The sequence below is a fragment of the Notamacropus eugenii genome, chromosome 1, assembly GCF_028372415.1.
Source record: "Notamacropus eugenii isolate mMacEug1 chromosome 1, mMacEug1.pri_v2, whole genome shotgun sequence".
Lineage (NCBI taxonomy): Eukaryota > Metazoa > Chordata > Mammalia > Diprotodontia > Macropodidae > Notamacropus > Notamacropus eugenii.
This window is the reverse complement of record NC_092872.1, coordinates 188,366,353-188,626,913: the sequence shown is the minus strand read 5'-3', so window position 1 is coordinate 188,626,913 and position 260,561 is coordinate 188,366,353. Positions and strand designations below refer to the sequence as shown.

Sequence of the window (260,561 nt, the reverse complement as noted above, 5' to 3'; positions counted from 1 at the left end):
GCATGCATTGTGTACACAATGTGAGGCTGAAGTAGGTACAGTAAAAAGGGATGGAAGAAAGAAAACTTAACCTTCAGAATCTTAATTGTTCCATGCTTGCCCTGAGGTTCTTTGGTGCTTGAAGCCTATCTGAGTTGATGTTGTGAATGTCCATCAAAACAGCAACAGCACTTCTGAGTTTCAATTATGCGCAAGACCCAGTGAAGGGGAAAGAAATAGAAAACTACCTTGTCCCTGCCTTCACAGAGCTAAGAGCATAACTTGCTTCTCTAGATCCAGGGTCATATCTAAGCTCTGTCTTTATAGTGTCTCATATTAAAAGCCCCCTTTTAAAATGTATTTAGAATGGTGAATTGAAAAACATCCTAGGCTTCCTACCCTGATGGCTTCTTTGGTCGGGAGATGAGAAGTACAATCTCAGGATCTCAGGTTAGAGTCCTAGGTGAGGATAAGAGACGTTACTGTTCAAAGCCAGATTCCCTAAAAGAGCTGCCATGTTCAGGGGAGGTTAACTCTTCAGGAATGAACTGAACAGGTAGGTGCATGTCTCTTACTCCTTCTCTCTCCCCTTCCCTAGGAAGCTTTCTGAAATACTGTGTGCTTTCAAAGAGGTGCCTATCTGATGGCTTGTACAATGTTTATTTACAACTAGCCTGGGTGGGGAGAGAAGTGAAGGGAAGGGGAAAGTGCGTTTTGGTTTCCTTCAACTGAGATTTGTTATCTCATTGTGGGTTGTTTTGTGAGTGTTAGTTAATATTTATACAGGGCTTTAGAGGTGAAGGATATCACAGGACTATGAAGTCCAGGACTTATCTGCTCTCATTTAAAGCAGCACCACTCTGTCTTGGGTGAAAAAGTCTCTGGTTAGAAAAGACAAGAATTCCTGGAACCTCTTATATTGGGTTGGGTTCCTCCCAACATGGGTTCCTCCACCCATGTACATCTCAACCCGCTCCCATGCCTTTGTATCCCATGCAATTTTAAAGAATATTTTTACATAAATCTTCCATAGAGGATATACTCTTGACACTGAAAGGCTTCTTCTAGCTGTCATATATACATGTGTATATGTGTGTACATAGATTTATACATATACACATATACATACATACGCACACACACACACATATGTATAGGTGTATATATGTATACACCTATACATATATATATATACATATATATATACACACACACCCATACATTCACACATGTATGGCACGTATGCCTTTTGGATTGTCTGTCCACTTATCATTTCTCATCCGTTCTACCTGACTAATCCAGCTCTTTTCCTCAGATGCATGTCCTTGAAAATGTCATGTATGCCAGTTCTGCACTGAAAGTTAGAACATACTGCTGACTATTTTCACTGACCATGCATCTTTTCCTTGCCGTTTGAGTTACATATAATTCTAATTCTTCCTCAAATTGAGGTATTATACAATTTTCACTTATTCCAATTATCACTGGGATAATAATTTTATTAAAAGAGATGGACTTTTGTGGCAGCAAACAGTTTGGGATAATTGAAAACTGCAAAATTTCCCAAATTTCAATGATTTTAATTTCTTCCTGATACTTAATTATTAGCCCAGTTCAATCTAGTTCTGTAGCACCTGTCTAGGATAAATACATAATGGTAGACTGATTCAATAAGTATGTCACAATCTGAGCAATATGTTTGTTATCCACTTTATTTTTCCAGTATAGATTATTAGACCAGTTCTTTTTTTTTCATACTATTGTGGATTTCACAGAAGAGTCAGTGTATTATTTTGGGGTTCAATACAATTAGTACCTCATCTTGTAAACAGAAGAAATTAGAGAAACTCTTAACAGAGAATTCTTTCTCTGCTTTAATTCAGCCCAAGCTTTTTACCACAATACTAGAAAAAACCTTAGTTTTGCACTTCATTTGTTGTCAATAATCAACGGATCACTGAATAAAGCTATTTCCATAAGGATATCAGTCATAGATTTTGGGATTATTTTAACTTGTTCATAGGTGACAGCATGTTGGAAGTGGTAAAATTGAGGCCTCTTCTTCTAGAAACCATTTTCACACTCTTGGATGATCTTATGACCATTCTTCATCCCAAAGGGCTGGTATGACTCAAAACTCAATTCAAACCTGACCAAACATTCTGAAGCACCCACTGTGTGCAGAGCATTGGGTAGGTGCTGGTAAAGATACAAAACTCTATACAGTCACTGTCCTTTCTTCTTTCTCCCCTCCTAGAATGTTTGCTGATGGTCTCAGCTCAAAGCTCCCATTTGATTTGTTGCCTATGTACACACTTCCTTGTTATCATATCTTACCTAGAAATAGACTGTATTGGTTAGGTTCTCTGAAGAGGGGACACATAGGAAATAAACCTATGTGACTGAAACTTTGGAAATGATGAGATTCAGGATAGATGACTTTCTGGGAGAGGATTAGAGGACACAAGATTTGGGCTGCAAAGAAAGACTGAATTTAACTCTCCTGAAAGTAAGATATATGTGTGCATGTATATATGTTATATACACACATGTGTATATATAGGTATATATGTACACACACACATATATATATCCCCATTATAATTAAAATCTCTGTACAATAAAAAAGCTTCTCATCTCTAGCCAATGATTCAGTCACTCCAAGCCAATATTTGCTATAAGACAGTTCCAACATAACCAAAGATCCCATTGTAATGGCACATGACCTGTAACAGCTTAGATGTTGTTCTGGTTGAAAGCATAGACCAAGCTAGACAAATTCTAAGGCTTTTGCCAACCACATGATTATTGTGTCATTTACTAACTATGGAAGCTTGTTCCGCTAAAGAGCCGTCATTCAAGGAAGTAAAATATTTTCTCTTCATACCCAAGGTCATTGGCTCTTTTCATGCATAAAGTAACTGAAGTATGTGTCACGGGGTTGACCTGAATTATCTTTTATTGAACTCCTAGAGAGTTGAAACTTAGGGAACGTCAGAAAATTCTGAGTCACCATGAATTCTAAATAAGCAAACACACAAAAACTCCCAAACACATCACCTTTCCCTTGGTCCAGAGCAAGTTCACCAGCAGTCTTGCCTAAGAGAATGTGGGTAAATCCCTGAAAAGTACTGTTGACTGTATTAACAATAGGAATGACAGCTGTTCATTATGGTGCCCCAGTCCTGGCTTCTAAAACATCCCAAAGAGTATCTGGGAGTGGCTAAATCATGGGCTAAACCAAGTTGAGGATAACTGACAGGATTCAGACCCAGTGAGGTAGAGGAATATCTACCACAGCCATGTGAAAACTTCCCCTTAGCAGAATGGGCAAATGGAAACAATTTATTCCAACAGCCATTGTTGAATTCTTAAAGCCTGGCCGGACATCAGCCATCGCCAATCATACTGACTTCTGTATGACTTTTTGCAACTTTGTTACACTTAAATCCACCTGGTGATGTCATTGGTCTTTTTTGACTAACAACAAAACTAAAGGTTCAAACATTTTATTTTCGATCTTCCTGCATCTGATGATTTTGTTTGACATGTTGTGGAAGACAAACACCCAATACTTTATCACAGAGCTCAGGAATAGCTTGATGTAGAAAGAGCTGAAAATAAGGATACTTTGTAGCAAAGGGAATATATTCTGCCATTCAAAGTGGATAAGCTTTTGAATTTTTGGTTCTCTGGGCATTTGCCAAGATTCCTGAAGCCCTCGAATCTAATGGAAGGTACTAAGAGACCTTATGGAATCCAGGATGGCTCAGGTCCGGGAGTGGGAGGAGAAGGCTTTCATCTTTAAGAAAGGAGATATTCTAGAATAAGCTTATTGCAGTGATACAAAATGCAAGAATGATTTGGAATGAAGTCTGGATGAATTCTGGGGGTAGATGATTTGACTGCTTGACATTCTGCTTCTGACCAAGGGATATTTGATTTTCCATGAAAGTAGCCTGCTACAGGCAAACTGGTACAATCCATCAGTCAACAAGCATTTATTGAATGCTCACTGTCTGCCAAACATTGTGCTAGACGTTGGGGATACAAATGCAAAAATGAAAGTCCCTAACCTCAAGGAACTTTTACATTCTTCTTAGGCAGATACAACATATTCACAAAGGTGTAAGTACAGGATATATGTATATAGTACATGTGTGTATGCATGCATGTGTATTACTGTTGTTATTTTCAGTTGTTTAGTCTTGTCCAACTCTTTGTGGACCGTACTGTCCTTGGGGTTTTCTTGGCAAAGATACTGGAGTGATTTGCCATTTCCTCCTCTAGTGGATTAAGGCAAACAGAGGTTAATTGATTTGTCCAGGGTAACAGCTAATAAGTTTCTGAGGCAGGATTTGAAATGAAGTCTTCCTGCTTGCCTATTAGATCCAGGGCTCTATCCACTGAGTCATCTAGCTGTCAATGTGTGTATGTATATATGTGTGTGTGTGTGTGTGTATGCGTATAATATATATCAATATTATACACAATACATATACACATCTGCACACATATTCATACACGAATATGTATATATGTATATACATACGTATATATACATGCACATAATTAATTCAGTAATTTAGGCAGATGGTACCAGCATTGTGAAATAATAGCAGGCAGTCTTTAACGCTTTAAGATTTGCAAAGCACTTTATATATATTATGTCATTTGGTCCTCACAACAATCTCTGAGATACATGTGGTTATTATCTGCATTTTATAGATGAAGAACTGAATTTGAGAATGGTTAAGTGATTCATCCAGGATCACACAGCTAGTAAGTATCTGAGACATGGAGTGAAATCAGGTCTTCTGGATTCCAGGTCCAGCACTCTCGTCACTGTGCCATATGAAAAGCCTTTTGAAGGAAGTAGCTTGAACTGGAGTCTTAGGCATCTAGGGGTTCCAAGAAATGAAAATAAAGAGAGAGAATATTTTGAGCACAAGGGACAGCCAGTGCAAAGTCCTATATTGGAAATCAGAACCCCTGAAAGTCCCAATTCTTGCACCCAAGCCAGTTATCCTCTTTGTGCCTACTCGTTCATCACAATTCACAGACAGGAAGGACTTCCTTTGGCTTTCCGTAAGGGCTTCCTGGGAGTCTACCAAAGAGAATGTGTAGAATCGCCCTGTGTTCCTCTCAAGAAGAGAGCTTTACAAACAATTGTCTCTGCTGAGATCATATATATGTATATAGTATTGTAGGTGGCTTAACAAGTAAAAATTACCCAGGTCTAGCTCTTATCCTCTGCCTTAATAAGAAGAAAGCTGCATCTGTGGACTTTGTCCCTCTCACACCTTCCAACTCTCCATTTCTCACTTCTTCAAGGAATAGGAAAAAGAGACTTGTAAAATCATCAAAAGTCAAGAATTAACAGATTTTGAAAGAATGAACACAAATAATTAATAATTTCTTCAAAAGTTGTTCAAACCCTCTATGATCAAAGACTTTCATATTGTAAAACTTTTAAGCCACATTATGGCCACGAAATAACCAAAGAAAGCTGAATTGATCAAATTCAGGGCTGGCAAGTTTGAGGAGAAATATTATATTGTTTGGTAAAACTCTAAATGAATACATGCTTTTTGAAGAATGATAATGCAATGTACAGTAGGAATTACAAAATAACCATATACTTTGACCCACATATCTGCTGAGATGAGACAGTGAAAATGATGATGATAATGATGACCACTAGCAAGGATGAAAATGAAAAAAAAAAGCCCAGCTGTAAAAAATGTTTTATAACTGCCTTTGATGCTATAGTGAAAAAAAATGGAAACTATCTACATGTCAAAGACTGGGCAATGGCTGAATAAATTGTGGTATATTGGTATAATTGAATACTATTGTACCACAAAAAAAAGGCAAATATAAGGACACAAAGAAAGATAGGAAGACATATGAAATAATGTATAGCAAAGGTGGCAGAATGAAAGGAATCTAGTCTGAAATGATGATTGTCCTTGAAGAAGGGGATTATCATTTTTTTCCTTTGTATTCCCAATTCCTAGTATAGTGCCAGTGTAGAAGTGGGCAATTAAGAAATGCTTGTTGATTGATTAGTTAAAGTATTGGCCTCTGAATCAGGAAGATCTGAGTTCAAGTTCTGCCTCTGGCATATGCCAGCTGGGTCACCCCAAGCAAATCATTTAACCTTTCAGTGGCCCAGGAAACTCTTCAAGGCTTTAAATCACAAATCCATATTGTTTTGAGGCATTTCATTCACTAGTGAAATTGCACATCTAAATTTTGAAGAAAAAAATCCTTGAAAAAGGGATTACAGATTATTTGTTAAAGTTTTTATTGTTTTTTTTCCCCTTTTTATCACCATCTAGTTTAGGTCTTTATTTGGATTTTGATTCCATATGCTGTTTATTTGTAGCTATTGTGTTATTTAGTTTAATTTAGATGAATTTAAAGAAAAGAAAGTAGAGAATCATAAATAAAATTATCTCTAGGATAGGAGTTCATATCTAGTATTTCTTGCTTCTAATGCTGTTCATCCATTCATTCCCTCAACAAGCTTTTCCTTTATAAGTACATACAAGACACTAGGCTTGGTAGTGGAGATACAGAGACAAAAAGAAAAACACTCCTTGTCTTAAAGAATAGGGAGATGCAATGGAAACAAGGATCTTCAAGTGTATATGATCCTGTGATAAGTATGTCCTTGAGTATACTAATGGGGGTGGGGTGGGGAGGAGGAGAGAGAAGAAGATGTAAGGAAAGGTTTCTCAAAGTTAGCACATGAGCTTAGTCTTAAAAGAAGCTGGATAGGTAGAAGGGAGAAAGATATGTATCCTAGGTGTGGCAAGAGTTGTGCAAAGGCACGGAGGAGAAAGATAAAATATTATGTTTGTGAAATGCCAAGGAAGACAGTGGCAAGACTGTAGATTGTGTGGAGGGCATGATACAAGGTAAAGAATGCTAGATTTGGAAAGAATCTGAGTTTGAATTCCAGTTCTGTCACGTGCTGTCACTTAAACTTTCTGGACTTCAGTTCCTCTTCTGTAAAATGAGAGGCCAGAACTCAATAGTCTTTAAGGTTTCTTTTAGCTCTAAATTCATGATCCCAAGAATAATGTAAAATAAGTCCAGATAAGATAGCATAGAGCCAGATAAAGGGCTTTGAATACCAAACTAAAGAGATTATTCTTTATCTTGGACACAACAGGGATCCACTGAAGATTCTTGAGCAAGTAGGGATGGCAATATGGTCTGATTTATGCTTGAGGAAGATAATTTGAGTTGAATGGTAGATTGTAGAAAGAGCAGAGGTTGGGAATCAGGGGTCCAGTTAGGGGACTATTGCAACTGTCAAGGCACATGGGAGATGATGAGGGACTAGAGTGATGGCTATGTGACTAGAAGGAAAGGGGTGACCATAAGAGATACTGTGGAGGCAAAATGACAAGACCTGGCAATAATTGGAAACAAAGGAGAGTGAAGAGTCAAAGATACTACAAGGCTATGAGAATGAGTGACTAGGAAGATGGTAGTACCTTTAATAGAAACAAGGAAGTTTGAAGAAAGGAACAAGTTGGGGAGAAAATAATGAATTCTGTTTTGATATGTTGAATGTGAGGTTCCTTTGGTCAGTCCGTTTGGAGCCATACCATAGGTAGCTGGTGATGAAAGCCTGGGGGTTAGGACAGGATACAGCTGCAAAGAGATGATCATTGATACCATGTGAAGCACTGAGAGCATTAAGAGCAAATGTGTAGAGAGAGAAAAGACGAGGACCCAGGGAGAACCTTAAGTGGCACCTATGGTTCAGAAGTGAGGCATGGGAGATGAGCCAAGAAAGGAAACTGAGAAGGAATGTCAGACAGGTGGGGGCAAAACCAGTGTAAAAAAGTGTCATAAAAAATAGCTTTACAAAACCACAAGGAAGGGCAGGGTGGTCAACACTGTCAAATGCTGTAGAGAGGCTAAGAAACATGATGCCTGAGCAAAGGCCAAGGGTTCAGGGTTGAGAAGGAAATAGGATGAGGTGAAGAAGAGACAAAGGGACCCCAGTTTTTCCTAAGAGTTTGACTGTGGAAGGGAAAGCATGGTAGGGTCAATAAAAAGTATTTTAAAGGGAGGGCGCTGGACATGATTTTAGGCAGTAGAGAAGGAGGCAACAAATACAGAGGATGTAGAGATAGAGAGAAGAAAAGATGGGGAAAGGGGAGGAGAGAGAAAGAGAGACAGAGAGAACAGAGGAAAGACAGAGACAGAGAGAAGAGAGATAGAGACAGAGGAAAGAGAGATAGAGAGGAAAGACAGAGAGAGGAGAGAGAGACAGAGAGGAGAGAGAGACAGAGAGGAGAGAGAGACAGAGAGGAGAGAGAGACAGAGAGGAAAGAGAGACAGAGAGAGGAGAAAGAGACAGAGAGAGGAGAAACAGAGAGAGGAGAAAGAGACAGAAAGGCAAAAATAGAGAGGGGACAGAGAGAGACAGAAAGAGGAGATAGAGAGACAGAGAAGTCCAGGTTAATTTGAAGATAATTAATAAGTAGGAGATTCAGAGCTGAGGCAGGGTGAATGAGGTGAATCATAAACAAAGATTTAGCTCTTGCCATATCTATAATCTTCCAGACTCTAGACCCATCCATCTAGACCTCGGGTATCTGTGTGACGCTTTCTGCTTTAGCTGTATTCCCTGGATTTGACTTCTTGCAAATCTGAAACCTTAGTATCTGTCTAATTCATCCCATCCCTGTTTGTTGGAACTCTTTGAGTTCCTGTTGGAACTCAAGTTTCTGCCGATTGGACTGGAGGCAACTGTCAGCCCTCTTGATGCTGGGCTCAACTCCCAGGCTTGTAATCCCTCCTGAGCAGTTCTGCCCTTCTGGTTCCCATGACCCAACATAACACAATAAACAGCTAATCCATTTAAAACTCCCAAACTATTAAGAACCAGCTTTCAATAGGCCATTCTGGCCACACATGTTACTGAAGTTGATCTGAGACTCCAGTGAGACTATATCAAAGCTCTTCACTGCAGCATGAGAGAAAATATGCCCTTGTGGATTTAGAGCCAACTTTGACCTCAGTTAGGAAGTCCAAGTTTGAAGTCCCAACTCTGCCATATATTAGCTATGTGACCCAGGACTCATCAATTAACCTCTTAGTAGAAGTACTCTTACTCAGGCTCTAAACCGTGAGTTGCTTTTTCATTTGTATTGATAGGAGTTTCATCACTGGTAATCTCCCTGCCCCAGTAAAATCATAGGTCTAGACAAAAAAACAAAGCAACACTACTGCATAGTGTCATGTTATTGTTCTTTGCCAGGCCTAGAGGCCTGAGGGCTACCCGAGTCTTCCCTTACCTCTATCGGAGGTCTTCGGTTGGCCAAACCAGATGCTCGTATGAGAGAAAGGACGTTCCAGAGTCGAACAAGGGTTGAGCTTTATTTCAGGGTCTAGTTACAAGTGCAGGAGAATTCTTCCTTAGGAGGGAGCGAAGAATCTCCCAAGGAGGCAAAGATCTTACAATAAGAGATTGAAAGTAGAAGTGTAAGTGGGGAGAGAGGGGGAGGGGAGAGAGGAGAGAGGAAAAGCGGAGCCTTGTTGTCCTCACCGCTCCGCGCCCCTCCGCCCAAGAGAGCTTTCAGGCTTTCCTGATCCTACTTAAACTCTCCAGCAGCATAGTTTGCATCTGAATACTGTGCTGTTAGATAACAATAGTGTGCCCAGATCCGGGACAATCTCGAGGGCGGGGAGAGCTCTCTCCCATCACGTTTCTCACGGGAAGAGGCGGAAATACACGAGATAGCTCGGTTCGCCTCGATTCCCAGTCGTTTCCTGGGGGGGCCTCATGAGAACTCTAAGATTTAGAAGTTCCCACCTTTACCCGCCCGAGACTGTCCACCTGGAATTGAGCTTCCAACCCTAGCAGTTCTTCATCCTTCATTTTCTAAATGGTCCAGTGACATCAACAGCGTGATGTCTTGACTTGTGCATAAATTAGATTTAATTGAGGCAGAATTCTACAATGTCATCTGCCTCACTCTCTCAGAATCATGGAAGTACAGTGGCAAGAAAAAAGTCAGGATGACTGCTAATGGCCTAGGATGCAGTGAATGACCTTGGTGTCTTTGATGTCTGCCCAAGCTCTAAATGCTCCACAGTGCCTGCTTAGGCTGCCTTCATGGATATTGGAACAAATTGTTCTCATGTGCTCATTCTGCCAGGGGAAGTCTTCACACGCTTGGGGTAGACATCCCTGCTAGTTCACCAGGCTTGAGGCCTGTCTGTTGCCTGGTTCAGCCTGTCTACCAAGACAGTTTTACAGGGGTGCAGCTGCTCTGCATGCTACAGCTTCTTGGAGTCACGAGGGAGAGCTGTGTGCCAGGTAGATACCAAAAATGATGAGTAGCCCTGAAAAAGACTCACCAAGCCCTCACAATGGAGGTGCTGGTCCTTCCAGAATACTCCATACACTCTCTATACCTATGTAATATAAGGCTTTACAGTAAAGCAGATTATCCACTAGTGAATAATGAAGAACACCACTCCATTCCCGACATCCATGGATTTGCACAGGAATTCATTCCAAATGAATGTCAGTCTTGCAGAATCCTTATCTTTTTTCCAGGCTAAGCTCAGTACCACCATTTCAGGAAAAACCTTTCTGATCTCCCCTATTATCAATGCTATCTGCCTTCCCCTTTTGGCTTGCATTTACTTTTCTGCTTACTCACTGTATCCTGTAAATACAAGGTAAGCTCCTTGAGGGCAAGAACTGGTATTTTTTTCTTTTGTCTTTATCCTACCCCCTCCCAATACCAACCCCCCCATCCCGCACCTAGTACAATGCCTTGCATATAGAAATGCTTAATAAATCTTTCTTCAATTGAGTTTTTGACTGCTGTATATCCATTCTTGCTCACCTCTGTCTCACAATAAAAACCATTTACTTTTAGACTTTCTACATTCCCAAGACTCTTTCACTCATCTGCTTCTCCCCTTTCCAAAGAAGGAAATGCAAACTTGTGGTTTATTAGCATCCTGAGAAGCATGTATGTGAGGATTCAGTTATTTCCCAACATGACCAGAATAGCATGGAGTTATTGGAGTCATGTGTTCTTCCTTTTTCCAATACCAGTGTTCGCTATTTGCCAATCACTTGATAACCGACAGTGAAGGAATTGTTTGTGGTTTGTCTTTCATTTCAAACCGCAAGAGAAAAGAGGCCCGAGAGAATCAGTATGAATAGGAAAGAGTCGTGCTATTCTTAGACAGAGCACAGGAAATGCCGACCTGGGCCTAGAGTAGAAGACAGCGGTAAAGTGATAGGACCATAGAATTTGAGTGCTGGAAAAAAACAAAAACAAAAACCTTCAGAGATAAGTCTAGCCCCTAACCCCTTCTTTTAGATGAGTAAACTGACACGCAATGATCAGAAGTATCTTATCCAAGACCACACAAATGGTAAAATGGGAAAACTGGGATTTAAATTCAGGTCTTCTGCCTCAAAAATCCAATTCTCTTCCCATTTTACTACAATGCCTCTGTTTTAAACCAGAGACAAGGACTACAGAAATATGTGAGGTGTAGACTCCCCAGACTTCTGAGAAAGGGCAACTATTAAATATAATACATAGGATTGATGGCCACAACTGAACAAATCTCAAACTATCCCACATCCCATCTCTCTCACTGTCCCCACCAAATATCTCTAAATCCCTACCATCTAATTCAATATCTACTATCTCAATGTCAGTATGCACACTATTCACTTAAAGTGAAATCCCTATACTTTCTGTCCTCAAAAGACACCTCTCTGCTTGACTTTCCAAGTGCTTCTTATACCTGACCCTTGCCATCCATTAAACATCCTATGCAGATAGTACAGTGCCTTATACATTGATGGTGTTTCCATTTGTCCTTTGTTCTAGAAGAAAACCAGTGACATCAGGAGAGTGATATCATGACTTGTAAATGAATTGGATTTAAGTGAGGCAGGGCTGTGCAGAGTCATCAACCTCACTCTCTCCTCCAAAGTCATTTGAATCCGGTGGCAAGACATAGGTCAGCATGACTGGGGAATGCTAGCATCTTGGTCTTTTTAAGGATATGGTTTTTTCCCAGGCCTCAGTTTGTCTGAGGCAATGCCCATTGAGTAATAAAAGGCTAGGTAAAAATTGAGGCAAAAGATGGTCTAGTATGCCCACTCCAAAAAAAAAAAAAAAATTAAAAACGGAGAGGGGAAGACCCTCAGGGTTTCTGACCAGAATCATCTTATACATGGTAGGTGTTTAAAGAATGTTCATTGAATTGAATTGAATACTGTTATTTTTCCTTCCAGACACCCCTTCCCCTGCTCATTCTATTTTCTCCTGTGCCTGATTTGAAATGTCTGACTTGAGCTAAGAGTTGTCTTGTTATTTTGCAGTATTTTCTAACCCTAGAATTGACATTTAGCCAAAATGAAAAGGTCCTGAGCTGATAGCTCACACTGTGACCTCGGTAAGTCATCTTACTTTTTAGAGCCTCCTTTTATTCCTCTGCACAATAGAGGAAGGAGGGGTTGGACTAGTTGAGCTGTAAGTGTCCTCCTGACCCTAATATTCAAGGATTCTTTGCCCCTGTCCCACTGGGCAGGGCCAGAGCATAATATCCTGCCCCTAGCAGGCACTTAGCAAGGTCTGTTGAGGTGAGTTGAGTTGAATCAGAGAAACTGTACAATGGAACATCTTGATAGTCACCTGTCTAAGCATCCTTGGCCAGAAGCACTTTAGAAAGAAAAGAAAGAAAGAAAGAAAGAAAGAAAGAAAGAAAGAAAGAAAGAAAGAAAGAAAGAAAGGAAGGAAGGAAGGAAGGAAGGAAGGAAGGAAGGAAGGAAGGAAGGAAGAAAGAAAGAAAGAAAGAAAGAAAGAAAGAAAGAAAGAAAGAAAGAAAGAGAGGAAGGAAGAAAAAAAGAAAGAAAGAGAGGAAGGAAGGAAGGAAGAAAGGGAGGGAGAAAGGGAGGGAGGAAAGAAAGAAAATGAAAGTTCCTGATGTCCATATCACATTCTGAAGAGAAAAAAATTCTTGTCAAACTCTATTAAGAGGGATATTGTACAGTGATAGCTTACTTATAAGGTCACCATGTTTACTAAATAGGCTGGCTGCAAAGCAGAAATTTTGGAAAGTATCTGTTATATGAGGTTGATTGTTAACCAGAATTTGTTGTACTCATGTCATGAAGGCAGCATCATAGTTGGCATGGGCTGTCAGCCAAGGTATGGAAATAACTCCCTTATACCAAGCCAAGTATTGTGGGGGATATTTCATAGAATCATAGAATGTTAGATTTGGAAGGCATGTCAGAAATTATCTAGTCAAGAAGTGATGTTTTAGAAAGAGCATACCAACTGAGACTTGGAGTCACAAGAGTGATGGATAAATGCAGACTCTGCCATTTACCAGCTTTGGGGCAGAGAGAAAATGATGCTAGCTCTTTGAGCCTCAATTTCCTCATCTGTAAAATGAAGATAATAATATTCCTATTCCCTACCTAACATGATTATTGTTAGAGAAATATCCTGTAAACTCCAAAAAGTTCTATATAAATTGGAGTTAATTAGTCTAACCTCTTCATTTTACAGATGAGGAAACAAGATCCTGGAAACAGAGGGGAAATGACCACACTAAGGTCACATAGCTAGTTAGTATAAGATCCAAAACTAGATCTTCTGACCCCTAGGCCAGACCCCTAGTCTTTCAAGTACATCTCATTGTCTCATGTATGTAAAAATGGAATTTCCTTCCTTCCTTCCTTCCTTCCTTCCTTCCTTCCTTCCTTCCTTCCTTCCTTCCTTCCTTCCTTCCTTTCCTTTCCTTTCTTTCTTTCCCAATACTAAGTATCCCTTTCTCACATGGACTGGAAATGCCAGAACCACTCATGGGCTAAATCCCATTGCTTATCTGCACACTTCGTTTTCAGCATGGGTCTGTTCATTTCATTCTTAGGCAGCCTGGTGGCTCCCTTCTCCCAGGGGCCCACCATATTAGTGCCAGACTTAGTGTGAATACTTGATTGATTTTAACCCTATTTTGACCATCTCTAGGGTGGGACAGGGGGAAAGGGAGGAAAAAAAAAAAGAAATTTACATGATTTTGTTGTATATTTGAAAGGAATAAAAAGTTCTTCATTGTAGATTTGCAGTTTCATGTACAGTCAACTTATTGTATTGTGTTATGGAAATGCTTGTTTTATTCCTCCTCAGCAGCTGAGATTACAAACATGAGCCACCACACCTGGTATTTCATTTGCTAAAAAGACATTCTGCATGTATATATTCATTCAGATACTTTTCCGTGTTTTACACACTTGATATCAGAAGAGAAAGGACTTCAAAAGGACAGAGATCTTATTTATATTTACAAGTCTTCCAGTGACAAGCAAAGAGCCTCATAAATAATATATACTTAAGGTTTGTTAAATGAATACTATTTACAAAGTATCTGCTATCAGCCTATGACTATACTAGACACTGAGGGGAATAAATAATAAGTGCAGAGAATGATCCCTGCCCTCAGGGAGCTCACTGTTTAGTCAAGGAGTTAAGGCATAGACATACAAAACAACTAACTGATCATAGCAGGCATTGTAAAAGTGACACATTGTGGTGCAGAGAATAAATGGTATCATTTCAAAGGAAGGAGAGAGCACTGTGGGTTATAATGGTGAGACAAGACTTCAGGAAAAAGGAAAAACTGAAGCCAGGGGCCTCAAAGGATAAGAAAGAAAGCTAAGTGGAAGGTAGAAAAAGACGATAGTATAGAGTTGTAGAGGTGGATATCAGTAGGCTGTGTTGTGGAAACAGTGAGAGACACAGATGGTCACAGGAGGCTCTGAAATCAGAAACTAGGGCTTACCAGATTTACCACTTACCCATCATCCCTTAGGCTATTGGACTTAGTTTAGAATCCCAAAATCATTCTCAAAGCCAGTGCTAGGACTAACTTTAAGCTTAAGTCCTTGGTGGGAGCCTGGTAGGATAGGTGACTAAAAGGTGAGAAAGCCCATCAGACCCAGGATACTGAGGAAAGATGGAGAAATAGGAGGAAAAAAGAGAAAAGCAACCATGTCCCCAATGGCCCAGAGTGGCCAACCAACTCTGTAGGAAAGGTATTCTCCCACCACCAAGCCCTGTGGTGGTGCTGCCTTTTGACTAAAGGGAGAGGGGCCTTATAGGAAATCCTGAAACACAGAAGGCACATTGGTACTCAATCATTTGGGAACCTAACTGAACCATTCTAGTCTTTCCCTATATTAAATGCTGCTCTGATTTCAACAAGAAATATTTTAAGAATGCTTCCTGCGTGCAAGGTCCTGAGTGTGAAAGTGTTGGGGTGGATATAAACAGATATGATCAGTGGTTCCTTTTCCTCCAGGATCTTGGAATCTAGCTAAAGAGACCCTTGGGTGCTCTGTATACAACCACTTGACCATTAGAGTTTAAAAAACAAACACACTGGACTCATGTGCTAGTTATTACCAAGTGGTCTTAGGTAAGTAAACTGTAGACAAGTCATACCACCTCTCTGGGCCTCAGTTTCCTCATCTAAATCAACGAATCATTTCAAAAATAAACAGAAGCCAGCAAAAGGAAGTTCATATGGGAATAGAGATAAGCAAAACAGTTTGGAAATCTCAGGTTAAGGTTGAAGAATACTCAAAACAAAACAAAACAAAAATCCCAAGCTATGCATATGGAAAGTCACAGTTTCCAATCCATTGCTCTTTTTCTCTCCTTCTTTGTATAGGGAAACGTTCCTGTTTGTCAATTTTGTCATAATAACAAGGGACTTTTTACAACATAAATAAAGCTGAATCAGAAGCAGCTCCTGGCTGCTCTTAGTCCCTGTGCAGGGCTCATGAGGCTGGAAATGCTGTTAGCTTGGCTCACTAACCGTACAGAATATTTACTATACCTACATCACAGGAGACAAGAGAAGCAAGTAAGGATACATATAGACATGTTTTCTAACATCCAAATGCCACATAAGTGTAAGCTATTATTATTAAAAGGAAAGGACAAACAGGAATAGTTAATACCCAGCTGCCCTTGAATGGGCTATGGCATTAGGCAGTGAGGCGGTTTCCAGTAGAGGCTGGGTGGCCACTGGTAGGAGTGTTGTAAACAGGATCCATGGGCTGGTAGACTGGGTCACCTCTGAGACCCCTTCCAGCTCTAAGTCTGCAGAACAACAATACATGAGCATTACTGCAGGGGATAGGGAATAGGGGTTAAGAAGGGGCATGGACACTGGGTCTTGGAATAGCCAGAAAAGCTTCATACAAGAAGAGGGGGCCCAAGCTGGACCGGTAGGACTTGTGGAGGTACATGGGCGTTCCTTTCTTCTAGGACTGTGCCTCTGGCACTCCGGGTTAACATTGCAGCTAACTCCTCCCTTTTCCTCTGCTGGACTGGCTCCAGGTCTGGGCATTGAAGACCTAGGGGCATGGCAGGCTTAATTATTAATGGCCCAGCCAGCAATATCAATTTGTATTACGGTTTCATTTCTGGAGGTGAAATTCCCTCATACACAAACAAGCCTCTTTGACCCTCCAAAACCCTAGGGGAGTAGGAACCCCTCAAAAAAGTGAAGAGATTCTCCACACACCCCCAGCCCCTGCTGTGACATCATTCAAAGAGGTGTGGTTTCCATGGGTACAGAGTGAACTGAAATGGTAAATCCAGTGTTGACACAACTACCATAAAACCAGCTCTATTCCCAGAGCCCAGTGCTTCCCCACCCAGTTGCTCTGTCCTAATACTGGCAATTTGAAGCTTGGGCAGGTTTGGCAGGGCAGGGAAGGGAAAGTACTGGGACACATCCTGGAGAAGGCACTGAGGGAGCCTAGGGGAGGAGGAATGAGCCCCCATACTGGAAGGTCAGGGTCTGTGGCAAGACAGAAGCTGGCTACTAGAATCACTCTAAGATAGGGAGTTCTCACCCCTTTTTGTATCATGGACACCTCTGGCAAGTTAGGTGAAACCTATAAACCCTCCTCAGAGTGATGTTTTTAAATGCATACAATAAAATACCTAAGATTGCAGAGGAAATCATTTATAGTAAAATTCAGTTGTCAAAATGTTTTTTTTTAAAAAACCAAGTCTGTGGATCCCAGGTTAAGAACCCCTGCTCTAGAATCATTGGTGGGGGGAGGGGATTAGTTAATGGGACAAAGTGTTACCTCTTCCTGTTGCTTCTCTGAGGGTAGCAACAGAGCAGAAAAAAATATAGAAAGTGATGATCCCCTAACTTCCAGCTTACTGGACAAACCCCTATAGTGCCAAACAAGAAAAGTACAGGGCTCAGAACGTTATCTCTGTCACTTCATAAAGATGTACTAACTGTACAAGGTATTTATCCCTGCCCCCTCAACCCACCTCCTCCTTTCAAAATATCCTGGACATGAGCTCTTTTGTTCTGAGGAAAAATCTCCTTCCACTCACCAGAGCCCAGAAACGTCACTTCAGAGCTTTCCACTACCCAGCTCTTGGCCCTGATAATCACTAGACAATCAGTCAATCAATCAACATTTTATTAAGTACCTATTGTGGGCCAGGCCCTAGGCTAAAGACTATCCCTACCCTCCAGAAGTTTCTAATCTAATGGGGGAGACCACATGCAAACAAATATATACAAAACAAGCTCTATCTATATAGGATAATGAGGAAATAATGAAAGGAGGGAAAACAGTGGAATTAAGAGAGATTAGGGAAGGCTTCCAGTAGAATGTGGGATTTTAGTTGGAATTTAGGGAAGCCATCAGTAGTTGGAGTGGAGGAGGGAGAGCCTTTGGGGCATGGGGGACAGCCAGAGATAATGCCCAAGAGAGAGATGGAGAATCTTATTTGTAGTAAAGCAAAGAGGTCAGTGTCATTAGATCAAAACAAACTACAACCAGCCTGGCTGGTACCTTTCTTATCCCAGAGAAACAGGCAACTAATGGTGATGAAGATGATGACCATGATGAAGATGATGATGATTTAAAAATAGTTACTATTTACGTTGCACTTTACAGTTTGTAAAATACTTTACCTATTTGTATTCTCTCATTTGATCCTTCCCACAACGTTGTGGAATAGATATTAGCCTCACTTTTAGAAACAAAATAACCGAAGACCAGTGGCTTGCCCAGGGTCCCACTGGTAGACCGAGACAGTATTTGAACTGTATTCTTCCTCTCTCCAAGTCTAGCATTCCTTCCACCAAGCATTCCAGCATTCTATGCCACCAAGTTGCTTCTAAGGCAGAATTAAACGTGGCGTGTGTGGTGTGGTACCCTCAGTTGAGGGGAAAAGCAGAAAAAAGTGGGATGTTTTAGTGTAGAGGGGGCAGCTGAGGAGAGCCATCACTTATTTTCCAGGGCAACCCTTGATCAGCATATCAGAGTAAATCAAATCCCCTTATTTGTGAAGACGGGTAAGGGGAGAACTACTTGAAGCAAGGAAAGTGTGCCGGTAACTCCCAAATCCATCCATATTCCAAGGCTTTCTGGTTCAGCAGGACCTGTAAGAATTTACAGTCAGCCTTAAGGAACTAAAGTCACCTCCATATCACTGAGACATTGGAATAAGGCTTCAGGAAAGGAAATTTACTATTCATATGTATTTTCTTATGTGTAATGTATTCCATTCGCCATGACATATAAATGGTAACCTCTGTGAAGGCAGAGTTCATACCTAAACAATTGCATTTAGTACTGTGCTTTTGCTGATGCAGATAATGGTGGTACCTGGTGTAGTAGGAGTAGACCTTCCGTGAGGCTGAGCATGTAGCCTGGTCCATTGTGGTGGGCATGATCCAACAGTTCCTCCTTGGTCACTTGGTTCTCCAATCCACCTCCACTGCTCTTATATTTGAATATGGTAACTTAATTTCTTGACTTAGGTTATTGTCACAAAAATCCTATGAAATTGGTAGACATATACACCCCCCCACCTCCATTTTATCCATGACCAAAAATAGTTTCCATTTAAGATTTACAAAGCATTTCCCTTGCAACAATGTTCCCTAATCTATCATCCAAAATAACCTTCCTTTATTCACATTGACTTATTTTACTTTCAATTTATGGAATAAAACCAGTATTTCCATAACATAATGAAAAAGGTGATTGCATATGAAACTGCAAATCTATCATGTACAATTTCCTATTCCTCTTAAATATGTAATCAAGTTATATAATTTTTTTTCCTTTTATTTCCTCCTAAAACTCAGCTCTAAACATGCCATTCTCCTGCTCAAAGATCTTCACAGATTCCCTATTGCTTCTGGCGTAAAATACTCTTCTCAGCTTGATATTTCAAGTCCTTCCCCATCTAGCCTCAATCTACTAACTTTTCCCCTCATTGTGCCTCTTCCTGTGCTCTGTGTTCCAATTAAACTGGCCCCTCTACTATATCCTGAGCTCAACTTTCTCTCTCTGGCCTCTGTGGCTCTGTGCAGGCTTTCTCCCTGCCATGCTTGGAAATATATGCTTGTCTCCTTTCTGCTTCTTATAACCCTTATTTTCCTTGAAGGTTCCTCACAGGTGCCCCCTCCTTTGGAAGTTTATCCTGATACTCTCCCCCTTGTCAAATTGCATCATATTGACTTATCTATCTTACATATTGCGTCCTAAGTAGAGTATAAGCTTGTTGAGGACAGGCACTCCATATTGAGTTGTTTTTTTTTACTTTGCATCTCTAACCCTTAATACAGAGCCTAGCATACTAGACACTTCAAGAACTATTTATTGAATTGCCTAGAACCCTATGAGGTAGGTAATAAAAATATTAGTCCCTTATTTCAAATAAGGAAACTGAGATCTCAAGTAGTTAAAGGACTTAACCAAGATCACACATTGAGTTAATGATGAAGGGGGTGCTAGATCAACCTACTGAATGTTAACACAATGTCTCTCCACTTAGCTGAGATAGTCCATTCCTCTTTGTTTTACAGAGCCCAGGAATCTGAAGTGGTGGGGGCACTGAGTGCTCCCCAGGAACTCTCCAATATTACTGCTTTATTGGATTCAACCCTGTCCCAACCTGCTGAGTTCCCCCAGCAGGCTGATCCTTGTACTTTTCCCTCAGTGGAGCCAGGTTTTTCCTCACCAGACAGGTTTGGGAGGCAACATCAGTCAAGCCTAAAGGGATCTGAATTTCCTAGTCAGACTGCTTTTCAGGATGGGTGTTGGGGAAGAGGCCATTATTCTCTAGGGGAAAATGAAATGAAAACTCCAACCATTTTTCTGGTTGCAGCCCCTACCCTATTGTGGGTGGAAAGATTATCTTCTCTTAGCAAAGTCTCCTTTTTGAGGGTTGGTATCATAAAGGGGTAAAAACACTGGGCTTGTCCTCCTTTTGCTCCTTGTCAACCGTGGCCAGATAAGTGAATATCAGGAAGAAAAAAAATAGAAAGATAAAAAAACCCACAAAACTCAGCACAAACACACTTAGAGTATACTAGCCAAACAAAATAAAACACCTCATATGGGCTGTGCAGGTGTTAACAAGGACGTGGACTTTGTTCATCCTTGAGACAAAAGTAGATAAACAAACTGTGGACAGACCATAGACACAATCGTGAAGGGCAGCCGGTCAAGTGCATGAAGACAGATGGACAGGTAAATAGAAAACATTCTGAGGACCTGGGGATATTTCCATGTGCCTTGATGGTCAATAATCCCCAGTGTTTCCAGGGGTAGCCTTCCCCTTAACTCTCTCCCGTCTGGGAGCTGATGGAACTTGAATAGATGATTGGAATAGCTGATGGAACTTGAACATGCCCTGTAATACAGGCCTTCTTCCCTCTGCCCCCAAGAGAAACTCAATAAAAAGTTAAAAGATGGTGAAAATTGAGCTAATTTAAAGTCCTCGAGGACCTCCTGTTGTAATTTCTACAGGTGTCCCTTGGAAAGGGATTCCTTTGGACCTACTAGTGCATGGGGTGGAGGTTTTCTGGGTCCTGGCATCAATATAGATCACAGGAGCTGAGAATCACAGTGAAATCAGACAGACAGATACCCACACCCACCCACTCTGGGCTGGGCTGGTTCTGGGTATTGCTGGGAAATGTGGAAGAATCTCTTAAGTGAGTTTAGAATAGTTGAGCTCAACAGTCATGGATTACAAATCTCAGTGTCCAGCTGCCTCTGTGTTCCTGGCTGGCCCTTCCTGATTGTACCGTGGTCTATGTGCAGTCTGACTATTTTTGTCTAGGGTATACGGTTCATGGCTTTGCAAGCACCTTGTTGTAATGTTATGTTGGTGTTTTTGCTTTTTACAACACCATCACTTCCAAATAAACCACTTTCCCCTGACTTCAGAATCCCTCTCTTATAACAAGGGTAAAAACAGTTAAGTAAAACAGACACATTGACCACGTCTGGCAGCATATGCAGGATTCTCTACTTATAGTATAGTATATATATGTATAGATAAGTGAGTATCAAGAAGAAAAAAAATGGAAACATTGAAACAAAAAACCTCAGCACAAGCACACTTACAGTATGCTAGACAAAGAAATATGTAGTATATTAGTATAGTATAGCATACAGTATATGCCAGGAAACTGAATGACTTCTTTTTGAATTTTCATAGTAAGATTCTGAAGATCATCCGCCAGGATAAGATTAACAGACACTGAGCTCATTTCTCGAACTAAACTGCCAAGCATTCAAACTCTACTTCAGAGAGTACAACTCTGATGGGCTGTCCATGTTGTTCAAATGCTTGCCTAAAAGACTATTTTATGGAGTACTCACACAGGGCAAAGTGTTCACATGTTCTTCTGGTCAGAAGAAGCAATACAAGGACATTTTCAAGGTCTCTCAAGAATTTTGGAATTGATTATGTGACATGGGAGACACTGGCACAGGACTGCTCAGCATGGCATGCCCATCTCAGAGAAGGTGCTGTGCTCTATGAGCAAAGCAAAATTGAAATAGCTCTATACAAAATGCAAGATACACAAATTTAGAGAATCCACCCCAAATGTTCACCCCAAATGTGCCTGACCTGTGGTCGAACATTCAGAGCTTGTATTGTTTTGATCAGCCACAGTCAGACGCACTGAAAGTGGACTCTAGCATATGATGTCAAACTAACCAACCTGTAGTAAACCACCTCCCCACTAATAGATGGGAAGCCTCTTTCATAATTAGGACCCAAGAATCAAATTGTTCATCATATTCATCTGAATTCTTTGAATATTTTTTCTTTTACATTATTTTGTTGTATATATATCACTCTCTTGGTTCTGATTTCTTCACTCAGTATCATTAACCCATATAAGTCTTCCCATGTTTCTCTGAATTCCTCATATTCTCGGTTTCTTGAGTACAACAATATTTTATCACATTCCTATTGTGCCATTCTGCCATTTTTCAGCAATGGGCACTCACTTTTTTCCAATTTTTTTGGTACCATAAACATTTCTGCTATGAATATTTGGGGATCTATTACAGCCGTTTTCTTTCAATCAGCCCCCACACAATTTGATTATGAAGACCCTCATCATTCTGGTTATCTTACTCTACATGTTTTCTAGATTAACATTATTGCTCCTCAAATGTGGTGCTCAGGACCGAATACAAGAAAGTAGGCCTATCGCTTCCATTATTTTGGATGCCATTCCCTTAACGCAGCTTAAGATTACATACGTTCTTTATGGCTGCTTTAACATCACTGACACATGTTAAACTTTTAATCTAGTAAAAATCCTAAATATTTTTCACAGTTATTCAGCCATCCTTACCCTATCTTGTACTGGTAGAGCTGATTTTTATAATCTAAATGTAAATTCGCACTCATCCCTATTAAATTTCACCTCATTGTATTCACTTCAAAGTTTACTTACTGAGGTCTTTCATCTGTCACTTCCAGTTTTGTGTCTTGTTTAGATCAGACAAATGAACCACCTATGCCTTTGTTTAAGTCACTGAGGTAAAAAAGGCTAAGCAGCAAAAGCCAAGAACAGATCTCTGGGATACTCACTGCCCTAGAGAGTTTGTTCTGTGTCGACATGGGCCCATCAACAAATCTTGATTAAATTAGTGCTTTCTTCTTGATCCCTTGACACTGTAGTAGGTTCTGAATGAAGGACTCTTAAGACCTTAACAGAGGGAAAGTGATAACAGGCGCAGTGACATGCCCTGGGAAATGCCCCAGGTACAACAGTTAATCTGATGATTCCCATATCCCAGCTCCCCAGAGCTGCTATCAGATTTAATTATAGGCGGTCTCCCTGGTCCCATACAACTTAAAGGGAAATGTCAACAAGAGGACTGGGGCTCCCGAAGCAGAGACTTTTATTAAGTGAAGTTTGGATTCAGTCAGAGGGCTGCACTTGAGGACCTAGAGAGTCACATGTGACCTCGAGGTCACAGGTTCTCCACCCCTGTAAGGGCTGGGCATTAGAAAAGAGGTTAAAAGGCCTGCCATGATGCTGCCAAGAAAGGAGAAGATTAAAGGAGTACTTAGAACAACCTTGGAGTGTATGAACAGGTTAGTACCCAGAGAATAGAGTGATCCTCTCATAACAATGGAGGACAGAACAAGAGTTCATCAAATATTGAAAAGAAGAATTGAAACCTGATACCAGAAAAAATTACAAATGTTAAGCAAGGTTAAAGATTCCAGTAATGTGCTCCCTTTAGAATTACAAAGAGTTTGTGGATCTTTAAGAAAAAAATAGATACCTACTTGTCCAGGATTGAGTAGGTATTGCACCTCTTGAAAGCAGGGGAATGTGTAAAAATACCTTTCACATGTATGATTCAATAAATGTTTGCTAAGTGAATAAATTCTTTACTTTTCAGTCAGCAGAATAATTGACCCAAAACCCTCCTTTCTATAAGCAGAAAGAAGTCACCTAAGATTTCTCAAACTTTCCAGTTATAAGAAGGCTCCCAATCATGGTCTCTTTACTGACCATGACCCAGTGAGCTAGAAATTGGTACCTGTGAACATACATCAACACCATTACTCACTCAAAGGCTTTCAAATTACCTTTATTAAAATCTTTTTTTTCTTTTCATTTTTTTATGAAACACCTCAAAACACTTTGCGGTCAGTTACACAGATCAGTAAAAGCAGTGACAACTCATAAGACACTCAACAAAGTTCAACAAATTCCAACCATTTACAAGCCAAAGCTTAAATTAACAAGATTTTTATAACCTCAATAAATATGTTCTGGTCCAGTTCAAGTATAATTCAACAGATCACAGCCTCAGATATTTGACAAGTAGAAAACCCTGATGATACCGGCCCAATGCTATGACTACACTAAGCTAGTGTTCAAGCCAACAGTTTATTTACTGAATTTTCCGGGGGGGGGGGGGGGGCAGTGACTGAATATTGCTTTCTTTTGGGGGGCAGGATGGAGATTTTTAAAAAGCAGATCTTTTTAATATTAAAGCCTGAATTTGATCCAGGGAACAATGTGTCTATTGCTAAAAATGGTCAATGCTTTTGAACTCCCTTTTTGGGAGACACTTGGAAGTGCTCAACAAACACTGCAGAAAAATGCCTTTTAAACAGAATAAGAACTTGCCTGGGCTGCTTTTAACACTGTACTGGGTTCAATACATATAGAAATAAAAAGTGCAAATTATGAAGATTGCTGAAGAGTCATGCCAATGGTATTGTATAAAAATATATATTATATATGTATATATGTACACATGTATATCCTGAAATCTTTTGTAAATAGAGGATCCTGATGGAGTAAAAGAGAAAAAAGCCTTAAGAAACATGGTTAGTGAACAACTGTCTACCCCCTACCATGGACATATTCAGTTTATCAGCAAGGAAGAACTAAAAGTTCCTCAAGGGAGAAGCCAATCCAAATTTCCATGGAAACCCTGCCATATGGAACAAGTGATGGCAGGGCATTGTACCCCTTTTGGGGGACAGTAGGCTGTCACCCTCTGTGGCAAGGTGATCCTCTGCAACAGCTTTCTGATGGTAAGGGTGTAAGGTTTATCCCAATCTGGTTTAGTGGGTGGCACAACGCTAGGAATGCTGGGAAATGCATCCCCTCCCCTCTCTGTGATGGCAAGATAGAGACATATGAGGTCAGGATATTTCCCAGAAAGGAAGGAACAGCTAGTGCTGAGGACATAGTACAAGCATTCCTTGTTCACAGGCTACCTTTGGCAATTGAATTCATGATGTGTGGGGATGGGGGAGCAGGTCTGGATTGAGCCCCAGTCTTCCAACCCTTTCATTTCTCTTAAAAACCAACCTTACTGAGACTCTAAAATGTCCTAATGACAAATTCGTCTTTTCAGCTTTGGTAAAGCCCTGACCTAGACATGTCCAAACTGGTTTATTTGCCTTTAGTGCCTTCCAGAAACTCTCTCTTATACACACGTGGGTTTCCAATATCTGTATTTCCTCTCTAGTTGCATTTGCTCAAAGTTTATATTCCATAGTCTTATCATAGTTATGGGTGTTTGTCTGATATTAGTGGTTCAGACCCGGACCTTATGACTGAAATGTCCACCAAGTTCTAATCTACCATAGGAAATTAATAATTCTCTCATGCTACGTCTGCCAGGCGTGATAAGACCAAATGCTAGGAATCTTTAAAGATTTCTTTAATTGCCTACATTTTAAAGGCCCAAGAAGGTTAGATCATCACTGCAGAAGTATTTTGACTTGTAGGGGCAGAATTGGGCTCCAGTTCATACTGTTCTGAGGTTTCCCCCACAGGACTGGGAACTTCACAAAAAGTATCCGAGAACAAAATACCACACATGGAATAACTGACTCACTGACCAGAGACAATGTAACAACTGAGCAAGTTTCTGGCCTAGAGAGGTAAAATCTGTCTAATATAGGAATGATCTCTCTGATCACCTCAGATCTGCAACAACTTTGAGTACAAATTAGTAAAAGCCTCATGGCAAGAAACTTCATCCCCATCTAACTACAGTCTCCCCTAATCCAGGTGTAACGGGCTCCTAATACAAAGCCTAGGTCAAAGGAACCTCAAGGACTAGACTTAGGTTCAGCAACCTCTTTCTTCCTCGGCTCATTCCAAAGCTCAAGGGGCATCTGGAGATCATTGGGTTAGGAGGTTTTTGAGAAGAATGCAACCTACATACCCCAGCATGCAAGCACCTTCGGGTGAGTCAAGGACAGGATCTTGGCTTAAGGCAGTCATTTGTCCCGGACACACACCAACTACTATTTTAGCTGGAGGCAGAGGAAGTGTATGCTTCATTTTAATCCAACTGAATCCATACCAAATCCACTGTCCAAAATAAAACAAGCCCTCATTTCTCCTCAAATTGGGGTGGGGGATGGAAGGTGTAGAAAGAAGGGAGGGATTAATTTGGAGGGAAAGTAAGCTTTCAGAAGGAAGGTTTTATTGGGTGTCATTCAAAGTCTGCTTCATTTTAATTTAAGACATAAAGCTGATGAACTTTCAGAAATAACTGAATGAAAGATCTTTAAAAACAGGTTACTAAAAATGGTGGCTTGGCCATACATATGGAGAATGAAGGAGATTTAATCGGCTCCTTAAGAATATACTCCTTGTCTTTCTTGGTGACGTTTGTTCTAAGTCTTAAGGGTTCAGGGGCCCTCTAACTGGGCTATCCCAAGCAGCCAATAGCAAGCTGAAAGATGAATACTATTCCATTCAAGTATCTCTTTACATAGACGTTTCTCTTTTGAGGCCCTGCCCCTGGATAACCCACCCTTCTTTTGGCCTGATGTGTTATATGCCATCAAGAATTTAAACCTTGCTAAAAATCCCTGAGGAGTCAGATTTGATGCAAAGGAAAAGGATGTGGGTACAGAACGCAAGGAGAGTCAGAGGAGAGTTTGAAAAAGGGTTCGAGAGAGAAAGAAACACACGCACACAGACAGAGAGGACATGCAATTCCGCCTGGTAGCCGTGCCAGGGCTGCTTTGTTGTGGGAACGATTTGGGGAGCATTTTTCCTGGTTCTCTGGGTGCGGACCCAAACAACATGTCCTCTGCTTTGCTTTCCTTCCTCGTCTTGAAGGAGAAGATGGAGCAGTCTTGCCTTGGAGATCAGCAAGGTACCACTGGTTAATCCCTCATTTCTACTTGGCTTGTTTCTGCTGGGTCAGAGCTTTTTCCTCTCAAAGTGGGGTACAATTCCGATGCTACAGTCATCTGGCTTCGGGCTGCCACCCTGTTCGTTGCCCTTTAGGCCTTCCTCTGCCAGCTGGGACAAATACTTCTGGGAGAGGAAAGAAAAGCAAATTTAATTCCAAGAGAAAGACTGAACAAATACCTGCTTTGTGCTAGATATTGGATAATAATAGATTAAAAATGCCCAATGCTTGACAGTTACGAAGTATATTTTTATCACAGTTGAAACTTATTTTAACTCTGGGGGATTGGCAGGACAGACCTTATTACCCCATTTACAGATCTGAAAATTGAGGCAAAGAGCTGTGTACATACATGCCTAAAAAGTCACGTGGCTGACGAGTGAAAGATCCAGGACTCCTAACTTCCAGTCTAGTGCTAGGAAGTATTGTAGCATCATGGACAGAGAGCTTAACTTGGAATTAGGAAGATCTGAGTTTAAATCCTACTTCTAATTGTGTGACCACGATCAAGTAAATTAGTTTATCCAAGCCTCAGTCTTCCCATATAAGAAATGGGAATGACAACACCTCACAAGTTTGTTACGCTCAAATGAGATAATAAACTACGTAAAGTGCTTTGAACATTTTAAGGTGCTATGTAAATGTTGGTTCTTTACTTTTTATTATTAACAAAGAGGCCACAAAGAGAGATGTCACGTAGCCACACAATCTACAGAGAATTTATCTGCAAAGTATTCAAATGCCAGGGGGAACTGGAGGGGTCAGAAGGAACAAGAAAGTCCTTCCCCTCCAAATTTCCTGGCAACGCAGTGATCACCGAGAACTCATGATTTTACCAAAAGACCAATACACCGTGTCACATGTTTCCTTCATTTCAGCAGAATTGGAGAAATGTACTTCTAGGGGATTATAATGTTGCATGCATAGTCAAACACAGTCACTGAATAAATTTTGTTTTATATTTCTTTGTTACAAGGGTGGGCTCCATTCTGTCTGAGACAGGGGACAGGTACCCAATGGAGAAACAAAAAATAACAATAATAGAAGTTAATAAAACTTTATTTTTAACGAAAAAGTGTTTCAAGGACACCATATTCTGCAGAAGGCCCAGAGATCAGCAGCAGCTAGATTTCTAACTACCTAGAGAACATCTTCAGCTTGATGTTCTACTGACACTTTAAAATTGTATGTCTAAGACGGACTTTATCTTTTCCCCTAAAATTGCTCCTATTTCGGACTTCATTCTTTTTGTCAGTGGCATGACTGCCCTGACTCTTAAACTTTGTGGTTATTTTTGACTTACTTCCTAAATCCAATCACCTGCCAAGTCCTGTTAATTCAACCTCTTACTTGTCTTTTCTTCTTTCCCCTCCCAGCCCTGTTCCTGGATTCCAGACTTCAGCCTCTGCTGCTGGCTCATCCCTCACTCTAGAAACATCCAATAATCCCTAAAGTCTTCTCACCCCAGAATACCCCCTGTGAGGTCCACCTCCTGCTCCCATTGGTGGAAAGGCCCAGGTTGGCCTTCTTCACTGTCCCAGATCTTCTCCAAGCTGTACTCCTGACTCTGGACATCCTCTACTATGCCACAGAAACCTCTTTACTCTGGAAGTTCACTTCAGCCCTGGACTTCTCACACTTGAAGTACCCTGTGCCCCCATGGCCTCTTCCTCTGATTGTCTAGCTTCTCCTAGAACTTTCATTTTAAGGAGGATGTGCAGGCCAATCATTTGCTCTCCTTACTTTCTCCACCATGCTCCTGTGTGAGTACTCATTCCCCTCTCCACCACCACCCCTCCCCTTGACAACTTCCATCTTTACATTGCATCAGAATATAAGATCCTTGAGGGAAGGAACTGTATTTCTTTCTTCTTTTATCTGTATTTCTAGTGACCAGCAAAAGGATGAAGCAACATCCGCCCCTCCTCACTCCCCAGAGATTCTGCTCTCCAGGGTATGGCTCTCCCCATTTTCCTTTCCTCCTCTATCAGTCCCAGCATTGTACTGCACACACACTCCCTGCTGCACAGGGAGGAGGCCAGGGCTAATCACAACCTGTCTTGTTCTAAGCAAGAAGAGAATCGACACCTGTTCCTCTGCCTTCCATGACTCACATATGCAATCTGGTGGGTTGAAAGGGTGGCAAGACGCAACAGAAAATAGCCTGAAAATGGCAGCAAAAGAAAACTCTCTCGGGAGACTGAGGAGGATGCTCAGGTGGATTTGAAAGAGGAATCTAAACTGTAGTGAATCAGAGCTGAAAATTTTAGTAAACTCCAGAGGTACATGTACCCCTCCTCACCCTCACCCCATGTATCTGCTTAAAAATCTTCCCATGGGTCCAGTATCATAAGAATTTCTCTGGATTGCTGTGGAAAGATGGCTATACTACCTGGGTAAACAGTCCTATGGTCAGAGTCAGATTGCCACATCTTTTGGAGTTAGAGAATTGAGGCATAGATGGGGGACAGATGTATTTTGAGATTACTAACATGAACTATTCAGTTCAACAGGCTATAACCATAAACTGTCCCAGCCCATAAGGGAGGCTTGGGCTGGGCAGCAGGACTTTGGTACCATTCTTTCATTTACTCATGTGTAAAAAACAAAACAAAACAAAACAAAAAACTCTTATTGGTTAATTGCTGCGTGGAAAGCACTGTGCTCAGTTACTTAGGGATATTCAGATTTTAGAGAACACATAATTCCTGCCCTCATGAAGCTTATAGCTCATTAGAACCCTGGAGATCCCTTACATTGAATGCAGCTGTTTTCAGGGATGAAATTAAGATAAATTACTTCAGGTTTCTGGACAGGGATCAAATAGCCGTTCACAAACTATGACGCTGATGGTCACTTGGCCAAAACTCAGGAAGCTCTTAACGTTCTCCTTGGTATTTGGCCTGCAATTAGGGTAAGCTGCCTCCAGGTCAGCAATGATGCCTTAGGTGAGATCACATAGCCCAAGTATTCTGGAGTAGAAAAAGCTACAGGTATCCTGCGACTTGAGAGCTTTCTGGCCTCTGACGCAGACTGCTTTCAGTTAAAGATGTGTAACAAGGGACTGCTCCAGTCAACATCAAAGGTCAACTCTTTGAAACAGAGAACACAACATGATTGTTAAGCAGAAATATACAGTTAGGCTAGATGGGCCTTTAAAGTCTCATTCGACAACCTAAGATTCTGGTGAGAAAGGAATTGTTAATATTTTAGTGGAATTGTTTTGTGGAAACTGAACAATGAATAATATTAATTTTTAAGAATGGTAACAGTTGCTGATAATATATATAGACCTAATTTAGAGTTTACAAAACACTTTACATATATCGTCTCATTTGATCCTCAAAACCATTGGTTTTCAAACTTTTTGTTCTCAGGACTCCTTTATACTCTTAAAAACATCAAAGACCCTCTCCCAAAAAGCTTTGGTTTATGTGTGTTACATCTAACAATGTTTACCACATTGGAAATTAAACATCTGAGTATTATTATAAAAATAATTTCAACCTTGTAGGCCCCATAAAAGGGTCTTGGGAACTTTCAAGTGATCTTGGATCACACTGAGAATTGTTGCTCAAAACAGTGATGTGGCTATTATTCTCATCATGCCTATTTTACTGATTAGAAAATTAAGGCTTAGAAAGATTAAGTGACTTGCCTATGGCCATAGGACAGCATAAACAGCATTCAAATCCATGTTTCTCTCTCTCTCTCTCTCTCTCTCTCTCTCTCTCTCTCTCTCTCTCTCTCTCTCACCTCAAGAGCTCAAATTGTTTTCATCTCCCTTCCTCTTGCCCTGTCAGAAAGTAGGTGCTCTGACTGTTAAGATGATCAAATATGTCATACCCCCTTCTAAATTGTGAAAAAAGGCCTGTGTTTTAATTGTGGTTGTTTTCTAACCTATAAATACTTTCTATATTTGTTGGAAAAGGAATAAGGGAACTTGCTATGAGTCTTATAGCTAGCAGTTAATTTAGAATTGAAAAAGTGAATTGACTTGCCCTTTGAGGGTCTGAAGAATTCTGTAGGAATTGTTAGCAATAGAGTTTAGTGTCATAATCCCTTGTCCAACCTGGAAAAACTTGCTCTTTAGTGTAGTGTAGAAAGCACTAAATTTGGAATCCAAAGGCTTGGGTCTGAATCTCACCTCTGTTCCTTACTACCTGTGTGGCCTTGGGAAAATCTTCTCTGGGTCTCAGCTTCCTCATCTGTAAAATGAGGGGCTTGGACAGTATGACCTTTAGGTCCCTTTCAGCTCAGTTCAACAAACTATTTTTCTTCTAATTAAAATGTTATGATACTACTGATTTCCCACTGAGTAAATCTGGGATTTAATTTGGGGGTGGGGTAGGAATGCAGAGAAGATGGCAGAGATGACCTTATAAACCATCTTCAGCATCAAGAGTATCTTTGTGATAATAAGGAACCAGTTCAGTGTGTTTGGGGTGACTTGGGCAGACTGGGGCAAACACACATTCGCTTTCCTTAGTAAATCTGAGTTCCCTGGGGCTTTGACGAGGGAGGGAGAAATGGAATGGGAGAAGGCATGATGCCCTACCACACCTGGGAAGAGCCCCCCTGATCCCTGCACAGACTGTCTCAGTGCCTCTCAGGTCAACAGAGCCTCTTTCTTACCTGCAGATTTCTGTAGTGAATAGAGCTGCGGCAGTGGCTTGTCTTTGCCGTCTCCTCATTAGTGTAGAAAAGACCACACAACTTGCAATAAAACCCCGTCCTGGGCACCACAAACTCTACTCCTGTCCAAGAACAGGGAAGAAAATATGTTAGAAATATGACAGACTCTCTTGTCCCCAGTGTCTGGTTAGCCTTTGAGGACAAAGACTGGCTTGGGCCTGGCCAGGGTCCTGGCAAATTTTGGTATATCCTTAGGGAAAAAAGGATAATTAATTTTAGTGTACTGCTTTTGAGTCTGCAAACTGCTTACTTTTACATTCATTATTTTACTTAATCTTTACCTGTGAGGTAGACAGTATAGGGCAGGAGTAGGGCACTTGTGGCCTCGAGGCCACTTGTGGCCTTCTAGGTCCTCAAGGGAAGCCCTTTGACTGAATCCAAACTTCACAGAACAAATGCCCTTAATAAAAGCATTTGTTCTGTAAAACTTGGATTCAGCCAAAAGGCCACACCTGAGGATGGAGAAGGCCGCATGTGGCCTTGAGGTCACAGGTTCCCCACTCCTGGCATAGCAGTTACTATCTCCATTTTACAGATGAAAAAATGAGACCTCAACAAACTGTGATTTATCCCAGGTCATCTCCTTTAAGAAGCTTTCCCTCACTCCCCTGACTTCATAGGATCTCTCCCACTGCCTAATTCCAATAGTATTTTGTAACTCTCCTAGGGTCTTATCATACCCTTTCTGGTATTATAGGTACTTTCCCTTATCTTTCTTTACTAATTTATAGGCTCACTGAGGGAAGATTGAGTCACATTTATTCCCTGTAACACCTAAGGATTTTGCACATAGTAGGTGCTCAGTGAATGTGAAATTGTAAAAGCAGCAGGGGGGAGAATGAACACTAGACTATGTCAAAAATTTGCCTGATAATAATAGTGAGCATTTATAGGGAACTTTAAAGGTTGGAAAAATATATTAGAAATATATATATATATTTATAATATTATGCATTTTCACTTACAATGTACACATATTATACATTTATCCTCACACCAATCCTGGGAGGTAAGTGCTATTATGATCCCCACTTTGCCCAAGGTCTCACAGCTAGTAAGTGTCCATGACAGGATATAAACTTGGGTACTCCTTATTCCAGGTCCAGTGCTCTATCTACCTGAGTCTGAGAAAATTTAAGTGAGTTTTCTAAGGTCACACAACCAGTAAATTAAACACTCTATACATACTGCCATAATAAACACTATTACTAGGAGGTAGTAGAACAGTAGCTCAGAGTCAAGAGAATTGGGTTCTAGTACATATATGAGAGGGACTCAAAAATTATAAAGTATAAATATAAGGGTTGCTAAACTTCCTAGAACTCCCTTTCAGGAAAGAAAACCCTCCAGCCATCAGAGGACACCTGTTTTTCATCTCTATTATCTCCAACATTTTCATCTTCAGGACCTGAGAGACACATCATTCCCCATGACTATATATGGCAGAAAATGAGTATGAGTGGCATACAGGACATAGCTTCTGGAGTCTCTTGGCACCAGGTAGGAAGAATTATCCAAAACTAAAATGGCTCTAAGCCAGCTGCTAAACAGCTGTGCGTGATGCGCAAGCCATGGAGGACTTCAAATGACTGTTCTCCTGTTCACCCAAGGAGGAGGGATTGTCAGTATATCTCAGTGCCCCCAGAAATAGATAAGAATTCCAAGCTTGCAATTAGCAAGTTAATTTTCTTCCACTTCAAAAACAACATTTACCCCCTTGGAGTCAGACAGGAGATGGAAAGCACTACAGAGTAAAATATATGTCTTTGTCCTTCACGATTCTCCCATAGCAGTGAGGGAGCATGGTGGACACAGTGTTGTGCTTGGAGTAATGAAAACCTTGCTTCAGACACTTAATACCTGTGTGATTGTGGGCAGATCACTTAACTTCAGCCCCACTTATTTGTAAAATGGGGCAAGGGTACCACCTACCTCACCAGATTGTTGTAAAGATCAGATAAAACATGTAAAAGTTACTTGCAAATCCTGAAGGCTATACAAATGTTAGATAGTATTGCTATCTATGCCCACTCCTCTCTAGCTTTTTCCTGGGTGCTTTTTATCCTCCTGACTGCTTAAAGTGAGGTCTTCCTTAAGATCCTATCTTCACCTTCTCTGCTGGCTCTGCACTTTTCTTCCTTGGTCATCTCAGCTATACCCATGACTTAATGGATAGGAATCTAAACCTCTATCCCCAGCATCAAGCCATCCCTGAATTTATATCCGGACATCGGGGACATTCCAAAATCAGTTATGTCAAAAAAGACTTTATTATCTTCTCTAAATAATGTCCTTCTCCCACTCCCCTGTTTCTGACAGTATCACTAACAGTCACCAGGTGCCTGTGTACAAATCCTTGGTGTTATCTTTGACCCCATTTTGGGTTAGTGGTTGATTCCTAACTCATGTTTTGGAGCTGGGGTCAGCTGCAGTGATTCTCCCTGACATTTCCTGCTATTGCTATGGCCTCTACACACACAGCTGGAAGCAGCACTGATAGCACTCTTCTAAGGGGGGAAATGCTTTTCTCTCATCGCCTTCTCAGGTAAGTCAGCTGAGAAAACACCCACCTGAGCACTGTCATCCAAAAAAGACTGATTTTTTTCTCTTGCTCTTTGTCCCTCTGTTTCCATCTCTCTGTGTTTGTCTCTCATCTTTCTCCCACAGCCCTCGCCACCCCCAATTACATAACCCACAGGAAATGGAAGGGTTTAAGAAGCGGTGATACACAGGTTTGTGCAGCCGCAGTTTCAGCTTTACCCCCCTAGGCTGGTAGGTGGCAGGTGACATTTGTAAATTTGAGATATTTCTTCATTATTCTCTGCAAGGTTGTGCTGAGCTCTTCCTCCAAAATGTGGTTGGGACAGATGGTGCATGTAGGAAAGGAGTGGGAGATCTTTAAAAGCACATTCTATTGGAAAGACCTGAAGCTTCATTAGTGGCACCACCCAGTTGGGTGCCAGAGGGAAGGGGGAACAGAGAGATAAGATGTGATGAACCTATCATCACATACCAATCACATCTCATCTAAACAAAAGGAGGGCTAGCACAAATTCAGCAAACAATCTGAAGTCATTGCTATTAGGCAATGCATGCAGGCAGACATACACCCAGTTCGATGCACCAAGCATTGATTTTCTTGTTATTTATTATTTTCTTATTTATTATCATCCTCTAAGAGATGGAAGAGCCATGCATTCAGAAGCACACCCTCAGACATTCATCCCTTTCTCTCCCATCCCTCTCACCCCTGGGACACAGCTGGGTGGCACCCCAAATGAAGCCTCAGGTCTTTCTGATAAAATGGGCATTTGAAGATTTTCTTCTCCTTTCCTACCTATACAATCTGCTCCAACTAGACTTGGCTTCTCATGGCCACACCTCCATATCAGGGAGGGACATTCTACTATTGTTCTAAAAGATCTGGGTCTCTTCTCTCCCTAATCTATCATCCCTATAGCTTCCAAAATGGCATCCCTAAAGCAAAAGGCCTCACAATGCCTCTCACCTGATGCATAAACTTCACTTTCTCCCTATGACCTCTAAGATTAAATCCAGACTTGAGAATCCCTTGTTTCTTTCAAACTCAACTTAAACACCATCTCCTACATGTGGCCAGCTGCTAGTGTGTCTACCCAACAAAATTACCTTGCATTTATTACATACATACTTAAATGTGCAAATATTCTTGCTTCCCATCAAATGAGAGCTCTTTTCATTTACTTATTTGTGCTCCCCTGTGCTTGGTCCAGGGCCTGGCATAGTAGATATTTAATAAATGCTTGTTGATGAATTATTGACTAGAGTCCTACCTCCATCATTTGCTTGTCATGACTTTGGGCAAGTCACAATAACTACTTTCACTTGATGGTTTTCCTCACAACAATCCCATGAGATACTGGGTGCAAAAATTATTATTTCTGTTTTGCAAATGATTTTGAATGCTCTAAAGCAGGGGTGGGGAACCTGTGACCTCAAGGTCATATGCAGCCCTTTCACTGAATCCGTTAGGTCCTCAAGTTCAGCCCTTTGACTGAATGCACTTGAGGACCTAATGGATTTAGTCAGAAGGTTGCATGCACTTCTTGAGAGCCTAGAGGGCCACATGTGGCCTCAAGGCAGCAGGTTCCCTACCCCTGCTCTAAAGGGTGAAGTTACCTATCCAAGGTCACACAGAGGACACAACACCAAACCCTGTAGTTCTCTATTACTTTCCATTTACATCTGAAAACTCATTCTAAATACACCTGCTCTGCCTCCTTTCAGGGGTTGTGAAGGTCAAATGAGATAATGTAAGTAAAGTGATATGGAGCTCTAAAGCACTATATAGTTTTGTAATCTATTATTATTATAATATTCACTCCATGCTGTCCTAGTCTACACTAAAACCATTTCCCCTGTGCCAGTGCTCCCTCTCCTCCTCTGGACTTATCTGAGTCCTTTGCTAAGGCTCAGCTCCAACTTTCATGCTCCAACAAGCCTTCCTGGCCAACTGAACACACCTGGAGCTCTCCCATCAGAATTCCTACAGCACTTACTGCTCACAGAGCACTTAGCATATTGACTGCTATTGTTAGTTAAATCTCCTGTGCCTCCCAGGAAGACTTCTAGGTCCTGTCCCCAGGTCACATCATCCGGATTGTTTATAGCTCATCAGGTCTACCTGACCCCAGTTACCTAACCAGGCTTTACTGTCATCCTCCTATTATGCCACAACACATGAATACTCATCCCCTTTTCTACCTGAGAACAGTCATCAAAACAGCATTGGCATTATTTCTAGAAAGGGCATGCCCTTCTGGCTCCACTAACCATCCTTGTGATGTCCTTAAACAAAATTCTCTTCCTTGGCCACCACTCCCCAATATGTATTGGCTCCCCATTGAAACCCATGTTACATGAATGGAAGGACTCTCTAATATATTTGTATTCCTAGCACTGAGCTCAATGCTTGGCACAAATTGTAGTATATGCTTAAGAGTTTTCTTTCTTCCTTCCTCCCTCCCTCCTTCTCTCCTTCCCTCTCTCTCTTTCTCTCTCTCTCTCTCCCTTCCTCTATTTTTCCTCTTTCCTTCCTTCCTTCCTTCCTTCCTTCCTTCCTTCCTTCCTTCCTTCCTTCCTTCCTTCCTTCCTTCCTTCCTTCTTTCCTTCCTTCCTTCCTTCCTTCCTTCCTTCCTTCCTTCCTTCCTTCCTTCCTTCCTTCCTTCCTTCCTCTCTCTCTCTCTTTCTTTCTTTCCTTCTTTCTTCCTTCTTATCTGCCCAGGATTAGGTGCTATGTCTTATTTGTTATTTTATGTCTCCCACAGTCCCCATGACTGGGTCTTTCCAAAAGATAGAACTCAGAAAACATTTGTTGATTTGTAGTACCCAAGTAGTAAAGTAAATTTTTGAGGTTATTATGGAGATAATTCACACATAATTTCAGTCTATGCAGCTCCCCCCACCAATACTGACAGGAATCAATCTTACTAACTTTAACTTGTCTCCTTCTACACCTACTCTTTCACCAGAGCCAAGGTGCCTAATGGTGTAATGTGAGTTGGATAGCTTCTTGCCCTGGCCCTGCCTACCTGTGCCAGCCCTACTGAGCAGTGAGATGGCCCTGAGGAGGAAGCTGAGGGAGAGAAAAGAAGCATGGGGTGTGGAGAATAGTAGCACTATATGTAATTCACCTTTGCATAATTGAGAGTTGACTGTAGGCATTATAGATGTAAACATGATTGCTTTGTGACGCATTGGACATGTCTATAAAGAAGCTAAGTTAGCAGTATACAAGGGCATTATCATAATAAGAGCCAGTTATATAAGGTATGGAGAAGCATAGATGGGGTTATTCTTGCTTCCATTTTCAGTTTCTATTAACTACAATAATTAAAACTGCATTTGCTGTCCAACAACAGCTCCTGAATGAAAGTAATTATATGTTAGTCATAATAGTAAACCTGCCACTCAACTGAGAGTATAAGATTTGGGGATTGAGCTTCTGCCAGTTAGGAAGTGCCAGACTGTGACAGTTCTTGCTGGCATGCCTCAACCAGAACAGGGCTGACAAGCAAATGGTGGAGCCTTCCTTGTTGTTGGACCCTTTCACCAATCTGCAATGTGTCTGCTTTCCTCTATTTTATTGGGGACCCAAGCCAGACCACAGGTTGCTCTTGTATTTCCCTGACCCTACTGATCCCCAAATAACACATGACTTTTCATTCTACCTCCCAGAAGACTCTTATTCTTCTCTCTGCCTGTGAAGAAATAAAGGAGGCAGGGTGGTAGAATTAAGTGAAAAGAACAGTGTATTAACTTTTAGGAATCTTCATTTGTCATGTGATCCTGGTTAAGTCATTTCACTTTTTCTGAGCCTGAATTTCTTCAGCTGTCAAGGTAAGTAACTGTCAGATAATGAACATGAAAGTGCTTTCAAAAGTACAAGATATACACTGGTAAACCAGTGGTATTACTTCTTAATTTTTCATGCATGTATGTTTTTTTCCTAACTAGACTTCCCAAGCTCCATCAAAGACCACGTGATATACTTTGTGATGATATTTCCACCCCTTCTGCCCCTACTGCTTGCAGTATTATGTTCAACAGATACTGTTGAATGAATCTCTGAACCCTTTCCACCCCCTCGCATAATCTGACATCCATAGCCAGAAGCTCCACTGTTCAGAACTAGGGGCAGAAGCTACCACGTTTTAAGGTATTCTCTTTTTGTTTGTTTTGCCTTATAGATCACGGGATTTATGACTGGAAGGGATTTTAGAGATTATCTATTCCAGGGGTGGGGAATTTGTGGCCTCAAGGCCATATGTGGCCTTCTAGGTCCTTGGGTGTGGCCTTTTGACTGAGTCCAAATTTTACAGAATGAATTCTTTTATTAGTTATTATTTGTTCTGTGAAGTTTGGATTCAGTCAAAGAGCCCCACTTGAGGACCTAGAGAGCCATATGTGGCCTTGATGCTGCAGGTTCTCCACCCCAGCCCAACCTTCTTGTTTTACATATGAGGAAACTAAGGTCTAGAGAACACAAATGATTGACAAAGTACAAATATAGGCTTCAAAATGAAGTCCTTTCATGCCAAATCCAGCACCCTTTCCATTGACTGGTAGCAAAATAGTCTCTTCTAAATGAATAAGAAACAGAAGATGATTCTTTTACTGAACCCAACACAATCAGAATGGTATGACTAACGGAAGACAAGAAAAAAAAAACAAGAGCAAAGCATTTTTAAAATCAATGAAAAGTAGGAATCCTGCCATGTTAGCCCATGGTCCCCATCTTGACCAGGCTGTCACCATTCTGCATTCATTGTATTTATTGCCGTTGACTTTTAACAAATGCTTTTTGTGATATTTTTTCTTATTTCTGCCTGAAATAATGCCAGCAATATTATTCATGTATTACCAGATTTTAGGTCTTGAAAGGACACTAGGGTCAATCTATTCCAGCCTCCTTGTTTTACAGGTGAAGACACTGAGGCAGAGAAGGATGTGACTTGCCAAAGTGTTAGTAGAAAGGAGTAGTAGGAGACAGGGTTAGGACCGAGGTCTGCTGACTCATATGGAATCCAAATTCCTCCCTCCCACCATACCTTGTGATTTCCAGGGGAGAGATTGTTTCCGCACGCTTCTCTATGTGCATATGCAAAATATCTGTCAGAATTCTGTGTCCGGTTTTCTTTATGGAAGCCACTTATCTCTCTCCAGCCAGTATGAGATCTAAATTCCTTACCTTGAATGTAAGCACTGACATCTTAAGTAAGAGACCTCTTAGCCCTGGCTTATTGGAGTTCTTAGGTTCTAACAACCTGTTCCCATGAAGCATCTTTTTCCATCATCAGGAAAAATGCAAGCAATGCTAAATGTCACTTTATAAATCCAGGTTGTTGCCAAAGAAGCAAAGAATTGCTCAAGATTCCCTTAGATGCTAACCTGGAACTTCAAGCTTGCACTGTCACCTTCTAAGCAGGAACCCTGTATGCAACCTACCGAGAGGAATGCTAAGTTCACTGAACACATCCTCTGGTTCCCAGGAAGGCAATGGATGAGGCTGCTTTGTCTCCATCTCACTATAGGCCAATGAGCTCATCTCCAGGGACTGGATTTCTGTGAATCTGGAGTTTTCTGGAAAATATAAGAGAATATAGGTAATTCACAAAACATATGATGCTATGAAAGATCCCTGCAATTCATCCACATCCTATACACTGGGTGAATGACCAATAGTTACCTCGGTTGCTTAATAACATGGAACTTGACAAATGATTTAAATTTGGAAGCAAAGCACCTTAATTAAGATCTTTTTTCCCCCATGTCAAGACAACAGCATGCACATTGCAATGTTGGCATATCTTTTCATTCTGTTTATCAAGGAGAGAAGGCTGTTTAAATCTCTGGCTGGAGCAGTCTACTGGCATCAAATGGGAAAGTCAACATACCCATAGCATAATTCAGCATGATCTGCTTCTTTTCAAGGAATGGAGAGGGTAATAGATTGTTCTCATGTCCCCACATTTAACCCTGGACAGAAGGGCAATGACATTCTTGCCCTAAACCTGTCAAGCATTATTTCTAAAGATGAATTCTAAATGCTGTGTAAGATAATGAGTCAACCATGCCAAAGACAAGTTCAGGCCTATACTGACAGAGTAAAAGATGGCCCAGGCAAAGGAAGGTGTTTCAGAAAGCCTTCCCCTCCTCTATTCAAGCCATGTCACAGGTTTTCTGAGGTAACAGGAAGGCTGCTCAGTAGTGGTCTCCACGGAGATTCAAAAGAACAGGCAGAAACTGCCCAGTTCACCCTGAGAATGACTGGAGTAACCTTCCAAATGCCTGGAATGCCATACTCTGACCTGGCTCTCCTATTCCATCAGGCAGAATGGAACCAGTGAGTGATGGATTGGAAGGATTTTACCTGGTTCTAGTCTGACTAAAAGCCTCAGATGAGTCTTTGAGATGCTAACTGACTGCTTTACAATGCACCTTTAGCTAGAATCACTATGAAATTTTTAAAGATTATTCTCCCTCCCCTTGTTGGCTTCTGGTTTTCATTTAATCTATCCTGATGCTTACAGCTTAGCATTGCAGGTAAGATGAGGCTCAATCTATTTTTAAACAAACTTTATGACATTACAGGGCCCAGCACCATCATACTGCATCCATCATCTCATAGACCATGAATCACTGATCTTGAGTTGGAGCAATAATAATGGATAACTAACATTTTGTTGCCAGGCACTGTGCTAAGCGTTTCACTAATGTCATCTCATTTGATCCTTACAACAATCCTGCTATGTGGGTGCTATTATTATCTCTATTTTAATGATGAGGAAATTGAAGCAAATAGAGATGTAAGTGAGTTGCCCAGGGTCTCACAGCTAGTAAGTGTTTGAGGCTGGATTTGAACTTGGAAGGGACCTCAGAAGCGATCTAGCCCAACCCTGCCATTTGACAGGTATGGAAACTGAAGCCTTGAAAGCTTCAATGATTTACTAGGTGACAGAACTGGAAGGGTAAGTGATTTATCCCATCGCAAAGGTAAGAAGTGGCAGTACCAGGATTCGTACTCAGAGCCCATGGACTCCAAGTCACTGCATCGCCCTGTCTCACTCTACCAGATCAAAGAATCAGAGTATCAGAGGTTGTAGGGAAGGACTAGTGAGATCAGCTAATCCGTCTCACTCATTTTAGAGATGAGGAAACTGAAAGCTAGACAACTTAAGTGATTTATTAGATGGCAGATATGGGACTCAAACCCAGGTCTGCCTACTCTAAATGCTCTCTCCACCAGGCCATACTGGATAGGTGTGGGAGATCACAGAACAAGGCCTGACACACTCCCAACTCCAGATGGGCTATCAAACCAAAAAGTACTTAGCAATGAGCACTATACTATTCTTCCACCCCTCCTTCCTTAAGTCCCTTGCACAGTTCAGAAATAGCTGCTCCAGGATTGCCCATGTGGACTTGTGCCATGCAGACACAAGAGAGGCCAGCCTGTTAGCTGATCTGCAGGAACTGTTGCTGTTTTCGCTGATAATCTAAACTAATTTTAGCAAGAGTTCATCCGGGCTCATGTGAACTCAAAGGAGACCATCCTGTCTGATTATGCCTCCCAGAAAACTCATTGCCTGCTATCCTATTTCCTTTACACCATTTGTCTAAAAGCCTTTAACAGTTTTACTTGGCTTATGTAAGCTTTCTTCTATTACTGAATTACTTATAAGGCAGTCAAAGCTATTAGCAATATTATTAGCAATGTTAATAGCAGCCTGCAAAACTCCAGTGTTATAGCCCTCTAGTTAGAAAGTCCATGAGTTAGCCCAGCACATGAGAAAAAGTTAGTAGTTACCCTCAGTCAACATTTCTTGGCAAGCTTGGCTTTGGTTGCTGGTCTCTGGGTGGGAGCTGGGATTCTCCTCTGGTTTGCTGCCTTCCTGTGACCCATTTTTAGGGGATCCCATCAGCTTACAATCATCTAGGAAAAGACCAGACTGTGTACCCCCTTCCTCTGCTGGCTCTTGGGAAGCCATTTTCTGGGATGTGGGGACTGGGTAAACATCTGAGTTTTCAGCTCCCTTTCCTTCCTTCTTTTGGCAATTTGGATCTTTGGGAAGACTGTCTTCCTCAGGCTCAGATGGCTTCTTCTCAGTGTCTAGATTTATGTCCGTCTGCCCTTCAAGCCTTATTTCATCAGAATGGCTCCTGGAGGCAGCACTTTCTCTGTCCGACTCGAATCTGATTTCAGCAGCTCCGCCAGCAGCAGATTCACCTGCCTCCTTGGCTAATTCCCCTTGATCAGGGTTCAGGTCTAAAGGGGTCATCCCACAAGGGAATATTTCAGGGCAAGTTTTGTCCTTCTGCCCAACTGGCACAATCTCCTCCAGTTCTGTGATGTCTGGCTCCATGATAAAGTCCTCCTCTTCCCCCACTTCGTCAACTGTAACAAGTTCTTCCATGTTGGTAGGGTACCAGCTCTCCCCCTCCACTTCACTTCCACTTTCCCAATCTTGTTCCTGTGTAAAAATGTTGAATGCTGATCAGAAGATGGCTTACGAATTGACCTTAGCAATCGAGAGACAGGCCAAAGTGCTCTAACCAGGCCCACAGAGAATGCTCTAAGCCCAGTGACCAAGTGTTCTTCTAATTTGAACTGGAAAGAATTACTTGGTAATTCAGTCACACTACACCTCTCAAGCCCCACCTTGCAGGCCATGCATTGCATAAAGAGTGTTGTGTTTCCCTTGGTGTTTTTAAAAGTCACTTGGCTATACTCTGAACCCCTAAATGCCATATGAACTGGAAAAAGCCAGAAATGCTTCAACTATTAGGTTTAAGTAACATTTTAACCACCCATTAAACATAAACAAATTTTTAAAAACCCTTCAACTTGTCTGAGTTATCTTCTTGTGACAGTGGACATCATTTTGATAGGCATTTCGGCATAAATAGTTATCAAAATCCTGCAAATCCCTCCTGCCTCTGGGGGAAAAAATGTACATGCATATTTCTTGTTTGTGACACCTACTGAAACCGCTTTTCTTAGTGTTCCAGTATAGCCCAAAGACTGGGAAAAAAGACTCAGAAGATCAGTTTTTCTCCTGTCACAGATACTGATATCTTCCTCATCTGACCTCAACTTATGACTGGAAAATTATGAAGCTGGACAGTTTCCAAGGACATTTCTATGTGCCTCAGAAGCAGTAGACTGGATATGAGTGTGGGGGAGCTATAACTGGATTTTTTGCTCTAATTATATAAAATAATCCATAGCATTACAAATGATGTCTGGGACTTGTGGGGTTATCTAGGTTCACTGTGGCCTATGGGTCCTGTTACTTGAAATTTTATTTTGGCAAGATAGTCTCTTAAGCCTTATGACATTTTTTTAGCACACATTTTCTCAATGACTACAGCCATGTGTTAAGAGTGTGAAGCAAAGATTTCAAGAGAAGCTATCTCTCAAAGTCTAAGTTGAATGTGTGTATGTATGTGCGTGTGTGCATGCATATGTATACGTGTGTGTTTGAAGGGAAGTAGGATGTGAAATAGATTTCATTTGGAGAGAAATAGGTGAGATATTGGAGGATAGCTACTCAGCCTGGGTACCACATTTCCAAATGGGGAAAACACCTTCATAAGATCCTATATGGATGTGATATGGATCTGGGTAAACTTACTGTATCTCAGATGAGAGTTACCTTCTCTTTCCTTTCATTTGCTGCATCAGAATCTTCTATTTTCATAAATTCATCACTCTCCTCCAAAGCTTCCCGTTCTTCTTTCCCAAGCTTGAAAGAACAAAGACAAAAGAAATGAATAATATTAGTAAGGACAAAGGGGTAGTGTGAACATGAACTGAAAAATATCTCCAGATTAAGTCATCGATAACAAATGGTACCATGTTCACATATGGGCAGAGTGAGCCTAAATAGGGGGTTCTTCATAACCTAGAGTCCATGAACTTCTTTTTAAAAAATATTATGCAACTATTTCAACATAATTTGTTTTTAATAATATTATGAATTTTATTTTAAGCATTTAAAAACATTATTTTGAAAAGAGGGAATGGAGATCTCATGGGATCATCAAAGGAGTCTGCAGCACATACCTATAAAAGGTTAAGAACTCCTAGCCCAGGGGTGGGGAAGCTGTGACCTTGAGGCCACATATAGCCTGCTAGGTCCTTGGGTGCGTCCTTCTTAATGAGTCCAAGTTTTATTAAGGGATTTGTTCTGCGAAATTTAGATTCAGTCAAAGGGCTGCACTTGAGGACCTAGAGGGCCACATCCAGCCTTGAGGCTGCAGGTTTCCCCCTGCCTGCCTAGCCTACATTAAGGTATCCTTAGTTGGTCCAGGGTTGCTTGGTAAATTAGAATTATACAGGTGACCTGATACTTCCTGATTCTAAGAACTATTTCTTGGCATAGTCAGGGTGACAAAGTGGCAGCCCATGGGCCAAACATCCTCTTTCCAATAACTATGCCCAGGATAATTACTCTGTATTACCCATACCCTCTCCCCTTTTTATTCTCTCGTTACTTCTCTTACAATAGTGACTTATCTCTGATCTAATTAAAAATACAAGCCCAGAGAAGGCATCATCAGCCTGAATCTCCAAAGCCAAAGTTCCCCCAAATAGCTTCCCAAGATCCCAAGGGCACTTTCTCAGGCTTCAACTTTGGCTAACAAATCATTTTTTCAAACTCTTAAGGCGGGACACTTTTCCAGGAACTCTTTGGTGAGAATGGATTCAGAATAAATAAAAGATTCTGGAGATCATTTTCAGCTCCCCAAACTGCTCTATCTTGGCACACAAATTAGGCTTGGGAAAGAATTGGAACCTGACTGGTATCCTCCTCCGATACCTCCAAAGTCAATTTGGATTCTGAGGGACAATTTTTGCCTAGATCTTTGCTTCAAATTCCTGACACTTGATTTTAAACTGACCATAATAGAGGAAGAATCAGTGGTGGGGTCTGATTATTACCAGGAGACAACTGCCAGGAGGAATGGTGACAATGACTTCACATATCTACATAGAAATGTATAAAGTTTGGTTAATAAAGTGAGTCAGAGATCTCAATTCAAGGAAAGTTAAATTCCCCTCATAGATACATAGCAACATAAGGGTATACCTTATTGAAAAGGAAAAATTAGATTAAAAAAAGTCCTGGAACAGGATTGCCTACCCAGAAGATTTACTCCTCTGAAGAAGTCCATGAATCAAAGGGGGAAAGTATAGTGGAGAGCATTTGGATAAAGATCAACTAGGAGACAGAAGCCATATTACAATGATGCAATTTTCCAGATCATAAGGACGAAAAGAAAAAATGAAGAGTTCTAGAAACAGATAATAGAACTGGCAATCAGAGAACTCTAACAATGTGGACATCTACTGGTACACTCTTTTGGAAAAATTAGAATTGATAAAATTAAATTCTTGACTTGCTTTGATGATAATTTCATTCTTTAAAAGGTAGAAGAAACAATGAGGTGAATTGCTATTCTGAATTTGATAATGACCAATAGCAAGGAGCTAGCTGATGTAAAAATAGTGGGAATCTAGCGCAGAAGTAGTCATGACATTTTAACATTTATGATAGGGAAATTTGGGAAATCTTGGTAGTCTAATGCTCACCCTAGAATCTAGAAGAGTTGATTTTTAAAAAATTCAGATAGGATCCCAGGAGCTACAGGGGACATTGACTCAGGAATGAAGAAATGCTCTTAAGAATGAAATTCCAAGGACAGATTCCAATGAGGAAAAGGAGAACATTATTCAGTGAGACTGCAAAGCTACCCATTTTTGATTTAAATAGACACCTATAGATGATTAAAGCAAGGTCAAGTAACTAAGGATAAATACAAATGTGTGGTATAAATTAAATCCTGAATGAGAAGAAGCTTGTGATAGATGCTAAGCACAACAAAACAGGCTAGTTATGTTTTAGCTAGGTTGCAACTAGGAAGATTAAAGACAGTAGAAAAAGCTGCTCTTACATCTATGGTCCTGTGAACCTATGATTTGATAGTAACTAGTACCTGCCAAAGGATCTGATTAGAAATGTTTTCAGACTACAGAAATTTCCCTCTTAGTGTCCCAAATCTTTTTTAGGGACAGAGATGGAACATTTGGGGAAAAAGCAAGGGTGGCAAAAGGCATTCATCTGGAGGTAGACAATATAACTATCCTCTTGTCAAAAGGACTGGGATAATAGTCTCGCCTCTGTTTATTACTCTTCTAGACAAGATATTCTGCATTTTAATAATAATAATGATATCTAGCACTTAAGTAAAGTTTCATGTTTTGCAAAGTACTTTACAAATATGATTTTATCCGCACAACCACACTGGAAGATAAGCACTATTATTATCCATTTTTTCTAAATGAGAAAACTGAGGCAAAGGGTGAGGTGACTTGTTCACACACTTAGTATCTGAGGATAGATTAAACTCGGGTCTTCTTGACTCCATGTAGAGTGCTCTATCCACTGTGCTAACGCTCTGTTAACCTGCTGCTTAAAAGTCTGTTGCTAAATACCACTAAGGAAAAGCTCTGTTTTTTTTTTTAATTTTAAAAGCCGAATTCTGATGTTCCTAAAGAAAAAAAAACTCTCTGGATAACAGCATGTGCAATAGGAATTATTAAATTACTGAAAAACCTCTAAGTTTAAATTGGAGTATATGTAATTCAGAGCCTCATTTCTAGATGGCAAAATACTTTTGGGACGGTCCATTTATTACCGAAGTATGAACCTTGAGGTTAACTGAACAGTTATGGGTATGACCAGATGACTTTCCAGTTACTGGAAGCCTGGGTGGAGCCTGAAGACAGAGGTAAAGATGTTACTGAAGTAGCTTAAATATGTTTTTTGGCTCACCTATTTCCTTTGCATCCATCCCAGTCTTTTAAAAATCATTCCTCATCTTCCTCATTGAAATAATTTGAGATGTGATGGCACATAGGCACAAAATGAACCCCTAAAAATCTATTGTTTGTAAGTCTATTACAAAATCTATTGTACTTTGTAATGGGGTTATATAATTTATATATATATATGTACATATACTCATACACATGCATATATGTATATATAAAAGTTAGTATACAACTACATATGACTCATTTGCCTGTTGAAATCTGTATGAAGTTTTATTATGTGATCCATGGATGTTATGTAATGCTTGATCTGTCTCTACAGACACTCAGCACAATTTGTAGGGACTATAACTTTTTTTAGCTTGGGGAGATATGTTGGGATGATCAGTCTTTGTCAACATGGCAGAGTTGACAATACTATCCTGATTTTCCTCTTCTCCTTCAGATGTTTGTAGTACTTTCCAGAGGTTCATCTGAACATCGGGGTAATACTCATGACCCAGCACCAATAACCAGAGGAATGATAAGTAGTTAAGAAAGGCAAATTGAAAAGGGGCAAAAAGTTTTTCTCCTACATCAGCCTCAGCAGGAGCTGCTGACCACATCAAGGGTACATCTTAAGATGTAGCATGCCAGTAGAAAGAGCACTTTAATTTGAAATCAGAAGGTCTCAATTTGAAATCTGCCTCCATTTACCAGTGGCTTGACCTTAGAAAAGTTATTTAACTTCCCAGACCTCTCTGTTTTCTCATCTGTAAGATAAGACAGACCAGATGACCTCCTTCTCTGAGAGCATGATCTCGTGATGCCTGCTGACTCTGTGACAAAGAAGACATATATGGAATTCAGATACCCAACTCTACTAGGAATGAAAGGTGGGGTTGAGAAGGCAAATCAGCAGATGTTTAGAAGTATGGCCAGATGCCTAAGGGGCCATTTTGTGGCAAGGGGTAGAGTTGTGAACCTAATGAAAAACAAACTGAAAACATGCTAACCAGCTCAGGGATGTATTGGACCTGACTATCTTTTTGTAAGAGCCACAATACTTTCCTGAAGAAAGAAAATCATCGATCAATGGAAAGCTGAAGTGAGGGGGTGGAGGAGGAAGAGAAGCAGAGGCACAGGGAAGAAATAAAAACATAGAGGGAATAAGAGACCAGAAAATGCTGACCTGCTGTCCCCCTATGAATGACTGTATTGGGATTCAATGGGGATTTTTCTTACAGCACCTGATATTATGATTAGTTCTAAAACCCAGGTAGCCTTCAGTTATTATCCAAAAAGGATGGATTCAACTCTGCCTTATTACAGTTGAGGAAAGCATTTTCAAATTCTCTTCAGTTCTCTCTTGGCCAATGGACACATGCACAGGCAGAATGAACACAGGCAAGAATTGTCCCTTCCAAAAAGTTCTGGGAAAGATAGATGAAGGTCAGGTTTAGAAACACAGTTACTCTTTCACAGGCAGAATGAACACAGCCTAGAACTGTCCCTTACAAAAAGTTCTGGAAGAGATAGATGAAGGTCAGGTGTAGAAACATAGTTACTCTTTCTCCAGAGATAGGACATGGATCAGTGAGGAAATATGAAGAAAGCTGACTAAAAGGCATTTTTACTAGCAAAGAGGTCCAGGGCCCAGGGCAATCAGCACTGGATACTGCTCCTCAACTTTTATATGGAGGAGAAATCAGATGCTGATCAATCCTGAAGGAGAGTCACTAAGAAGCAGAATATAGCACAGTTGTAGGACAGTCAGAATTGTCAGAAGAGAGGGGCATTCCCATTGGCTCTGGAGAGTGAATGTATTCATGTGAGTGAAAATCACTTCTTTTTTGGTACCAGCTGATAGACTCCACCATCCTGTCTGGTGACTAGCTGCTTCCCTGTGTGTTTGTGTGCTGAGATGTCCTCAAAATGAAAGACCTTGGGAGAAACATCCAGATTTTCTGGCCCCTAGAGATCCCTGTGTATAAAGCCTCAATGGTTACCAGGCCCATGGATCTATGATCTTGTGGCACCTAGTATAGAAAACATATAACTCATAGGGGGGAAAAATTCAATCATCTTCATTATGTAAAAACTCGCCAGTACCCACCCTACACCTAAACATACTAAGCAGGTTTTAGGCATCAGGAGAGGTTGGCGGTTAGTCTATAAAGTTTGGAGCTTCAAGACCTTCCCTTGACTCACTGTGTGAACTGAAGCTGTGCCACCTCAGCCCTTTGAGAATCCTGGATGAAAGAGGCCATGTAATTGCCACGTCTTTTGAAATGAGAAGCAAAACAGAGCAGGCAATTAATCGTGTCTAGGAAAACACACCAAGGCCACGGGGGTGGACAATAATGATTTTGTGGGAGGTGGCTGCTTCTTTCCTTTACCTCTTTTCTCTGAAGAACTAAGTTTGGTCAACACATTGGTGGGAGGGAGGGCTGTGGGGATGGAAGATCTAATCTCACTTGGCAGAGTGTATCGGTACACACACCTCACTGTAACTCCACCCTGTACAAACAGGGCAGCAGAAAGAATCTGAGGTCCTACCAAAAACTCATTCTCACCAGATCAAAACACTTTTAGGAACCAAGTCCTCCTGTACCTCCTCTGCAGCAGAGGATGGGAATATGTATTACCTCAATCTCTTCTACTGTGTTCTCTTTTGTGTCCATTTCTCCCTCTTGATTTCGATCTGGTTTGGTGGTTTTGTTTTTCTCACTCTGTTTGGCCTTGGCATTCTCTGAGATCCTGCTGTCCTTGGGCTCCAAAATGTCTTCCTTTCCTGAGTCCTCACAGTGGGTGTATCTTTCTCTTAATCTAGTCTCTTCTTTTTTTTTGGACTTCACAGGACTGTCCTGTTGCTGCTTGAGATACCGGTCAGGTTTGAGCTTGGGATCCTTTCTGTAATAGCCATCCTCTCGGCCCTTGTAACCAGACAAAGAGTGGAGTGTGCTAGGTGAAGTGGGCCGGACATATTTGTCTCTGTGCCCCCTCATTCCTTCGATCCGGCTGTCCAAGTCAATTTTGTCCAGTTGCCGTGGGTAATGTTTCCGATCATGAACCCAAGTGTCTGTCCTATCCCTCTTGTCATCTCCATTTTCCCTCCAGTGAGTCAGATCTCTTTCTTCCTCTCTCCTGGTGTAGGGGGACTGATCCCAGGATTCCCTACCATTGCCCCAGTCTACACGGGAAGGGCATAGAGGGCTGTGGGAAGAGCTGCAGGAGGTGAAGCTGGTAGTGTGAGACCTTGGGGAGAGTGAGCGGCTCACTGGGCTTCGAGACCTGGGTCTCTCAGGGACATATCTGTGCAGGAGAAAAGGAAAGATGTACATGTATAGACATATATACACATCCAAAAATGCAAACACACAATCATGAACACTGATAAATACATGGATATATTTTATAAATATACACATATTATTAAACGTAGAATATACATATTATCAAACATGGCAAATATATGCACTTATATAGTCAGACACACTGATTCAAATGTGTGTGTATACTAAGTATGTGGTCCTTGGCAATTCACTTACCCTCTCTGGGTCTCACTTTTCTCAGCTGTAAAATGAAGCAATTGGAATTAATTGCCTCTGCAGTCTCTTCCAGCTCTAAATCTATGAATATATGGGATGAGTGTGCACATATATATGTATATATATATATACATATATATGTATATATATATACACACACACATGTGTATACAAATGCATATATGCACGCATATGTATACACACATATACCTATGTGTATATAAACACACATATACACATAGGTATATATGTATAGGAATAGGTATTATGTGTGGATATACATAAAACTGATATTTATCTATTTCATTTATTATTCATTTCCTAGCCACATATATCTATTTATATTATTTATGTATCTTTATACTGTGTGTATGTGTGTATATATGTACATATATATATATATATATATATATATATATATATATATATATATATATATATATACACACATTCATACATATCTACACACACACAGAGGTGATCAACTCTAATTGCCTCATTTTACAGATGAGAAAAGTAAGGTCCAGAGAGGTTATGTGAATTGCCAAGGCCCACGTAGCCAATAAGTAAAGGAGATGGGATATACACCTACATCCTTCTGACTCAAAGTCCAGAACTACTCTCTATATCACACTGCTTCCCACACAAGTTCTCAGGGATATACACTTATTGATATACACAAATGCATATATACCATTATGCATAGATACTAAAAAGCACACATATAAACATGTACAAACATGTACAGTCCTACACATATATTTGATGATTAAATAAGATATGTATTTCACACTCTGATATGTAGCACTTTGATAAAATTATCCTCTCCAGGTCTTATCAAGAAGAGGCAGACCTTCCTTTTCTAACCATGGAGGTGATTTTGGGTCACAAAGACCACAGTTATATTAATGACTGTCAGATCTCTTATGTACTGCTAGGGTCACCTGGCTGAACCAACAGAAAACCTGAGATTTAGGAATGAACACTAGAGAGATTGGGGTACCATCCATGTTACTCTGAGCATGGCAAACAAATCACATTACATCAGGTCTCTCACTGCTATTGCTGCCACTTTAAATATGATAATATGCTTGTATTTGTGGTAAGTTTTAATCCTGGCTTGACATACTGGCTTAAGTCAAACAGAGTTAGGAAGATTAAATCTGTTGGGGAAAAAAAATTCATTCCAAAGCCCAGAATGGATGTTTTGTGGATGACTATCTCTCTTGTATTATCTATATTCCTTTCCATTTGCATAAATAATTGAGAATAGATTGTAGGTAGAAACCACTAAAACAAAAATGTTTCTGAAGCCTTAAATAAAAGTAGACATGCTCCAAAGGGTCAGGCTAATAAGAGGCTCCTTCCTACTATTTCTTCCCACCAATACTTTTGCATACAAGAAGGACCCCAACTTTCATAATTTCCAGAGGCTAAATTTATTCAGAGTTCAGTCCTGGTCTTAAGACAATCCCTTCATCAGACAAGCAGAATGTTCACACTTGAGGTGGGTGTGATGTATAAACATGATGCCATTGAGAAATCTAAGTGGTGAAATTGATGCTGGGATGCATTTAACCCTGGGTGATGGGAAATTGGTTGTTTTGCTTTATTGGGTGTATCCTACTCTAATCATCAGTCGCTGGGTGGCTGTGGGATAACACAAGTCTTCATGATTGGCCAGAGGTAGGACACGGAATTAAAAATTTGTTAGTAAGGGAAGAAGTCAGGGAAAAGAAAACCTGTTCACGTTGTTTTTTGCAGTGCACATGAGGAGTGGATTCCTACAAGAGTCCATGGGAAAAGAGGCTCAACTAAGTGCAAGGGTCTTAGTTAGATGATTGAATGGTATAAGGCCAGGGCCTGAACCCAACCCCTGAAGGGATTTGGAGAGTCATCTATTAGAATTAGCTTATTTTCATTAAAATGTAGAACTGGCCAATAGAGGAATGAATTGCTCAGATAACATTCCTACATTAATAGTTCTTGGACTTATTTGTATTATTTATGGATTAACTTTCCTCTTGAAAATAAATTGTACAAGCTGTGTTTGGACCTAAGCTCATATGGATATTGAAGCTTTTGGCACATGAACTAAGCAGTTTTGAGGTAAGGGGTAAGTGGCAGAGGGTAGGGCCTTAAATTCCAAACTGGATAAATACCTTTGACTAGGCAAGCCATGAGAGGAGATGGGAGGGACAATGTGCATAGGGCCCAGAACAGTATTTATAAAACCCTGGTTGATTAGGAATGATAAAAGTGCCTTAGGCATCCTTTCCATGAAGCACTTTTCTTATGTTGGATGGGTAAGAGGATAAAAACAAGAACTCAACTTGATTTATGGTCAGGGCTTTCACTGCCTGCCTCAACATCTCTTATGATATAAAATGGGTGAATTTTATAGACTGCTCAGAATATGCTTTACACATGGCTCAGCTCTGTTTCACAAGTCCTCTGGGCAGATACGCCTCACCTGTCTGCTTCCCGGAACAAGTCACGCTCCCTCTGAGAGTGGATGTCCTGGATGATGGCTGCAACATTTTTCCCAGGTTTCTAAGCAAAAAAACCATTTTTTAAAATCAACTTTTGATCATTCTTGACAATACCAGGCTATAGGATGAGGTTATCCCTTAGAACACTATAAAAGATACTCTGTACTCAAGAGGGAGAATGAAATGAAACAAAGACAATAAGGAATGCATGTGTAACATTTTAAAATGCTACTAATAAATGAACACAGCAATACTAATGTTAGTATTATCTATCAAAATGGAAAATGAAGCAACACTAATACCTCTCTGTGCTCATTATACCCTCAAAGACAAAGAAAAAGGACCCTCATGTATAAAGCTACTTAGAGCAGCATTTTTTTGTTGTAGCAACGAACCAGAAAGTAAAGGGGTGCCCACCAGTGAGGGAGCAGCAAACAAATTATATCATTTGAATATCATGGAGTGATATAACAAATTTTATAACAAATCACAAACGGGATGGGCTCCAAGAAACATGCGAAGACTTGTATGAACTGATACAGAGAGAAACTAGCAGAATCAGGAGAGTAAATTATATGTTGACCACAACCCTGTACAGAAAAACAACTTTCAAAGGTTTAGGAAATCTGACTAATGCAATGACCAGCCATGATTCTGAGGACTGATGATGAAGTATTCTATCTACTTCCTGATAGAGAAGTGATACACTTAAGGTGCAGATGAGACATACATTTTCAAATGTGTCTGTTCTGCTGATTTGACTTATCTGTCACAAGACAGGTTTGTTTATATTAGGGACAAGGGATATGAGGGGAAGAATATTGTAGTGACTCCACAAAAAAGAATAAAAAGAAAGCAAAAGAGGGTTATTGAAGCATTAAAATAGATTTCTCTTAATTAAAAGGTAAAATTTAATTTTTAAAAGGATATAACAGTAGGAAGTTCAGAGGAAGACACAGATAAGCAAGGAGGGCTTTGAAACTCACATTATATTCATTACATGTTTTAAAAGGCACGTTGTATTTAATAGAACTTTGTGATTTCATATACAATCCTCTTTTTCTCTCTACTGTATATAAAAATGTTCATGTTAATGGAAGTTTGTCAAGTTCAGGAAAATGAAATATAATATATAAAAATTATTTTTAAAAATAAAACTAAGGAAGAATGTTAGGTTTTACTGTCTAGAAATATAATGTGCACATTATCTCCTGGTGAGTTATAGAATATTAGATACAGTAGAGACATCAGAGATCATCTAATTTAATCATCATTTATGTTACAGATGATGAAAATGGAACTCAGAGAGAAGTGACTTGCCTAAGGTTACATAATTAGATTGGATCTAGAACTCAGATTTCTTGTTATTCAAATTCTGTCTTTTTTTAGTAATAGTCAAAAGGCAGAAAATCAATGTTCTCCAAAAAATCTCTAAGAAGTACATGTTCTTCTGAAAGAGAAGTCATGAGATAACGACCTATGCTAGATAGCTAAGTTCTTCTTAGAGAGTTCCTGTGGCTACTCTTGCTGTTAATCTCATGTAACTTATCCTCCCTCCACTCTCCTCCGCAACTTGTCTCCCTCTTTCTTTCTCTCCTACATCCCTTCCCTGACTCTGTCCTTACCTAATTCAGTTCTCTCAGTTTATGGATGAGGAAGGGAAGGGGGTAAGGAGGAAAGGAATGAGGCTTTGTGTAGTACCCTAATATGTGCCACACACTGTGCTAAGCACTTTTACAAACATCTCATTTGATCCCTTCACCAATGCTGTAAGGAAGGTGCTATTATTATCCACATTTTACAGTTGAGGAAATAGAGGCAAATAGAGGTTAAATGACTTTCCAACGTCACAACTGGTTAGACTGAGACTAGAACTTGGCTCTCTTGATGTTCATGCCCTTGATTTTTCCACTTATTGCTAAAAGGAAAAAAAATGGTTAACAAAAGTCTCTAAAGTAGGAAATCAATTTGACGCAGTCAGGACTTCTGCTTCTTCCTAGAATCAGTTCCATCTTGCTACTACAAGTTCTCTCTACTGTCCTAGGGGAGAGATTGGGAGCTAGCAGCTGGATCAGTACCCAAAGACAACAAAGGAGAAGAGGAAGGAGAAGGGGAAGAGAAAGGCTGAAGTGTTCAAGAAAGGGGAATGAGTTAGGATTGCCTCCAGGCTTCAGTCATATCAGGGACCAGTACCATCTCTCCCTTAGCTTAAACTCTCCTCTGTTTTGCTCATTAGAGTAAGTGCTTCATAAATGCTTATTGTCTTCCCCTTCTTCAGTTGGAAGGTCTCTTAAGTGCGTGGCTGGCCTGACTTACAGAGGGAATTTTAATCTTTCCCCACTGTTTACAGCATCCTCTAGTGGCTGTCTGAAAATCTCAAGCAATGATGAGAGGGCTCAGCCATTCCCCAGAGAAAGGTTCCCTAAATCTCCAGGGTCAAAGAAGTATGTTTGGTGATACCCTCCTGGACAAGAAGATGTTTTTCTTGGATTTGAAAAAAAATTTTCCTGTTCTCAAATATAGTATAGGCTTCTCAACCATTAAGCTCAAAAGCCATGATGATGTTGGGGTGAAGTTGAGTGAAAAAAATAGACTTGCTAGTTATTTTCCTGGGTTAATGAAGGCTTAATAAGATAAAATGCCCATTTAATTTCCTCCCCCTGCTTAGGGGTGGGTTGTCAGTAGAAATGTTTTAATTAATTTTTTTTAAAGACAGGATAGTATATAATAGAAAAAAAAACAGGAGATGAAAGCAGAAAACCTGATCCCAGATGTGCTCTTCTCAGTCATGTGACCCTGTACAGATCACTTTAATTTTCCAAGCCTCAGTTTCCTCACCTGTAAAGGAAGATGATGATAACTTCTCTGCTTACTTTCTAGGGTTATGATGAATATCCAAAGAGATGATCAAAGTATAAGTGCTTTCAAAGATAAATGTAATAGGATATGCCTGTAATCCCTCCTAAAGGGGAGGCTGAGGCTGGTGGATCATTTGAGCTCAGGAGGTCTTTGTGATAGGGCTAAAGCCCATTGGGTGTTTGCACTAAGTCCAGCACAGTTATGGTGAGCCCCTGGGAGCTGAGGGTTACTAGATTACCTAAAAGGCACAAACAAGACCAGGTCAGAAACAGAGCAGACCAAAGCTTCCCTGTCAATCAGCACTGGGATACAGCCAGAGTTCTTCCAATACTTCCAGCCTGGGTATGGAGATCCAGTCTCAGTTAAAAAAAAAACAGACAGACAAACAACTAAATAAATGTGAGGTGGCAGGGATAAAAGAAATGAATGGAATAAGAGATTATGCTACAGACCACTTGGATCACAGGAACAATTAGATAAGGAATTTAGGAAGCACAACACAAATGCCCTGAGGCACGGTAGAGAAAAAAGGGGGGGACTGAAACTATCTGTACATCTGTTGGGATTAACTTTCTGCCAAAAGCTGAGCAGCTAATAGTTTTAAATTTGCCTTATCAATTTTATCCTTTTTTTTAAAAAAAAAAAAGAAGAAAATGACCAGGGAAATTGCCACTCTGGACTTGACAGAAGATGAGAACTATTTTTTGAAGTATAAATAATGAAATCTTTGGGGACAAGTGACCACTCCCTCTTCAAACTTGTGGTTGAGGAAGAGAAAGCCAAACATAGGCATATTGAAATTTGGGAAAATGGATTTCAATGAATTCAGAGAAAGGATAGAGAGAATTCAATAACTTAAAGCAGGGGGCAGCTAGGTGGCACAGTGGACAGAGCATTGGAAAAGATGAGGAAACTCATCTTCTTGACCTCAAATCTGATCTCAAACACTTACTAGGTGTGTGACCTTGGGCAAGTCACTTAACCTCATTTGCCTCAGTTTCCCCATCTGTAAAATAAGCTGGCAAAGGAAATGGCAAACCACTCCAATATCTTTGCCAAGAAAACCTCAGATAAAAATCACAAAGAGTCGGACATGACCAAAAATGACTGAACAGCAACAATGCTTAAAAATACTTCAAGGCAAGTCAACTCAGGAGAGATTGATACTTATCAAAAAAAAAAAAATTCTGAAGAAAAGGGAGAGAAGAGATACTGGTGTGGTTACTTAGGGAGCTCATTAATCAACTCCAGTTTTTAAGAAGAAGGAACCACAGACAGAGAGCTGACGATAAATAGAAAAGAGGAGCATTGTCCTCGGAGAGATCCTTAAAGTTCAGAATGAATCAACCAAGGCTGGCAATAATTGCCAAGGAGAACAAAAAGGGGGCTTAAAAAACTGTTGGGGGCAAGAAGAAAATTGAAGTAGGGATCCACTCATTCATGGTGGATGAAACTATGATAACCAACACTAAGAAGATAACTACTCAATTTATGTTTCTCTCTCTGTCTCTCTCTCTCTGTCTCTGTCTCTCTCCTCTCTTTTTCTCATTCCCTCCCCCCACCCGGAGAATTGTCTGTGGACTGAGAATGATAAAAGAAAAATGTTATTTGAAACTTATGGTAAATTAAGAGATAAGACAAGCACAAAGCTATCTTCAATGAGTTTGTCACCAATCCCAAAAGAATTTAGATCCTATGTGATTGGTAAGATGCTTCTGGTAATATGTCAAAGACCTTGGAGAACCAAAGATGTCCTTGAATAAAATAGGGCTAGTGTAAACTTGACTTTGATTCCTGACAAAATTCTAGACTTAATTATTAAATAGGTGGTTTGTACTATTTAGAAACGGACAGTGATCAATAAGATGTTTTCAACAAGTAAAGGTCATGCCAGGTCATTTCTAATTTTTGACAGAATTGTTAGGTGAAGGGAATGCTGTGGACATAGTATGCTTATATTTCAGCAAAGCATGTGACAAAATCAATCATGATATCTTTGTGGACAAGACAGGGAGATGTGGGTTATATAATGAGGTGGGTTAAATAATGGAGGAATGTTCACACCCAAAAGATAGTCATTAATGGCATCATGGAAGCTTGGAGAGATATCTTTATTACAATACTCCAGTGAAATGTCTTAGAGTGCTGCTCAACACTTTAATAGATAAATTAGATAGAAGGCAAAATGCCATTCTTGTCAAATTTCTTGCTGAGATGGTGGTGGGAGAGAGAGCTAACATAATAGATGACAGATTCAGGAAGTTTTGACAAGTCAGAACAATGGGCTTAATCTAATAATATGGAATTTATAGGGATAAGTGTGAAGTTCTACCGTGAGGTTCAAAAAATCAATTCCACAAGTCCAGGATGGGGAAGATGCGGCTAGGAAACACTTCCTGTGAAAAATATGAGGGTTATCATAGAATACAGGCTTAACAGAAATCAGTGAAATGGTAACTGAAAAAGCAAATGCTACCTTAGATTCCACTGAGGAAGGTGACACTTCTGCTGTATTCTGCTTTGGTCACATCCAATACTGAGTTCTATGTTCAATTCTGGGAGTCAGATTTTAGGCTATTGACAAGCTGATATATATCCAGAAGGGAATAATCAGGATAGTGAAATGATTATAGATCATGTTAGATATGAATCAGTTAACAGAACTGAGATATTTAGATTGGAGAACACCAAGGTTAAAATATACCTGTCTTCAAGTGTACTGAATGACTGTCACATAGGAAAAAAATAAATTTGAGCTGCTTGGCCTCAGAGGGCAGAATTAGGGGCAAAATAAAGAAATTTCAGAGACACAGATTTTTGCTTGATAGATATGAGGGAAACTTCCTAATAGATCTGTCCAAAGGTAGAATGAGGGAAAGGACGTGGAAGACAGGAATGGGTTCCCCCATTTCCATATTGAAGATTTCCTTGGACTTGATGGTCTCTGAGATTTGTGCCATCTCTGAGGTTCTGTAGAAGTAATTATTTACCATCCTTGACTCCATATGTAGCTAAAGCATGACCACAAGGAATCTGACAAAGATGAGAGAAGAGGAAACAGGGAGTCACAAGCAAATACTGTTTGACCTTTATTTTATGGTCTAGGGAACGTGGAATCTCTTCATCATATTGTTAAAGGTCAAAAAAGACAGGTGATAATGAAGGCCTTCTTGGCCCAGGGAATGAGATGTTATACTTACCAGCTACATGCAGCAAAGTTACACAACATAAGACTAACAGGTAGCACAAGAACCCATATATGTTGATTCTAAGAAAAAATAGTGAGAGATTCCCATTTTCAACACCTTGGCAGAATTATCCCCCAAAGGATGCTGGCTCTAAGGACATGTATATGGACCCACAGGAAGGCTGAAATGCTTGGAGACTTCATCCTCAGGCTGCCATCAAGGGTTCAGGCCCAGTCCTGGCTCTGTCCATCTGGCCCAGTTTCCTGGGGCTGATTGTATAAATCTTATGTTATCCATGTGCAAAATGAAGAAAAATACGGATATTGTATGCTACTGATTGCCTAGGGACCTAGAAGGGCTGCACTTATAAAAGGCAGAGGGGTGGGGGATTTGTTTAAGCCCCAAAGAAGAAATCCACATAAGGTGCTTTATATACTTCTTAGAACAGCTACACAAATGCCCGTTATTATTACTAAGGTCACAGGGTAGCACAGAGAGTCTCAGAAAAGAGAGCTGTCAAAATTGTCTCATTCTTGCGGTAGCTGTGTTTTCCTATCTCTGCATTTAATTTGTATTGTTCCCCCTCCTGGACTGCTCTTCCCCTCGACGCCCCTCAGCCAAATCCCCCGAGACTCCAGGCCCTGCTTAAATCCCTCCCCTTCCATGAAATCTCCCCATACTACTCCAAGCCTCCTCCGAGCTGAGAATAGTGCTGCTGGTTAAATCCCCCTTGATTTCTCTCTTGTCTCTCCAGCTACACTGTAAGCTACTAAAAAGATTTTACACTTCTTTATTTATTTGTTGTTGGGCTTTTTTCCCCAATTAACAAGCATTTATTTTCTTTCCTTTCTTTCTCTGTTCTTTCTCCCTCTTCACCCACTGGGGGAGAAAAGGAAACAAAAACCAAAACTGTTGTAACAGATATGCATAATTACACAAAACAAATTCCCACACTAACCATGCCCAAGGATGCATGTCTCATTTTGCATCTCACAGAGGCAATAGGCAGCATAGTAGATAAAACCCTAGATTAAGAGTTAGGAAGGTTTGAGTTCAAAACCTGTTTAGACTCGTGCTAGACCTCACATAAATCAATTAACCTTTCAGCCTTACTTTCCTCATCTGTAAAATGGGCGTGATAACAGCACCCATTTTAAAGGGTTTTTGTATTAAATAATCTATTTTAAGTGATTTCTAAACATAAAAAGTGATATATTAGCTACTGTTATTATATTTATACTGCAGTAGCTCGTATGATGGTTTATGCATGGTAGACATTTGTGGCAACATTTGTGACATGTTAATAAAGGGTTAGATTAATTAGAAAATGATGTAATCCTCGGGACTACAGCTCTTGGTGCCTTTGTGCCCCTTCGCAATGCTTTTTATAATAATAGTTAACATTTATAGAGTGCTTACTATATACCAGGCACTGTGCTAAGCACATTACAATTATATAATGATGATGGTAATCACAATAATTAACATTACATAGCACTTACTATGTTCCAGACACTGGGTTAAGTGCTTTACAAATACTATCTCATTTGATCCTCATAACAACCCTGGAAGGTAGGTGCTGTTATTATTCCCATTTCATAGATGATGAAACTGAGACAAAGAGAGTTTAAATGAGATTATCCAGGGTCACACAGCTACTAAGTGACAGGTTGGATCTGAACTCAGATCCTTCTGACTTCAAGCCCACTGTGCCAGGAAGTTCTGCACATTGGGCTCAATATCTGTATGAACTCAGGAAAATCATTTTCCCTTCCTGGGCCTGCTTCCTTTTCTGAAAAAAAATTGTAGGAGATGGAGGAGGGTTTGGACCAGATATTATCCAATGCCCCTCCTAGCTATCACATGATAGAATTCTCTCTTGATGATTCTAAGTGTAAATGATTGACCAGCTCATCAGATGTTTTCCAGATGTTTCTCAACTATCCTAGTTTAGAAATGGGGATGATATGCTGAAAGGAAGCCTAAACCATCACTAGCTCTCAACCTTTGCCAAAAAGAGCACCTTTCCCCATTGCTCTAGTTTTGATGCCTCTATGCTCTGCAGAGTAGGTCATTTAACCCCGTTTGCCTCAGTTTTCTCATCTGTAAAATGAGCTGGGGAAGGAAACGGCAAACTACTCCAGTATCTTTGCCAAGAAAACCCAAATGAGGTCATGAAAAGCTGGACCCGACTGAACACCACCACCACGGCTGTTGTTCTGCAAAGCCTCCTCCCAGTAGTAATGTGAGGCTTGTAGGGTTGAGGTTCCAGATGGCCCCAGAGCCTCACCCTTATAGTGGTCACTCAGTAAGTGCATGTTGTTACTGATGAGCTCTCTGGCCTGAAGTGATAGAACATTCCGGTCCTGCTCTATACAGCTTTAATTTCATGTTAGTCCTTTGAAGGGTAAGAGGAACACACTTCAGAATGCCTTTTCAACTTCTCTTTTTCTTACATTTATCACAGGCGTTTATGGAGTTTCTACTATGTGTGTGGTCCCGGGCTAGGTACAGAGTGGGACAGAGAAATGGAGAAGACCATGGTTCCTGCCATCAAAGAGTTTACTGTCTAGTAGGAGACACAATACATATCCATAAATAACTATAATACATGGCAAAATATGAGAACTCAATCAACAATCAATCAACAAGCATTTATTAAGGGCCTTTTATACGGCAAGCACTGTGCCAGGCATATGGAATACAAAGACAAAAATGAAATAGTCCCTGCCCTCAAGGAGCTTATAATCTATGAGAAGAGCTAACATGCATGCACAGAAATAGATACAAAATGTATATATATGTATACATATATATACATCTCTACAATAAATACAAAATAATTTTCTGGAGGAGACCCTAGCAGCTGGGATCAGGAAGAGCCTAGGTAGGAGGTGGTATTTGAGCTGAATTTCGTTTTGAAGGAAACTAAGGATTCCAAGAGATGAGGAGAGATTGCATTTCAGGCATGGGGGGAGGGAGAGGGGACAGTAGGCATCCTGTGCAAAAGCAGGAAGATGGAGCATGGAATGTTATATATGAGGATTAGCATTCTAGAAGGCTAATTTAACTGGACCATAGAGTACAGGAAGGAACATAATGTATACCAGTTCTGAAAAGGTAGGCAGGTTATATGGTTGTTAGGGTTACCAATTATGGCTGGGTTGTGAAAAGCATTAAATACCAAACAGAGGAGTTTGTATTTGATCTTAGATGAAATGGGAAAGTCAGTGGAGTATGGCAATCAGAGGAGTGACATGCTCTTTAAGAATGTTACTTCGCCAGCTGTGCAGAGGTTAGAAAGGGGAGAAACTTGATTGTTTGTCATCGTCTTTCCTTTCCCTCTTGGAGTTATTGGCTAAGACAACAGTTAAGGGATAGAGCAATGGAACCAGCCCAATTGCTTTTTGGAAGCCCTGAGATTTCATGAAAGTGAAAGGCTCTTGTCACAGATTCATGTAGTGCCAGGGTCTTCCCTGGAGGGCCATTCTAAGTTATTTATCGGGTCCTTTGAAATGGCAGGATGCCAAAGTATGTGTGAATGAAAAACATGATTATTTGCACTGAATCCCAGAAAAAGGTCCTCGATGAGATATCTAGAAGGCATAATGAGCTATCAGCAAGGGCTACACTTGACCTGTAAGAAATAGAGGGATTGGGGTTTTTTGGAAAAGACTTTAGAAAGGTATGACCCTGAGTTCTCTCCCAGGAACAAAGTGTCTGGAGGAGACTTTGTGTTTTGATGATGATAACTACGGCTATTAGTCCTAATTAGAATTCCAGTGAGATTCAGTATGGAAATTCAGTTCCAGTCCTCTGGAGTAGATCCCAAGAGAACAGCAGCTTCTGCCAAGTTTGGTTGAATGTAAACATAGAAAAGATCTTTCCCTTATCTGAAATGAGCAAAACGTTTTCTTTAATCAAAGAAATATCCAGAGGTCTGGCTTGAAACAAAACTGCTGGAAAAGGAATTTTGTATCTAACGTTGGAAAGTGGTTGATCTATTACTTAACTTGCAAACACAGACGTGTCAGAATCCTGGCACCTAGACAGACAAATATGTCTTTGCCTTTTGCCTTTAACTTTTCAGGCAGATCTGAAGATGTACAGCTGGGGTATTTTGGATACCCCCCTGAGACTGATAATCCAAAAGCTCTCTCTCTCTCCTCTCTCTCTCTTTCCCTCTCTCTCTCTCTCTCTCCCTCCCTCCCTCTCTCTCCCTCCCTCCCTCCCTCTCTCTCAGCTACTGAGGCTAAGGACTGCCCATTGGAGTCACTGACAGGTCTAAAGCAAGGAAGTCCAGGCAGGGAGAGGGAAGAGAAAGGGAGTAGAAGACTAAGAGAAGAAGGTGTAGGGGGAGAGACAAAGAGAGAAAAAAGGAAAGAAAGAAGCATATTTGGTAGCAAACAACGGCACTGAGTGGTTTCCTCAGCCAACGCATGATCATAGCACAAACAGCAAGAACCCTCTTCTTCCTTCTTTACCTTTAGTTGCAGTTCTTTGTATCTCTTGGACATCCGAATGAGCAATTTTTCACCATTAATCACGGCGGACTTCTCTTGGTAATATTGTACCATTGCCTGGGCAGCTTCAGTGTAAGCCATCTCCAGAAAGGCCTATACCAAAGACAAAGAAAGATACTGATTGGACTTAGATTTTTAGCACTTTTTATCCATCAGTAAGAGGATCACTCTTGGCCCCCAACCAAGGGAGTTTCATTACCGTGGAATCAAAAGCACCTTGCTATAAGATAGTCACACTGTAAGTCATTCCTTACTTGGGTCTTATTGTGCAGTGGAAAGAGCCCTACATTTGGAGTCAAGGAAATAGGTTGGACTCCCATCTTTGCTCAGTTTACTCTCTTGTAATGTGAGGCTGGACTCTTAAGGCCCCTTCTTGTGTTAAAAACCTGTGCTTTGCACTGTTTCCTCTGCTTGGAATGTTCTTTCTCCTCCACTGTTAGCTTCCTGATCTTCCTTTAAGGTTCAGCTCAAAGCCCATTTTCTTCAGAAAGTTTTCCCCAGACCACCCAGCTACTGGTGATTTCCACTATGAGACTGCCTTCCATCTACTCTGCATATATTTTGTATGTACCCACTTATTTACATTGTCTTCTTCATTAGAATGTAAGTTTTCTGAACTCAGGGAACTTTTTTTAATCTTTTTTTTGGAATCCTTACTGTATAACACAGTGCCTGGGAACATGGCAAGGACTTAATAAATGGTTATTGACTAGCTGATCCCATGATTTTATGGCAGTTTATAATAAAGAATCCTGGCATGCTGGAGAAAGCACTGGACTTGGTATAAGGAAAGAGCGTGGATTCAAATCCTGTCTATGATGCTTAAAAGGAATATAGAAATATCCTGTCATTTTAAAGACGAGGAAACTGAGAGCCTTGGACCACATGACTTGTAAGATACTAGCTATGTAAATGTCGACAAGTCATTAAACCTCTTGAGGATAATACTCCCTGCAGTACCTCCTTCTCAAGGATGCTTAAGGATGAGGTAGGTCTAATGCTTCAAAAAGTTGAAAGTGTTGTATAAATACCAGCTATTATTAAGTTTACAGCATGTTAAATCTTCAACATGTATAACTATCTTGGGTGATAAAATATAAAAGTGATTATCCTAAAATCAAGCCTATCAAGAAATACTTCCTGAGCATCTGCTTTATGCTAGGCACTAAATATTTTATATTATTAGTGATGGTGATGCCAGATACAGGTGTCTAGAAAGATATAATTATAAACCCATAGTATCTAAATCCTGATTGTCTGTGGATGCAGAAATCACTGAATCCTAAAATGTCACACCTGGTTGGGATCTTGGAAATCATGTAGAATAACCTCTTCATTTTACCAATGAGGAAAGTGAGCCCCCAGAAGGGAAATGACTAGCCTACCATCACCACAAATGAGGTAGTGCAGATCCTGGATTAGAACTCATTTCTTCTGAATTCAAGCCTGAAATGCACATATCTGAAGTTATAGGACACATGCAAAGCCTGGAGGTGTGTTTCCTATGTGTCAAGAAGAAAGAAAACTATTTTGATTGCCACCTCACATTTTCTTCTCTTTTTAACTCCTCTAAAAAAACATTATGGGTGTGTGAGGGCAGAGGTGAAGATATTTCTTATGAGAATCTGTCTACCTGGTGTTCTGGACTAATTATTTTGACCAGTTTAACCTGCTTGTTTATTCCAAAAGCTTTTTTTTAAAAAATAAACTAAAGTGAATGAAATAAACTCAATCCTACTTTCCATGAGAGTTTAGGCATGGGTAACTAGGAAGGTCCAAGAGTGAGCACCTTATCTAAGCTCAAAGCCTTTCTCATACTTTCAGGTTGAATCTTTTGTGACAGGTTCAGGGGGAAAAATTTATATGAAATCCTTTTTTAAAGAAAAAAATCTAGTTTCTTATTAGCTGCCTTCTCTGTTCTAGCCCAGCTCATAGCAGAGTGAGAAGGATCCTGCAGTTAGGCATCATAAGTTGGATTCCCAGCCCTGCCAACCAACTTTCGATGTAGTTTTTACATGTAAATTCTCTAGTGATGACAGCTATCATGCCTCAGCTATCAAACAGAAACCAAAAAATAGCTCAACTACAGCAGAAGAGTGTATCTCAATACATTCATATTGGAAGTAGAACTCTAGAAACTTTAGCCAAAGGCCTCACACCTTAGGATGAGCAAAATAAATGGGGGAAAATTTGTGGCTGAGTTGCCAAATTTTATGAGGTATTATGATGGGGAAAAAGAATCATGGCAAGTTAGGAGTCATCATAGAGAAAAGACTTTTTCCTGTACCTTGATTCAAAGGTAAAATAATTTTTTGACTCCAATCAAAAAATGAATACTCCTTTTTGTCTTTGGAAACAGAGCTAAAAAATACTCAGTCTCCAGAATACCAGGCACCTCAGGAAATGGAAGATCATTCACTGGTTCTGCTCCTCGTGTGTAAGGGGGAACAGTAACATATCCTTTATTAATTTCACATTCCTCCCTTGGCTGGCTTGGGGCTGTTGGAAGAGCTAGAGACAGAGAAAGGAGTTATCACAAAGGACTAATTGATAAAACCTGTTCCCAGTCAGCTCTTGACGGGCTCTAAATTCAGCCTAACACATTCAAGGAGTTGATATGGAATATAATTTAGCTCTGTGGGTAGAATATGAGGCTCCTGGGGCCAAGGTCATGGCCTCTATCTTCGTTTTCAGCTCACAAGCATTTCTGTATTCACCAGTCTCAGACTCTACCCCCAGCTCCAGCCACAGGAGACTCACTAAAAAGAGGATAAAGTAAAGAAATGTGAATTATGGCTTTAAGTAAAAATCTCAAGCACTGGAAAAAATAACTTTAAGTGAATTTTCAGCTGGTAGTAGTGAGCTCCGTAGATGGAAGGCAGTATTTTTAGTTAATGTGATTCTTATCTATATAAAATTCATACAACTTTTTCTGCTTTTGTAGCACATTTCATATATTCCAATGCAAAGGTACAGACTGCAGCTGGAGGGAAAAGGAAAGATAAACAAACCTGATTGGTGGACTTCATGAGAATATAATTGGTTACTTTTCCAAAGGGTAGTCCCAAGTTAATGACATCATTCTCAGTGCAGCTTCCTTCAGGGAGATTGCAGATGTGTACCACTCGGCCAGCAGTGGCTTTCCGCTGTGAAAACTAATGGGAACAAACAGCAGTGCTGGTCTTCAAAACATACCTCATTCACTCATTCAGTCAGTCATTCGCTCATTCAGACAACAAACAGTGGTGCAGTTCCTGTCATTTACAAAGCCCCCGTACCAAGATGAGAGAGATATAATGATAAATAAAATATAGCCCTTGTTTTCAAGAAACATATAGACTAGCAGGGGATACAAAAAAATAAAAGAATTCAAAACAAAATATAGGGGTACAGAGCATGAACAAGTCTTTATGAAAGCTCTGAGAAAGGAGGGGGGAGATTACTTTTGATTTTAAAAATCAGTGAAAGTTTCATGGAAAGGAGTGCATTTGATTTAATTCTCTCTTAGGACTAGATACCTACTAACCTAAGCATTATAATGACAATGGCATGTTTTTTGTGCAGTGAATGAATGAAAAAAAAAGGAATCCATTCACAATGAGTCCTTGCCTGAAGACATTAGAAAAGAACTTCTCAGAGGGATTGTGTGCTGGCAAATTCCAGTTAATTCAATTCAATAAATACTTATTAAGTACCTAAGTGCAAGACTTTATTCTGGATACTGGTGATAAAAAGACAACAAACTACAGAGCCTCTGCCTATCCTCAAGCACTTTACATTCTACTAAGAGAACATATGACTTCTCTGTAGAGAAGTATAATGTGATTGGTACTAAAGAGAGAACTAGATAAAATAAACGTTCATAAAAACTTGAGGTAGGAGAAAATACTTTCATACTTGGGGATTAGAGAAACTTTTACAGATGATTTGGCATCTAAACTGTGCCTTTAAAAAGGGGGCTTATAAAAGGCTGAGATAAGGAGAATGTGAATTCCAGGCAATGATACATGAAGAATGGAAATGGGAGATGGCATTTGAGTTCAAGGAAACACCAGTAGTTTCATTTTGTGTGGAACAAAGGATAATGTCCAGTTTGGCTTGAAGGGGAGCAATGTAAAAGTAAGGCTGGAAAGGTAGATTGCAGATTGTCTTAAATGCCAGGCTAAGGCATTTGTGTTTTATCTTCTAGACAATGGGGAGCCAAGCAAAGTACGTTAAGGGATACTGTTGACTTTTTTTTTTTTTTTTTGACTTGTGCATTAACAAGATGGCAGCTATGCAAAGGAAAGACTGGAGAGATGGAGAGTCTGGACCAGGGATACTAATTAGGAGATTCCTATAATAGTCCAGGTGGGAGATAATGACAGACTGAACTATACTGCTGGCAATGGGGATGAATGCAAGAGGTCTTATGAAGAATGAATTCATGAGACTTAGCAACTGACTGTATAGGAAAAGCTGAAGGAATCAAAGATCTGAAGTTTCAAATGTGGGTGAACGGGAAATAAATGAAAAATAATATATGCACTAAGGTTTACAAAACACTTTTACAAATATTATTTTATCTCATCACTACCCTGGGACGTGGGTGCTATTATTTTCACTATTTTACAGATGAGGAAACTGGGGCAGACAGAGCTTTAAGTGACTTGCTCAGGGTCACACAGCTAATAAGTATCTGGGGCAGTATTTTAACTCAGATCTTCCTGAATCCTAACTCAGCATTTTATCCATTGCACCACCTAGCTTCCATTTAGATAACATTTTAATTTAACTATTAGTAATAACAATAATAGCGGACATTTATATAGTGTTAAAGTTTGCAAAATGCTCAGTATACATAATCTCACTTGAACCTCAAAACAATCCTGCAGGACAGGTGCTACAAATATTATCCTTATTTTACAGATGAGGAAACTGAAACCCAGAGAGGTTGACTTGCCTGTGGTCACACAGCTAGTAAGTACAATAGTATAAGAGATAAGATCTGACCTCAGGTCTTCCTGACTCTAAGTCCAGCATTCTGCCCACTATGGAACACTGACTCTAAAGTTGGAAGTTGGAAAGATGAGTTCTCTTCCAATCATGTTTTCATTTGAGGTGCTGTTTGGGGTATCCGGGGGGAGATTCTGGGTGCAAGTACGGGGGGGAGAGAAGAGAGTTTGAAGCAATGAGTGCAGTGATTATTACTGAACTCATGGGAAGAATGTGATCACCCAGGAAGAGAGTGTACTGAGAGGAAAATGGGCTATGGGATGGTCATAGTGGACATCCAAACTTTTGAGGGGCAGAAAAAAAAAACAAACCAATGAACCAGTGAAGAAGCAGCTGGACAGTTAGGAGAAGTAGTGCCCCAGAAGCCCGAAGAGGAGACTTCTGAAATGTTGATTGTTGTGAAATGGTCCAGGGAGAGAAACCCTTAGAAAAGTCCATGGGATTTAGTAAATGAAACCCTGGTGACCTCTAAGGGAGAAATTTCAGTGGAGGGGTAGAGTTTGAAGCTAGATGAGTGACTGGTGAAGAAGAGGGGAGGGTAATTTATATTTCTGGGCAGCTAGGTGGCATAGATAGATAGGTAGATAGAATGCTAGCCCTAGCGTTCAAGGGACCCGAGTTCAAACCCAACCTCAGACACTTAACTAGTTGTGTGACCCTAGGCAAGTCACTTAAGCTCTGTTTGCTTCAGTTTCTCAACTGGAGAAGGAAATGGTGAACCATTCTAGTATTTTTTTCCAAAAAAACCCTATTGGGGTCATGAATAGCCAGAAATGACTAAAAATGACTTAACAAGAAATATTAAGGTGGGTGCAGGATTTTTAAAAAAATAGTTTGTTTTTAAATAGATAGTGAAGATTTGAGCAAATTTTTAAACACTGGGAAAGCAGCCAATAGACAGGTAAAGTCTGAACATGAGAGAGTTATAGTTTTTATCTCTATTACGTACAGCTTATTTCTTTTTTAAATTTAACATGTATTTTAAATTTAACATGACAATAGCAGCTGCCCTGCACATCAGTGTCCCCTTTTGAAATTACCTCTACTCTCTTCTGTGTATTTCTCATGTGTCATTGCTAGTCTTCTCCTTCTTTTCTTCTTATTTTTTATATCACTTTCACTAACCCTTCTTTTTTTCCCAGAAGTCCCTTGCCACTGACAAATAAAAGCCTGCTCTTGTAACAAACAAACATAATAGTACAAAACAAATTCACACATTGGCTGTGTCTGAAAAGATATGGATGGATTTGGAGATGGAAAACATTTGATGTGGCAAGCCACCACAGGAAATGAGAAGAGATTGGTTTGGGGGTTAGTTTTGCTGAGAAGGGCAATTTCATCCCGGAAGAGAGGCAGAAGTTGTAGAAAGGTTGTGAGGTGGGGAAGAAGGGAACTGAGAAAACTTGGGTCAGATGGCCTCAATCTTCTCAATAAAATAGAAAATCATTTGTTGAGTGAAACTTGAGGATGGAATCAGGATAGAGAAAGGAGAAGATCATGCTACCATGGAAAGAGATTTGGAATTGGAGTCAGAGGACCTCAGTTCAACTCCTGGCTCTGCTGATCAAAACCTGTATGAGAGTGGGAAAATCACTGAACCTCTTAGGATCTCAAATTCTCATCTGTAAAATGAGGGGGTTGGACTAGGTAGGTAATTCCTCAGGTCTCTTTTGGCTCTAAATTCACAATCTATGAAAAGCCATCGTGGAGAATAGAAAAAAGCATTGTTCACATACGAAAAAATAATTGCAGGGCAACTGTGAGACCCCAGGTGGGTTTAAATAATATGAATTCTATAGTAGACCCAGTCCATATCTTTTAGCTACTCAGAAATTAGGATCCAAGAAGGGAGAATATGATGGGATTGCATGAGGAAGTGTATCAGGTTCCTAGGGCTTGTACAGTGAATTAATGGAGAGGAAGAATCCATACCTACACACCTAGACCCACACATATAAACAAAGACATTCACAAATGATCAATGAAAGTCATTACAACACAAGCTTCCAGAGGGCAGGAATTATGTCCTTCTTATGTTTGTAATGTTTAGCACAAATCAATGGCTCAAGAAATACTGAGCATGAATCTACTCAAGGACGTTATGAAACAAAAAGACTCAATTCTAAAAACAAAAAGTAGGTTACAAGATTATGCTTTAAATTTCCATAGCCACCGCCTTCCATAGCTAAAGTAAAATCTTACTTCAAACTGGGATTTAGGTCTGGGTTGCTCTTATATAAATATAATAACGTACTTGGAGATTTATATGAGGACTGTTACTTGGCAATTTCATTTCAAAATTTTTTTATTTCTTTTTTGTGTTGAGGACAATTAAATTCACTGAAAATTCCTTTTTTGGAGTTTAATCTTAGATAGGAAGCTAAGTGCCTCACACCATCCCTCTCCCTAAAGGGACTCAGATGTCAATTACTCTCCCAGTGGTAACTGTTTCCCAAAAGTGGAAAGACCAGTCTGCATGTGGTTAATGAAGCTCCCAAAGCAATCACCCATCTCCCTTAAGTGGAAATGGAGCTTTCTGCATTCTGTGCAAAGACAGATCTACACATGTGAGAGGTATGTAACTGAGCTGAGCTAATGACATTCAGAACCCTTCTGAGGAGAAGGATGGGAGTGCCTTTTAAGGAGCTCTGGATCACAGACCTTAATTAGAGTGAGCAGTTCAAAGAAAGGTGCAAATCAAGTGAGCTTTCAAGATCAAATTCAGCAAAGTTGTTTCTCATTTGGGTTTGGCAAGCCGAGAACTGGTATATGTCTTTGTGCCCAAGTCTTCTGTGGTTAACATATAACTTCACTCAGGCAAAGTTACTTTCTACACGATGAATAGAAAAAAACCCCAAACATACCCCAAAACTCTGTAATGATTTTAGCACATCTCTTCTTGTCCTACTGCCTAGTGACTAGGGAGGCAAACAGGAGGATCAGCTTTGAAGTCTTCTTTCTAGCTTGAAAGAAAAGTCTGAGAGGTTCTCATTCCCACATTATTAATGCACACGCTGCTGGCTAGGCTGGAATATCCACCTCCCAAAGAATAAATACCTTCTAACATACCATTAAATCAATGAAAGGCAATCAATCATAGGGGCAGAAACTGACTTAGGAAAGGGGCCAAAATGAATGCCTGTAAAAATTTTTTTTTGAATTTAACAAATATATATCAGTGTACCCTTGGGCAAGTTCTAAAATCTCACCCTTCCTGGAAACTTTCCCAGACTAACCAAAGGAATGGTGATAATGGTAGCTTTCTCTAATCTCCTTTGCCTAAACAGGAAATTCCTGTGTCCCCCTTTTTGACCACCACCCCAGTTCCATTTAGACACACAATTGTTCCACAGTAATAATAGCACCTTCTATGGAAAAGATCTGGGGGTCTTAGCATACAGGAGGTCCAACAGGAGTCTGCAGGGTAACATGGTACTCAAAAAGCTCCTGCTATTCTAGGCTGCACTGAGAGAAATATAGTTCTTTCCCATGTAAGTTTCTTCCAAACGCTAGAATTCCTGTGATTCTGTAAGCGTCTTTAAATTATACAACTACCTCGTATAGTGTTGAACAAAAACATGAATTGAGTTTTTCTATATCACACATTTATATGGTGCTTTGCCTGCAATAACCCTGATAGATAGAACAAATATTGCTTCCATTCTATAGATGAGGAAAATGAAGCTCAAAGGAAGCAAATGATTTGCCAAGGTTAAAGGGGGCTGGTAAGTGGCAGAACCAGACCTCAAATCCAGGTTATACATGCATACATACATACATACATGTATATACATAAATATGTTCACATATGTGTAAGATTACCTTTTAATTTACATTCCTTGTGCACTTCTTTAGGTCAGAGGGGACCCTTCTTAGGGACTCCAATAAACAAAATTACAAGCTCCCCCAAAGCAGGAGATACATCTCTGCAATTGTTTTCCACAAAAAGGGATTGTTTTCAACACTACTCAGAGCTATTTTACTTAATTAAATGACTTTCTAAATGTGAAAATAGTGTTTACAAACCTGAAGATTTGGACTCTTGGTCACCTAGCCCTAGCTTTGCAATTTACAGGTTAAAAAAAAAAAACTAGGCCCAGAGAAGTGAAATGATTTTCACAGTCAGTAGTAGATTCTGGACTAGAATTCCAGTCTCCAAACTCCCAATCCAGCGCTATTTCCACCACTATGACATGGTGGCTCAATGTAACTGCCTGATTAATTTTCCTTGGATCACAAATAACTTCTTTCTTTGCTTGATTATTTCAACTCTGAACTTTAATATCAGTATACTACACTAGGATCAACAGAAAACACATGTATGTACAGATACATGCCAGAACTGTATTCTATGTTTATTGAGCACTAACTCTAAAGAGATATGCCTTGGGACAGATAAGCAGAGTCTGGTAAGCACACTAACAATTCTAGTAACAATTCATCCACTGGAATATTCTTTGTGTGGTATTTATATCATGGTTTAAAGGTGACAGGGTGCTAGTTCTCACATCCTAATACATATAGACTCCACAGAAGTCCCAGGTGTTGGATACACGTGAGAGTGGGATGCCTTCAAAACTCTCCTGCTTAAGATATCAGGAACATAAGCCCTGGACCAACAGAAACTGCACCGGGGATTCCTCCTGGTAGAAACTGGAAGCCCTGTTTTTCACATTTGGGCAAATACTGGCACTACTCACTTAAAACTGGGTGCTGCTGTGCTTCTAAAACTGGCTTCTGAAGTTTCACGTGCCTGGTTCCCAGATCATTCAACTTGCCTGCAAACTTTTTATAGATGGGTGGAAAGCAAGGACTGCAAACAGATGAGGGCATGCAGATTTCAAAATCTTCCATTGCCTGGCCTGACATGCAGGAAAGGATTAGGCTTTGGAGATAGGTTCAAAGAGTTCAGTTAAAAGAACTCACCTATCATAAGTTACTGGAAAATTCTGGTTAAGGCTGTGAGCCTCAGGAATCCAAGGAAGGGTTGCCCTTTCTCTCTAAAGTGTCAATTTCAATTTCAACAAATTGTTTCACTCCCCTAAACCTGACTTCCTTTAACAGTGGCCTGAGAAATTAGAAATTCTGACTTGGAACCCATGAACCTGTGCTAATTTGTGTGTAGAAATTACTTAACCTTTCTAATGTGTGAGTTGAATGACCCCCCAAATTGAAATAAATTGATGCCAAATTGAAATGAGGTCTCTAAGAACTGATGTATGTATGTGTTCATCCTTCGTTGCCAAAGAAGACTATGCCATCAGAGAAATAATGACATGACTTACACTTGACTTTGCTTTGAGTGAGGGAGGGCTGTGCAAGTCACCAGCCTCACTTCTCCTCCAGAGCCATCTGAATCCAGTGACCAGATATTCATCAGGATGACTGGAGATGACCCATGATGAGGCAATTGGGGATACGTGACTTGCCCAAGGTCACACAACTAGTGAGTGTCAAGTGTCTGAGGTGAGATTTGAACTCAGGTCCTCCTGACTCCTGCACTAGTGCTCTATCCACTAGTGCCCCTCTAAGAACTGATACACTGATGTTCAACATTTTATTCAATGGATTAGATGAAGGCAGAGATAGTTAAATTTGTTGATTAGATTAAATTGGAAGGGATAGCTATCAGTATCCAAAAAAATCCTGAGAGGTTAGAAAGATGCCCATGTAACAAGACAAAACTTAATGGAGATGCATAGGGTTCTATACTTGGGTTAAAAAAAATTAACTGCACAATTTAAGGATGGATGAAGTGTGTGTCTAGACAGCACCTTCTATGGAAAAGATCTGGGGGTCTTAGCATACAGGAGGTCCAACAGGAGTCTGCAGGGTAACATGATACTCAAAAAGTTCCTGCTATTCTAGGCTGCACTGAGAGAAATATACTTCTTTCCCCTATAAGTTTCTTCCAAATGCTAGAATTCCGGTGATTCTGTAAGCCTCTTTAAATTATACAGGAACCTCGTATAGTGTTGAATAAAAACACGAACTGAGTTTTTCTATGTCATACTTGTTTTGAGACTATCATACAAGTAGTCAGTGAATGTGAATTCTAGAGACTGGGACCTTCTGTAACATTTCTAATGCACATTAGTATTGGTGGTCTATGATGATGTGATCAGTTTTGGGCAGCCAGAATTGACTGGAAGTTCTTCTACTAACTTTCTCCAATATGCCTATTACAATCACTAAAAGTTAGAGCCAAAAGAAATCCTAGAGATTGATTACCAGTCCAACTCCACCATTTTATAGATGAGAGAAATTGAAGCTCAAATAAGGGAAATGACTTGAAACATAGTTAATGCAAAAGCTGTGTGGATCCAATCAAGGTTACTTGGTTCCGATTTCAACTGTCATTCTGGTATATGATGCAGTGATATCCTGTTGTGAGGAGACAAAGGCTAGATTGCTAGTAGGCAAAGCTGCATCTTTGGCCATGATAAATAGGAGGCTGAGATTTAGTCTTACAATATTTATAAACCAGTCAAGATCTGCATTTGAAGCCAGAAGTTCGGCATGTAATAAAGCAGATATAAAGGTGTCAGGATGGAATGGAGAAGATGAACTGGCATTCAGCACATATACAATAGTCCAGAGTAGGGATGTGCTGGTAAATGTTTAACAACTGACTCTCTGAAAAAAATAACAACCAGATCCATGACAAACTTTTACATTTGATCTCCTTTATTAACATTTTCTCCATTGCTTTTTGAAATCTAGACAATCCACAGAACATCAAATCAAGCTCTGAACTGTAGCATTTGCCTATTTCTGAGATGCAAATGCTCACACTGGAAACAAGAACTGGCTCATTACCGATCTGAAGTATGTACATTTTATCCTTTGGACAATCTATGGTATCTTTGCAAATCACGACTTTTCTCTATGCCTTATGTATCTTCATTTATGTGAATGCTCTAACACTTAAGGTTCCAGGAAGACAAACCAACACTAATAGCTATCTAACTGCAGTAAGACCTCAAATATCCCTGGGTCAGAAGTGCCTCAAGCTCTGGCACCATGCACTAAACAAACACTGCAGGCTGTGAAAACCCAAAAGTCATTTTATAGGGAGAGGCAACTCATCACTCTGCATCTACCTCTTGCAGATGCTAGGAAGCTATTTACAGCCAAAGAGGACCCAGACAGCCCCTTCCAGAAATCTGATTACTCTGTTTATGATGACTTCAGAGCCAAGTATAAACTCCCTGCTGCGCTATCCATCAGCAGCAGATTTAGTGAAAGTGAATACTGTTTCACAAAGGTATAATCATTTCCAATCCCCTATCCCATCTGGTGAAAGACAACATGCAGACAGCCTCCATGATCTATGACCACAATCAATTTCACACAATCTTTCCATACTGCCCAAGACAAATATGAAAACACAAGGCCACCATCCAGTCAAAGTCAAGAGATTCTGCCCCATTATACCTATGAAGGTCTTTGCAAGAAGGATGGTGAAGACATGTCTCTGATTGTTCTACAATCCAAAGGGAGATTTTTTTACTGTGACCCATTAGATTTCCATGGTCCTACTCAAAAGCAGTGAGACTTAATGGTAATAATTTTTTTTTTTTGCTCTATAAACAATAATGATTGTTCATTATTAAAATATTAGTTCTATCTTGCTGTTTTTGGTTGCATTTCATAAAAGCTGCATGCAAGTAGACTTGTACAGGTTGAAGAAATAATTTAATATAATATAATTTAAAGGAACCCACTGATGAGTCCTTTAGTGAAAGAATACTTTTGTAATGTCCCTATCTCCTACCCAGTCCCTATCCCCCTCACCCATTTATATGCTTCTAGATGTACAATGAGGTGGTCTGGCCACATGGTGACTAAGGTCAACATTTTATGGTTCTACAAACCAAATTATTGTACATTAGGTTTATTCATCAATAGAAGCAAACTGAGGACATTAAAGGCAAGTAATCTGATCATTTAGTCAGGGCTGCTTCAGGGACCAACCAGAAACAAATTGACAGTTGTATAATTTTCTGGATAATAGGATCATAGAATGTTAGAACTGGAAGGGAAGTATATAACCCAACTTCCACATGATGCAAATGGGGAAATGGGAGTCCCATGAGGTAAGAAGATTTACCCAAGATTATACCACTAGAAAGTAACAGGATGGAGATCTAAAATGTGTTCTTTTGGGTACCAATAAAGAGACAGCCCCACCCTTGGCTATGTGGAACACGGTCAGTGGACCACGGAAAGAGGAAACAAAGCTACCTCTTTTCATTGTATGTGAAACAACTTCAGAAATGGTAAGGTTTCTATCTGTAGACACTGAGTGTCTTTATTGCCCTAATAGAATGACTTAATTTTAGGTCTATCCCTATCACTCTGCAATCCTTTTGCCTTTCCTAACTTCACCTTCTCTACCTATACACAACTACCTGAAGACTTTTAGTTGTAGGTCCCCTTGTCTTTGGTAGCAGGCATAGGAACCTCCCTGTGGCCAGTGGTCCAATGGGATCTGCAGGTGGTCAGTGACAACAGAATCCCAGCTTTTCAGCACTTCTAAGGACTCACAAAAGCTGACTGAGGAAATCAGGAACGTTAGGTTGCTAAAGGTGGAAATAATTTATCAGACATTGAATTTATCATCTCCTTATGCTTTAGACCAAACATTATATGGTCTTTTTGTGTCACACAAACTGAATGTAAGTAGTACAGCATGGAATTACCAAGTTGCTTTACACATAAACAGTATTGCAATTTGAGCATTCACTGATTCATTCAAATACTCACTTATGTGAATAATACACTTATTATGTACCAGGCACCCTCATTCAGCATTCTTCCCATTAAGCAATACCTTGTGTACAGTACTTAATGAATATTTGTTGAATTGAATTAAAAATCTGAAGGAAACAGATGCTTCCTTTGTAAACTGACTGCAGGTATTCCCTTTTCTGAAGAAAAAAATTGTTACAGATATCTTTTGTTCTTGTGCATCCGTCTTCCCTACCCTATCTATCAAGCCATACCTTGGAACAAAGAATAAAAAAGAAAAAGAAAAAAAAGCATTTCAGCAAATCTAACCAACACATCAACCAAGTCTGAAGATGAATACAATGTTCCATATTCATTCTCTCCCATCTCTGCAAAGGAAGGGAAGTAAGTACACGCTCTTATCTCTTCTCTGACGCCAGGCTGTATAATTATACAGCATTCAGTTTTGTGTTTTTATTCTTTCATTAATATTGTTGTAATCACTGTGCATGCTGTTTTCCTGGTTCAAGGCAATCTCTTTTCAACTCTTTACATTTCATCAATCCATTGATTTAATGGTGCCTAATAAATTCCCATACTTTATTTTCTTGTCACTTTGCTAATATAGTTAATGTTTTCTACCAATGTCTGAAACAAGTAATAATATAAAGCAGGATTTTGGCTCATAGAGATGTACTTTAAGATGTGCCCTCCAAGAACATATCATATCTAACTGAGGGTATTACCAGTATTAGACAGCCAAACACCCATAGTAGGGTGTGCTAATAAGATAAAACTGATAAGCTTATATTCGTTTATTTAATTCTACTTTGCCTGGTTCTGTAAGTTCTTTGACAAGTTAACATAGAGAATTCTTGGTGACTCCCCTACCAATGTAGATCAGCAACTGCTTGGCAACCTCAAAGCCTATTTGAGGCACTGCAAAGTTAAGAGACTTGGCCAAAGATCACACAGTCAGAACGTGTCAGAGGTAGGAAGTGAACTCAGGTATTCTTGAGTTTAGAGCTAGTTCCCTATGATACCACACTGCCTCTCATGGGATCTTACAGTCTTGAAGATTTAAGAGAAGATACAGCTACACACACACACACACACACACACACACACACACACACACACACACACCTTTAAAAACAAATACATTCACAAACATATATACTCACACACAAGACCCACAGTTTAGCCAGAGACATTTTGTTTAGCTTTTTGCTTTCCCATGTCCTGCCTTGTATTTCAGGAGAGTAAGAGAAGGAGAATGCTTTGGAGCAGTGAGGGGAAGGCTCAAGGCAGGAAAGGTTAAAGGAAGGGCTGAAGAATAGACAATAAGCCAATAAATTAAGACTGTAGAAACTAGTGGGATGGAAGGCATTACAGGAGCTGGCGGTGCAAGGTAGCAGGGAGGAATAGGAGCTATTTTGTAATGAAAGGCAGGCTACGAGGAGTAGGAAAAGAGCTTTAAAAAGTTTTGATCAACAATTTGCTCTCTACATGGTACCTCAGAAGCCATCAATACATAATTTTTATTTATACATATAGTTTCCTTTTGATTCTGGTATCTAGGATCACTGTCATCTGAGATGATCCACTTCAATATAAAAGCCAAAAATCATTTCAGGAGCCATGAAACCCTAATATGTTTTTCTAAGTGTAGGTCCCAACTAAACATGTGAAGGAAAAATGGAATTTGCTTTGGTACATTTTTTTCCCCTTCCAAGTATATGTGTCAAGTTTTCTCTCTCTGAAACTAGCTATACTGAGTTGTTATACGCTACTCTCTGGGGACATATCCTTCCAAACTACATGAAGTCACATCTGGAACACATTCATTTCATCCAACTCTGGAAGCAGAGAGACATATAGTGGAAAGACTATGTTCTTTTTTTGTCCAATACCACATATGAACAGGTGTTACAAAGCTGCTGCTGCTGATGACAAAGGTGAAATTGCTTTCATACTCACATTTGTCCCGGAAGCAGTGGGAGAGAAAGTGGGATTTGACTGAGCAAAGGACCTTGTTGGAACCACAGCAAATGACGATCCAATATTTGAGGCAAAATCTAAAGGAATTACATAAGGCCAGTGGGGGAAAAAAAGAGACAGTCACATTGCTTTCAAATGTCAACTGCCTAGGACTAACAGGGGGGAAAAGGATTTCTTTTAAAAATACTTTCTAATGCTATTAATGATTATTCTCAATTTCTCTTGAAAACACTAATCATTGACATAAAGATATACTTTTTAAAAAACCAACACTGACAATATCAATATAAGAAAAGCAGAATACATTTGATTTTCCGGAGATTTTTAACTTTGGAAGATGGGACATGGAGGAAGCTTGGGGGCTGAAAAAAACCTCAAACAAGGTGTCATCCGAAACCTGATTTCATATTCATGTCAGTGATCCCGCGGACACCCCTTACCTTCAGTTCCAGGTGGATTAAAAACAGCTGTGCTGTTTGGTGAGGTGCACAATGCTCCTTCTGCTGAGCCAACAACACATCGGATGCCCGCACTGAAAAAAAAGTTAAAGGGAAGGATTAAACATAAAAAGACAAATAAGTTAGAAGAAAAAGAATAATATATTTACCTCTCAGGTCTGGAAGGGAGATAAATAATTACCAATCACACAAATGTAGAATTTGAGAGTTGGAAGGGTCTTCAATGACCATCTAGTTCAACCCACAGAAATACTCACCTTAATACACCTGACAAATAAACTAGCATGTACCTGAAGCCTTCAGGTAAGGAGGAACCCACTACTTCCTGAGTCAGTCCACCCCACTTTTGGCCAGCTTTAATTTTTTGGGAAAGTTTTCCTGATATCAAGACTGGTTTGTCTCTTTCCAGCCTCTATCTTTTGTTCCTAATTATGCCATTTGGAGTTAATCCCTTGATGTTATGTTATTGGTGTCCAATTGTTTTTCAATTGTATCCAACTCTTCATGTCTCCATTTGGGGTTTTCTTGGCAAAGATACATAAGTGGTTTGCCATTTCCTTCTCCAGCTTATTTTACAGATGGGGAAACTGAGGCAAACAGGGTTAAGTGACTTACCCAAAGTCACACACCTAGTAAGTACTTGTCTGTGGCCAGATTTGAACTCAGGAAGATGATTCAGGTCCAGTATTCTGTGACACTCCTTCAAATGCTTGAATACAGCAAGTGTTTTCTTCTTCAGGCTAAACACTGCCCCCTCCACCAAGTTCCTTTGATCTATCATCATATTTAAAGCACTTTGCAAACTTTAAATGTTACCTATTATTTTTAACATATGACATGGACTCAATTCATCAAATGAATGCTTTCCTCTGGCCACTCTCTAGCTTCTAACTGACTCTCACATTCTGGTGCCAAGAACTGAATGTCATACTTCATATGTGCTCTGACTAGGGCAGAGTATAAGGAACACTTGCTCTTTGTTCTTAGAAAATGTAGTCCAAGATCACATTAGTTTTGGGAGATGCAATATCACCTTGGTGACTTGTAGCTTGAAGCCCACTAAAACCTACATTTTTTCCCAGACAAACTGCTCTCTGACCATGATGCCACCATTTTGTATACATATGAAGGTGAATTTTTAAACACAAGTATAAGACGTTTACCCCTATATGGAATTTCATTTAATTCTAAATCTAAATCTAAGTCTAATAAGACTTACCCCAATGCTTATATTGTCAAGCTCTTTTCACACTCTGACTTTGCTATTCAGTGTATTATATCCTAGTGTTATCCGAAAAATGCTGTTATATCATCTAACCTGTTACTTATCCTCTGCCTGACTCAGTTTCCTCAACTATGAAATGAGGATAATAATAGCACCTACTTGGTGAGGTTCTTGTGAGGATCAAGATGTTTATAAAGTACTCAGTACAGTGCCTAGCACATAGCAGGTGCTGAATAAATCCTTTTCCCCTTCCCCTTCCCTTTACTCATATCATTGATAAAAATGTCAATGGTACGGTATTATGCACTGGTTCTGGGAGTGTGCTCTTGTAAAGTGAAATTGAAACCACCAATGATTACTCTTTGAATCTGACCCAGTCAACTCAGGCTTGAAGCCATCAAAGTGTTTTATGGTTTAGCCTAAAGCTCTCTGTCTCTCTTACAGGAATAATATGAGAAATTTTTATTGAGTGTGTTGCTAAAATTTATGCAAACAATATCTACAGTTGTCCTGATCTACTAGTTTAGAAATCCTTCAAAAATAAAAAAGTCTGTATGAACTATACTTGATGAAAAAAATTAAAATTAAAACAACTCTAAGATACCAATTCAAGTCACCAAATTGGCAAAAATAAACAAAAATGGCACAACTTGAAGGGCAATAGAAATAATCCATCTTTATACATTGCTGGTGGAATTGAAAATTGATGGAAGTTTTTTGGAGAGCAATCTTCCAAAATCATGTAAGAGTTACAAAAAATAATCATGCTATCTACTCCAACAGTCTTATTTTCAAAATACACCTTAAAATGTCATTTTAAAAAGAGTTCTGTCCAAATGGATTTATAGTGCCAATATTTGGGATAAAAAAACTGAAAGGAATTTAAAAGGGCAACAATTGAAAATGACTGAATAAGTTCTGTTATATTAATGCAATGGAATATTATAATGCAATTAAGATTGATAAATTGAAGAATATGATTAAATATAGAAAGATTACTATAAAATGATGTGAAGCAAAGAAAGCAGAACTGAAAGTTAAATCTTCACATTGATTATCATGTAATAAAAGAAAAAAGTATATAATGAATATGTGGATAAAGACAGTAGATGAAGACAGAAGGAGAGTGGTAAATATATGCTTAATTGGTTTTGGCTTTGTTTAAAGTTGACTTTCCAATTAATTATTGAATTTTGAAGGAAAAAGGGAATGGCTAAAAGAAGGGACTTAAATACATGTTCTCTTCAAGTTCTTCAAGAATGAAGGATGAACAAGTCATCTACCCTTGCCAGCAGAACTCACCTTTCAGAGAAGGCCATGCATTTCTGAGTGTGCATTTTCCCTTTGACATGTTGCTCCCAGTCCTAGGTCAAAAGAAGATGATGAATGATCAAAGGGCACTCCAGCACATATTGAAGGCAGATGAATAATAGTAGGAATTCACATTTGACTGCTACTAAATTCTTTTCATACATTATTTCATTGGCTCCTCATAACAACACTGAAAGTAGTATTGTCCCCACTTTACAGATGAGAAAACTGAGCTGAAGTTAAGGTCAATGGATAGAATCGTTAAAATTCTATAGGATCCTCAAGAAAAGAAGGTAAATTCTTTCTGGCAAGACAATATATACATATATAAATATATCCCAAATATATGCAAAAGAAATACAAGTCATTTGGTGGGAATAGTTCCTGAGGGACCAGGAAAGATACATGTAGAAGGTGGTATTTCAAACCTCAGATACAAAAGACACTAGGTATTCTGAGAGACAGAAAGAAGGAGGAGATACAGTTCAGGCATGGGACATAACATTTACAGAGGCAAGGAGATGACAGAAAATTTCATGTGTGAGGAACAGTCAATTTGGCTAGAGTGTGGAGTGCATGTGAGTGAGTGATAATGGATAATAAGGACATAAAGGTAGGTCAGAGCCAGGCTGTGAGGAACTTCAAATGCCAAGCAGAGGGATCTGTCCTCTATTATTCAGGCAATAGGGAGTCACTGGAATCTATTCAGCAGAGGAATGACATGGTCAGACAAGGTCATCAAGCTTTCATGGTGGATAGGGAAAGAGTGTGCAATAGACCAAGAGACATGAGCCAAATGCCCTGCCTTTCTCTGTCTTACCTTTAGATCAAAAACTTTTTTATCACAGATGGTGCAGATGTGTGGCAGGTGGAGAGGTGCAATACCATGCAAATCATTCAGCTCATGAGCCTGGAGAGGCCTCACTGACAGCATGGGCTCCTCCTTCCCTCGCCTCTGGGTGCTACTGAAACTCTGCTTCTTGTTAAAGGGAGTAGGGGTCGAAGGCCCAAACTTGGTGTCTGGTGTGGGTTCTTCTGGGTCATACAGCTCATAGGATTGGCTGATTGGGGGCCAGTCCCATTGATTATTTGATCCTGTGCCATGGAGCAGTGGGTCTGCCTCTCCTTTAGGACCACCAGTGGAGGGTGTATTCATGTGCTGTTCTCCAGGGAACCCCAGGGGCTGTCCTGCGGTCATGTGCTGTCCTTGGGAATTGGGCCCATAAAAGTCTTTGGGGAAGCTGGCTTGGCCATCTTGCTTTGGATGCCCTGTATGACTACATTGACCCTCATAGGTTACCCCAGCTGAGGTGGCACCCGATGATGGCAGAAAACTAGATTGACTATCAGTGTCTGAACCATAGGCTTGAGTACTACTAGCTTTCCCATACTCATAGAACCCTGCGACAGCAGGAACAGGGCCAGTTTTGCTGATGCCCAGGACAACCGCTGGTTGATTAGAGGTCTGAGGTATGACCCCACCAAAAGGATGCATCACCATGGCATTGGTAGCCTGACTGGGCAGGTTCATGGACGGTCCCAGGCCCTGTCCTCCTTGACCAGGAGGTGAAAATGTGATCCCCCTAGATGAAAACCTGGCATTTGGCATTACTGCTGGGTGCTGGGGTGCCCCAGCATGGCTGTGTGGGGTAGGGATCACAGATGGATGTCTTAGCTGGTTGAAGAGGGGCTGAGACATAGCCACTTTGGAGAGGACTTGGTTCAGGACTGTGGCAGCTGCAGTGTTGCTGGTAACTGCTGATTGGGCCAATTTCAGCCGGTGGAGGGTGAGCTGGGCTTGCAGCTGGGCCAGTTGAAGACTTGCAGGTGATGGAAGTAGAGGACTTGGATTACTGACAGAAAACGGGTTCTTGTCCAGAAGCTTGGCGGCACTGCAAAAAATACAGGTTTAAACTGGTTTTTATCTGTAAGAATCACTTCTAAAAGACTCTCTACCTAACACAATCTAGGTCCTTGAACTCAAGACCCACAGACAGATTCTTTGTGGGCCAAGAGCTATGCTTACCATCCCAATATCCTACATAGTTCATTTTTTCTATCCCTCAAGAAATTTTTGTAGAGAAGGAGAGTCACGTATCCTTAGAAAAGAAGAGGGTAGGAGGATGCAATATGACCCAAGACCCTTTTTGCATTCTGGCCAAACTAGACAACTCATCATTCTTCATATTTTCTTATCCTTCCTTCCCCACTCCATTCCTTTGCTCATAGCACAATGTGTGCTTACAAAGTAATACACTTGGTCCCTCTGCCTGTGCCCGTTGAAATCCTTGCCCACTTTGAATGACTTTCTCAGATGCCATTTGATTTATGAAGTTTTCCCTCATGTTGCCTGATGGAAGGGATCATATCCTCCTCAGATATGTCATAGAACTTTTTATTGTGACGGACTTAGACTTAGAAAATCCCATTTTGTATTAGATTGTAAGTTCCTGGTCCAGGGGCCATGTTGGGTCTTGGTATCCCTCTCAGTGTCTAACATGGTACCTTGTACTCCAATGGACGGTCACAATTCTGTGAGAATTATTCCATGAATAATTCCCCACTTCCATCTCACATATTTTCTTAAGGGTGACTTGTGACAGATATGGCCTTTCTAATCTTTGGGGCATGACCTACTGTTATCTTAGGTTTGTGTGGAAATTCAAAACTTGAATTTCAAAATTCAAAACTTCAAAATCTATATTACAATGTTCAATATACAGGATAGACACCACACAATAAGCAAAACATATAACTAAACAGAATATGGGGGAAGGGGTGGGGTTTAGGATAAGGAGAGAATTTTTGGTTATATTTAAAACACCTCCACTTCAGGAAACATTTGAGGGAAGGTGGCTTTGCTTAGGGGGTTCAGTACCTCAATCAGAGAAATGCTACTTTCTCTGTCTCTGTCATGAAATAAGTATTCAGGGAGGTATGAAACTAGGGGCAGGAGTCACTCAGGAAAAAGAGTTGGGACAGGATCTGAATAGCATGCGACTTCCACCTTCCTCCTGAGTCATGTCTTCACAGTATGGCTTCATTGTTTTCTTTGAAGCGAATTCCCAGAACAGTAGGCACACCCATATTTAAATGCCAGTACAGAAACATATTCCAGAGTCAAATTTCTTGATCCTTTCTCTTCCCTAGTGAATAATCAGAGGATGATTGTATTTGACTCAAGGTGCAGGCGACCAACAGACAATACTCTTTCCCTCCCAGTGCAGAGCAGGTCAGATGTATTTTAAGATGTCTGCTGGAGAGCAGACAAGGATGAAGATACCTTTGCTCTCTGGGGAGGTTATCATGGCTCAGGAGCAGCAGTTGGGGTTGGATAGGGACAAAGACGAAGAGGAAGGTGCTAATTGCCTGAGTAGGTGAGAATATGAAAGGAAGCAAAAGATGGTCAAGGGGTTGGTGATAGACCCTTAATGCTAGCCAGTATTAAGTAGCTAAGCTTCAGAAAAGCAATTAGGCTTAACTCAAAACCCTATCTATACAGCAGCCAAACCTCTCTACTGGTTTTTCCAAAACACACCCCCGTCCTCACTAACAAGGTGCTAATGAGGTGCCAATGGAGTTTCCATAACCAGAATGGGAGAGGACTTTTTTTCTGAGAACTCAGCTGGATTCTCCAAAAACACAAAACAATGAAAAAACAACTCTGTGCAGTGTTTTTGGCCAGGAGTTGTTGTGGGTGGGGGTAAATGGAAAGAGAACGCATATCTCTAAACAGTTATCTATAGAAGATTTATCTTTTCAATCCCGTGTAGTCAACCATTTTAAAATGCTTGCAGGCTTGGCATACGGAACTAACAATCCTGGAATCAGGCCCAGAATATACAGCTGGTGGTCAGTTTACCCTGAGACCTAGCACAAATCAAGAAGAAAGACATAACTGTCTGCCTACCATTGATAGACTTCTACTATGTGCTTGATAAAATTTTAACTACCACTAACATGATAATCAATTTGAATAAAAGTTTTTTCTACTCTTAACAATTAAAACTGGAAGGCTATTTCAGACAAAAGATGTTGAGATGCCAAAAATAAATGAGAAGTTTAACAGTATTTTTTAATAGTTCATCTTTCAAATGTCAGTTTCTATCAGTTCATCACAGGGCGTTAGCATAAATTTGCTCCTTATACATGAAGACAAATTATGTGGGGGATTTTCTGTGGGAAGAATGAACACCCCAGTAATCCTTTCTTCTACAACGGAAAAGAAGGGAAAGCCCTTAAAGGTGGCATCTGACAACAGCTGGTCTGACAATAAAGTGACACTTACTTCCTGCCCTTTGGACTTCAAGTAGAAGTGAAATCTCAATAATCAAAAGTTTTTGGCTTCTGATGGTTCACTAACTTATGAAAATAATGTTGTCAGTCAACGTAACCCAGGGGGAATAATTTCACACCATCCAACCTAGCTTTGGTATCCAGCCACTCAAGGTTAGGAATTAATCTAGCAGGAAATAAACTTCTCAGTGAAATAAGAACCATTCCAAACTGCAGCAACACAAGCAATGTCCACTGCTCACTACCTACCACGACAAAGGTGACTTAGAGAATGGTGACAGCACTGGAAACAAGGGAGAGCAGAAACATGTAAGTTGTCTCTTATATACAGTGGTATCCTAGCCAGCCACAAGATGCAAAAATGCTAGCCCCAGAAAAGACCTTTTACCTCAATTAATGCAATCAGCTTATTTTTAGTAAAGAGGAAACTGAGGCCCACAGAAGGAGAGTAACTTTCTCCAGGTCACACAAGGAGTTAGTGGCAGAGCATGGACTGGAAGTAATATCTCCTCTCCAAAGTTTTTCATGTTACAAGACAATATTTCACAAAGGGCAAATGACGTTAGGAAGCAAAATTATCTTTTTTGATTTTTTTTTCAGAGAAAAGAAGGGAAGAATGTTGGTTGAATCCTGTGTGCATTAAATAAGTTCCCTGAAGGAAAGAGGAACTTTGCAAAGAGCATTCCCTCTTTACAAGCACCTGGGAGACCATTTTGCAACCTGGACCTTTGGAGTCTCGACTAGAATATCTTTACCAGTAAACAGACCAGTTCTTTTATGAAAGCCAGACAAATCTAATTTCTAAAATGTCTGCTTGCCTTTACTACCCAGGGCAGCAGTCCACTTTAAGATCCTTTTCATCGTTATTGCCTGAAGCCTCTCACAGTCTTTGCTAGCTATTGTACTCCTACCCCCTTTCCCAAGAAGCAAGGGATTGTAGAGCCTCTGGTTCTTGACTTTGGACTGGGAGGGATTTAGGGAACTGGGTGTGGTTAGGACTTCTGGTTTCTATTCCTCTCTGCCCTGCATCTACTCCTTACCAAGTCAATTGTGCAAATACACGCAATCACCACTCATCAAGTTCACATTTGATCTAAGGAAGAAGGCACAAGTTAAGTTACATAACCAAGAAAACTGGGCAGTCAGTTAGAGGGTATATTATATGGCCCTTGGAGAATTATATGCAAATAAAGCGCTTAAACATGCACTATGGAAGAATTTATGGATACATCATTCTGATTCATCTCAGCCCATAGAAAGCTCACTGCCTCAGGGCTGATGTTTAATTTTTGGTTGTTAATTCACCATGCAGGGAACACATACTGCATAATTAGATAAAAACTACTCTTGCCGTCTTTGAAACTGTTAGGTCTATTTTTTATATGCACATCCATAGCCTGAAAATTAAAAAAAAAAAATTATAGGACAAATAGTTGTACTCATGTGCAGAGATTTAAGAGATGCAAATGAAATGTTGCCCACAGTTTAATTCCATTGTGTTAAAAAGATATACAACAGGGAGGACTTGACAGCTCTCTGTACGATCTACTGGTTTAAAAAGTCACCTTGCATTTTACTCTGAAACCTAAATAAGATGCTATGATGAACCCAAGAACTAGTACTAAATGTGATCCATTTAGGTCTGGCTGATGAATATTGAGCTACATTTCTGCTGCTGTAACAGAAGGGGCCGCTAGGTGGCGGAGTGAATGGAGTGCTGAGCCTGAAGTAAGAAAGACTGATGTTTCTGAGTTCAAATCTGAATACAGACAATTACTAGCCAGGTGACCCTGGGCAAATCACTTAACCCTGTTTGCCTCAGTTTCCTCATCTGTAAAATGGGCTGGAAAAGGAAATGGCAAACCACTCCAATATAACCACTCCAGTATCTCTGCCAAGAAAAACCCACATGGAGTCATGAAAAGTTGGTTAACAACAGCAATGTTTTAATAGATGGAGAAAAGCCTCATTCTGGGCATCTGGAAAGCAGGATGAGATCTTGCAGAAGTTCTGAAAGTGTGGCCCATGTGGTTCCCAAGACCCTTTCAGGGGAGTCCATGAGATCAAAACTATTTTCATAATGATACTAAGATGATATTTGCATGACGAAGTATTCCACCCTTTCCCCACTGTATATCTGTGTGAGGCTGGATTTTCTTAATATACTTAAGCAAAATTATATATTCTAACAGATTGAATGCAGAAGCAGACATGAGAATCCAGCTGTCTTCTATTTAGCTAGACATTAAAGAGATATGCAAAAATATTTAAAACAATGCCACTCTTCTCACTACATTGCTTTGGAAAAGTTACTTTTCATAAAAATACAGTATTTGTATTAGCATAATGGTTTGTTATTATTTCTTAAAAAATAATAAATCAACATTCTGAAAATTGATTAGTTTTACTTTCTAATGCAGTAAATATTAATAGATATGACCCATATAAACAAAAGTCCTTTGAGGGGGGGCCTCAATAAATTTTTAAGAATGCAAAAGGGTCCTGAGACCAAAAAGTTTGAGAAACACTCATGTAGCAGAAAGAACACTAGATTTGGACTCAGGAGACCTGGGTTCTAGTCTTAGCTCTACTACTAACTAACTGTGTGACCAGGGGCAAGTTATTTTCTCTCTCTGGGTCTCAGTTTCCTCTTCTGCAAAACAGAAGAGATGGACACTAGATCATCTCTGAAGTCTCTTCCAAGTTTAGCATTCTATTTTACCCTGCCAGATGACAAGAACTTTCCCCCCAAATATACTGTTTTTCGTTGTTGTAGTCCAATGCAAATCAGCTGGAAAGAAAATAAATTTTTAAAGTTACAAATAAAAAAAGCCTCAACTATACATTTTGCCAAAAATTAGTTGAGCCCATCTACTTCAAGGATGTGTGCTAGGCACTACTCAGCTAACTCGATCCCTATTTCTATAAACTGAGCTATTCAGAGGAATTCTGTCACTCTGTGGCCTCTTCCATTAGGAACTGCCAGTCATACAGGTGTCTGTGGTACATAACTGGACCACTGGATCAGAAGTGTCATGCCATTTAGGAGAGTGATGAAAAGACTAATTAGGAAACCTGTTCAGGAATACCACTGTAGAATTTGTAGACCAGAGAGCTACTGCTTTCTTAGAGTGTACGTACAGGGGTGAGGAATCCGTAGCCTTCAGGCTACATGTGGCCTTCTAAGTCCTGAAGTGCACCCCTATGACTGAATCCAAATTTCACTGAACAAATTCCCTTAATAAAAAGATTTGTTCTGTAAAACTTGAACTCAGTCAAAAGGCCACACCTGAGGACCTAGAAGGCCACATGTGGCCTTGACACCATAGGTTCCCCATCCCTAGCTAGGACACAGACTTTACTTACATCCTCCACTTCATTCCTGTATGGAACCCACAACGGAGAAATTACAAGAGCCACTTGTGTGGTCCAGAAAATATCAGCTAAGAGAGGCTAGGAAATGACACTTTCATATATCCCAGAAAACCTGCATGGGGCTTGGACAGGTTCATAATCATTTAGAAAATGATGAAAAACCCTGCTGTTTCCAATCATTCTTTATTTCCAAGATCCCCACAGTCCATCCCCAAAGACTATCCCAAAGGCATCATTGCCTTTGTGTTCCCCAATCCTGTAGGAAAAGACATATTAACAAATTCTCTATTTAGGATCAAAGGGAAGTTACATAAGTTAAATGAAAAGTCTAGGAGAAATTTCAGAAACTTAAATTACTTGTGATTCTGGAACAAATATTTCACTTGTCAGAAAATTTACCCTAGGCATACAATTTCATTTATCATCTGATATCACTCGTATAACTTGGACCACCGTCAGAGCTGCTCAAACTCAGGGGAGAAAGAACTGAATTATAAAGCCCATCACTTAGGCCAAAAGACTCTGGACTAGTAACATTTCCAGTTGGACAAGACATCTTCTTCAAGGGCAATTAACTTCTTTTTGTGTCATGGAAATCTTCTGGAAGTTACAGAATAATGAAAAATATCTAATAATTTAATAGTTAATGATATTTGTTATACATAATAAATATAAGATAAATAAATGAAATAATAACAATAAATAATATTTAATAAAAATAATATTTAAATGAATAAAATAAAATACAAAGGAGTACAAATGAAACCATCGATATTGGAGTGTGTGTGTGCATGTGTGTGTGTGCGTGTGTGAGTGTGTGTGCGTGCGTGTGTGTGTGAGTGCGTGTGTGTGAGTGAGTGCGTGTGTGTGTGAGTGTGTGCGCGTGTGAGTGTGTGTGCGTGTGTGTGTGCGCGTGTGTGTGCGTGTGTGAGTGTGTGTGCATGCGCGTGTGTGCGTGCATGTGTGCGTGTGTGTGTGCGTGTGTGTGAGTGTGTGTGTGTGTGTGTGTGTGTGTGTGTGTACATTAAACAGGTTTATACACTGCTATTCTAAGACAGGCAATCACATTCAAGGATTCCATTTCACTTTGTCAGTCGGCTATACTGGACTCTCTTCCAGAAAACCAAATGGTGAATTTGTGGGTTAGGTACAAATTGAATTCAAATTTTAAAAAATTATATTACATTGATCAAGCACCTACTTGTCGAGGGCACTGTGTTAGCACAGGGAATACGTACATAAACAAACACAGAGTCCTTGCCTTGAAGGAGCTTACAATCTACAAATGCAAAATGACTTCATGACCAGACAAGAGTATGTCCGACTGACTAGCTCAGGTTGGGGCCTTTTTAGTAACATTAGCTCAAATATACCAAAGTATACACAATCACATACACATATAGAGGTTTTGCTTTCCAATTGCCTACTACAAACGGAATGATTTTTTTTTTGTTCCCTCTACTAGGATGTAAATTCTTCCAGGATACAGAGAACATCTAAAAGGTACTTTGTAATTACCATGGAATTTAGGACCCTACTTACTACATAGTAGTATACTACCTGATGGTGATAATACAACAGTAGTCCTTACACCTAAAGTTCAAACTCTGGTTAACATCACAGAATGCCATATCCAGAACACAATTCAAAGCATGCACTCCAAACCCCTCCTTTTCCTTTGGAGGAAATTCTGGCCCAGAGAGTTTGTGTGATTTGGGCAAGGCCTCCTGGCTAGTTAACAATAGAACCTACAGAGCTGGAATAGAACCCAGGTGTTCTGACACTTCACAACACTGCCTCATTCATATTCACAGATAAGCCTTTAAAAGATCAGAGAAGGATTGCTTATTAACCAGGTTTATATACAGAGGTTTCATCTACATCCAAAGTCCTAACAATGCTTGGTGTTTAATAGACTGAGGTTACCCATTTCTTTTTGTTTTTCCAAGATTTATCACAGATAAGACTTATCTCAGAACACTGTTGGACTTTGTACATGGTACAGCTGAGAGGCAGTATGGGTAGTGGGGTAGTGTATAGGAAATAGAACACTAGACTTGGAAGATCTTGGCAGATCACTCTGAGCCTTGGTTTACTTAACTGTAAAGCAAGGATAAATAATATCTATCTCTCAGGATTATTGGGAAAATCAAATCAAATAATAGTGCAAAGTGCTTTGCAAATCTTAAAGCACTATATGAATAAAAGTTGTCATCATATGATGGTTCGTATCACCATGATACCACTGAGGAACAATTCATTTTGGAGAAGCATAAATATCCTTGTTGTCTGACTCATATTCATAGCTATAACCTTCTGGTTTTATGAGTGATCTCTGTTCTAAACCTAATCACCAGGCAATTTTATCAACAGTGCCCAGTCCTCTGGTTCACTAGATAGCTCTTCTCACTCAGTTTCTGGAACTACATCCTATCAGTATTTTTACACTATGTGCAATTAGGAAGCATGCAACAGGAACACAAATAAAAGTAAATACTTTTTTATTTACATATGAGTGTAAAACCATTCAAAGAGGACCTCAGAATATGGTTTAAAATGTGTTTCTGCATCTTGACGAACGTTCCTGTTCATTCCAGAAATGTATTTGTTGTAAGACCACATGGAATAGATAGGCATAGTGGGAAAATGGGCTTTATGATGCTAGAGGGGGGAAAGGCTGCCTTGAAATCGAGTGCAAGTCCCAGATTTTGCCAGTTACTTATTGTGTCACTCTGAACAAGTCATGTCACTCCCGAACCTCCATGTCCTCATTTGTAAATTAAGGGGCTCAAATCAGGAATCAACCCTGTACTGGGAATACAGTGATGGTCTTTGAGGTAAAAGAACCTGGCTCCAAATCTGACCTCAGAGGCTTATTAGCTGTGCATCCCTGGGCAAGTCATGTAACCTCTCTAGGCTTCTGTTTGCTAGTTTGTAAAATGAGGCTCACAATACCTGTGTCACTTACTTCATGGGGCTGATGTCAAGATCAAGCAGGAGGAGAAATGTAAAAAGCCCTAGAGCAACCCTTAAACGCTGCTGTTGTTATCCTATGAGTATCATCAGCTATGATATGGCAGAGAAAACACCAGGCATGGGAATCAGAAGACCCGGGTACTGGAAGGGGACGAGATAAGGGGGAACTACGTTCTGTGCTAAGCTCTTTCTTTACAAATCTTATTTGAGCCTCCCAACAATCTTGAAAGATGGATGCTATTGTTACCTCAATTCTACAGGCATGGAAAAAGATAGACAGAGATTAGGATCATCCAGTGTCTGATGGAGGATTTGAACTCAGGTCTTCTTGACTCCAGGCACAGCACTCAATCCACTATAGTATGAGCTGCCTCTAAGAAGCATAGAATGAGGCTGTATTAATCCTACCAACCTCATGAAGAAAATGAAAGGAAAGGTCCCCAGCATTATTTGAAATGGGTTCTAAATGTGGAGATTATACACTTAAAAGCACTTTCTACATTTCAAAGCACAAATACATGGAAGCTACTAGCTGTGTGATCTTGGATGAGTCACTTAATCCTGTTTGCCTCAGTTTTCTCATCTGGAAAATGAACTGGAGAAAAGAAATGGCAAACCACTCTAAATATCTTTGCCGAGAAAACCTCAGATGGGCTCATGGAGAGTTGGACATGACTGAAAGGAATGAACAACACCCACAACAAAATTTCTTGCAAACAGTGATATATATGTAAGCTCCTTGAGAGAAGAGTCTGTTTTGTTTTTGTAATCCTAGGGCTTAGCACAGTACCTGGAGCATAGTAGGTACTTAATACTTGATAACTGATTGATAACTTCATAGGGAATAGAATATTTAGCTTTCACTTCTCTAAAATATCTCCAATAAATTCACAGTTACAGAATTCAAACCAATGTAAATTAAAACAAAAATTTAAATATGTTTTACAGGTTAAAATTGACACATCTGGGTTGACAGAAAGCATGGATGAGTGGAGAGAGTGATACCAATGACGAGAGTACTACAGTGGTAAGACCACTCGCTAATTCACTGATGCCCTGAAATATAAAATGTGCAGATATCCATTAAGATGAGTTGAATGGCTAAAAACCTAGTCATTTCTTGTTCACATTGGATAATTTAACCAAAGTGTTTTATCCCTTTGCTACTGAAATTCATAAAACCATCTACAAAGGTGGGGAAGAATTGTGGTCTGTATCAGTGGAAGAATGAAATTACAGGTCTTTTGAGGATACATTTAAGTAAACTTTAGGCACATGCTACAAAGTCTTGTCAAACTAGATGACCATTAAGACAAATAATGGGGAAAAAACCTAGCCTGGAATTTGGGAGATACAGGTTCTAGTTCTAGTTCCATCACCAACTAATTGTATGACTACTTCACCTCTCTAGACCTCAGTTTCCTTTTCTGTAAAATGAGAGCAAGACTGATAAAGTCTAAGATGCCTTGTTATTTGTGTGATTCTCTAATATTCTTTGCCAGGGAAACATGGTAATGAATTAAAAAAAAAAGTTTTTGATTGTATTTGATAGGTACACAAATAATATAGAGATATTATGAGTTCCAGTAAGTAAAAAGTAATAATGTTTAATTTGGTAAGAGTAGTACCATGAATTTTTAAATGATCTATCTATCTAAATTTCACAATCAGGGTTTTTCTCCTCTTGTCCTAGCAGTTTCAAAATTACTGTTATGAACATATGTGATTAATTCAGTGACTGCAGTCCTTTAAAAAATTCGACATGCTCCTTAGTATTAGGCTGCCTGGAATTTGAACATTCAAATCTCACTCAACCTTAGTAGTACCTTTCTGATGATTTGGTTCAGGCTAATTAAGCATCTGTTTTTTTTTCCCACAAGTTAAGATCATGTCTCTGTTCACATTGAGTTTTTTTTAAAAAAAAAAAAAAGAGAGAGAGAGACAGAGAAACAAGATAAGTATAGGTTCCCCCTCACTGGACTTCTTCAGACTAAGCTTGGATGATTACTTGCTGGGTATGTTAGGGGTGGAGATAAAGGGGTGTGGATGGGGGACCGGTTCTTGTTCAGGTTAGACTAGCTGCCTTCTAGGCTTCCTTCTAACTGAGATTCCGGGATTCTGTCTGCCCATAATGAGAATGTTTCATTTCAGTTCCTTTGATTAAAAGAGAACAAGACTTGAAATCAATAATATTTTCTTTGAAAAAGCAAAAACTCTGAAATCAAAGCAGTTGAAGTTGCTTACCCATGGACTTAAAAAAAAAATTCTCATAACAACAGGAAAACATGTTTGTTCAGAAGCCTGCTGCATCTTAGGTTACATTCAGAACAGGCTACTACTGGCTTTCTCTGAAAAATCTTCAGAAGAAAAAAACAGCAGTTCTGTACGAGCTACGGCAGTAAGAGAACATGCCCCTTTCAGCACTGATCAGACAAGCTGTACCAGTTGATCAACTGGGCCGTCTAGATTAAACATGCACAGGCCGTTCCACTTAATTTCTTGGTGGGGAAAAACCCAACCACAAACCCAACCTATGGTGAAAATCCAAGTAGACCAAGACCCACCGTGGCAGAGGACTGAAAATAACAGCTAAACTTGACGGCCAGTTTTATACTGTTAACTACTTTTTTGGCTTTCCCTTCTGCTGACTCCATCCATTGCTAATTAGAAGGAGTCAGGAACTGACATGTACTGTGTTCTCTATGGTAAAATTGATTAGTATATTATTATGGAAAATAAGGAAGTCATTTTGTTGGAAATATCAAATTCCACAAAATCATATGTGGCAGCTGTTTAGTACGTGTAGGGGTGGGAAGGAGTGTGTGAAAATATTAACCCCATCCTTCACAGTTATCTGAAGAAAGAACTCCAAGAAAACGCAAGCGGCAACTGATAGGCAAAGTCATAAAATGGCATTATTTTTGATTTTAAAAAAATCCCACAATTCATGTTCCATGTGCACTCATTTTTATATATTTGCAAGCATTCAACTGGTAGGTGCTACTACCGTGTATGATGAAGCTGTTTCTTGAAGGGAAAGACGAAATGAGGTGAGTCATACCGAGCTGCAGCCTGCTACAGCTCATTACATCCGTGTAAAAATGTCCTCCCAAATCTCACCTAGGAGCTTAAACATTTACTGCTCTCTTTGGGGCAAGTCTAAAAATTCTACTTTTGAAATCCAGTTTGGAATTTAACTTCTAGTGTTCTAAAAGTGGTAAAGAAGCACATTAGGGCGGGTTAGTAAAATTCCATGTCATTTCAAACATTCTCTTCTCGGAAAAGTTTTTTCTTTACTAATTCGGAGATGCCCTCCTCTTCAGACTGAATCTGTTCTCCATTTTACAGAAATGGAGCATTTTATAGGTTCAGCTTATCTCAAAAACCCTACCTTTCACTTTCTGCCGCTCAGAAATTCCAGGAACGCAAAAATCTTTCAATTCTGAGAACATATCATATTTTGGGAGTCAGACAATTCTAAATGTTTTCTTTTCCATGCGTAGGTATTCAATGATCTTGGGTACTACCCTACAATCATATTTTTCTTTTTAAAAATTATCTGATCACTCACATAAATAAAAGCAGGATCTAGACTCACTAACCCAAAGCGGAGATGCTATTTTCACACTGGAAGTGAGGAGAGCTACACGACTGAAGTCACATATCAACCCGCTGGTGCTGGTGATTTGGGGGAAAAAATGTCATGGGTAAGAGGAGAAGGAAGGAAAACAGACAAATCGTGTATGCATGCACAGAATCTTAACAATGGGAAACTTATCAAGAGGGTCACGTGTACTGGTGAAATGTGAAGAAAATGATTCATTTCTCCGTTGTATGAGGGGAGACAGGGATGACATCATGCAACCTTACCTTTCTGAAAAATATCAGGGTGCCAGGCACTGAGCTCTGACTTGTAGGGACCGGAGCCGAGGGTCATTTTGGGTGTTGTGAATGTGACTCCCTAGGAAATTCCAATGACATTCTACCAGCTTTCTGCATGCCGATTATTTACAAGCTTCATCTTACAAAGTCACAAGTTTGGGAGCGCAAAGGAGGAGGAGGAGAAGGAAGAGGAGGAGGAAGAGAGGAAGAAGAGAGAGAGAGAGAGAGAGAGAGAGAGAGAGAGAGAGAGAGAGAGAGAGAGAGAGACCCAGTTCCACTACATACCCAAGACTGGAAGAAAAATCACATGGTCTCCAAGAGCCATTCTTGCTGCATGACACATGCCCAGTGTAAATGGCCAACAATATCAGTTGATGTTTATGCCATATGTTCTGAGTCTCTTCACATATCAACACCCCAGGGCCAGAGCCACACAGACAGGACTTTGGGGGAGGCCTCTGAAGGAGGTATTGAGCTACTGAGACTAATTATGTCAGTCATATAAAATAAAATACCAGGGCCCACTTACCTGGTTTCCTGCCCTTACTCCTTTTACTCTAGCTCCTCACTATAATTTCCTCCTGAAGGCCTTAAAAGGGATCTTGAGAAATCCTAAGATGGTATCACTCATTCAATCACAACCTTCCAAGGTACCCATTTTTGTAAGAGAATCATTAAATAGCTGTACCTAGGATGCTTTGTTCCCTATTACTCCACACTCTCAATTTATAACTACAACTTTTCCCAAGGTAGGTATCTTAGGTAATGAAATTTTCCACTCCCTTGTCCCAGGCATCCCTTAATTTAAAATGACATAATAAAATGTCAGTATGGTACAGTAGAAAGAGCACTGACTGGATTTGAGTCAGACGACCTAGATTGAAATTCTGGTTATGTTACTTAGTATCTGAATGAACCTGGCCATTCTTATCATCTCTCTGAACCTCAGTTTTCTCATCTGTGAAATGAGGTGGTTGGACTAGATTCCTAAGGACTGAAGTTTCTTCCAGCTCTAAATTTACAGTATGAGCTTATGAAATAGAGCCAAACCATGGTTGTGAATAAGCTATTGAATGCAGAGACCTCTCCCATAAGGCCATTCCCAGCTTCCTTCCCTTAAGAACTAATTCACGTATTCCCATTACTTTCCACTCTTAATTGTTTCACTTCCCTTCCAACCCTCCCCCACCCCTCCAGCTGGAATTTTTTTAAGGGAACAAAAATTCTGAGACTTTCTGAATTCACAATCCGCCATCCACAGGTATCTCTTTGCTAGGTTACAGAAAGCAACAATCAACCCAGTTGTCTGAGATGGATATTCACTTCTACTGCCTGGAAACTGGAACAAACAACAACAAAAAGAAATTCTTTTTTTTTTTTTTGTGCCATTATATAAAAACAAACAAACAAACCAAACCAACCCAAAAGACCCTTTAAATAAACTGATGATCAAAGGTTTGACATTCCTCCCATTACACACTTGCCATCGAGATCCCTCCCTTAACCATTTATCCAGTGGACAAACACGTTAGGGAACAGATAGGAATGCATTTTCTTCTACTAAGACGGAAAAGAGAGGACTGCACCCTTACTTTCTCTCAACTCTGCTAGCCAATCAGCTTTAATAGAATGTCACATTTTCAGCTGTCTCCTGGGCCATCTACCTCCCCCATGAATGGTAAAGAAAGAGCAAGTTATCTTTCTATTTGAGGAAAGAACAGCTCTCAATCTGTCTCTTCCCTTCTTTAGCTATGGTGGTCACTAGGCTGACATGACTGTAGCCATGAAAAGGGATTGGACTGAACTTTTGACTTACAGTGAAGTTGGATACCACATACATCAAAGCCATAGCTCAACATTTGGGACCTGCCATCTTCTCTGGGCTCTTACAACTCACCTTGTGTCCACAGGTGAAAAAAAAGGCAAATAACCTAAATGTCCCAAAGTATCCAGTATAGTTTTCTCTCCTATCTCTGTCTTCCCTTGATTTTTCTTATAATAATAGTTTAGGAATTTATAGTGAATTCTTTCCTTACTCTGCTTGATCCTTAAAAAAACCCTGTGAAGTATTATTACCCCCATTCTACAGATGAGAGAACAGAGGCTTAGCAAGGTTGCACCCCTGCCTAAGGTCCCAAGGGTACTATGTGGCAGAACTAGCATTCAAAAACAGCATTCGAATCATTTCTTGGAAAGGTCTGTTCTCTACATCCTGAAGAGAATATTACTTATCCTTCTCTCTTGTGCTCTGGATATTTAAGTGTGACCAAAGCAAAGATGAGAGTGAGGGCAAGCTTCCTAAGAGAGGAAAAAGGTATTACCTTAGCAACATGCAACTTTGGCAGAAGAGAGGGACATCATATCCTAATTTTCAATAAAAGAAAAGTCTGTAATTAGGGTTTTCTACAGCTGGCCCTGAGGGTCATAATCTAGTCAACTTGAAGTTTCTCATCATTTAAGAGTTCTTGGTCCTGTTTTTAGCTTCTGCCTAATAAATGGGACTCAGATAGAGACAACAAATTTAACTCAGGAATCCACCTATGAGAAACTGTGTCCAAAGATTTCTCTGGTAGGGAGGGGGTGAATCAGGTGTGTGTGGAGCCGGCTAGAACTGCTAGAGTTGATTGATAACATGTCCACCGCAAATGTTTACACCTCAGAAATCCACAAACACTATAAATCAGGGTTTGATTTATTAGTTTGTTGATAGTATAGAGTTAAAAATGATGGGCAAAATGTTAATAATGTAGATTAAATGTAAAAGTGTCCTTGATTTTTCCCCAGAGAACTGGTTGTTAAACATTTATCAGCATACTTCTGGGTGACTTTTATTCAGAATGTCATCCCACTGATTTATAAACCAAGGCACAAGAGCATCTTCTGCCTAGCCAAAGCCTTCTACATTTCCTTTGCCATAAAAGGCATAGAGTGTCGGAGGTAGAATGAACCAGTGGAGACTGCATAGTCGAAATCCCTCATTGAGGAAATTGGGGCCTCCAGAAGAGAACTGGAATAGGTCAGAGTTTCAGTTTCAGATCTAGACCCCAGGTCTCCTTCCTCCTAATCCACTGTCGTTTTCATCACAAAAAAGGTAGAGTGATGGTACAATAGAAGGAGTATTGCCTCTGGAGTCAGAGGGGCTAGGTTCAAAATCTGCTTCTGATCATTACCTCTTGTATGATCTTGGGCAACTCATTTCCCTTCTCCAGTTCTCAGTTCCCCAGTCTGTGAAATGAGAGTTTGGAAACGGATATCCCCTAAAGTTTATTTCAGCTGTCTCCTAATGCCATGCCTTTCATCACCTTTTACTGCTCTGCAGAGATAACCTTGTGTTAGGAAGAATCATAGGTAGAAGAACAGAGAATAAACTATTCCCCAGGGTATTTGTGTCTCTGTCTCTAGCTAATAATTTTTTCTGACTTTCATCATGGAAAGAAAAAGTCAGGTCTCCCTGCACTCTAAAATGGAAAGAACACTAGACTTGGTGACAACTCTAATCCTAGCCCTATCATTAAATTGGAAACCAGAACCAGTTGAATTTGCCCAGAAGATAGGGCCTACTATTCTTGACTATCTCTGTAAGTTGGAAAGAACCTGCAAAATGGCAGAAAGATGCTTAGACTTGGTGTTGGAGGAGATGGGTTCTGGTCTTAGTTCTGTCTCTCCCTTGGGCCAATCATGTCTGTTCTCTTGGTCTCATTTTTCTCATCTGTACAAATGAGTGCCTTAGACTAGATGACCTCTAGGGTTCTTTACATTTCCAGCATTTCAGAGTCCAATTTTAAAGCTTCCTCTTTTTCTCATTATCTCCTAGGCTTGAAATTGGTACGTCTTGCTCCTTTCCTCTGTTCCCTGGGCTGCTTCCTGTCCTACCAAACATAAGAAGTTCATGTGTAGTCCATGGACTACTGAGTGGTCTCTGAAACACATTCAGGGGGGGATCTGTGAGGTCAAAACTACTTTTTCTTTTTTTCAGTTACCTATCTGTATAAAGTTGGATTTTCTTCATAAAATTCTATGAAAACAACATAGCATAATGGATTGAATGCTCTGATGGCAATCAAAATAGTATCTTTTGCTTTTTTTAGTATAATCAGGTGCCTCTGAATGAATCTTGCCTTTATCAATCAAGAGATTTTAAAATACAAAAACAAGAGTTTCTTTAACTAGAAACAGTATGTGTACTTGTATTGTTAATTATATTAATGTGATTAAAGATCTTCCCAACCTATTAATGGGCCTGCCCATTAAGGGGAGTTTGATTAGGGAAGATTTGTGGGAAAGACCAAGCCTTTTGTTAATGAGGCACTGGTTCTCAAGGGTTGTGATGCCCTCTGGCTCTAAAAAAGGTATAAATACTCTGAGCTGAGGTTTTACTTTGGGGCTTAGTTTAAAGTTTGAGTACCAGACAAGAACTCTGGGAAGTTGGTAAGGAATTCCCCAACTTTGAAAACCCAGGTGTCATGCCTCCCTCTCTGATAGTGATGGTCAGACAGCTGTACCTATCTGCTGAATTAGGGTCAGGCAGAAGAAGCCATGTCTGTTGATTACTTTGGGGTTTACCGACTGGAAGTGTTTGTTTGGCCAGATGAGGACTCTGGGAAGCTGTTAAGGAGCCTCCTGACTTTGAGAACTCAGATGTCATGCTCCCCTCTCTGGTAACTATGGTCAGACAGTTGGGGTCTAATTATCTGTTGAATTCAGGCAGAGGAAGCCATGTCTGTTGATCTTTTGATTTCTCTGTATTTTCTTTAAAGTTTGGAGTACTGACTCCCCTGAAATAGGTAAATGATATTTATCCTTGGTTAAAGGATTGATACATGAACTTGATTAAAGTGATTGTTAATGCCTCAAAAGTTGACTTTCCTTTCATGAATGCAGATCTAAGAACCTGTGATAGCAAGCCCGCCTGTGTATTTTGGGGTGTTTACTGACACAAATGCAGAAACAGATAAGAATCCATCTTCTTCTATTAAACTAGAGATTAAAGAGATTTGTAAAAAAAAAATAATAAAACAATACTATTATCAGATTGTTATGTTTTGGAAAATATAGTTATTTTTCATTAAAATATTATTTGTGTTAACATATTCTTATTTATTATTATTTTAATGAAATAACAAATGTTAAAATTTATCCATTTTCATTTATAATATGGTAAATACTGATAAATTTAAAATCCTTTGGGGAAGTTCTCAATAATTGTAAGGAGATCCTGAGAACCAAGAAGTTTGAGAATCACTATTCAGTTTCTTTTTTTCTCTCTCTCTCCCTCCCACTCCCTTTCCTCTCCCTTTCCATCTTCTCCCTTTCCTAAGACCCACAGTCCTTAGGTTTTCTATTCATGTTCAAAAGAGAGGAAGAGGGAGCGGGTCGAGAGACAGACAGAGGAAAAGATGGAGAGAAAATCAAGGATACTGGTAGAGATCATCTAATCCAACTTTCATCATTTTACAAATGAAAAAATGAAGCCAGGAAAGGGTATTTATCCATGACGCTTGACAGCTAGTAAGTAGACAAAAAAGAGGAACTCAGGTATTTTGACTGCAAGGCCAAGCCTTTCTCCAACACATCATACATCATCCTCAATAGACAGACATAGCCAAGGAAAATAGCATTGCTTTCTGGGCTAGCCTTTGTCCTTTACCTTTCCTAAAATGATTAGAAAGAATTTGTTCTGTGACCACTTGTGTTTTCCCAGTTTAAAATGTTAGATTCCTGCTATTCTTTTTCGTGGGTTACATCTATGTATGGCTTTTTAAAAAAAACAATTAAAGACGCAAAAGAATGTTATTTTTAAAAAAAGAAAGTTTCTTTAAAGAAAGTCCAAAAAGGCTATTACTCAATCAGTAATCCAAGTTGGAACAGGATTAGTGATTGTGTAGCTGAAGCTCCTTAATCCTCAGGACAGAGAGCCAGGACTTGCTGCCATGTTATCATTCTCTGATGGGATTGTCACTGGAGTCTCCTCACCACTTACACTGGCTTCACATACTTGGGATAAACCTGGTGCCTGCTTAGATTAGTCTTGCTTTGGCCCAAGAGGCACAAAGGCATCCATGGCCACAGAGAAACCCAGATAAATGAGCAGGTGGGAAATAAACTCTTAGTTTCCCTTCTCTTGATCCTTATAAATGTGTTTTTAATGTCCCCAAAAGAGTGCTTGCAGACACAAACAAATACCTGTATCCTGGTCAGAAGGCTAAAGACCTTTCTCAAACTCCTTTCACTTTTCTTGAGTAGGTCTCACAAATCACCCTTCAGAACAGAAAACAGGAAGAAAAAAAGGAGATAGAAATCACAGAAGAGATCTGGTCAACGAAATAATTCCTTCAAGGTGCAATAATGTATTACTTAGTTTTCTAAGACCTTCTGGGAAAGAATGGAGTAAAGAATTAGCAAAGCTGGGAAACATTTGTTTGCATACAAACTTACAGAGTCTCTGGTCTTACAAGTCCTGAATCATGCTGCTTAAATTTAGCCAATACCATCTTAACATCGAGGTGGGATCTAGAGAGTGCTCTTAGCTTTTCTAAGCATTCTTAAAGATGATTTGGGGGTTTTCTGTCCTTAGAGACCATAAAAATTCAAAAGTGGATCCTCTAATATGTTCCACTAAATTACACTTTTTTTTTTTTTGTAATGCATATGCTTGTCATTCCTTTGGTGATACTGCTGGACCTGTGGCTGGTCCAAACTTCTACTGCTTTTCTCTCCAAATAATGTTCTTAACTTTTCTCGTGTCAAAGACCAACTGCTTTAGTTGATACTTATCAATCCCTTCTTAAACTAATACATTAAAATTTTAAAATACATGGGATTACAAAAGAAACCAATTTTGTTGAAATAAGGTTATCAATTTCCAAAAAAAAAAAAAAAAAGTTAATGGACCCCAGGTTAAGAATCTCTGTCCTAGATTTAAGTCAAGCCAACAAGCTCTTATTAAGCTCATGTATGTTCCTCTTCGTGGCAGCTGGGTGGTGCAATGGATAGAGTGCCAGATACTCTGCTGAGCACTCAAAGAAAGGCTACAAACAATTCCTGTCCTCACGGCACTCACAGTCTAATAAGGGACACAACATACAACTATGTACAATCTCTCTCTCTCCCTTTCTCTTTCTCTCTCTCCATATATGTGTGTATTTATATATATAATATGCGTATGTATATATATGTGATAAATTGGAAATAATCTCAGAGGGAAGGCACTAATATTAACAGGGACTGCTGAAAGGTTCTTTCCCAAAAGGTAGGATTTTAGCTGAGATTTGAAGGAAATCAAGAGATGCAGAAGAGGAATTCTGAGAGAATTCTTTGGTAGCCAACCAGTACAAATGCATGGAGTCAGAAGATGGAATGTCTTTTGCAAGAAAATACAAAGGAGTCAATGCCCCTGGGGTGCAGAATACATGGAGGGGAGTAAAGTATAGGACTGGAAAGGCAGGAAGAGACCACACTACCAAGGTCTTTAAAATCTGGAGGATTTTATATTTGATCCAGGAGGTGATTGGGAGCCACTTGAGTTTATTGCATAGATGAGCGATATTCAAATTCACACCTTAGCAAGATCACTTTGATGGCTGAGTGGAGGATGGATTGAGCAGGCAAAGATTTGAGGCAGGGAGATCAACTGGAAGGCTATCATTGTAGTCCAAGAATGAGGGATGAGGGCTTGCAGAAGGGTGGAGGGAGTAGCAGAAGACACCGGGGCATACATAAAAGATGATACACCAGACATAGCTCCTGTGCTAAGAGGATTCCTAGCTTGGGTCTGTGATTGTTCTGTGATGCAGGAGATCCAGACTCCAAGCTCCCTATGCATGCAGGCACACACTTCCTATTCTATTTGAAATGATAGGGGTCTTCTGGGCCTCCTGTCCCATGAGGACATAAAATCTACACCAATGAGAGAAAAGTAGCCCAGTCAGGGTCTCCACAGACTGCCTCAGATAGTCCAATTCTCCAGAGGGTCACATCTCACATTGACTACAAACAGGAGTACCAAGAATCCTATTAGGAGGGGAAATTGGTCAAATAATATGAGTTAAATGACGTGGGAAATAGCCTCACTTAAGAAAGGAAGTCAGGTTTTTGTCCAGCAGAGTTTGTATTTCCATTTGTATGTAAGGCTTGTTATTTCTCCTAAGTGTTCTCCAGGGGCACAGAAAATAGAAGCAGGAAGTAAACATGTTTCAGTGACTTGCCCTTTGAAGGGTTAGCATCCAGATAACGACCCCTGGTTGGGTTCTCAGAGAGACTTTGACCTCCAAGAATATTTATCCCATCACTTCTGTCTCGGTCTCTATAAGACACCAGACCCTAAAGAGGTTACTGATTGCATTTCCTGTAGGCTGACAATACTTCTGAGCATGGGAGATGCCAATATTATGGTGCTTATCTGTGGCTGAGTCTGGAGAAATGGCCTGGATGCACAGATTACACAGAAGTCCAAAGGTGCAGTGCCAGAAATAATATTTGCAAAGTGCTTAGTAGTTACAGTGGTTGGCACATAGTAGGCACCTAATAAATGCTTGTTCCCTTTCTCTTCTGTTCCTTTCCCAGAGCCAAGAGAAGTAACAATAGTAATGTGCTGTTTTAAACAAATGAATTATGATTGCTAGTCATCCCGATAAATGTATTTTTTAACATAGTCTAGAATTAAATGTTAGAGCTGGAAGAAATCTTAGAGATAATCTTAGGTAAGGTAACTGACACTTAAGAGTGCTGAAGTGACTTGTCCAAGGTCATAATTGGCAACATAATTGGCATAGTTGACATCTAGTTGAAACCTAGATCTTATTTAAGTCCCATTTTCATTTGTGAGTTAGGCAGGGTAGTTATTATTGGTAGTAGTAGTAGTATTAGTATTAGTAATAGTGGTAGAATTAGTAGTAGTGGTAGTAGTAGCAGTAGCAGCGGTAGTTAGTGGTGGTGGTGGTAGAGGTGGTAGTAGTAGTACTGTCATTTTATAGACTAAAATCTCAAGGTATGGAGATGTTAACTGATTTTCCTTAAGTCATATATCTAGAAAATGGCAGAGCTGGGATTCACCACCAGGTTTTCAGAATCTCAACCCTGCTGTGTATTTAGTGAATCTTCCTTTTCTTTGTTCTACTGCCAAGGGTAGCCAGTAACTTCTACCTGCTCAATCAAGCAGCATGTATTTATTAGGCAGTGGCTATGAGTCTAGCTTCCTCCTTCCTCCTTCCTACATCTCTTTATAAAATAACAAGATACCTTTTCCCACTGTATTGTGGTTGTTATACAGTCATATCTGACTCTCCATCACCCCATTTCGGGGTTTTCTTAGCAGAGATCCTGGAGTAGTTTGCCATTTCCTTCTCTAGCTCATTTTATAGATAAGAAAACTGAAACAGGGTGAAGTGACTTGCCCAGGATCACACAGCTAGTGAGTGTCAAGTGTCTGAGGTGAGATTTGAACTCAGGTCCTCCTGACTCCTGCACTGGTGCTCTATCCACTGTGCCACCTAGCTGCTCCATTGTATTGCTTTCTATTAAAAATGTGCATGCAGGTGTGCAGAAGCCATTAGTAATAGATGTTTACATATATATAGTGCCATAAAGTTTTCAAAGTGTTATATAAAGAATTTTTATCTCTTTTGACCCTCACAAGTCAAAAAATAGTGCAAGAATAACTATCCTCATTTTACAGAGAAACAATGTGATAAGCCTACTTTGGGAGTTTTAATAATTGATGTTATTTGAACATGTTTTGATGCCTCCCACATGGTTTTCTTCAAAATGATGTATAAGTTTATTTGACTAATTATACAAGTCAAAGCTGAAAGAAGAGAAAATTACATTCAACAAAACACAACCATTGTAGTCAAACCCTAGATCAGTCATAAAGATATGAAAGCTAAATCTGGTGAAGCTTCAAACCAGAAACATCTTCTATCTGGTCCTTGCGTAACATGATGAGAATAAACATTGTCCAGATTGTGGCCTCTTTTCCTGTAAGGACTTAAAGTACCTAACAATGCCATCAAAGGGAGCAAAGATGAGGAAATGGCACTTGTAATGAGCATCATGTCATAATCAAATATGAGGCAATAAGAAAGCCTCATTCAAGAATGTGCATGTAACAGTGAGCATGGCCTTCATTCCTGTCTCGCTTAGAGCTGAGCTGGACACAAGTTCTCACAGTCTGGGAAGCTGAGGAGTAATGAAGAACTACTTGTGGGTACACTAGAAGAAAAGAGGGAGGAGGTATGGCAATTCCTGGCATTGAAAGGCTTCTTCTGACTCTCAAAGTCAAAGCAATCTTCCATCCATCTTCCAATCCACTGTCATTCATCTAAACATCTTTACATCTATAAGTCTGAGTTATCGAGGCCAGGAATCTCAGGGTAAAATGTTTCATAGTCTCAGAGGAACTACAGTCTTTTATGAAAGTTATGCCATATAGTGGAAAGTCAATGTGGAACAGAGAAAAGAAAATTAGGTTGGAGTCAGAATGACTTGGGTTTGAGTCTTAACTCTGCAACTTACCAGCTGAGTGACTTTGAGTCAACCATATAACCTCTTTGAGACTCTTCAAGTCATCTTTAAAATGGAAATAATAATACCTTTATTATATACCTTGGAGGGGTGTCATGAGCATCAAACAAGATGATAATAACAACAGCTTATATTTATGTAGAGCTATAGTTTACAAAATGTTATTCCCTCCATAGATAATACCTTGTAAACATAAAGAATTCGATAAATATAAGCTGGTATTTTGATGAGGAGGAGGATATTCTCATTTCAGTCCTGGTCAGCACCAATTATATCTCACCAACTCTACTTTGAGATTATCCATGGGCAATGAGTTTTGTGAGCATGACTAGATAGAGCATCCACAGATACTTCATTCCAATTAAGTTTTAATACTTAAACTTTCTATTTTCATCCTGGAAGGGTTTCAAGGAAATAAGAGTCCCTGCCACACAAATCATAAATGAAATCTTTGTTTGCTCAACTCAAACCCATAATTAGTATATCTACAGAAAACAAGGCAGGTTCCTTCCCACGTGTAATGGGTTATAAATTTTAATATTTCACTTAAGTGACCTAACTTGGATACTGCCAAAAGGACACATGATGCTCTCAAGAAAGCATTTCCTCATAGTGATGCTAATTTAAGGGTTTGCTATGGGACATGGGGACCAAGTAGCACTACTGGTCTTACTACCTCAGGGATTTAAAGGCTAGAGATGAAAATCTTTTAAAACTTGATCCCTGACACCAACTGGTCAAAACGTGATACAGCAGGTGGGCCAAGTCCCATCTGACCATGTCCAGTGATTGAGCTTCCAAATCTGGCACTGATTCAACCTCTTCAGTAACCCAATCCAGAACCACACCTAGGAATCCAACTCACTGTCACAGACACATGTTAGAATGTTAAAGATCACAAAATTTTAAAAGGAGCCAATGTTTGTGGCTGCCATTAGGGCCAACAATTCCAGCCATTGCTCACAGTAAACCCCTCCTCTAAAGAGAAAGGCCCTTGGAGATCTTGACATCAGCTCAAGACAAAGTCCAGATCTTTGGGAAATAAACATCTAAAACTCAATATGTCCAAAACAGAACTCATTACATTTCTCCCTAAACCCTCCCTACCTTCTACCTTCCCCATTACTATAGAGGGCAATACCATCCTCCCAGTCCCTCAGACTTGCAACCTAGGAGTCATGCTAGATTCTTCAATATCTAGCATCCCCCTCCACCCCCCATATCTAAGCTATTGCAAAGGACTGGCAATTTCATCTTTGAAACATATCTCAAATATATCTCCTTCTCTCGTCTGACCCTGCCACCATGCTACTGCAGGCCCTCATTACCTCACACCTTTATTACTGTAACAGCCTGCTGGTGAGTCTGCCTGCCTCAAGTCTCTCTCCACTCCAATCCATCTTCATTCAGCCAAAAAGCGATTTTCCTAACATGCAGGTTTGGTCATGTCACCCACCTACTTAATTAACTCTGGTGGCTTCCTATTGCCCCAGGAGCAAATATAAAATGCCTAGTTTGGCCTTTAAAGTCCTACATAACATGGCCCCTCCCTACCTTTCTGGTCTTCTTACACTTTAGTCTCTAAGATAGACCCTTCAGTCTAGTGACATTGACCTCCTGGCTGTTCCACAAACAAATCACTTCATCTCTCAGCTCTGTGTATTTTCTTTGGCTGTCACCTAGGCCTGGACCTCTCTCCTTCCTCCACTCCAACTACTGACCCCTCTGGCTTCCTTTAAGTCCCAACTAACATATTACCTTCTGCAAGAAGCCTTTCCTAACGCCTTTTAATTCCAGTGCTTTCTCTCTTTTAATCATTTCCTATTTATCCTGTAAAGAGCTTGCTTTGCATATATTTGCATGATTCTTCCATCACAGTATAAGTTCCTTGTGGGCCCCAACTATCTTTTGTCTTTTTGGTATCCCTAGTGCTGAGCACATAGTAGGTATTTAATAAGTGTTTATTAACGGATTGATTGATAATTCCCAGACTAATTGGGAAAGTGAGTTGGCGTTTTTCTTTTTCTTTTTTTTAAGTTCCTAGACTCAGTTCTTTGAGCAAGCAAAGTTATTTCTGTAATGGAAATAAAAGTGACAGCGGATAGACAGGCTTTCCCACTGAACTTATTGTACAACCTTTGGATAATCATTTCAGCTTCTTGGGTTTCAATTTTCTCATTTATCTGCTGAAGGGGTTGGACTAATTGATTACTAGTCTTTTTCCACTTCAAAGTTATAATTTAGCATTCTCCCACCAATCCATTTATTTGAGTAACTTTAGGATCCTCTTACATGCCTAATGACAAGACACAAAATCAACCCAAACCTTTAGCAATGCTTTATCTGTTCAATTGAAATGTCTCCTTGAAAAGTCTCCATGTCTCTCTCTCTCTCTCTCTCTCTCTCTCTCTCTCTCTGTCTCTCTCTCACACACGTGCGCACACACACACACACACACACACACACACACACACACACACACACACACACACACACACACCCCACAACTGCCACCACTAACCAACCCTCTGGTTATCCCATAAGCTTGAGGGTGGTTGAAACACTAGAGCCTGTAGAAATGTGTGAAGATCTGTAATTAACAAAACTTTTGCAACACTCTCTCCAAACATTGATGCAACTGTGCAATCCACATGGCGTAACAGCACTTATTAAAAAAACAGGCCACAAAAACTCAAGCCTCGACTTGAGTGCTGATTCTCCAAGCTGGTGGGTGAGCCATTAGTCAAAGCAAATGTGGGGAGAGCAGCCACAAGAAGGCATGAAACAGCACCCCTATCTGGGAGGGCTTGGGAATGGCCGGCTGGTGACCAGGGACAGAGCAGGCAGAGATTTTGGCTCATACAGGAGGGATCAGAGACCTGGGAGGAAAGGAAACTGTAATGAACATATAAGCATTGTTCAAAAAGTAAGTTTGTCAGAGATTTTTAGGAAAGACATTTGTATTTTATGGCAAGTAGAAGTTACTTTGATAGGTTGACAATGAGTAGATCTGTGTGTAATCTTTTCTATACAAGTCAGAGTACAATGCAGATTGAAACTCATCCACCTCCTTTTATCCCATGTAAATTTATCCTGTCCATGTCCTACCATAAATCCTTCCCAGGGGTCCCATCCAATATGTGAGGGACCCTCCTTTTGACATGACATATTTAACAAGAGTTTGAGAACTTGAGTGACTTCCTGGCATTTAATACAGAGGGGATGCACATGGATATCAGTGGAGCACACAGGCCAATTAGCCTTCACTCTTATTGCATGACCCACCCATGTATAAGAACAAACATTTCAACATCAGTTCACTAAAGCTTGCACTTTCCAGTCTCTTAATTTCTGTAGCATTAGCAAGGTTCATATAACCTTCTTCCCCAAAACTCTGCCTCTATCACTTTAATACATTTTATTGGCTGAAAACACTCTGTTGGTTTGATGATTAAAAAAGAATTCCTTTGGCAGAAACATTTTTGCTTGTTTTAAAATCAAATCACAGTATATGCTTGCCTAGAGACTTCTGCATCTCAGAGAGCAATCTTTCCCTTTAATCTCTACTTTAAGGGTAAGTTTACAAGCTCATAGCACCGTAGATTGAAAGCTGAAAGGTCCTTGAGAAATCATTTAGTCTAATACCTTCATCTTACTGTTAAGGAAACTGTGAAGTTAAGTGACTTGCCAGGATCTGAATCTAGGTCTTTAGACTCCAAATCTGTACCATGCTGTCTCCTGAGTTGAGTCATCCGTAGCCACAGCTGCTCCATTTTATAGGGCTGCCACAGAGGCTTAAGGAAAACCACGTGCTACCAATCGCATTGCTGCACTGTGTACAGCAGACCAGGGAACTCATTGTCTGAACAGCTCTTGTAAAAAGGAGAAAATCCCAAGAAGCAATGGTATTTGAAGCAGTGGCTAGACAGAGTGAACATCTTTCCTAACAATCTGGCTTTTCTTATCAACCAGCAGATAGCCTGGCTTTGCATAGTCAACATGCAGAATTCAAAGTCTTCAAAATAAAAAAATGCCAAGGTTAAGGGTTCAATTAACCAGCTTGGGGCTCTTCCTAATTTTGATAGGGTGATAACCATAATTAGAAACACTTAACATCAATGGAGCATTTTTTTTCTGCCTTCCAAGCATTTTGCAAGTCATTAGCAGAAAATGGCTGCCCACCACACCCTGCTCTGAACTTTGCAAAAAGGGAGAGCTGAAGAAAAATGGCTTTTTAACCCAGGCCCACAGCAGGAAGCAGAGAATGGGCAAGAATCCTCGAGCAGCTGGGCTTCCAAACCTCTGTACCCACACTTCTAATCTGGTCTAAAATGGCAAGTGATACACAACCAGTTCTATTTTCCCTTCCCTCATCTTCAGCTCCATCATATCTTGCTCTACTTTTTGGTTCTTTTTCAGGCCACCCAGAGAAACAATGGAGATGAATTAACTTAGTGAGTCTGCATCACCAGCAGGCAATGCTTATCCCAATCCTGGTTAGCTAAGAGTGTCTGTCAATGGGCAGGGAACACCCTGTAATATTATGTCTAACTCCACCTTCTCAAAGAGTAATGGCAAGGTCTTAGATTGGGAAGAAATGAGGTGCAGCCTCTTCTGGGAATTCAGGTAGCTGGCCAGTAAAAATTTTAACACAGACTGAATAATAATAATCCCTTACTTTTTGTCTGTATTATACTTTGTACTGCTCAGTCTTCTCTCAGACTTCTACAGGGATAAATCTCTACCTCCTCTGAACTCCTATAAGAGGATGGGTTATCTGGGCCACTCATTTGGCAGTTGTCGTACATGACTTCATGCCATTCATCAATTGAGGGAAACAGCACTTTGTTTTGTACGTTGTAGGCATTGAGTTAGCATTTGTTTTTCTGCAGTGAAAACATTTCTGGCAAAAATTTTGACTTAAGTGGGAAACACTTGATTTAATGGTGAAAACATGTTTGAACTGTGAGTGCATAAGCATGCACTTTTCAACCCTTCAAGAATTTTATGATTTCGTTGGCATGGGTGCTCCCATAAGGAGATCACGAATCATTCTGGACTCCAGCAGAAATTCTTCATAAGTCGCTCTGGCTGAAAAAAAACCTTTTTTTTAATCATATCTAGAAGTTATTTAGCCTTCTAGTGAAGATCTCTCCTAACTTAGCTGGATTGGTCCTCAAATGACAGTTATACAGTCCATCTTTGGATCCGAATTTGAAACTTTTTCAACTTGGCAAATTCTATCAAAGTTGGTGGTCTTCTCACAAAGTCTTCAAGCACAGTAATTAAAGCATGGTCACTTTCATGCTACAGTGAGGCTTTAAAGGTAGACTTTTTCTGTGTGTGTGTGTGTGTGTGTGTGTGTGTGTGTGTGTGTGTAACACACATCTCCCACTAAAAAGAACTCTCAAAAATGGCCCAATAAAGTTGATTACTTATCACCTCATATGGCATTTTATATACAAATAAAGGCAACTAGGTGGCTCAATGGATAGAGAGCTTATCCTGGAGTTAGGGAGACCTGAGTTTAAATCCAGCCCTAGGCTAGCTGTTTGACCCTGGGCAAGTTACTTAACCTCTATTTGCCTTAATCTACTGAAGAAAATGGCAAGCCATGCCACTATCTTTGCCTAGAAAATCCCACGGGCAGTATTGGTGTGCTGTGGTCAGACTCAAATGAACAATAACAACACATATAAATAAAAACTTCCTTGTAGAAATATAACTCCTTCATTATATATATGCACTACACATGTACAGTTACATACAAACATAACCATGCTCCAACAGAGTCCTACCAAGATGAAAGATGGGGCCAGCAAATTGGTCATATGAGGACCAAACCTAGTGAAGTTTGGAGAGGTGCATCCAGGAGACTGCAAGGGGACAGATTTTTCAGGCATAGCAAGAAGAAAGGTTGTGAACTGTGTCAACAGATGGGATACCCATACTAATGGAATCCCAGACCTCTGAAGTACTGAAGTAAGATGGGTAATTTGCCAGGCTTTTTTAACATAGACTTGACTAGGCTCAATTTATAGAGCTAACCATATAATCCCACATGGCATGAATTGAGCAGACATTTCCAGGGTCAAATATAAAATGACTTCTCAATCCCTTCATAACATGGCCCCCTCCCTAGTTCTAGTCTTTGCACACCTCACTCAAATCCATGTATTCTGTGATCCAATGACATTGGCCTCCTTGCTGTTCCTTAACCAAGACTGTCTATCTCTCATCTCCCATCTTAGACACAATTCACTCTGTATAAATACTGTGTGTGTGTGTGTGTGTGTGTGTGTGTGTGTGTGTGTGTGTGTGTGTGTGAGAGAGAGAGAGAGAGAGAGAGAGAGAGAGAGAGAGAGAGAGAGAGAGAGAGAGAGAGAGAGAGGAGGGGAGGGGAAGGGAGGGGAGAGGAGAGGGACGGTTGTCACTACCTATCTTCCCTTCCCTCTCAGCATATACCAATTCACATCTCCCCTCCAACAGGTCCTTTGGAAAGGATTAGCTGGTCCCAGAGCAGGTTGTCATGCATTTAGGGGCACACTCTTAATTCCTAACTTTGCAAACACCAGGGGGCGGGAAGAAGCTGGGGGTGTTGACAAAGTTCAGTGGGCTTGGGGCCAGATAACTTTTGGCTACTGAAGGAGAGGATTAAATTGCCTGGGAACAGAGCCAGCCTAGTCCCCTGAGGCCCTGCAGATAAAACCACTAGGAATGCCCGGAGGGAGGGCAGGGAAGCCAGACACCCCTTTGTGGGGTGAGCGGGTATAAAGCTGTTCTGTTGCTGCCCCCGCTCTTCTTTGATGTTTCCCAACATCCACCTCCCCATCTAGGGTGCATGCTCCACAGCCTGCAGCCCAGGCACGAAAATTCAAGAAAAGGGGAAAGGGAGCAATCATTTCGCCAGGTTTCTGTCCTTTCTGGTGGGTTTCACTTCTCCCTCTAGAGTTATTTATCTAAGAAAGACGCAAGGGCTTGGAAAGGAACGCTACAAAGAAGAAAATGGTGTTGGCTATTTCTCCTCCCTCACATTCACCAGCCCAGGCAGGTTTTCCTCTTTCAAGAAGACCACAGACACACAGAGACAAGAAAAACTAGGAGACTGGGAATTTAAAAGCTCAACTCCCTGATTCTTAAAGGAGAGAGCACAGTACAATTGAAAGTACAGTGGACCCTTGGATTCCTTTGAGTCCTCAGGTTTTTCTGTAAAATGACAGGGCTGGGCTAGAAAACCTCCAAGATCCCTTAGAGATGTCACATGCTATGCTCCTCTAACTAGAATCAGAGAGGTGTTAGACAGACATGGCAACCTTCCCTCCACCCCAGTGGATTATAGATCTAGAATGGGAGGCAGAAAGGCCAAGTGATAAGATAACAGGATCATACATAGATTTACAGACCTTAGAATTCATCTAGTCCAACCCTCTTATCTTAAAGATGAAGGCTTTGAGAGGTTAAGTGAATTGCCCAAGGTCACACAAGTGGCATGCAGAGAGTCTTCTGATTCCAGACCAGTACCCTTCTCATTCAGAGGAAGAAAATGAAAGGAAAAAAGTCCCTGGAAGAGATCTCAGCAGAGACAACTGTCAACTCTATGAGCAGTTGGCTTGGAGTAGCTGAGAAAACTCAATGAGAACTGGCAATAAGGAATCCACAAGACAGCCAGAATGCACACAAAGTGTAAGCTGGTGTCTTCTTATACTTAGGATTCCTTTATCTCCCAGCTCCCGATTCCAGAGGAAATTCAGGCAGGACTAGGCAGAGGAAAGGGAGGTTCTGTTGACAAGAATGAATTCTGCAGTGCTTTCTCCTTCACAGGACTGTTAAAGGGAGGGTAAGTAGTTTCAGGGACTGCAAGGGAAGCAAAAATCAAAATTATTCACATTTATCTGGCCTCTGGGGTGAGTTTTTCACAAAGCAAATGATCTTTTGTTTTGTATGTATTTCACATATTTTTTTATGGATATGTGTTGTTTCCCTTGATTGAATATAAGCCTTTTGAGGGAAGAGGCTGTTTCATTTTTGTCTTTGCACAGTGCCTGGGACATGCCATACTAGGTGCTTAACAAACATTTGTTGACTCGTTGATAAGCAAGTTATTTTTTTAAACAAATTCCCACATGAGTCATGTGAAAGAAGAATCACAACAAAAGGGGAAAACCATGAGAAAGAAAAAACAAAAAAAAAAGAAAATAGTGTGCTTTGATCTGCATTCAGACTCCATAGCTCTTTCTCTGGATGTTGATACCATGTTCATGAGTCTTTTGGAATTGTCTTAGATCGTTGTATTTCTGAAAAAAGCTAAGTCTATCAAAGTTGGTCATCTCACAGTGTTGCTGTTACTGTTGTTACAATGTTCTGGTTCTGCTCATTTTACTGTTAAAAACTCATTTGGGCATGTGACAGTTACCAATTGAGAAGATGCAAAGGAAATGGACCAAATTAAAATGCAGGGTAAGTACTGGAATGAAACCATGAAAATCAGTGTTCTCCCAAAGAATAATATTAATAGTAGCTGGCTGATCAGATCTACTTGTCTAATTTTAACCTTTCTCCTGAACTCCAGTCTTGTATCTCCAATTGCCTTGTGGACATCTGTATGCTAGAAATCCCATGCATATCTTGAATTCAACATGACCAAAACTAAACTCATTTTCTTTCCTTTCAAACCGTCCCTTCCCTTTCACTGTGGAGAGTACCATCTTCTTCCCAATCATCCAGACTGTCACCTTCATTAATGTGTCTCATACATGTCCCGCTTCTCTCCTCTGACATAGGCACTCTGGTGCAGGTTCTCATCACCTCTTGTCTGGATTATTGCAATAGTGTACTGGTTAACTTATCTGCTTCAAGTCTTTCCCCACTCTAATCTAGCCTCCATTTAGCTGTCAAACTGACTTCTTAAACTATAGGTCTGACCAGCTCTTCCTGTGCCCCATTCTATAGATTACAGTCTCTCATCTTCCTCCAAGGTCAAATACAAAGGCCTTTGGGTTAATCTGGCCCCTTCCTGCCTTTCTAGTAGTTTTACCGTTCTACACATCCCCTTTAATGCAGTGATGTAGACAGAGTTCACTGCTGTTCCTTGGAGACAACATTCTATCACTAACTGTCCCATGTCTGGAACACTCTCTGCCCCAGCTCCACCTCCTGACTTTCTTGGCTTCTTTCAAATCTCAGCTAAAGTTTCACCTGCAAAAAGCCTTTCCCAATCTTCCTTAACCCTAATGGCTTCCTTCTAAGAATACTCCCAATTTATCCTCTCTATATATTGTTTGAACATAGTTGTTTGTATAATGTCTCCTCCAACAGACTGTGAGTTCCTTGAGAGTTTGTATGCTCTATCTTCATATCCGCAGCCCTTACCACAGTACTTGATGCATAATGGGCCCTTAATAAATACCAGCTGTCTAACTTATAGATCTTTAATATTTTCAAAGTACTTCACACAAAGTAGGTATTTAATAAATGTTGTTTGACTAAAATTGCTTTATGTATTTTATCTTATTTCATCCTTAATACAACCAAGGGAGATAGGTGACATTATTATCCCTATTTTACAGATGAGGAAACTGAGGATGAGAGAGGTTAAATGACTTGCCCAGGGTCATACAGCTAGTAAGAGACTGGGATAATTTTGAACTCACGTCTTCTTAATCTCAGGTTTTCCTGATTCCAAGCCCAAAACTCAGTCCATTCACAATATTACCTAGCTGCCTCAAGATCACAGAATCTGAGCTAGAAAGGACCTCAAGGCTTATTTAGCTCCTCTACACCTAACTAAGAATACTTTTAATAATGTCCTATGGAATCAGATTAGCTCAAATTGCCTGGAGGCCTCTAGACTCTTTTATTTTTGGCAGCTGGAATGGGCCTAATTTTGGAAGCTTCTCAATAATTAATATTCTCTATATCTCACATCATGTCTCCATGTAGGCAAATCTGCTAACGTCTAAATTTTAGTAATTTCTGGCCCTCCTCTAGAGTTTGTTGAGTCATTTTATCTACAAGCAATAAGTTCTAGATAAACTTCAGTCATAGAAAAAGTATTTATTAATGATCTAGAGAACAGAAATGAAATTTGCCTTCAAGCCCCAGTTAGCAAAAGCATAAAACTGCTTTCCTTAATTATCCCTAAAGAGGTGAGTCCTATCCCCATTTAAACAAACTCACAACACTAATAGACAAAGTCTCAGTAGAGAGAGTAGAACTTAAGAGTTCAGTAAGGCAGTGTCTATACTGCTGTAGGAGAAGGATTAATTCCCTTGGAATGACTGCCATACCCTTACTCTCTGCCTGGCTCCAGAACTCTTTGGCCATGATACTCTGTAGATCAGAGATGTCAAACATGTGGCCTCCATGGTCTGCAATCCTCTTGTGTGTAGCCTGAACCAGATTACAGTGTAATTGGGAAATATTTAATGAAATAAATAGAAATACAACAAAACATGTGGCCAGCAAGGGTCCTTTTGTATAGTTTAGTTCCCCCCATTTCTATTAGAGATAGACATGCCTGCTGCTTTTGCCACTTCCTTTATTTTTTTAATTTATTTAGTATTGTATTTTCTCCTAGTTACATGTAAAAACAATTTTTAACATTTGTTTTTATCTTTGAATTTCACATTTTCTCTCTCCTCCCCTCCCCCCCACTGAGAAGACAAGGGATAACATGTAGGTTATACATGTTTAATCATGCAAAACATATTCATAATAGTAATGTTGTATAAGAAAACATAGAAGGAAAAACTCAAGAAAAATAAAGAAAATTTTAAAAAAGTATACTTCAATCTGTATTCAGACACCAACAACTCTTTCTCTGAAGATGGATAGCATTTTTCATCATAAGTCCTTCAGAGTTGTCTTAGATCACTTGTATTGCTGAGAATGGCTAAGTCATTCACATCTGATCATCTTACAATTTTGCTGTGACTTTTGACAGAGTACATTTCACTTTGCATCAGCCCATGTAAGTCTTGCCAGGTTTTTCTGAGAGCATCCTGTTCATCATTTCTTATAGTACAACAGTATTCCATCATAATCACATATCACAATTTGTTCAACCATTCCCCAATTGATAGACAAGCCCTCACCTTCTAATTCTTTACTTCCAGAAAAGAGGTACTACATATATTTTTGTACACATAGGTTGTCTTTATTTTTAAAATCTCATCACATGGCCCTGCAGAAGTCCTATCCAGTTGTAGGTGTGGCTTCCTTTATTGCAACAGAGCCTTGTTAGTCCCATGACACTGTGGGAAAGTGTATTTTTTTCTACTCTTCCCCATGTTCCTTGTAAATATTCAAAGCAAAAAGTATCTTGAGCTCTCAGAATGTCCAACAAGGATTATTTTAAAAGACCCCAACAATCGGACCTCCTTAAAATGACAGCACAGCATTATGTACCAAGCACCATCCTGAGAGGCAACAGGTCTAATTTCTAGCTCTGCAATTAATTTACTATCAACATGGCCAAGATACCTCTTCTCTTTGGGTCTCAGTTTCTCTTTCGGTGGAATGATGATGATGCCCTCCTAGTTTTAAGATTTGATTCTCTCTCTAGTCTATCTCCCCCATCAGATAAAAGTTCTTCAGGGCAAGGTTAAATATTTTGTGTGGAAATAAATTGTAGGACAGTCTCTTTTCATGTACTTATTACAAACTTAAAGAGCATTTCCCTTATGATAAATGTACCAAAAAAATCCTTCAGTGTTATATGCCTCTACATTCTTGATCTTAATTCCTTTATATTTGAGCAACATAGATTAGACCTTTCCTTCAAGTGAGACCAAGAACTTTACATGAGGACAATGATATAATATTCTTCTTAATATTTCCTAAAACAAAAAGATGTCTTAGTGCTACATGCTTCCACAACTGTATATTCATTCACTCATTCAAGGAATATCTGTTAAGTACATCCTGTGTGTAGAGGACTGTGCTAGGTGTGGAGGGAAATACATAGATTAGATATGCCCTCACAGAGCTTACAATCTACTCCTCTGTCCCCTCACACCACATGTGTGCACATACACACATACACCCCCTCCCACAGGTCTCAGTACACAGGGGATCTACACATATTCAAAACATAGGTCTCAGCACATAGGTACACACACATACATACACACACACTGAAGCACAGATCTCAATACAGGGATCCTGTTGATTGAATGTTGTGATCTCTGAGAGATATGGTGTGTTTGGTTTAAATTCTCTGATACATCTACACACAGAGACATTTTTATTTAAGTTTTACTCCTTGAACTTAAATCAACCAATTAAGTAAAAAAAAAAATGGAATTGTTTATGTCTATCTTCAGACATAGTGAGCTTCATTTTTTTCTGATTTTAACTGCAATGACCAGTTCTCTTTGGGAACTTTTCAGGAAAATCTTAGGAAGGAAAAAAGTCATCCACCTCTGTCCTTAGAATCATCTTATGTTACAGTTCCATCATGAAGGTTGCTCTAGCTACTCAAGCCACAATGAACTGAGCTACTATTACACTTTAAAAATTGGTACCACAATCTATCCCTTGTTGATATAACAATGAATAACAACTGTAGGGCTTTTAAGTTTTGTAAAGCACTGTATGTGCATCATTTCATTTGATCCTCACAATAACCTGGTGAGGTTGGTGTTATAGAATATAAGGCCAATTTTACGGATGAGAATCTGAGGTTCAAAGAAACTGTGACTTGACCAGGGTAGTTGTGACTACGCTCCTTCAACGGGACTGAAAAAGTGTAATTCAAATCCATGTCTCTCCTGACTCCAAGCTCAGCGATTTTTTCACTACACCATGCTGTCTTTCATATTTTATCACAGAGTGAGAAAGTTTGGTATAGTGAAAAGAACACTCAGTTTGGCAACAGAAGAACAGGTCTTTTCATCACTGGCTTTGTCTTCTTGGGAAGGTCTCAATGACCGTAAGCCGCAACTTCCTCATTTGTTAAGTGAAGAAGTTGGTCTAACTGATCTCTAAAATACTTTTCAGCACTAAATTCTGTGTTTTCTAACTATTTATGCTGAGTACAAGGACCTTTATATTTCACAGGATCACAGAATTTGAGAGTTGGAAAGAACCAAAGGGGACACCTACTCCAACCCATGCATGAAAGAATCCTCACCTTAACATTCCAGACAAGTGGTCATCTAGCTTCTGCTTGAAGACATCCAAAGACAGGGAACCCACCAGCTCCCAGGGCAAGCTTTCCCACTTTGGGACAGCTGTAATTGAGAGGAAGTTTTTCCTGACCTCTTTGCAATTTCCAACTCATTGCTTCTGGTTCTACCTTCTGGGGCCAATAGAATACATATAATCTCTCCCCTACACAACAACCTTTCACACAGCCCTTAAACACAGCTGCATCTTCTTTTCTCTAGGCTAAACATGCCCAGATCCTTCAACTAATCTTAAGACGTAATGAACTCAAGGGCCATCATTCTTCTGATTATCTTCTTCTGGACACCCTTCAGCTTATCAATTTTCTTCTTAAATCACAATACCCAGAACTGAGCACAATGCTTCAGATAAGGTCTGGCAAGGGCAGAATAAAGCAGGATTATCACCTTCATGTTCCCGGAAGATATGCCCCCTCTTAATGCACCTTAAGATGGCATTAGATTTTACTGGCTACCATATCACACTGCTGACACATTTTGAGCTTGCCCTCCACTAAGATTCCCAGATCCTTTTCACAACAGCCATATATCCATGCTTCCCCCATCAAATAATTGTAGAATTAGTTTTTTGGTACCTAAGTCCAAGACTTTCCATTTTCTTTATAGAATTTCATTTTATTAAATTCAGTCCAATGTTCCAACCTGACAAGATTCATTTGAGTCCTGACCAGTGTCATCTACTGTGTCAGCTAGTCTATCCAAATTTGTGTCATCTGTAAATCTGATGAGTATACCGTGTATATCTTTATCCAAGTCACTAATAAAAACTTTTAAATAGCACAGTGACAAGAACAAATCACCAGAGGCTTGCCACAGTGACGCTGAACCCTTAAAAAATTAATCTTTGCTTCTTTGTATTTTATACTAGAATAGGGCTAAGCACACGGCAGATGCCAGGTGAACGCTCGTTGAGTTGGTATGGTTAGCCTCATCTTCTCAAGGACATCATAAGGTTCTTAAGGGTGAACACTGTATCATTGACTTTCTTTGTAGTATCCCAATGTGTTATCTAATAAGGATTGGGCATACACGGTCGATGTTGATGAAGACTCCAATTCAGCCATGAAGTGAGCCACACTAACTCCATTACCATCTCCCTTTCCTTCTTTGGTTCTTTCAACCAAATACATAATTTAGACATTCCAAAGCATAGATCTGGGCACAAGGTAACAAAAAATACCACATCTCCCCACTAATCTTTGTCCTAGAACTCCTAAGAATCAAGGAAAACTAGGGAAACATTAAAAATGAGACCACTGAAAAACACCCAAGATGGTTCTTTCCTGAGTATAAAAGGAAAGAGAAGGTTCTTGTATGTTTGTATTGATCTGAGATTGTTGGTGCTTAGATGGCACAGATAAGTATCGTGATAATCTACAGATCTGGAACAAAATACATACTTCCTCCTATAAGAAAAATCTGCCATTCCTATGTGTTTGTTCTCTGGTTCTTTAATGAAGGCCCAGAAGATGGCAAAAAAAAAAAAATCTTTCAATAAATCTTGCTAAGATACGTAATGTGGGTGAAAGGAGTTATTTTTCATCCCTCTGGAGTGCTGGCAAACTTACCATATAACCATCCATTTAGAGAACAAGTATTACTGAATAGAAGTGACAACAAATCTCTTCAGTTTTTAAGTCATAAGCCTCCTTGGACTTCATTTAATACTCCTGTCCAGAATCCTTGACTCATAGCTTTTCTGATAGGAGGTGTGGTAGAAATTCGTATTGAGTAGAGTTGACTGATCCTTTGGAGATTCTGATGTTCCTAACTATCATTGTATTAATTAGACTCCTTATGTGTATTTTCAATTTCAAAATCCCACATTATTCTGTCAAAAATATACTATGAAAAATGTTTCTGTATTACCACTCCAACACATATGGATTTGCTACTAATAAACTTTTAGGAAGTATCATTTTGTTAAATAACTGCTGGACATATTACTGCTTATTTTTCTTCCACTGACAAAAACAGTATCACTTTCTACCTCATTCATAAGACAAGATTTTTTTTCTCTCTTTCACAGAGTTAAAGAATACAAAAGCCAAGTGCTTACATTTTATTAAGATAAGTCCATGTGCTAAAATATTTAAGGGCATAGCTCTCAAATGGTCTAAATCATGATATATGCCATTTTATTCTTTCGAAGGTAGAAGCTTTGACTCCAAAGTGAATTAGCAAGTGACAAAAGTGCCCAGCAATGAAACTTAATGCTGGTAAGGTCAGAGAGGGTACCTAGAAAAATCCAAACTTCTAAGAGCGTTCTGCAAAGCAATCAGACAGTACGCAATAAAAGTTATAAAAATAATCATATCTTTTGATCCTATAATTCAATTGTTAGAAACAGTGAAAGGGTTATCAAAACAAAACTTTCTTTTCAAATATTTTCATAGCAGCAGTATATATGCAAGTTCAAAAAACTGGAGTATTCTGAGTCCAACAGCATAATAGTTACATAACTTATGCTACGTTCATTAATGGTATGTAATGCAATTAAGGCACACAAATATGAGGAATATAAATAAACCTAGAAAGACCTTTATGAAATAGTACAAAGTGAAGAAAAGAACCAAAATGGAGTATATGCTAACTATGATCATATGAGAAAAAAAGAACTGGACCAAGAATCCTTGGAAAGAATGACTGAAAGTTATGATACTTTATACATGAATTTAATTCACTGAAATCTAAATAGCTCCCAAAACAATTTAGTTCATTTTTGAGTCTTTTATAAAGCATTTAATTTTAAAAATAAAAGTGAAAGTACTTGGTATCCAGAAGAGGAAAGAAGGAGGTATTACATAATCCCTATGCCCCACTCCTTTTCTCCACCCGTGTTCCTGGATCCTTTTTCATGTTATTTTACTTCAGTAGGTGATTTATAAGTATGGGTGAATTTTACTTAGAAGTTAAAATATTTGAAATGGGAAAAAGTGAGGGGATTTGAAATAATTATTGCTTCATGGGAATAGTTGCATTCTCTTCTCCCACTTAACAAATCAAATAGTACACAATCAAGTTTTCATAGAGCTGAGATAGATTTTAGTTTTGAGTTAATTGTTGTTGGTATAGGGATAAAAATGAGGGAAAGTATTTTTTGGTATTATTCATAGAATTCTTCAGAAACAGACAGATTCACAGAACATTACAATCAGCTGGAAGGAACCTTGGAGATCATTTGGTCCACAGTCTTTCATTTCACATAAGAAAGGAAGTGACTTACCCAAGAACAGGTAGTTAATTACTTTTTAAACAAACACATCCATTGTTTCTGTGGGACATTTACTGGAATATGAAAAATAACCTAGAATATCTTTTTTGTGAGGCTGTCTGTTGATTTGGAGCTGTCTTAGAGCTCTGATCTCATCTTAAATGACAAAAATGACAAGAATTAGAAGGGATCTTAGAAATTATCTATCTTTATTTTACAGATGAGGAAATTGAAGCCCAGATAAGAAATCCAAAAGCATTTTTTCTTTTTTTTCTAGGGAGCTCAAACTACTTCATCAACCTGCTTCCTCTCACAAGCACTTTGAAAATAAATAGAGGCGATGTTCCACTTTGTTTTCTAAGATAGGGTAATTATTGCCCAGAGTTATTACATTATTTACCTAACAGTCATGTATTCCACCTCACTGGCTCTAACTCTTGCATTATCTAGCTTGAAATTCAGGGTAGAAAAAAACACTGATATCCTTGACATTTCATGCCAGCTGGTTGATATCACCACCTGGTGGTTGGACACTGAACCAGAAGAAATCACTACAAGAGTCAATCTTTCCTTTTGTATAATGTTTTTCTTGTAAATCAAGTTCTTACAAATTATCCAAAATAATATTTTAAAGCACCAATCTTTCACTTGATGATATCTTTATGGTACATATTTTGATAAATTATAGTTTTGAAATAAGTCTAATCATCTTGTAATTTCTCCATTTTTAAATGTCCATACATTTTTATGTGTTTAACAGAGGGAACTTCTATATTTATATGAAGTGAATCTTGTATGCCTTATACCTCCTTGATTGCCTCTTCCCTGCTAATGAACTAAATCAGCAGCAATTTTGATTCTAAAATTCTTCTGTTAGCAAGGGTAACATTTGTTAATCTATGTCTTAGGACATAATAGGTGCTTAATAAATCCTTGTTGACTAGCTGGCCACTATAACAGGGCTTGGCTGCCTTGTAGATCTAAATCTAAATCCAACCATACGCCTTACAGCCAAATTGGTCAGGGCCAAGGGACATCAAAGGATGGATGTTGTTACTGAGACAGACATCCAGAGTTTGTGAGCTCTATCAAAGGGGTTTTCCCAGAACATAACCTTTATAGACTACGTGGAAAAGAAACATTTCCCAATCATTGTAATCCACCCAAGTCTTTTGCTCAAGCCATGAAAGTTGAAATGCTTTTAATTATAGAAATGTGACACAGCAGAAAGAGACAGATTGAGACACAAAAGACTCCACTCTGCCACCAACTAGCTATGTGATCTTGGCAAAGTTTTACACTATTGAATATTCATTTGTCCCGTTGTACGATGTGCTTCCTCATGTCATTGGGTTGTTCGGTTCACCTGAGGACTGCTGATGTATGTGAAAGGAACTACCAGGTGTTGAAGACGCAAAGATTAAATCAGACACCTCCTGACCTGGAAGATTCTACAGTCTAGTAAAAAGGATGAGACATGACACAAATAACTGTAAGACAATGAGAAAAATACAAGGGAAAGGTCCAAAAGTATTATGAGAAACTTGACAAAAACCAGATTTCTTCTACTTCAAGAAGCAGAAATCCCACTTAAGCTGGGTCTTGCAGGGAGAGAAAGAATATAATATGTGGGGAACTACCAAAGGATAAGAGGTGCCAGTTCTGGGGTCTTGGTGAGGCAGTACAAATAAAGGCTCAAAGAGAGAGAAGTAGGACAATAAATAGAGAATATAGGAAGGGTTAGGCCACGGTCAGATTGTAGGAGGCCTTGAATGTCATGATCAACAACTTAATACTTTACTTGGTAGGCAAAAACAGGACCCTTGAGAGTTATTCAGCAGAAAAGTGATACCACTAGACGGAGAGATCACACAGGCAATGTGTGAAAGACAGATTGGACAGAAGAGAGATTGGAGGCATAAAGGCCAGTTAGGAGACTGTTATAATATTCTAAGCAAGAGATAATGATGGACTTGAGTGGCTGCAGGGGGAGGGGAAAAGAGAGGGAGGATGTGGGAGATATAGACAGAATCTGGCAACTGATTAAATGTAGGGTGTGAGGGAGGGGATTACTGTGAGGATCAAGTGAGATAATGGGTGTGAAAGGACTTTGCAAACTGTAAAATGATATCAAAGTATCGTGTCATCATCATGATCATCAGTCATTCATCCAACAAATATTTATCGAGCATCAACTATGTGCAAGGTCCTATGTCTGGCCCATCATCATCACTCATCAAGGGACTTACTTTCCTCCTGTTTGGTTGCTTATGGCCTACAGGGATAGATTTAAAGGTGAGGATAATACTCCCAGATCACCAGTTGCTAAGATAGACTTACATATTACCCCCTACCCTGCTGTACATACAAATACCCCAAATCCTAGCATTTTATAACTAGAAAGGGCTTTCATCTCTCTTTTATATAGTTCAACCTCATACATTTTACAGGTTAGAAAACTAAGGTCCAGACAGAACTTACAAGACTCAGATTATATCATATAGTTAGTAAGTGAGAGAGTTGGGACTAAAACCAGGCTTCCTGATCCTCAGTCCTTGTGACAAACTGGACTTTGAAAGGGACTCCTTTGGCCACATATCATTTATGACTCATCTGGTCATGAGGAATTTAGTCATTCTTGAGTTCATAGAGATTTTCTTCACAGCCACAATAAGTCATCACCTGTCAATGCCCGGGGCCATGTTATATGGGGATAAGCTCAGGTAATTAGGTCAAGAGATAATTATTGCAATACACAAATGCCATGCCTATTTATAACATAACTAGATGGTCTCTCTCAGCCTAGATTCGACACTTGGTGCTTTTAGAGGAAGGAGGCTCCATCATTTTGTGTCATGGACCCCTGCTTTGGCAGTCTGGTGAAGCCTATATACCCCTCCTCTAAAAAAATGTTTTTATAAATACATGAAACAAAATACATAGGATAGAAGCAGAAATCAATTATGTTGAAATGAAGATATTGAAATTTTTTTTAGTTAACAGACTCCAGGTTAAGACCCCCTGATTTTGGAGAGGGATTTAAAAATGGGTTTCAAAAATGATTTAGGAATGACGTGGTTAAGATGGCTGTATGGGAGCCTAATTCTCCTACTTGTACTCCATCAATAATGTCAGAAAGAGCGCAGGATTGAATAATGCCAGAAAAATCCAAAAAGAAACCTTACTAAGGTCTTTCATCTAACACAGGCCTGCACAAAAACAGCCAGAATCTGTGGACATCTGAAAAAGAAATCCCACTAGAGAAGCCAACAGGAGCACATGGAGACAAGACACCCTCAACCAAGCTACACAAACAGCATCTTGTGGTTCTGCTCTCTCCTTTTTTCTTCCTACTGTCTACTCCTTCTGAGTATCCTTTGCTGGATCTTGCTCCAGGTCAACTTCACTAACTGTGGGTGTTCCTCAAGGCTCTAGTCCAAGTCTTGTCATTTCTACTTTTATGACATCTATTCTAGACATTCCCTTCTATCCACTTACATACCGTATCTGTGGCTGCCTCTAATCACCTCAAACTTGGAGCATTGCATCATCCTTCTGATTGGTCTCCTTGTCTTAAATCTCTCCCAGTTCTAATCTACCCTCCGCTAAACTTTGGAAGAGACTTTCCCAGAGAGCAGGTCCAACCATGTTTAACACTCTACTTAATAAAGTTCAATGACTCTCTTATTTCCTCCAGGATCAAATATAAAGTCTTCTATTTGGCATCTAAAATCCTTCATGATCTGGCTGCTTCCTCCAATTCTAGTCTTTTTATACTTTACACTTTACTTTTTTTTTTTTACATTTTACCCCTGAACGCACTCTATAATCTAACAACCCTGCCCTTCTTGATGGTTCTTACACACTATACTCCATCTTCTATCTCAATACCTTTTCACCGACTGTCCCCCATGCCTGGAATGCTCCCTCCTCACCTCTGCCTCTGGGCTTTCTCCACTTCCTTTGACACTCAATTTAAATTCCACAGTCTATATTAGGCTTTCTTGCCATCCCCACCCCCAAACTTGCTGCTATCTCCCTCTAAGATTACCTTCCATTTTCACCATATCTATCACGTATGTAGTCATTTACATTTTGTTTCCTACATGTGAACTCCTGAGGGCAAGGGCAGTAATTTTACCTTTCTTTGCATTCCCAGTGTTTATCACAGTGCCTAGAACACAGTAAGTGCTTAATAAATGCTTGTTGATAGATTAACATCTATACCATGCTCATTTAAGAATTACAAAGGATGCAGCTGAACTAGATTACCATAGGATCATGGATCTAGAGCTTGGAGAGATCAGAAGTCACCTATTCCAAACCCTTCATTTTATAGATAAGGAAACTGGGGTCCAGAGAAGGTAAGTGAGTTGTCTCAGGTCAAACAGATAGTAAGTGACAGAACTGAGATTCGAATTCCCATGCCAACATCTCAGTAGAGAGTTTCCTTGATACAGAGAAGGAGTAATCCTGACCAGAGCAGCACAGGTACTGCCCATGAGTGGCACCAGCACAATGGAAGGCATTGCGCTATTTATTGAATTGAGGGAGTTTTCTTCCAGTCTCTGGAGCAAGACTAATTTGATGGATGCTTCTTGCTCTCTAGTTGACAAAATGCTTGTACGTATGTTAACACATTTGATTTTCACAACAACTTTGTGAGAGACATAATGAATATATTGTATTCGTTTTATAGACCATGAAATAAGGCTCAGAGAGTCAATATGCTGAATGTAAATCTTGCCCTTAGATTCAAGTGCACAAGTAAAGGATAATGACAAGAAAGCCAGATTTAGTTGATCCTAAGCTTAATATTAATCAGTAGTTAAATATGGAGACCAAAAAAGTTAATGCAGCTTTGGTCTGTATTAACAATAATATCATAGTACCCAGAAGAAGGGAACCCAATGTCGCTGCTTCTCTGCCCTATTCAGACCACATCTATGATATACAAGTATTCAGTTTTTAATGTTATATTTTGGTGAGGGCCTTGGTAATTTCTTTCCCAAAGTTGTACTCCAATGCCTCATCATAACATGGAGATAATCCTTGTTTTTTAAAGGCCAGGCCAGAAGAATATAAGCTCTCAGCAGTCCTACCGTGGAGTAAAGACTTTAGGGCTTTGAATAAGATCCCACTAATACCGGGTGCTGTTCAAGGACCTACCTAGTTAAATTCACTAAAGCAGGGATTCATAAGCTTTTTTTGCGTCATGAACCCCTGTGGCAATCTGGTGAACATTCTCTCAGTGTTTTAAATGCATAAAATAAATTACACTGGATCAAAAAGGAAAGTAATTATATTAAAATACAGTTATCACAATGTTTTTTTTTAAATACAAGTGTTCACAGACTCTTGTCCAAGACAATGATCTTTTTTTTTGGCCAAGGCAACCCATTAAACAAAGATAGCTCTTAGTCCTGTGCAGGTCCATTGTGTTTCCACATTGGTGGAGAAAGAGTAATGGGGGAAAAAAGCAGAATATTCTTAGAATCAAATAGTTTTAAAGCTAACTATGAATACTAATTGTTGGCACTCTAAATACGAGATGTTTCTCAAATGACTAACGAATTGGCAAACTATTAAAAGAAGTGATTACATCAATACAGAAATTCAAATGGAAGGATAAACTCACAACTTCTCCTTAGAAAGACAGAAGGAATGGAATCGGTTGTGTGCCCAAACGCAACAAGAAATTTAAGAAATATATTTCATGCAGAATAAACTGGCTAGAGGACAATGAAACAGATTTATCAGTGTTTCCAGAATGACCTATTCATATCATCAATAACAGTAAAACTACAATAATAATCTGTGGCTCCCCAATGTGCTAAATTTGGAAGTAGAAATGGCATTTAAGGAAGCATAGGAGAAGTGATTAGATTATACAAAGTACATGCTGAAGGAATCCCTGGTAGAGATAACCAACAATGAAACCACTGAACCATCTTGTTTCCTTAAAAAAAAAAAAAAAAAAGCAACTCCAAGAAGGTTAATATACTAAAAGGATGGAAAAAGTAATAAAACAAAAAATAATGAAATAAAAATACCCTAAAAAGACAACTATGAAGACATCAATAATAGCTGATCTACATGCCTACTTTTTCATTGGGATAAAATATTTGCATGAATAATCCACATATGTATCAAGAAAAGTGTAGATGAAAAACATGAGAACAGATAGACTTTTACAAATTATTCTCAGTAACAGACCACATTTTTATAGTCACTCAACTGTCTGAAAGTTGCAGAGAATATAAGATCCCACTTATTATTATCTGTTCGTTACAAAAATACATTTGATTTTTTTGAGCAAAAAGCAGTTTTAAAGGTTCTCCTCCAACAAGGAATCTCTTACTTCGGTGAGGTGTTAGGATTATATAAAATTATTTCACAAATAGAACATGGTGAACTCGGTTTAATGAGCTGCTTACTAATGTTAATTTAAGGCATCAGACTGAGAGATGTAGATTTGCCAAATGTTTTTGCCATTGTCATGAAGGACATCCTCCACTGGGTTCAAACAGAAGATGGATTTCCTATAAACAGGTAGTTCCTATAGATGCAACTATTTGTTGATTTCATCAAGACCCAGAAAATTACAGGTTGACCTTAAAGAAAGTCATGAGTTTTTCCAAATAAATTAACCTAATTCATAGAAGAAAATTATAGATAAAAAATGTCTCTTGTCCAGATTATGACATATAACTGAAAGGCCAGTCCATTAAGATGAGCAAATTGAAAAAAATCTCACCAACAAGTACAGGTGATGGAAACCAAACTAAGGTGTAGAATTGAATAATAGCAGCTAGCACAGATATAGTACTTAAACATTTTCAAAGGGCTCTTCATATGCGATCTCATTTGAACTGTTTATTTTTTCTAATTTATTTATTTATTTTTTGCTTATGACATTTACTTTTAGAAGATTTTGAGTTCTAAAGTTTTCTCCCCTCCTTCCCTCCCCTTCCCCAAGACAACATGCCATCTGATATAGGCTATACATGTACAATCACATTAAACATATTTCCACATTAGTCATGTTGTGAAAGGAGAATCAGAACAAAAGGGAAAAATCATGAGAAAGAGAAAAAAGAGACAATTGTATTCTTCAGTCTACATTCAGAAGCCATAGTTCTTTCTCTGAATGTGGATAGCATTTTCCATCATGAATCTTTTGGGATCATCTTAGATCACTGCATTGCTGAGAAGAGCTATGTCTGTCAAAGTTGGTCATTGTACAATGTTGCTGTTAATGTGTACAATGTTCTCCTGGTTCTGCTCACTTCACTTAATATTAGGTCATGTAAGTCTTTCCAGATTTTTCTGAAATCCATCTGCTCATCATTTCTTATGGAACAACCGTAGGGTCTTCCCCTCCCAGTTTGATAGTGAGGCTGGCGACTTTGCAAAACACTCCCTCACTCAAATCCAACTCATTTACAAGTCACGTCTTCATCTTCCTGATATCATGGTCCTCTTCAAGAACAAGGGACAAACCACACACAAACCACACATAACATTCATATACCACAACTTGTTCAGCCATTCCCCAGCTGATGGACATCCCCTCAGTTGCCAGTGCTTTGTTACCACAAAAAGAGCTGCTGTATACATGTGGGTCTTATCCCCATTTTTATGATCTCTTTGTGATACAGACCTAGTAGTGGTATTGCTGGATCAAAGAATATGTGTACTTTTATAGCCCTTTGGGCATAGTTCCAAATTGCTCTCCAGAATGGTCAGATCAGTTCACAACTCTTAACAACAACGCATTAGTGTTCCAATTTTCCCACATCTTTTCTAACATTTATCATTTTCCTGTTTTGTCATGTTAGCTAATCTGATAGGTGTGATGTGATTTCTCAAAGTTTTAACTTGCATTTCTCTAATCAATAGTGATTTAGAGCATTTTTATATGACCATAGATAGCTTGAATTTCTTCCTCTGAAAACTGCCTTGAACTGGATTAGTTTAAACTGCATTTGGAAAATTATAGTGCGTTTAACAATACCAAGATGCTTTCTGGCACAAAAACCCATCCTTTTTAAATATAAATGTTTGCCCAATTAAACTCAGCATTAAGTGCTTGCTGTGTGCAAGGCATTTAACCTATAAATATAGGAAAAGCATCCGTGCCCTCAAGAAGTTTATAGTCTACTGGGGGAAACTTATTTCCAACCAAGTAAATTAAAGGTAATTTGAGAAAAGAGGGAACAGTAACAAGTAAGGGGGTCAGAGAAGACTTCCCCTATGAGGTGGTACATAAGCTAAGCCTGGAAGGAAGCTAGGAATTTGATCCTAAGATGCCGAAGTAAACAAAGAGTATATTTTGGGTATGGGAATCAGCCTGTATAAAAACATAACAGGAAATAAAATGCCAAATTCAGGAATAGTGATTATAATTAGAGAAATTCAGAACTACTGTTGATAAAAATGTTAAATAGCCCTGGGATTTGCATAGCATACTGGGTCACTCTCCTGGAAATTTCCTTCTAAGATGACATGAAATCATTAAGTCATCAATGAATCAAGCGTTTTACTAGGCCCTCAGGATACAAAGACAAAAATGAAACACCTTCTGTCTTTACATCCTTGAAGTGTAGGAGGTTAGAGGAAGGGAAAGGGGTAGCACAATTTCTTATGAATGAAAGATGCACATGACTCAAAAAGCATATGAGAAAGCCAGTGATGGGCACAAGTAAGCTGAAAACTATTTCCAACAATGACTTCTGAAGGAAAAAAGCATATTAATGGACTAATGTACAATTAGGCAAGGAAGAAGGAGGGTTAAATAGCAAGAGCTAAGGGTAAGAGATGGACTGTACTAGTACCCAGAAAATCTAAAAAGATCTAGAGGAAATCCCCTTGCATAATGGGGAGTCCTTCTATAGAAGATCTAGGGGAGAATATGTTCAAAGATTGGACAGTTTTAGGTTACAATCTGCACTGGTAGAGGGAGTAGTGACATTGATAAAATGTCATCTTCTTTGAAGGACTGAAGTGTTAGCTCTCTGGAGTCCATTCGGAGGAAGGAGATCAGAATAAGGAAACTGGAAACTATGCTGTAGAGCACAGACTGAAAGAAATGGGAGGGGAGGTGCTTTTTAACTTGGAGAAAAAATTTAAAGGGGGATGTGATAGCTCTCCTTAAGTATTTGAAAGACTGTTATGTAGAGAAGGTTCAATGGCCAGAATTTTCAAAAAGGTACATTTCAACTCAGTATAAGGAAGAATTTCCTAATAATTAGAGCTGCCCCAAAAGTAAGAAGGACTACCTTGACAGTCACTGCTGTTCTTGGAGGTCTGTAATCAAAGATTCAATGGTCAAATGTCAGGATTCACATTTTGCTTGGGCAGAGAAGGGGATGGATAAATAACCTCTTATTCTAGAGTCCTATGATTCTAAGCTATATCTTCTTCCCTTCTTGAACCCTTCCCTCTGATTCTTCATCAATTGATGAATTTACCATTTTAGAATCTGCCAGAAATAAACATCATCAGCTGAATGTATGGATGTTAGAAATAACAAGGAATCTACTAGCTTCTGTCCTTTTTCATATTCCTGTTCAAATCCAATGATGATGCACCTACCACTAGATGGGGATGTTCTGCTGAAGTAGGTATGAAAATTAACATCAGTGTTAGACCTGGAAGGAACTTTGGAGATTATCTAGGCTAGGCCAATCTTTTCCATCCAGCTAGTAAGTGACAGACCTTAGAATGGAATCCAAGTCTTTTGATTATGTGCAACTCTCTTCTATATCTCTTTAATACTTATTTCTATGATTTTAGTATTGGTAAGTATTTTCTAATTCAATTAATAACTATAATACAAAGTAAAATGAGAGAGATGAATTTTATAAGGTAGATACAAAGTCATGGGTATTTAGAGAAGGGTCACAAATCTGGGGAAAAAATAATGCACTTTATATTCAAAGGGCACAAATATATGCCCTAAACGAATTATCAAATGAGATATTTTTAAAATACTTTGTAAACCTTAAAAATAAGAAGCAAAAATGGTATAGTGAACAGATTATTAGGTTTAGCAAGAAGACCTGGGCCCATGTTTCACCCACCCACTCCACCCCCAACAATTTCTAGTTGTGTGATCATAGGCAAATTATTTAACCCCACCCAGTCTGAGTCTTCTTATCTGTAAGACGGAGATATTAATACTAGTAATACCTATCTCACGAGATTGGTGTGAAGCCCAAACAAAGCAATGTATATGAAACCCTTTGCAAAACTTTATAACACCACGTAAATATCATTTATTACTATTATTATGGCTATTATTTTAGTCCAAACCTATCATTTCATCAGCAAAGAGAATTTGTGGTACAGAAACTCCCACCAATAATGCAAACTGGTACATACTTATAAATTATAGTCTTTGAGAGAAGCTTGGGGCAGAGGCAAAATTTATTACTGGAAAGGATTATAAATATCTGTGGTTATTATAAACCTATGGAAATATTGACTTAAATAACAAATAAAAATGCACTCTCCTTTGTGTGTGGAGGGATATTATTTTAAAAATGCGATAGAACCTCCAAGTTAGCAAATGGTACTCTAAGAGAAGACAATTTTCCCCTGAAGACTTTGTACATGAATTACTTTGAACATTTCCAAGGGTCAATCAGGCTCGAACACCTTATGATTTGACGATCCCCTGTTAGGAACTAGCTTTCCTATCTGATGCTAATGAGGCAAAGGTCACAAATTCAACTCCCCACAAGAACAATGAAATATTATATGACCACAGACTTAATTCCTCAACTCCCCAATCTTTTGCTGCCATCTTAAAAAATGTAAGCATTTTTGATTATGAAGGAAGGATGTCAAGAACAGGTTTTTGCATTAATACAAATAGGCTGCTCTGACTGGAATGACCACATGACCTCCTTTGGAGAAGGAAGAGATTAGCATAGGTGAACCTCAGGTGACAAAAAGGGTGGTTCTAACTAACTGCATGAAAATCCTATTTTTAAAAAAATTAAGGAACTGACTATTTAAAGAAAACTAACAGTGAGTGTTTTCAAATTTCAGCATTTAGGGAGAATGGATTTATTTGCTAGAGGATACTAGCTGAATTTGCTAATGAATCCCTACCAAGAAGCCAACAAGGTTTGAGGATGAAATTACTACTGCTGCTGCTACTATTGCTATTTATATAGCCAATCTGATAGGTGTGATGTGGTGTCTCACTTATATAGATCTTTAAATCTGAACACAATCATGTAAGGTAAAAACTGGAAGTATTATTAGCTCCATTTCACAGATAAGGAAACTGAGGCTTATAGATATTACACGATTTGCTCAGAGAGAGAGACAGGACAGAGAAGGTGTATGTCTAGTCTTTTGGAGTTTACAAAGTATGCTTACATCAATTATCACTCCTACCCTCATCCCCTTTATTCCTTACAACAATCCTTGGAGGTAGGTAGGGAAGCTTACTATAATACTTTGGTCAAAGAGGAAACTGAGATCCAGAAAAGTAGCTTAATTAGCGACAGAGCTTAAGTTTTGTAACCCTTAGTGCAGTGCTTTTTCCAACACATTATATTATTCTCTTAAGGAAGACCCAATGCTTACAAGCAGTAAGCATTCATTCAACTCTAACTCTCAGACCTCATGATAGTTGGTCAATTCGCATTACACACCTGCACAGGGACACCTGCTCCGGGTCAGGCACTACGTTAAATACAAGGGATGCAAAAGACAAGCAAAGAGCAAAGTCCCTGCTGGCAAGGAGCTCCCAGTCTAATGGACAGAGACTGAACAAAGATATTCCCAGAGAGACTCAAAGGGAATCTAAGCTGACTTCAGGATAATCACCTTTCCCACAGTAGCCCATTATAAAATGGCTCTTTAGTAACTCCCTCAAATGACAGCCCCAAACCAGCTCCCAAGTTGGGATCTGAGCTCACTGAAAAGCAAATTCCTCAGTGGGTGGGTAGAGGAAAAGACTAAAATTGGAAAGGAAGGAAAAGTGTTCCTTTTCTTATCTTTATCTAGACCCTAAGATATCTGGTAATGCCCCAGCTCAACTGGAGGAGGCACAAATAACTGAGAAAGGGTGAGAGGTTAAGAAAAATAGGCCAAAAACAGCAGCTTTAGCAGTTTTGAAACAATTTACCAGAAACTTTTAAACAGTACTGGAGTACTGGAGAAAGGAAAAATTGATGTGATCCATTCAAATCTGGTCAAATTAAGGCTATGTTACATTAAATGGAATCTATTTTAAAATAACAAAGAATAAAGTTCATCTTGAATCAGTCAATCCAAAAGAATAGGAACATACAAGATCATTTTAGGGGAAGGGAACCAGCATTTGGGGGAGTTCACTTAATTTGGTCTTCCTTAAGAGAGTAATATAATGTGTTGGAAAAAGCATTACACTAAGGGTTACAAAACCCGAACTCCGTCCCTAATTAAGCTACTTTTCTGGATCTCAGTTTCCTCTTTGACCAAATGGGAATTTGAACTGAATCTTGAAGGAAACCAGGGAGTCTAAAAGACAGAGCTCAGGAAGGAATATATTCCACGTGTGGAGGAAGGGGTGGGACATAGCCAATACAAAGACACAGAGAAAGAAGATAGAGTATTATTGGAATACTGTGCATGAAGGGGATTATAATATGAGAAGGATAGAGGGTTGTGAAGAGTTTTAAATGTCAACCAGAGACATTTACCAGCATAGTAGAGAAAGAGAGAAATACGAGTAAAGAAAAAAATATGGGAATGGTTTGGGGCTGGTAGAAGACAGTACTAGATTTAGTTTCTTTAAAAAAAAATATTGCAAGATGACATCTTACCTTACAAAGTGAAAGAGTTCTCATTCTATGCAGCTTCTGGGACATCCCAGTCAATGGGATGTTACCTCCTTTGTATCTGTGCTAAGGTATATTAAATAACTGTAACTGTAGATGCTTCTTTGTATTCTAGTACTGGTCTTGAGTACAAGTGCAGGGTTCTCAGTTAAATGTCCTGTGAAGAGAACCCAGGTATTCCTGAGTAGAATTCTAAAACTGTAAGAAAAAGATGAGGTGGAGTTAATGAGAAGATGAGTTCTACAGAAGTTTGACACCAGATGATACTTGCATCTGGTGGAGAGGCAATTCAGTTCTACTTGGGGATTAAAACCGGAAAAACCATCCAGAATGGTTATTCCTTGCATGGTCAGAAGCTTAGGTCAAGCATAGCTAGACTGGGCACAGAAGCAAGATGGAACTAAATAGGCATTTGTTGTTGTTGTTCAGTCATTTTTGAGTCATGTCCAACTCTTCATGACTCCATTTGGGTTTTTCTTGGCAAAGATGCTGGAGTGGTTTGCCATTTCCTTTTCCAGATCAAATTTTACAGATGAGGAAACTGAAGCAAACAGAGTTACATGACTTGCCCAGGGTCGCACAGCTAGTGTGTGTCTGAGGCCAGATTTGACCTTAGGTCTTCCTGACTCCAAGTCTAGTGCTCTATCTGTTACACCACCTAAACACTGTTCAGTTCCAGATCACCACAATAAAGCAAATATCACCATAAAGCAAGTCACACCAAAAGGGCTATAAAACTGTATATATACCCTCTGATCCAGCAATACCATTGCTAGGTCTAATTCCCAAAGATATCCCCTTAAAAAAAGAAAAGGACCTACCTGTACAAAAATATTCAAAGCAGCTCTTCTGGGTGGTTAAGAATTGGAAGTAGGAAGGATATGAACAGGCAGCTTTCAGAGGGAGAAATTAAAGCTCTCTCTAGTCATATGAAAAAATGCTCTAAATCACTATTGATTAGAAAGATGCAAATCAAAACAACTCTGAGGTACCACATCACACTTATCAGACTGGCTAACATGACAGAACAGGAAGATGATAAATGTTGGAGAAGATGTGGGAAAGTTGGAACACTAATTCATTGTTAATGGAGCTGAGCTGATCCAACCATTTTGGAGAGCAATTTGGAACTGTGCCCAAAGGGCTACAAAAATGTGCATACCCTTTGACCCAGCAATATTACTTCTAGGACTGTATTCCAAAGAGATCATAAAAATGGGAAAGGGTCCCAAATGTACAAAAATATTTATAGCAGCTCTCTTTGTAGTGCCCCCAAACTGGAAATCAAAGGAATGCCCATCAACTGGGGAATGGCTGAACAAGTTGTGGTATATGAATGTAATGGAATACTATTGTGCTATAAGAAATGATGAATAGGAAGACTTCAGAGAGGCCTGGAAAGACTTATGTGAACTGATGCTGAGTGAAAGGAGCAGAACAAGGAGAACTTTGCATATAGCAACAACCACAGTATGCAAGTAATTTTTCTGGTAGACTTAGTCCTTCACAGCAATGCAAGGACTTTAAAAATTCCCAATGGACTTTTGAGGCAAAATGCCTTCCACAACCAGAGAAAGAACTATGGAACTGGATTGCAGAATGAAGCAGACCATTTTCTTTTGCATTATGTTCTGTTTTGTTTTATGGTTTCTCCCATTCATTTTAATTCTTCTATTCAACATGACTCAGGTAAAAATGTATTTAATAGAAATATATGTGTAGAACCTATATATGATTGCATGCCATTCTGGGGAGGGAATGGGGAGGGAGGGGGGAGAGGCAGTGGAAAAAAATCTAATATATATGGAAGTGATTGTAGTACACTGAAAACAAATAAAAAATAACCAAAAAAAAAGAACTGGAAGTAGGGGGAAAAATTGGAAGTTGAAGGAATGCCCATCAGTTAGGGAATGACTAAACAAAGGATGGTATATGATTATAATGGAATATTAATATGCTATAAGAAATGACAAATAGGATGATTTCATAAAAATTTGGAAAGACTTAGATGAACCAATGCATAGTGAAGTAAAGAGAACCAGGAGACCATTGTTCTACACAGTAACAGCAATATTGCACAATGAAGTACTGTGAATGACTTAGCTATTCTGAGCAATACAATGGTCCAAGACAATCACAGAAGACTGAGGATGGAGCAGACTATCTGCCTCCAGAAAAAGAACTGATATTGCTTGAATACAGACTGAAGCATGTTGCTTTTCACTTTCCTTTATTCATTTTTTCTTTCTTTTATTCAAGACCTCTTGTACAAAATGACTAATATGGAAAACTATAGGGGGTGGAGCCAAGATGGTGGAGTAGATAGACACACATACACTAGCTCCGAACCCAGAGCCCATAAAATATCTGTAAAAAAGAGTTTCCAACAAGTTCTGGAGCAGCAGAGACCATGGAGCAATGGAGCAGACGAGATTTCTGTTCCAGAGAGCCTGAAAACCTCTCGCAAAACGTCCTCGCACTGCAGACCTGGAGCCCAGCCCTCCCTGGCTGTGCGGCACCGAGAGGAGCAGATCCCAGCGGGCTTCAGGGACCAAATCTCCAGCGGCCGCACGGGCCCCTCCACCCACAGGTGACAAGGGTCGGTGAGAGGGTCTCTTTGGCAGGTCAAGAGGGGAGTGGGGTGCCCCCATAGCTTGGACCCCCTCGGGAGGCAGCAGCTGAGGCAGGAGCAGATCAGGGCTCCCCAAGCAGGCAGGAGCCAGGATCCATTGTTGAAGGTCTCTGCATAAACCCCCTGAGGGAACTGAGCCTGTGAGGCGGCCCTGCCCCTACCTGAGCACCTGAACTTGATCTCACACTGACTAGCAGCCCCGCCCCTGACCAAAGCCCTGAGGCTGGGAAGCAGCATTTGAATCTCAGACCCCAAGCGCTGGCTGGGAGGATCCGGAGGCAAAGTGGATGTGAAGAGAATATTCAGAAGGCAAGTCACTGGCTGGAAACATGCCCAGAAAAGGGAAAAGAAATAAGACTATAGAAGGTTACTTTCTTGGAGAACAGGCATTTCCTCCCTTCCTTTCTGATGAGGAAGAACAATGCTTACCATCAGGGAAAGACATAGAAGTCAAGGCTTCTGTATCCCAGCCCACCCAATGGGCTCAGGCCATGGAAGAGCTCAAAAAGGATTTTGAAAATCAAGTTAGAGAGGTGGAGGAAAAGCTGGGAAGAGAAATGAGAGGGATGAAAGAGAAGCATGAACAGCAGGTCAGCACCCTGCTAAAGGAGACCCAAAAAAATGCTGAAGAAAATCACACCTTGAAAAATAGGCTAACTCAACTGGCAAAAGAGGTTCAAAAAGCCAATGAGGAGAAGAATGCTTTCAAAAGCAGAATTGGCCAAATGGAAAAGGAGATTCAAAAGCTCACTGAAGAAAATAGTTCTTTCAAAATTAGAATGGAACAGATGGAGGCTAATGACTTTATGAGAAACCAAGAAATCACAAATCAAAACCAAAAGAATGAAAAAATGGAAGATAATGTGAAATATCTCACTGGAAAAACAACTGACCTGGAAAATAGATCCAGGAGAGAAATTTAAAAATTATGGGCCTACCTGAAAGCCATGATCAAAAAAAGAGCCTAGACATCATCTTTCATAAAATTATCAAGGAAAACTGCCCTGAGATTCTAGAACCAGAGGGCAAAATAAGTATTCAAGGAATCCACAGATCACCGCCTGAAAGAGATCCAAAAAGAGAAACTCTTAGTAACACTGTGGCCAAATTCCAGAGTTCCCAGGTCAAGGAGAAAATATTGCAAGCAGCTAGAAAGAAACAATTCAAGTACTGTGGAAATACAATCAGGATAACACAAGATCTAGCACCCTCTACATTAAGGGATCGAAGGGAATGGAATAGGATATTCCAGAAGTCAAAGGAACTAGGACTAAAACCAAGAATCACCTACCCAGCAAAACTGAGTATAATACTTCAGGGGAAAAATTGGTCTTTCAATGAAATAGAGGACTTTCAAGCATTCTTGATGAAAAGACCAGAGCTGAAAAGAAAATTTGACTTTCAAACACAAGAATGAAGAGAAGCATGAAAAAGTAAATATCAAAGAGAAGTCATAAGGGACTTTACTAAAGTTGAACTGTTTACATTCCTACATGGAAAGACAATATTTGTAACTCTTGTAACTATTCAGTATCTGGGTACTGGGTGGGATTACACACACACACATGCACACACACATGCACACACACATAGAGACAGAGTGCACAGAGTGAATTGAAGAGGATGGGATCATATCTTAAAAAAATGAAATCAAGCAGTGAGAGAGAAATATATTAAGAGGAGAAAAGGAGAAATGGAATGGGGCAAATTATCTCTCATAAAAGAGGCAAGCAAAAGACTTATTAGTGGAGGGATAAAGAGGGGAGGTGAGAGAAAAACATGAAGTTTACTCTCATCACATTCCACTAAAGGAAGGAATAAAATGCACACTCATTTTGGTATGAAAACTTATCTTATAATACAGGAAAGTGGGGGATAAGGGGATAAGCAGGGTGGGGGGGATGATGGCAGGGAGGGCACGGGGAGGAGGGAGCAATTTGAGGTCAACACTCATGGGGAGGGACAGGATCAAAAGAGAGAATAGAAGTAATGGGGGACAGGATAGGATGGAGGGAAATATAGTTAGTCTTATATAACACGACTATTATGGAAGTCATTTGCAAAACTACACAGATTTGGCCTATATCGAATTGCTTGCCTTCCAAAGGGAGGGGGTGGGGAGGGAGGGAGGAAAAGAAGTTGGAACTCAAAGTTTTAGGAACAACTGTCGAGTACTGTTCTTGCCACTAGGAAATAAGAAATACAGGTAAAGGGGTATAGAAAGTTATTTGGCCCTACAGGACAAAAGAGAAGATGGAGACAAGGGCAGAGAGGGATGATAGAAGAGAGAGCAGATTGGTGATAGGGGCAATTAGAATGCTCGGTGTTTTGGGGTGGGGGGAAGGGACAAAAGGGGAGAAAACGTGGAACCCAAAATTTTGTGAAAATGAATGTTAAAAGTTAAATAAATAAATAATTAAAATTTTTTTAAATGACTAATATGGAAATGTTTTACATAATTGCACATGTATAACCTTGCTTGCTGAGTCAGGGAGGAGGGAAGGAAGGAGGAATCAAATTTGGAACTCAAGACTATAAATAAAAATGTTTTTAAAATATTGGGGAAGAAAGCAATTCACATGAATTTTTTTGTTTTCCCAGTGCATATAAAAGTAATATTTACATTATACCATAGTCTATTAAGTGTGTAATAGTATTAAGTCTAAAAACAGTAGATACCTTAATTAAAAAAAAACTTTATTGCTAAGAAATTCTAACCATCCTCTGAGTCTTCAGAGAGTCTTAACCTTTTTATTGGTGGAGGCTCTTGCTCTGATGCTGATGGCTGCTGACCAATCAAGGTGGTGTTTGCGGAAGGTTGGGGTGGCTATGGCAATTTCTTAAAATAAGACAACAGTGAAGTTGGTTTCATTGATTAATTCTTCCTTTCACTTGAACACTTAGAGACCATTGTAGGGTTATTGATTGACTTAATTTCAATATTGATGTGTCAGAAAAGGCCCCCGGAGAGGAAGAGAAACAGGGAAAGGAAGGGCAGTTCAGTGGTACAGTTGGAACACACACAACATTTATTAAGTTCACAATCTTATATGATGCCTCAAAACAATAATAGTAATAATATCAAAGATCACTGAGCACAGATCACCACAATGAATATAAAAATAATGAAAAAGCTTTAAATACTGCTAGAATTACCAAAATGTGACACAGACATAAGGTGAACACGTGCTATTGTTGGCTGTAGGGCTGCCTCAAACCTTCAATTTGTATAAATAACCAATATCTGCTATGTACAAAAAAAGCAAAGCAGAAGAAAACAAGGTTTACCTGTATAGAAAAGACATGTTAGCTAGCAAGTCAAAGCAAGACTTGTTTGTGAAGGAGTTAGACACAGGCACCTAAAATTAAGACTTATCTCCAAGCCTATTTGTTGCATTTTCTCTTTGTTCCTACTTAGGGCTCATCCCCTGAAAACTACTCACATAAATCAACTGTCCCAAGATTTAGGCTTAAATTCAATACAGCTCAACATTTATTATTTACTATGTGCAGGATGCTATACTGTTTGGAATACAGTTTAAAATGGTATAATCCCTATATAATTATAGACTAGTGTAGGGGTGGGGAACCTGTGGCCTCAGGGCCACATGTGGTCCTCTGGGTCCTCAAGTGCGGCCCTTTGACTGAATCCAAACTTCTCAAAGGGCTTTCAGTCAAACAACTGAGTGAGAACCTAGAGGTTCACATATGGCCTCAAGGCTGCTGGGTCCCCACTCCTAGCCTAGTGGAACAATATGATATTTATACAGATAAGTATAGAGAGGAAGCTTTATGTAATAGATTAACAGTAAATTGGACCTGAAGTCAGGAAGATTTGGTGTCATCTCCTGTCTCTGAAATATACTAGTTGTGTGACCCTGCAAAGTCAATGACCTCTCAGGACCCCAGGAACTCTAAGACTATAAGTTACATAGCAGTGCCAATTTGTCTGGTAGAGGACCAATTGAAGTACCATATACCAATTAAATGGAATGTTCAGTCCAAAAAAGTATAGACAGGGATTGGCAAGGAGCATGAAAGATCCAGATGAAATAAATTAGGGATAAGAAGTGGATCTCTGTTTTAACTGGGCAATTCCCATATAAGGAAACTCTCTCTACCATCGCAGGTGGACATCTCTACAATCTCCAGTATTAGAAAGCTGCCTAAAAGAGTGGTATCAAATTCAAACAGAAGCAGGGCCATTAAATCATACATGAGGATCCCCGTGGACAGTAAGTATATTGATGTAGTCTTAGAATGTAAGTTATCTATGTTTAATTGTATTTTTATTTCTGTTGTTAAATATTTCCCAATTATTAATTTAATCTGGTTCCCCCCTGCACTGTGTGTTTGACACTTCTGGCCTAGAAGGTTAATTAGAGGTTAATTGACTTGCCAAGGGTCACACAGTCTGTATGTATCAAAGATAGTGCTTTGACCTGGAGATATGACAATATAGGTTTGGCCTGCATATCCACATGATGTGTCCTGGAAATACTGACTTGTTTCCATTTGCAAGGCATGTAAGTGAGACCAAGAGGGATCAGGGTAGAAACTGTGGATGTCTAACTGGCTTCTTTTCCTCTGGATGATACCATTCATCCTTCAATTAATCACAGAGACAGACTCAAGGAAATACAAGCCTACTTTACCCACTCTCAGACTGGTAGGGAGAGAAAGCAAAAGCTGCACAAGCTACATCCTGTGCATTGTACCTATGTAAGTAAAACTATCTGCATATAATGTGATTTAATTGATTGTCATTTTGTGTAGAAAGTATTAATGACTGTGGATTTATTTTTTTATGATATATTTTATTTCTGGTGCAAGTTGAGCATTTAAAGTATCTACTTCATTTGCTATATTGACTTGTGTGTATATGTTCTTGTTTTTGGTTCATAAATAGCTTTCAAGGAATCATAAAAGTGCTTTGGATTGTTACTATCAGCATAAAACTGAATTTCATCTGCCTTCTTACTGAGCCAGGAACCCTGCATTTCTCTAAGCTTTGCTTGTACTGTGTTTTTGATGGAATTAAATGCTGCCTTCTTAGAGGTGAATGAACTATCCTGATGGTATATCCTGTGGAGTTCTCATTTTTCATTTAGCAGCTTCTGAATTTCCCCATCATTTTCATCAAACCACTCTTGGTGTTTGAAAGTGTTCTGATGAGCAAATGCAGTGCTGTACACCAAATCTCTGAAAGCTGCCCACTCCTTTTCTGTTCCACTGTAGCCAACTGTATGTTAGGTCAACTATCCCTCCAAGTTAGTAACAAACTGTTCATGCTCAAAGGAAAAGTCCAATTTGTTGATATTAATTCTTCTGGTAGTCATTTTGCCTTGGGGGTGGCGCTCTTAATGAATGGGCAGCATTGTAGATGAATGCAAATATTTAGCCTGGAAAGGATAAGTCTATGATCAGTCCAGCACTCTGCACCACACATTGCCTTTGTCACTCTCACATCTTGTCTGTCTGTTCTCCTTACAATCTATAGTCTATTAGATGCCAGTGTTTGCTGTGAGGGTGCAGCAAATGATGTTTTATTGCATTTAGGTAAATGGAAGACAGTGTTGGTGATGGATGCACAAGTCTTCAGCAGGAAATGACCATTGCTGTTGCTGTTTCCATCTTCGTTCCTCCCTAGGACTCCCTGCCAAGTCTGGTAGTCTCAGCCTACTCTAGCATTAAAGTCACCCAGAATTATAAGCTTGTCCTTTTTTGGCACATCAATGACATGGATCTCTAGATCTTCACAAAATTTTTCTTTGACCTCATCAGGGTTTGTCATGGTCATCAGAGCATAGGCACTGATGATGGTGATATGGAATTTTCCTGTGACTGGCAAACACATTGTCATGAGCCTGTCATTCACTCCTTTTGGCAGGCATACCAGCTTGCTGACTAGATTAGTTTTGACTGCAAATCCTATGCCAGCTTGATGGTGCTCTCCTTCACTGCACCCACTCCCGAAAAGTGTGTATCTAGCTCCAATTTCAGTAAGCCAGCCTTCATTTGCCAACCTTGTTTCACTCAGGGCTGATATTTGGATGTGATACCTGCTGAGTTCTTTTGCAACAAGAGCAGTTTGTCTTTCAAGTCTGCTGGATTTTGTGTTCTCTATAAGAGTGCATATGTTCCATGTGCCGATAGTGAGTGGAATCATTTTTGCAGATGTTTTTGTACATTTTGTACATTTTTTTGTGTTCCAACCACATAGTGGGATTCCACATCTACTGTGGTAATCAGGCCAGGGTTGGGTAAGCAGAAAATGTTTAGGGCACCTTTTCTAGCCCCCTTTCTCACACCAGGAGGTGAGCAGTGTGATCCTTAAAAGGCTGCTCAGACACCCAAGGAGCTGCCGAGTCCCACTGCTGCTTCCCGTGAGAAACAACCCTATGGCCTGGATTGCCTGTGTGCTGGGTTGTGACTACAGCTCCCAGTGTATACGCATCTGCTGCTTCATCACTTGCGTGTCACCACAGGACTTTGAGGCATAATAGTAAAATGGTAAGGGTGATGTCTTTTGATTTGTGTGTAAATTGGATTTAAGTGAGGCAGAGTTGCATGAAGTCATTCCTACTACACTCTCTCCTACAGAGTCATCATAGCCCAGTGACAGGACAGAGTCAAGATGGCTGGTGATGGCTCAGGATGCAGTGGATGATGTGAGAGAGATGCAGGATTCCTGACTCAGTAAGAAGGCAGGTGAAATTCAGTTTTAGGCTGATAGTAACAATCCAAAGCACTTTTATGATTCCCTGAAAGCTATTTATGGACCAAAAACCTATGGTGCATCACAACTACTCAGTGCTGATGGAGCTACATTGATTAGTGATAAGGACATGATCCTAGAGAAATGGACTGAACACTTCTATAGGGTTCTCAACAGACCAACATCAATCAATGCTGAGGCCACTGACTGTTTTCCTCAGGTTGAAGTCAATCCCTCCTTAGCTGAACCTCTAAATGAAGAAGAGGCTTTGAGGGCCATTAGATTCCTTTCATGTGGCAAAGCACCTGGTATTGATTCTATTCCAGCTGAAATTTACAAGGTAGGGAGACCATTGTTCATACAAAAGCTGACTGAAATTTTCCAGATTATATGGCAAGAGGAGTTTATCCCCCAGGATTTCAAGGATGCCTCCATTGTCCATCTCTGTAAAGGTAAAGGGAATAGATTGTCCTGCAGCAATCACAGAGGGGTCTCTCTCTTAGTCATTGCTAGCAAAATTCTTCCTAGAGTCCTCTTTAATAGGCTGATCCTTCACCTGGAAGATGGGCATATACCTGAGAGCCAGTGTGGCTTCAGAAAGGGCGAAGGAATGGTGTTTGCTGCCCAACAACTCCAGGAGAAATGCCAGGAGCAGAACAGAGGTCTCTATACAACGTCTGTAGATCTGACCAAGGCCTTTGACGCTGTTAGTTGTGAAGATTTATGGAAAATTATGTCAAAATTTGGCTGTCTGGAGAAGTTCATCAATATTGTATGTCAATTTCATGATGGCACGTTTGCCTGCATTCTGGATAGTGGACAATGTTCTTGTGCCTTCCCAGTCACCAATGGAGTGAAACAGGGCTGTGTGCTTTCTCTCATGCTTTTGAATATGATGTTATGATGTTTTCAGTTATGTTGTCAAATGCTTTCAATGAAGATGAACACGGCATCAAGGTCAACTACCATACTGGTGGTAAGTTCTTCAATTTGAAAAGGCTACAAGGCAAGACCAAGAGGAGGGGGTGTTGGTGAATGATTTTCTGTTTGCAGAGGATTGTGCACTCAGTGCAGCCTCTGAAGCTGAGAAGCAACACAGTATGGATCAATTCTTTGCTGCCTGTGCTAGTTTTGGACTAATAATTAACACCAAGAAAACACAGGTGCTCCGTTAGATACCACCACACCATCCATACATGGAACTATCGGTTACAACAAATGGAGAAGTTTTGAATGCTGTGGATAAGTTCACTTACCTTGGTAATGTACTTTCCAGGGATGTACATATTGACAATGAGGTTGACACATGCATTGCCAGAGTTAGTTCAGTGTTTGAGAGGCTCCAAAGAAAAGTGTTAGGAGAGAAGAGGTATTAGACTGACTAACAAACTGAAGGTCTACAGAGCCATTGTGCTGACCCCATTGTTGTATGACTGTGAGACATGGACAGTCTACTAGCACCATGCCAGGAAACTGAATTGCTTCCATTTGAACTGTCTTAGGAAGATTCTGAAGATCACCTGGCAGGATAAGGTACCAGACACTGAAGTCCTTGCTCAAGCTGAACTGCTAAGCATTCAAACTATGCTTCAGAGAGCGCAACTCAGATGGGCTGGCCACGTTGTTCAAATGCAAAATGTATGCTTGCCAAAAAGACTATTTTATGGAGAACTCACATGGGGCAGGCACTCACATGGTTGTCAGAAGAAGCAAAACAAGGACACTCTCAAGGTCCCTCTCAAGAACTTTGGATTTGACTGTGCAATATGGGAGACACTGACACAGGACTGCTCAGCATGGCATGCCCATATCAGAAAGGGTGCTGTGCTCTATGAGCAAAGCAAAATTGAGACAGCACAAAGTAAACGTAGGATGACTACATTTGGAGTATCCACACCAAATATTCACACGGGCTATCTGTGCTCAACCTGTGATAGAGCATTCCAAGCTCATATTGATCTGATCAGCCACAGTTGGACACAATGAAATTTCACTTTATCATGGTGATGTCATTTTAGTCCTCTTCGAGAATAAAGGACAATATATGTTCTTATAAATGTTTCTATTAAGCAAAAATGTCACATACCCAGAGTATAACAATATGTTCACATTAAAAAAATATCCCACAAAGAAAAAAAAGATAGTGCTTTGAACCAAGTCTTCTTAGCTTTGAGGCCAACTTTTTATCCAATGTACCATCCTGCCTCTACAAAGAAAATTCAAAGAAGACAGTGAATGAATGAATGAGAATGGATGACTGAAATAAAGAGAACGCTGAAAATTGCGTGGTTCAGGATACAAGACATAAGGGCAAGGATATGACAGATTCTCACTGATAAAATAGCCACAAATTTTTGAGTGTAACAGTATAAACAAGTCTGACATATTATTCCATATCATGCCCTCTCTATACCACTACAGGAACCAAATGTCCATCCCATCCCCAAATGGATTATAATCAATTCAATGCATTTCTTCATTAAGTACCTACTAGGTACAAAGCATTGGGAACATAACAATGAAAAAAATCACATACTTCTTACTCTGAAGGAGTTTATAATCTAGTTTACAAATCAAGGGAATATGTACAAAAAAAACTCCCCGTGCTAGAATAAGATAAGTCTAAAAAGTAAGTGAGACAGGAATGAGAGATATGAAAAGATAGTGATCACTTGTAGCTATAGGGGAATCAAACAAGTTTTCATGGAGGCAATACTTGTGCTGGATCTGAGGAAAGGGAAAGATTTTAACAAGCAGAAATAGAATTTGAGAATTCATTTAAACAAGTACAATTGAAACAAGTTGGTAAAGCGAAGGAAATGATGGAGAAGTTGCAAGTATTTTACTTCAGTGCAGAAGGAGTAAAAGAGAGTGTTAGGAAATAAAGCTATCTATAGACAGGTTGTTCCAAAAGTATTAATGCGGTTTTAAGTTTAAATCACTTGAAAAAAATCTTTGTATTTACCTATTTAGAGCTTAAATATATAATACATTATTATATAACTTAAATATGTAATAACTTAATATCTTAAAACTGCAGTAAGACTTTTGGGACACCCTATATACACACATGTTATATATAGGTCCCAAATAAATGATTTATGGGAATAACTACATATATAAGAATGACCAAGGACAAGAAGGAATGGGTGGCTTGCGATCTGTATCATTAAAGGGAGACCCATTGAAATACTGTAATAGCTTTAGCTTTGTTCTACTACACTTTTCCAAAACAGAATGAAACATATATTAATGAGATAGAGCATGTACTATATTCACTGAAATACAAGGACTATCAAAATAAAAGAGCATTTAGGAGGCAACCAGACTATGCTCCACAAATGAGGAATCTGTTTTATTTCTAGCACCCAGATAGAAAATGAAAAAGGGTTTAGCTGTTGCATTTACATGACAAACCCCCAGACCTTATAAGTCGACTCCCAGAAGGCGTTTCAGCAGTCATGGAACACTTCAAATGCTTCCTACTTCTAATTCAGTAGCAGAATGGTCCCTTCTCTTGCCCCTGTTACTATGAATACAGAAGAATGCGGGGTCTATAGAGGTCTGTTAGCTAGACATCCAACAAACTGTTAGCACTCTGGAACTTGGCTCCCCAAACACATTTCAGTGCGTTCCCACTGGGGAATGGACAAACACTAGCCAATTTCCATGAAGCTCCTCAGCCATGTTACTATTTGGGGATCCCAGGGTCTTTGCAGACCCTGCCTCACTGCCATAAGATAAGAAAGGACTGATCATAGGTGGAATAAATCTCTACAGTAGGTAACCTTGAATCTTAGACATGCATCCTGGTGCATTGGACTTTGAATTCAAGTCTCTTTATTGAATCCAAGTTATTTTATTTTTTTCTGAGTTTCTCATTCATCTCTGGAATGGGAATAATAGTACTTGAAGTGCCCACCTTGCAGAGTTGCTGTTATCGAACAGATGATGACTAGTGTACATACTTTATAAGCTATAAAGAACTATAAAAATTTCAATGATTATTGCATGATAGTAATAAGTTAGCAGGTCTGTACACTTGAAAATCACCTTGAACAGACAGAAATGTCCATATATAGAAAGGGTGATTAATGCATATGTAGTTATTGAGCATCTATATTTCCATGTGCTATGGTATGGGCAGCTGGTATGGATCCTGGAGGTAAAAAGACCAAACCTTAAATCCTGCCTTAGATATATAATTGGCTGTGTGCCCCTGGGCAACTCATTTGACCTCTCTAGTTCTCAGTTTCCACATCTGTAAAATGGGGGTTATCAATAGTATTCACAGTGCTTTTGTGAGGAACAAATGAAATACACACATGTATACACTATGGTGCCCCAAAAGTTTTAGTGAAGCTTTAAGCACTGGCTTCCTGACAACAATAACTTTAAGCAGTAGTTTAAAAGTTTACGAAGACTTTTGGTGGATCCCATTTACAGAAAGTATTCTGTAAACTTGAAAGCATGGCATAAATGCTAACTATTGTTTCTTAGAGATAATGATGATGTTTGGTGTAAACAAGGAGAAAAGGGGTTTCCCAAGCAAAGAGAATAAAATCCTATAACTCTCTGAGAATACACCTTTTCATGAGAGTTTACACACACCAACTCTGATGTGTGGAGAAACATTCAGGATTTTCTAATCTATGAATCTGGCTTTGACTCCTCCATTTTAAAATATGGGACAAATGCAAAGACATGTTTCTCTTTTGTTCAAAAAACTCTAGCTTAAAAATGGGATTATCATATAATCTAACACAAAAATGTATGAAATTTAAAGCAAAGATAGGTAATTATGGCTATAAATGTGTGGATATATAGTTAGAAGGGGGAGATGGGTCCAGAAAACTCAGCTAAATTGAGTATTAATTGTACAAGGTCGTACCACTTTTTTTTTTTTTTAAAAGCAAACAACTAAGAAGTCACTGTGTCACATTATTTGGATGGCAGCATTGGAAATTTAAAACTTCTTTACTTATTTTCTTTAAGGGAAAAAACTTCGCAAGTCCTTCAATTACAAAGTTGTGAACTGTATGTACTTATAGTCTTAAGTACATGTCATTCAATATTTGCAGCCAAAAGATTGAGTTTCACACTCTCAAGACCTAAGAGTGTCAAGGTTTTTCATGAATGCACTTATGTTCTCCATTGCATAAAGGTTGGCATGCTAAAAGACCTGCTTGCCCACTGGCGCAGCTAATCAACTGCCCAAATATTATGTGGAGAATAATATCCAAAGTTTCCTTAGCATTTTACCTTGACACTGAATTACATCTTCCTCTTCAAGGCTCATTAGTTAACAAGCAGAAAGTACCTATTTTGCATATAGCTTGGTGCTGGGTCCCCTAGGTACAGGAGAGGAGAGATACAAAAACAGAACAAACAAACAAAACAAAAGAGGAAGTAAATAGAAGCAAGTTTACAGTCTAGTCAGGGAACAATGAGAGAATGTGAAACCAATTTTAGAGAGTCAGGGGTCAGAGCCAAAATGTCAGAGTAGAAAGACATACATATACTAACTCTTCCCACACAGCCCATAAAATACCTGCAAAGAAAGACTCTCAACAAATTCTAGAGCAGCAGAAGTGGAGAACAACAGAATGGAGGAGATTTCCAGCCCAGGGTGACCTGAAAGGCCAAAGGGACACACGAGGCTCTGGGAGGACACGAGCAGGCCTCAGGGGCAGAATCCCCAGTCAGTAGCAGTGGTTCGTAGATCCCTCAATACACAGGTGCCAAAAGTCAGTGACAAGGTTTTTTCACCTGGCTGAGAAGGGAGAAGGGCGAAGGGCGAAGGGCCTTCCCAAGCTCCAGCCTTAGGCAGTGGCAGAGGCCGCATCGGCAGGCAGCAGCAGTTCCCACAGCAGCCCCTATGGTAGCTAGCATCCATTGTTGGATCATAAAACCCCTGGGTGCACTGAGCAGCTGATTCTTACCTCAGCCCTGTGAAGAGGCCCTGCAGCAGCTGATCTTTATCTCACACTGAATGGCAGCCCTGCCCCCACAGCTTCTCTGAATCTCAGCTCCCAGGGCTGGCTTGGTGGAACTAGAGGCCAGGTGGCTATGAAGAGGAAACTCTACTACTCATATTCTGGGCACAAAAATTTCTTGTTGCTCCCAGACCAGTGTACATGCTTGATTGGGCCACCTTGGAGGAACTGAGATCTTACAGATACCCAGAGTATACCCTGCTCTTGACAAAGGACCCAAAAGTCAAGTAACTGGTTGAGAAAATGCCCAAAAAAGGGGAAAAAATAAGACCATAGAAGGTTACTTTCTTGGTGAACAGATATATTCTCCCATCCTTTCAGATGAGGAAGAACAATGCTTACCATCAGGGAAAGACACAGAAGTCAAGGCTTCTTTATCCCAAACATCCAAAATAAATATTCAATGGGCTCAGGCCATGGAAGAGCTCAAAAAGGATTTTGAAAATCAAGTAAGAGAGGTGGAGGAAAAACTGGGAAGAGAAATGAGAAAGATGCAAGAAAATCATGAAAAGCAAGTTAACAACTTGCTAAAGGAGACCCAAAAGAATGCTGAAGAAAATAACACCTTTAAATTTAGGCTAACTCAATTGGCAAAAGAGGTTCAAAAAGCCAATGCAGAGAAGAAGGCTTTAAAAAGCAGAATTAGACAAGTGGAAAAGGAGGTTCAAAAGCTCACTGAAGAAAATAGTTCTTTCAAAATTAGAATGGAACAGATGGAGGCTAATAACTTTATGAGAAACCAAGAAACCACAAAACAAAACCAAAAGAATGAAAAAATGGAAGATAATGTGAAATATCTCACTGGAAAAACAACTGACTTGGAAAACAGATCCAGGAGAGACAATTTAAAAATCATGGGACTATCTGAAAACCATTACCAAAAAAAGAGCCTAGACATCATCTTTCATGAAATTACCAAGGAAAACTGCCCTGATATTCTAGAAACAGGCGCCAAAATAAATATTGAAAGAATCCACTGATCACCCCCTGAAAGAGATCCAAAAAGAGAAACTCCTAGGAACATTGTGGCCAAATTCCAGAGTTCCCAGGTCAAGGAGAAAATATTGCAAGTAGCTAGAAAGAAACAATTCAAGTATTGTGGAAATACAATCAGGATAACACAGGATCTGGCAGTTTCTACCTTAAGAGATCAAAGGGCTTGGAATATGATATTCCAGAAGTCAAAGGAACTAGGATTAAAACCAAGAATCACCTACCCAGCAAAACTGAGTATACTACTTCAGGGGAAAAAATGGTCTTTCAATGAAATAGAGGACTTTCAAGCATTCTTGATGAAAAGACCAGAGCTGAAAAGAAAATTTGACTTTCAAACACAAGAAAGAAGAGAAGATGAAAAGGTAAACAAGAAAGAGAAATCATAAGGGACCTACTAAAGTTGAACTGGTTACATTCCTACATGGAAAAACAATATCTGTAACTCTTGAAACTTTTTTCAGTGTTGGGTAATTGGTGGGATCACACACATACACACACACACACACACACACACACAGAAAGAGACAGAGAGCACAGGGTGAGTTGAATAGGATGGGATCATACCTAAAAAAATGATATTATGGGGTGAAAGAGGAATATATTGGGAGGAGAAAGGGAGAAATGGAATGGGGCAAATTATCTCCCATAAAAGAGGCAAGAAAAAGACTTTTCAATGGAGGGTAAAAGGCGGGAGGTGAGAGAGAAAACACGATGCTTACTCTCATCACATTTGACTCAAGGAAGGAATAAAATGCACGCTGATTTTGGTATGTAAACCTATCTTACAATATAGGAAAGTGGGGGAGAAGGGGATAAGCAGGGTGGGGCAGATATTAGAAGCGTGAGCAATGGGAGTAGGGAGCAATTAGTTTCAACACTCCTGGAGAGGGACAAGGTCAAAAGAGGGAATAGAAGTAATGGGGGGCAGTATAGAATAGAGGGAAATATAGTTAGTCTTATACAACATGAGTATTATGGAAGGCATTTGCAAAACTACATATATATGGCCTATATTGAATTGCTTGCCTTCCCAATGGGGATGCATGGGGAGGGAGGAAGAAAGAGAAGTTGGAACTCAAAGTTATAGGAACAACTGTTGAGTATTGTTCTTGCATACAACTAGGAAATAAAAAATACAGGTAATGGGGTGCAGAAATGTATCTTGCCCTACAGGACAAAAGAAAAGATGGGGATAAGGGAAGGGAGGAATGTTAGAAGGGAGGGTAGATTGGTGATATGGGTAATTAGAAGGCTCAGTGTCTTGGGGTGGGGGGAGGGGAGAGATGGGGAGAAAATTTGGAACCCAAAATTTTGTGGAATTGAATGTTGAAAACTTAAAACAAATAAATTTTGAAAAAAGAAGTAGGTGGGGATAAAAGTAGAAGAGGAGCATTTTTTTTCCAATGACATCTACAGATAAATAAAATCAAATGTGTAAATAAACTATCCAACAAACAAACAAACCCTACTGTGTTCAGTCTACTATCAGCCCAATTTGTTTTATATTAGTTTATAAATTGAGACTTCAAGATCTGAAGATAGAGTGTTCTTTATTTGTTTCCCCTCTCTACTCCAATTCCATTCCTCTGTCTCTCACAATTTTCTTTTTACATCCTATTAGGTTACTATATCACACATTTAAAGGTGCTACAACCTCATAAAGCACAAATTAACATCATTTTGGTTATTGTACAAATACTACCCTCACAATCATATTCTATATGAAAGCATAAAACTATACTATCTATAAATATAGTACAAATCCAGAGAAGGAAAACATATGCATTTCTTCAATCTGCAACAATCTATTGAAATGACTATTCTCTATAAATCAGTTGAATATATAACAGCATGGTTAAGCATTAATAGACTTATAACCATTAAAAACCACATTAAGATAAAAACAAAGGATTACACCTATAACTATACTTATACCTATAGAAATGGAATTTGAAAAATATAGCATTCATACGTCAATCAATAAACATTTCTACTGTGTGACAGACATTGGGGTAAAGGCATACAAAAAAGAAGGAAAAACAGTCCCTAACCTCATGGAGTTTACAATCTCATGGAGAAGACAACATGCAAGCAAATATATACAAAACAAGAAATATATAGGACACAGGGAAAAATTAACAAAAAGAAGACACTGGAGTTAGGGAAGGCTTTCTGTAAAAGGTGAGATTTTAGCTGAAATTAAAAAGGAAACCAGGAAAGTCAGTAGCCAGAGCAGAGGAAGAAGAGCTTTCTAGGAATGGGGGACAGCCAGAGGAAATGCCTGCAGCCAAGACAGAGTGTCTCGTTTGTGGAACAGCCAGGAGGCCAGTATCCACTAGAACAAAGAGTACATATTGGGAGGGGTAGAGGTGTAAGAAAACTGGAAAGATAGGAAGGACTTAGGTTATGAAGGGTTTGAATGTCAAACAAGGAATTTTTTTTTGTTCCTGGTGGCAATAGGCAATTTATGCTAAAATACAAATAAGCAATGTAATAAATGATATGATATACAATACCCACTGAAATGCCTACTGAATATATTATACTGCAAAGAAGTAAAAGGACGTGGAAAATACTAAAATATTTCTAACAACTTTTTTTATAGTAAACAAAGAACAGTGGATAAACAAACTGTGCTATATGAATTTAATAAAGTATTATTAGGTCATTAGGAATGAAGAACATGAAGAAATTAGAAAACTTGCAAACGCTTGTATGAACTGATATAAAGTAGGCAAAAGCAGAACAATTTACACAATGATTACAATGTAAAAAAATCCATACTGCAAGACTTCAGAACTCTGATCAATGCAGTGACCAATCATGACTTCAGGGACTTTTTGGTGAAACATGCCTCTTGACTCTTGGCAGAGAGGCGGTAGACCATGGATAGAGATGAAGACATACACTCAGTGCAGTACAAAAGGAAGACTATATTGCCTCTGAAGCGAGAGGATCTGTGTTCAAATCCTGCTTCTAATTCTTACCCTATAAATTTGGACAAGTCAGTTAATCTCCCCATTTCTTCTTCTGTAAAATGAGAACATTGGATTAGATGACTTCTGAGGCCCTTTCCAGTCCCAGAGCTACAATCTATTTTCAGACACAGTCAATGTGATAAATTGCTTTACTTGGTACTTATTTGTTGCAAGGAAGGGTTCTATTGGGAACAGAAAATAGAGAAATCATTAGGAAGTGACAATAAAGTTTTTTCAAAAAGAGAAATTTTAAAATAAAATATTTTAAATGAAAAAATAAAACCTATTTTAAAACCATGCCTTCTTTCAACTTAATGAAACAGCCTGAAAGTAGGAAAGACCAAAGATGGGAATAGATGAATAAAAGGAAAATCATTTCCTCATCAGAGGCTTTAGGAGGGAGAGCTGGTTCATTTTTTTAACAAAAAACCATGGAAAACAATAATAATAACTAAGGTTTATACTGTGCTTTAGATTTTATAAAAAACTTTACATGTCTTATTTTACTTGATCCTCATAACAACCCCGTTGTTAAATGCTAATACAATTTCCATTTTATGGGAGAGGAAACTGGGGCTAGCGAAAGTTAAGCAATATGCCTGAGTTCACACAAACACAACAGTCACATGCAAGCTGGTTAATAGACATCTGCTAAAACGTTTTATATCTGTTGGTGGGGGAGGGGAGAAGTATTCAGCAGGGTTAAAAAAAATTAGGCTGGCAACAAAATATTCCTATTACCGGAATTTAGAGGTGATCATCTTTGAGAATAAAATAAGCCAACAAGCATCTCTTTGGTACTCATCACTCATTGTCTTTGGGATAGCAAATGCCCTGTCAAATGCTGAGCCATGCACATCTGTGAAAAGTAAGGTCTTCTCAACAGTCCCAGAGAGAAGCCAATGGCTTCTTAGCCAGAACAGAGACCAGGTGAGCTAGGCGGTAAAGTCGAGGCCACTCCTCACTAGCTGTGTCCTTTGTGATTGTGCTCCAACAATATAGAGCTAGCCCAAGCCCAGAATATTTATAGCAACAACAAATCTCTCTGGGTTTCCTTCCTTCCACCCATCCGGAGATTGACTGTCCCCACCAGTCCTCTTCTAGATTCTCAGTACTATAAGAACATAAAGGCAATGCTGGATTTTGAGTTCTAAGGCCACTGGTTCCAGACTCGAGACCCTGTGCTTTCTGTTTCTTGGTCTCCTGCCAAACACTATTACTGAATGATGTTCAAAAATGATTCCAAGTCAACAGGAATATGTTTGTCCTACTTTGATTTGGCTTCAGTCCCAAATGATCAGCATATGAAAAAGGGACAGTGACAGAAATAAACCAAATCAAGACATCCCAGAATAGGTCTGAAGTCCAAAGGGAAGAAAGAACATGAATTGAGAAAAGTCTTCCTTCAGGTAAGAAGGAATTCTCTTTGAAAAGAATTAATAATTTGAATAATCTTGATCTTGTGATCCATAATTACCAAGGACAGTTACCTTTAGAAGTTTCCTGATTACTATGGTTTTAATCAATTCATTAAATTGATTAAGCCTAATTAAGTTGACTATGCTTAATGGTTTAGTCTAGCCCTGGGGGTTAATACAATTGGTGCATCCCACAAAGGACTTCAAGGATTTCCTGCTTCAAAAGACTTAATTTTTTTACCATGAACAGTTTTTCCAATTTCAAAGGGAGACATGAGGAGAATACAAGATGCAGTATGTTTGTCTGGATCATTTCCCATGTTATTCACTCAAGATATTCTCATTCCAGAGGCAAATATAAGACCTTTAGTTTCCAGCATAAATTTACTCCAAAAAAAAAATCATCGAATACTGGATTGGAAAAACTGGATGTCACATCAGAAAAGAACTTGGGGAGCCAATTGTTTTTTACATATAAAACCAGCAACCGCAATTGATAGAACCTGACAAGGAAGTAGCTGAGGAGCCAAATATGTTGCAAAAAGTCTTGAATACAGGTCTCTGTTTGTGGAAAGTCAAGATTGTAAAACATGTGGAATGAGTCATATTTGAACAGAGGAATATAAAGACTTTTGGGGATTTCTCAAAAAGGAGAATTCCTTTCTCAGTAGTAGCAAATAAAGAATAACAAATCACAAATTTATACAGTAATTTAAATTTTAAGAGGAGCTTTCCTTTGCAACGGCCTTGTGAAGCAAGTTGTGAAAGGAAGCCTTAATATCCCCATATTGTAGAAGAATGAATGAATGAGCGAATAAACAAATAAGTGATTTAAAAATCATCTTTTCATGGGGGAAGAGGGCAGAGCCAAGATGGCAGAGTAGAAGCATATGTAAACATTTCTTCTTTAATGTCATTTCCACTGATAAAATCATATTGATTTCCAATTCTGAACCATATGATGGTGCCAAAGACTTTGATAATGAGAACTTTCTTTCCTGGGTCTTCAGTAGCTCATGTTGCCATACCCACAGAAGTGAGTTTCCAGGATGATAGATGTTGCTTTTCTCCATGATGACCACAGGGGCTGGGTGGGGAAGCAGGACCAGCACTCTAGGCGGTACTGTCAATCCTAGCATTTTGGGGCCTATCTCCTCTACTGGTGGTATTTTGTCAGTAGTTAGTGTTGGTGACTGTGAGGAAGGCACGCCCTTTCTCCACAGTACTTGTTCCCCTCAATGACTGTGGGTCCCCAACAGAGGGAGGGGGGGAACATTGAAAGAGACTCTGCTATTTCCAAGGGTCTTGGGTTCAAGGTTCTGGGTTATCTCTATCACAGTATGAAGAGAAATGGTGGTTGATGTGACAATGGTAGTTTGACTTCCTTGACACATGCTGTGTCTTTTTCTTAGCTGCTTCAATTTGGCTAGTATCCTGACCCCATTAGTATAGCCCCCTCACTTTACAGATGAAGAGTAAAAGCCCAGAGAGCTTGCCCAAGGTCACACACGTAGTACATAAACCCAAGTCCTCTGATTCCAAATCCAGAACTCTTTTTTACTCCACTCCACTGCCTCTCTAACAACATCCAATTATTAGGTTTTGTCATGTAACCTCAAAGGTTCTTTTCAGCTTTAAATTTATGATCCTATGAATGCTGGATTGTACCCAACGGAAAAGGTATTAGCCAAAAAACCAAATTAGAGTCAGAAGTAAAAGAAGACTATCAATTTCCTTGAAAGGTGGCAGTGTCTTGAAAGATTCAGAAATGGGTGGAGAGGTAAAGCAGACTGGCCCCACCAAAAAACACATCTTGATATATATGAATATAATGATCTAGATATGAAATAAAAGAAAAGCCTCAGAACAACATATAGAGAAAAGATCTACTATTTGAAATAAACATCAAGACAACTTAGAGGCTACTTGGTGTAGGGAAGGGGTGCAGGGGCCTCTATACCATCTATAAGTGCCCTGGAAGCCCCATACTAACTTAGAAAACCACATATTAACATTATCTGTTTTACTGATTTTCTTAACTATTTTTCAGTTTCATTTTAATGTTTCTGCACTTAGGAGCTTTGGGCTGCGATGCACCTGTAGGCTTCCTGTCTGATACCTCTATTGTGAATGGTCTCTAAAGTCATTTTAACTTCTGCCTCTGACAAATACTGGCTCTCTGACTGAGCCTTCCAAGTTCTCACTCGTCTGATCAGTCACAGTGGGACACACAATACTTTGTCTTCATCATAGTGTGCCATTTTGGTCATCTTCCACAACAAAGGGCAACAACCAACCAATCATATGCTTGGTTGGACAGGTCACCTAACCCGTGGGCAGGTCACATGACCGGTCTGTGTTCTATGCAACTTTCTAAGACAATAAATGTCTAAGACAAAAAGTGACCTTGCATTGGTCAAGAGAAAGGAATAACCATTTCTACAGAGCCTGCTATGTAGAGTTTTCTACTTGTGAAATTGTAAGAATAATACCTATCCAAAACAATTACCTGAAGAGAGTGAAAAATGGGAGGAGATTCTAATTTGGTCATAAAATATCTTAAACTGGGCAAAGAGGCATATTCTGTAAGACAAATTTGGGCATAGGGCATTAAATGTAGTATAAAAGAAAACCTTAGAGAAATCACAACTGGACAGAAAGTCAAAGATGGAGACAAGGTTTTCCCAAGCAGAAGCAACTAACAAGGTCATATTTTCTTTCTTTCTTTCTTTCTTTCTTTCTTTCTTTCTTTCTTTCTTTCTTTCTTTCTTTTTCTTTCTTCCTTCCTTCCTTCCTTCCTTCCTTCCTTCCTTCCTTCCTTCCTTCCTTCCTTCCTTCCTTCCTTTCTCTCTCTCTCTCTTTCTTCCTTCATTCCTTTCTTTCTTTTTCATTGTTTTCTTTCTTTACTGGTGCTCATTCTAAGGGTTCTGAGGTGGGAAATTTTCTGTTATTAAAAAACAAGGAGAAATAAGATAAAATATTTACCAGACTTTTAAAAAATTCACTAATACGTACAAAGGGGTACAGCCAAATAACTTTAGGAGCAATGATGAGCAATGATAAAGCTTTCTGCACTTCTGAATAATCTACCAACATCAGGGGATACGTTACTCAGACATGGGCAACACTATATAAGCCATGCCAAGGAAGGGCTATTTGTGGCTATAAGACTACCACTGCACTGATAATTTCATTCAATTCACCAAACATTAGCACTTACTATGAACAGATCACTATGATAACAACCCTTTTGGAGCACAGGGATTTGCACATAGTACAACTTAATAAATTATTAAGTACCTTCTATGTGATAGGCACTGTGGGGAATAGAAAATTTAAGAAAACCTGGTCCTTGCCCTCAGGGAGCTTAAAGTCTAGTGGGAGTAGCTAAGACATACACAAACAAAAACAAGACGAGGCCAAATGTAAAAACTGTTGTAGGTGACATAAAAGCCAAGTACTATGGGACCATTCTCATAATAACATTAATGCCTCATATTTATATGACACTTTAAGACTTACAAAGTGTTTCCTTCACAATAGCCCTGGGAGATCAGTAGCAGAGGTGAGAGATATGACTTCTGTTGAGAGGAACATGAAAGATTTCTTGGAGGAATGTAGCCTCTAAGATGAGCATTGAAGGAGAGGTTTTAGTAGCAAAAACAATAATGTGAACAAAATTGAGGAAGTTGAAAAGCAAATGAATGTTTGGGGAATGGAAAATAGTCCAAAAATTTTAATAAACCCCCCCCCAAGACGAATAGGGTTAATTCTGGAAGCATTAAATTTGTATGTTCTCAAATCTTTATCCTTCAGGCCTTGCCTCGGAGCGATTGTGTTTATAAAACCACAAAAGTACATTCACAGAGACTGAAAAAACCATGGCAAATGTTTCATAAGTAACCAGTTCACCAGACTCACTTCCACCCTGACAGCAGTTCTAGGCCTAGCTGGTATATTATCTACAGCTGACACCTGGCACATAACAGCATCTGGACTCCACAATTCTCCTTAAAAAAAGAAAGGGAAAATGATACAAACATTCCCCAAGAGGGACGAGATTAGGAGAGCGCCTCACTGAGCTATTCTAATGAGGTGTCACCAGACTCAAAGACATTACAGATGCATCCAGGTTCACTAGTAAACCATTCAGACATGTTGGAGGTCACTGTTGCCTAAAATAAGCTCAGAAAACCTTGGGAGCAGTCTTAAAGAATCTAAAAGAAATAACTGCTACATTGTTGCTGTTTTTTTTAAACCAGCTGACAAATATTAAGAGAAAGAGAACATTTCTGCATCACAAGATACACAATATCACAAGTTTGTAAGATCAGTACAATCCTCTCATCTTTCTTCCCCTAATTTTCCAACAAGAATCAGGAAATCATTTTAGAGAGAGAGTATTCCATGGTAATCAAGCGTGCAAACCAGTAAGCAAGAAGTAGTAGTAAGAGCCAGGAGTCATAAAGCCTGGGTTCCAAAACTGGCTCTGTCAGTATGACCCTGGGCAAGTTTCTCAGTTCTCCGGATCTCAGTTTCCTTATCTGTAAAAGGGGATAACATCACCTCTTCTGCTTAAGTGATAGGGTTGTTGTCCAATGAGACAAGAGATAGGAAAGCACTTTACAAATTATATAGCCTATTACATACTACAGATCAGAGGTGTCACCCACGCCCTGGGCGGCCCAGTAATATGCAGCTGCAGGGATCCCGATATATTCTTTAGTGGCTCCCGTCACTATTTGAGTTTGACACCACGGCTGTAAGGGAAATATTAGCTGACAAATTCTATCTACCACATGAGAGAAAACTATGAGTCAAGATTGAACCACCTCTTTTTCTCCACTTTCTTTAATTCTTCTTGCCTTTTTTCCTGCAACATGGCCAGTATGGAAATATATTTTACATGATTTCATATGTATGATCAGTACCTTGTCTTCTCAGTGAGTAGGGATTGGAGTGAGGGAGAGAATTTTGAACTGAAAATTGAAAAATGAAAGTCTTAACAAAGAAAATCTAAATCAGGTTATGCAAAAATTTCTTGTATACAAAAAAAAAAACCACTTAAACAACAACAACAAAAAGAAATATTCTGGTAATAATGGATTTTGACTTTCGATTTCAATGGCCACTGCGAACCTGATCCTAACATCAAAAAAGCAGGTTTAGCAATATGTACCTATATAAGGCCTTCTATGCACATATGTCATAATAAGGCAAATAAGGGAAATTTTGGTCATTTCTTATCACTTTGCATGGTAGAATGGGAGGAACAGGCTTCTAGAATCAGAGGGCCTACGTGCAAATCCTACCTTTGACATTTACCACTTGAACTTGGGAAAATTACTTCACTTCCTTTTTTTCTTTCTTTCTAGGTGGCTTCTCATGTCCCTCCAAGCTCTAGGTCTATGAGATTATGACTTGAAGACAGAATGAAGCATACAATAGAATCCTTACCTGGAACACAGGTTTTCAAGCAGGGTGCTCCCCTTGGCTCCTGATTCTCTCTTACCTCCCCCTACCTGATCAACTATTAAGTGCTATTTTTGCTACCTTCATAACATCTATCCTATATGCACCCTTCTCTCTTCCGGTACTGCCATGTCCCTGGTGCAGGCCCTCATCATCTTGTGCCTGGACTATTGCAACAGGTTTAATAGTTACAATATCTCCCTGCCTCAAGTGTCTCCCCACTCCAGCCCAGCCTCCACTCAGCCATCAAAGTAACCTTTAGAGTACAGGTCTGAGCAGGTCACCCCTCTATTCAATAAACTCCAGTGACTCCCTATTACCTCCAGGATCAAATAAAAAATCCTCCAACTCTTAAAACCCTTCATAACCTGGATCCTTTCTGCCTATCTAGTCTTCCCTATCATGTACTCTGCAATCCAGAGACACGGCGTCTCCTTGCTGTTCTTTACATATGGGCCTCGTCCATAGTAGGAGTTCAATAAATGTTAGCTGAATGACTGACGTGACCACTCCATCTCCCAACTCCAAACATTTTCACTGACCAGGCCACACTCCGACTCATGCCAGACCACACTCTCTCCTTATCTCCACCTCCTGACTTCCCTGACTTCCTTCAAGTCTCAGCTAAAGTCATACCTTCTACAAGAAGCCTCTATCAGTCTTCCTTAACCTCAGTGCCTTCTATCTAAGATTACTCCCAATTTATCCAATACATCTTGTTTGTATCTATTTGTTTGCATGATGTCTCTCCCATTAAATTCCCTAACAGCAGGAACTATTTTTTATTTTGTTTTTTTTTTCATTTCTTTGTAACCTCACTGTTTGGCAGAGTACTTAGCACACAGCAGGTGCTTAATAGATGCTAGCTGTACTTGCTATGTCAGTTAAATCAGATCTCATCCAGCCTGTTAGAAGAATTGACATGGGAGTTGGAGTTGAGGGGAACACACTCAGGGTTGGGGTAAGGAATTTCTTGATGTTTTACAACATAGCCTATATGGCAAAAGGTAAAGCGAGAGTACCCTGAAAGTTCCTTAAGTGCTTTCAAATTCTAGAGTAGTCTTGCGACATACTGGGAGAAAACTGTTAGACCTCGAATCACAAAAGATCTGGACTCAAACCTCTGCCTCTGGCCCTTAACAGTTGATTGACCATGGACCAGTCATTTCACCTCTCTGAACCTCAGTTCCCTCACTGGTCAAATGGGAGTGATCGTTATAATACCCACTATGCAAAGCTGTTACAAGGGTCAAACGAGGCAATCTATGTAGTGCTTTGTAAATCTGAAAGCACTAAGCAAATGTCAGTCCTTTCTTTTTTTATTTGCCTGAGCAGACACATCATCAATAACCGTGATAAAAAGAACTTGACCTTTGTAAAGAGTCAATATCTTCTGACTTCTAGACATGCAGCCTGGGACAGAAACACACCAAAGTGAAATCCAAACCTCAGGCCTTTTAAAGGGTCACAGACTGAACACCCTTTAGGTATGACAGTCTAGATACTCAGTGTCCTGTCCCTAAAGGACAGGACATTGCACTAACTGGTCTAGACGAGAGGCTGGGGAAGGGGGGAGGTGGAAGGCTGAGAAAACACTGGGGTGGGGGGGAGGGGGGGAGGAGAAATGAAGAGGGGAGTGTTAGAAGGGAGAAAGGAGGAGAAAAATGAATGAGGGAGAAATAAAGGGTGGAAATTGAGCGGATGGAGCCACTGTGTCTTGCTGGCAGCACATCTTTCCTTACCAAGTTGACTTTGTCGCTGTGAATGGTGTTCCACCAGCCACAGCATCAAACACTTGCCAGCATCTGAGCAGTGGGGGGTGGAGTCCTGCAGACACAGCAGATTCCCATCTGTCATCAAGACCAAGCTGTGGCTGTCAATCCTCCAGGCCTGCCAGCTTCCCGGGGAAACTTCAGTGTTACCAATCAGCTCAGCCTACCGCGCACACGCCACCCCAGCTACGCACCATAAAATTAGAGGTTTTACAAGAGCTATGGATTTGGAGCTGACCTACAAGAAAGCAGCACAGGAGGGCTCTGTGGCCCCCCAAAATGCATGGTTGTGGAATACTTAGGGCTAAAATCTCTGTTTTGTGGACGCAGAAGGACCACTCCAACAAAACGGGGCTCTCTTTTTACACGTAATCAAAATTTGCCCCAACACAAAAATCAGGCACATTTCCTTTAAAAAAACAGGCAGATGGGGGTAAAAAAGCATTTCTGCTTGCGTAGGTAGAAAAGAGACAGCTGGAAAGACAGTTGCAATCCCTTTTGTTTCATTCATGCTGTTTCTGAATCCCAGTCATGCCCAGTCATTTTCTCTTTAGGAAATGATACATTTTTTTTTCTGGGAAAAAAGTAATCAGCAAAGAAATTACCTAGAACAAATAATGATTTGGAATGATAAAACTACCTTAGATTTTAAAATTAAAACACCTGTAGAAAGCTTTAAAGGTTTCTGTTTCTATTTCTTTGTTCATCTTCATGACTTACCTGTTAGTTTGGGAGGGAAGGTATTATTATATTCATTGCACAGAGGTGTGACCTGTCCAAGGTCTTAAGACCCAGACCTGAAAAGGACAGGACCCCAGAAGGACTCACCGGGTAAGTACAGTAGGCACTTGATAAATGCTTTTTGGTGATAATGGTGATCCTGCCTTCCAACCCAGTGTTCTCGTTCCTCAGATGATTCACACTAGGCAAAAATATCTGCTTTGGCTACAAAGAAAGAATGTAGACTTGCAAGCTGCCTAAAGGGACAGATCCCAAGCACAGCGACAATGTGACAATTTACCCACAGCTTGGGTAAATTTGATAAAGAAGCCAAAGACTAAACTCAAGAAGACTGAGTTAAAGATAATCTACCCCATTCTCACCATTTGCCACTTTAAAGTGATTAATCTGAAGACTTAGGTATTAATCCATCATACTTGCCACTTCTCATCCAGAAGCAGAACTAGGGAATTGTAATGAGCTACCTTCCTCCATTTTCCCTACACCCCCACCTAGTTCTTTTTCATGATTTAATAGATTTCTGTTACTATGTACCAAATCATCACTGCTTCCTTTGTCATTCATTACACAAGCCAGCAATTCCATGCTAAAATTACCCTAGCTCAGCAGCAACCTTGTTTAAACAACGAAATTTATGCCTTTTACAATCTCTTAGCCAGAGGTCTGCAGAAATACTGTCAGGTCCTACAGCCATCTGAAATATCAGAATTAACCCTAATTCACTGATAAAAGCAAGTATAACATTTATTTAGCATATTCAGTGCTGATGACAGGAACTAGCTTCTAGTATATAATCTTTGGTTTCCTGATTGGTGAGGTGCAGATATTCTTAAAACTCTCCACTATGAGAGACTCAATCTCTTGCTTTCTGTCCACTCACTCAGAGGGTGCCATATCCTTCCGGATTCCAGAATTCAGTTATTTCAAGGCATAGCTAACTAACACAATGGTTTTCCTAATAGGCAAAATGGACTTGCCTATGAAGACAGGAGAACATCAGAATAGGTTTTCTCTTGCCTCATGAGGCTCTCACTATCTACCAAACAAGATTTTTCACATGTGTCTAAGATGACTTTTAACAATGAAGTGAAGTACAAATGTAGGCTATCGATCACAACTCTGACAAGAGCAGGGATACTCCAAATTCCTCCTATCTACTGACTGCTCATTCCATGGAGGTCAAAGCTGGGCAGATGATCTATTAACATGAAAATACATAAGTCCTCAGCCTCTGGTCATTCTGGGGAACTAGGGATTATGTTAACAACAAACAAATATTTACTAATTACCTACTGTGTGCTGAGAGATCAACTCAGCAGCTAGAAAGCCAGACTCAAAGTCAGAATGACCTGGATTGGAAGATTGCCTTTGATTCACACTGGCTGTGTGACCCAGATTGGGCAGGTGACTTAACTTAACCTCTCTGTGCTCTAGGCAACTCTGTAAGATTATAAATTTGAGAGAAAGTGTTGACTGGCATTGGTAGAAAAAAAAAGTTCTGATCCAGTAATTCCCTAGATCAATGAAATCACAAGCCCAGTCCCTATTCCCTCTCTTTATCACTGTGTGTAGAGTGCCATGCTAGGTGCCTGAGGGTGATACAAAGCCTTAGATACCGAAAGATTTACTAATCATTTTTTCCTCTCTTAGAGGGCAACTTCTTCAGAAAGATCATGTGTTTTTGTTCAAGAAGAAAGAAGAATTAAGAGGATGGTCTGTGTCACGAACAGAACAGAATAGGAACTGAGAGAGTCCTAATAAGTTATTCTGTCAGTGAGTAAGCATTATTAAGTACCTACTGTATTCCAGGAACTGTGCTAAGCACTAGGGATATAATGAAAGGTAAAAGGCAGTCCTTGCTCTCAAGGAATTCCATCTAATAATAATACTAATAGTCAGTTTATGGTAAGAAGACTAGTAATTTCTCTCCACAATATATGAACATAGCTGCCTTAGATATTTATATATACAAATACACATTATAGCATATATATACAATAGGTGTATTTGTAAATTATCATATGCTTAGATGTGTGTATATATAGTTTTATATTGTACATAAATGCATTATATTATGTATATATATATATATACACAAATGTTTTATATTAATGGGAAGAAGAATATGAAAATATATCTTTGTTAGATACATAAGCCCAGTTTTATTGGTAGCCACCAAATAAGCACAGCAAACAGCTAGTCATTAAATAAAACATAAGTTTATAAGATTATATATTAAATATAACTAAGTACACTAAGTATATGTATATAAGATTTAAGAAACAGCTAGATGGTTCAATGGATAGACTACTGAGCCTGGAGCCCAGAAGACGTGAGAGCAAATCTGACCTCAGACGATTTCAAGCTGTGGGACCTTGAACAAGTTACTTAACCTTTGTTTGCCTTAATCCACCAGAGAAGAAAATGACAAACCATTCCAGTATCTTTGCCAAGAAAACCCCATGGATAACACTGGCCTGCTATGATCTATGGAGTCACAAAGAGTTGGACATGACTGACTAACAATGACTTAGAGGAAAAAGAGATGGCCCAGGATCCAGAAAGGACTAGGTTCAAGTCTTGCCCCTGTCACATTCTCTCTGCGTGATCTTTGACAAGTGACAGTACTCCATTCAGCTTTCTAAGTGGAGAAGGCACCATCTTGGTAAAAGGAAAAAGATTGATTGCACTACACCTATAAAACAAAGATAGGTATACGTTCAATGGTACGTGCAGGAGTTCTCAGAACTACCACTGTTAATGGTCAAAGAGGTTCTATTTATGAATTTTCCCTTGAAGGTATTTTGTCATTCTGTCCCTTCTTCACTAGATCAGCGATGAGAGGAAAGATTTGCATGGAAATGCCATTAATGCTCTTTCCATGCCTCTTTATTTAGATTTCCCCATTTAGCCATTTATTATCACTGGCACTGTTATAAAGGGAATGGGGGAGGAGGAATCCAGGATACAGACAAGGAAAGGATTGCAGAAGATGCTTTGTGAGTAGGACAGACATGCTTCCATATGAATAAAGCAGATTAGGAGATCACATGTCTTTGGGTTTTTTAAAGAGGGCAATAGCCAGGGACTCTCTGAAGTTTGTTTATTTGCCCGCGGGTCATATGAAAAGTCTAAGTATGTGTAATAATAACTTGCTGCCAGGAACAACTGCATTTGGGCAGGTCACTTTGATGGTCTAAGGAATGCTCTTAACCCCTGCATGTCTATGGTAGAGCTAACTTATACCTAATAATGTTAGCATTTGATATGAGTATATGTCAATAATGCACACCATAAACAAAGCTGACTCAGGAAATCCCAAGGCTGTGAAAGTAGGCTAGGGCCCTTATCTGTAGATTTTGAATGAGATTGCCTGATAACTACTGATATCATTTGTAGCTCTATGATTCTTATATAATCCTGAACACAATTAACAGATATGGTAAACTAAGTCAGTGGAGTGACTGAGGCAAGGGTCCTATAAGTGCTAGTCAGATCAGCAGAAAACAAATTAAATGTGTAATCCAAATATGTAATGGATGATTATAGATTTATAGATTTTATAGATTTAAAGATCATCTAATCTAACATGCTGTTATTTTATAAATGAGAAAACTAAGACCAAGAAGAGAAATTACTTGCCCAAGGTGACATAGCTAAATAATATCAGAGTTAGGACCAAAATGGGCAGCTAGGTGGTACACTGTATCGAGTACCGGGCACATCTTCCCAAGTTCAAATCTGGCCTCAGATACTTAGTAGTAATCTTAGGAAAGTCCCTTAGCCCTGTTTGCCTCAGTTTCTTCACTTTTAAAATGAGCTGAAGAAGGAAATTATAAACCACTTCCATATCTTTGCCAAGAAAATCCCAAATGGGGTCATAAAGAGTCAAATGCTACTGAAATGACTGAACAACAACCAAAATTCAGACATCCTGATTTCTAGAATAGTGTTCTTTCCAGTGTACCTCGATAGTTCTTACGTCAAGTGCCTTCAAGGGCCACTTATATCAAGTGCTTCCAGAGGAAACGTTCCCAAAACAAAACAAAATTTATTTTCACCTAGAAATGAATGTACCATAGGGAAGGAGTACTGGGAAAGATAACAGCTTATTATTAATATTATTCTAAGAATAGCTTACATTCATATCAGAATAATTCATATTCATATGTAGCACCTTGTATTTACAAAATATTTTAATGTCTTATTGCTTTTTTGATTTTTTTATATCATTATAATTTAACTCAATTTCTTCTCCCTCCCCTCCCAGAGAGTCATCCCAAGTAGAACACATTTTTAAGACAAAAGAGGAAGAAGCACTAAAAAAATGTTAAAATATGTGCAATTGTAATGTTAATGGGAGTTAAAAGATCTTCCCATCCATTAATGGGCTCTGGTGGAGCTTGATTAGGGGAGGCTTGTTTTACAGGAAGGCTCACACCTTTTGTTAACTGCTAATGAGGCACTGGGTCATGAGGGTTGTGCCCTCTGGTTCTGAAAAGTGTATATGTACTCTGAGGTGAGGTTTTGCTTTGGGGGTTTATTCTTTGGAAGAAGATGAGACCCCGGGTAGCCATTAAGGCTACCACCCCCTGCCTCCCCCTTTGAAAATCCAGATTTTGGTGCTTCTCTCTCTGGTAACTGTATATATGTAATGATCAGACAGTTGGATCTGTATGTTGATCTGTGATGCATGTATTGCTTATGATCACACACTTAGAAACCCTGTCTGTTGGTCTTTATTTCCTCTTTTTGTATTTTCTCTGTTGGTATATGAGATTAAAAAAGATTGTTGACCCCTCAAAAGTTGTTTTCCTTTTAGAAAAAACAAATCTAAGAACCTGTTTTAGCAGGCCATCCTGGATGTGCCAGGGTGCTTGCTGCTACAGCAATCCACCACATTTGTAGACCTCCCATCTTTGCAAAGGGTAGGGCTGGGAATTCTATTCTCATATACGTTCTTTCAAGCCATGTTTATTCTTTATAATTCCGTATAATTCAATTTTGATTTTTGTGTGTATGCATTTGTTCTTTACACTTCCACTGCTGCAGCTGTGTAAATTGTTTTTCTAGGGTCTGCATCAGTTCATGTAGATCTTTCTCACGTATTCTTCACACTTTTAATTTCTTATAGCACAGTAGTAACATTATACTGGTATTTATCACAGTTTGTTTAGCTAGTCTCCAACTGATGGGCCTCTACTTTGTTTTGGTTACAAAATAGTTTAACATGCATTGTTTCATTGGCTAAGGAATTTCTAATATTGTAAATTGTTAAGAAAACACAAAGCAGCATCTTATAAAAGAAATCTGTCATGAATTCCTAGGCAATAAGAAATAACGGAGTAGTGGGAGGAAAATGTAACATTCCCTTGTAGTCAACATCTAAAAGCTTTTATTAAAAATTACCTGACTTTGCCCACACAATGTTGTGTTCTATGCTATATGAGAGTTATAAAGACACAAACTTGTCCCTGAGGCGGTGGGCTGAGATGTACTACCATTAATACATGAAATTAGTACAGAAATCTCCCATTTATCCAGAATACAAAGAATTGGAAAGATTCATGACCAGAGTTTTCTCCATATTCTAAAATGTACTATGTGGAAAAAAGACAGATGGCAGGTCATTTTTGACTTAATTTCAGTTTATTCAAAATTCCCATGATAAATCTTGGATTTAATATAGATAAAACTCAATCTCCTACACCTTCTTCACTTACAGTTTTTACAGTGATAACTGATGTTTAGAATGATGACCCTGAGATCCTACCAAACCCCTAGAAACTCTCTTAATCATTCTGTTGGGTATAATTTCAGGTTGCATTTTAAAAAAATTCTTGGAAAACTGATGTCCCTATAAAATAAATGGAAAAGTATCACTGTATCAGTGGACAGGGAGTTGGCCTCAGAATCAGAACAATCTAGGTAAAAGAGTTGCCTCTGACATTACAGTTGTGTGTTTCTGGGTCTAACCTCTAATGCCCCAGGCAAATTTCTGAGACTAATTCTCTAATTGCAAAAGAGGTACCTATCTGCTTTAGTGGAGGGTGTTTCCTCACTGGAGAATACCTGACATTAATGAAATCACAAGGACAAACAAACAAACAAAAAAAAGATAAATATGGCAATACTCAACTATGGTATCACTCAGACACATGATATTGAATTGATTAAGCTACCTTATTCCCTAATAATTCTGGTTGAAATTCAGTTAAATATGTGGAAGAGGACAGTGAACTGCTTAAATTTATCTTCTTCAAAACCTCTAGGCAGCACTTTTTAAACTATGGATCTTGACTCCACGTGGGATCCTGTAATTGAATGTAGGGGTCATGAAAAATTTGGCAACAGTATAAAGTTTCTGAATGCACAATAACCAAAAATTAATTCAAAATCAAATCCGTAAAGAATCTGAGGTGTTCTGGTAGTACTTGCCCATGTTGTACTATGAAACTTCACTGTAGCCTTAGTTCTGAACACACAACATGCACACCTTGCACAGCTCATGCCCTCAAGCTACATAATGCCAAGGAAAACTGCTAGAAACACCTCAACTCAGATTCGATACTACTGTATGTTATGAATTACAGTGTTTTTACTGTATATTCAAAATCCTTAAATGAATTTTGCCTTGGGATTAGGCCAGAATTTCCAACAATTTCTGAAATGACCCTAAACGTACTTCTGTCATTTTGTACATATTTATGCTAAGCATCATTCCCAGCATTTATGATTATAAAATCAAAATATCGATCAACTCTGAAAAACGCTGAAGATACTTCACGTCCTGCAGTATCAAATATTCCACCAAGATTTAATTCTTTATGTAAAAATATTACAAGCACATCCATCTTATTAGTATGCAAGTTTGCTTTCATTTTTCACAATTGGTAAAATTACATGTATACCAAAAAATTCTCTTAAAATAAACTTCTTTATGATATATTATCAGTAAAGGTTTGATTTGTACACCTATTTTATAAACCTATAAACCTGGAGCTGTATAAAAATTTCTCAGGCAAAAAAGGGTTGAGAGTGGAAAAAGCTTAAGAAGTTCTTCTCTAGAGAATTGTTCTTCATACTATTAATTGAGTAGGAGTTCTGATTCATAGGGGTATTGTTCAAAAAAGCACGGAACTTGGAGTTTAGAGACCTGTGTTTAAATTAAGTGTTACCATTTTCTAGCTGTGCCACTGGGGCAAATCATTTAATGTCTTTGAACTTGTGTCTAAATCTATAAAATGAGAATAATCATTCCTGTAAATATCAGTTGAATGCAGAAACAGATTTGATAATAATGAGATTTACTTACATATAGAATCAGAAACATAAGAGGGAAAATGAAGTGGAGAATATTTGAAATTCAAAAGAAGAAAAATCAGAAATGATATCATGATTGGAATAAGCTATAAACCATTAGGCTTCTTAGGAGAAAATAGTTGATACAGATAACAATTCCAGCATGCAGACAGAACATCATTTGATAGGATGCTTCAACTAAATAAACATACGCTATAGATCTCTCTTTGATAAAAGTGGAGCAGTTGACAAATTCTTGACATGTCTTGTTGGTGCCTCTACCTTTTGGAAGATACAAGAAGTGAAATGTCTATTCTGCAACTAATTTTGACCAATAAGGAAAAAAATGGCTGATGGCAACCCATGAAGGATCTATCTAATTCACTAGTTGACTTTCTTTTGTTATTTTTAGATCATGATGATACAGGTAAACACGCCATCTACATTGATGTTTTGTACTTGCCATACAAAATGGCCACATTTCCCTTGGATTATTGCCAAAGCATAATAGAGAATTGATGCAATTGTCCTAAGGAATACAATTAGAAACACTATTTGGCTTAATAATGTAGGTCAGAGCAAGGTTGGGGGGGAGATAGGTGATGCAACGGATAGAGCTCCAGACCTGAAGTCAAGAAGACCTGAGTTCAAATCTGACTGTGTTACCATGGGCAAAGTTACTTAACTCTGTTCCCTTATCTGTAAAATGTTCTGGAGAAGGAAATGGTAAACCACTCCAGTGTCTTTGCCAAGAAAACCCCAGATGGTATCATAAAGAGTTGGACATGACTGAAAAATGATTAAACAAAAGGAAGTTTAAGAATAATTTTACCTCAGCTATCTGAATAACTGCTTCATTCCTCCACCTTGGCTAGAAAGACATAAACTTTGTGTGGCAAGAGTCCAAGAAGGCATACCAGCACCTCTTCTTGTAGTTCTTTAACTCTTTTTACAAATTCTAGTCATTTCACAAGTACTGAGAGAGTACCAAAGTGATTGTGTTGTGCATTGGGACCAAGATGGCAACAAGGACTAAGTCTGAAGCTGTGTACCTAGATATTTAAAACCAGATCTGAAAAAATAGTAGTCTCAACAACTGGCTCACCTAAGAAATTGTGGTCCTTTGTTAGTTTTATAGGGGAAGGATATTCAATTTACAATTTTTAAAAATTTAAAATAGCAGCTGCTATTCAAAGACTGTTGCCCTTAATGGTGAAGTGAAGATCTAACACAGTATTTCATGTCAGACTTATGAATGATTTAATGCTCCTTGTTTACTAATGTGCTTTCCGTAAATAGCACTCTCTACCAATGGCCAAATTAAGCCAAGTTATTTCTAGAACTTTACTAATTCTGTTCAACATTCTAGCCTTGTGTCCCAATGTATGGAAACACTGTCTATTTAATACTATTAGGGATAAGGGAAGGAAAAGAGAATTGATTTACTTGTATTTACAATAAAGAAAATGATTCTCATTTACTTATTCTTTAGGATCACTTTGTTTTATGGGCTACCATGGTCAAAGAATTCATTACCAACTGGTCAACATACTGGCTACGAGTCTTTCTGTACTTGACAAGGCAATCCTCAGTCACTGAGCTCAGTCTGTCACAGGATGAAGCTTTAAGCCTCTGAATCTTGAAAAAAGCTGCCACAACTTGCACTCTATCAGAATAATTTTTAAGAACTCAGGGTGCCACAATGACACATTTAGAGTAGGACTTGTGTGGAGGACTGGACTGCATGAAGAAAATTGTGCAATACGTTCAATGATCCTAAGCTGCTCCTTAACATAAAATCCTATATTTTCATGCCAACATTTTCCCTGTAATGCTATGTAGCTACGAATTCAAGTCAACAAACATTTATTAAGCCCCTACTACATACATGATACTATGCTAGGTACCAAGAAGAAAGCAAAGGTTTATGCCCTCAAGGAACATTCTACTTGGGGAACAAAATATGTACACACGTAAATAAATGCAAAAGATATAAAAAGCAAGGTGAAGTAATTCCTAGATGGGTCGGTACTAATAATTTGGATGGGGTGGAATCAGACCTCAAATATGAGGTGGCTCCTGGGTTTGGGAGGAAGCTGGGGATTCTGTGAAGCTAAACATGGTGGGGCACTTATGAAAATGCAGGGAGGCAGAAAATGCAGCTAATATTGTGCCCAGGGAAGAGATTATAGGCCTATTTGGCTGAAAGTGAAAGTTTGCAGGGGTGAGTAGTGGGAAATAATAATGTAATGCTGGGGAAGCCAAATTGTGCAGGGCTTTAAATGCTAGGGTACGGAATTTATAATTTATCTTAGAAGCAACAAGCAACCACTAAAGAATTTTAGTGGGGGAGGGGGATTTAGTCAGATTTCTGGTTTACAAACATCAATTTGAAAGTTGTGTAGAGGATGAATCAGAGAGTGGAAAGACTAGAAAAAGTCAGACCAAATTAGGTCTGAACAAGGATAAAGGTGGTATGAGTGGAGAGAAGGGAGTAGATGTGAGAAATGTGAAATATTGTGGAGACGGGATTGGTAAGACAGCAACTTAGTTTAGGGAGAGGGAAGAGGTGAGGACGATTCCAATGTCGAGAAATCTAAGTGATAAGAAAGATTGTTGTACTATCAGCAGAAACAGTAAAGTCTGGAGGAAAGCTAGGCATGGGGTGAAGGGGAAATATGAGTTCCATTTCAGACACGTTAAGTTTGAGAAATTAACTTAACCTAACTTAACTTAACTTAACGGAACAGCCAGACAAAGATGTGCAGCTGGCAGGTGTCCAGCAAGATAGTAAAGGTTTGAAATTCAGGAAAGAATTGGAGTTGGATACATAGATTTGGGAGTCATCTAGATAGAGATGATAATTGAACCCAAAAGATCCTTAAGGGGGAGAGTATGGAGAGAAGGGAGTTCCCAGGACAGACCCTTGGGGGATTCTTACACTTAGTGGGTAGGATGGGGATGATGACCCAGAACGGTCACTAAGGAGTTGTTAGGCAGATAAGAAGGGAACCAAAAGAGACCAGCATCATGAAAGACAAAGGAAGAGAGAACATCCAGGAACAAAAAAATAAATAGAGACAGAAAGACTAAAGGATAGAACATTTTCTAAGCGTTTACTATGTGCCAGTACAAGGTTAAGCATTGGAAATACAAGGGAGAAAAAAAGACAGTCTCTAGCCTCGCCCCCAAGAAGCTAATTTTCTCATGAAAACAACTGAAAACAGGGAGCTGGAAAGGAGAAGGAGGATATCCATGTAGAGAAAAGGTGGGAAAATCTGGAGAGTGATTCTGGACAACAAAGACAAGAGAAATTAACACGAATGGACAAAGCACTTCCTTAAATGGTGGTCCTGGACAGGACTTGCCAATTGGAGGAAGAGGGCCTCCAGGGTCAAGGAATCTCCAAGGCGAGGAGATTTCTGGGGTGGAGTCCAAGAGTTAGGAGTTGACATAAGACAGAAATGACATTGTTGAAACCTGAAAAGATATCAAGTAAAATGAGAACAAAAAAAAAGGTCTCTGGGGTGAGAAGGCATACTACAAGGAATTGAGAAGTGAGTGCGACATAAAAAGAAATGGAGGCAATGTATACAAACAGAACTTCTTCCGGTTTGGCTGTTCAAGGGAGAAAAAATACAAGTCATTAGCCTAATGGCATGGAAGGATCAAGTAAAGGATGTTCAAGGATGGGGAGACCTGAGCATGTTTACAGTTATTAGGGAAAATATCTCTTTGGATAAGAAGAGATTGAAGATCAAAGAGAGGTTTTGATCATGGAGGTAAAGTCCCAAAGGAAATAGGAGGAGAAGCCCACCTCTTTATCAGAGACTTTAGCAAGTTGTGAAACACCATGAATTCATGGAATGGTGGGTGAACCAAAGAGACATATGTGTTACCAACAATGTCTCGTATACAAGAAACTGTGTATTTCTTTATCTGAGAACTGTCTACTCATAATGTTCTTTTACTATTTATCTACTGAGGAATGACTCTTTTTTTAATATATTCACAGAAGAAAACAAAAATGAAAAGGCAAATACAAATAGCATATTTGTTACTGCCTTATTAAATTTAATAAATGTATATATCATATATTTTAAACTATATATAACTGAAGTTCATAGTTTCTTATGCAAGACTTTTTCTTGTTCTTTTTTGTATATTGAAACATTTGTGTTTTTATAATTAAGTTCACAATAAAATTTTTAAAAAATATGTAAGGTATTTTTTAAATATATAAGAAATGCATAATCAGAAAAGGGGGTGGACCATGCATCTAGCAAGAATGAATGGTAACAGATGTATCCATAAAAGGTCTATAGGAAAGTTTCTAGTCTGTTATGCAGATCTTCAGCAAAGAGTTTACAGAAGGACATAGACAAGTATCCTATAAAGTGGTAGGGTGTGGATAGGATGCTATCTGCCCAGATGGAGTTAATACCCACAATAAATAAGATGAGAGATCTACTGAAGTATCAAAACATATTTCCAAAACACAATTACACTAATATTTATTTGTATAGAAACTTTTAAAAATCTTCATCATATTTAACATTCTTAAATGCTGCTTTTCTGGTCCTTAAATCTTTTAAAACAGATGACAGCAGTATCCTTAAAATAAAGTGTTAAGATAAAGTATCCTTAGGGTAGCTCTCACTAAGCAGAAGATATAAAGAATTACTACTACTATCACTACTACAACTACTACTACTAGCTAATATGGGGGGCAGCTAGTTGGTGCAGTGGAGAGAGCACCAGTGCAGGAATCAGGAGAACCTGAGTTCAAATCTCCCCTCAGACACTTGACACTCACTAGCTGTGTGACCTTGGACAAGTCACTTAACTCTAATTGCCTCATCCTGGGTCATCTCCAGTCATCCTGATGAATATCTGGTTATTGGATTTGGATTCAGATGACTTAGGAGGAGAAGTGAGGCTGGTGACCTGCACAGCCCTCCCTCACTCAAAACAAAGTCAAGTGCAAGTCATGTCATCATTTCTCTGATGGCCTGGGCTTCTTCAGCAACGAAGGACAAACACAACGACATTTGTGTAGTGCTTACTATGTGCCAGACACTGCACTAAGTGTTTTCCAATTATTATCTCATTTGACCCTCACAACAATCCTGAAAGGCACATGCTATTATTATCCCCATTATACAGATGAGGAAACTGAGGCAAAGAGAGGTTAAGTGACTTGCCCAGGGCCACGCAGCTAGTAAGTGTCTGAGGCTGGATTGAACTCAAGCCTTCCTGAGTCAAGTCTCGGCACTCTATCTACTGCACATCCTAGTTGCCTAATTATCTTGTTAATTAAGACAAAATGGTATAAGGCAACATGGTGTAGTAAAAGGACGATTGAATCTGAAATCAGATCTGTTTCAAATTCCAGCTCTTCCACATATTACATATATTACACATATATGCATATATATATATGTATATGTAGGATCTCAGTAGAAACAACCTTAAGCAAATCACTCAGTTTCCTCATCCTGACTAGATGAACTTTAAGGTTTCTTCAAACTCTAAATCTATGATCTAATGAAGAGAAAGAATGAGAGGTTCAGTCTAATAAAATAAAATAAATTCATAGCCACCAAAGCAGAAATCTACTTTGGACATGAATTATTAGGACATTAACATAGATCTGATTAATCAGAAAATTACCACATTTCTCCTCATGCTCTGTATGTAGACATAGATTTTCCAGTCCTCAAACACTAAATATTCTGTATGCCTTTAACACTAGGAAGACTAAGTATGTAGACTGACAGAAAAGTTTACTGTGCAATAAAAATTTTCACCCTATTCTCTATTTTCTTATGGATTAGAAAAAATGTACATCAATGGAAACAGCTTGATCCTTTAAGGCATTTTTAAATTCTGGTCCTTCTAATGTTAAAACACATTCTATTAACAAAATGCTTCAGTTTAGTTGAAGCATAACAACAGAGGAAACAGTAAAGAAGGATAATAAGTAAGTTATATCACCCTATTCCCTATTTTCTTATGGATTAGAAAAAATGTACATCAATGGAAACAGCTTGATCCTTTAAGGCATTTTTAAATTCTGGTCCTTCTAATGTTAAAACACATTCTATTAACAAAATGCTTCAGTTTAGTTGAAGCATAACAACAGAGGAAACAGTAAAGAAGGATAATAAGTAAGTTATTTTGGCTTGCCCTTGATTAATCTATATATTTTCAAACATTATCCACTTGAAATGAATTGGTTATGCAGCTTATTTTGGAAAACTACAAAACATTCTGGCATATCAGGTTAGTCCCCTCAGCCCCCTCCAAAAAAAAACACCCTTAAGTTTCCTTTTACATTTCTAAATCTACTTTTAGATTTACAACTTCAGATATATTACAAGATAGATTTTGTAATCCATATTTTCCAGTCTTTTTTTTAAGTAATGTGTGCTATCCCCAAATTAAACCAGCACTAAATCAATTTCCATTTTTTCAAAAAGAAAGAACAAGAAATCTTTATGGCTTGGCAAATAGACCTGCATGAAATTCAGAATTCTCCTTGTCCCTTGCAAAGTATACCAGTTTCATTTTATGAGACAAAATTGCTATGTGACATGGTCTTCAAGCATTCTAAGCATATTTCTATCTTTAGCATGATTTCTGTAATATGGAATAATCTGCTTTTAATGTGGTAATAAAGACACCAAGAATTCCTTCTTAACTATTATAAGAGGCTCCTAAAAGCCCAGATAACATTCCTCAGAAATCACTAGCATCAAGAGGGCACAGCTTGTAGGCAGAAAGCAGGAATAAATACATTTCACCCCGTGATTGCCTTCCTTTCCCCACTGAAGAGGAGTGATCAGCTAAATGCAATTGTAAATCAGTGGTCTCTTCATTGAAACAATAATGCTTTGTTTCTGGAGTGTACCTTTCCAACAGATTGCTCAAGACCCTGTCCCAAATCATTTTCATAAACCACACCACGGTCAAGAAGGCCAGCATGATTATCTCCTTGGAGTATACATCTCCCTGCATTATGTCACATAGCATCTTGGAGCCCTTATACATATTTCAAGCTTTACTCAAAGTCTACTGCATTGGAAAACTGTGTTTATGGAAACACTAGAAAGAGGATGAGAAGAAAAGTAGCTTCCCAGCATTACTTATAATATGCTGTTATCCAACATACTCTGGTGGCTAACCTCGGAGCCACACAATAGTTTCTCCACATTAGAAAAAAAAGGAAATATGAAAAACCAGAACACTGTTCAAGATTGGGAGAAGACAAGGGTAAACCAAAGAAGTCTACCAAAGATCCAAATGTCACCAAATTTCATGCAAATTCAAACTTCCCCCAAATTGAAATTCCAGTTGATAACTGATACCAACCTTGCTTAAGGCAGGTCATAGTGGTTTAGTGATTTAGAGTTGAGATGACCTGGGTTCAAATTGCTAACATCTACTATACAAGTTACATAACCATGAGCCAACCATTTCAGTTCTCTGAGTCTGTTTCCTCATCTGCAAAATGTGAATAAGAATACCTGTAATAATTTTGTCACACAACTGTTGTAAGGTTCAAATGAGTTAATGAATGTGAGGCATTTTGTAAACCTGGAAGCATTTCATAAATTCCACCTGTTGTCTATCAAGAATGCAAAATGGTGGCCTAGCTACTAAATCCAAAACCCCCTCCATGACTTTCAGGACTTCAATAACTTGGCCATACCCTATGAATCCAAACTGATCTCCCACTATTCCCTTATAGCCCTGAGATTGTATACTACTAGGAGGCACATACCATATTACATAACATTTCTGTATTATCCACAGTGCCCTGAACAGTACTGAGTATGTAGCAGATATTCAATAAATATGTACTGATTCACTTTTTTTTCTCTGCACCTTAAACCTGTATCTTGGAAAAATGTGGGTTCATTGGGAAACAAATCAAGACAGTAGTTTTGTACCTCTTCTAGAAATTACCGCCAAATCCCATATAAACAGTACCACTAACCCTTCCAATTATAAAAGTATACTGATCACAACTCACAGAAAACTATAAATACTCTCAGAAGAAAAAAGAATTAGATATCATTATTGAGCTTATTTTCTAACATTGGGAAAGACTTTCTTAACCACTCAGACCATTAGGATTTAAATAAAAAGTTTACTGATATCTTTTGTTTTTATATCAGTTCCTAACATACCCCTTCTTCCATCCCTCTGTTGTTGAACCATCAGAAAATAAAAGAGAGGAAAAAATCCAGTTCAGTTTTGCTGAGTCCAAGTCCAACATTATGTGCAACATTCTACTCCCACAGTCTACGAAGAAATAACAGATAATGTTTTCCTGACAATTAGCTTTAAATATTTAGGAGCCAACTCCTTAGTAAATGAAAAGAATGAACTAGATTCCCTCTAAATTTCATATGAGGTGGTACCTCAGTTGTTTTAATTTATATTTCTCATGATTGAAAAGATTTTTTTTCTAAATATGATTGTAGATTGCTTTGATTTCTTTTGGAAATTGCATCTTAATATCTTTCGACCATTTATCAATTGTGGAATGGCTCTAATATTTATAAATTTGACTCGGTTCAGTTCTCTGTATATATTTGAGAAATGAGGCTAGTCTCAGAGTTCTCTATGCCTCAGATGTCTATCCCTTGTTTCTTAATTCATCTCATTCTGTTGAAATAGTTATCCTTCAAGATCCTGCTAAAATACAGCTTCTTCCATGAAGCTTTCCAAGTTCTGCTTTATGGGAACATAATCCTTTCTCAAAAGGATCACCAGACTTTTGGCCTTACCTGCCTCACATACTTAAAGTGCTTTATTTTTTATTCTGCTTATTTCTGTACATGTCTCTCCTCCCTATTTGATTATAAACAAGGACAAGGACTACAGCTTTTCAATGTCTGGTGCCACTTAAGGATGAGAAGGGAATACTCCCAAGTTTGGCTTCAAAGGTTGGGTGCTCCCCAGATGATGGTTCACTTGTGTTCAAAGAACTATGTGGGATTGTACACTTACCTTTAATAGTCAGGTAACAGACATAATCTGCACTAAACATCATTGTGGAGTGGAGTGTAGTCCAGTAAGATCAGTAACTACAAAACATTCCCTTATAAACGTGGAGCACACACCACCCCACCAATGATACAGCCTTATAAACTTAGAATATCTAGGGAACACATGTGGCCAAAACAACCCATGCTTCTGGTACTATAGCGCCCTGGTGCCCTTTCTCATATTGTGTGGTCCTCAAGCTGCTTCCCCCTGGATACAGTGTAGCTGATAGGAAGATCTCCCAACTAAGTTACCTGAGTTTGTTCCTCTTTGCAGTCTGAGTGCCAACTCGTAGGATTAACTCTCTCTTGAATCCTTAGTTGGCTCTTTCCTCTGATGCCAGGAGGGCCATTTCTTAGAGCTTTCTCAAATGAATCTCTGCTCCCTACTCGGCAGTGGCATCTCTTGCAGGCAGAGTAGTTCTAATACAGAGCACCATAGCCAATGGGGGAGGGGTAGAAAAACAGAGAACAGGAAGAACGCAGAGAAATCCCTTTATCCTCACTGCCCTCTAAGAGAAGAAAAGACAAAGAACTGAATTCTTCTTCCATAGTTGACCAAAGGACACTCTTCAAATCTCTTCGCCACCTCAATGGAATCCAGATCTGACAAGCAAGCCTTTTTTAAGGCCACCTGGGGTAGCACTTGACTTTAGCCGAACAACGGTGGCTATCTTTCTAAATTCTATCAAGTTTGACTAATGGCTTTTCAATTCTTTATAAAGGAGTGATAAAAAGTATGCTGTTGTTTAGACTTCCTTCAAAACTTTAGAAATTTGTTTTCTCTATTGTCTTCCCTTTACTTTCTGTGATAATGTCAACAGGGTTAAGGGAAAATCAGTTAGGGGTGTCCTAACCAAATTCCTTCAACATATCTTTTCATTCTCCACAGCATCTTTTCAATTCAACAGGTGTTGTTAAACATCTGTTATATGCCAGGCACTATGTTAGGTTTTAGATCTAAAGACCAAAACCAGCCCCTCTCCCCAAGAAACTTACATCTTTGAGATTCACCTTTAAAAAGGCTGATAGTAAATATCTGTTGAATGTCACTGAAGGCCCTTTCCAGCTCTGAGACTTAGTGAATCAAATAGCAAATTTAAAGAGTACTTTACCTTAAACATGCCTGATATTTTTACCAATAGCGGAATGGAGAAGAAAACAATAGACTTCTGCATCTCTTTTGGGCTTATATGCTAAGGTATCATATGGATAAAAAAGGAAAGCTAAGGTAAAATGGGGGAAGAACTATATAACTGGCTCATAGGATAAGCAAAATTGCTTCAGCTGTCCAAATCCTGCTGCTGTGGCATTGAAAAAAAAAACCCTATTTTTTTCTGTACTCTTGAAATGATCTTCCATTAAGTTTTTTACTTATCAATTTCAAGCTCACAAGCTCCCTTTACAACTGTTAATGAATCCACCAGGAATGAAACACAATTTATACGGTATGCCAGGCTTGCTCATAGCAAGTCAATCCAGCTCAGAAGATTTTCAGATTATCAGGCAGTGATAGCAGGAATGTCACAGTCTCTGCTGCTTGATGTAGGGGGGACATTTATCAAAAAGACAGCTGCCATGAAATTGCCATCTCTCTTTCCCACTAGAGTGGTATGGAGCTGGTATGTGTGCGTGTGTAAGTGGATGATTTTGTTGGGAGAACTCATTTCCCATTATCCTATGCTAGAAAGAAAAGAAGGGCCTAACCTGAATAATGGGTTTATGGTCATTTTAGACACTCAATCTTCCAATGGGAGGGGGATACAATAATTCATTACTCATCATGAACTCCCAGTTCACACAATTCCAGCTGGGTACATAATTCGAGAACAGCTTAGTACCAGTGGTCCCAGATGCCTTCCAGAGAGCAGGAAATTGGGTATAAATTTTTCTTTGTAAATTCAGGGATTTGAGTCTAGTGTTCCAAGACAAGAATTCTCCAACATTCTTGGACAAGACTTAGACCATCAGGTGATAAGGATCCAATTCCATCTGGGGATGCCAGCAAGGAGGAAATCTGGCAGAAATCTGGTAGGCTGTGAAGTCACCAGACTCTGAGGAAGGTAAGAAGGTAACTGGACTTTTTTCCTTTTCCATTTCACCACTAACTTACTGAGTGACCTGAACCCTTTGTGCCTCAGTTTACATATTTAAATGACTGTACTTCCAAACACACACAAAAAACTGCTTCAAAACATCACTGTAAGTTCCATTGCTGGGGGATTGTCTTTTAAAGACTTTCTATCTCCTTCCAATAATAGTCTGCACACAGAAAATGCTTAATTAATGATTTGTTGAACTGAATTTAATAGGAAACAAAGTCTTAGCACCTTTTCAGTCTAAGGGAGAAAGGGAGATAAGAATTTTTTTGGCATTTCTTCAGGTCATACGCCATCCAACAGTTGTCTTTCACATCCTAACCAATCTAACCATCAACTCATTTTGAAAAGGAATCAGTTAACAATTGTACACATTTAAGTATCACTCTGAAATTTACAAACCAATTTACTCGCAGCAACCATGTAAAGTAGGCAGCATAGATGTTTTTGTCCACATTTCAAAGACAATGAAAGTGAGACTTCCATTAACTAATGTGTCCAACAACAGACAGAAAACACCACAGCAGGAACTCAAACCAGGTCTTCTGGCTTCAAGGCACGCACTCTTTCCAAAAGAAATATTCCATAATAGTACAAATTTTCCAAAAGATTTCTCCTTTAAGAAGTTATATGGCTAGCAAGGCCTTATAAAAGTCTTAGCTCCAAAACTGTGACTTTATTTAAAAAATTAAGACATTATCATTAATAAAGTTGAAATCCTATGTCAAGTCATGTAAACAAGTATTCATTATGCTCCTACTACATGTGAGGCACTGTACAAAGCACTGGATATCCTGAGAAAGACAAGAACCATCCTTACCCTTAAGAAGGACAAGCTACACACACACACACACACACACATACACACACACACACAGAGTATATGTGTGACAATTACAAAGGAATGGTATTAGAATCAAGGGGAAATGGAAAGGGCTTCTTGCGAAAAATAGGATTTAAGTTGAGACTTGAAGAAAGCCAAGTTAGCCAGAAGGCAGATATGAGGAGGAAGACAATTCCAGGCATGAGAAATAGCCAGTGAAAATGTATTGAATGGGGGGATGGAGTATCTTGTGCAAGGAACAGCAGAGAGGATAGTTGCTCAAATCAAAGGCCATAGGCAAAGCTGCAAGACACAAGAAGACTGGAAAGGTAGGAAGGGGCCAGATTATAAAAGGCTTTAAATCTCCAAAATCAAAGCTGAGATTTAAGAGAGCTATTATCTTCAGCTTAAAAACTGAATCTGTCTCCAAAATACTATAAATGAAACCTTATAGAAATTTGATCTGACCTTGCATACCTGGAAGTAATAATAATAACTTACAGGTTTTGAAAACACTATTATCTTCATTTTACAGATGATAAAACTGTAGTTTGGAAAGATTAAGTAAGGGACTTGTAATATAGCACATAGATAATAAGCAGTAGGTGTAGGATCTCTGCCTAGATTGTCTAGCTCATGGAGAATTCCTATTCAGGAAGTTATCACAGGATGGGAGAGGAAGGAGAAAGAAAGGGGGAAGGAAAAGAAGAATATACTACAGAAAAGAAACAGAAAGAAGGTACAGACAGAGGAGACAGGAAATGACAAAGAAGAGGAAGGGGAAAACAGATGAGGAATTTCTCTTGCAAAAATAAAAGATATTGTAAGGATACTCTTTAGATTTTCAAAAGCAGCAGACTACGAATAAAAAGCTCCTGTGTGTCTGAGCTCCATCATCAAATAGTTCTGAAAAAGCCAAAACCCATCAGGGTAGCTCACAGACATGTGGTGCAGACGTGTAAATTACTCATGGGTTTTTTGCCTTCGCTGTGCATGACTTGGCTGTCTGAAGCATATTTTACAACAGCTTAGGTTCTGACATTGTATCATGCTCCCTTGTCCAAAACCAAGTGGTTCTTTGAAACTGGCATGCCAAATGACATGAAACAAAATCCCAGTAAGCTAGATTTTTTTTTTCTTTAGCAAATGCCATTAAGTTAAGGATTCTTTCTGCCTTCCCAATTTAAGGTTTCCTGAATCCAACCCAACCCCAGGATTAGGCTGACTCAGATAATTACCTTCAGACAGACCAATTTTCTACAACAACAGGGACCTTTTCTGGGATCACCATATTTTGAGGCATTTGCAATCATTTCTTTCATAGCAACATATACCCCAAATCAACATATATCACAACAATCATATTCTAAGTCAGAAGAAAAAAATTCTGCAGAATAAAATAGTGAGCTCTTCTGCACCTTTGAGAGAGGTCCCTAAGCATTAGGGGAGGAGAGATGACCCAGGGGAAGGGAAGCCAAAGAATCTATTTCCAATCTAGGATCACAAGGCCTCTTTAGGTGAGCTGACAACCAAGTCAGTCCCTGTTACTCCCAAGGGACTCTTGGGAGTGAGATGGATTGTAAGGAGAGAACCACTAAAGAGCCTCACATGACACCACTTGGGATGCCTGAAGCACTGCAGTTGCTGCTTCTCTCTCCTCATTTGTGGGTGTTGCAGCACATACTTGGAAGATGGATCTTGAAGGACGTTCATGATACTGACAGGCAAGACTCGGACTTTTCTCTTTGAAAAAAAAGTTATCAATTTAGTAGTCTAAGGGCTTGCTAATATCCCTGGCCCCTAAATCCCTTCTCACAGAAACAGCTTCTTCATAGGATTCTTTGTGTTCTAATCCAATTGTCCTTCATTCATCCATGTAAATAAGAAAATATTTACTGAACATTTACAGAATTCACAATCCCCCTTAACCTGGGAGAATACAGATAAGTATAAGGTAAGATTTCTGCTCCTCAGAGATCTTACAGTTTAGCTGGACCCACATCAAAAGTTAAATAATACAAAGAATTCTATGCTGCTGTCTTGCTAAGTTCTAAGTGAGTGGTCCACATATTTGAGGAGCAGAAAGGACAGGGAGCTCATAGGAACCTATAGTGAAAGTGAGACAGGCCCTTGGAAATTTTCTAGCCCAGCTCTGTAATCTCATAGATTTGGAAACTTGGGCCCACAGATGTTCAGTGATTTGCTCAATATCCTTCAGATAGTATATTATGAGACCTGGAATTCAAATTCATATTTTCTGATTCCAGATACAATGCTGCCCTTTCTACCGCACTCAAAGGACACCCACCACTCTAGTCTGGGAGTAATCAGAGAAGACCTCATGGAGGAAGTGAAAACAAAGGGTGGCTTTGAAGGATGACTTGGGATTCACAATGGCAGCAGAGAAAAACCAAGGTGTAAGCAACTTCACAGAGGCTGAAATGCTCAAGACTTATTCATTGGATAAGTCAGGAAACAAGCCTGCTTGGACCAGAGTCCATTTTGGGAAGTAGTGGAAGAAGACTTGAATAGGCAGACTGGAGACAGGCTGATGAAGATGAGCTAAGGAATTGAATTAAATTAATTAAATAAGCACCCAACTCAAAGAGTTGACATGATAAAAATGGGGAAAAGTCAGTGTGGGCAAGCCCTTGATTACAATTAAGACCAACTCTGGGGCAGCTAGGTGACACAGATAGAGTGCCAGATTTGAAGTCAGGAGGATTCATCTTTTCGGGTTCAAATCTGGCCTCAGACACTTACCAGCTCTGTGATTATGGGTAAGTCCCTTAACCCTATTTGCCTCAATTTCCTCATCTGTAAAATAAGCAGGAGAAGGAAATGGCAAACCATAGCAGTATCTCTACCAAGAAAACCTCAAACGGGATCATGGAGAATCAGACACAAGTGAAAAGACTGAACAACAACTGGGCTGAATAAATATGTAACTTCTAATGGGCTCCTGCAAATGTCAAAAAAAAGTTGCTATAACCTAAGGACAGTATGATATTGTGGAAAGGACACTGAATTTGTAATCAGAGTACCCAGGCTCAAATTTTAGGTCTGATACTATTTATATGACCTGAGTTAAGTCATGCTCCAACTCATGGACTCAGTTTCTTCACCTGCAAATGTGGGTATTAATCTGACCTATAAAATATCTTCCAACCCAGGGACCAGAGGATTTACTAGATTGTGGATGATAATTGTATGAGGTTTGTCCAGATGTACGGTGCTATCATCTGGATAAATGGAGATTTGTGACAAAATTTCCCTCAGTGTCTTCCCTTAGCTTTGGGAATTTTCCAAGATACGACTATTACACTATGCATATATATTTGTTATCTATATTACCTCACCTTCCTTTTTGTTGGAGAAATATCAAGATTATAGTACCATGGAAAATACTGGCAATTCAATTAGTATTAAGTAAGCATGAGGTTAAAATATTATTACTATTATTACATCAGCTAGAGATGGAGGGCTGCATCTTCCCCTCCCCTCTAAAAAGGAACTGGTGCTTAATGAGTAGTTATGAAAAAGAATTAAGTCATCCAACAGTAGTACTAAGGAAGCTCATCCACATAACTTAGAATCACAGAATTTTAGATCTGGGAGGAACTTTAGAATCCAATTCAATAGTTTTAGCAAAGGACACCCAAAGGGGAGTAATTATTTGTTCAAAGTCACATAACTAGGAAATAGTAAAGATCCATTAAATCCAGGTCCTCTGCCTCCAAGGGTTCATTTTGCTCCACCGGGTAGCCTCTTCCAAATGTCTACCAAGATGATATTTCCTTGGTCTGCCTTGGATATAAGACTCAATCACAAATAGTAATAAGCCATTTATACATTGCTTTAAAGTTTGCAAGATGCTATGCCATTTCAAGAGTGAGTTGTTTGTTGTTTTTAAAATAGAGATCATGGAAAAGGAGACAGCCAACAGTGGAACAAAGTCAACAAGGCATCTTGCCTGAAACATAACCCATCACTAGTCACGAGCTGTGTCCTTGTCACAACATATTCAATTACAAGTGATGGGGCAGCAAAAATAAAGGGGTGTTGATGTGCTTACTTTTGAGTAGCCTAGAAAGACATTATGTATGTTCTCTGTAGCTGTGTAGGTGCACACTTAGTCTCCAATACTGATTTTCTAAACTGCAGGCAAAATAACTCCTTGGGTTATCAATAACGAGAGAACACAGATAATTAATCCTTGAGTGAATGGTAGCTCACAGCTTCGATGAAGGAGACCTACATTCAATTGCCATCTGATCTGGGGCAAATCATATAATCTCATTATCTCAGTTTCTCCATGAACACTAAAAAGATGGAATTTATAACATTCACGAAGATGTCCTGAGAACTAAAGATATTTTATAAATCCCGATGATCCATTCTGAAGATATTACTCCAGATCCTAAAAAAATAAGGCCAGAAGAAAATAGATAAGAAGGGATCCTTTATAGTTAATATGTAACTTACAAATGTCACTCATTCAACAAACATTTATTAATCATGGACTATAATGGTGTCACACCCAAACAGAAACAGGAACCACTGGTCCATACATGAGAAGGCCACATATTGACTTAGTTTTACATTTTAATATTATCTATGTTCTTCTGTATTTCATTTATTTTGTTAAATGTTTCCTCATTTCATTTTAGTCTGGTTCAGGGTACGTGCAGCCTGTGGGCCAGTGTCTGATACCTCTGAGATACTACATGCAAAATACTAAGTTAGATGCTAGTTAGTAATACCAATTGAAAAGTGAGGCAATTCCTGTTTTCAAAGAGCTTACATTTTATTAGAATATGAGACAGAATTATCTATAATCACAGCTTTGGTACAATGTAAAACATTTTAATAGCTACGACACCTAATCCTAGATATCCTCTTTCTATAATTACTTTTCATTGGCTTTTGATCAATAAGGAAAATAACGAAGTTTCATGCCACTTTCTCCTTTGTACTGATGATGTGATTCTGTTTAAATATGAATAAATTAAATCTTGAACTTAAATTTAACCAAATATTTATAAGCTTTAGAAAAATGTTTTAACATTCATAGTATTTCAATTGAATAAAATAGAAGTTACATTTTCAATTGGCACCAAAGCGTCATTAGAACACATCCTTGAGAAATATTCAATGAAAATGTGCTTTCAGCAAATTTAAATTAGTAAGCTTTGAAACACTGACAAGACGCTATGCTAGAGTACTTTCCAAAGGTACACCCAATGCTGTCTCAAAAAGTTCTCGACTTATTTGAGATCATTCTTGAACAAGGTAAAGAAAGGATCTTAAAAATTATTCACCGATCAATATTAAATGGCATCTATCTTCTTTGGTCTGTTATAATAAGATTTAAAATGAAATGAGGTAGGATTAGAGTTTTTACAGAACCTGGTTGTTGTTTTTTCTTAATGATAAGTTAGTTTCTTGCTACTAACTGTCCTATCAGTAAAGGGAAGACCTTTTAAAAAATCATTAAGAGTGCCATTCAAATGACCCTTCTTAAGTCATAAACTTCGGAGCTCTTTTCTTGCCTTTCTTTAATAGGTGTTCTGTAGTGGGTTAAGAATGTGTTTCGAATTGGTCTGCGGTGATAATACCAGTGCATCTAATGTACTCTCTTCTTCTTCCTCCCATGTCTGTTCTCTGAAATTCTCGAGACTGAGCTAAATTGTGAGACCAAAGACGGTTATATCTGAAGTTTCTTTTTTAAAAAATCATATTTTATTCTGTATTTAACAAACATTAAAATAAAAATTAGCATTTCCATATGCACAGTAGAACAAAAGAGGATGATTGCCTAAGAATCTGCAAGTCTCTATTACATACTGCTTGCTTTTTTAAAAGGTATATAAATTCAGGTTGTTATTTTCAAAGCTGTCTTGCCTGTCTTTGATTCCTTATGAATTTCCATCTGTTCTCTTCTGTACACTTTCTTTTCAATGCTTCAGTGACCCTCTTTTCTTCATTTTTTTTCTGGGCAACATTATCACTACACCCCTGTTTCCAAGTAAAAATAGAAACAAAACCTTTGTAACAAAAGTACGTGTTTGCACAAAATGAATCTACATATTGGCCATGTCCAAAAAGTCATGTTGGTTTCTACATTTGATCCCATCACCTTTCGGTTAAGAGGTGGTTAAAGTAGCTTCAACAATAGGACTGTCAAACTATGTTTGGTCTTTCTGGTCTTTCTCTTTTTCCACATATCACCAAGACAGTAGGGGATGACTTTAGTTTTCTGCCACAAGTACCCAGAGAAGATTCGTATGCCGCAAGAAGTTTTCTTTTCTGTCTCATTACAATACATTCTATGAAATGAGATGTTTCAACTTCCCATGAATTCTTGTAACATGGAGCGCATAGAGTAATAGATTTGGAGTAAGAATGGAGCTTAGCAATCACCAAATCCATTTTTTTCATAGTAAACATGAAGGAACTGAGGCTCAGAGAAGTTAAATCACGCCCAAGATCACTATGCAGGTAAGATAATAGACAGAGTAGGGAGGGAGCTTAAATGTTATCGATCTTAGGTATACAAAAAATAAATTAACCTAAGAGGTAAAGACACATATAGGATGAAAATGAATGCCTGAAACAAAATTTACTTCCTATAAATTAAGTCTAAAAATAAAATAGGTGCTACAATCATACTGTCAGTCAAAGAAAATATTAAAATTCACAATATCAATAAAAATGAACAAGGAAACTATATTATGTTTAAATAAACCACAAAAAAATCAATACTAAATATATGTGTATTAAATGTTATAGCACATAAATTCATAAAGGAAAAGTTAGGTCAATTTAAAAAGTATATAGAGAATAATACAATAATAACAGACTTAAATGTTCCTCTCTCAGGGCTGAAAAAATCTAACAAAAAAGCTTAACAAAAAAAAAATATAGAACTGAAAAAACCTAGAGTACTTATATTGAAAATACTTAGGGCATCTTCCAAATGTGAATGATAAAATGCTTATAGGAAAAAATTATAGAGAGTTTCTTGGACAAAAGGTCTCATATCTCAAATATATGGAGAACTTTGTTAAATTTTTTAAAAATATGAGGCATTCTTCAATTGATAAACTGTCAAAGGATATGAACAGGCAGTTTTTGTATGAAGAAATCAAAGCTATATATATTTATAGGGAAAAATGCTCTAAGTCATCATTGATTACAGAAATACAAATTAGAACAACTTTGAGATATCTCACACCTCTCAGATTGGTTAAAGGGGATAGAAGGGGAAAATAATAAATGCTGGAGATGTGGAATAATCAGGACACTAATACACCATTGGTGGAACTGTGAACTGATCCAACCATTTTGGAGAGCAATCTGGAATTATACCTAAAGAGTTATAAAACTCTTTGACTCAGTAATATCACTATTAGGTCTTTTTTCCAACATGATGAGGGGAAAAGGAAAAGGACTTTTATGTTCTAAAATATTTATAGCAGCTCTCTTGTGTTGGCAAAACATAAAGTGGAATTTGAGGGGACACCCATCAATTGGAAAATGGCTAAAGAAGTTGTGGTATATGATTGTGATGCAATATTACTGTGCTATAAGAAATGATGAACAGAGTGACTTTAGAAAAACATAGAAAGACTTGCATGAAGTAATGAAGAGGGAAACAAGCAGAACCAAGAGAATATTGTATACAGTAACATCATTATTGTCCAACGGATAATTGTGAATGACTAAGTTATTCTGAATACTATAAGTATTCAAATCAATTACAAAGGACCTATGAAGGAAGATGCTATCTGCCTCCAGAAAAAGAACTGATAAACAGAAGGATGCATAGTATGGTTTTACACAAATATGTACACATATTAGTTTCAAATGATGGCCTTCTCTGGTGCAGGGTGGAGAGGAAGAGAGGGAGACAGTTCAGAAACTTAAAATGTAACAAAAAGAAATAAAATTAAATCTAAAGCTAAAAAATAAGCTTATTTTTCAGGATCAAGTGGTACTTTTACAAATATGAACCATCAAACTGTAAACAAATATGAAACAGAAATATTAAAGTTAACTTTATAGACTATAATGCAATAAAAAAATAATAAAGGGAACACAATCAAAAAGTACAGCCTTAAGTGGAGACTTAATAACGATATCCTGAAAAAAGAATCAATAATGAGAAAACATACCAAAATATTTCTGGAACACAGCGAAAATAGTCCTCAGGGTAAAAATTTTCATCTCTGAGAATATTTATTAACAAAAACAAAAAAGGATTAAAGAACTGAATATACAATTTTAAAATTTTCAACAAATAATCTTTCATATTCTAGGACTGACTCTAGAATTATGTAAAAATGGAAATATTACCACCACAACTTAACACTCAAACAGTGCCTTATGTTTTTTGGTGGGAAAACAAATGACTGTAAGTCAAGAACTTCAGCACCAACCGAATCTACACAGCTCCATCGTTATACAAAATGAAAATTTACTGTTACATGTGGGGTTAAGGCAACTGGAACAATGTATGTTCCTGTCAATTGACTTTCATTTTCTGAAACACTTCACTTAGAACAATGCTATGAATTTCTAGCAAATCTGTAAGCAAAATTGCCATAAATAATATAAATGGAATTCTCTTCACTTTTTTTAAATTGGTGAAAATATTTTGAGGTAGCAGTTTGAAAATCTATGCAAAAACTGTAACTTTATCTTAGTTCATTCTAATAAGTGAACCTAATTTACCCTTCAGGAAAGAAATTACACAGAATTAAGTAATAAAAATAAATATTTCAATTCACATAAAATTCAAATTGCGTGACCAATGTAAAATTCTAAAAGAAATGAAAAGGCTTTTACAAAACTCTGACAGATCCAGACGTTCCCTTTATTCCTCAAAGTAGCACTTAAGGAAATACATTTCTTATTCAGAAAACTGGACATTCTTTTTCAAATCTTTGCTCTGGTGCGCACATTAAACATCTGGAAGAATGTGAAATAAAGTCATATTGGAGACTTAACTGACACATGTGTCTACTAGTTTTATATTCTCCAATTCAGTTATTACATAGAGGTTTGATTTCAGTCTCATATTGTAGAGGGGGCTTTTTAAAAAAATGCATAAATCATTAACTACTATATTGCAAATTTAAGCTTCCTATCATATTACTCAGCACAGTTATTTAGCCATAAATAGATCATATGTAATTTAAATCACATGCCAATAATATGGTTCCACATGGCAGACTACTTAACCCTTTGTCTTTAAGCAAGATTTACATTTAGTTTAATCAAAATTATAAATTTGTGAATGGTCCTGATTAATGTTTATAGATATTTTAAACCTCTAGAAATGGGATGTATAGAATTTTGTGCTACCACTGAAGAGAAAAAAATCTGTGACTGAAGTTTTTGACTTAGATGCTTAGAAAGTTTATCTATTCACCAATTAAATGCAATACGCCTATCGGATTTCCCTTCTCTGTTTGGCTAATAACTTTTCTGTGTCTTTTTATTTTGGCTTACAGTACTAGAACTAGAACAATAAAAGAAAGAAAATATTTAGCTAACCCTAGATGGAACACAATTCAATGCTCTGTCTTATAATACCAAACGTATTCAAGCAAACATTCCAAGTAGCTTGAGCATCAACTTTATTTGATTACACTATCTCCACACTAGTGAAGCCAGTAAAAATAAGTTCCGTCATCAGTAAAAGGAAGGTATTAGACTAGATCAGGGGTGTCAAAACTCAAATAGAAAGGGATCCCTGTAAGTCACATGTTGACTTAGAAAACCATAAATTAACATTATCTGTGTTGCACTTTATTGTTATATCTTTTGTTAAACATTTTCCAATTGCATTTTAATCTGGATCATGTGGCTCTCAGGACTTTTGCTGGCCACAAGGCAGCACATGTGACACCTCTAGGCTGGATGAACTTTCAACTCGGAAATTTTATTAAATTTTTTTAATGGTGTATTTCAAAATGTGCCTGCTTGGCCCCATTACTGAGAAGCAGAAACCAGCTGCATAGAAGGAAAAACTTCCTAATAATTAGTTAAATAAAAAATGGGATAAGCTATCTTACAAGACACTGGAGGCCCCCTCCCTATAATTTCATCAAGCAAAGGTTGATTGAGCATTTGTTGGACATTTTTAAAGAGGACTCTTGTTCAGCTATGGGCTGGAATAGGTGGACTCTGGGGTCCTTTCCAACTCTGACATTCTGTAAAACGAATAAATGAAGAAGCAAACATGTTTGAGTGAGTTCTTTGTTTTCACTTGGGACTCTCTTGAAACACTAAGAATTAAAATACTAACTGAATCACAGGATTTAGAGCTGAAGGGGTCTTAGAGATCACTTTAACAATGTCTCTCATCTTACCGATGGGAACCCTGAAACCCAGAGAAGTAAGCACCTTCATTAAATTATAAAATCCTGAAGGGCAGGAATTGGTTTTTTGCATCTTTTTCTCCTTAGCACTTAGCACAGTGCTGGAGACATTCTAGGGGCTTAATAAATGCTTACTGAATTGTTGAAGAGCTCAAGGTCGCATTGATACTTCATAGTAAGGATGTGAACTATTATGCATGTTCAGTACTTGATAGTTTACCGAATGCTTTCACATTTATTTTCTTATTTGATCTTCACAACCACATGAAATTTGTAAGGATAGATGGACATCGTGCCCACTTTGAGAAGGAAACAGACTCAAAGAGAAGTGGCTGGTGCAGGATCACCTCACTGCCAAATGTGAATACAACATATGGTAGACACAAAAGTCTGTCTCATTCCTCAGGCCAGTTAATGACCTACATTGTATATACAGAATCTTCCAATAAAGTATTTGCCTATTTAAACTGCCCATAATTGTGTGTGGCTCTTAATCTCCCATCATATCACTACATTAAAATGTTATTATATTTTGAAAACAAACAAGGACTCCAAATAAAATGAGAATTTAAAAAAACTAATTTTCTAACATGTGAGTTTTTATTGCTATAGTAATATATGTAAAATAGAATTGCTGGCTTTGAAAATATGCTTCTCCTCTGGCATTTCCCCCAATTATTTATTGTATACAACTATATATCCTGTGAGAGTACCTATATTTTCATTTTTTCTCTTTATATAACTTCTTCTCCAGGAAACAGAAATCAGCAGCAACTGAAATCTTCTTTTCCATGAGTCCTGATGACACAATGGTTAGTGATACCTTGGTTTGTGACTTCCCCCCAACACGGTAGATTACTTGAAGTTTGCTAACTAAAATAGCAAAGACAAATAAATTACGTTCTCTTATCTAGGTGGCTAAATACCAAAGCTATCTGCCTTCTTATTTGCCTGTGACATGTCAGGGATAGAGACGATGCTGTCAACAGATGGGTGGGGGTGGGAGTGAGGGGGAAGACGGAAAATAGAAAGAAAGAAAAAAAACAGTAGAAGTGTCTTTGGCTACAGCTCTTAACCTGACAAAAGGCAGGGCTTGTCACTGGTCTCAGTGTCAAAAATAGATCACCCACTTAGAAAAGAGCAGCACACTTTTCCACACTTATCTCATAGGCAGTCAGTTGTTACGTGAAGTGCATTAAGCACTTGATATAATGGAATCCACAGTCAGTGTAACTCATTTGAAAATAACTCCTTCTCTCCAACATGCCCTTGGAAGATCAGGATTGCCAAGGACAATCAGACCCATGAGGTCATATATGACAGCACTGGATTTTCATGTTTATTCACAATAATGAAAAGAATATAAATGGTATGCATGTGCTAAGATTACTGAACCCCCACTATTACCAAACACAAGTATATTTTAAAAGAGGATAGTAAAGGAAAAAATTGAAGATTTGGAAACCAAAAACTTTAAAGCAGGAAAAAAACTTAAAGATCCTCCATTCAGATGAAGTCCTTAAAGGTAAGGAAAAAGAAGTGACCGGTCCACACATGCAGTAACAAAGTCAAACCTAGGACACAGAGTTCTTAGGTAGAAGTCTTTATACCAATAAATAAAACTAAATATTCTCAAAAAATTTTAAATTTACAAATAAACACAAAATGATGTGAAGTAAAATAATTTAATATGAGAACTACAGGCTCACATACTGGAGAACTGTGAAAAACAATGAGCTAGGTACCATCCATGGCTAATGGTTCATCTTCTCTGGTTGAGGCCAAGCTTTCTCTCTGTTAGAAGAAAATTCCATTGAGATGATGGTGTAGGAATGGGTTAGTGATTGACAGGGATGTAGCTCCTCTATGTAGATAACTTACAAATCCCTATCTCCAGTCCTGACCTCTCCTCTGACCTCCAAATCTGCACAAATACCAGACTTGGGGGTTAGGGACAAAAAAATTTTCATATGAAAAAGACTTGTGATTTATTTAATAGAAATGTACATTTAGAACCTATATAAGATTGTATAGCATCTCAGAGAGGGAGTGGGGAGGGAGGGGGGAATAAAGGAAAGGGAGAAGAAAATAATCTAAGATATATGGAAGTTATTGTCGAACATTGAAAACAAATAAAATAATTTAACTTAAAAAAATAAAAAGGAAACAAAAAAAAAAAGAAAAAGACTTGTGAGACTGAGGTATCATCTCACACCCTGCAAATTGGCAAAGATGACAAAAGAAGGGAACAGTTAATGCTAGGGGGATTATGGAAAGACAGACACAATTGTTGGTCAAGCTGTGAATCAGTACAATTAAAAATTTGGAATGAAGCACATGAAGTTATTAAAACATCCATATTTTTAGCCCAGAAATTTCACTATTTGGCTTTTGCCCCAATTAAGTCATTAATAAGAAGAAACTCCCTACATATGCCAAAATATTTGTGATTTTTAAAATTAAATTTATTTATTTTTAATTTTCAGCATTGACTTCCATAAGATTTTAAGTTTCAAATTTTCTCCCCATTTCTCCCCTCCCTCCACCCCAAGATGGCATGTAATTTGATATAGACTCCACATATACTGTGATTTTTTTAAAATTGGAAGTGAAGTAAATGCCCATCAACTAGAGAATAGCTAGAGAAATTGTGGTAATGATAAAATAGCACCGTGCTTAAAGAAATGACAAACATGAAAATTACAGAGAAGTATGAAAAGATTTACATGACTAGAATAAGAATGAAGTAAGCAGAGCCAAATACACACACACACACACACAAACACACACACACACACTCAATGTCTATGACAATATAAATAGGGAAAAAAAACAGCCACAAAGCTATCAAAAGTAATTACTGCAAAGAACAAGAATGTCCCCAAGGAAGAGATATGAGAAGATACCCTTTCCCTTGATCCTTTAAAGGGGTAGAACAGTCACAGTTGTGGTGAACTTGCATATATTTCCAGACTAATTTTGATGAGTTGATCAACTGTGATGGCAATCAAAGTAGGATTTTTTGCTGTTTTTATTTTACTAAAAGTGCCTCTGACTGAATAATGTGCTTAAAGAAGATCTTTCCCATTCATTGACGGACCTGCCCATTGTGGGAAGCTTGATTAGGGAAGCTGTTTTGCAGGAGAGTTACAATTACCTTTTGTTTTTCCTTTGAGGCACTACGTCAGAGGGTTATGCCCTCTGGCTCTAAAAAATGGTACAAATACTCTGAGGGTGAGGTTTTACTTTGGGGCTTAGTTTCTGTAAGAATGTTTGAGTGCCAGATGAGGACTCTGGGAAGCCACTTTAAGGAGCCCCACCCCAGCTTTGAAAATCTAGATGTCAGTGCTTCCTTCTCTGGTAACTATGGTCAGAGTGTTGGGGTCCAACTGTCTGGTGAATTCAGGCAGAGAAAGCTATGTCTGTTGATTACTTTGGGGCTTACTGACTGGAAGTGTTTGTTTGGCCAGATGAGGACTCCGGGAAGCTGCTGAAGGAGCCCTCCAGCTTTGAAAACCCAGTTGTCTGTGCTTCCCTCTCTGGTAACTATGGTCAGACAGTTGGAGTCTAACTGTCTGTTGAATTCAGGAAGAGGAAGTCATGTCTGTTGATCTTTAATTTCTCTGTATTTTCTTTGAAGTTGAGGGTGCTGACTCCTCTGAATTAGGTGAATGATATATGTGCTTGGTTACAGGAATGATACATGAGCTTGATTAAAAGTTGCCTGGGAATATTTTAAGGAGCTGGGGATGTTAAGTTACAAATAGGCAAAACATGAATAATGCCTTCACCTTTTTAAAGATGCAGCTTTATTGATGATATTGTTTTCATATTATAAACATTTACATATTACTTCTGCTTTGCGAGCGTGTCTTATAACAAATCAAAATAGTTACGTAAAATTAACAATATGACCTCAACTAAAAGTTTATGCAGAATTTTAAATCTATTGTACCCCCTACCTCTCTATTTTTTAAATTAACAGAAATTTATTTTCTCTTCCTCATACTTCCCATCCCATTGAGGAATAAAATGTGGGGGAAAAAAAAGCAAATTTCTCACAAAAAAACATGCATAGTCAAGTAAAACAAATTCTCCCAATGTTGTATACACAAATATAAATAATATATGTTATGACATGTATATGTCATATATATACCTATATAGTCATTCCACAGCCTAAGTCCATCCTTTCTCTGTAATGGATAGCATATTTCATCATTGGTCTTACAAAGTGAGAGATTTGGAGTTAGAAGTCTTGGATTTCAATTCTATCTCTTTCACTTAAAACCTGTGTGACTTTGGCCAAGTTTCTTTGCTCATCTGGGCCAGGACTGGTCTGACAAAAATGTTTCACACCATGTCACATCATGCCACACCACATGTCATATCACATCAATGTACCATAGCACATCATGTATATGTTGCACTGTGTCACCCTATCACACCATATCTCAATGGTGTACCATACTGTTCCAACCATATCCCATGTGCCATGCCGTGCTGTACACTGTCATGCCATGTTGGACCACATCACACATATATCACACCATGTTTCACAAGCCCTGCTTTTCACTTTCTGGAAGGTGATCTGTAGCATTCTCATGATAATAGTATTTATGTTTCTTCCTCTATTGATTTTTATCCATATGCTGTCTATTATGCACCCTCCATCTCAGTTACCCTGTGCAATGTTGCCTGCATGTATTACTTCACTTTATGTGTCCTGGTTCCATGTGTTCCCTATATGTGTGTCCCTCCATACATGATTCTTATCTATATCTACTATTCCCACTTATGATACATATATTTGTGGGAGAATATGCACCAAATTTATGGAAGAAATGTTCAACTGTTAAATTTTGTTATTCTGTATCATTAAATGCTTTTGCACTGAAATAAGTTTTCTCCAGCTAAGGATCACACATAGCAATGGGGCTCACAAATAATTCTGAGTGGATTTAGATCTACAGGGTATCTTGAAGCTAAGATAGCTTTTCTGGGGGTTCATATAAGAACACGAAAAGGCCCAAGTGACATGAAAACAAATATGCAAATACATACGCATATGTAAATATATGTATATGTACGTGCTATTTACATATGTATATGTATACTCGCATACCTTTAGGCATTGTGTGAATAATTTTCCTAAAGTGGACCCCAAACTCTGTCCTTAATTTATCCAACTTCACCATTCTTTCCAGGGCTCCATAAATTTGCTTTGAATAATATTGATTCATGTAGTTTTTAAGGTTCATCGAGTACTGTCTTCATTACAAGCCTAGAAAGTGGGGGAGTTTCACCACATTTTATAGGTGAGGGCACTAAAGCTCAGAGAGCCATAGTGACTGCTTCAGGTCACACAGCTTGTCAGAGTCAGAATTTTAATTTGATCCAAGATCTCAACCCCAATTCCAGTACTCCATCTACTACATTACAATACTACTCTTAAGAAGTCTTTATTATCTAAGAGAGTTCCCAAAAGACCAGGTAAATCTTTGGCTTTTAAGAAAACAAAAAAGAGAAGGAAAAAATTTAAGATTAAAAAATAAAAGCAAACCTTAAATGGAGAATCAAATTAAGGTATACAGAAGTCTCTAAAGATCCTTTGAAAGGCTGGGGGAGGGGGAGGAGGGCAAAGTTTGAACAGCATGGAAAGAACACTAATCTTTGTAGCCAGGAAGATCTAGGTTCATTCAGTCAATCATTCAGTAAACATTTATTAAGAAATTGCTATTTGCCACTCATAGAGCTATGTGCAGGAACTACATATACAAGCTAAAAGAAAGACAGAACCTAACCTCAAGGAGCTTATATTCTAATGAGAGAAGATAGTATATAACATGAAAGTGATAAAAGTAGGTTGGGGTGGGGCAGAAAAGGCTGAAGATATCTTCCAGGATGAGAAGTTTTCTGTAGCACATTGAAGGAAGGAGTGAAATCTAGTGAGACATGGAGAACTGAGGTCCTGGTTTCACTATTTACTAAGCTATATAACCTTAGATGGGTCCCTTCCAATCTCTAGATCTCAGTTCCATCATATGTCAAATGAGTGGTTGGGCTAGATGATCTCTAAGGCCACTTTCATCTCTAACATTCTCTGATTTCTTAATTACAAGGTAATCGAAGGTCCCTGCCTATTTTGCTTCTTTTTCCTTAGAGCAGAAACAGAAAGTAGAACTCAGTTCCAAGCTAGAAGATGTATGGTAGGGACTGTGAGAAGCCCAAGAAACTGCCCCATTGAATTACCCACCCATACCAGTGACACTGGCTGGCATCATGATCTTTCACATCCTGGAATCAACCTCTTCTGCCCCGCCCTGCCCTGCCCCTTGATCAGTTTCCTTTTATATGTTGTCTTCTATTAGAATGTAAGCTGATTGTGGCCATAGGCTGTCTTTTTTTTTTTTTTTTGGCATTTGTTTGCATTTGTATTTCTAGCACTTAGCAAGTCTTTTCTTTTCCTTTAAAAATTTTTTTACTTTGATAAACAACAGCAAATATGACCATTTCCATATACAAAGGAAGGAAAAGAGACTATTTTACAAGAAACTAGGGATTTCCATTACATACAGCTAGTTTTTTAAACCATATAATGTTTACAGCTTCTTTTCAAGTTATTGTGGTAATAAAACTTGAACACGCAATTGGGAAACAAGAAATGCACTTCAGTAGTCAGAAACGATATCATATCTAAGGCTCCACACGAGGCTCCACAGTGACATAGCTTCTAGCACTTGTCCAGCCTGGTTTACCTTACTCCAGAACCAATGATTCACCTCTAGACTTACTTGTCTTAATTTAAGGGATCTTTCTAAAAGTTCTTCATTGGTAAACAAAAATGTAAAAAAAAAAAATCTACATGTATATGTATATATGTAGTCTGAATGCCTTAACTGCCACTCAGAAACAGAAAACATTAAACTTCAAGTGCAGGAAGAAATTAAAGTTTTTTCTGTTTCATAAAGCACTCTCTTTTTATGCTTCAAGTTACAAGATGAGCAGATGGCTTATTCCATTTAAATCTTCTGGTCCTCTACTTATACGAGCCCACTACAAAAAAATAATTTTTTCTTTTATCTGGGAATGTTTATATAAGAGGAATGAAACTTGTGTTAATATAGGATATCCAAACACATCTTCTCCTTTTTTAAACAAAATAACGAAGACAATTCTTACAGTCAAATTAATGCTGTTAGTCTATAAAGGGGAAATACTCTAAGAAGCAGGAGGCAAAGATACAAAAATTACACTGGTCACACTAACATAATAACTAGAAGCTGCCCTGTAACTTAAAAAAGGTAGCGAAAGCCTTCTTCATACTCTTTCAGGCCCACATTAACTGAATTGCTCTGGAACATAGAAGATTCCAGGGTAATTTAACTATTTGCATTTGGGAATCTGGGTTTTATTCAACCACTAGGTTGAAAAGAGGTGATCAAGCTTTCTAAAGAACAAAATTAATGGCACCCATACCTACTGGATCTGAGGCCACCAGGTGGCACTAAGCAGACTATGAAATTAAGAAGAGAGTGGACAATTGGATGAGCCTAAACAAATCAGGAAGGAGTGAGGACTGGCTGCTGCTTCAAATACTGTAATTAACTCATTAGTCCAGAATTCAGTCTGAGATTTATTAGGAGATAGCAGCAGCAGCCTAGGTCCAGCAGCAAGCTCTCTGTTTTTGGCTCCAACCTTCACTGGTTTTTCTTAAAGGGGCTTAAGAACAGCTGTGTAAACAATTCCAAAGGCCAATAACCAAAAGTGTTTTAGTTCCAGTGGTTTGAAGGCAGCCAAGGTTAGTGGGTGTGGGATTCCTAACCTCAAGTAATACTGCATATTTTAAAAAATCTATTAGCTCCTTTGGGGGCTATGCTTAAATTGGGGAAATTAAACAGGAGGAAGCATCTAAACCTCTTCCCTGTCATTCTCCTAAGCATAAAACTGCCCCCACAGGCATGAAGTCATGCAATATTCTGTTGAAAATGCTTCCATAAAACACTGCATACCCTTTCATATCTGACTGGTGGTGTTGGTTAGTTTTCTTGAGCTTGTTTTTTTCCTCCTTTTTTATTCTTTATTACAAGGGATAGCGCCATGGGTAGAAGAGGAGCAGAAGGAATACTTGTTATACAAGAACAAAAGATATCAAAAATTTTAAAAAAAGAAATACCCTGGGCAAGTCCTTACAAGAGGACCATTCAAACAGAAAGAGGGAAGTGGAGAGAAGAGAGAGTGTCCTCTAAGATGCCTGTCATTTTTCATTGTTATCAGAGAGAAAGAAGAAGAATGATCTTAAGGCAGGATGGAATAGTGTTCTCCGAAGAAAACACATAGGTGATGAGTGGCATTGTAGTAATTTTAAGAATCCTTTAAGAGCTAGATCATGTGACAACTCTTACACAAAACCTCCTCAGATTTCACCCAGATAGTCGTCCTTTGAGCTCAAACAGCAATGAATCCTTTCCTCTTGTGCATTGAACCCTATTTTAGTTTAAAAAAAACTGTAACATCCTAAAGAACAGGTACTATTCAGTGACATAGCGTTTAGTTCCACTCCTACTCCCTAGCCCTGACACTGCTAGAATATGCTAAATATTAGTTAGATGACTTATTACTGAAAGCAAAGATGTGCTGTGCACTGAACCTCAATGTCTCAATTTGCCAACATGGTATTATTATTTTGTCTCTTTAAAAAATGTACTCAACATAGGCAAAGTTCTTTCTAATCCCATCCAAAAAGAGCTATACAAAAGTAGATGCATCTACTGCTGTTGCGGTTCAGTCCTATCCAACTCTTTCTGACCCTATTTGGGGTTTCCTTGGCAAAGATACTGGAGTGGTCTGGGAAATAAGAAATACAGGATAAGGGGTCAAGAAAGCTATCTGGCCCTACAGGACAAAAGAGAAGACGGAGACAAGGGCAGAGAAGGAGGATAGAAGAGAGAGCAGATTGGTCACAGGGGCAATTAGAATGCTTGGGTTTGGGGGGGGGAGGGGATAAAAGGGGAGAAAATTTGTAACCCAAAATGTTGTGAAAATAAATGTTAAAAGTTAAATAAATAAAAAAAAAGATACTGTAGTGGTTTACCATTTCCTTCTCCAGCTCATTTTACAGATGAGGAACAGAGGTAGACAGGGTTAAGTGACTTGGCCAGGAACACACAGCTTGTAAGTATGTGAGGTCAGATTTCAACTCAAGATGAATCTCCCTGACTTCAGGCTGGGCGCTCTATCCACTGCTCCACTTAGCTGCCTACAAATGTGGTCTGTGGATGGAACTGATTTCTCATGTCTTAGACTGCTATGTCTTGGACTGATTGAATCCCAGCTGTTTGGGGGATTTATCTATACTCCACTTTCCAGAAGTCTTATGGTCCATATCCTGATTGGGTGAGGCATGCTCCCAGTATAGCTTACTTGTTTGTTGGTTTCGGTTAAAAAACATCTTGCAGACAGAAAAGATGGTGATGTCAAAAAGAAAATAATGGGACAGGCCCAGGCATAGCATCCTGTATCCCATGTGAAGGTTATGAGAGCTATGGCAAGAGGCTTATGTGTCAGTCTGACTCCCAAGAAATCAGTGCTATTAACCTGCTGTGCTAAGATAAGCAAGAAGGGATTAAAAAGCAGCTACAGACTGATTTTCAACACCAGTGTTGGGAATAGTCTAAATATATCCCTCTCCTGTTGTATTGGGGGAAATGGGGGATTCATTGGAGAGTTGATTAGCAGTCCCCTGGAGACACTTGGGTGTAGCAGCTATTCAACATGAGTGCAGAGACTACATTGATCAATTCAGTTCTCTGTTATTTACCTTGCTATCCTCTTTCCTTAAATGCCTTTTGTTTTGAATTCATGTGTTATCTTGTATAGTTTGACATCCATTGACAGGGGCTCAGAGTTGTATATTTGGAAAGATCATGACCCCCCCCAAAATATTTCGAATGTTATATCACCAAAGTGGCATGTTCTGTGAGTTCTAGTCATCCTTATCATTTCTTCACTAAAATACTACTCAGATGCTTCATCATGGCATAGGAATGACTGTGGGTTCTCAAAAGTTGTACCAATGGGGCATAAGCTCTGTTAGGTCCTACCAACTGCAAAGGCCCAGTGACAGGCTTTGTGTCTGGGGACTACCCCAGCTAAGCTCAGAGAGTCATTATCAGAAGGTTGGCCATGAGGTACTGAATTTTCTTGGCCACAGAAACTTATGAAAATTGCATATTCTGATATAGAGAGGTTGTGACTGCATTTGTAGAAAGAGTATCTACACTGATAAAATAGTGGATCTTTTGTAGTTCTTTTTTAAGTATTGATAAATAGTATGCAATATTATACTTCCTAATGCCTTCCTCTAGTGTAGATGCGTACAAAGAATCAACAAAGATATGTGGAGGCAGAGAAGAGAGGCAGGAGAAAGAGAAATGGGGAAGGTGACAGGGAAGGGGATGACAGAGTGTGGGGAGAGAGTATGGAAGGAGGAACATGAGGGAGAGAAAAAAGAGACGATTGAGTGTTAGTTTCTTGAGGGCAGGAAGCATTTTGTGGTTATCTCCATAACCTACCACTCAGCAGTGTCTTATACATCATAGGTGTCCAATGTTTGTCGAACTGAGTGGAGTGGAGAAGGAGTGGAGAAACAGGAGTGGAGAAACAGACAATAAATGAAACAGAAACACACAGAGAAACAAGCAAAAGTGACAGAGAGTCAGAGACACTGAAGACAGAGTGAGAGAAGAGCAAACAAGACAAATGATAGACGGAGAGGGGCAGACAGGGAAAGACAGAGACAGAAAGATGGATAGAAAGGCAGATAAAAAGGTGACACAGAGAGGCAGAAAGTAGAACACAGACAGACATGTGGCCAAAAGACAGATAAAGACTCTCAGAGAAGTAGACAGGTAGAGACAAATGAGAAGATGGAGAGGCAAGCAGTGATGAATACAGAGAAGGGAAGTGCAAACAGGTAGAAGGCACACAGAGTTAGGGAAACAGACCCAGGTGACAAGAGGGGCAGACAGAACTTAAAGGTGAGCAAAAGGACTGAGACAGAGGGAGAGGAGGAAGGGCGTGGGGCAGGGATCAGTGCAAAGAGAGATGGAGGCTGAGAGGAGCAGAGAGGCTGAAGTCGGGAAACTGAGAGGACAGATAAAGAAAAAGAAACCGAAACAAAGACAGAAGCAGAGGCAGGGGTGGGTAGAAAAGAGGCAGCAACACAAACAGCATTAGATGTGGGAATGCAGAGATCCAATGAGAAAGAGACAAAGGGAAAATGCAGAGTGAGAATGAAAGAGGAGAGTTAACAGAGTGCGTGGGGATGGGAGGCAGTGGAGGTGGAGGACAGAATCTTGGAGAGAGGGATCTAGTACCAGACAGAAAGAAGCTGAGAGTCATAGATTCAGAGGTGGAGATGAGAGGAAGAGAGAGACAGAGGGAGAGAGAAAAAGAGAGAGAGAGAAACAGAGAGAGACAGAGACAGAGTCAGACACAGAGACACAGAGAGAGGAGAAAGGACAGAGAGAGACAGAGAAAGAGAGACAGAGAGAGAGAGAAAGAGAGAGAGAGAGAGACAGGAGTCACTTGAAGACTGTAAGCATGTGTATATGTGGGAGAGGAGGAAAAGACAGATAAAGAAAGAGAAGTGGAGACATTGAGTCATGGGGAGGAGGGAAAAGAGTCCTGGAAAGGGAAAAGCAAGGGGAAGAGTTAGAGAGAGAAAGTGCTAGAAAGGCAAAAAATAAGGCAAAAAAGAGAAATGGAGGATAGTGTAGATTATTTCTTCATTAAGTATTCATAAAAAAAGATCTTGTAAACAGAAAGTTTTGGAGGATGCCCTATAGCACAAGAATTATTCTTCTATGGCTTGTCTTTTTCCTAACCAACCCATCTGCACAGAATGAACCCTTAAAATCTCACCTCAGGTAAACAACCTCATCTACATATACAGTCCAGTGTTACTGCATACAGATGCCTATGTGCTTTTAACTAGCGACTGTCAGTGCCTGGAGCTGACCAAATACCCTTGGCAGGGTCTGGATCCCATAAGACCTGCAGGTAATAGTGTATACTAAAGTCATTTATCATTTGGATGAGAAGGAAAGATGATGAAGTCCAGAGAATCAAGATCCTGCTCAGTACCCATTCTTCAGCTGGCAGCCTCTACCCTTTAACTTTCAGTTACCTCTTATGTAAAATAAATGGGCTGGTCTAGGTATCCTCTGAAGTCCTTTTCTGGTTCTAAAATGCTAAGATTTTTATTTGTTTAAAGAGGAAGGGATGCCTGTAAGTGCGAAATGCTGAACTGGACAAATGCCACGTGGAAAGGGTAAAAGGGGCATTTTATGAATGAGCCATTTGGCCATGGAAACAACTTTTCATAGTTGTTCCAATGGCCTGCCTCTTCCTTCCCCTACTTTGAAAATAATTTCAGTCTCTTTGGTCTGAAGAAGCCAACACACCCAAAAACAAAGCTAACCATCCGTTCTGGCTCTCCTTCCAAACCCACAAGCACCCTAGGCCTTTGCCAAACACAGTAATTTCTTCCCCAAAATAACAGCCTGATACACAACAGTATCAGACTAACTCAACAATTTTTATTTTCTGTTTTTATTTTTTTAATTTTCCTTTTCTTTGAAGTAACAGACTCCTAGAAGACATGAAGAAGAAGTGTGGCATACAGTAAGAAAAGAAAATGCTGGACTAAAACACCTGAATTCTAACCAGCTTTTCTACCAACCTGCTCTGTGACTTTGAGCAAGTCACTTTCCCTTTCCAAGAGAGTTTCCTCTTCTGTAACATCAGGGGTTGAGGTTAATAATAATGATAATATTGCTACTAATAAACATTTATATAGTGTTTACTATGTGCCAAGCACTGAGCAAGTAATTTACATTATCTCATTTAATCCTCACAAAAACCTTGAGGGGTTGGGAAGTTGGGGAGAGGGGGGATGAATATTATTGTTCTCATCTCCATTTTAGTAATGAGGAAACTGAGACAAATAGAGATTAAGTGACTTGCCCAAGGTCAAACAGCTAGTAAGTGTCTGAGGCTGGATGGGAACTCAGGCCTTCCTCACTCTATATACTATATCCACCAGGTCCCTTCTTTCTATGAACCTTGTGACCTGACAATGATGATGTCACACATTTTAGTACTTTAACATTTACAATGTGTTTTAATAATAACAGTCCTGTAAGGTAACTAAATGTAAGCCTTAGTTCCATTTTATAGTAAAGAAACCAAGTATAGTGACATGGTCACACAGCTCCATCTGCTGCGGTGGGAGTGTGTTATGTTTCCACATCTTACTCTGTTAGTGCCAGAGAGCACTTTCATGTTCCTTTCATCCCTGACAATCCATTCTCTCCATCACTAAGGGTTCAACTCTGCTGGGGGAGATTTCATGACTGAAAAGAAACAAACAACATACTAACTATCAATTGCCATAGCGACGTTTCAGAAACTCAATATCAATCCTACCAAAATCTCAACTAAGGAGATAAGAAAAATGATATTTCATGTTTTGTGGATGGGTGTCATTTAACTCATAATTAATTTTTCCTCTCTCCCATGACAGAGCAATTGGTATAGTCAAGTTTTTTTAATTAAATAGAAGCCAGTATAAAAAGGGTCTCACTAAATACATGGATTCATATGTATCCATTATGTCCCCCAAAATATAACTCCATATAGTTCAAGTTTGATATAACTTGGTCAGTTTCAATATAAGATATTTTTGAGATATGTCATAAGCAATGGCTTTATTAGTTTGCAACGCTGAACCACTGGGGAAGGAGACAATGAAGAGATGCTAACTGGGTCCCCAGACATCAGACTCACGCATGTATCTCACTATAACTTTAAGTAACTGGGATAAACTTGCTTATGGGAAAAATCCACAGTTAAACACACCGCAATTTTTCAAGCACACGTTACAAACTTGGTAGCAACTGCCATGTCAGTCAGTCTGGGAAAGGAGCTAGTTCTGACAGGGCATATTCCCCTGTACCAAGTGTGAGTAATTCACAAAGTCATTGTTTTCATTCCACATGCCAGAATCATCATCTGCAACCTCATCATCATCATCATCCTCAGTGAACTCAAAGATTGCCAATGGCAGGCAGGGAATATCTGTCAAAAATCCAAGACATACTACCATGTGTTTGGGAACCCTGATTTTAAAAGTCACTTTTGATACATTTGGATTTATTTTAAAAAATATAGTATCCTCAGGTGACTGGCATTGTTACTACCCATGAAAGGTTTTAGAAAAGCTCCAAAATCTCTTAAGCATTTGCTGTTTCATAAAACCAAGGATTTATAGCCCAACCCACCCCATGAAAAATCTAAGATATATTATATGTATATCGTATGCACTGAGTATCATTTGGTTGGAACAGGGGAGGCAAACAGCTTGATCACATAAAGCAGCCAGGGGCAAGGACAAAAACTTGTTAAAACCAGGAAAGGGCGGAGATGAAAAGGGGGGAGAGAAAGAATCTAGAAGTCATAGAAAACATATGTATCCTATAAATCTCATTTTCCCCCTCCTGCAGTAATGTTTTGATTCTGGATTATGCAACATTTGAAGGAAACAGTTGGGAGGAGGCATGTGGAGAAGAAGGGTAAAGTCCACAACATAGAAATGTCATGCATAAAAAAAACCATCCTGTGAAAAATCCAAAGTTGGGAGTGTTTAGGAATTCAGAGTGTGAAAAGTCTTGGGTAGATTCCCTCCATAAATTATGAGGGTAGTGTTCCTAATTAATGTTTTGTCTTGCTGCAGTGCTTTTTCTTATAGTGTTACCCCCAAAAATTCATTCTTTGTTTCATTTCTTCTGTACTAGAACTATTTCAGGCATTACTAATCTTCATTTTGAAGCCCATTAAATATTCTGGCTTCAAAATATAAATATATATGCTTTCCACCACCCTCTGCTACATCCAATATAATTAACTGTGTTCAGCACCATTACTAAAGAGACCCAAGTAGGAAAATAGCAAAACCAGCAATTTACATGGATCCTGATTTCAGCCAGTGGAATGCGAACACGGCACCAGATGTTATAAGGAATTTCAAACTAATGACAATGCCCTGGTTTTACCTTCTCATTTTTGTAGGAAACTCAAAATTAGACTTAATTAAGCAAATGTTAAGAACCTAGATAACTATATTTACTATATTTCTCTGCTCTACCAGCTTAGTAACCCTGTCAAAAAAGAATTTTAGTCTGTCATGACATGAACTTAATGAAGTTATGCTTTTTTACAATAACCTATTTTTTCCCTATATGTTCACTAATCATCCATTGAACGATATTTTCTAGAATTTTGCCAGGTATAATCAGTCTCAATGGTCTAGTTTTCAGATTCCAACCTCTTCCCTATTTTGAAAATCAGAATAACATTTCACTTTCTTCAATCCCACAGAACCTCTTATTTTCCCCAATTTTTCAAAGATCACCAAGAGTGGTCCAAGCAATCACATTTTCCATTTCTGGCAGTACTTGAGGACATGGTCCATCTGGGCCAGCTGACTTGAATTCAGTTACAGAAGCTAGTTGCTCTCTTACTTGCTCCTTATTTACCTTGAGTATCAATTCCTTATTAGTCATTTTGGTTCTGTACTTTCCAATCCAAAAGTCATTCTCTTTTGCAGAGAAAACAGATGCAGAACAAAAATTGAGAAGCTCTCCCTTCTATGGTCTTAGCCTCACCCACCCTGAGCAATGGTCCTATCCCTTCTTTGATTCCCTTCTTTTCCTAAGTGTACCTTTGAAAAAACTCAATTTTTTGTTATCCTCATATTTTAGTACCAACCTTCATTCTTAGCTTTAGCACTCTTAATATAATTCTAACAGGACTGTGCAGGCATATTCATTCATCCTGCTACCTGCCCTTGCTTTTATCTTCGGCATAAGTCTTTTTAAAATCTAAGTTCAATGATGACTTCACTATACATCCATATCGACTTCTGTGAAAAACTCCCTTTTCCTCCCCATTGGAATTATCTTATTTTGTGTCTTTAAAATTTCATTCTTGACAGTTTCCCATTTCATGTCATTTATCCTATAGAATTTCAATCCATAAGAGACTGCCCATCATTTCTTTCCCCAAATCCAAATATGCCTGACCTTCTTCACCTTCTCTACTACAAATTTTAAGGAGTGATCACCATTCCAAAAAAAAAGTTCCATTATTCCCAGCCCAAACAGTTCTGCTGTGATGGTGAGAATCAGATCCAGAACAGAATCTCCCCTTGCTGGTTCTTCTGTTTTTGAAATGATCATTAATATAAGAAAGAAATTATCAAGAAGTTATTGAGCATATGTTAAGATAATTCAAGTTCTTCATTATTACTACATAAACTCTGTGACAGATATATAATCTGTTCCTGAACTCCTCATCAGTTTCCTCTGTCTGTGCAGGTGGTCTATGGAATATTGCAATTATAATATGCCTTACTAATATATGCTCTATTTCTATCCTTCCCTCCCTTTTACCTATTCTGTTTCTTCTGAATTATTACTATGAAGTCATATTCTAGTTATGGGCCTCATTTCATAAAAATCTCAGCTTGTATATTCTATAAAGTCAAATCTGTCTCCACACTCTCCATTTATGTATGGACATCTGACACTACAGGCTTAATTTCTAGTTCTTTTCTTGGATTTTGTCTCTCATAAACTTCTGATTGTCTCAATTCCTATTCTTCTGACAGTGTAACTACTTACTCTCTAGGATCTAGTTTGGTAAATATAGATAGGCACTTTTCAACTTCCTCCTTTCTTTTCAGAGTAAAGCCCTTTTTGACGACTATCTTTGCTGGGTATACTTCATCCCTGACCAAGAACCTGTTATTCCTATATTTTATATTCTTACCCAGAAATCCAAATCCAGTTCTCAGATACTGTCTTCCTCTCCAGCTATTCACTTCACAAATCTGCCTCTCTTCTGAACCCCTCATCTTTAGTGGACAATAAGGATGAAAACCTATACCCCTAAGATTCTATTTTTTGCCAAAGACTGCATAATTTTCAGCAATGCTTTCTTGCATTGCTTCCTTCTGGCATCATGTCCACACAAATCACCAGAATTACATACTAGTCGACCAGTTTGAAAAGTCTTGGAAGATTCTCTAACATGTCTTAGGTGCATGCCCTGGATAGAAAATAGACTTCACTATGGTTATCAAGGTGACTGTCAAACTGCTTAAGTACCCATCAACAGGGAGTCACCAATTACCAATTTTCTTCTTCTGATCTGTACTTGCTGTTTCTTTTATAAATATCATCTCACATCTTTATTTCCTGGGGTCAGCAGTTTTTCCTCTTTAGAGTGTCTAGCTCCTTCCTCTTCAGAGACTCTAATTTGCTTCTTAGTTCCAGGCATTGGGTGGTTCTTTTCTTTTGCTTCCATGTGCCATTCTTCTACCTTTTGAAATCCTGAAGAATATTTTTTCCTTATTTTCACAGCAAATGTTTTTTTTTAAAGTGTCTTTGTATTGCTTTGTTTTTAAGGAATACTTCTCAATTCCTGTGAACAGGGAGTTAGGAAACAGATTATAAACCTGACACAAGAATGCCTCATGGAAGGGAATGTGCTGTTAGCATCCCTAAGGTTACAGGTATTGGGAATCAAGGGACATTGTGGGGCTTATGTTCCTCACATATCAGTGGCTCCGGGAACATCTCCAGTCTTTACTCAAAAGTTTATCCTTGCTCCTCAAGACTGCCTTCACTGAAGTATCTGCCCCTTTATGTAGGTATGTAGTTCGCAGGTTAAGTGGTCTCTTAGCCAATCAGGAATCATATTTCCTTGCAGGTAGCCTCATGGCTAAATGCTCTAGGCATGGGAGGAAGTGGATAACATGATAACCAAATCAATACTCCCATTGCCTCTGGAAAGGGATGTCAATGGATTGCCCTTTTGCTCCATTTATCCTGTCTGTGACTTCCCAGAACAAAATTCCCTTCCCTGTCACCATTCTCTCTTTTTGTGTGATCTCCTCCTATTGGAATGGAAACTCCTGAAGGTCAGGGGTTGTCTCTACTTTGTATTTCTGTTCTCAGCATTTACCACAGTGCTTGACACATAATAAATGCTTTTTCATTCATTCATACATAAACTCAAGAATCTCACCTGGGAATTACCTGGAAGAAATAAACATGTAATTGAGTGAAGTTTTTTGGACTTAATAAATCTTCAGCATATTATAATGTCACTATAACATTTGTTACTATTTAGTATACACATGGTATTTACTTTCCATGTTATACTGTGGTTAGGAGTTGACCTCCAAAAGGTGGCAAAAAGTTTTTACGGCGAGTATCTCTGATAAAGGCCTCATTTCTCAAATATATGGAGAATGGAATCAAATTTATAAAAATACAAGTTATACCCCAAGGATATGAACAGGCAAAGAAATCAAAGCTATCTACAATTACGTAAAAATGCTCTAAATCACTATTGATTAGACAAATACAAATTAAAACAACTGCAGTATTACCTCCCATCTATCAGATTGGTTAATGTAACAGAAAAAGAAAATGATAAAAGTTGGGGAGGATGTGGGAAAATTGGGACACCGATGTATACTTGGTGGAGTTGTAAACTGATCCAACCATTCTGGAGAGCAATTTGAAACAATGCCCAGAGGGCTATAAAAATGTGCCTACCCTTTGACCCAGCAATATTGCTACTAGGTGTGCAGCCCAAAAAGATATAAAATGGGGAAGAAAGTGGATCTTCACTACCAAATTAGAAAAATTGAAATGAGAAAGCATGTGGTACAGTCAAAATAGATCTACCTTGACCTATTTAAACTAGTTATTGACACTAGAAAAATAGTTAAGGGAAGAAACAACAACTCAGACTCTAATGATTTCCTAAAGACCTTTTACTGATTATAAAGAAATCATTACAATGAAGAACTAAAAGAGTCTAGAAACAGTACAGAACAAAGGAGGTAGATTAGAGGAAGCAATCCAGCTAAATTCATTCAACATTCCCCTACAAACAACTTTAAAATAACACCTCCAACAGAGGTGTTTGGATCAGCAGAGCCCAAAAATGTTTAGGGTGAGACATTTTTCCAGCCTAAGACAACTTAGGAGGTCTGCAGGAGAGGTCTGTGACACCAAGGTGAGGGCTGGCCTAGAGAGAGCACACTAGCAGTGGGTCTTGGAGATGGCTGTGACAGCAAATACAGTAGTAACTTCAGGAACTCTCAGCCTTGACATGATAAAGGAGTCAGATAACTGATCATAAACAGATTACAGGGGACCCTTTGCTGGCATTGGGTGCAGCTGACACTGGCTGGCAGCTCATCTACAGTTCTGGGTCACAACTCCAGGGCAGAAGAAAGCTCTTGTGGTCAGTCACAAGGGAGCAAGGGCCCTGGCTCCAATTCCTAGACAGAGAAGGACATTAGCACTTGCAGCCACAGGAGAGCATGGGACCTGGTCACAGTTCCAGGATCAAGAGGAGCGCTAGTGTTTGTGACTACAAGGGAGAAGACCCCTTCCTGGGTAAAGATGTGAAGGCACACCCAGACAGCAGTGACTATATGCTTCCCTCTGGATCACACCACCTTGGAAGCACCAAAAACTTGCAAACCCCTAGAGCTAGCTCTGAACACATCAGCATGAAAAAGCCTGTAGCTTGGAACAGTGCTTCCCCACTCCAAGTGAACAGAGCCCAACTATAACATAAAATTCAAAGAAAACAAACAAGCTGGGAAAATGAGCAAACAACAACAAAAAAGAACTTGACCATAAAAGCTACTATAGTGGCAAGGAAGACCAAGACACAAACTCAAAAGGAGACAACAACATGAAAATTGCTACAACCAAAACCTCAAAGAAAAATACTAATTAGATACAAGCCCAACAAGAATTCCTGGAATAGTTAAAGAAGGTTTGTTAGAGTGGTAGAGAAACAATTGGAAAAGAAATGAGAGTGATGCAAGAGAATTATGGAAGGGAATTAACACCTTGGTAAAAGAAGCATAAAAATCATTTGAATAACACCTTAAAAAAAAGAATTGGCCAAAAGTTAAAACAGGGACAAAAAAGAGTTCTTTTATAGAACTCCTTAAAAAGCAGGATAGTAAAATGGTAAAAGTGGTAGAAAAGCTCACTGAAGAAAATAATTCCTTAAAAATTAGAATTGGGCAACTAGAAGCCAATGACTCAATGAAACAGCACAAAACAATAAAAAGTCAAAAGAATGAGGAAAAAACAGGCCAAAATATGAAATATTTCATCAGAGAAACAAATGCCCTTGAAAACAGATCAAGGAGAGATAATTTAAGAATGATTCGATTACCTGAAAATCGTGATTAAAAAAAGAGCCTAGATATCATCTTTCAGTAAATTATCAAGAAAAACTGTCCTGATATCTTAGATACTAGGGGCAAAACAAAAATTGAAAGAATCCACCAATCACCTCCTGGAAGAAAGTGAAAATTTCCAGGAATATTACAACCAAATTCCAGAGCTCACAAGTCAAAGAAAAAATATTACAAACAATTCAATTGTTTCAAACTAACAATTGAAACAATTCAAATATGGAGCCACAATGAGGATCACAAAGGACATAGAATATAATGCTCCAGAGCTAGTGTTACAACCAAGAATAACCTATGCAGCAAAACCAAGTACAATACTTTGGAAAGAAAAATGGACATTTAATGAAATAGAGGACTTTCAAGCATTCCTGATGAAAAGACAAGAGATGAATAGAAAATGTGACATTCAAACACAAGATTCAAGAAGAGAAAGGTAAACATGAAAGAGAAATCATAAGAGACTCAATAAAGTTAAACTGTTGATATTCCTACATTCCCCTAAGAACCCTACCATTATTATGACAGTTAGAAGGAATCTACATAGAAAGAGGGTATGAGTGTGAGTTGGTTATGCTGGGATGATCTAACGAAACCTGAAGGAGTGAAAAAGAGGGAAACACAAAGGGAGAAGGAAGCAGTAGAATGGGGTAAATCTTCACACACAAAAGAGCACATAAAGAAGAGCTTTTTATGGGGGAGGAAGAAAAAGGGACAGAGGCAATTCTTGAACTTCATTCTCATTTGGATTGGTTCAAAGAAGGAAAATATATCTATATCTATCTATCTATATGTATATATCTATATCTATATCTATATCTATCATCTATCTATCTATCTATCTATCTATCTATCTATCTATCTATCTATCTATCTATATGTATACACTCAGCTGAGTAAAGAAATCTATCTTGCCCAATGGGGAAATAAGAAGGCTAGGGACCTACATGTACAAAAATATTTATAGCAGTTCTTTTTGTGGTAGCAAAGAATTGGAAATTGAGGGGACGCTCATCAATTGGGGAATGGATGAAGATTGTGTCATATGATTGTGATGGACTACTATTGTGCTGTAACTAATGACGAATGGGATGGTTTTAGAAAAGTGTGGGAAGTCCTATATGAACGATGCAAAGTGAAGCAAGCAGAATAAGGAGATCATTGTACACAGTAACGGCAACATTGTGATGATGATCAGTTGCGAAGGATTTAGTTATTCTGATTAATACAATGATCCAAGGCAATTCCAAAGGGTTCATGATGAAAAAATGCTACCCATCTACAGAGAGAACTGATGAACTATGTTTGCAAACTAAAGTGTAATTTTCTCACTTTCTTTACTGTTCTTGATTTTTTGTGATACAGTTAACATGCAAATATATTTTGCATGACTTCACATGTATAACTGTCATCATACTACTTTCTTCCTCAGTGGGTAGGGGAGAGATGAACAGGAGGAAGGGAGGGAGAGAATTTGGAAGTCAAAAAATTCTTAAAAGAATATTAAAAATGAATAAATAATTTTTAAACAGCTTCAACTGGCAAATACTTTATCCTTAAAAGTGACAAGGAATGGCAGCCAAGATCAATGTCAGTGTTATTTTAAAAATTATACTGATGTCTTTCATAGCAAAGTCATTTCCCCACTTATCTGGCATGAATATTAGTAGTGTGATGGTCACATGACATGTCTGTCACATGATGTGGTGTGGCATGTCTACTGCATGACACAATGTGGCATGTCTATCACATGATATAGCACAGATGTCACATAATATGATGGATTATCACATGACACTGTAAGTTACATAGTCTTCTGTTGCATGCCACATGGCATGTCTATCATATGGTGGCATGCATCCATCACATGATATAGCATGTCATCACATGATGTGGCATGATGTGTAGCATGGACATGAATTGATAAGCAAACACTAACTCTCTGAAAAACCTGGCCGATGCGTAGTAGGAAAAGTAACCAGGTGGAAAGCCGATAAAGGAGTAAATAAGCATTTATGTAGCTCCCTCTACGTGCCAGGTGCTGCGCTAAGTACTTTTGCAAATATTATTTTGATTCTCACCACAACCCTGGGAAGTGGGTGCCATCATTATTCCTCTTTAATAACTGAGGAAACTGAAGCAAAGAAATGCTAAGCGACCTTCCCTGAGTCACACGGGCAGTGTCTGGGGCTGAATTTTAATTTGGGTCTTCCTGATTCCAGACCCTGCACTCTGTCCCCGGCTCTACCTCACAGCCTCGTGAAGAATTTTAGCAGAAATAGAAAGCATCCCCACAGTCTTTCATTTCCTGATGCTGCCTGGCACCGAACACCTCCTGGTTTGTTGGAGAGGATTTGTGGATACTTCTTGTCCTCTCTACACAGCTCATTTAAGGGAACAGCCTGTCAAGAGGACTAGGTGAGGTGACCTTTAGATCTTTCACTGGGCTGGTTCTTTGGCAGCCAGCCTGTTCTCACGTCATCTTTATCCAGGAATACCACTTAGGGCTGCTTTGGCATTTGTAGTGGTTCAGAGAATCATTTAACACACAGGAGTTCAGAGGTCAGGTGTCCACAGGTTGAAATGTGGCAGCATAAAGGAATAAAATTTCAGGGACTCAAACTGAACAGATGAGTGCCTGGAGCTGACATGGTTAACAGTGCAAGATCAATGTGACCAAAGGGGGGCAGCAGCCAGCTCGAAATAAGTGTAATATACAGACAGAGGCAAATTCAGAACATCAGGCATATGAAAGAAAAGAGTGTAAGAATTCTTCTCATCTTATTACTCCACCAGGTTCTGTGGAGTTACACAAACACACACACTCACACAAACACACGCTCACACACACATACATTCACAATCACACTCACACACACACTCACACTCACTCACACACACACACATGCTCACATACACACGCACATACACACTCATACACACACTCCATACACACACCCTCATACACACTCACATGCTCACACACACTCATGCACACACTCTCACACACACATATACACACACATACACTACTGGTCACCTCAGCTTTCTAAGTCTGTTTCCTCCTCTGTAAAGTGATAATAATAACTGTAGTATTTCACAGGATTATGGCACTTTGTAAACCTTAATTTATTCTTAAAATATCAGCAAATATTATTATAGCCTCACTAGGCATAAGGAGGATGAGAAAACTTAAAAAGGCCAAGTGTTGCTGTAGAAAGAACAATGAATTAGGATTCAGGAGAACTGAGTTCTAACAATGCTTGTAATGTGTTAGCTCTGTGACTTTGAGCGAGTCATTTCCCCTCTAGGGGCTTATTTCTTTATTGGCCAAAAGAAGGACTTGATTTAGATGCCTTTCAACTCTTAAGATTCTGTAGTTCTAACTAGCTTATAAAATCTAGGGTGAGGTGCTTTCTGATTCCCCAGCCAAGCCTGAATGAAAGTAAAATTGATTATGGGTGATTATATTAAAATTTTACTGTCCTACTCAGATCCAAGAGCCCCAAACATTTGTGTCCTAAATAAAATAACAAGGCACTGGTTTAAAGTCAGAAAAAGGAAATAGCATGATGGTTTCATTTCATTTCATTGTAAATGGATGATAATAAGTGTAAAATAATATTTGTTTCTATCTTAAATAAGAAAAGAAATGAAAACAGATTTTGAAGTGTCCAAAAAAAAGTATTTCCCTCTAAGAATATAGAAGGAATTAAGAGTATTTATGCGGCCTTTTTGAAATTGTATTATTGATAACTAATAACAATTTTTTCATTTACATATTTTATTTGCTCCCAGAAGAATATTACAGGTGAATCCCCAAATTACGTTATAGATGTCCCTGAAGAGTTACAGGTAATATGAATTTCTGCTCATCACAGTCCATTTCAAATCCACAAAGGAGGTAACTATTTAAATGAGTCTTACAACAAGTGTGTAATATGAATACTCTCCTAGCTAACTGCTATTTTTTAAATTCAGAATTTTAATATACTTTGTATGAACGTGCAGCACACATTCATTTTCGCTGGGCTATTTAAAAGTAAACCTCTTTTAAATCTTTTATTTAAAGATAAGTATCTTCAAGTCTATTCATATCCAAAGTTCTTTTATTGTTCAGAAGCAAAAATGAGTAATGTTATTTCTGTTTTTTTCAGCTTTATTCCCTGAGAACACATGTACATTGACTGCTTTAAGACAAGGAGACACAAAGTTAGTTCAGCAGGAATTAGTACCACCATTTAATGTTTACAAATTATGGGTATGAAAATTTGAGCTGAAATAAACAGAGGGGGAATTCATAGCTACACCATCAATTCCAGAAACCAAAGAAGAGGGAAAAGCCTGGGACTTTTCACATCCAAATAAATTACAAAAACAAAGCTAATCCAATTTTGAAAAATTATAGGTTGAACTCAACCAGAAACACACTGTAACTTTAAGTCTGCTCTACATCTTCACTGACCCCTCTCTGTAGCTATGAAAAATGGAATGCTATCCAAGAGATTCTTGAAAATGTTAATGATCTTTGCTATTTTTTAATACAACTATCCCCTCCCCTGACCCAAGTACATCATTCTTACTATGGCACAAAATAAAGCCCAACTGTGAAAAAATAAAATAATTTTCTCTCAGTGCCATAGAGACCTACCATATTGAAGTTACACACAGGAATAAACCGTTTCAAAGAGATACCACAACAGAAGGTCTTTAAATCAGCAACTCTCTAGCGTGAAAAGGTCGTGTTCCTTTACTAAGATCAAAGGAACATTTTTATCTTTACTAAGATCAAAGGAACAAGCATTTCCCCAATGCTTTGTTTTTCTAAGGAATATACTAATCTATACTTTCCCCTTCACATCCTCCCCCACCATTTTTTTTGTGTTATATTTCAAACTTTTTTTTGCTTTAACAGCAATTCTCTCCAAATTGATTGTATCTAAAGGAATGTGTAAATTTTTAAAACTTGAAAACAATCTTATGTTTCCAGCACTGCTGTAATTTAATCCAATTTTTTACTGAGGACAATGTGAAAGCATGTAAATGGTTTGTTGAACTACTAGCTAAGGCCAATAGACTTCTCAGACAGATGGCATGGGTCTGTAAACACATCATACTTAATTTTGATGTTTTTCTGAAAAGCGTTTTGATGAAGGTAGTTTCAGAAATATTGTTCCTGGTTACTCTCATATAAAGACCTCCCTCTCCTCCCCCCCATACAGAAGTGAGTTGGAAACATTTCCATTACTGGCCATAAACAACCTCACTGTCAGCGGATTAGCAAAAGTAATTGGCATTTTAAAATAATCTTCCGCTTATCCTCAAGGATGGCTTTCCTGATTCACAAAAATAGAGTGAATTTTTGCATTGCTTAAAAATGACAACTATTTGGATAGGGAAAACTTTAAAGTTATATAAATTGATGAAGAACTAAAAACACAGAATATAGACATTTATTTAAAAGCACATCAAGTGATATGTCTGAAGCATAAAATTAATTAAAATAGCTGTTCTGAGACACATTTTCAAAGTCAAAATAAAAACTACTAGAGGAACTTATGCTTACAAACAAAAAAAGAGTTTGTGTTCTTTGAAGCACATCTAAAAGGAGATTTTTGAAGAATGTGAAAAAGAGAATTCTGAAAATCAACTGCCTTTAAATGAAAATTTAGGCCAGAGTCTGAAGAAGTGGGATAAGGTGTGCCCTCTATTCTCCCTCTCCTCACATCTTTCAAAAAACACATTAAAAGACCTGAAAGGGAGAATTTAAGAAGGTTTCTGAAGGTTTCCCTCATTGATCTCATCACGCATCACTGGCTCGAAGGATAGCCATGACACTTTTTATTTTTTTTCTCTCCCCACCTGTTGTCACCAGTCTCTTGGTATTGTAGGGGCCACTCTCACTTTCTGCCTTGAATGACAAGATCTGCCTTAAATATGTTGGTGTTAAACTTTCTCAAGGGTTTTTCTTTCCTTGAGACCACAAGTAAGTATGAAAGAAGAATATTTGTCAAACAGGCAACAATTCATCTTTAACCACTACCAGAAGTCCAAAGATGAATGTGCATATTTTAACTGGCTCCATCTTGCCATTCAGGGATAGAAGAATACGAAAGTGCATGGATACCTACAAGATACAATGTTACGCATACTTCACCTTACCCTTTCTAAGGCTACCACACCTTAGGTAGATCTGGCTATGACTCAAGAATTTGGGGAAAGAATATTTTAAATAAGTAAGTAATTGAGTTAAGAGAGCGCTAAAGAAAGATTTCACACTCACATTCATATGCTAAAGCAGTTTAAAAATAGACCCCCAAGAAGGGCCTGACTTCACTTTTTAATTTTAGCCTGGTGATGGGCATGCCCTAAAGACAGAAAAGTCACCGGGCATTTTCCTGAGCACAGTGATCTTCATATTTTTATAAAAAGGAAATGCAGCATGTTCTATTAATAAAACTGCTGTAGCCTCAGTTAAATCTAGACAGTCCGTAAATCAGGGCTCCCTTTAATTTAACTTCCCTGGCCCACTCACACTCGAGTCAAAGGCATGCCCACAAGTCACATGTCACTTGGGGAAAAACTGAGCAGGGTCATTCCAGACAGTCCAGAGAGATGAAAGGGAACATTCTATAGCTTTCTGATCTTACATCACTACAAAATAAGAAGTGAATTTTAATTCACAAGCATTTATTAAGTATCCATTATGTAAAAGCTACTGTGCTGGGGGTATGGAGATTCAAACACAAATGAACAACAGTCCCTAACCTGAAAAGTTTATATTCTTCACATTCCAGCCAATTGTCTACCCAGAATATTTTGCCGTCTGTTGTGCCACCCCTACACCCTCCTTTTCCCCACCTAGACCAGGAGTCTACACACTGGACCCCCAGAATTCATGCCCCTAGTCATTGGGGAAATTAATCTACTCAATTTGGGACTCCAGCCTAAGACCTGAGCTGATTAGTGATGGAGAGAGCCAACTTGTATAACCAGTTCTGTGAAGCTAACCCTTAATAATGCACATCTCATCCCGTCATCTTCCCAGGCTACCTTGCCATCTGCTCTGGGGTAACACTCATACCAATACCGACTTCCTCTACTTCTTGTTTTGGGTACCATAACCATAAAAATATAACTTGTTTAAGAAAAAGAATGTCAAGTGATTTCTCTACAATTCATTTCTCCAAAACTTCATTCTCTGGCCACTGCCCCTTAATATAGGTTGTATTCTGCTTTTAGAATGTAAATTCGGGACATTTCATTTTGTATTTGTATCCCTGGCACTTAGTACAGTGACTGGCATATAATAAGCACTTAATAAAATTTTTAAAATTCATTCTACTGGGAGAAATCTGCGGTTAAGCAAATATCAAATAATAGGAGAAGAGAGAACATTAACAAGAGCAGGAAATTTTTCAAACTAACAAAGGCTTCCCTAGCAAGGGACCCCAGAGTTGAGCCCAGAAGAATGTTAAGGAGTCTAAGAGGAGGAGAAAACATGAGAGTATATTCTAGGCATGCCCATGGAAAAGTATGGCAACTAGAGCTGAAATGCAAATTCATGGAACAGCAAGTAGTTAGATGTAATTTTAGTGAGGGAGGGTAGGCAAGAGCATTGAGAAATGACTGCCACTAGGAGAAGAAATAAATCAATGGCACTTTTTAAAAAAAGATTTAAAAGGCAGAACTGACCAGATCTATTAACTAATTCATTTTGGGAAGGGGAGAGAAAAAAATTAAAGAATGACTCTCAGGCTGTAGAGTTGAGAATGACTTTGAGGTTGTGAATCTGGGTGAGTGGAAGAGTGAAATTATCCTCAATAAAAATCGGGACTTGTTGCTAAGTAAGTAGGCAACAAACTTGAACTGGCTTCATCTAGAAAGGATGTATGTTTGGAAACTAGTCACACATAAAGAGATACAGATGTGTGAGTAGTGGGGCATGGGAGACAGGGGAGACTAAATCTTAATGTAAATACAAGTAGAGTAGCTCCTTTCACAAAGAGAAAAACATGTGTTTCATCAAAAGGAACACATGAACAATCTTATTCCACTCTAAAGAGCAGTGATGAAAGGTAGGACTCCAGCTGGTTGTGTAAAACTGAGTGTATCTAAGGAGCATATCTAAGGAGTCAAGGAATTTGAGTTTTAAGATTGGGCTACTACAGAGCCTACCTGTAGGACTTTAGGCAAGTCAATTAGACTCAGTTCTGCTCTAAATTTCTGAATTTGTAAAATGAAAACGATTTCTTTTGGCCTACTTCATAGCTTTATTAGAAGAATCGTGAAATAACATACGCCAAATACTTTCCATAGTAAAAATCTTACAATCTATTTGGCCACAAAACAATGCTGTGGGGTTTCTCTAATTTGATCCAGATGAGGAAATAAATCCACATAGGCTAAATGACTTGCCCAAGATCCCAAAGCCACTAAATGATGAGGCTGAGCTTCAGTCTAGGTTTCACTCCCGAGTTCAGTATTCTTCTAATAAACTATAATGCTATGCAGATATAAAGGATTACTATATTAAGGCATCAAACTGTAAGACTTTGTATCAAGAAGCTTTTCAAGATTAAAAAATTTTAAATATCTTAAATTTCATTATCAGTTCAACAAACCCAACCATTTCTTTAAATTATATCATTAGGGAAAGGAATTAATGACAAATTCTCAACATTTTGATCCTGAAAAGTGTTCCTTCAGCTACCTTTCGCTAACCAGTTCCAAATATTGAAAATGAAACTGGTCACGCGGCACCTGTACAAAAATTGACCATATATTATTAGGGCATAAAAACCTCACAACCAAACGCAGAAAAGCAGAAGTACTAAATACATTCTTTTCGGATCATAATGTAATATAAATTACATTCAATAAAGGGCTGTAGAAATATAGATTAAGTTAATTGGAAACTAAATATTCTAATCTTAAAGAATGAATAGATCAAAAACAAATCATAGAAACAACAGTTTCATTAAAGAGTATGACAACATACCAAAATTTATGAGATATATACAAAACAGTACTTAGGGGGAAGATTTCTATCTTTAAATGGTTACATACTAAAAAAAGAAAAAGAGCAGATCAATGAAGTGGGTATGCAACTAAAAAAAATCTAGAAAAAGAACAAATTAAAAATCCCAAATCCTGATTAAACATCAAATTAGAAATCCTGAAAATCAAAGAATAGATGAGTAAAACTGAAAGTAAGAAAAACATGAACTAGTAAATAGCATTGGAGCTGGATTTATTTTTAAAAAAACAATAAAAATAAACTGATGGTTAATTTGATTTTTAAAAAGAGAAAAAAGAAATCTAAAGTACAGAATCAAAAATTAAAAGAGTGAATTCGTCACTAAGTTGTTCAATTATATGCCACTAAATCTAATAATCTAAGTGAAATGTATGGATATTTACAAAAATACAAATTGCTCAGACTAACAGAAGAGGAAATAGAATACTTAAATAACCCTATATTAGAAAAGAAATTGAATAAGCCATCAATAAGTTCCCTAAGGAAAAATTCCCAGGACCAGATGGATTCCCAAGTAAATTTTATCAAACATTTAAAGAACAATTAATTTCAATACTACATAAACTATTTGGAAAAATAGGCAAAAGAGTCCCACCAAATTTCTTTTACGTCAAAAATATGGTGCTGCTACCTAAACCAGGAAAAGCAAAAACAGACATCGTACACTATGACAGGTGGGATTTATATTAGGAATGCAGGGCTGGTTCAGTAATAGAAAAACTGTCAGCATAATTGATCATATCAATAAAAAATATGATTATCCCAATAGATGCATAAAAAGCTTTTGACAAATTATAACACTTATTCCTATTAAAAACGCTAGAAAACAATGGAATAAATGAAGTTTTCCTTAAAATGCCATGTAATATATATCCAAAACTATCAGCAAGCAGTATCTATTACAGGGATAAGCTAGAAACCTCCCCAATAAGATCAGAACTAAAACAAGGATGCTCATCATCACCAGTGCTATTCAATATTATTCTAGAAACACTAGCTATAGCAATAAGAGAATAAAAATAAATTAAAAGAATTAGAAACATGCAATGAGGAAACAAAACTATCACTTTTTACAGATGGTATGATGGCATGCTTAGAGAATCCTGGAGAATCAAATAAAAGCTACTTGAAATAATTATCAACTTTAGCAAATTAGCAAAGCGACAAGATACAAAATAAATTCACATAAATCATCAGCATTTTTATATATTACCAACAAACTCCAAGCAGCAAGAGATAGAAACAGAAATTTTACTTAAAATAACTGCAGACAATATAAAATACTTTGGAGTCTACCTGCCAAGACAAACCCAGGAACTATTTGAACATAATTATAAAACATTTTTCATACAAATAAAGTGAAATCTAAACAACTGAAAAAGCATTAATTTCTCATGTGTATGACAAGCCAATATAATCAAAATCATAATTCTACCTAAATTAATTTACTTATTCAGTGCCATACCAAACTATCAAAAATTAATTTATAAAGCTAGAAAAAATAATAACAAAATTCACCTGAAAAACAAAAGGTTAAAAATATCAAGGGAATCAATGAAAAAAAATGTGAAAGAAGGTGGCCACATCTCAAACTGTATTACAAAGTGATAATTATCAAAACAAACTGCTGCTAGCTAAAAAATAGAATGGCAAATCAGTGGAACAAATTAAGCGACACAATATACAGTAGCAAATGACTATGGTAAACTAGTGTTTGGTAAATGTAAAGATCCAAGCTTTTGGGACAAGGATTCACTATTTAACAAAAACTACTAAGAAGATTGGAAAGCAATTTGGCAGAAACTAGGCATAGACCTATATTTCACACTGTGTGCCAAGATAAAGTCAAAATGGGTGCACAATTTAGACATAAAAGGTGATACCTTAAGTAAATTAGGGGAGAATGGAATCATTTATCTGTCAGATCTATGTGTAAGAGAAGAATTTATGACCAAACAAGAGCTAGAAAGCATTAGGGGATGTAAAATGGGTAATTTTTATTACATTAAATTAAAAAGAGCTTGCACAAACAAAACCAATGCAGTCAATATTAGAAGGAAAGGAGAAAAATGGGTGGGGGCAATTTACATCCAGTGTCTCTGATAAAGGCCTCATTTCTTAAATACATAGACAATTGAGTCAAATATCATGAGTCACTCCCCGATTGATAAATGCTCAAAGAATATGAAGAGAGAGTTTTTAGAAGAATAAATCCAAACTATCTATAGTCATAAGGGAAAAAATGCTATAAATCATGATTAGAGAAGGATTAGAGAAATGCAAATTAAAACAATTCTGAGGCACCACCTTATACCCATCAGAAATAACAAATGCTGGAGAGGATGTGGGAAAATCAGTACACAAATGAATTGTTGGTGAAGTTCTGAATTGATCCAACCATTCTGGAGAATAATTTGGAACTATATTCAAAAGGCTATTAAACTGTGCATACCCTTTGGCCAAGCAATAACACTACTAGGTCTGTACTCCAAAGAAATAAAAAAGGGAGAAAGGATACATTTGTACAAAAATATTTATGGAAGCTTTTTTTGTGGTAGAAAAGAATTGAAAATTGAAGGGATGCCCACCAATTGGGGAACAACTTAACAAGTTGTGGTATATGATTGTGATAGAATGAATACTATTGTGCTATAAGAAATGATGAGGGGGGATAGTTTCAGAAAAAACTCGGAAGACTTGTATAAACTGATGCAAAGTGAAGTGAAAGAACTAGGAAATCACTGTACACAGAAACAGCAAACATTGTACTAATGCTCAACTGTGAAAGACTTGGCTACTTTGATGAATATAATAATCTGAGACAATTCCAAAGGGCTCAGGACAAAAAAATGCCATCCATCTCTAGAGACAGTACTGATGAACTCTGAGTACAAGTTGAAATATAATTTTTTCACTTTATTTTTCATGCTTCTATGACATGGGTAATATGGAAACATTTTATATGATTTCACATATATGTAACTGATATATTGTATATCTTCTCAACGAGTGGGGAAGGGACTGAAGCAAGGGAGAGAATTCAAAACTCAAAAAAATTTAAATGTTAAAAAACCATACCCAATATTCTATTTGCGATGTCACTACAGTGAATCAGAGTAGACATACTTGCAGGAGAGACTAGGGTTGATTTCTTTTCTGTGACTCTTAATAACAAAAAGCTCACTTAAACTAGGAGAAATAATAACAACAAATAATAGATTTATACAGTGCTTTAAGTTTTACAAACTTTCTTGACAACAACCCTCAAAAGTAGGTACTACAAATGTTATTATAACTATTTTCTAGAAAAAGAAAGTGAGGTAAAGGGAGATGGAATGATTTTTGTCGTTACTGTTCAATAATTTCAGTCATGTCTGACTCTTCAGACCCTTAGGGGGTTTTCTTGGCAAAGATACTGGATTGGTTTGCCATTTCCTTCTCCAGCTCACTTTACAGGTGAGGACACTGAGGCAAACAGTGTTAAGTGACTGACCCAGGATCACACAGCTAGTGTCTAAGGCCAGATTCAAACTCAGGTGTTCCAGACACCAAGCCTAGCATTCTATACACTGACCCATTTAGTTAGCCTATGAATATCTTGGAAAGTTATAATATAATGATGTGATATAATATTAAAGTACAATATATAGTCATATGTACTGGAAAAACACACACCAAGATTCACAACTTACCATTCTGCAACATCAAATATATATAATGTAATGCAATGTAAGAAGTGGAATGTGAACCTGGATCTTGTGACTACTCTTCCTACTCCATTGATAAACCATACTGTTGGAACAGCTTCACTGAAGAGGTGATACCTGATCTTGGTCTTGAATGAAAAAAAAAGATTTAAAGAATTAAAGATCAAATTGATTCCATGCCAAATGAAACACCACTTCTCAGGTTACTCCCCCAACTCACTGACACTAGCTGCTTGAATTCCCAAAGCAGCAACTGCTACCCAAGGTTCTACTGGTGGCTATCCTTCTCATAATGTAATGAGCCCCCATCAGTGAGCTTTTCTTTAACCATCAATCAGCAAACTTAATTAGCTCTTAGAAAAGGCATTGACTCCAACTGCATAACAAGAATAAATTCTTGTGTATGAATATAATGAAATATTATTGCACCATAAGAAATGACAAAATGGATAATTTCAGATAATTCTTGATAGGACGAATTGAGGCAGATTGGACAGAAAACAACCAAGTCATAATTTATACAAGGTCAGCAGCATTGTAAAGAAAAACAATTTTGAAAGACTTAATAACTCTGATCAAGGAAAAACCATGTTTTCAAAGGACCTAAGATGAAGCATGCTATCCACTTCCTGACAGAAAGGTGAAAAATGCAAGGTCCAGACACATATGATCCTGGACATGGCCACTGTACATGGCCTTTTTTTTCTTTCTTTCTCTGTTTTTAAATTGAGGTTAACAATAGTTATACTCTTCAACAAGGAGGGGGGGGCATTGTAATATCTTATAAGCACAGAAAAAAAGGGGGATTCAGAAGGAAGTACAAACAAGTAGGACAGTATTGAAAGTAGTGAGTAGAATTTATTACATAATTCTTTTAAAGTCTGCAGCATGAAATGGATATTCACTGCTTCATATAGAATCCTTCACATAGTACAGGTAGGTGGCACACTGTATAGAATGCTTCACCTGGAGTCAGAAAGACTTGAGTTCAAATCCTGTCAGAGATACTCACTAGCTGTGTGTCAAATCATTTAATGTCTGCCTCAGTTTCCTCATCTATAAAATTGGGTTAATAACAGAACCTACCTCCCAGAGTTGCTGTGAGAATAGAATTAGATGGTATTTGAAATGTACTTTGTAAACCTTAAAGTGCCATATAAATACTAACTATTATTTTTATTATTGTCCTCTTTTTGTGTATATGAAATGTTCTTTTTGAAATATTTAAATTTGGGATGTTTAAAATTCAGAATAAGCCCCCTCCTAAAATGGTATAGCAAGAACAGTAGTTACAAAGCATTTCTTTAAAATATGTCTGTAAATGTGCATAGTGTACATGAGGGAAGAAGGAGTGGGCACAGGCTTAAAGCATAATATATACAGTCATATGTACCAGAAAAACACATGCCAAGATTCCCAACTTACCACTCTGCAACAACAGGGAATTAATGTCCTTTTTTCTCCAGAGAATCCTCTTGAAGTTTACTGTGAAGCAGAGCACCAGTGCTGGTGAAAGGAGAGCTGCTTCACTATTGGCTGCCTCCTCTTGGGGCACAGAATCCCTGTTGGATGGGCAGCTCATCTTGGTTTGTGACTGACTCATCCTTGGCTGCATGGGTCAATCTGTTGCTAGGCTGGATCAAGCAGTTCGTTTGGCTGTTGAGCTGGCTCCTCGCTGGGCTCAGCTGCTGTTCAGCTATACAAGGAAGGATGCTCAGCTGCAGAGACTGCCAGACTGAGCCAGCAAGGTTGTTCTACCATTGGGCTCTTCATAAGGTGAAATGGACAGATCTGCTGCATTTGCTCTTCCTTAGGGAGCTACAATCATCACCAGCACCAGCCTCTGGTTCAGGTGGGTATTATAGCTGGACTGTTGCAGAACTGCTTTCAGTAACAGTATAAGCTCTTAGCCTAAGATTGGTAAGCATCTCCACTTTAATTCTCTCAGAGCTTCAGCTCTGAGGTTTGTCACATACAGTTCAAGAGGTAGGTGAGATATAGCCTCTCTCATTCAATAGCCTTTGCTTATGGTGGTCAGCCAACTTACTTTGTTAATTCCTGCAACCATGTTATGCAGTTGAGCGATGGAGAACAAAAATATAAAGGCAGTCTGTGCCCAAGAATCAAGCTCCTTGTTACCTGACCTTTTCATATGCTGTAGAGCTATTTAAACCTCCAAGGTACAGGAGGCTTCCTTTATATATGAAAAAGACTTTTCCTTTACATTTTGATGTCTCTGTCTGTTGCTTCTTCCAATCTTTAATTTTACTAAAGCCAAAATAAACACCTTGTTATACAAGTAGTGTGGAAAGATGAGCTAAGGCACATTAGGAAATGTTTGGAAAAAATTGGGACATTAAGTAACAGAGTTTGATCATGGAACAAATAGTACAATGGAGGAATTATGTGACACATGGCTAGAAGCTTAAGTTGGACCCTGATAGTTAAAGACCTTGAATTTTAGGCCAACAAGTCAGTATTTTATTCCACAGGGAATGGGGAGCTATTGAATTTCACTTCTGCCATCCCAAACTACATGAACAACTCTGAACATTATATATGAAGAAGGGACTGAACAGGCAGAGTTTACCATACCATGCCAAAGGAAAGAAACAAAGAAAGGCAGCAGAATGAAAGAGACAGGGATGGGTAAGAGGAAAAAACAGCATTGCATATCTGCTTAAATTTTCAATAAAATTTAATAACTATCATACATACTCTCTCTTCACTGCCAGCCTAGTTCCAAACACTGCTGACAAAATTAGTTCAAAACTGTTGATGTGTAGAAGGTCTCTTTAAAAATGGTATTAAATCTAAAGTACTGGAGGCAGGAGTGATTTTTTTTTTTGGTTGGTGCATATAGATTGGCTAGCCCCACAAATCAGATGAAAAGATACTGAAATGGGATGGAAAAAAATCTGCCTTACAATCAAAAGCCCATGGATGGGGTTCCTTCTCTGTCCTTTGTTTGAATTCAGGTACTATCATTTTAACTTATTAGTTGTAAAATCCTGAGCAAATCACTTAATTTCTCTGAACCTCAATTTCCTCCTTTGTAAAATTAGTTACAATAATATTTGTTCATTAAGATACAATGAGCAAATATATATGAAGCATTGTGTAATTATAATGCATAAATGTTGTCATCATTATTTCTTACGATAATGATTCAATCCAACAAACATTTCATATCAGGGAGTTGGATGGAGTGCTCCTCATAGAGCTGAGCACATGCACCTTTGTTCCATGAGGGGGTGGTGATAACAATAACATGCTAACAACATGCAAAATACTTGAAAAGGTGCTGATGATATGAATACAAAAAAATCAAATAGTCCCTGCATCAAGGAACTTACATTCTACCGCAGGAATACATCAAGTACATAACTAAGTAAATATCAATCCACGAATCAATGAGCATTTATTAAGTACCTACTATGTGCCAAGAACTCCTCAAGGAACTTACATCAATCAAGGGAAATAATTCTTTTACGGGTGTCAACTAACAAGTAAGTATAACCAAGAGTTCTTAATAAGAAGCTTAATCCAAAAATCAAAATTTCTGAGAAAGAATGGACCACAGAACCCACCTAGTCCAACTCATACCTCAAAAAGAGTAGCATCCCTGAAAAGCAGTCATCTAGCCTTTGTGTGAAGACTTCTAGGGAGTGGGAAACTCATTATCTCCTGAGGTAATCCATTCCACTTCTTTAATTCCACTTTAATTCCACTGCTTTAATTGTTAAGACATTTTTTGTTACATCAGGGAGTAAATGGGAGCCAAAATCAGGACTTCAAATTCTAGGCTGAGAAGTCAGTATTTTATCCTGGTGATAAACCACTGAAAATTTTCTTTGGGAGGAAAGGAAGGGAAAGAATTGAGTAAAGACATGGTCAGAGCTATGTTTTAGAAATATCAATTTGGCAGCTATATTAAGAATGGTAATATTTCAATGCACACAGAGATCCATGAATTCAAGATGGGTACTCCTTCCACCAACAGAGATATGAAACTTATTTACACCTTCTCTCCAATGTGATATCTGTATATACTTTTTCATAAATATTCCAAATTACAAATAAATTATCACTGGTAATATGCTGTCACCTACTTGTGAACTACGTGCCTTTCCACTGCTTAGGATCAGCTACAATTTTAATATGTTATAAACAAACAAATATAAATACATCTGTGGCTCTTTAGTTTACACATGGCACAGATGCCCAGATGTCCCATTCAATTCAGGATGATCACTAGACACAACAGACTAAGTTGCTACCATTTAGCCCCTGCTGAATTTCTAAGTATTCAAGTTAGAAGAATGGTAGCTAAAGCATCCACTAAGCATTATGCCAAGAGACAGAGTATCATCATTTCTTTCTGCCAGAAAGTCATTGTAAGTATAAGAGTTAATCTCTGGACCTCTCATTATGCTTCAGTTCTCTTATTCTGTTTAAAAAACAAAAACAGGCACACCTAGCTTAGCTATATATCAAATTATAATGTTTAATACACTCACATTTTAACAAAATAATCCTATCACAGCTTCAGCAGCAAAGTACATATGAGGGGGTTGGACTGGATCAAATTTAAGGTCACTTTCTAGCTCCAAAACTATGATTTTTAATGTGACGGGTAACTTGCTTAGCACATAAGAAACATCAACAGTTTCAATGAGCAGGTTGGGAAGAAACAAAGCAGTACGAACTCCTTTAACTGTTTTGTTTTGTTTTTTTTTTTTTAAATATGCCAGCCCATAAAGGAGAAATCCATTTTCTACTCTAATCTTTAGCAATTTGTCCGTTCTAGGAAATTATAGGAGTTGTCAGTATAATATATCAAATGTACAATGGCACTACAAAACAGGGAATAAATGTCACACAAAATATGTGTGTGTATATATATGTGTGGTATGTATATCTGTATGTTACACATACATACATTCATGTGTATAGATTCTTTTTCATGGGGCATGTTGCTATTCACTCTCTGGGATTGGCTTACTCATTGAAATCTGCTTTTACCGGGGCAAGTCTATGTTCCCAGAAATGAACTATACCTACATGGTTACATTCAATTTCAGGGTACTGAGGGGTAACCCTATTGAGGGTAAAACACTTCTGCTCACCAGTCTAGGTTTTGAACCCCCATTCAATGTTTTCTCTCCATAACATAAGCCACTCTCAATAATGGTGCTTTTATACCTTTAAGGAAGCTAGGTGGTACAGTAGATAGAGTGCAAGTCCTAGAGTCAGGAAGACCTCAGTTCAAATCTGACATGCGACCCCGGGCAAGTCATTTAACCTCTGTTTACTTAAGTTTCCTCAGCTACAAAATGGGGATGATAATAAAAGCATTTACTTCCCAGGGTTGCTGTGAGGATCCAATGAAATAACTGGAAAGTGCTTACCACAGTACCTGACACATAGTGAGTACTCCATAAATTTTAGTTATTATTACTATAACAACAAGGCAAAAGAATGAATTATAGATACATGTTAAAAGAAAATGTAAAAATAATAGAACATATCACAATACACATATTAAACTGGATCACACTGTCCCACCAATGCACAGAAAATTCATGGTGAAGTGTGAACACATATTTACAGGAACCTGGCAAGAAAACACATGAGGAAGACACACTACTGTGCTTAGGGTAACTTAGAAATTTAGATTGATGGATTCAATGTCATTACTACATTCAGGAACATCTATACAGTATGAATGCTTCTCAGGTCACTGCATGCATGACCACTGATCTTCACTACTCTTCACTAAAGGAAATCCCCTTACCTTCTCTACTCCAACATAGTATTTGCAGGCTCTTAATTAGCCATCACCCTTAGAAGCCATTTTTTTTTAAAGGGTTACCTCTTAAGGAGAACAGCCATTCTCTTTTAAAATAAAGAACTGCTGAATTCATCAATCTTGCTGTCTCTGAACTAAACAGACAGAACCAACCAGTTACTGGTTGCTACGCTGCCCAATCACAATGGAGCTCACAGCAGCACAACTCAGGCGGATTCTTGAAGTTATAGCAGCTGCAAAGCCTTCTCTGCTTTTCCTTCTCAAGCCAAAGGTGGCAGCAGAGAGCAACATGCAATATGACAAGCTTCATCCTTCTCCAGCCTGAGATGGATCTGAAGAGAAGCTGTCACTGGAACCATTTTCCAATAAAGTCAATTATTTCTCTAACCAATCAGGAATCATGTAGCCGAAGTCTTCCATTAGTTGACTGTTTCTAACTGTCACAGCCTAACAGGACAGCTTTTCAGCTAGGTTCCTAGGTCCAATTCCTCTATCACCCAGCTCCTTTAACCCAGTTCTTTGGTCCATCAATCTCAGTGACTTAAATGAGAACCTTCTAATTCTTGGTGATTCGTCTTCCACTTAAAAAGTCACAATGCCATAAATTTCATCAATCAATTTGATAGTCCTTTTAAAATCATACCTCAGTTTCCAAATCTCTAAATGATTTCTCTCTCTCTTTTTAAAGTTTTACTCTCTTTAGACATAAAACATGTATCTAATTTTGTGATGACACTGCAATGTGGAAAACCCTAGCAACATCATGGTCAAATTTCAGATTTTCCAGGTCAAAGAAAATATACTACAAGCAGTCAGAAAGGAAGAATTCAAGTACCAAGAAGACATGGTCAGGATCATACAAGATATAGCAGATACCAATATTAAGAAACAGGGAGCTTAGAATACCATATTGCATAAGGTAAAAGATAATTTACCCAGAAAAACAGAGTATAATCCTACTGGGGTAGGAGGAGGGATAGGCAGGGAGGGAAACAGACCTTTAATGAAAAAAAATTATTCCTAAGCATTCCTATGAAAAGACTAGAGCTGCATAGACACTTCAAAGTATTAATACTAGAGTCAAGAGAAACATAAAAAGGTAAACATGAGCACAAAATGATAAAGTACTAAACAAAGACAAACTATTTACATTTTAATATGGGGAGATGACAGTCCTGCTATGATTCCTCTCAGACTCTTATCATGGGAGGGGGAGGCTTACAGGGAATCTAATTATATAAAGAGCATAAGAGTGGTCTTATTATATTTTGATGATAAGAGAAAAATGGGAAGAGGAAAGGGAATACACTAGAGGGGACAAGAAAAAATAAAGGGTGAGAAAAATTATTTCACATAATTGGGATGTGCAAGTAGAAGAATAAACAAACAAGGAAGGAAAGGTGGGAAGAATGGATGACACTTGAACCTTATTCTCATCTGAAATGGTCAAAAGAGTTGGGTACAGAAATATATGTCACTTTACAGGAAAACAGGAAGGAAAGGGGAGAAGGGAGAAGGGAAATAAGAGGAAAAGTAGATTAAGGGAGGGATTACGCCTAGACAAAACAAACTCTAAGGAGGATGGATCTCAAAGAAGGATTTAAAAGAAAAGAAGGAGAGGATAAGAACTTGTGGTGTGGTACAGAGAGAGGGAAACAGAATAGGGACAAAGAGACAAAGATTGTATCAAAACTAGCATACTAGTGCTGAGCACACTCCTCTCATATTACCCTATTCTTTATAAAGAATAGACAGGAAACAAATGAAAGAAAACATGTAAAAGAATAGGATGGAAGGAAAACATGGGTTAACAATAATTACTGTAAATATCAATGGGATGGATTCACCCATAAAACAAATGAGGACATCAGAATGTATTAGAAAGCAGAATCCAAAAATATGTTGTATACAAGAAACATAAATATTCATATGTGGTTCAAATAAGAGGTTAGAGTAAAATCTATTATGTTTCATCTTAAGTGAAAAAAAGGAAGGGATAGCAATCACAATCTCAGACTTATTGTTATTCAGTCATTTTCAGTTGTTTACAACTCTTTGTGATCCCATTGGGGTTTTCTTGACAAAGATATTAGGGTGATTTGCTATTTCTTTCTCCAGCTCATTTGACAGATGAAGAAACTGAAGCAAACTGATTTGCCCAGGGTTACAAGCTAGTAAGTGTCTGAGTCTAGAGTTGAACTCAGGAAGATGAATCTTCCTGACTCCAGGCCTGGTACTCTATCTGCCATGTCATCTAACTGCCCTAGCAGTCTAGCCAACAGCAAAAACAGATGTAGCTAAAAGAGATAAACAAAGAAAATATATTTTGCTTAAAAGTATCAAAAACAATGAATTAATACCAATATTAAATGCATATGTACCAAATTCCATAGCATCTGAATACTTAAAAGAAAATTTAAATGAGTTCCATAGAGAAATAAACAATGAAAGTATAAAAGTGGGGGACCTCAATATATTCTTTTCAGATCTAGAGAAATCTAACCAAAAAATAAACAAGACAGTATACTATAAGACCCTGAAAAGAATATTCAAAAAAGAGATATGATAGACTTCTGAAGAAAGAAATATATTTCCTTACTATATTAAGTAGTATCTATCTAAACCCAACAGCTAGCATAACTTGTAATGGGAATAAACTAGAAGACTTTTCAATAAGATAATGGAAATTTAATAATTAATGATAAATTTAGTAACTACTTTAATAAATTAAATTAAATCTTAATTTTAAACTATGATAATCTGCCAGAAAAGAAACACGTCTTTCTTCAGAACTTTGGTGTCATTAAAGGGTATTGAGTCAGTCAAATTAGAAAAACTAAGGTTCTAGAGGTGAACTGTTTCTGTTCTATGAGTTTTAAGGGGGTAAAGAAAAGAGAAAGGATTAGGGGAATATACTATTGTTGAAAGGGTGAATGAGTGTGAGACTTGCTATTTCTCATAATTAGGGGGCATGAAAAGATTATAGAAATATGATTAGAAAAAGTGAGGAGAGCAGGTGTCACATGAACCTCACTCTAATCTGAACCAAACAAAGGAAGTCTGAGTACATGGAAGCTTGCACAACACACAAAGAGTTATGTATAGAAATACATCAAATTTAACAGGGAAGTGAGGGGTATTAATGTGGAAGATAACATGGAGAGGGAGTAGTCACAAGCAAAATAAATTTCCTAATCTTGGAAAGGAGATGAAAGAGAGGAAAAGAAAAAATGAGGAGAGGAGAGAAGCCTAGAAATCATTGTTCAGTCATTCTCAGTTGTGTATCTGACTCTTTGTGACTCCACTGGGGTTTCCTTGGCAAAGATTCTATACTGGTTTGCCATTTCCTTCTCCAGCTCATTGGACAGATGAGGAAACTGTAGGAAATAGGGTTAAGTGACTTGCCCACGGTCACATAGCTAGTAAGTATCTGAGGTCATATTTAAGCTCAGGAAGATGATTCTTCCTGACTCCAGACCTGGCCCTCTACCCACCACACCATCTAGTTGCCCTACCTGCTGTAGGAGCTCATATTCTAGTGGAAAAGAAACACATGTAGGAGGTTTCAATTACATGTCAGAGGGAAAGGTCCCATGGTCCTTAGGGTGCAGCAGCAAAGTAGATGCATCGTTTTTATCAATAAAAATCATGATCAGTTTCTGATGTTGAACCATTTGACAGTGACAAGGATTTTAGTACTAAGAACTTACCTTTCTAGGTCTTCAGTAGCTGTGGCTGTAGAACCCATAAATGCAGCTGCTGGGTCTCATCTGCACAGGGCATGGTTTTCCAGACAATGGCTTCAAGTGTTGGGATGGAAGTAAGATTTATAGTCTGGAGGGTGCTGCCATTCCCAGGACTCTTGGGCTTCTCAGTCAATGGGTCAGCAGTTAAGATTAGTGGTGTAGCATGTATATCCTAGCTCCCTCTGCCAGACCCAGGCGGTTACATCTGCTCTTGGAGTTTCAGGGAGTAATTCAGAGGTTGGGGTGTTTCTCTTCTTGACCACCATTGGTTCAAGTCCTAATTGGCTATGTTCCACACATTGTTAGGAGATAGTAACTAGAATCCCAGTTTCATTTTACCACAATACCAATTAACTTTTACTTTAGGATATTTATTTCAAAGCTATAGCAAGAACAAAGATATGCCCCCTCAAAAAACCCATTACGGGGAGCACATTCTCTCCTACATCACCTTAGTATCTGAAGGAATACAGGCTTCAAAACTTAGTTCAACTCATATGTAACCGTGGTCCCCAAGCTCATTTCTGAATGTGGTATGACTGCCACATGACCCAACATTTAAACTACGATTGGCTTGGCTCTCAGTTTCTGCTCCTAAAGATCAATCTTTGCTCCCAAGGGCACTGATGCTACACTGGCTATAGAACCTAGAGACTCTGTAATGTCAGGATGCCAAGGAACCCTCCAGACCTTCTGAATTCACAAGGCAGAACTCCCACCACTAGATGCTATTAGTAAAGGAGTCATCAAGATCCCCTAAGAGCAAGTGAGACAAAAGAAGTAACTGAAATGGACAAGCCTTTTTGAATGCCTCTGAAGCCAGTCATAGAGTTTCCTCTTCAATATATGGTTAGTCAACCAGAAACAGTTACTAATGCCTACTCATGCTCCACAGTCTCTCCAAGATACTTCCTTTACAAGCCATCACCATTTTCCCAGAGGTAAACACCCTAGGTTCCTCCATGTGGAGAGTCTGCATCAATCAAGCAAACTGATGGGGTCTGCAAATGTCCCTGGTGCTGATTACTGTTGTGGTGAAGAAGGTTGGCCCCTTCTTCACAGTGATTAAACTTCCCCCCCGCCCCATAATGATTATGAGGAACAGGCAGAAAGAAGTTCCAGTGATCTGGAAGATATTGCTATTCTCAACATTCTTGGAGTCAGAGTCCTGGGCTATTTCCATCAAGGTCTGAGAAGAAGTGGTAATGGAGATAGATATGTCTGGCACATGAATTCTCCTTTCTCTCCCCAAGGGATGCCATGCTGCTTCAGCTAGAGATGTGATGGACTTAAAGTGCAAAAAGAGATAAATGTTTTAGACACAGCTATTATGTAGATTTGCTTAGTTTAACTTATTTGTTACAAGAGGTTTTTCTCTGATTTAAAAGTAGAGAAGAATGGGGGAGAGAGGTTAACAAGAATAATCTCAAAAAGTGGGTCATTGAAACATTTTTGAATGCACAAAACAGAACAGAAGAAAGTTCAGAGAGAACAATTAAAAAATAATGTGTTGAATTTAATACATAATTTTTAAAGAAAGCAGCATTAAATGAATATTCATGATTTCATATACAATCCTTTTTTATGTTCTGTGGATACGGAAATACTTTCTTATGCTTAAATTCTGAAAAAAATAAAGTTATATTTTAAAATATTAGTCTTAATGTAAGAAAAAACAGACTGAGTTATCCAGTACTTTATGTGATGACAATAACTACTTATAGATTGAGGAATGGCTAAAAAGGATTGCAGTATATGAATGTAACGAAATACTGAATCTTAAGAAATGACAGATACCAGCAATTCAGAGAAGGATGTGGAAGGCTTACATGAATCCATGAAGACTGAAGTAAGCCTAACTAGGAAAACAATATACACAATGACTTCATCAGCTGTAAATGGAAAGAACGAAAAAGAGCTGTACTATATATAATTATAATGACCAAGCTGGGCCCCAATGAATCAATCAACAAGCATTGATTAAGCTCCTACTACGTATCAGGCACTGTGCTAGGTTCTGGCATACAAATACAAAATCTCTCTATTCTTGAAGAGTTCATATTCCATGAAGACAAATGACAAATTCAAGGTAGTTAAGAAGAGGGATTTCTAGCAGTTGATGGTAATCAGGAAAGCTTAATGTAGAAGATGGAATATAAATTGCATTTTGGAGGATGAGAGGGCTATAAGGCAGAGGTCAGAAAGAACACTCTATATATGAAGGATGTCCAGAAAAAAAAGCATGAAGAAGGAAAATGGAGGGCCATGTGCAAGAAAGAATAATAAGGCCAGTTTGACTGGATTGTAGCATTCTGAAAAGGAAGAAATGGATAATAAATATTTTCTAAAATAGCCTTGAGAAAATAGTTAAGAAAATATGGTGCTTCACTTTATATTACAGAGGTTGGGGGGGGACTATGGACATGGAATATTGTATATTGATATACATAGTCAATTTATTGCTTAATTTTGTTCAACTACTTTTTCTCTTTTTCAAATTTTTGTTAAAAGGAATGGCTTGCAGGGTGGCAGAGGAAGATATATTAAGATATGAATGTGAAATAAAATAAGAATTACTGATAAAAATTATATAACATGTTTTTTAAAAACTGAAAATTGTGTAATTATAATGAACAAGTTTGGCTCCTGAACATGAGTTGAGAAAAATATTCCTCCCTCCTTTTCTTACAGAGAAGTAGGGCTCCATGAGCAAGAATTTTACACATACTGTCCAAAATGGTTAATGAGTTGTTTTGTTGAAATGCGTTTTTCTCTTTTTTTAGTATTCTTTAAAAATGGATGGCTTGCTGTGTAGCAAAATTGAGGAGGAATATATCCCAAATGAATGTGAAACAAAAACAAAGGTATTCATAAAAAATACAATTAAAAAAACAAATACAAATAGGTCCCAATTAGTGCTAATAATGAAGATCACGAGATAGTTACATGTATTTTATTTTACACTATTTGAAGTTATAATTTTGTGAAATATGGGAGCTGTTTCCAGACCAATAGAATGCAAATTTGAATAATAAAGTTACATCACTGGATTCATTATCCATGCTAATAGAGACCTAACTGTAGATCTATACAATCTTGTGGGTGATGTCTTGATTTTACTCTGCCTAGTAATCATTTCTCTGTTCTCACTGATTAAGCTTAACTTCCTCCAAAAACAAAAAAGCATAGCAGTTGTAGAGAAGACAAAAAAAGTCGAGTGAGGATGAATGGAAGAGAACTTGTAAATGCCACTGGGAATCTTTTTTGGGTTAGCAGGAAGAAACTGCTCAAGTATCTGATTTTTAATATTCAGCTAGTGGGACTAGCCCCAAGTCTGCTGTGCTATTAAAGTTAGCTGTCTATTGTAGCTCTGCTTTTTCAGGAAATACCAGAGGCCCAGGAGATGTATTCCTAGGTCCCTTAGACTAAAGGTTGAGATTTAAAGACATACCAAACCCTTCCATTGGACTATATTATGTCCGAAGAAGTAACAGATAACCATTGATCAACCTGGGGCCTTGGTTTGACTGCCCGCTGGTAACTTAGATGTCCCCCACCTCCAAAAAACAATTATATTCTCTTCCTCAGCAGTGTAACCCCACACTGCTGGCTTCAAAGAAAAATATGTTTAATTGTAACTGATGAAGAAGGCCTGGTTTAGTGACTCCAGACCCAGCACTCTATCCACTAGGCCATCTAGCTGCCCCAAATGAGGGGTAACGGGCCAGAACGCTTCAAAAATCTCTGCTATCACTAAATCCATGATCCTACGACAGTGAAGTGGTGCAGCAATTATTTATATCATTTTGTTATTTTATCCATTTTACATCAGCATATTGTAACATAACAAATTCTTGATTTAAAAAAATAAAACACTAGCTAAGATTATTTGCATAGATTGTTTTATGAAAAGTGTGTAGATAATCTTTTTGGTTGCTTTTTTATTTGTTTTAATGGATCGTTGTTATAGAAAGTTTGAAAACATGTGTAGTAGTTTGGAGTTATATTATCTGGAATCAAGTTATGGCTCTCCTACTTATTACCTTTGTGACCTAAAACATAAAATGAGAGGATTGGGCTAAATGATTGTGAAGTTTCCCTTCAGCTCTTGGGTTATGATACATCCTTTAAAGCAAGTATTCTTCATCCTTTTTATGTCATGGACCCCTCTGGCTATCTGATAAAGTCTATGACCCCCTTCTCAGAATATTTTTAAATAAGTAGAATAAAATATAGAGAATTACAACAGAAGCCAATTATATTGAAATACAGTTCCCAAAATAAACAGAAACAAGTTCAAGTTAAGAATCCCTGTTTTGAAGTCCAATCAGACATTCTCCACCCCCACATTACTAGACTTCATATGGCACTGGTTTATGACTCTCTAGTGTTATATATATTATTATGTGTTCTGGTTCTATGTCTGTGTGTCTATATGTGTCTTTCCTCTACTAGATTGTAAAGACGGTCCCTCTCTTTTCTCCACTTACCCACCTCATCCTGAGCACTATGGGCACTTAACACATCTTATAATATAATCATCCTACGATAGTCACTAAAAACAGATTTAAAACTAAAATTTCACTGAAAGTGAAATGAAAATTTAATTGAAATTTGTAATCAATGAAGCTTTAACTTTTACTCTTAAAAATAAGCAAAGGGAGGCAAGAATTGTGCATTCCAACTATGTTACATTGTTACATTGTTCTTAGGCACGTCACTTTCCTTCTCCAGACCTTGAAAGGTTAAGATTAAATGACCACATTCTGCAGTTTTCTGAACTGAGGCAGAGATCTAGGGAATCCTGGCATACACTCGATTTCTGAATCAAATGATCATATTAGCTATTATTTTAGCACATGCTGAGAGGATTATAGCTGTTTATATACTCTGCCTAGCCTCAATTTCAGATCTTGCCAGTCATGCATATCAGATACCTGGTTATAGCTGCTTGTGGGATTTAAAATGGGGTATGGATTTCAGCTTAAAATAAGAGCATATACGGCTAGAACCAAGCACCAAAAAACAAAGGTCTTTCTTTAAGTTGCTTATTTTTTTAAATTATTTCAATTTCAAGTTAGTTTCATCCATACCTTTGTACTAAAATATTATATGTGTCAATAGTTATGTTTGCTAGCATCAACACTTAGTGTTAAAGATGCAAATAATTGTAACAGTAAAGTCATCATACCACATCTTGAGTTTATACAGGATTTCCTTAACTGCCTCTGCTCTGCCCCCAAAATCCAGATCTTTTACCAAAATGATCATGTTTATTCTCAGAGTATCATGATCAGGCTGGAAAGTCAGCTTGGAACAGTAAATAAATCACAGGATTTGAAGTTTAGTTAGTGAACCTACTTTTGAATTTTTGAGTTATATCTGCTTCCTAACTATGTGATCTTGGGACTCAGTTTCTTTCCTGTACAATGAGGACCTTGAACTAGAAGATCTCTAAAGAATGTTTCAACTCTAAATCCCATTATTTCCATGACATTATATTATAGGTGGGAAAACTAAGGCATAGGGTTGAATGATTACTAGCAAAGTTAGGACTGGAATGCAATTCTCTCACTGACCCCTTGTATGGGATCCTTTTTACTACAGCCCTCACCATATTTTGTGTATGGAACCAAGGGTACTTATTTGGTATATGTAAAAATAGATATGTAACTTAAATCTGAAAAAGATGAACTAAGTGGGAGTCAGCAACAAGCTCCAGAACACTCTGAGATCAGGCTGCAGAGCAGCTCATCACCCATTTTTAAGCCAGTTTCGGCTAGTGACTGAAATAGCTGATAAAGACCTTCATCAAAGAGCCAGTCCAGCCTCAAGATGCTTAAGAGGGTGTCTGAAGCATTGCATGGTATAATAAAAGTTATAATAGCTTCAAATTATTTCCATTCCAGTCAATGATGATCTGACTGACATACTGATTTTTTTAAAAATCTTATATTTCTCCTTGCTGAACTTAGCTTTCAGCTGGAGAGGCTTGGTAGGAATAGGCCCTGGGCATAATCCAATGACTGGGGAACCACTGGCTTTTCATTAGGGCTAATGGAAACTCTACAAGCTTATGAAAATATCTGTGGGCACATATGTTCTATTTGTAAAATGCAAGTTTGTGTTATTTGTTCTACATATCAATTTGTACCTCTCTTATCCAGTTATTTCCTATATTATATTAATTATTTTTGTATATGCCTTATGTATTCTACTAGACTATAAGCTCCCTAAGGAAGCTTATCTACTATGTCTTTCTGACTTTTATATCCCCAACAGCACTTAGCATAGAGTTTTGTCCGTAGTGGAATTAAGTAAAGCTTGATCTACTAAATTTTTGGTTTCACCATCTCAAGTATTCCATTTTAAACTAATCCATTTCTATCTCAATAGCAGGTAAATAATCCATAAACTTACCTAAAATGTTGGGTTTTTACATTATAATAGCTATATAAAATAGTCATTACAATTACATGAAAAACTTTAGATCAATAAGTTAAATTATTTTCTTGTTAATAAAAATATTAAAAGTAACCCTTCACTGAACACTTCACTTTTCAATGTTAAAAGAAAGAGGAGAAACAGAAATTCTTCAGGGTGGCTGAAAACAGGGTGTGTGTTTTCTGCCCATTAAGACATCATAATTGCATGTTCATTGAAAGCTAACCTTGGGCTAGAAAGTGACAGGAAAATGTTAAATTTCTGCTTGGCAAGAGAGCAAAATTTGGAACGTTACCTTGAAAGAGTATATCTACTACTAAGGTGTGGAAAGAAGCCCATGATTAGGGGGACTTAGGAAAGGCAAAGAGTTGACTGTAAATATTGAAGAGCACTTTGCTGAATCGTGATGGGAGAAGTCTGGCAGACCAGAGCTAAAAGGATCAATGACCAATTCATAAACAGGTTATGTTTCTTTCCCTCTGTTTCTAGAAACCCTGAAAAGCATAGCATAGTGTGAAGTGCATGGGTCTAGAAATCAGCAGACGTACTCTGACACTGACTCCTAGCATGACCTTGAGCAAATCACTTTACCTCTCTAGGTCTCAGTTTTTTCATCTGTAAAATGACAAGACTGGAGCTGATGTCAATTCCTGGATTCTAAATATAGGGACAAATCAACCCAAACCCAATAGGTAAATATATTTTAAAAAAATAAACTATAAATCATAACACAGCTCATCTCCTTTCTTTTCTCAAAGGCCTTTTCAGGACTTTTCAAGTATTAAGATTCTTTACTGTCCTAGGACATGGCAAATATGATCAACTATGTGGCTGTCTGGGAAATGACAGCACATATGAGTGTCAGTGGCATCTGCAGACTTAAGGAAAAAAATAAGTCACATATGCAAGATTCAGGCCTATATCAATTTATAGTAAGCACTCTGATCCCTCAGAAGAGGTAGAGAAATTCTGGAAATTTCCTAGGGGAAAAAAAGCAATTTTCAGGTGAAAAGCACTTGCTTAAAGCACAATATAGATCAATGGACAGTAAATACAGATGACAATACAAGTGCATATTGTTAATGCTTTTACATGCCCCACAAGCAAATTTCCTATCAAGGGAAAAATTTAAGACTCTTCCTCTGGCATACCATGTTCTACATTAAACATATTATCATTGATGAATTTTTTTCAAGTAAATAATACTATCTTTTTTGTAAACTAAATCATAAAAATCTGGTTCTCCAAAATAATTCTTTGAACTGAAAATTCCCAAATTTTAAAAAAGGATAACCTAATTTTTTTTAACATTACTATATATATCTTAGGTCTTGAGTGATGTTCTTTGTAAATAACAGAAGAGGCATTTATCTGGTCATTAATTTTTTAGACTTGAAGACAGAGAATATATAAGACCTACTATGTTCCAGACACCATACTAAGTACTTTACAAACATTATCTCATTTGATCCTCACAGCAAACCTGTGCTATTATTATCATTCCCATTTTACAGTTGAGGAAACTGAGGTAAACAGAGGTTTAGTAACTTGCCCAGGGTCATACAGTTAGTGTGACCCTTATAGATACATGCCTATATACCTAAAAGTTTTTAAGTGGTGAGGGATAAATGCTACTATATCTGATAAAAGGCATGAAACATTTTACATACTCTGTCACACAGTCAGATGTTAGCATTAGAAACAATTTAGTTACAACAATTTTACAGAAGTTAAACTAAAGGACAAAAGAGATAGCTAAGCTTGCCTTAGGTCACACAGCCAATAAATGGGAAAACCAGCTCTCAAACCCAGACCTCCTGACTCCCAGCTCAGTGTTCTTTCCTCTAGGATTCACTTAAAGGAATTATTTTATTTGGAATTAATTTTCAGGAAAGATACTCATTTCTTATATTTGACAAACTCCAGTATCACCTAAATTTTGGGGTACAATTCATATACTCAAAAGGCCACTTCTGATAATACAGCTTCAGAATAAAATCACCCCAACCCTCTTGCCTCATTACACAATAGTGTCTTCTCACGCCAGTTCTAGTAGCCAGCAATAAATTTAGGAAAACTACAAGAATTATGTGAAGGAACTTTAACATTTAGATAAGAGAAAACTGAGGGGGACATGAGTATTGTCTTTAAATATCTGAAGAATGTAGAAAACTGACAAGGTTTGTTTGTCTCATTCTTGGGCAGATCTTTGATCAATAGGTGGAAATTACAGGACAACACATTTTGGTTCAACTTAGGGAAAAGATTCTTAATGATTAGAATTGTACAAAAAAGGAATGAATTGCTTTGAAAGGTAATTCATTGTCACTAGAAGTCTTCAGATTGCAAATGGTCATTTCTTAAGGATGTCACCAAAGGGAAACCTGATTTAATTAGAGGCTGGACAGACGAATTTTTAGTCATTTCTAAAATAAAACTGTATGATTACCTTCAGAATATATTTTTATTCATTAAAGTAGGTCCTTAGCAAGATTTTACTACTATAATTTAATGACTATATTTGCTTTAAATTAATAAATCTACATTGTGATGCCTATGCATATGCATGTATATAGTAAAGTATCTATAGGAGCACTTCTCCCTCCAAAAAATATTTAAAATATCTCAATGGCACATGGTGGTTTTCCAATTTGGGACATTGTGATTTGTGTTGTCTTTGCCTCAACTGGTTTAATCAAGAGAAAATCAAGTGTGAAGGAAGAGTCTTGACTAAATGACAATTCAGGGACATCCTTAACGAAATGCAATATGAAGTAGAAAAGAAGCGTGAAAATTGTTTTCAGGGGGAAAAAATCCAATCCATCCATACCACCAAGTCTGCTGCTTCTACCTTGAAACATAAGGGAAACATCCAGGAAGCAATGTGAACTGTATAGTGTAGTCTTACTGTTTAAGACAAATTATTCAATTGTCCCCTTCTTGCCTATAAATTACATTAACATCAATGTATACCACCACTGCCCCTACTGATATGCTGTCAGCAAGAAGGAAAAATTTTCTCATAAACCACCAGGGGATTTTGCAAGACCAGAAGAGATGAGAATAAAGAGGGGAATCAATGAATATGACTGAATTATTTGGCTGGGAAAACTTTAAACCGTAGTTATTGGTTGGCTGTGCACTAACCCAAACTAAAATAACTTATTTTCCCCTTTATTTCCTCCCCAAATAGCAGTGGCGAACCCAAACATAACCAGCTAGATTTCTCCTTTCAAAGAATGAATCTTTTAGAATGTCTCTTTCCTGGTTCTGTTCTGTTCGGACCACCCATCATGGAAAAGCACACATCTGCAGAGCACTAATATCCACACCACAGTTTCAGAGATCAAATTCACACACATGATTAAAAATCCAACTTCTTAATTAAAGCAAACATTTCCCAGCCTTCTCACCAGTGGGAACTGCAGAGGAGAAATATTGGGTTTCCTATATAGAGAACACAGTTATACATCTGAGATCCAGTCAACTTTGATGGAGTAAAATGGAAATTCCCCGCTATTTTGTCATATGCTTCTTTATGTGAACCATGCATTAGCTTCTTTACTCTTATGCTGAAATACAGGTGACTCTACCTTGCTCCCTGCGAAAGTTTTCTACATTCTAACTCTAAATATGGTTATCACCCATTATAGCTGTAAAACTTAGCAACAATTCTCCATGTTAAAATGTACAAAAGCATATACATATTGGCTGGGCCCTCACAGTCACTGCTGTGGTTGGTAACAAAAACTAGATTAAATAAGATAATGTGGAATAAGAGTCTTTATCCTGCTCCTGACAGACAAGGTGTACTGGAGGTAGGTAGGATGAAGAAATAGGATGTACTTATATTTTCTTCCTTTGGGACTCCAGACCAGCCACCTTGGTTTATTTTTCTTTTTATTTTATTCTATAATCCATAGGAGAAACTCAAGGTCCAATATCATTACAACATTGCTTCTTGATCTTATTATTAATTTGATTTACTAAGTTCTTTATTAAGAACTAAACTTTGCAGCTAGACAGGGAAGTGGAGTTGGGAAGAATATTGGAATTGATTGGAAGAGGAGGAGAAGGGAGAGAAGGAAAGAAGAAAAGAAAGAAGGAAAGAAGGAACGAGGGAGAGGAGAGAAGAGGGAGTGAAGGAAGAAAGACAATGAAAGAAGGGAGAAAGAAAAAGATTAGAAAAGGGAGGAAGCTTAACAGTTTGGCATTATTTCACTTTGAATAGCACCCTGAGCTTTTGCCAGAAATCTAAGAATATATAAGAAGATTGCTAGTTCAGACCACATCTGGAGCTAGGATTTTGAAACCTCCTGCTTAGCAAAAAAGGCAAGAAAAGAGCAAAACAGAAGTGACAGAAGAGTTAGAACATACAGAAAGAAATGGTTCTTTTCCCCTGTGGCACCAGTTTAAATACAGTTTAATAACAGCTCTGTGGACCATGTGTAATAAAGCCTCTTACCATGACTAATGAGAATAATGCACTACATTTCATATTACTGACCTCTCTGGGGACTTGAAAAAGACTCCTAACTGGATGACTACACTTCTCTAAATACCAATCCTGTGTGCCAAATAGATAATGAAGGCAAATTTTCCTAAAAACCATCAAATAAAAACAACTACTTCTCCCCCTACCCCCTCATCCCCCCCAAAAACCTGTTATTGTTTCTGTCTTCCTAAACTAAGAAGAGACTTCAGGAAGCCAGGAATGAAGTTGGCCTCTGTCCTTCGTTCTTTTGAGAAAAGTAGCTTAATCTTATCAGATGTTTTGCCCTGTTGACTGCTTGTCTTATGTGCACTTTAAGATGGTATTTAAAATTTTCAAAATTCTTTCAACATGTGTATCCTTGTTCCTCCTAAAACTGGCCCAAACTGGTGAGATTTTAGAAATCTCAGATGTCTAAAATTCTGTCCTTCCTAAAAACAAAATTGTGTGCTAAAAAATACTATTGAGATAATATTCCTCTTTGGCAAATTCTTAATTTCCTTCCCTGAATTCTAGATATAAATCTTAAGCATGTCTTTCATAGTTAATGGACTCTCACTACAAACTACTACTTGTATCCTGCTACTACTTGTATAGGCAGAACCTTAGGAATACATTCAGAATGTATAAAGCTACAGTTTTCTGAAATTACTTATTACTTTTCATGTGTTCTACATTTATAATAAAGTGTTCACTTTGCCTACTCTGACGATAGTGAAGGTATCGCATCTCACTGTTACTGACCTAACTCTAAATGTCAGAAAACAAAACTGTAGGGTACAAAGTATTTTCATGATCCACACACATAAGGTAAGGTGACTGTCTATCAAATATTTACTATTTTACATGTTTTTATTGCTTGCAAATTAACATTTTAAAGGCCCATAAACATAGAAACATCTATGTGTAAAACATTCAGTATTGTAACAAATCAGTCCCACATATGCTGCTACATTTCACTTATCGTATATTTTAGAGAATTCATCCATTTGTTCACATCATAAAAATACTTTTAATAATTCCTATGCTCATTGTGTAGAATGGCGTGGCTATTTCACTTTGATTTCACTTAGATACTGTATCTTGATAGATACAGATACTGTATACTTTCAACAAACAACATTTTTTTTAATATTAGGCAAGAGCACAAGTCATATAATGGCTTATAAATCAGCAAGAAAATGGGATTGAATATCAGCAAGGAAAAATATTCCATATCATTAGAAAGAAAACATTAGAACTTTCTCATCAGAAGAATTCGTGCAAAATGTCTAGACACATTTACCAGTCATTCCATGTCTTTGTCTGGTATCAAAATAAGTATTTCTTGTCAGTCAAGTCATAAAATTTTAGCTTCTGATTTTCTAAACTTACACCAGGTCTACCTTGTGCATTTCTTTGATGACCTGTCAAAACGGTTTGATCATACATTTAAACTCATTAAGATGATGCCTTCAATGTCCTTTAACTGATTTTTTTAAGTGAAAAGCACTATCACACAAAAAAGCATGATTATCACTATAAGTGCCTGCAGCCTCCTAATGACTTAATTACTAACGGAAGGTGATAGGGTGAGGTAAGGATAGAATCAATACAATACTCAAAAGCTTATAGTATAATAATAAGAAAACGAAACATACTGAAAAGTAGTAACTAACACAGGGTTTCTTAACCTGTCGGTCTGTGGATAGATTTCACAAAGGTCTGTGAATTTGGATGAGAAAAAAAATAACATCTCTGTTTTCGCTAGCATTTCCTTCAATTGTTAATTTTTCTTAAAAAAATTGTTTTGAAAAGTAAGGGTCTATACGCTTCATCGGACTACCAAAAAGATCCATGATACACACACACACACACACACACACACACACACACACACACACACAACGTAAGAACTTCTGCTCCAACAAAACAAAGATAAATGATAATGGTTTTGTATATGCTTTTACAATAAAACAATGATACTGGTTTCCACTAGGCACATCAAAAAATCTCTTTATGTTAGCATTCCACTATACATGTGTGTAAGGCTATTTTAAATGCTAGTTGAGATTATGAGGCTGCACTCGTATTTTATCAGTCTTAAACATTACTGGTGAAAGTTGGCAAATATTAACAAAGTACTTTTGGTGAACGTATGCAGGTGAAAGGGTCCCCATAGTCCTTAGCACCAAGATTAATGTATCCATCTTATTTAAACAGATCAAAATCCCTCTCCACAAATGCACTTAATTACTTCACTTTATAAATAGGAGGAGGGCAGGTCCCCTAAAAAAACATTTGAAATATCTATGTATTCTTCTCATTGAGAATTTAACTGAAAACATTAGTTTACTAACTTCCCTTCAAAATATGTACCAACCAAAAAAGTTGAATTGTTCACTCTGTGGTGGAATTTTAACTCTCTTTATAACCTTTTTTTCAAAGATAGCAGTATAATTATAATGTCTACTAATTATAATATAAAGATGGTGGCTCAGATTGAATTATGCAAACGTTGCTTCAAAATAACCAGATCGAATTTCAGCGCATTAAAGATGGACCTGTAAGGCTTGCCATTTTATGCCTAGTTCCAATGGCATTTGAGCGTGTAGGTTGGGACTGGAAGCTCAATTCCGTGTGGACAGTCTCGGGCAGGTAAAAGTGGGACTTCTAAATCTTAGAGTCTTACGAGGCCCTCCATGAACAGCGGGGGTTCGAGAAGGTCAGACCGAGCTAGCTCGGCTAGCTCGGGTATTTCCGCCTCTCCCCCGGAGATACCTGATGGGTGGAGTCTCCCTGCCCTCGAGGTCGTCCCGGATTGGAGCACACCTAGTTACCTAACAGCACGGTATTGAGATGCAAACTGTGTGGCTGAAGATTAAGTAGGATTGAGGAAGCCAGAAAGCTCTTAGCAAGTGTGGAGCCAAAGAGAAAAGTAGGGCTCCGCTTCTTTTCTTTCCTCTCTCCCCTCCCCCTCTCTCCCCGCTTGTACTTCTACTTCCATTCCCTTAAGCTTAGCCTTCTTAGGAAATCTCCCCCTCTTCGTCCTAAGAAAGAAGACCCCCTGCACTTGTAACCGAAACCCTGTAATAAAGCTCAACCCCTGTTTGACTCTGGAACGTCCTTTCTCTCATATGTGCATCCGGCGTGGCCAGCCGAAGACCTGGACAGGTAAGAAAGACTCGGGTAGCCCAATACAGGCCTCTAGGCTTGGCAGTTGGCGTCCCAACAGGGATTGGGAGCGTAGATAATCCTGGGTGCTTTTGGGGTACACCCGGAAGGGGCTGTGAAAGAAGCGAGTCCCGAATCCTAGATTCGGAAGGAGAGAAAGGGGAGAGAAGCTTCCCAAACCCCTGGGAAAAGGGCAGGGATGAGGAATCAATTGCCAGTAATAAAGCCAGAGGAACAGGAGGTCTGGGCTGAGAAACTTCACAGGGAATGCAGGGAGGCGGGGGTCACAATAGAGTTAAACGACCTCCGAGAATTTTGTAAGGAAGGGCCGGAGAGGCCAGGGCGGGATTGGAATAAGAGTGGAAGCGGAGAGAGGGGAGGGGAGGACCTTGGCGAGCAGAACCCTGGCGAGCAGAAAGTTAAGGAGTGTAGAGAAAAAATAGGTTCGGAGCTCCATCTAGAGGATGGGAAAGGCGAGGCAGGGGAGAATACGCCGTGCCTTCCCTCCGCGCCTCCTTATAACCTGCTCCATTGGTCAGACAGTTCAGGGCCACAGTCCAGTTTGGAAAAAGGAATAAGAAAGGCTATAGAGAATGGAGAAGATGTAGGGACATTTCCTGTGTTAGAAATAGCGGACCCCAGTGTCCCCGGTGGGGTTCGGAGGAGCCACATACCTATAGAGTGGAAGAGAGTGGCGACTCTTAAAGAGGCTTGTACCAAGCATGGCCCTAATTCACCCTTTGTTATAGCCATGCTTGAAACTCTCAGCGGTCAGTTCATTCTGACTCCTAATGACTGGAAGAGCTTAGCCAGAGCCTGCCTTACCCCTGGGCAGAAAGAAATAAGTACAGGGAGGGGCCAGGATCAGCTTCCCATAGCTATTGCCCTTCCCTTAAGGCACTGGAAGCTTAAAGAAAGCCAGAGACCAGTGTGGGGAATAGGAGGGTGCCAAAATACCTTAGAGACAATGCACCCAGTAAAGTGGGAGGCAGAGGATCGCCAAGGGACCGTATGGCCGTTGGTGATTCCAGGACTTAGTTTTAACATCTGGGGCAGGGACATTATGAGCCGCCTCGGGATGAAGCTATCAAATTTTTAGTAAGGGCCATTGCAGTTGCACTGGAGTCCCCACCCTTGAATTGGAAGTCAGACACCCCGATTTGGGCTTTGACTCCAGAAAAACTCCAGGCACTACAACTATTGGTTAAGGAGCAATTAGCACCCTGGAATGCTCCTGTGTTTGTTAAAAAGAAAAAATCAGTAAAGTTCAGGTTCCTTACAGATGTTAATCAAGCATTTGTAAGCTCCTGGCAGCAGCTATACCTAAGTAAAGAGCCACTATGCATTCTTATCATCTTTACCTTAAAGGCGATCCTCGCTAAACAAAGAAGGGGAAAAAGAGGCCTAATACAATCAGAGCTTGATACAGCTGTCTCAAAAAACTCACATACTACTCCAGCTATGAGACATTTTGTGACTTTTCCAAGACAACCCCGCAAGGAAAGTAATACCCAGGCTGGATATAAAGACACATGGGCCATGGTAAAGGATATGGCCTCAGGGAAATGGAAAGGTCCGTATAAGATACTAATATGGGGTCCAGGGTATGTTTGTGCCTCCACAGGAAAAGGTGATGCGTGGATTCCCATTAGAAGGATCCGTAGGTGGGAACCGAGGTCGGAGACGACGGAGACGCAGGAGGCGGAGACCCCGGAGAGCCCAGAGACCCCGGAGAAGGATCATACACCACCTGAGCCTGCTGCTGACAGCTTTAACCTTGCTGCCCAGAGAGGAAGCAGCCCTCATCACAACCGCAGACACTGCTGCTGACAGTTTCCCATCTAGGCATCCTTTTTTCGCCAGCTGAATGAGGACTTTGATATCACAAACCCAGGACACTTGGGTGGGGAGGAGGTGACCAATTTTCCACCTGTATAGATCCATTTGCAAGATTAAGGGAGTGGTGATGTGTAAGGCGCCTACACCAGCTGCTTCTCTTAAAATATGCTTTGGGATTTTAGTTGATTGCACTTCCCCTGTTGTAACTCAGCCATTTAGTTTCATCTTTGTTTTATTTGATGCCTCCCTTTGTCAGTTGTGCTAGCTGCAGATTTCTGTGTGAATGAAGTCTTGTTGTAAGGTACTCATATGCTAAAGGCCTTCCTAATCCACTCAGCCTCCAGCCACTGTTTGCTCTAGAGCCAGGTGCGCTCCGCGCATAACAAAGAAGGGGATATGTTGGGACTGGAAGCTCAATTCCGTGTGGACAGTCTCGGGCAGGTAAAAGTGGGACTTCTAAATCTTAGAGTCTTACGAGGCCCTCCATGAACAGCGGGGGTTCGAGAAGGTCAGACCGAGCTAGCTCGGCTAGCTCGGGTATTTCCGCCTCTCCCCCGGAGATACCTGATGGGTGGAGTCTCCCTGCCCTCGAGGTCGTCCCGGATTGGAGCACACCTAGTTACCTAACAGCACGGTATTGAGATGCAAACTGTGTGGCTGAAGATTAAGTAGGATTGAGGAAGCCAGAAAGCTCTTAGCAAGTGTGGAGCCAAAGAGAAAAGTAGGGCTCCGCTTCTTTTCTTTCCTCTCTCCCCTCCCCCTCTCTCCCCGCTTGTACTTCTACTTCCATTCCCTTAAGCTTAGCCTTCTTAGGAAATCTCCCCCTCTTCGTCCTAAGGAAGATCCCCCTGCACTTGTAACCGAAACCCTGTAATAAAGCTCAACCCTTGTTTGACTCTGGAACGTCCTTTCTCTCATACGTGCATCCGGCGTGGCCAGCCGAAGACCTCGGGAGGTGAGGTAAGGAAGACTCGGGTAGCCCAATACAGGCCTCTAGGCTTGGCACATTTGAGCGTGTAGAGAGAGGATGACAGGTTCCAAATCATCCTTCTAAAGAAAGATTCTGAAACATAAACATCAGCTCTCACTGACAAAAACTCATTGGTCCCTGGGCTTTGCACCTTCATTTTGCGCCATTACCCAGACCCAAAAGAAGAAAAGTGTTCCTTATTGCTACAACTAGGATTACAGACATCAGGGGCCATCTTTGAAAAACTCACCCTTATTTTTTAAGCGAAACATTCCAAAGTTGTGCTTCTTTAAATGAGGAGGAAGGCTTTGGAGTGCGGGGGGAAATATTGTACATATGGCAATTAAACTTCAATTTTAAGTGATTAATTTCCTCCAAAACCCTCAAACTCAAGCTAAATTTCACAAATAGTCATGCATATATAGATTTTATAAAAAATAAATGTTTCTCATTTTTTCCAGTTAAAAATAAACGGCACAAAAAGTTCACTAATCATCATGCTAAGATGATTTCAATAAACTATATCGTGAAACAATTTCACGTTACATGTTGGTTCTAAAAGTAAAGACATTCAAAATTTTTCAATTAACTATGGTTAATTTAGCTTTCAAAAGAATCTACATTATATTGAAATAATTTTCGTGGGATGATTTATGTCTTCTCTGAGTATTTTAATACTAAGTTACACGATCTATCAAATATACTTCAAGCTATATTTGAAATAACAATTACGCTTTCAGAAAAACAGAAGCAATTATATAAAAATAACCATTTCCAAAGTCACCAACTGTTGAAAGTTTCACAAGATAGCCAATTAAAGCAAAAACTGGTTTTTAGTGAAACACTAAGGAAAACTTTATTACCGTAGAAACTGTTTACTTTGCCACTCCAAAAAGAAACCTGGAAACACTCTGCAGATGTCATGATGTCAAAGAACTTTGGTGACAAACAGAAATTTTCTCTGTTCTCTCACTGATGTATATGTCAGTCCTCAAAGCAGTGGAATTTAAATATAAATTTACTGCCACTTATTCATAATGTCTGGACACTTTTCAACACATTTTAATAAGTTTGTGTAATTCCAAGTGCCAAAACAATTATTTTTTTTAAAAAAAGTCATCTTAGATGGGCCATTAGAACACATCTGCCATGTATGCTCAATATAAAGCTTTATTATACTCTTATATAATTCTCTGGTTGTCCTGTTTCTCCCACATACTTCACAGTCATACCATCTAACATTTCTTAAAGATAATTTTGAATACTTCATTACAGGAAAGAGGCATGTACACATGTAACATTTCTTAAAGATAATTTTGAATACTTCATTACAGGAAAGAGGAATGTACACTTCCAAGGGAACACAGAAAGGTATCAGCCCAGTAGGCCTTAAAACCAATGCCTGAAAAATTCACACTGAGAAAAAAAAAAAAATCCATGCTACCTTTGACTTTTCGTCTGTTCTCCTTTCCCAAAAGACCTTTAAAATGTTTTCAACATTTTTTAACATCCACAAACTACCAACTACTTACATTCCAGTAAAATGAGAGCCCCAAAATTCACCCCAAGAGTGACTTCGTTCACAATGACTACAAGATGGCATTCGACATAAATGAGAGAAAACGGCTTGTATGTCTGAGCTCCTCTGGTGAAGAGGATCTTCCAAAGAAAGGAGTTTGTCTTTATTTGGGGAAATCAAAGGCAAACAACAAGAAATGCTTATAATCCTCCTCACTCCCCATCACCCAATCTCCTTGTTTTGTTCTATGCCTACAATTAAAAGAATTGTGTGTGTGTGTGTGTGTGACACACGACGCATACAAAAACAGTACACACCAACATCCACATGCCCCAGGGAAGCTCCCAGAGAGCTCACCAAAAGCGAGCTGCTCTGCTTGGATTTTCCTTCGATTTGAGTTGTTCCAGCCTGGAAGAATTCCAGGAACATCCCTTGAATAGGGAGGACAAGAAGATGGGGAAACAGGTCTGTGGACTGATGTGTTGCTCAAGGTATTTTCCTTCTCGCCCCCACCCCCATCCCTGCAAACACACACACACACACACACACACACACACACACACACAAAGACACACACAGAGACACGCAGAACCAGAATAATTCCGATAAGAGGCATGTCTCCCCTCAAGAAAACTTGTCTTGGCTAAAAGCCCTAGAGAAAGCACAGCAAAAATCCTGTTTGGGGAGGAGGATGAAGCAAAGGAGGGGGTATCCAAAGGTAGGCACACACGCACACACACACACACACACACACACACGACACCCTCCTCCCCATCCTCTTACTTTTGGAGAATCTGAGGCAAGGCGGCCTGGGGCGCCGGGGGTGGCGGTGGCAGGGGTGGCGGCAGCAGCGGCTGCTGCATTCCTCGGTGGCCCGGGGGTCCCAGGAGTCCCGGGGGGGCGGCGGCTGCGGAGGCAGCCAGGGTGCGGGCATCTCTGTCTGGCTGCTCGCGGCCGCTGGTCTCCGGCTCCTGGCTCATGGCTGCGGCCAGCACCATGCGGCGACAGAGCGCCAGGGAAGAAGCGGCGAGAGGCGACAAGGGAGCGGAGGACGAGCGGAGAGCGAAGGGGGCGAGCCCCGGTGCGCCAAGTGCCCGGGGTCCGCACCGGCCCGCCGCAGTCCCCTTGTCCTTCCCCGCTGCGCGGCACCGTGAGGGGAGGGGAGGGGAGCGGCGAGAGGGGAGGAGGGGGAGGAAAGGGGCAGAAGGGAGGGAGAGCAGGAGGGGGAGGGGGAGGGAAGAGAGGGGAGGAGGTGCCGCCGCCGCCGCCGCCGCCGCCTCCTCCTTCTCGTCCTCCTCCTCCTCCTCCTCCTCCGCGGTGTAGTCCCTCACTCCCAAACCCCGGCCCAGCCGGGGGCGGCAGGTCTGCTGGCGGTTCAGGAACGGGGGCTGTCCGCAGACTGGCAGCAGCATTATGGCATAGCGACCAATGCCAGGGAGCGATGGGGGATGGGGGACGATGGCCCCGGTGGAGAGGAGCCCCCCACGGAGCCGAGGCGGCTGGGGAGGTAGCGAGAGCCCAGCTAGCCCGAGAGCAGCACAGGCCGGGAGGGCGCGGAGCTATCCAAAGCGAGAGGAGCGCAAGGCGGAGCAGAGCCCTGGGAGAAGGCAGAGGGGCGCAGAGCCTGAACCTGCTCAGTCGGGAGGGGGTACCGAGGGAGCAGAGTCCCGAGGCTGGAGCAGAGAGATGCAGAACTCTCCTGGAGGGGAGGCTCAGTCCTGGCGCAGACCGCAGCCGGTTAGCCGGGAGGCGCAGCCTGGGCGCAGAGCTGGCCTTGACATTGGGAGGCAGGAGACGTATCCCGGGCACACGCAGCCCCTCCGCATCAATCCGGGTGGAGGCAGTCGTGGCATAGTGCAGGGCCACGAAGAAGGCCCGAGAGTGCAAAAATACCCCCCCTTAGATACCACACGCCACCCCCACGCCCCGTGCAAAAAGAAATATATCGTATCTTACCACTACGGTTCCCATCCTAAGAAAGAGCCTAGTATGGGGGCCTTGGTTTAGACTTCCCAGGCCCTATGGGCCTGGAACTGTCTGGGAACACCAGCATCCCTCGAATGCCCCGGTTCCGTTCCAGATTCTCAGCTCAAATCCCACGTTCTGCAAGAGGCCTTTCCCACTCCACCTCATCTCCCGTTCACTAGCGCCTTCCCTCTGAGTTTACCTTCCATCCACAGTGAACATGTCTTATATGTATATCGAGTTATATGCAGATTGTCTACTCCATTAGATTGTGGGATCCTTAAGAGCAGGAAGTGCTTTTTTGCCTTTCTTTGTGTGCCAATGTCCGGCACATAGTAAATGTCATGATAAATGTTACTTATTATTGATGATGATGGTGACCATCACTGCTGCTTTCTAGAAAGGACTCGAGACACTAATTTTTATGTGGGAGGAGTCGAGAGTGCTATGTAGGTATTTTGTATTATAAGGCAGCAATTGAAATTAATTACGGTTCGTAAAGAGGATGGGGTGGGGGGAGAACTGGAGATTAATAATAATTCAGTCACATAGCACTTTAACCATAGGTATCTCCTGACTCCAGTACAGAGTCGGATAAGAAAAAAAAGACTATTTAGAGTCAACACCTGAGTTTGAAAACCCAGCTTCTGGTCGTGTGACCTTGAGCAAGCCTCATGATCTTGATGGGGGTTACTTTCCTATGAGGGTATTTAACTAGAAGATCTCCAAAGTCCTTTCCAGCAAACTTTAAGGTTTGCAAATTCCTTAAGAAATGTCTCGTTTGATCCTCACAGCAACCCTGAGAGGTAGATGCTATCCTTATCATTCCCATTTTACAAATGAGGAGACTGAGGCAGACATAGTTTAAGTGACTTGCCCAGGGCCCCAAAGCTGGGAAGTTTGAACCTGACTTTGAACTCAGACCTTCCTGATTCCAGGTCCAGCACTCTGTCCACTCTTAGTTTCCCAACTTTGAACCTGCACTACTCCAGGCTTCCTTCTGAACTTCTATCTGGTGCCATTGTATACACAAATACTCCAGATAGTCATGACTCCAAAAAGCCCTAAACTTTTTAACTGTCATTCATATTGAAACAATTTACAATTACTGGGCACATGGATGGTCATAATGTTGGAAGGTGCAGATTTCTCCATTCTCCAAAATACCTGTTCTAAAGATTGATTTTTAAGAGGCTCTTGTAGCAGAAGTTTATTTATAGTCAATTATTTTTCTATTCATTAAATTGCACCTTCTCTGGTTAATTCACCTATAGGTGGGAAGTTAGAACTAAATATACATTTTTGAAAGCAAAATTCACCCACCAGATAGTCTCCAAAACTATGATTTGGACTCAGAACACTATGGCCCAAGTAGATAAGCAAAACTGTAATGAGAACAAGACAAGTAAGGCAGTTATCTTTGGCAGACAGCCCTAAAGCACACAAAAATATAAACAGTAGCCAAAATAATTACTATGAAATTATGGGGGTGCACTTTTTCTATTCTTGTCCTTAGGTACAATATTAGCTAGTTACAAGTTTGAAGGTTTTGCAGATACCTTCAGCAACTGGCTTCACAGACTTCTGCCATATATATGTGTATATATATATATAATAATGTGTGTGTAATATATATAATATGTATATATAACATATAATATATAATAATATGCATATAATATATATACACACACATATATACATATATATACTCAGTTTTCTGTTATAGTTCTTTTTTTATCCTCCTTACTTTGCAGTTTGAATTGCTTTGCTTTGCTCACTAGCCCAAGGCACCAACCCTGACTCTTAACTCCTCAGAATACCTGCTCCCTCCTGTGTTCTCCATGTTCCTCTTGATTTTGATCCCCTGAACCTTTCCAACCAGTGGTTCAGGTCCCTAGAAGGACCAGGAAAGGGATGAACCTTTCAGCAGCTTCATCTAAAGAAATGAGACTTCCTGCCAAGATGGATACCGAAATTTGAGGCAGACCACCTAGTTCTTAAATACCTCCCTACACCAAGCCCTGAAGTTCACACCAGATCAAATAATAATTAAGAAAGTGAATTCTGTAAATGAATCTTCCATCCCAGAACTTCAGAAAAACTCAGCCAGATGCCCACAGGTAACAAGGAAGGTGATCCCTCCAGTGAAGAGAACACCAGAACAGCAAGGATTGGGATATATATAGCCTTCAAGCCTTTGTGTCTGGGGGCAACAAGAACAGAATGCTTCTCTGACAAACCTTTAGTGTGGTCAGAAAGATCCATGGTAGGGACCTTGAAAGGCCCAGACAGGAAAATGACCAGCATGGCACTACAGTGCTCAAACTAAGACCACCCAGCCCCAGCCTCCATGACTAGCATGGTCTCAAGACAAC

At 38.9% G+C, this 260,561-nt stretch overlaps 1 protein-coding gene and 1 long non-coding RNA gene across 3 annotated transcripts; both read right to left on the bottom strand.

Annotated features, from left to right (window-relative positions):
* Window positions 1-23,959: 23,959 nt before the first annotated feature.
* On the bottom strand, window positions 23,960-257,384 carry RBM20 (RNA binding motif protein 20). Its single transcript, XM_072622164.1, has 14 exons — window positions 257,002-257,384; window positions 83,274-84,345; window positions 82,445-82,506; window positions 79,900-79,991; window positions 79,439-79,536; window positions 66,742-66,885; window positions 63,692-63,823; window positions 53,142-53,221; window positions 49,766-50,432; window positions 43,957-44,046; window positions 42,108-42,771; window positions 39,746-39,880; window positions 31,700-31,821; window positions 23,960-27,189 (listed from the first exon to the last, which is right to left on the bottom strand). The coding sequence occupies exons 1-14, from the start codon at window positions 257,214-257,216 to the stop codon at window positions 27,073-27,075; spliced, it is 3,690 nt and encodes a 1,229-aa protein (XP_072478265.1). The 5' UTR covers window positions 257,217-257,384; the 3' UTR covers window positions 23,960-27,072.
* LOC140512826 (uncharacterized) lies at window positions 109,885-176,905 on the bottom strand. 2 transcript variants are annotated; one of them, XR_011969951.1, is made up of 2 exons: window positions 151,866-176,905; window positions 109,885-112,594 (listed from the first exon to the last, which is right to left on the bottom strand). It is a non-coding gene; the product is annotated as an uncharacterized lncRNA (long non-coding RNA). The 2 variants fall into 2 exon arrangements; XR_011969952.1 differs by lacking the exon at window positions 151,866-176,905 and adding an exon at window positions 136,732-141,136.
* Window positions 257,385-260,561: the final 3,177 nt, after the last annotated feature.

What these genes read in the sequence shown, in the direction of transcription:
- RBM20 (XM_072622164.1), bottom strand. Translation starts at nt 257,216, where the DNA reads ATGGTGCTGGCCGCAGCCATGAGCCAGGAGCCGGAGACCAGCGGCCGC. An exon ending in AAAAAGTTTTTGATCTAAAG is followed by an intron (nt 82,507 to 83,273) that starts GTAAGACAGAGA and finishes CTTTTGACCTAG; the next exon opens with GACTGGGAGCAACATGTCAA. An exon ending in CAAATGAAAGGAAAGAGAAG is followed by an intron (nt 42,772 to 43,956) that starts GTAACTCTCATC and finishes ATTTTTACACAG; the next exon opens with GAACAAGATTGGGAAAGTGG.